The 288,358-nt window shown below is 46.3% G+C and overlaps 2 protein-coding genes, 2 long non-coding RNA genes and 1 other non-coding gene across 8 annotated transcripts, besides 1 other annotated feature; 1 reads left to right on the forward strand and 4 right to left on the reverse strand.

Annotated features, from left to right (window-relative positions):
* Positions 1-11,082: 11,082 nt before the first annotated feature.
* Positions 11,083-47,071, reverse strand: Gm34805. Its single transcript, XR_375182.4, has 3 exons — positions 46,554-47,071; positions 21,444-21,535; positions 11,083-11,577 (listed from the first exon to the last, which is right to left on the reverse strand). It is a non-coding gene; the product is annotated as a predicted gene, 34805 (long non-coding RNA).
* Positions 41,618-42,282: an enhancer, noted in NCBI's record as "VISTA enhancer mm645". NCBI's record gives its function as "enhancer in: hindbrain (rhombencephalon)[4/7] | midbrain (mesencephalon)[6/7]" and the evidence as "EXISTENCE:transgenic organism evidence [ECO:0001131][PMID:17130149]".
* Positions 47,072-57,458: 10,387 nt separating the features above from the next.
* Gm46773 lies at positions 57,459-158,418 on the reverse strand. The gene is made up of 4 exons (XR_001783531.2): positions 153,808-158,418; positions 151,195-151,295; positions 86,822-86,924; positions 57,459-58,140 (listed from the first exon to the last, which is right to left on the reverse strand). It is a non-coding gene; the product is annotated as a predicted gene, 46773 (transcript).
* On the reverse strand, positions 108,518-146,177 carry Gm826 (predicted gene 826). Of its 4 annotated transcripts, none has more exons than XM_006499794.3 (4): positions 146,044-146,177; positions 115,110-115,140; positions 111,065-111,135; positions 108,518-109,192 (listed from the first exon to the last, which is right to left on the reverse strand). In XM_006499794.3, the coding sequence occupies exons 1-4, from the start codon at positions 146,089-146,091 to the stop codon at positions 108,986-108,988; spliced, it is 357 nt and encodes a 118-aa protein (XP_006499857.1). In that variant the 5' UTR covers positions 146,092-146,177; the 3' UTR covers positions 108,518-108,985. The 4 variants fall into 4 exon arrangements, with proteins under 4 accessions (XP_006499857.1, XP_006499856.1, XP_006499854.1 ...); XM_006499793.3 differs by lacking the exon at positions 146,044-146,177 and adding an exon at positions 124,221-124,711; XM_006499791.4 differs by lacking the exons at positions 111,065-111,135; positions 146,044-146,177 and adding an exon at positions 124,221-124,701 and having other exon boundaries at positions 108,518-109,142.
* A 2,383-nt stretch (positions 158,419-160,801) lies between the features above and the next one.
* Positions 160,802-164,190, reverse strand: Mafb (v-maf musculoaponeurotic fibrosarcoma oncogene family, protein B (avian)). The gene has a single exon (NM_010658.3). It carries the CDS (start codon positions 163,799-163,801, stop codon positions 162,830-162,832), a length of 972 nt encoding a protein of 323 aa, NP_034788.1. The 5' UTR covers positions 163,802-164,190; the 3' UTR covers positions 160,802-162,829.
* A 7,595-nt stretch (positions 164,191-171,785) lies between these two features.
* On the forward strand, positions 171,786-178,982 carry Gm34980. The gene is made up of 3 exons (XR_375186.4): positions 171,786-177,731; positions 177,810-178,031; positions 178,463-178,982. It is a non-coding gene; the product is annotated as a predicted gene, 34980 (long non-coding RNA).
* The last annotated feature ends 109,376 nt before the right edge of the window (positions 178,983-288,358 follow it).

A 288,358-nucleotide genomic window follows, 5' to 3' on the forward strand; every position in this document is an offset into this window, starting at 1 on the left:
AAGATAGTAATGGCTGCCAACCTCGGAAGACAGCAGGCCCCGACAGGGGCTGTTCCTAGAGATGATTTTTAAAAGATTCTATAAAGGTCCGCTCTCCTTCCCTTTGCTGAAGAATTGATTGGCCCACAATATGAGGAAGGCAAATGAAGCCTACTGAAAACTGGCTTGATTGACTTTTAAATCCCAGCTTCACTTCTCAGCCTGGGACTTTGGGTAGTTACTAAGCCCCCAAGGACTTCACTGTCTGCACTGGTAAATGAGAATAATGTGCTGTACCTCACGGGCTGCTGAGGAAGCCAAAGGGAGAAATCACAGTGCACTCTCATTTCAAAGGAGACAGATTGACCTTGCTTCTGAGAGGAGGGACTAGATAGCACAGGTCTCTAAGAAAATGGTCACTGTTGGAGAATCTGTAAAACCGTGAGTCACTTCAACATTAAACAGGTCCAAGTACTAGGAGATCCCAGGAGCCGTGTGATGGACGACCATGAGCCGGCCTCCAAGTCAGTTGCTTACTGTCCACAATGGGCGGTGCAGGAAGTGAATCTGCAGGGAGGTTGGCATTGGTATCAATTAACTAATAAATGTTATTTTAGTCAATAAATCCAGAATATATACGCATTTCTCCCAGCCACTGCTACATCCTAGAAGTCTAGAAGATACTTGGCATATCATTAATAAATCCATCATTTCTCTATCCTAAATTAATTTCTGAATGTATTACCAGTCAATTAATTAGAGCCCTCTAATAGTAGGGAATGAGGGAGGGGGTTATTCCAGTGATTATGGGACTGACCTGACAGAAATTAAGATATTCTAAAGAGACATTTGTGTCTATCAATTTACCAGACCATTGAAACAATGGACTCCACAGAAATAAGAATCCCCCAAGAATCCCAAACTAGGAGAATGAAGATACTTTTTGAGGACAGGTGGCCTGACATGGCTTGTGGCACAGGGTGTAACCTCCAAGTTCAGTAAAAATTAGACCTTAAACAATTGTGGAGATTGGAGGATAATGTATAAAAGGTTTTTGAGTCTGTATTGGGGTCTGGATCTAAAGGCAATAAGGTGATCAATGGAAATGTCAAAGCAAGTAGCAAGTGGGGAGCAATGGGGATTTAATTACTCTCACCTTCCATCCTCCTCATCAGGCAACATCCGAAGTTGACACTCTTTGTCAGAGAGCGTCACATACACCTGATCACAGCTCAGAGAAAGTGGACAGGATTCAGGGGTCAGCATCTGGTCATCAGGGCTTGCGTGGGCGGCATCAGGGCTGGTGACCCTCCTGGTTCCATGGTGAATCACTGACCATCAGAGTAGGGTGGAAGCTACCTCACTTCCACCTTATACATCTTAAGCAAATTTTCTCATGGCCGAGCTAACCCTGAGCCATCAAGTAAGAGAATTTGCTAACAGAGTTCTAGCTTATCTAAACTGCCATGGCCACTGCTCACCTCTTACTTGGCGTAACATTCAGACACAATCTTGTTTGCAGTTTGCTCATGTTTTATTAATTTTTAAAGTAGTGACTCAGAGTAACGTGTTTTGTTATATGGTGTCCCTGTATGTGCATTATTGTACTTTGTTAACACTCACATTGTATCATCCTCCCTTGTTTTCCATTCTCCATCCCGTTCCCATGCCTACCATCCTTCACCCTGCTCGTCCCCTGCTTCCCTTCATCCCCTAAGACAGTCCCCCTTCTACATTAATGCCAGGTTTTTACCTAAGACAGTCCCCCTTCTACGTTAATGCCAGGTTTTTAAAGTCCTGATTCTACAGATCAGAGAGAACATGCAACATTTCCTTTTTTCATCATTTTGGGTTTATCCACTTTATTTTATGTGTGTGTGCCTGCTTTGTCTATATATGTACTATGTGCATTTTGGTGCCCTGGCAGTATAGAAGAGGCCATAGAATCGTCTGGACCTAGAGTTGCAGGCTGTTGTGGGCCACCATGTGGGTGCTAACTAAACCCAGGTCCTCTAAAGGAGCAACAGTGTTCTAACCTTGTAGCCATCTTGTCCAGTCCCTATATTTGTCTTCCTTTATACCCCCCTTTATTCCTTTTTCCCACCCAAAAGAATCTTTTCCAGTCCTCTTCTTCCCATTAAGTCCCTTCAGCCCCCACAATCTCCTTTTATATCATATATAGTCATATTTAAATCTAAATTCTGCATATGAGAGAAAACGTGATGTGTCTGAGCCTGGCTTACATCACCGACCATGATGGTTTCCAGTTTAACCCATTTTCCTGAAATAGATATAACTTCATTCATCTTTGTGGCTCAACACAACTTGAGGATTGCACTGCACTGTCCCTGTCCACACATCTGCTGGTGGATATCAAGGCTGTTCCCACATTCCAGCCATGTGAATGTGCTACTGTAGAAACAACGTTGCAAACCACATTCTCATATTGACAATAATGAAGTCACAGTTTATGTCACTGTGCCTTTTGCAGTTAAAAAACAGGCTTGCCACCTACTACCTATAACTCATCCTTGTCATTTCTGGGTGACATCACTAAGTCACACTGTTAGCAAGCCCATAACTTAGTCCAGGTTTATAATAGCAATAGGGGAAAACTCTTCATTAATATGAATATAATTATGTGAAGATAAAAGAAGTATTCATAGTATTCGTAATACCTATTTCTGCCCCTGATCACATGGCTGTGGCTGGTGGTTATAATCATGCCCATTACTTGCAATGCTCCTCTCACCATGAGTACCTTGAGCATTCTGGTTCACACTGCCTCTCACCTAATGGCAAAGCTTCATCCCTACTGAGCCTGGCTCATTAGCCGCCATGCCTGTGTTGAGCAGCTCCCAGGGAGGACCATTTTCCAGCATAATCCATTTTATTCATACCTTTAGTAGCATGTCTCCTTGGTATTTAGGCTCACTTGCCTCAGCCACTCAGGTAACTCCCTGTTTTGTTACATTATAAGCATACAGGGGCCAGAGAGGTCAAAGTAGGTCAGAGACCCCACCTGATTGATCCATGCTCTGCTCTTTGTAGGGAACACTTCTCCACTAAGATCTGTATTCTTTCCTTGTTACTGTGACAAAACACCTAGCAGAAACAACTGGAGAGAAGAGAGATTTAGTTTGACACAAAGTTCAGGGATGTGATGGTGAACATTAGTTGTTATCTTGATGGGATCTGATTATCTAAGATGGGAGGAGTCTCTGGCAGAGTAGGTAGCACCTTTCTACAGCAGCATGAATACAAAGGTAAGACCCTGTTGCTTTTGCCAACCTACCTTATCTCCATGCTTGCAAGTGCATCTACTCTCCTGTTGCTGATAATGCTTCGGTCTTTTTTATGGGGGTGGGGAGGGGAAGACAGGGTTTCTCTGTATAGCCCTGGTTGTCCTAGAACTCACTTTGTAGACCAGGCTGGCCTCAAACTCAGAAATCTGCCTGCCTCTGCCTCCCGAGTGCTGGGATTAAAGGCGTGCGCTACCACCGCCCAGCTGAAAACTAAAAACCAGCCGCTCTCCAGGACTCTGGTGTCAAAACGGGATGGCTGGAGCATATAGCCTCATGGACTCAGCAGCTACCAAATTCTCAATCTCTCCAGTGTCTAGACAGCCCATGTTGAGCCCAGTCCATGTAATGTGAGCCAAGCTAATAAATCTCCTATGTAAAATATATTGATTCTCAGTTCTATTGTCCATAAGGGATTCAAATCCATTGTGATCATTGGAGTATGCTGGTCCTTGGTGGCAAGACCTTTTAACATCAGCTTTTCACAGAGCATCAACAAGGAGGCACAGAGTTTAGAGGGTAGATTAGAATAAAAGTCCTGGCTAGCACCCTGAAGTTTTCCCCTACAATTGCCTATATCCACCAGCCATGCTCTACATCCAGAAGTTCTACCAGCAAGGGCCCAAGTGTTTAAAATCATGAGCTTGTGAGGAACCCTACATATTCAAACTATAAGATCTCAGTGTTTCAGATCAGAGAACACGACGTTATTGGAGGAGGGAACATTGTTTTTAATCTCAGATAACTGAAGCAATAGTCAAAAGGATCTGACTGTGGGAAAAAGCAGTACAGCTTGAGTTAATGCATTTTCTACATCATGAGGGACACCTGCAGCCCCATAAAGTGCTACCACCCAGCTGGCAGCATAAGGCCTTCAAAGGTCTCACTCTAGAATTCCCCCAGGCCATCTGCTTTAGGGCAATTAAAAATACCGAGTGGACATGAGCCCACTGCTGACCTGCATTGGCCACTAAGTGACTTCCCTACTCAGAAGCAATGCTATGCAGAAAGCTGTCAGGTTGGAAGGGCTTTGGGGGAACCCATGATAGACCTGGGAGATGTAGGAAAGGTGTAGGAGACAAATCTATATTGAGAATAAGCATCTTCTCCAGTGAGCAAAAAGAACTGTTCCTCTTATGAAATGCTGAGGTGGCACCACCTGTCCCATGGGAAAAAATGCCATGGGGAGTCTTAGGATCATGCCTATTGGCAGACAGAGCACCAGTCACTGTGGCAGGATTATTCTTAGGAAGTAAACTTGCACGTCGCTCAGCCTATATAAAGCTGCCTTTGCTGCCACCCACAGCCACTTGGTTGATGTGATGCAGACCCGCAGGTGGCAGGCCAGACTCTAACAAACTGCAGGGTTCTATTGCCTTCCACTGAAAGTGCAAGCTTAAAATCAGAGTAGGCTAATAGAAAACAGGAAGACACAGGAGGAAAGGGTGCGAGGCTGTGCCTGCAAGGGTGAGCAGAATCCAGATAGTATCTGTCCTTACATACTGTGATAGCATCACAGATGAGTGCAGAGTGTGTGTAAGTAACTGTACACACCTTCGCTGTCGTCTAAATATGTAGCCATTCTTCACCCCATCTCCACTCACTGCTGGCATGAGTTTGGAGAGAGCCAGAGAGGCAAGGATTTGGGAATGTATGAAGCTGAACTGTATAGCCAATTCTCTTCATTTCTCTGCAAACTTCTTAAAACACTGATAGCTCGTTCATATGGGGCATTCCAGAAAATCATGCCAAAGCAACAAGGAGTTAGTTCTATATACCTCCCTGTATTCTATTTTATTTGAGTTTTTAACATGAAAAGTACTCGGGGACTGTCTTAGGGTTACTGTTGCTGTGATGAAACACCATGACCAAAAGGAAGGTGGGGAGGAAAGGGTTTATTTGGCTTACACTTCTAAACCACACTGTTCGTCTGAGAAGAATTCAAGTGGGACAGTAACCTGGATGCAGGAGCTGATGCAGGGGCCATGGAGGGCTCCTGCTTACTGGCTTGCTCTCATTGGCTTGCTCAGCATGCTTTCTTATGGAACCCAGGACCACCAGCCCAGGGGTGCTCCCACCCTGACCCACAATGCACTGGGCCCTCCTACATCAATCACTAATAAAGAAAATACCTTACAGGGTTATGTACAGCCTGATGTTATGGAGGTATTTTCTCAACTGAGGCTCCCTCCTCTGCAGTGACTCTGACTAGTGTCAAGTAGACCTAAAACTATGCAGCACAGTGGGGGCAGAGAGCTGGTTTTACATTGTGCCCTTCTACTTCTGACCTGTTATGCAATTAGCGTTCATTAATAGAACAGAACGCTGACAGACAGACCCTTTCATCCCTGATTGCAACCCTCACTTCCCCTTTCCTCTCTCCATTCAGCGGCCTCTCAGACAAGGAGATACTTGCTCCAGTTCTGTGGCTCCTAACATGTAAGGCACTGGGCCCTTAAAGCTCACAGCCCAGCACCTCCTTGCCAGCAGGCAAGTGGTAATGTTTGGACAATACTGTGAGTAGAGAGCAAGCCCCACTTGACACCGCAGAGCCGGGCTCACAGTCTGGACTCTGCCACTTGGCAGTAACCACTTTTCAAGCTAACGCACTGCTTCTCAGTCAGCAATGCGGTGAGAGCACCCTGCTGTCTGGAACTGTTGGGAGCCTTGGTGAGGTTTTGGGAGAATTTTGAAGGAAATGAAGCTGTATACCCATGAAAAGTGTGGTCATTTTAAAGGAGAAACAGGGTGACTGCATCAAAATGATAGCAATGCCAGGAGTGGGGGCAACTGTACTGAATCTGAGTAAGGCAGATGACCCAAACCCAGCCAGCCTTATGGAGGCTCACCTCCAAAGCTGGTGGCTTTAAATTCCACCAATCCCGTACGTACCAAATGTTCGTTCTTCGAATTGTTCCTCACTTCCTTGGAGTTACTACTCCCAAGGTGTTTTTAAACAAGGAAAAATACAATTTGTGCCCTGTGGTCCAAGTCATAACCACAGATGACGTTCGTTCTCAAAGTGTGGCCTTAGCCACCTGCATTAAGATGACATAAGGCATTGTTTAAATGCAGAGACCCAGACCATTCCTTGAACATCATTCATTTTTTTTTCCTGAGCTTCACTTTTCAAATCTAAAAGGGAGGGGCTTAACGGGGTAGCCCCTTGCCTACAAAGTCAGGAAAGAGAATCCAAATGCAATAATTAAGTAAACAAAAAGCTAAGTGGTTCACCAACAGGGAGGCATAATTTGTGTCTAAACAAGATGGCCCCAGTATGTCACCCAAATCAAGCTGTTATTATCACAGGTCCCCAAAGATGTCATAGGTTCTTAGTCAATGAACAGAGACGCTCCCACTCCTATCCTATGCCACTATGCATCCTAACCAAATAGAGAGGAAGTGGGCTCCCTGGCTGGGCACCCAGCCAGTGCTAGAGCTGTTAGGAAATAAGAATGTGTGTATTTATTGAGTGAAATAAAAATGTGCATGCAACATTGCAAAGAGACGATTTATGAGATTTTATGGACATGTCACCAAAAGACCCACTCAGTCATTGCCAGTGTTAGGTCTGCAAACACCTGGGAGCTCGGGCCATAAAACGCCCTAATGGAGTCGCTGGGCAACACATGCTTATGGAGAGGCACGTGAACCAAGCTCCAGTGTGTCAGCCTCTGGAGTATGTGGAGCCAAGAACACCTGGAGCCTGTAAGTATGGGTGTGAGGGAAAATAAACACTCACACACACACACACACACACAGATAGACACACATTGGTAGATGTGCAGGGGAGAGTGCACACGTATGGGCGCCATGAGAAATGTGATGTGTGACATACCGGGTGTGACTGAGAGTCAAGGCAGGGCCACAATGCAGAAGTGCGTCCATTACTCATCCTTTCAAAGGACAGCAGAGCCTTTGCTGCTGACGGGAAGGAGTTAGTCATCGCTACTGCTAAGACCAAAGGCCTTTGGGATATCTAGAAACTCAGATTCTCAGGGAAGACATGTCTGAGCTAAGCAGCCAATGGAATGGAGAGTGGGGGGCTGGCGTGCTCACCTCTTCTCCTGCTCCTAAGCCTCCCACAAAAGCCCCTGCCTCTAAGACCCAGCCTGACCCCATGTTGCTCTCTTGGGGATACTGTCTGTGGCCTCTGCTGCCCTCTCTAACTCTCAAACCTGTTGGCATTTAGGTTCACCCTGTCCTCAGAGAGTGGCCTTCTGTGGGTGAACGCACAAAAAGGGATACACAGAAGTGCCCTACTACAAGAAAAGAAGGCAGAAAGTGGAAAGGGATGGATGAGAAGGGAGGCTATAAAAGGAAAAGAAGGAAGGTATACAGGGAGAAGTCTTAGAACCATAGAGTCCATCTTCATTCGAATGGTAATGGGCCACAAAAGAAACACAGCCTTACAGACTATTACAGATGGGAGCTGCTTGCTTCTTCCCTGCCTTCTGTCCCTCTGCAGCAATGTGAGGATCAAACATTTTGCAAGATCTGTCTGGTTGCCTGAGGCATACCATCATCACATGCATCTTCCCAGGCACGTGAGGATGGCCACTTCCCTCCACAATGGGGAGGAGTCTGAGCAAGGGTGACTTGTGAACTGAAACCAATTGCTTCAGTTGGTCACCGTCAATGTCAATGAAGCAGTCATGAAGTGTGAGTTAGGAGTCAGGGCTCTGTGGGTATCTGCCATGAGCTGCATCCTTGCATCCAGCTGCTTCTCCAGACCTCATCCTGTCCTCACCCATGCCTGAAAGAGGAAAACATCACAATGCTGGCAGGGGCAAAATTTGAGAATTCAAGAGGGACCCAGGCACACCCAGGTGCATTTGGTCAAGGAAAAAATCTGGCAAATTACTTTGCTTTCCCTGCCTCTTGTATCCCCAGACCCAACTGCTTCCCTCTATCCTAATTCTAAAGCATTCTGCTCATCTCTCACCCCTAGACATAATGCTCCTGTAGTTCAGAGATCATCCCTGCCTACCTCCTTCCAGAGGCAAGCACAGACTGACAGGAAAGTCAAGATAGCTGTGCAGTGTCTTCCAGAAGACAGAGGGAAGTGTCCTGGCAATTGTGACTCTAGCCAGTGTTACCTCTGACTTTTGGAGTTTGTTGAGAACACCTTCACTGAGGTCCAGGAGTAGATCACAAAATCCAACAACTCTGCAACTGGGACTTTTTGCATCCCCACTCTCTGCCCAGTTCCCACCTCAGAGCATCTCCAGGGAGACAGGGAATATGGTTTTTCAAATCTCCACTTCAGCCAGAGAAAGATCATATAAACGTCACCCGACCATTCAGGCACAGTGACTCTATGAGGTAGACAATAATCTGTTTACCTCTGTACGTGCATGCAGGTACTCACACAGAGACCCCATGATATGAGGCCCCAGTGATTCATGGTACCTCCCATTGACCCACACACTCATATCATTGAGCTGATTTGCACAGAATTGGGTGAAGTGAGATGATGGGGAGCCAGGGTTGGGTCTGGTTCCATAGCACAGGGTCAAGGCTACAATTACTGTAACAAATTGGAAAAGGAAATCTAATAGATGGAATTTCATTGTTGACCTTAGTGACCTTTGATCTTCCCTCACATCCTTTGTAGGCTAGCTCAGGTTTGGAAACCTGGGAAGCATCAATGGAAGGCTTTAAATATGAACAAGTAAAACATTATACCCTGTGAACTGCAGTACACTGGGAGGACTTCCCCAAACTTATAAATACAGAGGAAGTTCTAGACAAGCTGGTAAGCCATGAGCCTGAAGTAGAGTCTGATGCTACATTCCTAGACAACTTCTGGGTTGAAGTAATGGGGTCTCGAAGCAGTCTGGGCTCAAAGTAGCTTATGCTAGCATATACGTTTCTACCCTCTGACTTGCTTCAACACTCAAGTAACCCTGCCCAAACCCCATGCCTTTTATCATCCTCTATCAGCCATGATCACATTTCACCCTAAGTAGCCAGCTGTATCCCAGGCTTATCCAGACCCATTCTATCTACTGTCCCTTACTCCCACCCTTTCCAATCTTAGAGACATGGAAGCTTCTAGGCATCCTTCCCCACCTTGCCCATGACACCCACTCTGTTCCTGCCGCATGCTGTTCATATAAACTTTGATAGGAGTTACTTCGTCTCTCTAAGCCCACGTTTCCACAACTGTAGAATAGGGACAAGCATCAGGCTTATCTGGCATGAGATTTTTTTCTAACTATTAAAAGAGGTAATACAAAGATTTTTCTAAGGTAACTAACACATACCAGGAAATAAAAGAATGAGCCAATCCCACCTTCCTTGTGAAATCATCCCTAATTTCCCCCATTTTCTTACTTCTGGGCACCCTGCACTGCCTGTCTTTTACTTCTGCCACTGTGGCATTTATCACTCAGCTGGGTAATGACTAATGGGCTGGACCAACTTGCATAATCAGTCACAAGCACCAAGAGCTCTAGACCAATGAATCTAGAACAGTACCAGGCATGGAGCAGAGCTTCAACAAGGATGGAACAAGAGTAAATGACAGCCAGCAGCCTACAGAGGTGTCTGTCAAAGGAACAAGAGTCACGGGTGCTTTATAGCCAGCCAACTAGGAGAGTGGGGGAGCAAAGATTTTATTTAAATTAGTTTCCAGGGGAAAAAATAAAAATTTCACATCCAAGAAAAGGTATTATTTGTAAACAAATTTTCAAGAGTTTTCCAAGTACTTCCCATATTTCAGTATAACATAAGGATCCTAATTAGCCTTTCAGGCTGACTCAGGTTATCTGAAAGGCACTAATCAGTGCCCCAGGGCCAGAGTGGTTAAACACTTGGATTGGATGGGATTCCTGTTTGCATTCATTGTCTGGTATTGATCATCATTTCCATTCTTCTAGTGGCTGCTAGCTTGACCAGTAAATTATCAGAGATTCTGATCAGAATGTTGGTTCAAGGGACCCCTGAGATGATGGTGAATAGTGACTGTGGATTTCTAAACTCATGGCCCTAGAGTCTTTGATATTTTTTACACTGCAACATATAATTGCTGCTCCTTCCCTGAATCTCAACAGCTTTATGACTTCTTTTACACGAAGCAGAAGTAGCTTTGTGCAAGTTTGAAAGTCCCGGGTCTTAAAATCAAGATGTATATCCTCTCTTTGAGATGCTTATTCTTGAACCTCAGCTACTATGTGTGAGGAAGGACAAATACAGAGTGGAGTATCCTATGGTAGGGAACCAAGTGCCACTGGCCATGCATACGGTGAACTCTCTTCGAGTGTTCTCAGCCCTGTGTGAATTCTACCAGCTGACAGTCATGGGACCTTGTATGTCCCTTTCAAGCCCTGCTCCAAGACTGGGGAGTAGAGCAAACAATGATGGTTGTTTTCTGATACCTGCCCAACATCTTCATGCAATGACAATCAAGAGCGATTGCCTCAGAAGGAGATACTGCCAGAGCCTTCTGCTTCCTCTGTTGGATCCAGTCTGGAGATCAGGCAGACAGTGATGCTTTCAGGAGCTCATATGCAAGATCAAAAGTTTTGTAGATATATGCTTTGTTTTTTAGTTTATCTATGACGCTGCAAGAAAATTACTTCTCCCTGAACCCCTGTTTAATTATCTGTAAAAGGGAGATAATTTTTTTCACCCATTTGTATACCTATTGTGAATATAAAGGGGACACTAGGAATCCTTACTTCTAGGGAGTTATATAATAAATATCTTGGGCTTTGAAGGTCATATCAGTTCAATCACTGCTGTTCAACTCTGCCATCTACAATAGCAAGAAAGTCAGCAAGGGCTCTCATAATCAAAGTGTGACATTTATATTTAAATAAAGTTTTATTTACAGGAAAGGTTTTAGACTGATAGGACCCTGATATAAAGATTCAGGAATATTCCTAGAGTAAATGTCAGTTCCCATCAATGCCAACTTGAAATTCTACGGCTTAAATGTAATTTTCAGAAAATATTGCCAGCGATTTCACCAACCCAGTGACGACAGGGCTCACTAAAAAGTGTTCCCCCCTGAGACAATCAGAAGTGAGCCTAGTTATAGGATGAGTCACTCTGAGAAGGTGACATGGTGGCCTCTCATGGAGCGCTTCATCATCTCTGTAATGCTCAATCGTGACTGAGTCTTTTTGCCTCTTGAATCACAGCAGCACATCTGTACAGCAAACGTGTACATCACAAGCCTTTCTAGGGAAATCTGTGCCTGGAATTCTGAGCTCAGAGCCAGCCTCATCTGTCCATCAGTTCTTTCAGAGGAGAGGCCGTCAAGCAAGGAGTCTGGAAGAGTTCAGCTCTAGGGCAAGAAAACAAAAAGGAGAAGTGAGCAAGAGAGTGAGGGTAAGGCTTGAGTGGGCACAAGAAGGGAAAGAATCTGGGGTGAAAGATGCCCCCCCAGTGCCAGCTCACTCAGGGCCTGCTCACTGCATCTTGCATTGCTCCTTCAGCTTGCATCTCATTTGACAACTACATGCCCGGTCATGGGCCAAAAGAGGAGCGTTTGTCCTCATGGGGGTCACCCACCCAGCAAGGGGAAGAGACATGAAGTAAGACAAGGCAGGAATAGTGCTGTGTTGCGAAAAAGGAAGTGGAGGGTGGGGAAGCTACTGCTGGGGTATTAGTCCAACTTGGGGGTCAGAGAAGGGTTCCCTGAGGAAATAACATTAGAACAGGGGTGAGTAGGGATTAGTCATCCTCCGGTCTTCCTCTCTGGACTTAGGTGAAAGGCTCTCATGAAGCCCATCATCACCCCCTCTCCTTGCTCTGAGCATTGTTGTACACTGCCTTTGGAATAGCCCTTTGATTATCTGAACCCTCTTTAGCATCCACGTGATGTATCGCATCTATAGGTCCATCCTATACCCCAGGCGAAGGCCTTAGCCTGGTGTGCTCGCCTCTGCCTCTCAGCGGTAGCTCCATTCCAGCCACCCTACATTCCTCCTCACTCTCACACGCTGACCCACTGCATGGGCTGTGCCAGCTACCTAGCACACATTTCCTTTACCTAGTTAACCCCTGCTCATCCTTCAGCTCTTAGGTCTCTTCCGTCCCCAGGATGGCCTTCTGTGACCTTCCCAGCTCATTAAAAGTCCCAATTTTTAAGCTTTCAAGCACCCCGAGCCCCTTCTTAATTTTATTTTTAATATAATATTTTTATTAATCTTTGAGAATTTCATAAGGACATTCAATGCAGTTTGGTCATATTTATTCTCACTCCTCTCCAAACTCCTCCCAGATCCATTCCTCCTTCCCCCCCACCCCCCCGCCTTCCCAAGTTCATGTCCTCTTGTTTTATTATATGTATTGTATATATTAGTATTCACCATGTCCAATTCTGTGCATATACTCACAGCTGTGGGACTATCCATTGCAGCGTTGACCCCTAACTCTTAGTAATTTTCTATAATCTATCTGATGATATGACCAATGCATGTCTCTCAAAGACCAAATGAACCCCAGAGGAGCAAGGGTGTGTCCACCTTGTTTGCCACTATTCGCTAGGGTGTGGCATGAATAACCACACGAACTAAATGCCCAGTGTAAGGTTCTGCTATCAAGCCTCTGTGGCTCCATTTTGAACCTTTTAAGAATAAAAATCCCCTCACCTGATGAATTCACAAACACTCTTGATTTGCACACATAGCATCAGTTGTGGCACAGAAGAAAAAAACAAACCAGAACACCTCACCTGAGGGTATGGGCAGAGCATGCATGGATAGGATAACTAAAGCAAGATGACCTATATCTAGTGATATCTTGGGGTCCGTATTCCTTTGTCCATAGAAAGGGTGAAGTGAGAGCGTCTTCAACAAGGCCTCTCTAACTGCCTCTCTGGATGAAACCCACTTTAAAGACATGTGCTGAGAAGTGTCCGGGGCTCACTGGAGAAGCAAGAGAGATGCACCTAACAATGAATGTGCCAGCGGCTGTGTGCAGACACCACCTGGAGCAGGCAGCTGAGACTTCAAGGAGGGAGGCCAGACCAGGGCCACGATGAGCCTAAGAGTATCGATCACAAGCCTTGCAGAGGGAACGTTTGCCTTTCTTCCCCTTCCAAATAATTAAAGGATGTATTTTATGACCTGATAAAATTTACTGGGACCCTTGGCACGTAATTATGGTGCTTCTTTAAAGGAGACCCCATAAAAGATGCATGATTAGAAAGTTAAGGATCTGGATAGAATTGCAAGATGTGACAAATAATTTACAAGTGATAAACTGTCCGAGGGGGGAAAAATTCCAATAACCTCTGATGAAGGCTAACAATTAAAATAATAAATTCCCCGGGAGCCAGGGGAAGCCTTTTTTTTTTTTTTCGTCAAACACTTATACTTGAATCTACTTTCCCAAGATGTCTGCCTTTTCCCTCCTTGCATTTTATCTTGGGGGCTTGAGAGTCCCACTGTTTGACTATTTTAGTGGCCTGTTCATTTGCTGACCTATCATTTATTTCCAGCATTTTCTTCCTTTTGCTCATTCTGCATCTCTTTCCACTAACCCATCTAGCTGCCTACCCAGCACCTATCCACTCGTCAACCTCTTTACCTGGCCCACTCACCTCTGTCTGCCCTTCATCCACCCACGTATTTCTCCGTCTCTTTAACGTATGATGCTCTTTTGTCTTAAGCACATTTTTTACTCCATTCTAGAGTAGTATTATTCAATAGAAACCATGTGAGGCATGTCTAAGTTTAAGCTTTCTGGTAAGTCCATTTAAAAGGTGGAAAGTAACAAGTAAAACTGACTCAAAGAATAATAATATCACTATGTCATCATAATATAAATAGTTAATATATTTACCACATTAATTTTAACATAAAATAGAAGCACCCTTTAAGAAATATTTTTTCTAATCTTTATTAATCTCAATTCATCTAAACTACTACTGCTGAAATATGTAATCAGTATTTTTAAAAAATTAAGATTTTTGTGTTCTTCTGGCATTCATTATTTGATATCCAGATTGTCTTTGACACTGGAGCTCAGCTCAGTCCTGACGGCCCATAGACTAGGGCTCAGTTGCCGCACACATGTGACTCACAGTTAGAATGGAGGAAAGCATGGTCCAGTACACGGTGTTTTTCTCGAAGAGTTTCTGAGGGTATGGGCAGAGCATGCATTAGTTCATTACATACTAGTGTTTTAGCTCTTGATCCACTTTCACTTTATAAAGCATAAAGTAGCTACTCAGCTTATGCTTTTAACATTGGGGAATTAAAGATTACGATCAGATGGCTGCATCTGGGGTAGCCCTTCTTGCTGGGGGGAGGGGGGACTCTGCAGCCCCATGACAGTGCAAAGGTGCCACACTCGAGGCAGACCACCCGAGCTTGGGGTCTCTCTTCCTCTTCTTAAAAACCCACGGTCTCATTGGATTAGGTCCCACCCTGGAGTCTGCATTTAACCTTAATTACCTCCCCAAGGTTCCATCTCCAAATACCATAGTAAGATTAAGTTCCCACCCTCTTAATACCTCACAAAGGGGATTAAATTTCAACATGAGTTTTGGTGGGGACATTCAAGCCATAGCAAGCATTAAGTACATGATAAGAACTCCCGATTTAAATTGAGGAAACTAACATGCAAAAGGGGGAGTAAAATATCCCAGAATCAAAGCAATCAGGTGTCTTAAAATGCTATGGGAAGTGCTGGGGCCTGAGCCAACACTACGGCAATGTGACAGCTTGTAGAAGAGCTAGCTACCTGCTCTTCCCAGAGGTGTTTGGGGCCCAGGAGTCAGGCATGACAGCACTGGGTGGGAGAGACTACTAAGCCAGCCCGGAGGTAGGAAAGCAGCTCCACACCAGAAGGGTTCTTCAGGAATGGGTAGGGACAAATCTTTCCTTGATCATCATGACAGCCAAGCCATCCCTGATTTCTTCAAACATCTCTACACAAAAGCTGAGGCTGGGAAAAGAGACTCTGTGATATATTTTTTTAAGTCCATATAGATTACAATAACCTTGCACCAAATACGGTCATATCCGATCCCTGCATAATTCAGAGAGCTGCTGTGCTCATGTTTTTTTGTAAACACCAGCCTAGAATTAAGCTGGGAAGAGAAACCTCAGTTGAGAAAGCCCCCCCCCCCCGCCATTGAATTGCCTGTAGGCAAGCCTGTAGGATATTTTTTCTTTTGTTTGATGATTATTGGGAGAAAGCCCAGCCCACTGTAGGTGGTGTCAGCCCTAGGCAGGTAGACCTGACTTGTAAAACAAAGCAGGCTGAACAAGACAGTGAATAGTGCTCCACGGTCTCTGCTTTCACTCCTGACTCCTGGTTCCTGCCCTTCAGAGTCCCTGCCTTGATTTCCCTCAGTGATGGTGCGTGACATGGAAGTGTAAGATGAAATAAGCATTTCCTCCCCCAAGTTGCTTTTGGTCATGATGCTTTATCCCAGCAACAGAAACCCTATCTATGACAGCTAAGAGTCTATGACCGATTAAATAGAGGGTCTGAAAGTTCAGAGCTGAGATGGCAGAAAGGACCATCCAGAGACTGCCCCACCCGGAGAGCCGTCCCATATGCAACCACCAAACACAGACATTATTGCATATGCCAGCAAGATTTTGCTGACAGGTCCCTGATATAGCTATCTCTTGTGAGGCTATGCCAGTGCCTGGCAAATACAGAAATAGATGCTCACAGTTATCTATTGGATGGAACACAGGGCCCCTAAAGAAGGAACTAGAGAAAATACCCAATGAGCTAAAGGGGTCGGCAACCCTATAGGAAGATCAACAATATGAACTAACCAGTACCCCCAAGTACTGTGTCTCTAGTTGCATATGTAGCAGAGGATGGCCTAGTTGGTCATCAATGGGAGGAGAGGCCCTTAATCTTGCAAAGATCATATGCCCCAGTAGAGGGGAATGCCAGGGCCAGGAAGTGGGAGTGGGTGGGTTGGGGAGCAGGGTGGGGGGAGGGTATGAGGGACTTTCTGGATAGCATTTGAAGAAGAAAATATCTGAAAGAAAGAAAGAAAGAAAGAAAGAAAGAAAGGAAGGAAGGAAGGAAGGAAGGAAGGAAGAAAGAAAGAAAGAAAGAAAGAAAGAAAGAAAGAAAGAAAGAAAGAAAGAAAGAAAGAAAGAAAGGGTCTGAAGATTTCCAGAGGGCGATGGTGACGACCATGACGATGATAGTGACAGGCACGGACAATTATACACTGCAGCAGCCGTAGCACATTATGGAGTGTTTACTACAACATTCTGAGAACACTCATCAGTTCAGACACCTCTCTTTCATTCTATTTTACTATTATTAAATTATTGGATTTTTATTGTTAGCATACAAAGTAATGAATTTCAACATGGAATCATTGCCATACATAACTTGTTTTCCTTGGTGCTCTTCCCCAACCTGTGACCTGTCTTACCACACACATGAACACATGCACACATACACACAGTCTAGGATCTGCCTATGAAGGAAAATGTGACAGTTCTGAGCCTGGGGTATTTTGCTTACTAATTTCCAATTATGCCAGGTGTCGTGGTGCATGCCTGTTATCCTAGGAGGCAAGACAGATGGAGCTCTGTGAGCTCAAGGCCAACCTGGTCTACACAGAGAGTCCCAGGACACCCAGTACTATATATCAAGACACTGTCTCAAAAATTAAAATAATGATAATGATAATAATAATAAATTCCAGTCCCATAGTTTTCAAAAAAATCTCATGATTTCACTTTTTATGACTGAATAAATAGCATTGTGTGTATATATGTGTATATATACATATACATGTATATGTATATGTATATATACACACACACTATACTTTCTATTACCTGATAGACATGTAGGTGGGCTCTGGCTCTATGTCCTAGTTATCATTAATAAATAATACAGTAATAACCTTGAATGTGCAGGTATCTCTGTAATGAGATGTAAAGTTCTGTGTGTAAATACCTATAGTGGAATAGTTGGATCATATAATATTTCTTTTTTTAATATTTCTTTATGTTTTTATTTATATGAGTACAGTGTAACTATCTTCAGACATACCAGAAGAGGGAATCGGATTCCATTACAGATGGTTGTGAGCCACCATGTGGTTGCTGGGATTTGAACTCAGAACCCATAGAATAGCAGTCAGTGCTCTTAACCACTGAGCCATCTCTCCAGCCCCTAATATTTCTACTCTTAGTTCTGAGAAACCTCCATACTGATTTATGTTGAGTCTCCATTAATTTTCCTCTCCATACAACAGGAAAAGGTTCTCTTTCCCCAGATACTCACCTTGGCGTAGACACCTTGATTTTGGAAACAGGAAAACTGGGTCACTCTCCAAAGCCCCTTACCTACTAAGTTAAATGGTTATTCCTAAGATGACCCCCAGTTATAAGCCTCTAACTGGAAACTGGCTCAGCCAGACAGGCTTGAATGGGCACCACAGAGAGTCACTGAAAACCCCTTGGATGGCTGTGTGTAAACACATAGTCTCGTGAGGAAGAGCTAGAGTCCCTTTCTTAGTAAGACAGAGACAGGGGGTGACCCATCCCTTCTCTGTGGGGATAGAAGGGTAGTCAGAAAGGCTTTACAGAGTTAACAGCTGACACCAGGAAGTTCGCTCTGATTCGCCCAACAGGAAATGATCTTTCTCCCTCCTACAAATAACCCACTGTATTCATGGCCTGGCCAGGCCCTGCCTGAGACAACTCCACTCCCTCCTCCCTCCACACCCAGCTTAGCCAGCTCACTGATTTCCCCAGAAGGCTTTGCACATGCTCGACATGAGGATGGATCAATGGAGAAGTACAATCACTCGGGTTCCCGAGAAAGCATGTTTGTTTAAGAACCCCTGTCTTTCTTTGAGTTCAGACAAAACACCACGAGCTCACCACTCCCAGAGATATGCTGTGGGAATGATTAAAGGCTTTGGCTGTCAGAGGTCGCATCAATCAGATGGCCATCCAAGTGTCCTCTGCTTGGGAATAGAAGAGCCATCAGGCAGGGGAGGATAAAGAAGGAACTGGGGCCAAAATTAGGTGGAAACAGCAGAGAGATAAAGAGACAGAGAGACAGAGACATACAGAGACAGAGAGGAAGAGGGAGAGAGGGAGGGAGGAAGGGAGGGAGAGGGATGGGGAGAGAGAGAGAAGAAGAAGAGAGAAAGGGGGACCCAAAGAATCACTGGAGAACTAACTGAGAAAATATGATTCCTAATGGGACAGAAGGAAAAACTAGCACAGTAAAGAAAAGGAGGGGAGGGGAAAGTTGGGGTCAAACACAAATCAAGATTGTCAGAAACAAGACCGCAGTGCTGAATGCTGGCCAGATAGAGTGGGTACGAGAAATAGGGGGATAAATCAGGGGTGGGCAGATGGCTCAGTACTCGAAGTGCTTGCTGTGCAAGAACGAAGTCCTGAGTTTGAATCCCCCTACATTCACATGAAAATCTGGGCTCAGCAACATGTACCTGTAAGCCTAGGGCTGAGGAGCAGAGACAGGTAAATCTTAGGGGGACAATGACATCAGTCTAGCCAAGATGGCGAGTTCCAGGGTTAGTGAGAGAGCCTGTCTCAAAAACTAAAGTGAAGAGTGATAGAAGAAGACAGCAAACATTGACCTTTGGCTTCCACAGGAGCCTGTGTGTGTGTGTGTGTGTGTGTGTGTGTGTGTGTGTGTGTGTGTGTGTGTGTGTGTGTGCGCTAGAGAGGAAAAGGGGCAGGGAGAGGGAGAGACAGCAAGCGAGAAAGCGCAAGGAGACAGGGATAGAAGGTGAGAGAAAAAGTAAGAGGAGACAGGGTGTGTCCAGGGCTCAGGAACCAGCTCAGCCCCTGCTGCCTGGGCCTCTCTGTTCTGCCAGTCGCTCTGCCTAGAAGGCCCTTCCCCGGCCCTCTGAGTCACTGGCTTTTTCTCCTCATCCCCCTCTGCTTTGTGAACTGAGACATCTCAGAAAGTCACTGCTTATGGCTACTCCCGTGGAACGAAGATCTGCCCCATTCGTGCCTGCCCATTGTCCTGGGTCTGAAAAGAACGCCCAGCCGATCGCTATTACAGAGCTGAGGACAATGTTCTTTTTCTCGACATTGGCTTAAGGCCCCCATGGTTCTGTCCCACTGCCAGCGCCTAAAACACAGTCGGGCAGAGAAAAGGGGTGGTGCGAAAAACTGAGGACTAGGTGAATAAATGAATGAATAAACGGCAATGGAGCTGAAATCCTAACAGACAAATTCTTGGTGACTCATGTTCTCCAAGCTGTAGCAGTGGGATTCTGAGGCTGGGTCGGGTGTCAAAAGACTCTACGCCTGTTCACAGTGGCCAGCCAGGCAGACACAGGGATACCTGTACTTGGAGCTGGAGTGAAGGCAGAGAGCAGGGACCTCCTCTGAAGGTCGGGCTTCCGCCACACCCACAGGAGTTCTGAGAAAGAGACTGGAAAGCAGAGCTCTTTCTGCTTCGCTTTAAGGGGCCCCCTGAAGAGAAGTCGTTCTATCTACAGCTTCATCTTCTCCCAAGTTGAAAAAGATCATGTGGGCCAAAGTGCTTGATTCCCCCGTGCAGTCAAATTTCTGAACTTAACAGGGCTCCCGTGAGCCCCATTAGGCCTAATGCAACTGCTTCCCTCAGGTGCAGGGCTCTTTGCCTTTGCTCAAAGTACTCTCAGGAACAGCTGAGAGGACCAGCCCCTGCTGACCAACACTGCAGAACACTCGTGGGGAACCTTGCACTCAAGACCAGAGAGCACTCTGGCCTCCAGAAAATCCCCCGTGCAAGTCTTTCAGCTTCCTGCAGTCAGACAAGAAGCAATTACATGCCCTTGTATCTTGAGGCCAGCGTGGAAGCTGTGTTTGGGGAATTGCTGTTGAGCCCTGGCTTTGGGGCTCGGGCTCGCAAAATCTGAACAGCAGGATAGCCAAGACTCTAGGTATGAAGTCTCGGAGTTGGAGGCCACTCCAGGTCACATGTAGAATGACCTGGTGATTCAGCCCAAATAGCATCATAAGCAACCCAACAGTGCCCACCTCCTACAACTGACCCTTCTGCTTTGCCTTTGAACTTCTATGTTTCTATTCACATAAATTTGACATTCTTGCACCCATAAAGTAAACTCCAGTTCTTAGTCTGTTTCCAAGGTAACCTATAAAAACAGACACCACTCATGATGACACTGCGGTTTGATTTGCCATGCCCCTGTAAACGGTTCTCCCAAGGACTATCCAGGTTCTTGTCACTCTGGGGACTGATGTGGCTAACTCCTGTCTGTTCTGCTTTCAGCGGCTCCCCTCTTCAAGATTACTTCCCCAGCATTTATATCAAGATGGCACGACGGATCACCATCGTCATCTCAAAGTCCGTAAGAATTTGGATGGCTCTTGTTACTAGAATTCCTGCCCTTGGGAAACAAGCAACGTCAACATCATTCCTTGTCAGGTCCCGGCAATAAACCAAAGTACAGTTCTACCAAAGTTCATCCTGGGAGGCAGTAAGCTAATTACAGAACATGGGTGAAAGGTTCCAGGTAGAAATGTGGGTGACTCCACAGCGGCCACACTGGGAAGTCTTCATCCAGCATGGATAGTGACTTCCAATAGTCATTTAGATAGAGCCTCTCTCAATTAACTTCCCTCAGTTTATATGCCATACTATAGCACCACCCAAGATCCCAGGCTTCTAGGCCACTTACAATGAGGTCAGATTGCATACAAATAGCTGGGAGAGATGCTAGAGTCCTGTGACCTCTTTATCCCCCCTTCTCCAAGGTAAGGGAACATTGCCAGTCTGCAGGTCCACTCCTGATGGATGTTGGCAAGTGGGCACAGTTGAGCTGATGAAGTCAGCAAATGGTTTGTTCAGGACCACGCTCAACATTACTAAATAGTGTTTCCACACACGATTTTCATTGTAGCCTCGTTCATAACATTTTTTTTTTTTTTGGATAGTTGGTATAATTCATTTAAAACACCTTGATCAAAATTAAAATTAAACCTTTTTTTTTTTAAAGTTTAAGTCTCTTCCCAGTACCAAACATGTTCATTTCAGTTTCGGCTCACCCTGTCTTTTTACACGTGTGATGTCAGGGTAGTCACCTCCACTGACGGATGAGAGGTGTCCATCCTCAGATCTACACTGTTGGAGTGGCACAACCATCTTTTATCCAGCCAGTCACCTACACAATCCATGCCTAGACTGGAGAAAGGACTGATGATATTGACGTACCTTGGGTCCTGTGCTGAGACGTTATATAAACATTTCACAAGACGGAGCAAAGCTGAGAAAGGGACATCAGAGTTTCCATGTCACAGATGGAGCTACAAGAGGAAAAGTGATTGTCTCAACGTCACCCAACAGTTTGGACTGAAATCTGAATCTGTAGGCCAGTGAAGCTGTTATGTGGCTACTGCTTCTAGTGTCTGAGGGTGACCAGGCGGGGAGCCTTTCAATAGCATTACATGTGGTCAGGGAACCCTGGAGGCTTTGGTGAGAAGTTTCTCCCACAGAGGTGAGGAATCTGAGGAGGTGATGTTCCATGGGCTTTGAGGCTAGAATAAGAGCTTGTCTGCTGAGCAAGAGTCAGCCTTTGGGAGAAAGGGAGGGATTGGTGACAAGTCTCAGGGGTACAGTGCTTGCCTAGCATATGTGGGGCCCTGTTTTTGATCCCCAGCATCTCAAAAAATGGGGAGGGGAGGCAGGATAAAGAGCAAGGTCTTCCATATATGGGTGTGTGGATGGGCAGAAGTTAGAAACAGATTCTTCTTGCTGGCTGTGATCAGTTTCCACGTCCTGGGTTTGCCCATCTGTAAAATGGCTAATCAAGTCATTAGTGGGTGTGAGGACTAAAGAGTGTTAGACTGTAAAGGTCACAGTCTGGTACGCCACAGAAAGATCCTCTCTGTTGTTCTGGGTACCAACCTACAGGACCTCTTGTGTTGCTGTGCCTTCTCCTCCCACCTGCAAACCGGAGAAGGTTCATAAGAAGTGGCCTCCAAGGAGCACAGACTTTCTGATCAGTGGGAGCAATGAGCTCATGATGTAAATTGCCTGGCTTTGCCTTCAACCACACCTGGTTTAAAATGTCTCCTCTGCCACCTACTAGTCTGGGCCTGAGAACTTGGACAAGTCACTTAACTGGCTGATGCTCAGTTTCAAGCATCCATGAGATGGGGTCGGCAAGCCATGCCTCATGGGCCACTGTGGCATGTGAGCTCAGTCCCAGGCAACACAGGCACCGCATGTTTGGCAGAACATTCCTGTTAGGGTTTCCTGCCTCTTCTTCAGCTCCCCCCACCACATAGGTGCTGACTTCAGTGGTCTGCTCAAGGCTGCATTATCTCCACACAGAGCAGTAGCCTCCATCTGAGAATGTCTCTGAAGTCCTTTGGTGCCCTGCAGCCTCCAGGGCACTGAGCCTGGCAGGGCCCCGGGCAGGAACTGCACCTCTGCCTGGGAGACCAACTTCTCCACATCCTCCCCCAGTGATTGCGGGAAGGAGCTTGAGTCATTCAAGGAAAGGCACTTGGCACTGACTCCCCCAGCCTGCGGGGCGGGCCAGCAGGCTGTGGTTAAAGGACCTGCCTGGGTTGCAAAATAAACCAGGGTGCTGTGCTCTGACATCACGTGATAGAGCCATAGCTGGCTCCTCTTCCCTGGGTCACTGACTTGACTCAAGCTCCCTGTAGTCACATGGGCTCCTGGAGGGTTATGAGCCTCTCAGCTCCCTTGGAGAAAAGCTAAAAATTGGAAGATTAACACCCCCTCCATCCCCTGCTACATACACACACCGTTTTAAAATCTCACCATGAATATATAACTATATTCTCATTATTTAAAATGTAGCCAGCTGTGTTGCCACATGCCTTTGATCTTGGCACTTGGGAGGCAGGAGGAACTCAATGGGTTCCAGGATAGCCTGGGCGACAGAGAGAGATCCTGTCTCAAACATGAAGGAAAACAAAATAAAGCAAAGAGCCTAGAAACTCACAATAGAAAGATGACACCAAGCCCCTTGCATGAGCCTTATACAGCAGTGAATCTTACAGTATTTCCCTTAGTATTATTTTTTAATTTTTAATTTTGTATTTACTTTCTATTTTATTATTTATTTATTTGCGATTATTTTATTTTTTTAATTCACTTTCACTTATTATGAAGTATATAAATCCATGTTTTCTCTTAAAATATTACTGAGCAGGCAGAAACTCCCCCTCAACGATAATCACCCTCTCTGGAGGCCGCCACGATGACTGTGCGCATTTCTCTGTAAAAATGCTCATAAGACAGACAAGGTGAGGGTCCCACATTAGATTTCATTCTGTGTGGATTGTTCCATGGCTTCTTCTTGCAGCCATCCGAAAGAATTAGAGGGACATTTCCCATTTTGTTTCTTCACGGCTCCACTTATTCCCTGTGATGACTGCTCAAGTTTCAAAACTTATAAATTGCTGTAATTGTAATAGATGCCGAGTAGTAGACTTCAAAGTGGTCTCTCTTCTTTTTCCAGTATTTGTAAGCAATACTGAAGGCTGAGGCCAAGAAAAAAAAATCTACAGCCCTTGGTTTGGGTGTGAGCCACACTCTGCACAGCCATCCCCACAGACTGGATCATCTACAGTGAAGTACTCTTTAGGTACTTGCAGGTTGGGGGTCCATGAGTCATCAGAACTCACTTTCTAGTTGGTCAAAACAATGCCCAAGAGAAAGGTTAAACTACACAGAATTCCATCTCACTGGATCCAACTGACCAGCTAATAGAGAGTGACATGGAGCCAAAGGAACACCCAAGGTTAAGGGAAACATCTCTCAATCAGAAATTGTCCATATGGGGAAACTGAGGCCTGATGAAGGAAGTCGACTTTCCAAGAGTGGGACACCATTCTTTTCTTGCTGTGCCTGCTTCTGGGTGTTTGTCAAAAGAAAACTCTTCTTACCTGGAGCTGGTGACCATGTTGTTCAAATTCAAATATTGGCCATGTTTCTTCCTGTGCTTAAAATATGCCAGTGGCTTCCTGTACCCCCTGAGTTCCTGAGCATCAGGACCGCTTTAGCCCTGAGGCCTTTGCATATTCTTCTGGATCTCTGTGGAGCATCCCTTGTTATTGGCCCTGCACACTACTCTTCATCTTGCCTAACTCCCATCTTTTCGGCCCCAGCTAGATTGCAGGACAGAAACAAATCTCCTGCAATCAGAAAGTGTAATTAATTCGCTGTGTTAAGAGATGCCAGAGCCCTGGGAATACCTGCTGAGGAAAGCTGCTGACAGGGAGTGGAGCCAGCCCAGGAGAAAGAGTTGTGATGTAGTCAACAAAACTGAAAGAAGTTGGACATCAGACATGTAGATGCAGAGTTTGAAGGTCGCCCAGCTGGGTTTCGGTCTTGCTTTGATCCAGGATTTCCTCACTATGACATTTTGGAATGGCAGTATAGATCCTGTGATATTGGAAATATGTGATCTGCTTCTTGATTTTGATTTTATAGGGGATTGCAGTTAAGAGACTGCATGAATCTCAAGAGGAACTTTGAACTTTGCACTTTTAAACATTGTTGAGACTGTGATAAACTATGGGGACCTTTGAAGTTGGACTAAATGCATTTTGCATTATTGTCACTATACGCCTACGGGGCCAGAGAGTGGAGAGTGGTAGTTTGAATAGGTTTGAGCCCTGTAGATTCATATGTTTTAATGCTTGGCCACAAGGAGTGGCACTATTAGGAGGTGTGGCCTTATTGGAGTAGATGTGGCCTTGTTGCGTTATTGTGTAGGCAGGCATTGAGGTCTCCTATATGCCGAAGCTCTAAGAGTATGGAAATAGAGTCCCCTCCTAGCTGCCTTCAAGATGTAGGGCCATGAGAAGATGCTGAAGATCCAAGGGATAGGAAGGGGAAACTTGTGTGCATGTCCAGTACTCATGTTTAATGTGTGGCCTTATTCTCCATCTCCTGCTCCTTCTCCATCTCCTGCTCCTTCTCTATCTCCTGCTCCTTCTCCATCTCCTGCTCCTTCTCCATCTCCTGCTCCTTCTCCATCTCCTGCTCCTTCTCCATCTCCTGCTCCTTCTCCATCTCCTGCTCCTGCTGGACTCTAGGCAGTAAAGTCCCAGTCATCTTCCTGAGTTCTGGCGCCTGCGGGGATGCTCCAAACAGGCTTCATTCCATATGCCCTGTAGAGAACCACAAACCCTGAACAAAACACACCAGCAGCCCAGCTTCTCTGAAAGTGGCCCTGGTTCCCTATCCAAGCAATAAACGTTAGAGACATTTGCAAGGAAAACAGATCTAATTTTCCAGGTCTATTCCAACCTCCTTCAGTCTGAAACCTGCTTTTTCTCTCTGAGACCAACTTCTGGAAACTTAAAGAAATGAGGCTGGCAACCTCCCTGCTGGCTCCTCTCCAGTCGAGGCTTCTACCCAACAGCATGCCCAAGGATGGACCCTGTTGTCACTGCTCCCTAGGCTTGGCTTTCTTGGCACCCAGGGGGCTGATGATGCTCTGACAGAGCTCCAGGAAACCAGGCCCTGGGCCATCTTGCTTTCATTTGTGACTGTCACAGAGACACTTTACACCAGTGCTGTCCTTTCTGTGGGGGCAGAAAGAACCAGCAGGAGGGGTCACACAGGGCTGGGACTCTGATTTGGACAGGGGGAGAGGGAGATTAGGAGGCCTGGCCCGACCTGAGGACCAGCACTATTGTGCCAGAGCCCCAGGTTTTGGCAGAGCCAGAATCCTGCTTGCCAAAGGAACTTAGAAACAGCCAAACCCCCGTGTGGATGGAGACAACCACCAGCCTCGTGGTTGTGATTCACTTCTGTTCAGCTCATCACGCTGCCCTCCCATGAAGGCAGCTTCCATTCCAGCGAGTCTGGGAACCAGTTTCGAGGTCAATTCATCCAAAGATCTCTTGGCCATGACAAAGATTGCAGCCATACATCTGTGACTTCAAGAAAGGTGACAGCCCCTAGATAGAGGCCTTTTACCTTCCCAAGCCTCAGCTTCTTCTTCTGTCAGGCCAGGGTTGGTATTGAACTGGGGGTGGTATGGAACCAGTCCAATTACTGTGAAGATTAATTTACAAAATATATTAACTAAGTTCCTATCCAGTGATGAGCACTGGACGTAATGTTTTGCGTTCTGTGTTCATGTCGCTGCCAGCATCTTCCTTACCCCTATGTTATGAGTTGACAGACCTGAAGTCATACATCTTTGAATGTTTTATTGACTCTTAGAGTGGATTGACACAGAAATGACCATCAAGAACATCCTACTCGGGGCTGGAGAGATGACTCAGAAGTTAAGAGCACTGGCTGTTCTTCCAGAGGACCAGGATTCAATTCCCAGCACCCACAGGGCAACTCACAGCTATCTGCAACTCCAATGCCTATTGCTCAGAATTCATACCATAACTCAAATAAACACTGATGTGCAGCCAACAACTAGTCCCCAGGGCAGCTCTGATGAGCGAGGGGGCTCTGTTTACCTTAATCACCTGTGTGTGAGCATGTCCCTCCAACATATCTGAAGCTTCAAGGGGAGAGATAATTCTCTGAAATGCCCCGACATTAACCTTACTAATATGTACTGTGTGCGCAGGAAAAAGAACCAGGAAAATAAATTCACCTCTAGTCTTCATCTCCAGCCAGGTGTTCCTCTCAGCATCTGCTCTGTGGCTATTGAAAGCAGCCATTGGAATAGATTTAACCAACAGCCACAAGGTAGCTTACACTTACTGCTTCTGGGCAAGCCATGAAATAGGCATTGCACATCCTCTTTACAGAGGCAGAAATGAAGGTCAGAGGGGTTGAGGTCTGACTCAAAGTCATGAAGCTTGTGGTTCTGTGTTCAGTGGGTTCTAGACCTCGGCCCTGCCTTGTCTGCTTTGTCTCTGCCTTCCGGGACCATCCTTAAGTTCATCGTAAACACACACAAACAGTTCAAAAGACTTCCTTAAAGTGGTTTTCTGCACTGGCTCGGCCACCATTCCTGTCCTGGAGCTCCAAGACCTCTTCCTCGAGTGATAGTCAACGTTAGCCACCTCGGCCACCCTCATTCTCCCTTGCCACAATTTCACCTCAGAGACATCTGACATTTTAACAAGATCTTTGCTAGATCTGCATCAACACAGATTCTGGACCAATCAGGCTTGAGGACATCGTAGCCAGATTCTTCAGCAGGCACCTTTCTTACTAGTACCCCTAAGTCTGTATCTACGTCATACTGTGTATATACGTCATACTATCCCACAAATATCCCTCTCACCACAGGACCTTTGCACAAGCAGATTCCAGAACCAGGGGTTCTTTGAACTTTCCTTTAGCTAACTCCTGGATGAGCTACTCCTAAGAAACCTTACCTCAGCCATAGAGCCTATGACGTATCCTCTCAAAAAGCAACCCTTGTTGGGCTGAATAACATAGCTCCATAACAGAGCTCTTGTTTAATATGAACAAGCCCCCGAGTTCAACACCCAGCACCAAAATGAAAAACTAAGAACCCCTGGCTGATTTCATCTTGTTAGTCTTTCTTCTGTGTATGGTGATATAGCTACGAATGAATGAATGAATGAATGAATGAATGAATGAATGAATGAATTTGCTCAACCGCAATTTCGCCTTGCCCAATCAATCTGTGAGCTTGGGTCAAAGAGGTGCCATGGGTCCTTGGGCATACCACATCAGAGACAGACAGACTTCTGTCTGGGGAAAGATTTGACCTCAAGGTTGAGTAACAAACAATTCATGTCCGGAAAGAGGCCTTTGGCTCCCTGGGTTAGCGTGGAGCATGCTGGGAATGCAGTGGTGAAGCGAGAGACACATGAAAGTCATGGACAGAAGCCGAAGTTGGGAAACTAAAGTGAGGGCAGGGGAGCTGCCTCCACCTTCAGCCAGGCTCCAAAGGCAGCCAGCCTCTGGTACAAATGCCATGTCCTGCGAGGTCACGAGGAGCGTAAACAGCTGGGAGAGCAGCAGTCTCCTTCCTATCTGATGAGCACACCCAGCTCTTCCCCACCTCAGGCCCTTGGACTTGGTGCCCTCTGTGCCTGCATCACCCTCGCTGGTTTATGCATGGCTGCCTCCTGTCAGTCAACTTTCATTTCAAAGGCTACCACCTCGGGGACACATCTCCTAGCCCGCCTCCTAATGTCCCCACCCACCAAGTCACTCTTTTTCTGTCTTACAGTTCTGCTCCACTTTCTTTAAGGAACTTGCCAATATAGCCAGTTATCTCAGGAAAGGCAGAGCCCCTGTATATGGTCCCACGGGCCTTGCATCTGCCTCGTGGTCAGCCCCATAAGAGGACAACAAGAAGCAGACAGACGGAAGTACAGGGGCTTTGTGCCAGCTGTCCCATTGCCCCAAAGCCAGTGACACATATTCATCCCCCTACATCTTATGCCCTCCACCAGATTTCCAGCAGACCAAAATCTCCTGGGCGACTGCATTCAGGGTGTTGAGTCCCCAGCAAAGGAAAAAACGAATTCCCTAATTTTGTGTCTAAAAAAGATGCAGACATCACCCCACAGTCACCTGCCCTGCCCCACACACATCAGCATGGCTGTAGTTGGTCTTCGGTGTACTCATCTGTAAAATGGGCTTAATAAAAGCCAACTGGAGTTAAGAAAAGGAGTAGCATTCAGAAGCCAGGGCAGAGTGTTCAGACAATGCTCTCCTTACCCGCAGCGCTTTCCCATGACAACACACATCCACATCCGGCATGCTGCACCTTCCTCTGCCCTCTGTCCCCAGGAGTTGCACTGGGAGGCACTGAGTCTCACCATGGCCACCAGTCTCACTCAGCCAGTGCCAAGCTCTTGGGTGTTGGCATGGATAACTTTGCTCAAGGATAACTTCACACAGTACGAGGGGGCCCAGCTTCAGCCCTACGGACCTCACTCCCTGAAGGGTAACCCTGACTTTCTGAGTGTCCTCCAGCGTGTTCAAGGAACTTGCCTACTGCCACATAGAGCAGCTCCATGGACCAACTAGGAGGGAAGTATCTACACCTTACAGCTGTGGGGGTCAGGGGGTCATGTGTATGTATATGTGTGCATGAGTTTGTGTGGTATATGTCTGTGTTTGTGTGGATGTATGTGCATGAGGCATGCAGGTATGGGAATGTGCATGTGGAAGTCAGAGGTCTACCTTGGGGATCGTCCACCATTACTATCCACCTAAGGCATTTGAAGTGCCTCACTGAATCTGAGAGCTTATCAGTTCAACCAGGCTAAACAAAATGCTCCAGGGTTGTCTGACTCCCCTTCTCTGCTGCCCAGTCCCAAACACTGGAGTTAAGGATGCTGACTGCCACTACATCTCTGTCTCCTTGGAAAGGGGATGTCCCCTCCTCTGCTGAGAGTCAGCTGCTGGCCCATGTAGGCTATTTCATTAAAAAGCAATTTCTAATCTAGATGGGGACAGGGGAAGCCTCTGGTCTCACTCAGCTGGTGGCAGCTCCACTTTGAAAAAAACCTAGGCTCTCATGGTACCTAAGGCAAGGTAGACCTGAATGGCAGTCTATGTCTGGAAGAGCCCTAGAACCCAGGCACGCCCTCTGCTCCAGCCAGGGGCTGGACCAACCAGTGTTGATGCCACATGCTGGGATATGGGCCAGTCAGATGTCGCATTGGAGCCAAGATTCGGTGAGGTGTGGCAGCAGAGAAAGCAGGAGGTGATACTCAGGCCAAATGGTGCCATTACTGCCAATTAGAGAAATGGCCCATTATCACCATCTTGTCATCAGCATCTCAGGTGTGCCCCCATGGACACCCACCAGGACGCTGCCATTAAATACCCATGTTTTTCCTCCCACCTACTCTCCTCACAGAGCCGGAGGGTGAGGACTACCTGCTCCTTTGCTCCAGTGGAATTTTCTGAGGCTATAAAACACAGAGCCTCAGTGGGTTTTGAGCACCCCATCCTGGAAATCGTTATCCGAGTGATTCCTAAGTCTAAAGAAAATCATCACTAAGGTGCCTTCTAAACTAAGACTAAAGAATCTTCCAGAAGAACACTAACGTCTTAATATTTTCTATGTATGTCCACAATTTCTCCCTTAGTAAAGTGTGTGTCATGTATCAGACAAATTAAAAGGCAGAGAGATATAAGGCTTGGGATTCTAAAGGTCATGTTGCTGTGACTCTAAATATGGTTGTCTTTGTTCTTCCAAATTTCATTCAAAAGACACAGGTAGTTATTGCTTGAGGTTTAAGAACCTGGGAGTCAAGCAGAGTCGGATCCAGCCTGCTCTTTCTAGTCTAAAGCACACCTTAAACAAGTCATGTACCCCTTATTAAGCCTCAGATACCAAATGAGGCCAAGAACCTGTCCCAGTGAGGAAGAATCCATGAGCCACGTTCCTAAGGACACAATAAGTAGGTGACTAGATTTGTACATTTTAATATAATGGGGAATTAGGGTCTTGTACCAGAAGGAATAAGAGTACAATAGAGTGTATGACCCAAGAGGTCTAAGAGTCTTGACTTCAGCCTGAGCAGGCACTGCAAGAGCCTTTGCCTCATCCCTGCCCTCCTATGACACAATCCACCTGCTGCAGTCTGCATCACTACTGTCTCCGCCCTGCCCAACGCCAACACCACCTCAGGATCCTCATCCTCTCTGGACTTGACGTGAATCCTTTAACCATTAAACACTTAGCATCATGTTTTCCGCCTTCAGAAGTTTCTAAACAGTAATTAGGCCATGGAACACCCTGCCGGGTGGTGAGAATAGATATCATTAGTGTAGGAGGGGGTGTGGGGTAAGTGGAGGTGCTCCGAGGTTTGGCACATGGCTGGGACTAGCTGGCATGAGGTAGAGCGGTCCCATTCTGAATTCCCAGCTACCTAGCTCTCAGGTAGAACAGGAGCCTTCCACTGGAGATACAAGAACAAGTGAGGTAATGAGACCATACTCGCTTTGGTATGCAGAAGATCTGCTACCTGTAATATGTGCATTTACTTGTGTGCCGTGGCATATACAGCACATGCATGTGTGTGCACTTGTGTTCATGTGCACATGTCCATGACAATTAATGCTCAACCATAGAGTATCTTCCTCTATTACACTCCACCTTATTTTGTAATAAGTATTAAAGTATTTGTATTTGTATGCATGCATGTATGTGCACCACATACATGCCTGGTTCCTGTGGAATCCATAGAAGACATTAGATCCCCTGAAACTATGAATATGGCTATGAATAGCTGTGAGCTACTCTGTGAATGCAGGGAACTGGACCTAGGGCCTCTGCAAGAACAGCAACTGCTCTTAACTGCTGGTCAGTCTCGCCAGCCCCCACCTTTGAGACACCTTATCCTTTGAGACAGGGTTTTGCAGGAATTCTGAGCCCACTGAGGACAGAGCCTATCTTGATGCTTCAAGGCTTAAACCTTTTATGGCAACTCCTAGGATCAACCTTGCCAGATGCCAATGAATGAAAGAGATTTGTGTTTCAGAGCCTTGGGTCTAAACCTAGAGTCCAGCTTGAGGGTGTGTTAAATATCAGGATCCAGCTGGAAATAGAACAAGTTTATAGCTATAAGACAACTCAAACCGTGCCTACAACTAGTGAGATGGACATGTGCACATGTGTGTCCATATGAGCACCACTATCCTCAACTAAAAAATAATGGTTCTGACCGTTCCAACATGCCATACTTCAATGGAGGCAAATGGGGGGTAGCGTGATGCTACTTAGCACACACGATGCACCAAGCATGAGTAACCATTCTCTATGGACCATCCTATAATCCCCAGAGTCATTTAGCGGAAGCATCTTTCCACTTCATAAATAAGAAAACAAGTTTCATATGGGAAGAAACCCATCAAAGCTAATAGGATTTACCCCTGAGCCCCAGTCTCCTCCTCAGAATACCATCCTGTTCATCTTCTCTGTTGGATGTTCCCACTGCCTCCACCTAGATTTCAAACCATGCAGGGAGGAGGTGCTGGTTGAGAAAGAGGGCAGTACCACCAGCTTGGTCCTGGGAGACGAGATCTGTGCAGGCAGAAAAGCTGGAAATGGGAAGTCCCACCCAGGTGCTGGTTCTGAGTCCATGGATCCACGTCTATGAAATTAATTACAGTATGTACACAGCTCAGGAACTGAGGCACAGGTGTCTGGAAATGTGGCCTTTCTGCCTTCTTTCACACCACTGAGACAAAGAGGAGGACACTGGCAAGCATGACCAGCAAGCATGGGAAGCCATTTCCCCTGCCTGATCCACTTAAAATGGCTCAGACATCCATCCCCTCCTTCCTCTATCCAGCACTGCACCAAATGCAGCTCTTACGGTCCAGGCTTTTGCAACCTTTTCCCATCTGGTTTTCTGGCTACCAGTCTCTCACTTTATCGAACTCACTCTCCCTACAAGCCATCAGAGCCATCTTCTTCAAAATCTGATCCTGAGTTTCATGTTCCAGTAAAAATCTGCAGTCTAGAGAGATGGCTCAGTGGTTGATAGCTCTTGATGCTCCCCCAAAGGACCTGAATTTGGTTCCCAGCACCCAAGTTGGGAAGCTCACAACAGCTTATGAATCCAGTTCCAGATGATCAACGCCCTCTACTGGACTTCATGGGTACCCACACACAGATGGCACATACACATGCATTTACACATGCACATCCATTAATAAAAAATAAATATAAATCTTATTGTTTTTTAATACTCTCTCAAACTTTCAATAGGCTCCATTATTCTGAGGAACATGTCCAGAGTGCTAGCCCCATTTTACTGCAGTAGAGATAAAAAAAAAAAAAAATCATTAGAATATGACATTTCAGGACTTGCTCCTCTGTTCATTTTTCTTTGTGGTGACAAAATACATGAGCAAAACAATGTAGTGAAAGAAAGATATATTTTGGCTCCTTGTTTCAGAACTTTCAGCCCATGACAGTGGAAAGGGTGTGATCAGTCACCTCTCTTCATGGCAAGCAGCAAGCAGAGTGGGAGAGAACTCTTGAAAGAGTGAGCTTTCTGCTCTTATTCCTTTTTAGTCCAGTGTGCCATCCTCTTTCGCCAGCCTCTGGGGATTCCCACATGCAGGACAGGTCTTTCTGCCTTAGCTGATCCTCTGGGATTGCCTTCACAAACACTCCCGGTGCTGTTCTTTCCTAATCTCCCAGGTATTTCTCAATGCTATCAAGACAGAGCCTCAATCTCTCCTCGCTTCTCTGGGAGGTAGCATCCAGGAAATGTTCCTCATAAGGATACTCATGGGAAGCAAAGATCAACTTGTATGGCTAACAAAGACTGAGATATTTAAGAGGTGTGGTGGGGAGAGCATGTCTCTCTCTCTCTCTCTCTCTCTCTCTCTCTCTCTCTCTCTCTCTCTCTCTCTCTCTGTGTGTGTGTGTGTGTGTGTGTGTGTGTGTGTGTGTGTGTGTGTGTGTGTTAAAACTGAAAATAGAAGGAACTTCAGGGAGCCTGTTCAAGACAGGATCTTGAATGTGGGAACTTATAGAGTAGCCATTTTCATGGTAAACTTCCTTCAGAAACTAAACTTATGCTAAAGTTACCAAAACACGGCTGAATCACATAGGACATCCAAATTGGTTCAGGTTACACACTCATTAGCATTTACACCGAGTTCATGAAGTTGGCGTAATTGGCCTTCCCTGTAGGATTGGTTCTTTATCTCGGTGTGAATGGGACAGCCAGTTATCCCTTGTGTTAAGTTTGCACAGTGGGATATTTGGACTGCCCGTGTTCCCCATCATCGGTCTGTGTGATCCTCGGAGATCAGAGATAGCTGCTCTTCACCACATCAGTCTGTGATCCTGAGAGATCAGAGATAGCTGCTCTTCACCAAGCCCCAGCATTTCAAAACAGAAGTAACCACTGGCTGCTGTTCAATAGATGACTGAACTTTGGCCTCACCCTGCTTACTTTAAGATTAAACTTTCCATTGAGCACATGTCAGTACTCACTCCTCAGGGCGACCGCTTTCAGTTTTGGCCCTCACCACTTCCAGCTGAAGATGGAAAACAGAAGTTTAAAGAGTAGAGGGAGAAGTGTCTGAACATTCAAAGCAACCAAGACGGGAAGTTGTCCGATTTGGTTCTAAAAATAAGTCTTTGCCCTTCTCCGCATTGTCCAGTGAAAATTTGCTTAACCTTCACCTTGCTGGGAAGAGAGATTGTGAGGGCTCCTTGGTTGGACTCACCCATTCAGGCTTCTCAAGGTTATGGTCCCTTTGCATCAGTTTTCTGAATTAGAGAGCTGGTCCATGACATGTAAGAAGCAGCTCAGAGAGCTGAAAAACATGAGTATACTCCTTCATCCCTCAGTTTTCAGAATAGACCCCAGACATCTCCCAAGCCCCCACTGATGCTATGTGAAAAGGGAAAGCTAAAACCCCGTCTCCAGGAGACCCAATATCATAGGCACTAGGAGCCTTTTAAGGAAGTACATGCCCGAGAAGACTGAATGAATGCCAACTTTGTACAACACTAAAAGAGACAATAAAGTCACCCCCAAAGGAAGGAGATAGAAATGGTCCTCTTTCACTTCCTTCTTGCATGCCTGTCTTTGCTTTAAGGTTGGCTGCCTCAGGGTCTCACCTCCTGCCTTAGGAGAAGAGAGGTGTGCCCTTGGGGAATAGAATATAGGAGGATCCTGGCAGCTGCTGCTTGGCCAATCTCTAGACAAGGCTTGAAGCAGAGTTCTTTGTGTTTGAGAACCACACAGCTACCAGGTCCTATGCCCAACTTCACCAGTTGGTTACCAGGCATTACCTCACCTCCAAGAGCCACAGCTTCTTGAAAAATATCTATTTCAGTGTCTTGCTCTGGGGACCTGATGAGTTCACACATGCATTTTGCTTGGTAATAGGGAGTTCTTCATAATTGTTGTGAGAGATGGCACCAGACTCTGCTGAACTTCCCCCTTTGAAGCTCTCTGTGCATCTGTACTTCCTGGTCTCCTTGTCTGTCTCTCCTCATGGCCTGTGAGTCGCATGAACAGGTCCCAGACCACATTCATCCCAGAAGCTAAGAATCATTGCAAACTCTCAGAAGATAACTCTCAACTTTCTCTGCACTCTAACGCCTCAGTTCCTGCTCTCTGAGATTTCTGCCCATGACCTTGTTAATCTTACCATCTTCAAATGATCCTTCTGCGTTGCCCAACCTTGTTGCTGGACCCATAGCCCACAGCTCCACTCCATGTCCCTGGGGTCTGGGAGAGGGAGAAGCCAGACTGAACTGTGTTCTGGCATCTTCAGGAAGTGAAGTGCTGGCCACCTTATCCCTTACTATTGTTTGTGGTGAGTTTGAAGACATCTGGAATTTGCATTTTCTTTTGATTTGGTTTTACCAAACGATTATGGGGTGAGCAGTGCATCAGCATCAATAGAGGTTGGCTTACTCCAAACTCACAACCTCATTAGGAGTGTGTGTGTGTGTGTGTGTGTGTGTGTGTGTGTGTGTGTGTGTGTGTGCCTGTGCATTTATATTTACACATATCATCAGAGGCAGGCAGGGAATGGAGGATTCAGAGCTCGGAGACCTCTGAGCCTTTACTATTTGGACCACACAGGAACTGAGTGATGGAGCAGAATGGACCTTCTGCGGAGCTTAGATATACTTGAAATTTGTGCTCTGACTTCCATACATGGGCTGTTGCAAGTCCCCCAATAAATGATGGTTATGATGACTATGATGATGATGACGATGATGATACTAACAAATAGTAAATGAATGTAATTAAGAAAAAACTCCTTGACTCAGCTTTCCACACACAGTCCACCTATCCTCCTGAGGCACATGAGAGCCATCTGCCAGGGACTTGCTGGAATGAAAACATGCTCCACTGTGGGTCTGATCATGTCTGAATCCCTAACTTTGACTTGGGCAAGGATTTGGAGACCCAAGAAGTTACTGCTTCAGTGAACACGGACTGTGAGGGCCGTGTGAGTCAGACAAACTTGTGCAGACAGTACCAACTGATACTCTCATGAATGGGTCAGTGTTTCTAATTCTTGCCTGAGATTTGGAACAGAGTGGGAACTCTTTTAACTAAAAATGCAACATGATCATTGGACTTTTCCAGGTACTGGGAACTCATAAGGGTGAGCAGGGAGTCACATGAGGGACAGGGAGAGAAAAGAGCGCTGGCCCTTCTCTACTGCCTCTCCAGTTGGCAAACTGGACCCTACTGGGATCTGATGAGTTTCCCACATCTCCTGTGAGTCTTTCCAAAGACAATCTGCCTCCTATTTATCTTCCAGAGCACATGAAGATCCAATCTCCATGCCATGGAGGACAGTTTAGTGCACAGTGACCCAATCTGAACCCAGCCCCTGAGCTTAGTGGGAGGTTATAAATTTGTCTACACTCTCTCTCTAGTATATAATGACAGAGTTTGGTGATTTATACAGAAAAGAGATTTAACTGGACTCACAATTCTGGAGGGGTAAGGTCTTCTCACTGGCACAGAAGCAGTGCCCAGCATCACCTGGCAGGAGACAGGAGGCACACCTATGTATATGCACAGGTCTATCTGGCCCCTGTCCCCTTTCTTACAAAGCCACCAAGATTCTGTCCTGAGGGATCCTGACTTGAGGAATCCTGCTGAATTACTGTCTTAATTTTAACCACACTCCAAGGCCCATCCCTAAATACCCTAGTTAGATTAAATACCATACTCTTGATGCCTCACAATTCAGCGAATGGAATTAAGTAGCAATGCACAAAACTTTGGGAAACCCTCACACCACGTGCAAACAAACCACTTGGAGTCACTTCCTTCACCTCTATTCAAACCAGGGTTTTTTTTTCCTAATTATCATCTTCTGAGCCAGGGACATGGCTCAATTGTTAAAGTGCTTGTTCTGAAAAAGAATTACCTGACTTGGATCCTCAGAACCCAAGTAAAAACGATTAACCCAGCACGTGCCTATCACCCCAGGAGAAGACAGAGACACGACCCATAGGACACACTGGCCAGCCAGTCTAGCTGAATTAGAGAGCTCTAGGTTCAGTGAGAGACCCTACCTCAAAAAATAAGGTAAAGGTGATCAAGAAAGATACCCAACATCACCCTCTGACCTCCACAAGCATCTGCACACATGCGCATGTGCACACATGCATGCGCGCATGTAATAACATGTACACATACAAAACAACAAAAAGCACCTTCTAAGCCTGCCATGGTGGAGCATCCTGATAATCCGAGTTCTCAGGGTGCTGAGGCAGAAGGATCACGATTTTCAGGCCAATCTAAGCTCACTTTACCACAGCAAGTCAACAACAGACTGAGGACCCAGGCCATGCCCAGAACCAAGACTTTGCTTACTCTGTTTAAATTGGAATCCGATTCTTCATTCAAAAAACTCATTCTACTATGCACACAGCTTGGTTCTAGATGCTGAGAAGAACTGAAGAAATAAACCAGGCCCCAGATGCAGCCATAGCAAAGGCAAGCAACAGCAGCTTCACATTTGTGGTGTTGCCCTTTCTGCTTCTTCACACCACCCCTCCAATATCGGTGGGCCAATGCTAGAAACGCACAGGTAGTGTAGTAACCTCCAGCATACGCACCAGTTTACAGAAACGCACAGCAGCATGAAGCCCTGCCCACGGGTGGAGACAGGGGCCTGGGATAAGCCACTTCCTGCTTGCCCGGGCAGAACAGGTTGAAGTTCTCTGGCACCTGTGGCAGGGCTGGGCTTGGACAGAGAGCAGAGACAGAACCTGGAAATTACAGGTCACAAATCTCCCCTCCCTCCCCTCCACCTGGTGCCCCCTCCCTGGCCCTGTCCTCAGCCAAGCACAGGAGCAATCGCTCAAGTTTACGAGGGGCTGTGTGCAGGTTGCAGACCTACCACCATCAGTAATGGGTTGTTGTTTTTATTTTCCATTTATGAGGAGTCTGAGTTACTACCTACGGTCACCACAGCCATCAAACTGCTCCTGGGGCTGAGATTTACATACAAGCCATGTGACCTGCAACAAGCTTCGAGAGGAGAGGAATAAAAGGACATTTACAGTCTAATTAGAGCCGATGATTGATACCCCAGGACTGCAAAGATCAGCCTCATCTGCCCTTAAAAGCCTGGGAAACCTTCACCCGCAATGCATTGTTACAGGCTGTGGCACACAGGATGTGAAGCCAGGGCTCAGAACAGGTGAGCACACATTCCCTCCCTGGTGTGAGGCTGAGGAGGTCTAAGAAGCAGGTGAGGAGGAAGCCTGGGAGGGACAGCCCTCTACTCCTCTCACCATTGCATCAAATTAATGTAATAATTACCTCTATTAGCTGAACAAAGGTCCCTGACAAGCAGTTAATAAGCTCTGGTGGCCTCCATAGCTTTCATCCTAAGATCTCAAAATGTACTATAAATAATTAAATGTTATCATTTGGTGATTTGTGTAACCAAAGAACCTTATAACCTCTACTTTCTGAGTTTTTTCCCCTTCCACTTTACAATGAATACGTTAACCGTTCTGTGCCCAAGTAGAGAGTCTTCAGTGCAGAGAGCCCAGGTGGCGTGGATAAGATCACAAGGTGCCTCACAAAGGTCTTAGTCTTCACCCCCACTATCTCTCTATGGGATGAATGGCTGCCTCACCCCTGACCTTACCCAGTCTCAGGCATAGTTATATACTGTAATGTTTCCTGCTGGAAAGATCCCTGGCAGATGCACAGATCCCTCACTAGCCCTGACCCTGGCCCCTGCTACCCTGTGCATTCCCCACCTCAAACATGGTCAGAAAGTATACTCCTTTCTCATGTGGTTTAGTGGACCTATAGGTTTGGATTCTTACAAGCAACGTACAGGTTTCCGTCAAGTATCAGAAATCTGTGCCTTTTGCATCTACCATTTAGCTGCTGCCTCCCCCAAAAGCTATCATTTTCCTGTGACTAACATGTACTGGTAGCTTAATTTACAATGTGGCAGGACGCTATATCCAAAGAGCCATTTCGTCATCTGCTGCCAACAGGGCTCCAATGCTTGTATTAAGATCTGCATAGGCTAGGGCCTGTAGGAACCAAGAGCACTCTGTGTTACCCATGGGCAGGGCAGGTGTTCTGTCTTGAAGAGAGGCCTTAAGCTGAATCCTGCCCAGATACGGGCACTGCGAAGTGAAGCATTTGCTGAACTGACCCTCTCTCCCATCAGCCTGAGCTTCCCGTCTTTGAATCTTCCCTGTGTGACGTGGTAGGTAGTTATTCCCATTTCACAGGCATGGACCCTAAGATGAGAGAGTTATACAAAACTACACAAACCGCAGATGCCTGGATGAGAAGAGAACTTGGTTCCACGTTCCTCTTACAACCCCCCAGCTCATCCACTATCCAAATGAAGAAGCGATTTGACTCCTGACTGGCTTGAACTCCCGAGACCCTCTGAACCAGCAAACTAAGGGAATCAACACTGCATCCAAAGCAAAACGGGAAACTGGCAGCTATCCAGATATTCTGGCAATTCAATTCAGAATATTGGGGGGGGGGTGTTTGAGGAGTTTTACTATCATCATTATTATAATTGCCACCACAAATAAAATTAACTAGATTGTGCTAGATGTCCTCATTGCCTGTGCGACATTTAGCTGTGTCTGCACGTCAGTGAAATTATAGCAGGCCCCAGCCCATCACCTTGTCTCTATGGGTGAGGCAACTGCATCTTGTCTGTGATCGCTGCCTCATTTTCATTCATCAGATATTCACTGGGTACCAATGGTATGTCACACCCAGTGCTGGAGGTCAGGATGACATGGGTGACTGAGACAGTCCCCACCCTTGGGATCCACCCAGCCTAGGGAAGCCATTGAGTACAGATCCCAGAAGGAGGGTGTCAGGGCAGATAGGACAAGACTAAGAAATTGGAGAAGCCCAGAAGAGACCTGTCACGACCACAATATGCAGTCAGCTAGCTACTGACTCAGAGGCCACTACCAGGATCAATGGGATTTTACAGAGCTATGAAGATCTCTTTGCTTCTTCTGGGGGGGGGGGGGGACTACCTCTCAACTCCTCCTAGGATAGCTAACTCGCTTCGATCACATCGTTGTAACAAAGTACCCTAGACTGGGGGACTCAAGCAAACCCGTTTGCGTCTCATGCTCTGGAGGCTGAGAAAGCCAACAGCAGCCAAGAAATCAAAGCAGCAGGAGGACCTACTATCTAATGCACTAAACACATCTTGCTTACCTGAAGCCATCTTCTGGCTTCACTCTCATGTGACCAAGGACAGTGACAAACAATGTTCTCCTGTGTCTTCTTAGAAGGACATTGATCCCATGCGGAAGGCTCTACCGGTGTGGGATAGGTGTTCATCGTGATGCTGACCTTAAAGTACCTCTCGTGTTAATCTCTCGCTTCTGCTCTCTGCCATAGTATATGATATTGGGTTCTTGTACTTAGCCCTGGTGTTTTTCATGGGTTCGAAAGGATTCTCTCCTCACCGAGAGCACACTCCCTTGGCTATCCCTTCAAACAAGAAGTTTTTCCTCACTCAAGGGAGAGTCTAGTAAGGCCTACTTGGGGTCATTTTTTGTTTGTTTTTGTTTGTTTGTGTTAAGACAGAAACTCTCCCTGTCCAAGACCAGAACTCAACACAGTAGCCAACCTGCTTTATATGAGCTCTTAAGACCCAGGCATGGACTATTAGGAGGTTAAATGATGAACAGACAGTCACAGGGCAACAAACACTGTCCTCTCCCATAGACGTTCATCCTAAGCATTTGAAAGACAACCTATGGGATGGGCGAAGACAGGCATTGAGAGTTGTTTTATAATCTATAGAAACCTAACCCAAAGAGTTTGGTAACAGTATTTGATGCTCATATCAAAGAATCTAGTATGTGGTACCACTGCTTGTCTGTTAGTTCCGCAAAGCTGCATACAAATTAGGATCTTTGCATCCACTCCAGAGAGCCATCATCTATACAATGGAGTCTTACTCTGTCTATCTGAAGTAACAGGAGTTTGACTAGGGCACTACGCTGAGTGAAACAAGAAAGTCACAGAAGGGATGTATGTATTTGGTTCCATTTAAATGATATATTTAAGAGAGTCACCCTTAAAGATGCAGAGAATAGAATTCTGGTTGCCAGAGGCTGGGCACAGGGAAGGGAAAAGGAGGGTTAAAGGCTTCAGTTATGCGAACCGACTCTAGTGAATTGGGACACAGCACTGCCTCTGTGGCTAACAATACAGTATTCTGCACCAAAACATTTTAGAGGGGAAAAAACTTCTCATTTTAATTGTTCTTATCACACAAAGAAATGGAGAGGGAGGCGAGAGAACACAAGGAACTTTTGGAAATGGGTGCATACATTACCTTGATTAGGTGATGGGATCATGGGCGCTTAGTCCTCTGCAAACTCATCAAATTCTATACATTAAAACTTGGTATTTTTAATATCAATTATAATTCCATAAACGGCTTTAATTTTAAGTCAAGGTGAAAGAAACCACATCAGTTCCTAGAAAGCCTTGGACATAGGAATCCTGCCCCATCCTTATGCCAGACTCCATAAAAATCTCCCTTTTATGCGGCTGGCTGTGTGGACAGAGGAGCATTCCTGACTGAGTTGGCAACTCTATAGAGCAGATCGCAGGCACTTGGACTTATTGGCTCTGACATATGGGTCATGCTCCCGGGCTGGGGGTTTTTGTTTTGTTTTGTTCCTAATATATATAGTTTTATAAGATTTCTTTTATGTTAGGCTGACTCTTTGATCTCCCCAGGAAACTCTCCCCCCGCCCCCGGGTTTTCTTTTAATCTACAAAAATCACTGACCACAGCTGCAGACTGGGAAGGATTCCGTAAAAAAAAAAAAAAAAAAAAAAAAAAAAAAAAAGACAAGCAGAGCTGCAGAGTGAGAAAGTAGAGCACAGGCCAGGAGAGAGATAACAGCAGAGACTGCAGCATGCACTCTGAAACCCTGAAGGATGCGGCTAGCAATCTGGAGCATCCCAGACTCTGTGATTCAGAACGCAGGATTTCGGGCTCTCTGCGTTAAGCTTGGCTCACTTGGCTGCCGCTTTAATCCTTGCAGAGGGAAAACATGATCTGTTTTAAAACGGGAAGAAACTGAGGCTCAGGGATATCTTAGGCTGGGTCCCTCCAAACAGGCACAAAGACTGGCGCCCCTTCCATTCTTTTGGTCCTTTTGAATTTAAAGAGGAATTGCAGCCACACACAAGGTGCTTCAGTATATGTTTATCCAGGCTCCCCAATGGCAACATTTTGCCCAACTTGTATTGACTTTATCATTCCCCTGCTCTCTTCGCTGAGAACTCTGATGATAATAAAGGAGAAATAACTTAGAGACACCAAACATCTTTACCACTAAACGTTTCAATGTGCATGACCTAGGAACAGGGGAGCTCTTTAACACAGTCATGGTATAATGGTCAAAACTAGTGCATTTAACGCTGGAACAACGACACTCCACCTACAAAGCACATACTCATTTTGTCAATTGCGTTAATTAAAGTCTTTTATAAGCTCTGTGTTCTTCCTGGTTCAACCATCCCAGGCCATGCATTGTATTTGATACCCCTGGCTCTTTAAACTCCCTTTGGGCTAATGCTTATTTTTAGCCTTCCTTGACTTTGAAATGCTTTAAGAGTACTGGCCAGGAATTGTGCATCAGGTTTCTCAACTTTAGTTTGTTGGACAGATATACAGACAGACAGACACACAGAGGTGGGGAGGGAAGGAGGGAGGGAGGGAGAGAGATAGAGAGGGAGGGAAGGAGAGAGGGGGAATGAGAGAGGGAGACAGAGAGAGAGAGAGAGAGAGAGAGAGAGAGAGAGAGAGAGAGAGAGAGAGAGAGAGAATGCAGCAACAACAGCACCTCCACTTGAAAGCATTCCAGGAAGAAGGTTTGTGAGGAGTGGTGACTTCAAGGGCACCCAGCCGGGGGAACACCCAGGAGGAGAGGATCTGGATGTGTCCCCCAGTGTCAGTCACATCTCTGAGTTACCCCAGTTGGAGAGCAGTGGAGCAGAGGGCTATAAATCCCATCCCCTGTCCTCATTTTCAGCTTGGAGTCCCATACACAGGTGCTGCAGCCATGGAGGCTCCCCCAATCAAACATAGCGAGGGATTTGGGGAATAAAGTCAGGGCCCTGACTCTGTTAACCACAAAGGGTTTGCCACACCCAGCATCGCACAGCCTCCAATGGTGAGCTCCAGAATTCCACCAAGCTCCCATAACATTGCCCATAGCCCATCACTTCCCGGGAGAGCTAAAGTCAGTTGACTCTGTAACTCAGTGTTTTTTGACTGACTGTCCAAAAGAAGACCTTCTGGATGGCCTCAGGATTGACTTCAGATCCAGTCTGCCTAGGCATTCAGTGCGACTGGGGCCCCACAGAGGAGAAGAGCCCCATGAGCTCTTAGAGATAAGTTAGAAGTAACAAATCAAGACTAGGGATGGCTGGGTTCAGATTTCCTGGAAAGTCTGGGCCAGAGGCCAAGACAGAATCCAAGGGGCAAAGTTGAACAGCCAAGTCAGGGGCCAATGAGCCCTGGTGAGTTGCCCAGGGACCAGAGTCCCTGAGTCAGACTAGGACAGAGCAGGAACTCCAGGGTAGGAGGCTCAGATCTCTGGAGGCTCCAATAAACTCACTGATCAGCTTCATTGCTGTTCCTAGACACCTACTATGTGTCAGATGCTATTTATGGCCAAAGATAGAACAGTAGATGCATTAAGAAAAATAAATCTTAGCCCTGTATGTTTATTTTCAGTAAGAGGAGAGAGGAAAGAAGCAGATGTAATGAATAAGAAGATTACAAACAGGGTAGAGTGGTATGTACTGGTGTTCAGGAGTTTGAGCGGAGGGATCACAAATTTAAGGTAAGCCTAAAACTACATAGCAAGACCCTATGTCAACCGAAGGGGTGTATTAGAATGGATGGGGAGGGGCCTTGTCAGTGTCCTGCAGAAATAAATGGAGCAAGGAGAAGGTGCGGTTGCAAAGGTATGAGGCAGGGGGATGAGCAAATCTGCTTTGAGAAGGTAACAAAATCTCAAGTGTTCCTAAGGGCAATTCGTCCCACTGGAAGGCAAGTCCCTTTCTTTCCTGTTAGGATTCAGAGATTCCAGCTTCCTAGGTATTAATCGGGGTTGATTCCATTTGAAGCCAGATTTCTAAGCAGCATAAAGGTCTCTGGTAAAGGTGAAGAATTGTAAAAAAAAAAAAAAAAAAAAAAAAAAAACTTAAGATCTTCTCTGGGTGCAAAGACCAGAAAGCAGGGAGACATGACATTTAAAGTTCCACCTGGACATGTGCCAACAGCAGGGACTATGACCCCAGACTCTAATCATCCAGGCAAAATGTGGGTCATGGGGGACAGAAGTAGAACCTGAGATTTAAAGATTCGCAAGTGGGCTGAGAGGAAGAATGTCAAAGGCCTCCTGCGGCCCCACTGGGGGCTAAGTCTACTATCAACACTAGCAACTCCAGGCCCCATTCCGAGTCAGCTGCTGTCCTAGACAGGGTGGATGCCAGCAGGAGGCTGGGTCTGTAGTTATAGCTGTTAGCCTGAATTTCCCAGACTACCTTCCGTGTCCCACATCATCACGTCACCCAGCACTCTCAGCCTGAGACTTTGCACCATGGTTAAGTCGAGATTCTAACCTCGTCCCTAGCCTGAATCTATTCCTCCTAACCAACTCCACTGAACTCCGCAGGCTCATACAGGAACCTTGTCTGCAATGTTCATGGTGGCTTCTTCTTCTCCTGTCCCTTCTTACAGTTCCAGCTCCTTAGATGACTTCTAAATGAGTACCTACTAAGTGCCACACATCATAAGCCTAGAGACCACTCTGCAAAGGATCTATGTCTTCCATTAACAGCTGTCATTTCACCTAGAGCCCCAGGGCAGTAAATAAGTATAATGAAGAAACACGCACCCAGGATTAGAACCCAGACCCAGCAGCCCCTGCTTTCCCATAATGCCCTGCAGCCTCCAGCCATGTTTCTCAACTGCAAAATGGGTTCAATAATACATGCCTCAGAGGGCAGTTGTGAGAGTTCAACATAAAGCCATCCACACAGGACCTGGCACATTCGGGAAGTGTTATGCTCATACCGGAAGCAGCATCAACCTTTACCCACCCACCCCCATAGAAATCTTATATTGGAAAGTCCATAGGAATTCTTGAAAACAATTCAACCCTCTCTCCCAATAGAAAGCCACTCCAGTTCCCAAGCCCTTATAACTCCAAACAGGTCCCCTTCAGTGAGAATCATGGGCACACACAAGCAGGCAGCATTTGTTCACCTATTACAAGCCACCCTCTATGGCCCTGCTATTAAACTCCCTGTGGGTGAGCCAGGTTAACGTGGGGCCTTCTGTGATAAGTCATTAATCTCCACGTGTAATGCAAGAGCCGAACAACTTACTTCAACCTTAATCTCCCGTGAGTTACGGCCTCTTCTGTGATTCATAAAACAAATCAATCACACCTCCCGGGCTCTCATCTATTTATTACTGCTTTTTAAATGCTCGGAGAGGGAGAACACGCTGTATGTTTTCATCCTTCCCCCGGCTGCAGGGAAGTGAACTCTGTGCCCCAGTTCTGGTCACAAAGCAAGATTCAATGGATTCTGGGGCTTGCAGGGAGCTGGAGTGGTTTGTGCCCATGGCATCAGGAAGGTCCCTTGCTATTGCTCAGTGTGGGGACTGATGACATCATAAACTGAGGTCACAAAGGATCATCCTCTAGAGCTCTGGATGCTATCATCTAAAACAGCCCTTTGCTGTCTACTCCATCAGAAGACCCTCACCCCACCCCAGTGCCTTCAGTCACTATGGCTATTTCCTATCTGTTTGCTCTTCAGCCTCTTACCGTGCTAGCTCTGTGTATCTATCTGTTAAGGGTATCTCAGTATATTCTACAAAAGCCTTCTGTTTCCACTTGAGGTTGTGGCTCTTCCAACTGGACTCAGGGTGTGCATATGTATATAGGGATACACATGTAAGGGTGTACATGAATGTGGAATCCAGAAGTCAACACCCAGTGTTTTCCTCAATTGAACCTACCTTTTGTGGGGCGACAGGGCCTCTCATTGAACACAGCACTTTCCAAGTTGGCTATACTGCCTGGCTAGCAAGTGCTGGGGATGCCCCTGTCTCCACCTTTTCAGCTTTGGGATTAGACACACAGGCTGCCTGCCAGTGCCAGCTTTTTTGTGTGGCTGCTGCAGCTCTAGCTCAGGTCCGTCCTTATGCTAATTCAGCAGGCACTTTGCCAACGGATCCATCCCCCAACCCCAGACTGTCTTAATCATTACTGTCACCCCAGCATCCAGCTCAGTGCCTGTCAGGCCACTGGTGCTCAGAAAGTATGTGTCAATGAGAGCCATGCCTTACCTTGCTTTCGGAAAGCAGGAAGCCCATTTTAGAAAAGAGGAGATGGAAGCTTAAAGCAGTAAGTCATAGGTTCTGGGTCCAAAACCCAAGTCCTGAACCACCGTCTGCCAGATTCTGTTGGTAGGAGAATAGAGGCACAGAGCTGCTGATGAGGTATGTCTGGGAATGGTGGTGGTGGTATGGACACAATGAGGAGTCTGTGAGAGATAGGGTAAACACTGGGAGGCAAGCTGGAAGGTCAGCTGACAGAAACCGTGACCACCCTAGCATCCCCAGCAGACAGGAAGCCAGATGCTCCCCACCCCGTGGCGTTGAGAAGCTGCTGCCTAGAGCTCTGGGTAGCTGCAATGCTGGCCTGAGGTGTGAAGGCTTTTCCACCTCTTCTTCCTCACACAGGCCTCTTCTGCTCTCCCATTGGCCCAGGCAGTAGGTGGAGCAGACCATAGAAACTGGGAAGGGGCAGGGTTCAGGGTAAAAGTTGAAAGAGGACATGAACCCATAGAACAGAAGAGGAGCAGAGACAGGCTGGGAACAGAGACACCAGAGCAAACCACCACTGATTCCAAAAGCTCAGAATCCAAGGTCAAAGGTCTTCCACTCCAACTCACAGATTTCACAGTTGTGCAATGAGATACTGGGGGTTGCTCCAGAAGGCCGCAGGCCAGAGACAAGACCCCCTTTAGGACTCAGCCCCAGCCTCATGCTAATGATCTTGTGATGACTACACAGAAACCCTCAGTCTGGACAGAGGCAACCTCCGCTCTGAGGTTCCTCTGTTTAGGGTACAATAGAAGAAGCAAGACAGAGAGGGGAAGAAAAAGGCTTGACCCAAACCTAAGGGATGGGAAGGGTCAAAAATGGAGTTCCAGACCTTGAACTTCTGGGCTAAGAAAGTGTCCCCTAGGTCTCGGCCAGTGGCACAGTGGAACCCTGAGAATTGGACTGATCCAAGGGACATTGCACCATTGTTCAGAGGCACCATGGGAACACCACTCCCCGCCACCGGTGCCACCAATAGACCAATACAGGAGCTGGGTTATGAGGGTTAAGAGGAAGTAGCTTAAAGAAAAAAAAAAGGATATTGAAGCTGTCACTCATTCTGTGTGCCTGTGTATATGAGTGCACATGCCTGAGTGTACCTGTATGCTTGTGCAATAAGAGAAGCAAGTAGAAAGTAGGGGTGAAAAGAAACAGCAATCATATTAGTGCACGTGTGGAATCCAACATGGTCAGTACAAACTGAAGCCCATTTGTATCATCAGTCAGCCCATTGATGTTCAAGGGTCAGCTGTTGTTTGGGGCACTCAGGAAACATGAGGAAAAGGCTCAGGCAAGAGGCCCTGATTTCAGTGAAAAACTTACTACTGGTGGCGAATGCCATGAAATGCCAAATAAGGGAACCGGAATGTGCCTCTCACTCTTTCCTCACTGTGACAGAATCCCTAACAGAAGGGACTTGAAGAAGACTTCAGCTTCTACAGTTCATCATGGTGGGGAAGGCATGGCTGGAGAATGCAGGTCTGAGCCTCTCTGAAGAGTTGATTCCTAAGAGGACAGCAGGCTGAAAAGGTTAGGATACAAAACCAAGGAGTGGAAATCTTTCTAATAGATAATGGAGACCAAGAGAGCTTAAGAGAGCCTGTGGTGGAGCCAAGACAAATTAGAAAGAGTCTCAAAGAAATAAAAGTAGTAATTATTACTTTAAAGCACACGCTCGAAGTCGCTTAACGAAATGTTGCTTTAATTATATCTACCTTAATGAACAGATAAAAACAGTTCCCAATTAGTTCTGTAATTGGTTATGTGAGGAGAGAGGCGGCTTTAAGCGCTCAAGCCTGTGTCCTTTAGACAATTTATGAGGGGAAGAAAGATGGCTAGAGTCCTAAAGCATGCTGCCCTAAAGAGCTGTCACAGTCCCAGCTCTCACAAGCATCTCTTCCGGATGAGCTCGATAGGGATAGACTTTATCTCTAGTCATCCTTGGATGTGAGACAGGAAGTAAAGTTTGAATCTAGGACGAGGGAGATGGCTGAGTGCATAAAGTGCTTCTCAGACAAGCACGGGGACCTGAGTTCAAGTCCCCAGAATGCATGTAAGCTGGGTGTGGCTGCCTGTGCCTGTAAGCCCAGTTCTTGAACAGCAAAATAAGAGAAGGGCACTGGAGATGCCTAGAAGCTCACAGGCTAGCCAGCCTGACATTGACATTTACATTAAGAAATAAACAAAGATACTCTGCCCCAAAGGAGGTAGAAGTGAAGACCAATAGCCAAAGTATGATATCCGCATAGGGGCATTTGTCACACACAGGAGTTTACACACACAGTTTTGACTCAGATATGAATGTCTCCCCATGTATCATAATAGGCAGGCAAAATGAATTTAGACCTCCCTCCTCTGTCTATCATCAGCTCTGTAGTCTCTGGCAATTTCCTTAACCTCTCTCAGACTCATATTTTAAAACAGAAGTGATGATGGTGCCAACTATGCAGAGTCATGAAAGTCAAGCAAGTCAGGGGCTGGAGACGTGGCTCAGGAGGCAAAATGCTTGTTCTGCAAGCATGGCGCCCTGGATTCAGAGCCCCAACAAGCATGTGAAATGCCAGGCATGGGGGCCACACGCACTCCTATAATCATGACACTGAGGAGGAAGAGACAGAGGGATCCTTGGAGTTCACCAATCAGCTAGTCTCTCTGTATCCGTGAGTTCCAGGTTCAGTGAAAGACACTGCTGTTTCAAAACAATAATGGGAAGCAACAGAGGAAGACACCCAGTTAACCTCTGATACCCACATGCATGTGACCCACATGCACACTCAAACACATAAACACAAATATACCACCCATAGCCTAGTAAATAAATAAACAAATAAATAGGCAAGCGAGCCATGCAAGCAAAGGATACTGCAGGGTATACAACACAGCAGAGAAAACTTTTCAAAAAAAACTCAGGCTTCTGTGTGGATACAACCACACAGTAGCTAGTTTGCTACTGCTGGAATGCAAAGAACTGTTTGGATAGGGAATAAAGTAATATGGATTTCTCATAGCTCCAAGTTAGGAGTTTGGTATGCTTCTTTTCATAAAAGACACAAGAAATATTTGTTCTCATAACTATATACCACCCTCTTCCTTGTGCTTCCTCACACGTTAAGAATCCTTTGTCCCTTTCACTTCTGGAGTCCCCATCTGGCACACCACATTTAAATTAAACCACATTTAAATATGTCCACAGTCTACACTTGCACACGCCTCCTTTGTAATAATGGTTAAATTGAACTTGACAAAATCTAATGTTCTACCTACATTTTGATCAGAATTATTTTCTTACAATTTTCTGTTTTCTTTACTTCTCCAGACTCAGTCTTGGTTATAGATAGCTGAAAAAAAATCATAGATCCATAGACAATATGTCCTAAAGACTCGGTAAGCAGAAGGTCCCACCTGGGCAGTTATTCCTGTGGGATGAGGAAGGAGAGGGAAAGGAAGATAGGAAGGAAGGAAGGAAGGAAGGAAGGAAGGAAGGAAGGAAGGGAGGGAGGGAGGGAGGGAGGGAGGGAGGGAGGGAGGGAGGGAGGGAAGGAGGAGGGAGGAGGGAAAGACAGACAGAAAGAAAGAAAGAAAGAAAGAAAGAAAGAAAGAAAGAAAGAAAGAAAGAAAGAAAGAAAGAGAAGAAAGAAAAAGAAAAGAAAGAAGGAAGGGGAAGAGAAAGAAAGTGAGAAAAAGGGGAATCCGACAGGCAAAGGAAGAAAGGGAGGGAAGGAGGAAGGGAGGGAGAGAGAAATAGAAGGAGGAAAAAAAAGAAAGAAAAAAAACAAATAAATAATAAATAAGGGAAGGAAGTGGGCACAGGGAGGAAGAGAGACCTCACAATCTTCTCTACTGTCAAAATACAATAATATGCTTTCCTTTCCAATGCTATGACCACAGCTTAAGACCACCCATGGGTTACTCAATCAAGAGTTTTCATTTGTTTATAGAATGAATAATTTCCTTGCACCTGCTTACAGCCTGTCCCCACCCTGGGCTTCAGGAGCACCCACTCTGGGCTTCAGGAGCAGTGATGAATAAGTGCCTGTCCCCACCCTCAGGAGTAAACCTAATCTCCTACCCGAGTTTACAGGCATCAGCTTGAGAAAATGAGCCTCACCACCACTACCAAAATGAGCGAATCTCCACCTTTAGGTGTCTTGCAGACAATTTACATACAATGAAATGCACAGGTTTTAAGGAGACACATCCTTGGCAGCAAGGTAGAACTTTCCCATCACCCAGAATGTCCCCATACACCCTAACCCAGTAGCCTCCAACCCCCACCCGAGGAAGCAGCCCCTGCCCTGGCTCTCCACGATTACCTGTTCTAGGACCTGGTGTTGCTGGAATCAAACCAATGAAAACTTTTGCATCTGGTTTCCTTGGCTCGGCACAATTTTCCTTTAGTCTTGTTATATTGTGTGTATCGCTAACCTGTTTATTTTTATTGCAGTGATGTATCCCACTGTATAAATAGACCATAGAATTTCACCCATTCTCTTGTTAATGAATGTTTTAGCTGTTTCCAGTTTTAGGCTATTGTGATTAAAACTGGTATGAATATTTTTGTAAAGATTTTTCTTGTAGATGTGTGTTTTCATTTCGCTCAGTTAAATACCAAGAAAAAGAACACCAGATCACAGGCTAGCTGCATAGTTAACTCTTTAAGGACCATGCCCACCATTTTCCAAAGTCACATGCTTCGTCTACCCCACCGCTTGTCCTGGATGCTGTCTGTCCTTGTAATGTTTGGTACTTTCTTATTTCTATCACTGTGGCTGTAGACATTCTGAAACACAGCTTGAGTCTCCAGTTTGTGATTTCCCCCACAATTCTAGATGAAAAACCCCAAACTTTAGAGTTCTAACATGCTAAGCTAGTGCAGTACCATTGAACTATCTGGCCTGTTTTTGTTTTGTTCTATTCTGTTCTGTGCTGAGGTTTCATGATATGTCCCAGGCTGGATGTTAACTACGACCACACTCTCTCTGCCTCCTCTGAGTGCTGGGATATAGGTTGGGCCATAATGCCCCACCAGAACTGTCATTATTGTTGTTGTTGCTGTTGTTGTTGTTTATTAAGTTGCTTTATATGAAATGTAAAGAATTTTTCAGGGAACCACTGACGATTTGTACTTAAGAGCATACTTGGATGGTAAGTAGCTCAGATGGTAAGGCACCCAGGCCCTGAGTTCTAGCCCTGCCTCAAACAGGTTTGATGCCACATTCCTGTGATCCCAGGACCCCAAAGGTGGAGACAAGGGGATCAGAAGTTGAAGATCTTTCTCAGTTCCATAGCATTTTGAGGCCAGCCTAGGCTGCCTGACACCCCGACTGAACCAAATATAAAACAAAATCCATGTGTATTTGTAGCTATCCCAAGAAAGACTTTTGTGTTGTCTCTTGAGATAGACTCTTACTACTTAGACTTAACTGGCTTCAAATTCATGGCCTCTTGCTGCCACTTTCCCAGTGTGAGGATAGGTACGCACAGCAACAAAGACAATCCGTAAGAAGCATTGGGCGTGTAATACAAGCAGGGTGGGTAGAGGGATTACCAGGAGAAGGAAGAAAGAAAACCAGCCAGAGTGGGTTGAGGACATCAGGGACAGTAGGGGGTGGGAAGAAATGTATGGGGACATAGTAACATATATGCATTCAAATTTCATAATGAAAATCCATTGCTTAGTATACTAAACTAAAAAAACCTAAATAAAAAAATATAAGATTTGAGGCTCACCAGATATTAAATCAGTCCCAGAATGTAGTCCAATAAACTGCTCTTCCAGGGTGGAAAGAGGTATCAAAGGTCATCCAAGCTCCAAGAGAACCTTTTCAGGACCTATTTAAGGCTTACTCCACTGAAGCATCACCACAGTGGAAATAGATCAGATTCTCAGGTTTCTACTGCAAGGCTCTTCACAGAACTCCACCCTCTTTCATATTGGGCCTCAAGGGTTAAGTCTCCTGTGGTCAGGCCAAACTCATGAGCCTAGGATGGCTATTGCCTATCTAAACCCCGGACCATCCAAAGCTGCAGATGCAGACGATATGGCACAGTGGATAAAGCAAGTATCTGCTCTGTAAACCTGAGCATAGAGTCTGAATCCCCAGCATCCATGTAAAAGTCAGACGGGTGTGATGGTGGTCTACCTGCAATCCTAGCACTCGGGAGGCAGAACCAAGGAATCCTCCAGGGCAAACTGGCTATGTAGGCTAGCCAAATGAGTGGTCATCCATTCAGCAAGGCAGTCTGCTTCAGTCAATGAAGTGGAAGGCAATGGAGGAAAACAGCTGATATCACTCTCACATGCACATATACATGTGTGAGCATGCATACATGCATGTGAGCGCTCACGCACATGTGCACAGACACACACACACACACTCTCTCTCTCTCTCTCTCTCTCTCTCTCTCTCTCTCTCTCTCTCTCACACACACACACACACACACACACACACACACACACACACACAGGCAGGAGAATGAGGTGAGGGGAGCAGCAGCCTCATGCTGAAATGCTGATGAGGTGGCCAGCATCCAAAGACGCTACCTTTAGTGCTGAAACTAATCACTCAGGTGCAAAGCAGGCAAAGGGACCTGCCATCCCGGCTTGCCTGGGACTGTTTAAAGGTGTTTCTGGGAAGTGGGACTTTCAGTTTTTAAAACCAGACAGGCCCAGGCAGAACAGAAGAGGTTGTTCACCATGTACCCAGACATGCCCTTGGGGCTGATTCCCAGGGGTCCTACAGGGGGTGGACCCTCCCACCCAACAACCAAGCCCTAAGATGTGCAGAGAGTGGGCAGGGCAGATATAAAACATCTAATCGCTGCAGGCCTCACCTGACACTACCTTCCTTGAAGCAGATAGAAACAGAAATTCTCAAGCTACACCCATGGAGGTAGCAGGAGAAAGCGCCCGGGGGAACCCTTGGGCTGTGATTAGTGATCAGACTCCAAAGCGCTGTCCTGCGTATGACTGATTGGTTCATTTCCCTCACTCCCTGGGGTGGGGTCAGGGTGGGGAGTCTATACCACTCCCTGTCCAGACCACAAGCCTGTCTGCTTGTACTCAGACAGAGGACCTGGCTCTCAGTTGCCATCAACTACGAACTCCTTAGGATAGAAGCAGAGGAAAATGTGCATGAACGTGTGTGTGCACAAAAGAGATAAGGGGAGGCAGGAGAGAGGGAGGGAGGGAGAGATAAGCATTTGTGGAGATAACAGACTGAGGTCAGGTGACCTGCTCTATCATTCCCCAACCTTGTTTTCTCAAGCAGGGTCTCTCACTAAATCTGGAGCTACATTGGTAGCCAGCACATTCTCAGCAATACTTTTTGCATTACACACACACGCACACACACACACACACACACACACACACACACACACACACACACACACACACACCCTCCTCCCATAGCACTGGGCTATAACTTCAGTTATAAGTGTGACCATACCCAATTCTCTTTTTTTTTAACCTGAGTTCTAGGGATTTGAACCCAGGTCTTCATGCTTGCACTACAAGTGCTCATACCTGCTGAGCCACCTCCTCAGCCCTAGGCAGGTGCTTTCTGCCTCTTCATGTTCTGCACTGAGGTCATCAATCTCTGGTGGCCTTTTGGTTTTGATTGGTTTTGAGACCAAATGTCTCATTATGCACATTCTTGGCTAGCCTGGAATTCACACAGAGATCTACCTGCCTATGCCTCGCAAGTGATGAGCTTAAAGGTGTGACCTGCAAAAATGTATCTTACTATGTATGTCTATGCATATATGTGGGGAGAGAGGGTGTGTGCATGTGTGTGCAGGTGCTCAAAAAATCCAGAGGCATCAAACTTCCCCAGAACTGAAGTTTCAGGTGATTTTGAGTTACCTCACATGAATGCTAAGAAACAGGACATTCTCTTAGTCACTGAGCCATCTCTCCAGCCCCTCTTCTTTAGCACATACTACTGTCATCGATACTGAGCACAATTGGAGAGGAGGGTTGGAGGACAGAAGCCTATCTGGCTTTCTACTTCCTTGTTATCCTCCAGATGAAGAGGCCAAGTGAAGTTTGGCACATCCATTGAGATCATCACCAAGCATCTAGTAGGTGCCAGGTGCTGAGAAAAGCTTGGAAAATACAGTGAACAATGTCGCTGATCTTGTGATGTTCAGGGCTCAGCAAGGGAAACAAATGGAACAGGACCCATTTTTCTTTACTGTGTTAAGATTAACGGAAGGAAAAGACCTGAGTTCAATACAGCCAAGGATCTACCCCAGCCTAGGTACTCAGGCAGGACCCCCGCCTTAAAGTAAAACCATTTATGGTGAGACCTAATTATAAGCTGAGTTCAGTTATAACAGTGCTCCCCAACCTTCCTAATGTTGTGACATTTCAACAAGTTCCTGATGTTGTGGGTTGACTCCCAACCATAAAATAATTTCATTGCAACTTCAGAACTGTAATTTTGCTACTGTTATGAATCTGTAAATACCTGAAATGTAGGATATCTGATACGTGATCCCTGTGAAATGGTCAGGTGACCCTCAAAGGGGTCTTGACCCACAGGTTAAGAACCACTGATTTATATGGAACTTGGTGTCCTGGGCCTTCAGAGATGAGGACTTGATGGCCAGCCATTGAGAGGCCTCTGGAGAAGTCTCAACTCACCTTGCTGTGGATACACTGAGACCTCCATAAGACTGGGCAAGAAAATTCTAGAACCTAGAATAGATCTAGAAATCCTCAAGAGCGCCAATGAAGACTTTGGACTATAGTATCCCACTGTCCTGAATATGACATTCTGGACCACTTATTTCCACAGCACACCTCTAAATCTCAGTTTTCTCATCTTTAAAATGGGTGTGAAGCTGCTGTAAAAATGTTAAATGAAAAAAAAAGACACGTAGAAAGATTAGGGTGATATCCATAGTAAATACTAGATAATCCCAGTACTCAAGACAGAAGCAGGTAGATATCTCTGAGTTTAAAGCCAGCCTAGTCTACATACCCACTTTTAGGCCAGCCAAGGTTACATAGTAAGATCCTATCTCAAAAAAAAAAGCCCCCCCCCCCCCGTTGGAGGTAGAAGGCAGCTTTAAATCATTAGCACTACAGTGAAGAAAGATACAATGTGTTGTGGGAACTTGGCTACCTCCTGTCATTTATCTTACAGTAACAGTTATTTAAAAGAAACTCTTGAACTGGCCAAGTGCCACAGTGTATCTCAAGAAAGAAGCCTTTGGAGCCAAGCCTAGAAGGTGGACATTTGACTTGCAGAAAACATGTGGGGAGAGGCATGAGGAAGAAAGTGGGCAGCACCATGGGAGTGAGCCCCACTGTGCTGGCAGGGACAACCCAGGACAGGGAGCAGCCCAAAGGCTATGCAGGCTGTGTAGGGTGGTTGTGCTTACCTGTGTCTTCTTCCTGGCAGCAATGGCCAGGCTACTGTAGCTATCCGATGTGACCAATGCTTGGTTACAGTTGATAGGGGCAAATGAAGGAGACCTGAAGAGGACGAGGACAAGAAGGCCAGGCACCAAGAAAGAAGATGGCATACCTGTCTAAGATCATTGAGAGCAATGGCTACTGTTCATGGACCATAGATTTAACACACATTGGTCCTCTGCCTAGAACTCCAACTAATTTCCAAACCAGTAACAAGTCATTTGGCTTAAGAAATTCTAAGCATGTACTCTAGGAGAGGCCATTTTATCCTGGAGTTCAGTATAGCTGATGGTCTGGCCTAGGGTCAGCAAATACTGTCTATAAAGACCAAGGAAATGCAAATTCTAGATGTGGAGTTTCATGGAGTCTCCAGCATAACACAGGTGCTGCTGAGCAAAACCACCCACACATATCATACAGTTGAATTTGTGTTTCAATAAAACTTTATTTGTAAAAGCAAGCAGTGGGAACTGAGGGCATAACTCCATGGTAGAGGGATGCCTGGCGTTTAGCTTTAATTCTCCTAAGCCAGCAATAAGAGGAAAGAAAGAAGAGGAAGATCAGGAGAAAATGAGACAGAGGGATGAAGTGGGGATGAAGGGGAGGAAATAGGAGGGAAGAGAGGGGAGAAGAGAAGAGGAGAGGAGAGGAGAGGAGAGGAGAGGAGAGGAGAGGAGAGGAGAGGAGAGGAGAGGAGAGGAGAGGAAGAGAAGAGAAGAGAAGAGAAGAGAAGAGAAGAGAAGAGAAGAGAAGAGAAGAGAAGAGAAGAGAAGAGAAGAGAAGAGAAGAGAAGAGAAGAGAAGAGAAGAAAGAGAAGAGAAGAGAAGAGAAGGAAGGGAGGAAGGGGAGAGCTGGAGTGGAGAAAGGAAAGAAGGGAAAGGCAAGAGAAGAGACAGGGAGGCTGTCATACAGTCTCGCCCTCTGAGCCAAACACCCAACATCTTCGTGAGGGCAGCTGTGCCTGTTTGGAAAAGACTATCCCATCCTAGAGTGGCTTGTTGATGGGGACAAAGTGAGGAGAGTCCTTGGACCCTAACCTTGGTATCCAACCCATACCTCCCAATCATTTGAATGCAATTTTTCCCTAATTGCATGTGGCCTCGGGGTTTTAGGCAGGGCCTAGAGTATATGGGCTAGGGAACACTAGGGGATTTCTCTCAATGTATCCATGGGAAAGTCATCCTCCATCTCTGGGTGCTTTGGACCCATGCATCTATCAGTAACCCTCATGTAAGTAAGCTCAATAAACTCACTGATTCCCCAGAAGGAACTGCAGTGGATTCAAACTTTGGTTCGTCATTGGGCCCTCAGTAGGAAGGGGTAGGCATTGCCTAGTCTCTGCCAGAGAATAATTCTCAAAACACAGGGCCTCTTACATGATTTAAATTTTTCTAGTAGCCATACTCTGAGAAATAAAAAGAAATAGGTGGATTTAGTTTTGGAGTATACTTTATTGAGTGTAACATATCTAACATATACATGTATTGATAAATCAGTTAAATATATAGTGACTATTCTGATGCTGTGAAAAACCCTGACCAAAAGCAATGTGAGGAGGAAGGGTTCGTTTGGCTTACACATCCATGCCACAGTCCTTCATTGAGAGGCTTCGGGGATAGAACTCATGAGAGAGCAGAGGGAGCAATCACTGTTGCTCACTGGCCTGATGCCCAGCGCTGGCACCATCCATAGTGGGCTGGGCCCTCCCACATCTATCATTATTTTGTAAACGTCCCCATAGGCATATCTGTGAGCCTATATGATGGATACAATTCTCTGATGAGGTTTCTTCTTCCTAGGTAACTCTGGTTTATATCACATTGAAAAAAAAAAAACCAGCCCATTCAATAAATGTTAAATAGTTGTCAGTAATTTACAGTGGTGGCACACGCAGATGAGTTCAAGGCCAGCCTGGTCTATAGAGTGAGATCCAGAATAGCCAGGGCTAAACAGAGAAAGTTGTCTTGAAAAACAAAACAAACAAACAAACTACTTTACATTACATTGTACTGAGTCTTAGAAGTCCGGTGTGTTTCAACTCCAGGCACATCTCAACAACCACAGTTCAAGGACTCGGTAGCCTCACATGGCTGGTGGTCAGGGAAGGCTCTGAGACTCCTTCTGGAGAGAGGGCAAGGAGAGAGAGAATAGAGAAGGCTGGTAAGCATCTTCACTGGGAACACGAAACAATTATTCAAATCCAACATGGCGGCCGCTTCCTTGATGGATGGTGGTGAGTCTGGTTATTAATAGATCTGGATCTCTCTCTGACCCAACGTATAAAGTGAAGAGTTGGCCCTAGCCCCTTGGGTCATTCTAGCTCTACAGTGTGGGGATTCTAAAGTTACTGTTTGTTGAATACGACTGTCAGATTGGATTTTTTTTTTTTTTCTAAAAATTACCTTGGATAAAAGAGTCATCTTGGGGAGATCGGGGCGGAGTTTCCCCACAGCCTATATTACCAGTGACCTTGCAGGATGCATGTCTTCTCCTGAGAGTCTGGGGGGTTAACATACAGAATGGGAAAGGGGCAGGAGAATTGTCCTTACCAGCTGCCTGGGGGAAGAATGCTTACACATAGACACATTCACACACAGAGACACATACACAGAGAGACACCAAGTGTGTGTGTGTGTGTGTGTGTGTGTGTGTGTGTGTATGCTTGGGCATATGTGTGCATGCCCAGGCATACACAAGCACACCTTCATGGCCATGCACACATACACACATAAGCATACATACACCATACTCTCACATGAACAGAGGTGACAGCTGTGATCTTCAGCCCACCCGGGAGCAGTACGTGGGAACAGAAATAGACTCCACCTGACTCAGAGGATGAGTCAGAATGTTCTGGGGAGCTTCAGAAGGGAAGAGCGGGAGGGGCTGATGGTGAGGAAGGGAGCCAGGCCCCCAGGGGAGAAGAGGGAGACTAGGCAGTGTCACAGACAAGGAGCAAGAAATGAGTGTCCTGGAAGGAAAAGGGCCCACTGCCCCATCAACTGCCTCCCAAAAGGCAGCCCACACCTGGTGTGCAAAGTGGAAGGGAATTAAGAAAATTAAGGAAGAGACCCAAAATGGGAAGCAAGCAGGTAAGGATCGAGCCAGGGTGTGTGGAACTGCCTCCTGAACAGGCAGGGTACCCATGGCTGGCTGCCTTTGTGAAGGCTCAGTCTCATCTCTCCCACTGCAGTGGCTGAGCTTGCCAGACACTGGGTTACACTGATCACCCATGCTTAACGGGAAATACTGAGGAAGAGTCCGTGCCAAGTATCCTATGTGACCAGGATGGGACAGGTGGAGTCAGTTCCCACGACAGGGGCCTTCAGAATACAAGTCTGTGTAGCCAGACCTCATGTAGACACAGGAGCAGTGCTTGGAACCGGCTGTGTCACACCCTGTGTCACACTCAGAGCTCAGGAGAGCTCCAGACCACTCAACTTAAGTGCCCAACTTCAGCAAAACAAGATGCTAGGATAGGAGGAAACGGGTCAGGGGAAGGGACAGCCCGATAAAATGACCAGCCAGAGCCTGAGCCACAGTGAGCCCTCTGAGGAGGTCCCCACAGAGATTCCAGACTTGATTTACCTCCTGTCGGGCACACAGGCCTTCGAAAAGACACCAGGCAGCCAACAGTCAATACAGATGCTAGAACCCAGGATAAAGAATCCATGAGGATAGAACCAACGAAAGGCACAAGTAGAGAAATCTGTCTGTCTGTCTGTGTCTGTCTGTCTGTCTGTCTTCCACTGTATGAGAGTGGGAGAGGACATCAGCATAGAGCTCAACCGCCATCTCCAGGTTCATACTCACCGTGTTTGATTTACCCTGTATGACCCTAGTCTTATTATGAGTTCCTTTAATAGCAGAGCCTAGGATGGAAGTAGCTGATTCAGGAGGTGGCCCCAAGAAGCATGAGTGAGGAAGAAGAGGCCAGGGAGACAGAAGAACTAATAAATGAGGGTATAGCCAAGGTCATGACTATAGGCAAAGTAGATATGAATAACCCAGGACTTCCCTCTAAGGAAAGGTATAGAGGCTGCCTAGGATTTCCCATCTGAAGAACAAGGAGCCTGGAACTTTCCATGAGTCCTTTGGCCACATAGCTTCCCTGGGAATTAATCTCCTGCTTCCCATCTCCCATGCAGGTCTAGAGACACAGTAAGAACAGGTGTGGGGTGCACAGCTGTGGGAGTCAAGGTGCCCGGTCCCCCACAAATGGATGCTACTGCTTGCTGCAGCAGGAACCAATGGCAAGTCCTTGAGGAACCAACTGTATCCTCTGTGGCTTCCAGCTGTGACCCAGTACTGATCACATTCCTTATACGGCCCAAATGTCACTAGATCACTGCATCACTGCATCCATCACCTGCTCTCCCAGCCTCACACCATCCCTCCATTCACTCATGACTAGCCCTGGGTACCCACAAGCTGCCATATTGTTTCCCTTTCCATTCAGACAGACTCTCTCAAACTCCATAGTCATGGCTACACAATATCCCCTTCTCATCATGGCCTTGGCAAACGTATCCTATCCCCCCAACACTTGCTTAGAGAGTTCTCCCAGATTAATCTACCTGAAGGCAAACCCTCTGCATCCTCCCTCGTATCACAGTTCACAGTCGGGAGCCAGTGAATGTAACCAGGTCTCAGAGGACAAGAAGAGCCCCAGTGTGTTCTGTTTGTCCGTTCTCACAGAATAATATTCCCATCATGGTCAACACCAAGCTCACAGTCTGAAACCACAGAGGGTAGAGTCAGAGAGATAGCCACCCACTATTATGTTTTTTTCTGTGGTGCAGATAACCTCAAAGCCAAAAGTAGTTGTAAAATAAACAGTGATACATTTCATTTTAATTGTGATTTTAATAGAATGTGTTTAATGATAAATCTATACAACTTAATTTTTTTCATAATGTCTGTATTGGACAAGAGCATCACAAAATCCCTCAAACCACGAACCACTGTGGGTCCGCTTCGATTTCCCATCACCAGGCTCCTTCCCTCGGCACACCTTTAAAATATGTAATTGTTTCCTCTCCTTGCTTTCTTTACGCTGGCCTCTCTAGTGTGGGCACACCAGTGGTGGAAGCTATGACTGATTTATTTATAGCTGTATCTTAGAGCCCAGCACACCACCTAGCCCACAATAGGAATTCATTGAATATTTGCAAGATGAATGCACCTCCCCATAAAAGGAAAGCATATGGGAATAGGTGAATGAGGTCGACCAGTGTCATGGGGTTGGGCATCTCTGCTGAGAACTGAGACGGAAACACTCACCTCAATCGACCCACCTTAAATCCCAAAAGGCTTGCTTGGGTGCTACCCGCAGGGTGTGGGGAGGAGTTGCCAGGAGCAACACAGGCTAAGAGATTTTAAGTCAGTGAAGCCAGGCAGTGGCACGGAAGCTGGATCAGAAATAGCTGGAGAAGGTTCGAAGGGAACCGGAGACAGCATCTGCCGTCTCCTTGCAGCTCAGGTGACCCACTGGTGGCTGGGCTTGCAGATACAACCATGGGAGACATAGTTCTCTGTCATAGCTGTCCTTATGGAGGACTTGATGGAAGAGCCAAGCAGGCCACCCGGCTGCCAGGATTTACTCAGTCGTTTCTTGTGTGTCTAGGATCTCAGCCACTTAAGATCCTCGGGCAAGCTACACCCATCCGGGTAGGGATGGACAGCACCCAGAGGAAGAGAAGCTCATTAGCTATAGGTGGGCGTGTCTTCCTTCAACATCCCTTCCAGCCAGGGACCCTGTTGCCCTAACACCCAGGAAATATCTTGCTTCACCTGCCCGTTTGCAGAATCCAGCATAGAGCCTGGGGGCGTGGGGGTGGATAGAAAGGATGCTTGCAGCATGAAGGAGCCGTGAGTAAGGCACCTTCCCAGCAGAGTAAATATGAATCAACCTTCTGATCCCACTCAGACCAGGCTCAGACCTGGCACTCAGCAATTGCCCAGAGATGCCAGACCATCGCTGCCCCTGACTGCCACCCAGGACAGTAGCCAAGAACCCAGCCCAAATCAGTCAGACTGGAGCCACATTCCAGCTTTGCCAGTCTGCAGCTTCGGCCTTCATTTCCTCATCTGTGAAATGGGGACATAGCATCACTCCCTCACCAAGAGGCTGGGAAGAGCAGATGAAAGGACTAGGGACTTGTAGATTTCCTGAAATGGAAAAAGCTCGGGACATTCTTCCTTACTGTGAAAATATTTATGTGATAATGTCTTCATGTCCCTAGCATTTTATAAATATTAAAACATATTAATACACCTAGTACCATACTTATATCTAGCTCTGATTCTTGCTGCATGGCCTTTTCTTTTTATTTCTTTGGTTCAGATTAGTTTTGGGTGTTGAGACAGGGTGAATCTCTCACTCTCATCTGCTTGACGATAAAGCAGAGCATTGAGATACACAGCCTCTCATACATTCATTGCTTCCGTTACTATGACCTCTTCTGGTTTTTTGCTGATGTCGTAAGCCACACCATCTTCAAGTCCTCTTTACCTTTCCAGCTGCAGAATGGATTCCAATACAACGACCTGACACTGGAGTCTGGGACCTTATAGTCTCTGTGTCTGAGAAACTATGAGAATGGTGGGTAGCCTGCCCCCCTGCAGGGCTCGGGATTGCACAACTTTCCTCATCTCCACCCAACACTCGGGACCAACTGTCCAAGATCATTGTAGAGGGTCCTGGGGGATAAAATTCCTAGCACTGACAAATCCACTAATTCTTCAGTCAACAAATTTATTTATTGAGCACCTACTGTGTGCCAAGGGTTGTACAATGCTCTGGGAACAAGGCAAGGAAGATGACTCTTGGCTTCATCCATTCTGACCTATTGGCGAGTGAAAAGTAAACAAGCTAACAAATAAGCAAGCAACTTCTGTCAGAAAGCGCTGTCAAGAGCATAAAATGAGCTAGGAGGGCAGGGCAGGTAGGCAGCTGTCAGGGCGAGCTTACATAGGAATGCAGACATGGCCAGCCAGGACTTAGGAAGTGAGCTGAAGATTACTGTTAAGGTACAGGTCTGGGTAGCTGAAGGTCTAGAAGACAGGGGTGCAGAGCCACCAGGATCATCAGAGCAGGCTTGGGTGGAGCAGGTGGCACCGGTGAGTCACAGGAAGGAGCCTGGCCTGTCTTCTGAATGTGACAGGGAAACGCTGGAGCATTTGAAGAAGGAAATATGGGCCCTCTTAACTTTTAGCCGCCATCTATTTGCCTGGACCCAAGACCCTTTTTACATAATTTGTAGGGCACAGGCACAAAATGGAAATGACACTATTAAAAGTTTCAAGATGGCCTGGGGCTTTTCCAAGCACGGGGTCCTGCCCACAAAGCCAGGCCTGCTCACACAAATCTATGCTGGCTTTAACCGAGCTTTCTCGAATTTGACAAGCATGTATTGGAAGCCTAAAATAAGCTTGCTGCTGTGCCACTGAAAAGCTGAGGGACCCAACTCCGAAGGCCAAACTGACCTTCATTTTCCTTTTGATTCTCTCTAAACACATAAAGGGTCAGAGGACTGGCCACCCTCGCATATATCCAGACCCACGAGGGGTCAGACCTTCCACTGAATAGCTTAACTCAGTTCTTTGCAATAATGGGACCAGTTATTGCAGGTCTACTCTGCTGCTGACCTGATCATGCATATGTTATTTTTACCAAACCTCCTGTTAGAACTGGAATCGGAAATATTCCCTAAAGGCTAGTAGCTAGAATGCTTGTTTCCAAAGCTGGTGGCACTGTCTGGGGAGGATTCGGAGCCTCTATATGATGTGGCCCAGGAGGTAAAAGTAGTATACAAGGGGTCAGCCACTTTGACGGTTACAGCCTGGCCCCTGGTCTTAGCATCTTGGCTACTTCTTCCAGACTGTGAACCACGACTACTACTTTCCCTGATCACTCTGACTGGGTCATGCCTTCTGTACTGGTCCATCTTCACTATCAGTGTGGTGGGGTTTGGAAGCACCATGGAACATTCCAGATGTGTCTGAGAGGTTTTCTAGATTAGGAAAAGGAAAGAGAAAAGACCCGCCTTACATACGAGCCCTGCCACTCTAGGAGGCAGGGTCCCTCCCTGCTCCATGACTGCAGATGTTATTGGGCTAGGGACGTCAATCTCCTATACCACGACTTTTCCTCCACGATGAAGGACACCCTGGAACTATCAGCAGAACAAACCCTTCCCTCCTCAAGCTGCTTTTATCATTGTGTTGCAGCAAGGACATTAGTTAATAACGCGCTCCTCTGCCCTGATGGCCCCATTGGAAAACACAAGCCCCTAATAAATCATTCCTCCCATAATTTGTTCCTGTTCCACATTTTGCAAGGAAAGGATGAGACAGGAAACCAAGATCCAAGAAGAACTTTTAAACTCTTCAGAGCTCATTCTGTCGTCTGCTCCCTGGTGGAGCTAAGACTCGAACCTGCAGCCCTCCTCCCCAGCTGCAGCATCCTGCCTCATGCGCACTGAGTATGCGGGTGGCTGCTTCAAGGCAAGATTCAAGCTAAGCCCAGTGGTGCAGGTGTCAATCACAGCTATGCAGGAGGCTGAGCAAAGACTTGGCAAGCCCACTTATACTACACAGTGAGCTGAGGCTAGCCCGAGTCACTTATGAAGACCTTGCCTGAGAATAAAAAGGGGAAAGAGAAGAGACTGCAGCCCAGTGGCAGAGAACTTGCCTAGCACTCCCTGCTACAGAAAGACAAAATTGAGCCACAACCTTTAATAAGCCCTAGAAGGAGTAATACCTATGGAGTTCTTTCCATGCTCTGTGCCTGACACTCACCTCTCCACATAGGTTTTCTTGGCCTCTCCCATCCTTTATCCCCCACTTTCCTGATGGATATAAAGACTCAAGGGTCTTTATCAAGTAACTTATCCAGCATTTGGAGAATGCAGCTTATGGTCAAACCCATGCAGATAACTCCGGGGTCTCAGCTCTTGCTTCCAATCCTTCACCTGTTCCCCACCCACTAAGACCATGCATACTTCTTGCTACTGCGGTCCACTGGTCACGCACTTGTTCAAAAGGTCAGAGCTCAGAAGTCCAAGGAGCCTTGCCCAGGGAGACAGTCTGAGTCTTTGACCTGGTGTCAACATCAGAACTGAAAATTGCTTCATGCCTGGCCCAAGAGGAACAGGAAAGTCTGACTTCTCCCCTCACCATGGGAAAGCAGTCTTTTTCTTTTTTAAAAAAAGCAAGAACAGAACATGAACGTGGCATGTCAAGGCCCTTTCTGTCACCGTCTTTCCCGGTCGACTGGGTCTTCGGACGAAAAGAGATGGTTATCTCGAAAGAGGAAGACTCCCTCACTCTTGGTTTCTAACCAAGGATCTGTGAGACTTCCTTAAAGGACGCACCAAGTGGACAAGTGTGGGGCCAGGCATGACCCAGGAAGCCTGGGCCCCTACTCTCTAAGACAACCTTGCAAGGACCATCAAGAGAGGCTCTGCCAAGAAAGAGGCATGCTGCAGACACCACAGGAACACCCAGTAGGGGAGGAACACATAGCTCAGGTCTAGAGGCCTCTTCTTGTCTGGCTTGTCTCACAGTGGCCTGGGGCAATGCTTGTACCTGTAAGAACGCGGTGAGAACCCCCCTCCCCCCTGCCCTACCATCCCCAGCACTTGATTCATAGTCTGTGCTATCCACTTTGTCTCTGTTTTCCTGAATTAAGTGAGATGTCCTCTATTTAGGAGTGTGTGTGAATAGGGAAATTTATTTCTGGGTCCTCTGGAGTTACAGAAGATTCACTATGGAAAGCTGTGGCTACAGTACTCAGGGGTGTGGTCTTAACAGATCATACAGTCCCCACCTGATTACTGAGTTCCAGGTCCAAGTTTCCTCGGTAAAGACCTGTGGGCACTTTGCTACAAGGCTCCCCTTTCTCATATTCTTCATATCATTCTGTCCTCTTCTTTAGGGTCCATCCTGGGATCTCCAAGAATGCCTGCTCCTTACTCTTACCAAGAAGGCTTCCAAGTTCTTGGATCCCCTCCAGAACCCTGCAGAAGGCTCTTCCATTTAGGAGGGCAAGGGAACTGTCTGTAGGAAGCTCATCGAATTCCACTCAAAGTTAATCTCTTTAAAGGGAGTCTCTTGTGGTCCCTCCTAGATAGCCACAATATAAAAACAGACGAAGCCAGCCTTGGTGGCTTAGCAAGAACTTGTGTCAAAATAAACTAGAATAGTAAACTAAGAACTGTTTGTTTGTTTGTTTGTTTGTTCACTTTACATCCCAGGGCAGGGGGTGGGGGGCAGCTCGGGGATACAGCACTTGCCTGGCAAGAATGGGCTCCAAGGTTCAAACCTCAGCACTACACATAAAAAGCAAATAATAATCCCTAAAGTTAAAATGTTGCTAGAGTACACTTTACATGAAAGTCTTTTCAATGTTTCCCTTTTACTGGGGACACTGGATGCCTCTTTATGTTGTATGTTCAGTGGCATTTTTCTTCAAATATATATTTAAAAACCAAACCATTCCGAACTGAGCACTTCCCCTTCTTCCCTGCATCTCTCAAGCTTACCCCATAGGAGCCTTACAAAACTCCTTATCAGAAAATGATGTATGTGTGTCATAGTCAGAATGGCTGTGGCTAAGCCTGCTGACAGCCAGTCCAGACTGGAAGTCTTTCCAACCGGGTGGCCCTGGACACGTTACCCAAGTCCTCGGAGCCTCACTTTCCTCATCTCTGAGAACAGCAATGGTGCCTCCTGCACTGGGCGGCTATGGAGATTAGATGAGATAACAGAAGTAAGACATTTAAATTGCCTAAGAAACAAATTCAGCCAAGTGGCAGCACACACACACACAAAAATCAGCATGCAAAAGCAGCCCCCGTTCCTATGCACTAATAATGAATGATCTAAAAAGTAATTATGAAAATGATTCCACTTAAAAAGAACAAAATGTGTAGGAATAAGCCAAAGAAACAAGAAGCGTGTATAATACTAGAGACCATGATACACTGATGAAACAAATTAAAGGAGACACAAATAAACGAGAGGACCAAATAGGATTAAATAGCAGAGGCTCCCAAATGCACTTAAAGAACCAAGCAGTGCTCACTGGAAATCCCAATGACATTTTTACACCCATATGCACACACACACACACACTCACACACACACAGACACACATACACAAATCCTAGGACCAGTGAAATAGCAGTGCTTTCCTTGAAAACCTAGGGACCTGAGTTCAATCCCAGAATCCCACAGTGAAAGGAGAAAACGTTGAAAGTGCTCCTCTGACCTCCACACATTCACTGCGGCATGTGCAGCCTCCTCCCCCATACCATATACACAGCAACAACCACAACAACAACAACAACAAATAATAATAATAATAATAATGATAATAATAAATAAAATAATGTTAATTCTAAAATTCATATAGAAACTCAAGTAACACTGAATAGTCAAAAACAATCATGAAAAAACAAAGTTGCAACAGAGACTGAGAAAAAGGCCAGCCAATGACTTGAGACCTATCCCATGGGCAAGAACCAATCCCTGGCACTATTAATGATACTCTATTATGCTTGCAGACAGGAACCTAGCGTAACTGTCCTCTGAGAGGCTCCATCCAGCAGCTGACTGAAACAGATACAAAGACCCACAGCCAAACATTGGACGGAACTTGGGGAGTCTTGTGGAAGAGTTGCGGGAAGGATTGAGCGACCCAGAGGGAACAGGGACTCCACAGGAAGATCAACAGAGTCAACTAACCTGTACCCTTGGGAGCTCTCAGAGACTGAACCAACAACCAAAGAGCAGACACAGGTTGGACCTAGCCCTCCACTCACATATGTAGCAGAGATTGCAGCTTGTTCTTCTTGCAAGTCCTCCAACAACTGCAACAGGAGCTGTCCCTGACTCTTACCTGCCTGGGGATCCTGTTCCCCTACCTGGGCTGCCTTGACTGGCATCACTGGGAGAGGATGTGCCTAGTCCTGCAGTGACTTGATATGCCAGGGGTGGGGTTGATACCCGGCGAGGGGCCTTCCCCTTCTCAGCAGAGATGGGAGGGAAGGGTGGGGGAGTTGCATTTGAAGGGGGGACTGGGAAGAGAAGCAGTGGCTGCATTTGGTATGTAAAGTGAACAAATAAATAAGATAATGAAAAACCAAACAACATCAAAAATAAAAAGAGAGAGAGAGAGAAAGGAAGGAAGGAAGGAAGGAAGGAAGGAAGGAAGGAAGGAAGGAAGGAAGGGGAAGGGGAAGGGGAAGGGGAAGGAGAAGGGAAGGGAAGGGAAGGGAAGGGAAGGGAAGGGAAGGGAAGGGAAGGGAAAGGAAAAAGGAAGAAGAAAGAAGGGATGGAGGAAGGGAGAAAGGAAGGAAGGAAGGAAGGAAGGAAGGAAGGAAGGAAGGAAGGAAGGAAGGAAGGAAGGAAGGAAGGGGAAGGGGAAGGGAAGGGGAAGGGAAGGGAAAGGAAAGGAAAAAGGAAGGAAAGGGAAGGAAGGGAAGGGAAGGGAAGGGAAGGGAAAGGAAAGGAAAAAGGAAGAAGAAAGAAGGGATGGAGGAAGGGAGGAAGGAAGGAAGGAAGGAAGGAAGGAAGGAAGGAAGGAAGGAAGGAAGGAAGGAAGGAAGGAAGGAAGGAAGGAAGGTAGGAAGACACAAAGTTTGGGCACCTAATATTTCCTGAGGCAGACACATAAACTAATGTGGCCCAATAAAGAACCCCAAAATTGACTCCTCTGTGTATGATCAAATTATCTTTGACAAAAATGACAAAGGGACACAAAAAAGAGCAAGTGCTTCCACTCTGGCATCGGGAAAACTAGATAGACATTTTCCTCCAACTTCTTTCTTTCTTTCTTTCAAATGATGGAGATGAAGAGAAAGTATAGAGGGATGGTGGAGACATCTCAGTGCTGCACAAGTATATATGCACTTGAGTTTGAATCCCCAGATCTTACATCAAGCCTAACATGGTAGCACACATCTGTAAGCCCAGTTCCTATAGCAAGACAAGAAGTGGAGGCAGGAGAAGTCCTGGAGGGTCACAGTTCAGGGACACAGCAGCAAACAACAAGGAGATTCTGAAACAGTGTAGAAGATAAGAACCAACATCTGATCTCCATGGGCACATCCTGGTACACACACACACACACACACACACACACACACACACAGAGGCACACATGTACACACACATGCATGCACACATAAACACAAATACATGCAGACACATGTAAAGAAAATGGATAGAATCTACATGCGGAGAGGGAAAAAAGGAATGCACTTAGCGGTGAATTTTTAAGGAAAGTGCACTGAATTGAATGCGTGGAAATAAATGTGTGGGGTTGTGTAACTGATCCCATACCAGAGGTGAGGGAAGGAGGATCTAAGAGATCACTAATCTCCAGCAGGGAGATCAAGAGGACAAGACACAAGAAGTGAAATGTCTGCAAACCTAAAAACCAGCTCGGCTTGCAATCAGCTTTCTCAGTGTGTGGAGTCTATAGACAACCAGTTTCATGGGATAGAGAGTTAGAGCGACAGCCTGTGAAGACCCTGCGTCCACACCTAGAGGTCCTAACACAACTCTTGGTACCCATGGTACTAGAGAAGGCTCTGCAAGTATCCCACCCACAATGTTCTTCAGCCCCGTGTCCTTCAGAAACTTGTTGGGTGTAGCTAGCTCGGTGGTAATGCGCAAGCCTAGTATACAACGAATCCTGTTTGGGAGAACAACCCAGCCTTATTCAGAAAATGCCCTACAGAATGTCCAAAGTTTGGAGGGCCGAGTGAGCATGCCCACCCTCGTCCACACCCTTCCTGAGCCATGGATCTACACTGATGGCACCAGGAGCATCCCAGGCCCCATCCAGAAATGACACAAAAACGGTTTCTCTTTTCAAAAACTGAAATGTTCCCAAGATTGAATTCGCAGAGTGCTTGTGCGGCTATAATCTTGGCAAACATCTGCCACCTTTGTGTGGCAGGCGCAGTCTCCTCAGAATACTGCCTTTGATTTCGGGGAAAGACAAATCAGGCTGCATGTTTTGTGGTGAATGCTTCTCATCACAGGAGGAATTTTCAGCAGCTTGGAATTTTGAATGTATAAAAAATGGATTAAAAAAAAAAAAAAAAACAAAGAGTTCTCGACAAAGAATCAACAAGGTTCCTAAAAGAGATTAAGTCAGTTCTCTATTCCTGTCTCTTTCTCCTCCCGTGGTTCACCTCTTTTTTCTAGATTCGTCGAGGTTGGCCTCTGGAGCTGAGTCCTACCCTTATGGATACCAGCAATTCAGGATCCAGACTACGCAGAGGGATATGGTGACTCCTGCCATTCCTCTGCCCTGGTATGTAAACTCACCTTTGTAAGTTGTCGGGATAGGGAGGTGTGCTCTGCAGCAGTGCACAGACCCAGAGGCTTCAGGTATAAAGGAGCAGCCTCGATATGAGCTTCGTTGCTGACCTGAGTTCAGTGTCTCCCTTCTGTGCCTTCTAGCTGGGGATGGAGGAGACTCAAGCTTCTTGTGGAGGCCACATGGGCTGAATAAAGTAGGACTTTGTAGATTACAGAAGATTTTGACCCAAGTTTGTGAAAGCTAATAAAGATTTTAAACAGTCGGTGCCTTGATGTGGTCTATAGAAAGATGATTTTCATTCCTGGATAGAAAGCAAATTGTTAGAAGTTGCAGAGACATAAGGAATGCAGTGAGGAGGATTTTGCCAGTGCTCCTGGAAGGAGATCTCAGGGCCACATTGATTGTGGTCATCATTGGCCTTCAGGTCTTTCCTCTGTGGGTTTCAGTGGGTGACAAACACTCTGTGCTCAGCGGGACTTTATTTCTGCTGTTTTCATCCTAGCTGCTACCTTAACCATTTTGCAATGTAAAGAGAGATGACTAAGAATCTCTTTCTATTAGACAATCTATACATTTGATGTCTCTTACCTTTTACTATCACTGTTGTTAGTTTGGTCATCGAATGATGAATGGTTTATGTTATCCCTTAAGCCCAAGAGCATAGATAGGTAGATAGATAGATAGATAGATAGATAGATAGATAGATAGATAGATAGATAGATAGATAGATAGACAGACAGACAAATGGGATGTCTTCTGGACGTGTGATCGAGTCTAGCTGATGTTTAACAGGCAGTTAAATTTTAGGATGCATTGCTGAAAGTTTCAATGAATTTTCAAATACATGAAAAGGGTATTGTGCTTTTTAAAAGAGATACACAGTACTTATATAACTGTACTTAGAACATATCTAAAGTGTCAATCAGTGATGTGGCAGGGGAATACTGAGAGATGAGGGCTATGACAGGCAGGATAGTAAAGAGCTGGATAAGTCTAGGGTCCAAGAAAGGATGTGATCAAATATGTGCTCCCTAGCTACATGGAGGAGGTCGATTAGGAGGCCTCCATAATAACTCCAGGAGCAATGATCAGCACCCAGATTTAGGCTCAGAAGTGGCGTTTAACGGTAAGGGAAAAACATGATGGTTATTTAGGCAAGAGGATGAAGGTTCTGGTACCTCATTAGAAGGATAAGCCAAGAGATCAAGGGAGATAGGGAACACACCAGGGTTTTTGAGTTAAGTGACGATACGTTATTGCAGCTGCTAAACTCCTTACTTGCATGTAAAGTAAGAAATTGTAGATAGCAAAAATTTTATTTATTTCCCTCATACATCTTTAGTCCTTGGAAACATGTCCTTGAAATTTCTGCCATCAAAATAAGGAGTCTAGGGCCCTATACTTCTTGAATACGGGCTGCCATATGGCTAGCTTTCTGGCCATCCACACCACCTCATTGATTACAAACCATCAGTATCACTCCCTAGAGATGCACATATCCAAATCACTGGTATTCCCCACATGTTCCCAGACTGACTTCCTTCTCTCCATAGCCACTAGAAGGATACTTTTAAAGTAAACCACTTGTGTATCGCAGCTTGTACAGACTGGCTTCTTCTTACAGCAGAAACCAGATCCATATAAAAGCTTACAGCATCCACTACTACCTCCCTATCTGTCTCCTATAGCATCCAGTAGGCCTCCAATATATATGTTCTTCCTTGACAGCCTTCCTTGAGTCCTAATTCTCTACCAAGTATTTAAACCTGCTGGTCTCTGTCTGGAGCATTGTGTCACAAAAAGCCACTACCCACCTTCTGTTCATTCCCCCATAGCCCTACATCTCTGTCCCTTCCACAGGAACATGCTCCCTGATCATCCAGTCTAGATAAAGTCCTCCAAAACCCTGTTTTCTTTCCAAACGTTTACATCAGTTTACAATTGTGAATTCACTGATGTGACCATATGACTACTCTTTTTAAACTACAACCCCCCAAAGAGCACAGCATGCCTCTTTCTGTGCAATCTTGCAAGCCCAGGCCCTGGTGCAGAGCAGCTCATAGCATTAAATGGAAAGATGAGTCAATGAATCAATGAATCAATGAATCAATGAATGAGGATCAGTTCATATATGGGCGTTGGCTGAGGTCCCTTATTTAGCAATCAAGAGAGACGGGAGAACTGGATGAGCTAGGAATGAACAGTGGAGGGAAGAGTTGTTGAAAGATTAAGAACCCTATGCTGAGACATCCCATTGTCTCTCTGCAACTGGCAAGGCCCCGTTGTCATCGGCTTATTTCTGCACCAAGGAAGGATATAAATTATGCCTATTCCCTTTCAGACCAATGGCACAACACATTCACCTTCTCACTTTGGGAATCTTAGATAGTTCTCTAGATTCCTCAGAAATTGGGAGAGTGCATCAAGGAGACAGAAAGAAGGATGTGTTTGTTACAGTCACTTCTCCAAGGAAGAAACCAGAGAACAGAAGCAAGTATACATGTATATGTATGTGTGTGTGTGTGCACAAAGGGGTAGACAGAGACAGAGACAGAGAAAGCAAAGAGAGATATAGAGATAGAGATGGCAGGACATTGAGACAAATAAGGAGGACAGAAAGAGATAAGGACACACTCTAAAAAATAAACAACCCCAATCGGATACCTAGATCTTGAATGACATCGCCACCAGTGACATAGTTAGATTTCTTTCATGTTCTGGGAATTCTGCTTGCTGTTGGGAACACCACATTTGTTTCTTGGGGTCCAGAGCCTTGATACAGTGTGGTGTATGCTGAGACTCTGAGTGGACACTCACTCTCAGTTACAGTCCATGCTGAGAGGGAAGTACAGGAGCCAAAGCAACAGAGAGAAGGGCACCTGACCTGGCCTGGAAGTCAGCAGAGACTTGTGAGAGGAACTGAGAGCAAAGCTGCTTCACGATGACCCCTCCACACCTCAACTTCCTCATACTTGACTAGAGCCCATGAGTCCCACCGCCCAGAAGAATGGTGTTAGCATGCCCTTAGTGAGCGATTACTTTGTGCCAGCTGCTAACTGAAGCATTTGAACGCTATCTCATGAATCCTATATCACAAATCTAGAAAGTATATATAAATACCTCTCTATTACAAAAGCGTAAACTGACCTTTAAGGAAGTCAGGACAGTGCTGTCACTATGACCTGTCTTTCTGACATCACCCTGAGAGGCAGGGTGCTCTGTCCCCTCTATACTTTGACCATGAAAGTCTTTCAGCTCAAAATAAACCATCAACAGATTTCAGTTCCTTTTCTGCCCTCCCCTCACCCTCCACTTTCCTCCATAAAGGAATAAAACCATAAGAGATCCCAGAATCTTCTGACTTTTCATTTATTTCTCTGGATTTTGTGGGGACAATTTTCCTAAATAACTCTAGTCTACAGAAGGGTCCAGAAGGGAGATCAAGTTGTGGAGGACTTTTCCAACTTCCAGAACAATAAACCGAATTCCTGAGTCCATCTACATCCTTGATCCCTACTCAGGGGAGGTGCCAAGGAAGGGAATACCAGCTCTGCACTAACAGAATGTAAGCATCCACTCAGAGACTCAGCATACACCACACTGTAGCAAGGCTCTGGAACCCTAGAATCAAGTGCGGAATTCCCAGGACACCAGCACATGAAAGAAAATTAACCACGTCCCTGGTGGCAATGTCATTCAAAACTATTTGATCTAGGTGTCTGAATGGGGTTATTTCTTTTTAAGAGTGTGTCCCTATCTCTCCGTCCCCATTATCTGTCCCTGTGTCCTGTCTGTCTGTCTCTGTATCTATCTGTGCTCTGTGCTCTCTCTCTCTCTCTCTCTCTCTCTCTCTCTCTCTCTCTCTCTCTCTCTCTCTCTCTCTGTGTGTGTGTGTGTGTGTGTGTGTGTGTGTGTGTGTGTGTGTGTGTGTGTGTGTGTTCTAAGGAATTCAGAGAACTATCTAAGATTCCCAAAGGAAGAAGGTGTTTGTGTTGTGCCATTGGTCTGGAAGAGAATAGGAGTCATTTATATACTTCCTAGGTACAGAAAGCACCTGGGGCTAGAGGCAACTGAGTTTAGAGACCAGCTGCCAAGGTCTCCCAATGATGCTTTCCAAAAGTCAGTTCAACTCCCAAGATGCTCGCAGCCTGACCTCACCCTGCAGCCTCCGAGGCTTGTGTTGAGAGCTACAGAGCCCCAGCCAGGGCCCGCCAGCCCCTCCTGAGGACTGGCTCCACCTCACCTCTTCAATGCATCACCTATCAGCCCAGCCCTGACTCCCCTCTGACCCATGCTAGGCTCTTATACTGTATTTCAAGGTTTAGTCTCACGAAAGATGCATTTACTCAGCCCTCTGATTTACTCATTCACGCATTATTGAGGCACCAAACTGCTCTTCCCTTCAAAGAGCAAAATTGGGGGGCGGGCATGATGCTAAAGTCACTGGGACAGGGTCCTGCTTTCCCAGCTCAGCTCATCTGAGGGTGACTGTCATGACCAGCCCCAATTCAATACAATGACACCCAGAGACTCTGCCCCAAATGAGTAGGACCTAAGCTTGCTGTTCACTTGCTATGGTAGCAGGATTTAGTAGATACTTGGGTCCTGGGAGTCCTGAGACCCTCAGATTTCTCTGAGATGCAGTTCCTAAGCCATATTCTTTATCCTGGGCTCAGCTGACTTTTCAGCTTCCATAAACCAACCAAGTACATGAGCTTTAGAGTTGACAAAACTTAGACTCAAAATTGCATTCTGTCATCTTCTAGCCTCGTGATCTTAACCAAACTGTAAAATATATATATATATACACACACACATACATACATATATATATATATACACATATGTGTGTGTATGTGTGTGTTACCCTCAGTTTTCTGCCTATAAAATGGGTTTAGTTGTAGTAGTACCTGCTTGATAGAATTAGCTTGGCAAGCAAATGAAAGAATACACACAGTTTAACCCAGTTTCTCAACCTCAATACTATTGATATTTCAGTCCAGAAAAAAATATTCTCTTGGCCATCCTATGCATTATTATAAGATATTAGTAGAAACTCTGACCTCTATTCTTTCTGGGGCAGTAGCAAAACTCCCCTGGTTGTGATAAATGAATGTTTTCAAGCTTTCTCACAAGTTGCCTGCTTGTCTTTAAGTGGTTTAACACAATGTCATGAAAATAATGTGTATTGAGTTGATATTAGCTCTTATCAGCATTGGTCACTGGAAATCAAGCTACTTAGAGTTATCTTGCCTTGACCAAATCTTTCCAGTTTAGTATCCACAGGCTTACCTCTAATGCCAGGCTTCCTCTGCACCATCACAAGCACTCTTCAAGATATCTGAGGTTTTAGTCCTACTGGTAGTATGGTTAGCAATGTCTAGACAGGTATCTTCCATGTCATACCAAACAGATGAGATCTGCACCCTGAGAATGTCATAAGAAACAGAATTGGGCGCGGGTGCTAAATCAGGAAAAGTTTCTAAAGGTAATTCAATTTGGAGCTTAGAAAGAACAGAAGTCAGCGTTGAGAGATTCAAGGGCACTAAAAACATAGCATCCAACCAATGTAATAAGACATGAAAAAAGATGACAGTTTACAACTGGTATAATTGGTGAGTGGAGTGGTCCACCTAATTATTTTGTATCTAAAGAAAGTAAAAGGAAGCAAACCATAGAATGTCACACTATGCAAAAATAAAAACAACTAGAAACAGAATTCATTTCACCAGACTCTACAAGGGATTCCAATATGCACAAATATGTATGTATGGAATTACACTATCCTGAGCCCAGCACTTTTAGGCACCTTGTTGGTAGAACTCAGAGACTGAGTAAAATCATGAGTATGTACATCTAAGAAACATGGACGTAGGCTATTGTGTACCCTCTGGATTGTCATATCCCGAAAGATCATCCAGTCCCCTATTAACTAATTCCCTTCACTTTTCCATTCATCCTGCTGTATATTCCTCCCTCTTCTCCATCCCTCCTTCCCCACAAAATCTGGCCAGGCTTTAGAAGGACTGTTCAGTACTTTCTGGTCCTACCTGACTCACTGTTGTGTGGTTTAGCATCACCTCCTTTGATAAGAACTTCTATTAAGTGCTTACTTTGAACCAAGGACTTCATATGCATTGTCTGTCTGCAAACCAATGATCATTTCTATTTACCTCATTGTCCAGATAATAAAATGGGACTCAGACAACCTCCTCTGTGGAAAAGAACTATAGTACTAATAAGATAGAATAAATAGGTTGGGCAGTAGGTGGGAGACAGAGACTTATGAATCCTTACTGGGAAGAGAGATAATCTCCCAGAATTGACCTTTTCCACTTGCATCTGGTGAATATGGAATCATCAAGTAGCTAGAATTGGGTGGTAGCAGTGTTAGATCTCCTGTTGGGATTCATAAATAGGTTTCATCTTTCCCTCTTCTTCTCTTTCTCTCCTTCGCCACCCTTCCCATTCTTTGCCTCTCTCCTATCCCTAGCACACTTAAAAAGCTCATAACCTTTTCAGAGACCATGCTCATGCCATTACCTGGCTTGCATCTGTCTTCATCTGGTCTCTAAGTCACAGGTGGGTGGAGATTACAAGGCTCCGCCTGTCTTGATATCTGACCTCCAGCTCCTGACCCACTTCTGACTAAGCCACCTGTGGAGTCATCCAAGAGTATGACCCACTTCCCACAGAGCTCCTCCCCAGATGTGCTTCCCCGTGGACCTTCTTGTGCCCCGATGTTCCTACAGCCTGGAGGCACCAGCACCTCCCCTTACGGACTGTCCCACCCTCCCAGCCCTTAGCTGGGTGTAGTCCTGGATTCCAACCTCTTCTCCCACTCCAGTTTTTTGCTTCTCTCTGCTGCTCTAACCTATCAATATCTCTCGCACTTGGATCTTTCAACAAAGGCTAGCTCTGCTCCAATGCAGTCTCCTTTGAAATATTCAAAAACCTGTTCTTACAAGACTGTTGCTTAGATGGTTGCTATGGATCCCATTTCCTCTAGCGTAAAACTAAATCACTCCCACAAGGGAACTAAATCTTTCAGTCAAAGTGTTCCTCTGCCAAGTGATTCCAGGAAATTTAGTGTTGGTTGCTCAAAGTTAACCACTAATGCTTCAAAGTAGTTGATGTTGTGTTCAATAACCCATAGTCTTAGACGTGTATGTATATCTAGAAGTGAGAGATAGTTCAGCTGGTAAACTGTTTGCCTCACAAGCATGAGGACCTGAACTGGACCCTTAGAATCAAAATAAAACTGCAGATGCAGAAATGTGTGCTTGTAATTCCATTTCTAGGGAGGTGAAGACAGAGGAGCCCTTGATTTTGCTAACTAGCCTAGCTTAACTGGTGGGTTTCAGACCACGGGGATACCCTTACTCCCTGGTGTGATGCACACATATGTATACATTTAAAGGTGTATACACATGCATATGAATATTTTGAAAAGAATAATCTTATATCCTCAAAGAGTCTTAAATCAACCTCTGCACCAAAACTAGGTCTTCTCTCAACTGTTCCAATTACAAAGCATCTATTCTGTCAAATGAAGAGCCTCCTTGTCCCAGGGCCCTAGAACCTTAGCTTTGTAACACACCCAACACATGGTAATCTTCCACTCAGTGACAATACCCCTTTGCAACAAGCCAATAAATAATCTGATCAATTCCCTGAAAATATTTATACTTTTATACAATTTGGAGTTTATATCTAAATGTAGGGTTTTGCCTCCTTCCCAAATGTCTTCAAATTCTCAATATATGGTTGCTTCTTAATCCTAGTTCTTTATGATGGCCTGGTCCAAGAAGAGTACAGGCTCTAGGACCAACAGCCTAAGGAAATATATCATCTCTGCTGTGTAATTGGCTAGACCGCTTAAATTCTCTTAGCCTCAGTTTTCCTACTTGATGCTATTAGAATGACTAAATAAACTGCTAGGCATAATGTCTGGCACATATAAGTATTCAATAGATATTATTTCCTATTATAATGTTTAATAACTTTGTTTATGATAACAGCAATGCCTTTTAGATACTTTTCTTCAGATCTTGCATCATAAGATGGGTCAATGGTGATGTGAGAGAATGGTGATGTGAGAGAATCCTGCTTTCTCTTTTTGGTGACTGCTGAGATACCCGACTGGCCTTCCAGGTCCCTCCCTAGTGTGGTTTGAAAACTATTAATCCATGCAATGATTGGAATATCCCACTTAGCACATGGACCGTGTATCCATTTCCTATTGTTATTATAACAGGCTTAGTAGCTTCAAAAATATAAATGCATTATTTTACAGTTCTATAGACCAAGCATTCAATAAATATTTTTTCTTTTTTATTGAAAAAAGTCATGCAAAGTATTTTGATCATTTTTTTCCTCCTCTTCCAATTTCTTCCAGGTCCTTCCCACCTCCTTCCTTAGTCCCTACCCAACGTTTATATTCCCTTTCTCCCCCTCTCAAAAAAAACCGAAAAGAAACAAAATCAAAAATATATATGTAAGAAACTCAAAGAACTAAAAATACAGACAAACAAGCATAAGATCAATAAGACGAAAGATGCCAAACCAAACCCAAATGAAACAAAAAGTCCACAAAAATACTGTTGAATTCTTATTATTCAGCACATTATGTTTCAATCCTTATCAATGCTGAGGGTTGAATCCAGATCCTGGAACATGCTGGACACTTGGTCTACTCTGGCTGTAACTCACTCTCAGCACTGACTTCACAGAGCTAAAACCAAGGTGTCAGCAGTGCCAGGCTCCTTCTGGAGGAGCTCATGGAGAATGTGTCGCCCAGCTCTATGTGACTATTAGATGCCATGCACATTCCTCAGCTCATGGCACCTTTATTATCCTCAAAGTCAGTAATGTAACTGCTCTTAAACCATGATTCTACCATCATATCCACCACCACCACCCCAGTCACTTCTGTGTCCTGCTTCTCTTATCTGCTTACTAAAATGCAGGTTCGTCTAGTCCCACCCAGCATAACGACAGCTGGCTAGCAGCCTAATTCTGCCACGGTAATTCTCCTCTGTTGTGTGTCCCAGTGTGACATCTTCACACACTTCAGGCTGTGAGTATCTTTGAAAGACAACTCTTCAGTCTATTCCAGCTTGACAGTCATGAATACAAGACTCTGGAATATCGGAGTCGGCACCACTCTCAACAACTCAGTGAAGTTGCTTCTTCACTCATGTTCTGTACTCCTTTGCAATGTGTGAACTAACCTCAAGTCATGATTGCAAATCCTTTGCAATGTGTGAACCCACCTCAAGCCTTTGATTGACTGTGCCTGGAATGCCTGCCAATGTCCTGTTTGCAAGAGACGCAGGAAAAGTGTACTATTTTCAGTTTTGTAGTGGAAAAAGGACACATAGTTTTCCAAAAGTTATAAAGGAGAGAATTCGTGCTGCTCCCCATCCCCACCCCTGCAAATTAGCAAAAATGGTAGGGAGATGCTATGTACTGCCAAATTCCCATGCACTATTCTAAGGGGTTATTTTTAAAGAGGAGGGATGATTTTTTTTTAATTACTCATCCTTAGTACACCTATCATGCTTCTAAACTAATCCCCATCATTCTAGATGCTTGTGACCCTACATTATTCAAACAACTACTTCTACTTCAATGCCAGAGACTGGCCTTGAGCCCATAATTTCTAGAACCCCTGGTTTGAAAATCAAGATAAGATGAGCCTATCCCCAGTTCTTTGGCGTCCACCATCTCCCTCCCAGTCTAGTTTCAAATAAAACTGACAGATTCTGCAAAGACTTGTACAAGTCCCTTCAGGACCCTGGGCTATAACTCATGTAGGATAAGGACTTGAATTAATTAAGATCACTGGGGCGTGCCTTCTGCCTTTCTACTGCACGTATCTTCTGTTTCGATCTTTCCAGATTAAAGGCCTTCCCCCTTGAAAAATTGGGCAACTTTGTTGTTCTCTACAATAACTGTCAACTTTATACCATGAAGCCATCTACTGAGGAGTCTCCAAACTCCCCCACTGTTTATCTCCAAATAGCACAATAAAGCCCTCATTTGGGGGCCTAGAGAGATGATTCTGTCAGTGAAGGGTTTGCTGTACAAGCATGAGCACCTGAGTTTGATCCCCAGAACACAAGAAGGGCAGGTTGTAGTAGAACAATGGTAGTAAACACACTTATAATCCTGGCACTGGGGAGTCAGAGACAGACAGACATCTGGGATTCGCTGCCCAGCAAGCCTAGCGTGCTTGGAGAGTCCCAGGCCAATGAGAGATCCTGTCTCAACAAAACAAGTAGGCAGTTCCTGAAAAACAATACCTCTGGCTTCCACATCCACACTCAAGCATGTACACACTCCCCAACACACATGTACACACACTTATACAAATACACTCATATACATGCACAAACATACAAGCACGCATACCCTCATTTTTATTTTCAGTGGTTTTTTTCAAAGCCACCTCTCCTCATGAGGTTAGTCTCTCTCACACAGTTCTTCTTTAGCATGGATCAACTCCCCAAGTGTTTGAATGTACACATGTTCTTAATGCTTGCTTGTTGAGCACACGCTCATCGGAGATGCTGCAGAGTTACACTGACTTCTGACTAATTCACATCGAGATTATACAATGTAAGGAACACAGATGTGGGGGCCAAAGTCACAGGATTTTGATTCTTACCTATATCTCCCACCAACAGTATGGATTTCATCTCTAGAACTAGGGCAACCCTACTGTCATAGAGCTGTAACACTGGATTGTTTTGTAACAGCAATATGGGGGGATGTTTTCATTACATTTCATTTATGCATTTTTTTCCTTTGTAGAACATAGAGTTTTGTCTGGTTTTTTTGTTTGTTTGTTTGTTTGTTTGACTCTGTTTTTTTTCCCATAGTCTATAAAAAAAAAGACAGACAGACAGACAGACAGGCAAACAGAGAAACATTTGGAAGGGCTTATTGTATGTAGTCCAAGATACAATATGCTCTCTATAGCCTGAGCAATACTGTCTTTGGAGATCCAAGAAGCACTGCAAAACAGCTATAAACATATGCTCCAGAGAAGACTTGTTCCTAGAATATATGGGAACCTGAGAAGATTGTGTTGATGGAATCCTGTCAAATAATCAACTTAATTTTAAAATACGGTACAAAGCCCTCGAGCCCATGTGAAGGGGGAGTAATTCATCAATGGATCAAGAAGCAGTAAGGCCATGCTAGTTCACTGTCCAGTCAGTACACACAAAGTACCTTCCTAGTATCCTGGCACCATTTCCTCTCATTATGTCCAGGAACCATTCTGTGGGATTCCTAGGTGGTTTTCCCAATGGATGTGGCTATCACCCAATCCTTTGGAGGGTGTGAAGAGAGAAAAAAGGCCAAGGAAACAAAAATTCACCGCGCCTACTCGATTCCCATGGCTGTCAGATTCCGCTTATGCTTAAACTGGGATTTACACTCTCAGCCCCCTGGTCTTCAGACCTAACTTAGGTCTCTAGGTTTTTATATCAGGCTTTCTCCAGGCCTCCAGCTTGCAGACAGCAGCCACCTCAGTCTCTTTAATCGTGTGGGCCAATTCTCATACTGAAGTATTTTGGAGTCTGCTCATTTGGGAAGAGTGCATCTCCCTGCCTATCCAGTTCCCTGTCAGCTTTTTTGAATTCTCGTGCATCGTTCTTGTGGAGCTGGATCACCTGTCGTCTATGAATGCTGGCCCCCAGTCACTCAGTGGTTCTCTCTGAGCATCCTAGATAAGCACCACAAATACAAGCCTTACCCAAAAAAATGAGTTCAAAAATGTAAATGATGATTCTTTTTCTATCACTTTCCATCAAACTATCACTTAAGACAGTATAAACTACATGCAGTAAAAGTCCATCTTCCAGTCATGCCTAGAACCATTTCTGCCATAATCAGTACGGTTCTAGAATGTGATTTCTTTCACTTTTGACCATATTATCAACTTTTGCTTCAGGGAATCATGATAATAGCAAGGAGGGACTCCACTCACACAAGAACGTTAACCCCTTAGATGTATGGCTTAGATCAGTCAAGAAGCATGCATAACATAAAACACCAAAGACAAAAATATTCATGTCAAGGGCCCATGGGGCAACTTAACAGCCCTGGTAACAGCCTTAGCCATTGCTGAAGGATATTGGAGGACATCTAATGCTTCAATGAGGAGCCAGTAATGAAGTGGTCACTCAGTGCCAGCAGCCAGGACTGCACAAAGGACGGGCAGAAGGGTAAAGCCAAAGGAGCTCATAGGTCAACTGAGTCAAGCAGGAAAGTATTAAGGATTTGGACAAACCAAGCCACAGGGAGAATGAGAGAAAGGCACTAAAGAAGGTACATCCAAGAAACATCACATCATAGCCTATGACCAAAAAAAAAAAAAAAAAGTCCATATTCATGGAAGCCCAGAATAAGAGCCTAAGCACAAAAGCAATGCTAGATTTCATGAGCTGAGCGGTAAGCTGGAGAATTTGAACTTTATAAGACTTCCAATCTCAGGTAATACCTTCATGTCTGGATTTAGGGTCTGTTTTAGTCACTGGTAAGGACTGAGAGATTACACAGCAGATGAGAGCATGTGCTGGTATACACACTTGCAGATTCTTGCTGAGAACCCGCGTTTGATTCTAAGAACCCACACTGAGGGGTTCATAACCCCTGTAACTCCAGATTTAGGGGGATCCAACACCATTGGTCTCTGCTGACCTGTACTCATGTATGTGTGCATGCATACACACACGGATGCACACACACACACACACACACACCAGAGAGAAATTCAAACTGGAAGAGGAGATTGACAGATGAGAAACAGATAAGGGGAAGTTATTTTTAATTATCCAGTAGGAGATAAAGAAAACTAGACATGAAATCTAAATCAAGAGTTAGTGGGAAAAAAAAAAAACATGGTTGATGCTAGGCACACTTTGAGGCCAAATAGGATGTTGAGGTAGAAGTAGGTAGAGGTTGGGATCAGGGAGGAGCCCAGAATAATTCCCAGATCCTGCCCATGGTGACTGGGTAGATAATGCTGTCATTCCTGAATCCAGGAACTGGGAAGGAGCAGCAAGTTTTGCAAGAAAGAAGATCAGATCAAGCTAGGACTTGCTAACCTGAAAGAACTGAAGAATTTAGGAGTTCCCAGAAGATGGGGAGCACTTTAAAAGTCAGGAGTTTAGTTTGCCCTAGACAGGGCCATGTAGCACACTGAGAAGATTGTGGAAGGAGACGGAAAATCTAGGAAACTAAAATTCAATGAATAGTTACAGAATGAAAACCAAGAGACACCCAGGGATGAAGTCTATCTTCCAAGAACTGGAAACCACACCCAGTTCCTTCGCCAAGTTTTCATAGTCAACTATTCACCCACACCCTGATTCCCTTTTTTTTTTCTCTCCTTCTACAATGACTAAAAGCACAGCACTCATTCTCATTGAATTTGAAAAATATCAGATTTCCCTGGAGCCCAACATGGGAGGCCCTATTGAATCAACAAAGATGAACCCAACCATTGGGTGGGCAGAAAACTGACTTCAAGAATGCGTCATTCACCTTCAGTGGAACATCGCCAAGACACTTGTCATAAGGGCCATCCATTCAAGTCCATCTCAGTGAATGGGGAAGAATACAGAGTCTCAGAGCTTGGAGATCAGAGTATAAGAGCCTTAGATTCATTTCTACCTTCCACAGTTTCAAACAGAGAAACTGAAACCAAACATTGAAAAAAACATTGTACAAGGTCAATAGTCTAACCAGTAGGTTTCATTGGCATGAGCATAATTTCTGGATTTGATTAAGATATCTTACGTTTTCAGAACATTTTCAGAATCTCCCTGCCAATGCAACTGGACACCTCAAGCAGAATTTTTTAAGATAATGAGGCTGCCACTGATCCGGCTCATTAAAAAAAAGTTCCTGGGATGAGACAGGGTCCTGAAAAACCATGAGAAGGTACACTGATGCCATCACCGTTTCTAGGATTCACAGACTAGTTCCACCATATTCACCGAGGGCTAACAGGACCTCTGTTTGTCCTGAAAAGCTTCCTTGGGGTCATCCAATGACTGTGACTATAGGATGCAGAATGATCTTATACATAGTTTCTCCCTAGAGACTAGCTTTTTAGGATTCCTTCCCCTGAAAATAATTGTCCATGGGGAATCGTCTTCACTGTCCCCTCCCTGACATCCCTGCTCCTAACATTCCTGCCCATGTCATCATGTCACTGATGTCCCTATTCCTAGAATCCCTGCCTATGGTTTTACCTTGCTTCAGGTCTTCCCCTTCATAGATGCCAGAGAATTATCTTTGTGATACTTAAGTCTAATAACTTCACTCTCTGCTTGGGAGTACTCAAGGCTCCCTTCCCTAATAGGAATATTAAGAAGAGCATGGCAGGGAGAGGGGTGTAGTTAAGTGATGGTGTGTTTTCCTGGCACACATAAGGACATTGGTTCAGTCCCCAGCACAAGAACCAGAAGGAGGTCTGTGTGTAAACTCAGCCAACTTCCACCTGTGTTACCTAGAAAAAGATCAGGAAGTTAGAGGTAGAGCCTGGGATTGGCTTCCACCTGGCACTCTGTTCTCACAATTATAAGCTTAGAGATATAGCTTCATCAGATCTGCCAGGTCAACGTGGCCCTTGAAAACACAAGCCCAGACACTTAGAGCTGCCCTGGCTTTCATTAAACAAGGAAGTGATAGAAAGATCCCAATTGCCAGCAGAAACCCTTCACCCGGTGTGGCTTCTAGCACAATTCTGACTTCATCTCAGAGAGACCAGATGATGGGGAGGAGGAGAGGGGAAGAGACCTAACAACTACCATTTCAGAGAGAAAAGTTCCCTCCCACTAAGTGGTCCCAAGCATCACTTAGCTCTGTTTCCTAACATATTGAAAGGACATGAAGATGAGGTATGGGTTTGTGCAGCTGTGTAGGGGAGACTTCTAGGAGGAAGTGCTGCACTTGAGAGTCCAGTGACACTTCCTAAGTCAGTGGTTCTCAACCCAAGGGGACGGGAAGGCAGGAAGGCGAGACCCCTTTGGGGTTCCACATCAGATATTTACTTTATGATTCATAAATAGTAGCAAAATTATAGTTATAAAATAGTAACAAAATAATTTTATTGCTGGGGGTCACCACAATATGAGGAACTATATTAAAGGGTCACAGCATTAGGAACGGTGAGACCTTGTGCTAAGCGATGTGTGTCTTGTAGACATGGGATAAGAGAAAGGCAAACTGTTTCAATGAACAGCACATTGTTCTTCGGGCTCTCACTGTTCTTGGGCTTCAACAAATCTTGCACCAAAGAACAGCCCTAAAGGGTAGCAAGTACATGCTTACTTTCCATATCCTGAATCAGGGACCGGAGCATGTGTGTGAAGCCCTGAAGTGTCTAGGGATTTACATCCGGGTCTCCTGCTCCCATTCACTCCCTTCTCCTACTGTCTCAGGCAGCCATCCCTAAAGCCCTGGTAAGGTTGGTGAGAATATCAGTTTTAGATGAAGTCAGCGAAGGCTCAGATGTGTGGCAGAGATTACTGGAGACATGCTTTGGGGGCTGGTAAGGCTGACGCACTTAGCATTTTTGTGAGGCTACTCCCCCAGTCTCCCGAGCTCCACCTCCTACAAGCTCATCAGGATCTTTTAATGAAAAATAAACGTCTCCACATCCATGCCCTGCTCACGAGGCTGGACGAGGTAATTATACAATGTTTGTGTGGGGTGTGCTCCGCTCTGAGCAAGGAGGATGGCAGTGAGGAAATAGCTGGCCCAGCTGGGCCTTCTCATGCCCTCTCTGGCCCTTCTCTGAGCCCCTTCCGCTCACAAACAAGCTGATTCTATCCAGGCTAGCCCCATCCCAACCTTGGGAAGATGAAATTCCTCAACATGCACTGGGGACCTGAACATGAGAATTTCACATGCTTCCCAGGCAAACACCAGACTGTGCAAAGTTGACTAAGTGCACAAGAATAAAAAGGGGCAGTCGCCATCACAGCTCTCTTACTCTGTGAACTCAGACAGTGGTTCTATATCTCTTGGAGTGACAACATAATCTTCTATAAGATGGGGGAGATAGCAGCAGCTAGTTCACAGAATTAATGGAATGGTTCACATGAAGAATGTACCAGGACCAGTAAGGTAGCACTTTCAATGAATGTTGACTTAGTCCTTTTGTGGCATGTGTTTTTATTGTTGTAAAAATTAGAACAATAAAAAGCAGATATCACAAGTGCACAGCTCCTTGTTTCTCACAAGATGGACACAATGACACAATCCACACTCAACTCAAGAACAAAGCATGCCTTCCCCCTTCTTAGAAGTCCCATCCTTCACCTCTCTGGTTACTCTCTGTGGAGACAAATCCCACCCACTCTTCCCACAACACCGATGCCTTTTGCCTACAGTAAAGACGGCAATGGTTATTTGTTGAGCTCACTTAATACATACCAGGAACCAGGAAAAACCTTTTAGATGACCTCTGATTTAAGTGCCGTCACATTGTCCCCATGTCATCAATGAAGAAACAGAAGATTCTACGGAATCTGCCGAACTGTGGACAGAACCGACACAAGATAAAAATGCAGAAATCAACTGTGCTTCTCTACACCATACTCAAGCAACATGCTACTGGAAATAGAAATTGAAAATCTCACTACATCTCTCTCTCTCTCTCTCTCTCTCTCTCTCATGTTTAATTAATTAATTAGTTAATTTGCTTGCTTTCTCTCTTAAAGAACATTTATTTATATATTTGGGTTTTTGTTTGTTCGTTTGCTTGCTTGCTTACTTTTTCATATGGGTTATGGGCTGTATGCTGGCTGCAGCACATGGGTGGAGGTCAGAAAACAACTTGCAGGAGTCATTTTTCTCCTTCAACCACGTGGGTCCTGGGGTCATCAGTTTGGTGGCAGACACCTTTACCAGTAAGCCATCTTGCCGGTGCTGCTCTTCTTCACATCTGGCTCTGTTTTGAGGGGGTTTTGTTAATTCTTGTTTTCAGTGTTGGGGACTCAGCAAAACCCAGGGCCTCTTCCCTTGCTGACCAAGCATTCCATGGCTGAGCTACATTACCCACACACACACTATCTCATTCCCTATAAAGAAGATATTTCAAACTATGAAATGCTTAGATGAAAATTTAAGAAAATGTGGTTAATGGCTGGTAGAAGAAATAAATAGAATTTACCCCTAACTAACTGACTTGTAATTTCAATGTGATCCCAATCAAAATCCAGATGTGTTTTTTTTTTTTACAAAAAATTGACAATCTAATTCTAAAATGTATATAAAGATATGTAAAGATGCAAAAGACCTAGAATATGCCACACCATTTTACCATAGAAGAGTGCCGTGGGAACTCACATTTCCTGATTTCTGGATTTGAAGTGATAGAGGCTCGGCTGGCATCATGCTAGTACAGGGTAGCTATCTAGATCAATGATAAGAGAAATAGGGCAAGAAAATAGACTCACTCAGATGAGCACCTGGTTTTAGAAAGATAAGCCAAGGATGGTCTTTGCTATACATGACAGTAGGGTGCTTGGATGACATAGGCAAAAAGCCAATAAATAGAAGGAGAATTTCAACCTTTGTTACAGTTCCAAGGAATTGTGAAAGCTATCCATCCAAAGACACATATGAATGCTCCAACCACACCGTAGGAACCCCAAACTGGGCACAGCGCAAGTCCTCAGCAACTACTGAACAGGTACAAGCTTATTCAACACACCAGTCACACAACAACACCACCATCCACAATAATAAAGAGCAAGATATATATATATATATATACATATATATATATACACATATATATAGCACCCTAAAAATATTAATACAAGAAATGTCTAACTTTAAAGGGTGAAGCTATAGATTCATAAGAAACTGATCTTTATGATACTACAGTAGACATTCTTACACCATGGCTAAACATTATCCATTTCATAAAATCAGATCATAGATGTCTCCAGAACTAAAGATGCACTCTCTTTGAAAGTGACCATTATCCAAAAAGAAAGAAAGAAAGAAAGAAAGAAAGAAAGAAAGAAAGAAAGAAAGAAAGAAAGAACCCAAAAACCTATAGAACCAAAGACAAGGTTCAACAAGAAAAACTGCTTTCTACATCAGCTTGCTGGCACACACATGACCATACTCCACAACGCACACATACACACGCACACACACAAAATGATATACATACAGTAAATATACAAATAGTAAATGAAATATTGTTTTTTAAATACAGGATACATCCTAGGAAAACATTCATAAACACCTATGTCTGAAGTAGGGCTTGTGCCCATGATATCAAAGAACTCTTACAACTCAGTAGTAAAGAAACATTTTGACTTTTTTTTTTATGAAAAACATTCTCAAAAGAAGATACACTAATGGTCCACAGGTATATAACAGATTATTATTCATTAGGAATTCGAGTTAGAAACAAAATAAAATTGCATGGTTTGCCAGCTAAGATGGTAAAATTAAAAGACAGGTGTTAGCAGAGACAGGAGACCAGTTTAAGCACTCATGAGTTGCTGGTAGAATATAAAATACTGTAATCACTCTGGGAAATAGTCTGGTGGTTTCCTATAAACTTAAGTATACTCCGTGGAACTTACATATAAAAATATAAGTAGTATATACCAATATATATAAAGAAATTTGATACAGAAAATCTCACTTCTAGATATTTATCTGAAAAAAATGAAAGATGCCCTTCCAGAGATATCTGTGAATGCTTACAGCAATCTTACAGTGCTCTTAAAGCTGAAAACAACTGAAATCTTTACCAACTGATCAATAGATATAAGCCGTGGTACAATCCATAATCCACAAGAAAAAGTAATAAAATATTCATTCATGCCATAAAGAGAATGGATTTAGTCTAGAGTGATAGTTAGTAGACAAGTAACTCCCTGAGGCTAAAAATAAGAGATATAGATGGTGTGGGTTATGAAGCCACACCAGAAGCTACGGGAGGTAAAATGTTTCGATGTTGATAGTGGTAGTTAATTGGTTAATGGGAGTGTAGTCGTTAGATTGGTCTGCTAACATTGAATATAGTTACCCCTAACACTTAAACTTTTATTGTTAATAAAGTGGCTGCTTTATAAAACAAATAATAAAAGCTATTAGTTTTACTGCTATCACTGTGTTCTGGAAACTGCTGAGCCTTTTGTCTGTATCATCTCATCTGATCCTCTCAGCAGCCCACTGATAGATGTCCACTAACATCTGGATTTCAGAGAGAAAAAAAAAAAAAAAACAGGCTCATGGGAGTACGTGGGATAATGTGGCCATAGCTCCAACACTGATAAACAATCCCAGATTCAAACTCAGGTAACCTCCACGGATGCACATCTGCCTCCAGGGCACAGAGGAAGCCCTCTGTGTGCACTCCGGCAATTCTCACTTAATAAGTAGCTAGTGTTGATAAGGTTTCACAGACTGTTATTGGCAAAGGTGGTACTTAAATCTCACCTCGAAGTGCCAAAGTATCTGGCATGCCAGATGCTTCTAACTTGAAAGATAGATAGCACAGCCGTGGGTTCAGGAAGTGCTGGGATTCCCTGCTAGATAGGGAAAATTTCAACAAAGTCTCAGGCCATCAAAGGGATAGACTGGGACATTGAGGCAGAAGCTTGGTTGGAGAAAGAAGCTCATACATTGTGGGGGAAAGAGTACACACAAACTGAAGGATAAACTATATGAACATTGTAGAGCACACGTAACCCAGGGTACCATATAAAGCCCCCTCCATCGGGGACAGAACTAAGGTTTCTGTACTCTTCATTGTGGTTCAAAGATTGGGTAAAGCTGGTTGGGGAGAAGTCTAGATAGAGAACCTGGCTTGATTAGGGTCTGTCCCTATCCTTTTCGACCAGCGAGCAGTAACTCCTGTCCTGATGTAAGGTTTGCGTAGGACTACTTCTAATTCTCTGCTTTTGATCCATAGGAGAGGTTTTCTTGGGAAATGTCCCTCCTCTGACTCTGCAATTCCAGAGCGTGAGCTCACACCCTGTAATCATGACTTTGGTCCTGAGACAATTATTTACCGTGTTCTGCAGAGGATGGGTGGCCCATGCTCACTGGGCGAGGAGCTCTACCCTAATCCCTGTCCTCACCTGTTTGTTCTTCCTGGCTGGCTGTCCTCCTGGTTCTGTCAAGGCCAACTACATCAGCCTAAGGGAGTGAGGCAGAGTGAAGGGTGGGGTCAAGGACTGTGTCTGCAAACTAAGTAGAAGGAAAGGGTTGGAGAGATGCCTTGGCCACAAGAACAGAATGCTTGCTGTTCTTACAGAGGACTCAGGTTGGTCTCCAGCACCCATGTGGACTGCCTCGAGCTCTGGAAGCTCGGACAGCACCTTCTGGCCTCTGTGACTCACATGCACACATCCATTCACAGACACATACATGCAAACACATCATTTAAAAGTTAAAATAAATCTTTTTTAAAAAGAAAGAAGTGGAAGAGAGGCAGAGAGGAGTAGAATTAGAGGCAAACCCCAAGTCTCAGACATGGGAGGCCTTTCTGAAAAAAATTACCATTCAAAGGAATCACAAAGTACTTGAGCCCAGAGATGCAAGTCTTACTGGTGAGCTTTTTAGTCCACTGAAAGAAATACTTACAAACCCATCACTTCAATTGTCCCAAGCTAAGATATACCCAGTATGAGCCTCCAGGCAATAGATTCTACCTTGCCTCTGCTCAGACTCTATGTTAAGTCCATGAAAAGTGATCCCATGTCCTTCTCAACAATTCACTGGGAAATTACCATCCAATGGCTCTTTTGTTCTTATTTCTTCTTGAAAATTGGAAAGGGAAGATAGTATGGTAGCTAAAGAAACTAAAAACCTATAGAGGATTACTAAGGGCATGTTAGGTGTTTGAAGCCCTAGGACCAGCGGGTGCCAGGATGGATACCATGCAGCTAATGTCAGAGATGTGCTTTAGATGAGATGCTGCAGCAACCAGGAGGAGGATTGGCCTAGGCACAGAACAGGGTGAGGTGAACAGGTAATGATGAAAGATGTATGTTAGGATCTAAACTATGAATCAATCCTTTTCCCTGTAGCTGTTCATCACTTTGTTAGTAGTATTTTGAAATCTGGGCAAAGTGTGCCAGACTGAGTTCCATCCAGTCTCTGCTGTAGAGATCAGAGCTCGAATTGTTCCCCAGGTCCCTCACCAACATGCTGTGTCCACCTTTCCAGACTCAGACAGACCAGCTGGGAAGGGCCTAATGAGAAAAACTACCTCCTTGGATATCACATGGTGTTGGTGGGTAGAAAGCTATCAAGGCTTCCAGCTGCAAAAGGGCATGGCTTCTGAGTTATATTGCCAACCCTGAGCTGCCATGGTGGAACAGGTCTCAGCAAAGCTTTGCAATAGAGCTGGTATCTGGCATCAATATTCAGGGGCAGCTTCAGGAACAGCAGCTTCACCAAGAAATCAGAACCACAGGTAGTTCAGGATGTTCTTAGAAGCTTGGCCTCAGGCCAGTTTCTCCATCTCATCCATTTATTCTGGGGCACATGCAATATATTTTGCTAAATGTCTTTTTTTTTCTAGCTAAACACTGGATCATTTGCAACCAAGAAACCGGGTAGTGCAATTCTTAGACATTTGGGGGTTATGATGAGAAAATGTAACTGCCCAGTGGTCTGAAGACTAATGCAATAATTAATATATAGCAGACACTGAGTAAATGGTGAAAATACTTGAGAGGGAAGGGGACATACAGATGGATGGACGGATGGATGGACACAGGGAGGGAAGGCAGGAAGGAAGGTGGGAATGTAGTATAGGAGAATAGGATGATACACCTTGGTGGATGGTGATGCTATGGCTGAGTCATGGAAGAGAGAAAATGATGATTCAGGGTGGAGAACATAGAGCTGGAATTTCCTCTGGCACATCCAAAGACAAAGCCTCAGTAGTTAGATACTTACATCCAAAGTCTAAGAGAAAAAACAAGGGTCCAGTCACTGGACCAGCAGCGAGCTAGATATAGCAGTGCAAAAGCTTTGCAGTGAACTGAACAAGGCTGTCACCAGGGAATGTGCCAAACGGAATGGTGAGAAGCCCTCAAGGCCTCAATCCTACACAAAGAACTGTAGACAACCAATGCAGGCTGGGAATGAGAGAGGTGGCCTTCCCCAAGGAAGCATGCCCCAACAGGTTGTCCAGTACCAGACAATCAGCCATAAAAACACACATACAGGAAGCATTATAGAGAATCACCAGGTTATATGTAGGAATAGATATGCACAGTGTGTGTGTGTGTGTGTGTGTGTGTGTGTGTGTGTGTGTGTGTGTGTGTGTGTGTAATAACAATAGAATAAAAATAAAATGAGGACATGAGTTTAAAGGAGAGTGGGAAGGAAGTATTGGATGGAAAAGGGAGAAATGTAATTAAATTATAATCTCAACATTTTTAAAAAGAGAAAAAAATATGCTTTGCAAATAGAAGACACTCCTTCAGGAAAATAATAGATATCAAAGACTGGAACTTTGGAAACTGACAGCCTTTAAAAGAAAAATTAAGGACAGGAGAAATTGCTCAGTGTATAAAGATACCTCCAGGCCTGGTGATCTGAGTTCCATCCCACCACCCAAATGGTAGGAGAGACCCAAATACCGTATGTTATTATATGGCCTTCATTCACACACCACAGCATGCAAGTGCCACAGCACACATACACTCCAAAAGATGGATGGTAGATGATTGAGAGAGATACATACATACATACTACAAAAATATAATAATAAGATGACTTGAGGGAGCCAGGCATGGTTGTACACATCAAAAAAATCCCCTCATTCTGGAGCAGCCAGCAAAAGAACCGAGAGGTTAAGGACAGCTTTAGCTGTATAGAAAGATGCTATTCAAAAATTAAGAATAAATACATAAATTGATTTGATGCAGAATGGCCGATAAAAAAGACAAAGGGTAAAACCCAGAAGTTCAAAGAAAGCAAAGACCTATTGTGAATGGCTGAGTTTTGTGGACCAAGACACAAGAGGACCAAGAGTTCATTTTGCTCCCACATGTTTGACCCAGAGCTCTCTCCTTTCAGCCCCTTGCTCCGCACATCCCAGAGTCCAGGGCTTGACCAGCTGTGGTACTGTGGACATGGCACCAAGCATGGCAATCGTTTTTTAAACTTTAATTGCACCAAGGACAAATTCTTACATCTTCTGATGACGACACCGAGGCCCACTTGTCTATTTCCCACAGTGAAGGCGGCCATGACAGTTGTTCAACACATGCAGAGAAAGTGGTCTTTTGAGACTTTGAAGCTGAAGAGAGGAGACCTCAAAAAGAGTAACCAGTGGTGGGCAGAACAGGAAACTGAGGCATAGAGATGATACCTACCTGATGTAACCCAGTTAGTGACTGGTTCTGATCCCAGCCTGTCTTGTGGAGCCAATAATGATGATAATGATGATGACGACGACGACAGTAATAACAATGACAACAATTACTACTACATTTACGGGGCACCAATCAGGTGCCAAAATGAGGATGTTTCATGCATTCTCTCACTTAATCTATAGAATGACACAATGAGGTGGGGTTATGAGAAATCTCTCTCTGGCCAGGCATGTAAAAGGGACTTGCCACTGGGGCTTGACTCTGGAGTGGGAGGGGTAGAACATGAGGTGGACTTGGGGGAACAAGATATTCAACCTGGCAAATCCTTGGTCCTCAGGTCCAGAGGCGGTCCCAGAGAACAGACAGCCCAACCCAGGCAGGGGAGATGTTCAGCCAGACAAACCACAAGAGCGTCTGGGGTGCTGCTGTCTCCTGTCTTCAGTGAGCTTGTAGCAGCTTGTGCTGGTCTCTGGGATGAGAGGATCAAGGACTAGCCTTTTTGTCCCTGGCTCTGGAAGGATGCCCTACCTTGTGCCAAGAGCCCCGGCCTGCCCAGACACCAATGGAAGAAAGTGATCTGGGCACAGACAAATGGGTTGGAGCAGTGAGGTAGAAAATATCACCAAGGAGCAGAGTTGGAGGAGACTACAGAGCCAGGGTGGCCCCTGTCCTGGGCTTAGTTGCTCTTCCAGAGTAACTGGAATAATTGAGTGGATTATTGCCTTTCCTCTTAAATCACATCTGAAGCAATTTCTCTGCAAACTCCCAACTGAAGACATCGTGGATGCTTCTAGCAACGCTAAGACATTCTTTAGAAGAAGAACAAGGCATATTGAACACCTACTATGTGGCAAAATGTACACTGAGCCTTAATTCCTTAGCTCATTTATTTCTCACTATAAACCTATGAAATAAAGCTCTGTTTTCTCCATGGAACAGATGAGGATACTGGGGACTAATAAAGGAAGTGACCACTCCACATCACATCATTAAAATGTGGCAGAAATAGGTTTTAACTGGCATCTCTGATTATAATGAAATTGGAATCTCGCTGTGATTCTTACTTAAACTAATTAGTAAAGTGTGTGTGTGTGTTCATGTATATGTACTTGTGTGCATGTTTGTGGCATGTATTCATGTATAGGTGCATGTGTGTGTGCATGTGTACCCATGTGCATGTGTAGAAAGCCTAATTCAGTGGAGATATGTCAGTCTTGGACTTGAGGCTTAAGTTTGCCACATGAAAGCTGTGTGGCTTTGTGGAGGGAATTTCATATCCCTGAGCCTGTGTTTCTTAGTTATTTTTTCTAACCACTCAATTACAGAAGAGAACATACAAATATGAACACAGCACCAATAGCAATGTTAAGTAAGAGTATGTCTCTGTGTGTATAAATGTGAGAACACCAAGACAAACTTGCACATGTGTGAGCATGCATTTGCAAGGGAACAGGTCCAGTAAAACTTGTAACTACTTTCTCCCTTGGGAGGCCCAGGTAGGCACTGTGGTCCCAGGTAAGGCATCCAGAGCTCACCCGTCATATATCTCTCTACTATCTTACTGAGAAATCCTACTTTCTGCAAAGATGAGGCTACCTCCCAGCTATGGGTCCGTCCATCATGGCATACATGGAATCTTTGGGTTGTATCTAAGCCTGAGTCCTACCCAGTGGCCTACTACAGATCCAAATCTGCCTCCATTAGACGCTCCTCTTAGAAATGTAAATGTGTGAATGAGACAGATGCAGCTCCCAAGAAAAGGAAAGCTCCAACCATGTGGGTAAGCAAGGGGAAGGCTTGGCTTGGGGTCCCATTTGATTCCTCTCAATTCCCTAAGTAAATGCATTAGGTACAATGGCAGGAGGTTAGCTTCCAACACAGAAGGAGAACTACAAAATTACGTGTCAAAAACATAGACGGCCTTTGAAAGTCCCTTTCATGTGTCCCACTTTATAGACTAGGAAACTGCAGTTTAGAAAGGTTAAACATAAAAGCTCACAGGGCACATGTGCATTGAAGGTAAAGTTACAGTCTTCAGAAAAGCCTTTGTATTTCAGTCTGTCCAAGAAGGTAGCTGGCAAGGTCACAGGTAAGACCTGGGACCAAACCTGCTTTGCCCTGCCTTAGCCAGGGCACCTCTGCCTGAGGGCAGTGTCCCAGCCTGAAATAGTGCCAAGGAGAATACTTCCTGGGAGACCAGCTTAGCTCAGCTCAAGGAGCCATGGCTGCCCTGTGTGTTCAGTTTCCTTGTCTAGATACTAGCTGGCTGCACTTCCACAGACTAGAAGAGACCAGAAGCATGCCAAGTATTGGGTGGGAGATAAAGATACACTGAACAGTGGCCTGTCCTGAAGACCTAATGAAATTGTCTGTGTTAGTTTCTCAAACTACAGAAACTTAAGTTCTCTTGAGTCCAGAGACAAAATTCCATAGCCAGCATCACTAGGCCAACAGCATGGTGTTGGCTGAGCCAAACTCCTCCATGAGCCCTAGAAGAAGCTCCATTCTTTGCCTCCTTGGACTTGAAGGGGGTGGTGCTATCCCCTCTGCCCTGTTGTGTATCTCTAACCTCTGCCTACATGCCGCATGGCTTCTCCCTTTCTGCCTGCTTTCTCTCAGTGTGGTAGCATATCCCCCCACAAAGGTATGTGATGGTATTTAACGCTGACCCAGATAATCCAGAATAGTCTGCCATCTTAAAATTCTTAACCATAGTTACAAAGACTATCTCTCTTTCTGAAAGAGAAATATAAGTGATATTTCCAGATTTGGGGGACTAGGAGCAGAGAGCTCTGGAGTTTTATTTCAGCCAATTGCAATATATTATACAATATATACAATGAGTATATTCTTTACTCTAGAAACAGTGGGAAGTTGGTGGAAGGTTCCAAGCAGCTGAGTACCATAGCAAGATTTATTTTCCTACACAAATATGGGCTGACGCTCCTGTCCTATGGTGAGCCCCCTCCTGGCTCCAGATGTCTAAAAAGGTCCCGGGAACATACAGTCTGGGACCGTATCTAGATCCCTGCTCTCGATGATCAGTGTTTCACTTCTCTGTGATATCCTACCTGCCTAACTCAAATATAGAATTAAACCCTGCCTGGATTAGCAACCCACATACAAGAAAAACTGATCAAGGAACGTGAGTGATTGTTAATAACTGACAGTTTTCAAGGCCAGGGTGTGGGGGCTGTTGACAGCAAAGCAAACAGTTTTAAACTATGCATTAAGTGTGTTGTTCTAACACTTGGCCAACTCGTCACATGTCAATGGCGCCCATTCCTCACGCTTGAACCTCCCACTCCACTCTTGGCTTCTTTCCCCTCCCTCCTCCACTTCCTTGGCTCTGCTCCACCCCAGCCCCACATTCTGTTATTTCTAAGGATGACCAGTCAGAATGTGTGTTACCTTTTCCAAATTAACTATTATTTTCCTATGCATGGGTAACACCCTCCCCAAAAGGAGTCCTAAAACCAACAGTGAAAAATAAGAATTGTTTCCTATCATTGCGTTTGTGCATGGAGGTTTGTCACAGTTAAATACATTTAAATGGACATCTTGTATGTAAATACACCCATGCCCCACGGGTCATAGCTCAGTTCTAACTTGAAAGGAGCGTGTTCTAATGTCATCACCACCACTAACCAACCTTTCTGGTTAGAGCTGTGACTGGCAGCGAGGTAATTAGCATTCGCCAGGACAGCCATGCCCAGTGCTCCACCATGGATCCCAATAGACTACACCACAGCAAGAAGCTCTGTTTTAGTGTAATTACCCAGCCTTGCACACCAGTTGCCCTGATGTGATGTCAGCCCCTCCACACTGTTTATTTTAATTAAAACAGAAATTGCAGGTCTTAGGTGCTTGTAATTACAGCCCATGAACTAAATTGACTGAGGCCCCTAATTAACCTGAAACACGTCTACCTGACTGGAGGTGTGAGTTTGGACTTGACTGATGGAAAGAACTGTGTGGGCCCCGAAAAGGGAACCAGGGAAGAGCAGTTAGAGACCAAGATGGGGATTCTTCATCCGAAAGAGGCACACCGCAGCCACAGGGTGAGTTCAAATTCATCTCCAAACATATCTTAACACATACAGAACCATACTAATCACACCTGAATGTCAGCTAATGTAAGAATCCATAGCCTAAAAAGAAACATAATAGAATAAAAGACATAGAGTCCCAATGGTCATAAAGCCTCAATAGATACAGGAAAAAAGTTTTTTACTGAATTCAACATACCTTCATGAGTTGAAAAAAGAAAAAGTAAGGCTAGAAGAATGTGTCTCAATATAACATCCCAAAGCGAATGTACTGCTCAGTGGAGAGGACCAGTCCCTGTTCCCTGAGATCTGGACCACAAGGATGGTCCTCACCGTTGCCAATCACTGCCCTAGAGGTCCAAGGCAAGGACGGTCTTCATCTTAGAAAGAAACAGAACTATCTCTGTTGTTAGATGGCATGATCTTCAACACAGAAAATGCCCAAGAGGCTACTAAAAATAAAACTTAAAACAAAGTAGTTACTTAACAAGGTGGCAGGATACAAGTCTGATATATAAAAGTCTACTTCTATCCACTTCTGTGGAAGAATCTAAAGCATTAAGGCAATTGCAAAATGCTTAGGAATAAGTCAAACAGAAGAAGTACAAACCTTAGACTCTGAAAACCTCTAAGATGTTCAAAGAAAGAAAAGAAGACAGAAGTTGAAGGAAATGGCTCTTGTTTGTGCGTGGAGAGGTAACAACGTGGTTGAGAGGATGACTTACAAATTCAACGATATCTCTATGAGAACTGTTTGTAAAACTCACATGTAATCTCAATGGTCCGACAACCAAATCAGACCTTGAAAAAGGTTAAACTCGTACTTCTCAATGTCAGTGCCAGCTACAAAATAATACTAATCAAGACAGTGTATGTTGGGAGAACAGACATTGAACCAACAGGATGAAGACTGGAGAACTAAACCCATACCTGTGACCAAACAATGGGTAGCTCAATGGATTCAGAATCATCTTTTGAACAAAATGCTAGGATAACTGTATAGCCATGTGGGAAAGAATATAGGGAGACCCTTAATTTAATATAGGTCTGATACTTAAATACAAGGATTAAAACTACAAAAAAAACTATAGGTAAATCTTCATTGCCTGCTACCTGCTACCTGCTAATGACATCTTAGAATTCACATTTAAAACCCCAATGACAAAAGAAAAGATAAATTTTCCTCACCAAAATTGGAAACCTGTATTCTTAGAAGGATCCTATCAAGAAAGTGCAAAGACAATCAGAAAACGGAAGAAAGCATTTGCAGAGAATGCGTCTGAAAAGGGCCTTACACTAGGACTTGCAATTGTGTCTTACCGCCTGACAATAAACTGACTATATAACACAATTAAAAAATCAACAAGCATCAAAATAAGCCTTTCTCCAAGGAAGATAGACAAGTGGCCAATAAACACACGAAGAGATCTGGAACAGCATTAGTCATCAAAGAAATGCAAATCAAAACCACACGAAGCTGCCTCTTGACACCACAAGGACAGCCTAGTTATCAACAAGCAGGAAGCAGTGAAAGTCTGTGCTGAGCTTCAGGGAAGCTGGAACACTCATACCGCACAGGTGGAGATGGAAAATGGCGTCAAAGCTCCTCAAAAATTTTAATGCATAGCTACTGTAAGACCCAGCCAATCCACAGAAATAAATACACTCATTCCACTGGTGTGTGTGTGTGTGTGTGTGTGTGTGTGTGTGTGTGTGTGTGTGTGTGTGTGTGTGTGTGTTTTCCCGGAATATGGAAGCCAGAGGTCAACATCAGGTGTCTTTCTCTGTTGTTCAAATAAAAATCATCAGACAATCAAAAAAATCAGCCTTTCTCCAAAAAAGATACATCCTCTATTACTTTCCAAATCTTTGAGAAAGGTCTCTCACAGAACCTAGATCTTACTCTTTCATCTACACTGGTTGGCCAGGAAGCCCCAGATCTGTCCATCTCCATCTCCCCAGCACAGGTATGTCCGGCATACAGCAACAATCTGGCTTTTATGTGGGTGTTGGAGATCCTAGCTCAGCTCATTCTCAGGCAGCAAGATGCCGAGCCACCTCCCCAATTCCAAAGAATCCAAATTTAACAAAACTATCCCCGAAAAGATTTGGCTGGTGTTTTGGGGGGGATTTTGTTCTTCTTTTTTCTTTTCTTTTTTAAAAATATTTTTAAATGTATTTATGTATGAGTACACACCAGAAGAGGGCATCAGATCCCATTACAGATGGTTGTGAGCCACCTGGGAATTGAACTCAGGACCTCTGAAAGAGCATCCAGTGCTCCTAACCACTGAGCCTTCTCTCCAGCCCCCTGGTTGGCACTTTTTAAACTTTGTAAACATAAAAACAAAATCGTACCTTTTGTTATTGATGTAAAGATTTCAGTAATGAGGCGTGACATTTAGATGAACTTACTGCCCTCACCTTTCAACTGGATGTATATGTGAGAGCCCTCAAGCCACTTCTCTTTGCTTTCTTTTCTATCATTGACTTAAAAGATCTGGTATCTATTCAGGATAACAAACCTTCTGTCATATTTATTATAATTTTTCCAGTTCTGACATTTCTATTTTACTGTTGCTGGTAACATTTTTGAAGACATAGAAATTCCCCCTTTTTAGTACCAGATATGTTTTTCTTATCCTTTAGGGTTTTTTTTTCCCCTACTGCTCTTAGAATGTCTGCCAGCATCTGAAAATCAGTTAAATATTTATCATACATTATTCTGGGGTTTTAATACAATTTTAACTTTTTACCATACTGTGTTAAGTAAAACTTCTACATATCATAACTGCCTAAGGCAAGAAGTGCTTGTGTGTTTAAAAATTAACTATTTAATGTATTTATAATTTAATTTGGGAGTTGATAGAAGGTAGAATTTTAATTTTATTTCATTTCAATATCCATTGGAAAAAGAACTTATTCCCTTCTAAATAGTTAAGTTTTGTTTCATCTTCCTTTACTCCCATGGGTGCTTTACCATAAAATTCAAACATCTTCCATGACATAGCACAGTATATTAATCATTGCATGATGTCATCTTGCCTTAACTATTACACATATAAAATACACTGTAACAATAGTCTTCAGTTTGGAGGGGCAACAGTGCTTGTTCTGACTAATAAAATTCAGAATCACTTTGAAAAATGTAAGTTCCAGACTGTTGAATGTGTAAATTAATACACACACACACACACACACACACGTAAAATCAATTTTTTATAATAAAAAGTTCCAGATCTCTAAAATTTTGAGAAGCTTTCAGAATGAGCACTTCACAGATTATACACCTGCCTTACAGTATGCCAGTCTGTCCATCTTGAGGTTTTGTTTTCCTGGTGGCACCACAGAAATGACCAGCACCTAGTAGGCATTGAATTTATTTTTTTTTTCATTGCTGAAGCAAAATCTCTCACAAAGACAACTTAAGGAAAGAAGGGTTTATGTGGTTGGGATGATGCAATCCATCACGGCAGGAAATGTGGAAGTGGGAGCCTGAGGCAGCCGCTCCCACTATGTCCCCACTCAGGAAGCAGACAGAAGCCAATGCTGGTACTGGACTGGCTCCATTCTAATTTTGCTTTTATTCAGTCTGTGAGGCCCCAGCCCATGGGATGGTGACATCTGCTTCCTGGGTGAGTTGCCCCTCCTCAGTTAAACCTCTGTGGAAAACACACTCATAGGAAAGCCTAGTGGTGTCTCACCTGGATGATTCTAAATCCACTCAACTGGACGTCAGAACCAACCACCACAAGCATATGGACAGTGATCCGCTTTTCCTTTCTTGCCATAGGCACCCTTCCTCCACGATTCCCTAGGTAGACTCCTCTGGGCCAATTATTCTTTTCTTATTGATGTTCTGGATTTGTGTACAGAACAGTGGGCTTTTATTGTGGCATTTTCTGTATCATCACACCCTGTCTTTGCTCACTCCTCTTCCAGTCCCCCTGCGCCATGCTCCCCTCAGCAAGTTCTTCACCCTCATCTTAACAGACCTACCTTCTACCTCTTTATAAAATAAATTCGACCACCTTTTCTTTCCCTCCCGCATTTAAGATTCGCCCTTCCCCTCTCATGATCTACACACACACTTACAAATGCAGATATATATAATTTTAAGCACGCCTTTAATCCCAGCACTCGGGAAGCAGAGACAGGCAGATTTCTGAGTTCGAGGCCACCCTGGTCTACAAAGTGAGTTCCAGGACAGCCAGGGCTATACAGAGAAACCCTGTCTCAAAAAAAAAAAAAAAAAAAAAAAAAGAATCATTTCTGTATCTGAAAGGAAAACATACATTTGTTTTTCTATCTCTGCCCTTCTCACTTCACCATCATTTTCAATTCTACCCACTACCGTGTAAATCCTGTATTTCTGCTATATACCTGACTAAATAAAATTCCACTGTATATACACATCACATATTTGATATTCGTTCATCTGTGGACCTCTGGGATGGCTCTACATCTACTTGAATGGCGCAGTAAGAGCTAAGGATGAGCAAGTATCTCTGTTTTATTGACTAAAAGTCCTCTGGGTGCACAGCCAGGGGTGAAACAGCTGGGTCATAGTGGTTCTATTTTTGGTTTTGTAAGAAGCCCCATGCTAACTTGCATAGGGGCTATACCAATGACATTCTCATCTGCATAAAAGTCCCTCTCTACCCACATCCTTGCTTGCATTAGTTGTCATTATTTTTCTTGAAGATTGCCATTCTGAAGTGTGATACTGAGTCACAACGCAGTTCTTATTTGAATTTTTTCATGGCTAAAGATGTTGAGCATTTTTAAATATTTGTTGGTCATTTGAATTCCTTCCTTTGAGAGCTACCTGCTCAGTTCACTAACCCACTGACTGGTTGGATCACTTTAAGTTTTTGGTGTTTAATTTCTGAAGTTCTTTCTAATTCTAGATATTAATAGCCTAATAATGTGTAGTTGGCAATTATACCCTTCCCACTCTATAAACCATCTCTTCACTCTGTGGTTGTTTCGGAAATAAATGGTCAATGTGTCTACAATACAAAGTCTATCCAGAAATGAGGGATTCTGTTCCCAGGTGAGAAATATTCAGCAGTAGTGATGTCAGAGCTCCAAAGTCTTCCTTCAATCCTGGTTATCATATCTTTGTTATCACCAAGTCTAACTAAGATCCAGAAAATATCCAGCCACCTGACTCTATTCACCCACTTCTGGCTCAACAGCCCTAACCAGCAACAAATTAAATGCTGACTGTGGGATTTCTATGAAAGATGGAAAATCACCCTTAAAAACTACTAATAATATGTGTGTGTCTCTGTGCATTTAGTGATGAGACCATTTAAACAGGTGATGGCTTCCATTACTGTGAACACCATGACCAGAAGCAAGCTGAGAGGAAAGGGTTACTTGCCTTCTGTTTCCCAGGTCACAGTCCACCATAAAGGGGGATCAGGGAAAGAACTAAAGGCAGAAAGCTGGTATCCAGAAGTGAAGCAGAGGCCATGGAGCACCACTGCTTACTAGCTTGTTCTCCAGGCTCATGGTCAGTCTTATACCTCCCAGAACCACCTGGCCAGTGGGTTCCCGGCAATGCCCCCATTGGGTTGGGCCCTCCCACATCAATCATTAATTTAAAAATTACTCCCACTAAGTTGTCTATATGCCAATCTGACAGAGGCATTTTCTCAATTAGGTTCCTCTTCCCACATGACCCTAGTTTGTGTCAAGTGGAAAAAACTAACCAGCACCAGTACTCTGAGATCCAACTTTGATGAGTCTTGGCTCCTAAACATGCTTTGGCAATCATATGTCATCAATTGGGCCATTCATTTATTTAGTAAATATCACACAAATCTACAAAAACATAAGCTTTTCTACTCTAGATGACTGGTGTCCCCAGTGCACAGGACAGAGCTTAGTGTAGACACTCAATGAGGGCCAACATGGTGGCTCAGCTGGTAAAGGGACTCACTGCCAAGTCTGATGACCCAACTCTAATCCTCAGGATATTCATGGTAGAAGAAAGGAACCAACTCTAGTGACAATCACACACATGTCAAGGCATGTGCAAGCATGATATCTATTTATGAAGAGGGATATATAATTCATTGTTTTTCTAGTTCCAAATTGTCATTTTTTTAACCTGGATAATGGGTAAACACATATACAAAATGTCCTTGATACTGAAGGTAAAATGTAATATGAAGCTTTAGAACTTCCATTCCAAATGCCCAGTCTAACTATAGTTTATTGAATAGTACAGACTTTCAGTCTGCTTAATTTTGGTCTATGGTGGGATTATTTATTTATTTATTTATTTGCAAGCTTTTTTTGTAATAAAGTTTATGCATTTTAAAGCTTGACTATTTAAATAACCATGGTTTTTAAAAACTTTAACTGTCTGAAGAGGTAGTTCTGTGGTAGAGGGCACATGCTGTTCTTGTAAAGAATAGTTCAGGTCCCAGAACCCACGTGGTGGTTCACCACCAATTATAACTTCAGTTCCAGGAGATCTGGCATGTTCATCTGGCCTCCATGGATACCCGGGACACATGTGCATATCCATATATGTGAGCAGACGCTCAAGCACATAGAAACAAATAAATCTTTATAGCATTTTTGAGTGAAAATACCCAATGAGAAGGACTGGACTTGCAGATAAGCAAGCTCACTGCTTGCACTGAACTCCCCAAGAGAGAGATGGTTGGCGGCTACTAACTGGAAATCACGTTTGCTCTGGTAATACCAATATTTTGACCAAAGGAGCAAATTGCAATCTGTCCAGAAGATATACACTTAGAATCAGAACTATCAAAAACTAGAGAGTCAGCAACTGTTGGGATACACATTGTATACCACCAACAAATGGAAGCAGTCGCTTGGTTTGGTCTATTTCCAACCCCAGAATAGTGACTGAATTGACTGGTCCCAACAAGAAGAGGGGTTCAAATACTGCTGACCCTCCCAATTCTCTTCTTGCGCCTTCTAAGAGAGAGCAAGCGCCTGGCAGAGACCAACAATGTTGTGGACTGGAATCAAGGCAAGCATGAGTTAAGGTTGATTAGAACCCATGTCTGCTCTCTAAATCCACAAAGAAACAGATTCTACCCTTTTCAAGTCCTTGCTCTTTCCCCAAAATGATACTTTCTTGTAGGAGAACTGAGGCTTAGTGGGGCTCTAAGAACATTTTCTTTATTTTCTCTTGCAAAATAGCACAGGTCCATAGAAGCAAGTTTACTACAGTAACCCTGGTTCAGTCAAAAGCAGATGTCAGCTGACTACACCAATGGATGAAAGCATGCCAGAGGTAAGCAATGCACAGGATTCATGTTTGATGGCTCACTGAAAAATGCAAAACTTGAAACACCTTCTCTTAGTTCTTTTTTTTTTTTTTTTTTTTTTTTTTTTTTTTTTTTTTTTTTTTTGGTTTTTCGAAACAGGATTTCTCTGTATAGCCCTGGCTGTCCTGGAACTCACTTTGTAGACCAGGCTGGCCTCGAACTCAGAAATCTGCCTGTCTCTGCCTCCCGAGTGCTGGGATTAAAGGCGTGCGCCACCACGCCCGGCTCAGGTCTTAGTTCTTAAACTCTGGATCTCATATCTCCATGCTCCCGCTTGTTTTTCTCCTGTGTACAGCCTGGACCATTTCTTATTCTTTGCCAAATCTATTGGCCTACCTTATCAAACACAAAGTAGTCCTCCCAGTCACTAAGCAGAGTTCATCCAGTTCTCCTACCTCACTGTGTCTTCTGAATAAATGCAGCATATTTTAAAAAATCACCTTATATACATGCACACCATTTTACAGATCTCTTCTAAAAAGGTTTGCTTCCCGTGCCTGAAACTGATTCTAGCATTTTCTCTCTACTGATGTATAATAAAATCTTTTCCTTGTTACTATCATCTGTTATATGACATGATACAAGGAGGAGCCTTGTCCTTAGGTCTATAACCACTTGTTGATGATGGCAACACCTCTCACTTCCTGGCAGCCCAATTCCCAAGGGTCAGACATCATTTTACTGTATGTCTATCAGACAGTCTCAGCTGTCTGGATCAGAAGTCAACTCCTACCTCAAACCAGGCCAATCACATCTCTTTCAGGAAAGAGGAATCTTCCAGTTCCCTTTAATGTGGCCGCTAGAATGGCGACAAGCTTGGGAAACATGGAATCACCCTACATTGGCCAGGGGAGCAGAGGATGATAGAAGAAGAGGAAGGATAGAGGGGCAAACACTGAAGCAGAAATAAAGGAGAGAGAACAGTAAGTGCTACCGAGGTCCCAGAATTCTCACACTACTTTCCAGCCCTTTCCCGAAGTCCTGCTGTAGCCTGTGAAACAGCCCTGGGCACTTGCAATCCGTCTTCCAGACGTGACAGCTTAAGCTCGTACAAGCAGGTTTCTGTCATTTACAACTTAAGAACTTAAACAGCAATGGAACAGTCTCTTGGGATCCAGCCTGGACTGGCACGATTGATTCATTTCCCGTCATTGGCTGATAACTCTGGGTGCCAGGCAGTATGCTAATCACTGTGCGGTACAGAAGCACCATGGAGCTGTGAACCAAATCAGGACTATCCTGGAAAATCTGATTAAGTGCCATTGTTGCTGTCAGAGGCTCAGGGGTGAGGGCAGTCTCTGCAAAGATACAAGCAGCACCTGATGATGCGGGGAGTAGAACCAAGCCTGTTTGATTTTCAAGAGCTCCTCCCAGCTGCTGAGCTCCAGTGCACACGCGGTATCATCCTAGGAAGATTCTGGGACAGCTCCCTGGCTTGTGGATAACTTCTTAGTAGTGTCTGCCTTTTCCAGGTGCTGAACACCCTCTTGAAGGTGAGGTCTCTGCTCCCAGAACAATGGCCAGGTTCAGCGAGTCAGGACAAGAAACTCAGTGAGGGGAGGGTGTGTGTATCAGGAAAGAGCCACTGCTCAGGGTAGCCCTGCAGAGCCACAGGAGCCCATACCACCATTTTCCAGGAATAAACACTGGGAAAGGACTGGGGTGACCAGCTTAGCCCTTTCCAGTAGATACATTTGACAGCGACAGTCTCCCAAGAGACATTAGACTCAAGCTTTTGTTAAGGCTGAGCCAATGGAGGCATGTAGCTTCATGTCTTTGCCTCTGGACTTGCAAGGGAGTTAAGAGGTGTGTGGCCAGGCTGAGGAGGAGCAGAAGGCTCTCCCACCAGGCATGGGAACGTTCCAAACCCAGTGCTCGCAGGTTCAGAGGAAAGAGAGAGAGCTAAAGGGAAGACCTAAAGGTTCAAGTCCTTTATTCCCTCTCTCAGCCTGAAGTCTCATTGCTTTAACTCAGGGATGGTTCATGTCTTTCTACAAATATTCTTGGAGCCCCTCAGAGATGTGGAAGACGGAGCTGAGCCTGTGAATTCAACAAGTAGCCTGAATGCAGCCTGAGTTCCAGGAAGTTAACACACAAGTTGCAACGTGATAGGAAAAGTCTATGGACTGCAGGATTGGCATGAAGGATCAGAGCCCAGGAAGAGATGGGAACCCTTCAAGCTATGCAGCTAGCAGGCTCAACCAACTACTTATAATTTATGCTATATTTAACTTAAATTACTTTTTGAAAACTCTATACATGCATAGACTATTTTGACCATATTCACCATTCATTCTTCCCCATATCCCCCCCAGATCCCCCCAGACCTACCCCTCATCCTCTTGCATCCTCAACTTTAGGTCTTCTTTTTTATTTTATTTTTTTATAGTCCACAGACTCCACTTTGTGCTGCCTGTGGCTCACAGGTATAGGGCTGTCTACTGGAGCATGGTCTACCCACCTACTAGTGGCCACACCCTTAAAGAAAGTTGACCCCTCCCTCCCAGACACACACAGCAGTTGTTATCCCAGTAGGTTATCCCACTTATCCCAGTTATCCAGTTATTGACCCTAACAACAGTTGTGTCAATGGCTTTTTGGCTAGGACTAAGGGCTTATAAGCCCCTGCTTCCATGCTGGAATGTTGGCTGACTTGATCTTGCGCACGGCCCTTCTGTCTTAGCCTCCCAAGTACTGGAATTACAGGGGTGCTCCACCCACATCTGACTTCATTTTCACCTAGCAGATTGACAAAAAATAATATCTACTTGTTGATAGGATGGAAAAGAAAACAACTTAATTTTGATCACTTGTAGAGGGCATCTCCAGCTTCTGAAATTATTTTATATATTTTTTATTATATTCCTCTATTTTGTATGTGTGTGCTCCTGAGTGTGTGTGTGTGTGTGTGTGTGTGTGTGTGTGTGTGTGTGTGTGTTTCTGTGTGCCACATCATGTATGTGGAAGTCAGAGGACAAGCTGTGGAGTCAGTTCTTCCTTTCCACCATATGCGTCCTGGGGATTGAACTCAGGTCATGAGGCTTAGCGATAAGAACTTCTACCCACTGAGCCATCTCACCAGTCAGTCCCAGAGTTTCATAACAAGCATGCAAAACTCTTCAAAAGGACTTACTTATTCTTCAACCAATTCATCCCACATCTCATAATTTATCTTGTATATAAATATGTATACTGAGTTACTTATTACAACAGTGTCCCTAATAGTGAACACTGTAGAAACAACTCAATGGACTCAAGAGTACATTGCCTAAGGACACATTGGTGCAACTGATGGGAACGGGGAACTGCATCCTTCAAGAATACGGTTATACCGAGATACCTTGAAACTTATGGAAACGCTGGTCATTAAGTAGAAATGAGGCAGCATAGGCATCCATTCAACACAACCTTGATTTACTTACATATGTGTCCAGAGAAGAAAGCCTGGCAGTGAAGTGCCACCAGCACTTATTTCTGAATGCTAAAATCTGTTCCTGCTTTATGGAACACAAAGGGGCTAGGTACAGTTTATCATTCTTTGGATCAAGATACCTGCATTCTGGATTCAAAATTCAGGAGATGGGGGTGGGGGGATTGTCTATGTCCATTTCAAACGTGGCTTCTCTGCCGTCATTTGGGCACCACAAGGTGCATTCATGTCGTGACACGGCCTCTGGCCCGGAGCCTTTATGTCACAATATTCCTTGTCACACGAGACAGTCGGCACAGAAAGTGCTACCAATGTTCCTGGAAGCAATTTCCACACCAAGATGATTAGCAATTATCAGACTACCCACAGAAGCGACAGCAAACCACATGACTATAAGCCTAAACTAGGTGTCTCCTGAGTTAAGTTGATTTTCATCCGGATCTCCAAAGTCTCTGGGGTACTCGAGGGTCTGGGTGGGGATAAGGATGCAGGAAAGGATAAGATTGTGGCTTCATCTCCTGATCTTCAGTGTCTTGCAGCTTGCGATGACTCCAGCCTGACACATCAGATGCTGCTTGGTGAAGTTGCCTGGAGAAAGAGACGCAGACACAAGGGCTCCTCCAGAAATTCCTCAGGACCTGAGGATGGAGACCTAGGTTAACCCTTCCAAAAAAGAGGGAGCTATGACAGACAGGTCTCTCTCTCTCTCTCTCTCTCTCTCTCTCTCTCTCTCTCTTTCTCTCTCAGCAGATCTGCTCTGCCATGGGAGCATAATTCTCACAGAAATGGCTTCTGGGATTTTTTTTTTTCAATTTCTTCTATTAACTCACAGCATTTCTCTCCGCCATCAAAACATTTTTTTTTTTAATGTCAGTCTCTTTAGTTTGAATGTTAATTGAAGTCACTGCTTGATTCAAGTCAGTCAACTGGCTCAGAACAGGGACGGCAAAGTAAAATTCTTAAATCCATACGTTGGTTTCATCACTTCCTAATTCTGTGACCCTAGGCAGTTTATTTAAGCTACATGACCTCAGTCTCCCCATCTGTAAAATGGGAGCCACAATAGAAGTTCTTCGTGGAAAGACTGTGAGAACTGGATGACCTCATATGCTTCAAGCACACAGAATGGTTCTTGATGCAAAGTTAGCTGTGGTTATTAGTGTTGCCCAGTCTCTTCCCCCAAGCAGGTTTTATTGACTCCTTGCCTTGGTAGGGTCTCTTTCATGGTTCCTTATTACGTCAGTCATTAAAATACCCAGAACCAAGCTATACATTCACTAGGAAGCAGCAGGTAGGATGTATTGAAGAGGGGGCCTTAGAGAGCTGTAAGGTGTCAGGGACAGGGAGAAAAGGAGCAAGGGAAACCAAGAGACAAAAGTCCAACTCAAAACATAGCTGAGAACAAAGGGGTGACACAGGCTTGTCCTTCCTAAAGGAAAAAGGGGGCTGCCTCAGGCACAGCTGGACTCAGAAGTTAAAGTGGAATTTTCAGGTGTCTCAACTTTTCCCTGAGCTTCGACTGCCCCTGTGTGTCACGCTCCCTTCCTTAGCCGTCACGACGCAGAGGGAGATGCGGAGGCCTCCCAAAACCCCAGGCTTACTTTGTTCCTATCTGAACAACCCAAACAAAAGGAAGTTTTGTTCATTTGTTCAGAAATGGCTTCTATCCTCTAGCCGTGTATGAGAGGTTGTCTTTGGCATTGTGACCCCAGAAGGGATGGAAAGAGAGCTAGCCCCCAAAGAAAGTTTATAAAGATACAAACCAGACATATGATAGATGCCCCTTCATGAGGTCATTTGGGTTAAGGTTAGCCACTGAGTCACCAATTGTGTTGGTCAACTTTCTGTCACTATAGCAAAATACCTAGCATAATAAGTTTATAAAGAGAAAAGGTTCATTTTGGTCTCTAATTTAGGACATTCTGGTCCCTAGTTCCTTGACTCTGTTTTAAGCCTGTGACAAGGCTTAAAAGTCATCTCCTAAAGACTGTACCTCTCTCAATGATGCTATCCTCGGGATCAAGCCATTGAACACACAGGCTTTGAGAGGAAAACTTACCCAAGCCACAACACCAACCCTTTCCCCCATCACAATTCCAGTCCCAAGCTTCATCGCATCTGTGTAAGATGAGGGCTTCTGGGAGGCTTGTGACGCAGGACGCAGTCCTGGGCTGCACGCACAGAGGGAAGCAAACACTGAGCAGTCCTGTGCTGCCAGGCTGCTGAGTCAAAGAGCCCCAGCAGAGACTCAGCTGCGCGCCTTGCTCCTCTCTGCTGGGCGGTATTGGACAATCTCCCAGCAGCTCGAGGCTGCTCACGTGTGCAGTAATTGGAGATAGTGATGGTGAAATGTTCAAGGGAAATTCAGGTGCCAAATGCCTCTCCTAGAGGTGCATTGAACGTGCTGCTAATTGAGCAACCCAATAGCAGGCGTCTCTGGGGAATTTCCCAGCAGAGGCCCAGTCAGCTCCCGCCCCACATGGGAGGAAGAGTCCTCATCTCAGACATACCTGGCTTTGTCTCCACCCCTTCCCAGCTGCGGGCTCCGAGCCTTGCTTTCTTGTCTCTGGGCCTCCGGTTCCTTAGTCATAAGGAGCAAGACAATGCTTATAAATCTTGGGGGGGGGTCCCTTTCTCGAGTCAGTTTTGGTAAGTTATGATCTTCATAAAAGTGTACTTTTCGAAGCAGTTCTAAGGAGGTCGGGTTAAAATGATTCGGCTACCTTTCCACAGCCTGTGGTGTCAGCCCTCGGGACTTCCTCTGCTTTCCTCGTACTTTTGGACCCTGTGCTTTCTTTCAGTTGGCTGATTGTCCTTAACACACTCAAGCATGCTGCTGCACTTCCCGTAGCTGACAACTCCTTTCCTGACCTACTGACCTTCTTGATTGGTTTCCTTTGTCCATCATCTTCAGTTCACTGTGAACATTTAAGGCTATAAATACCACTTGGGGCACACTCTAAGAATCTCTATCGAAGTTTTCACTACCATTTTGTTATAGGTCTTTCTTATAGATGTGTAGATGTGTAAGGAGAAGGAAAGGAGACAGAGACAGAAAAGAGAATGGCAAAGGGAAGGAGATCATCACCAAAAAATGAACAGGAGGGGGCTGGAGAGATGGCTCAGTGGTTAAGAGCACTGGATGCTCTTCCACAGATCCTGGGTTCAATTCCCAGTACCCACATAGCAGTTCACAACTGCCTGAAACACCAGTTCTGGTAGATCCCATACCCTCAAACAGACACACATATATAGGCAAAATACCAATGCACATTAAAAAAAAAAAAGCCTGTATGCCTAACCATTGAGAGTCATCAGAATTGCCATAAGTTCAAGGTCAGACTAGTCTATAGAGTGGGTCCAACCCATCATAGACTGCTGCTGTATTCATTATTTTCTACTGCTGTGATAAAACATCATGGCCAAAGGCAACTTATAGAAGAATTTATTTCAGCCTAGGGGTCCAGCAAGAGAGAGTCCATAATGGTAGAGGTGGAATGGCAGGCAATGGCTGGAGCAGGAAGCAGTGAGATCACATGTTCAACTGCAGACACTAAGAAGAGCCAGAGAATAAGTAAAGCTATGAAATCCCAAAGCCTCCCTCCAGAGACTACATCCTCCAGCAGGACTATACCTCCTGGAGCCTTCATGACATCCCCAAACAGCACTGCCAACTGAGAGTCAAGCGATCAGATATGGGAGCTAGTGGGGCATGATTCTCATTTTAACCCAAATGATACACTGCTGAAAGAAAGGGAGGGAGAGAGGAAGTGAGAGGGAGGGAGGGAGGGAGAGAGGGAGGGAGGGAGGGAGGGAGGGAGGGAGGGAGGGAGGGAGGGAGGGAGGAAAAAGGGAGAGGTAGGGGAGAAAGGGACCAGAGGGATAGAAGTGGGGGGGGGGGAAGGAAGAAGAGAAGACAAGAGGAAGAGTAGCTGTCAATCAGTAAGAAACATTAGAGGGGCAAGACTCCCATGCCTCCTCCCTTTTTCTGTCCCCCATGGCATCTCTACAGTGATTCTGTGCCTGGCATAGCGTCCTCCCACACTAATTATAAATCACCATGGTTTAGCTTTCTGGGAAGAGTCTGGACTCCTGGGATGGGAGGAAGTAGAAGGTGAAAGATGGGAGCAGCTGCCTCCTCTTGCTAAGATCCAACTTACCTAATTCACTTTCTGTATTAAATTCCTACTCTTTACAATTCCTAGAAAGGTGCCTATTCCTGGGCTGGAAATAGACTAATATAAACCTATTGATAGGTGGAGCATGGACTGAATTTGAAGCAGTTAAGGAGGAAGGCATGGAAGTACCAGCAGAGAAAGTACCAGCACAGAGCCCGTGCAACACTTGCTAGCCACGGAATATTGTGAAGCTCAGTTTTCCCACTGGCAATGCAGATCCTAGTAACATCTAGTTCAGAGAGCAGTTATAAAGAGAAAACCATTCAATGTTTCAACTAAGCAGGAAGCCTGCCTATGGTTGTACTTAATAGAAATAAGATCTCAATGTGTAATTCAGTGGTCTTGATCCCCTGTGCTGAGATGTTAAATCAAATTATTCTTGAATTAGTTTCCTAGGAAAGAGTTTCCTATCCCAGCACTGTGGACTAGATTCTTTCCTTGGGAAATCCCACCCACCAGCAGAAACTGACTCTTCTCCCTGCATGTCTCTCCCACAAAGACCTAACTTCCCAGATTTCCATACCGAGTATGTAACACTGGATCTCAAACTGGTTTCCCTTTCTCAGTTGCCATAATGGACCAGATGTCAAGTATGGTTGTAAAATGCAACCCTGGCCTCCTGACTCTCAGCATCATGGAGGGTTGGCAGAGACCCCAACACATAGCCCAATGCCCTCGCACCAAGCAGCTTACTTGAGACAGTCCAATTAAATGGAGTCCAAAGTCAGTCTTGCCAGTCTGAAGTTGTCTGCCCTAACCTCCAACCTGAAGGCACCGTGTCACCAGTGTCCATGCTAGGACCAGTGCCCCTTGCTACCTGTGAACATGAGATGTGAGTCTTGGCCTGGTTTCTTTGGATCTTACTTCTGTCCCCTGAGAGAGAAACACTTTCTTGCCCATCAGCACTGACATCATTGACCACCCAGTCTCAAGAATGAAACGCTGGGATCCACCTGTCTCAGACCCACAAAGGCAAGGTTGTACTAGTGTAATACATATCTAGAGCTAAGAGCATCTTGAAGTAGCATGGAGTGGCTGGACTCCCGGCATATTACTGATTGGAACTTCCTAAATGATTTCTTCATCTGGCCTTGCCCATGACCCAAGAAAAAAAAACAGTATTTCACCTGTAGACTAAAAATGGGGGCGGATGTTACCCTTCTCCTGTAAGGGAAAAACAAAGCAGGCTCTCAACTATCCCTATAAGGGATACTGAAGTAGTTTTCATTGTTTCTTGAAGTTTAAAATTACTCTCATCCTCTTAAGCCAGGCAGAACTGTTAGCAAGCTGCCCTCCTTAACTTCCAATGATACCTTTATCCCAGGTATAGTCTACCCTCTTTGCTCAGCTGATATAGGATTTGTGGTTTGAAGAGATGTATTATTGATTTTGGGTTTGTCTTACCAAAATGGGATTGTGCTGTATAAATTATTTGATGAATTACCTTTCTCCGTTGATACTTGGATTCAATCCATTCACATCTGATTCTTCCCAATTATTGTATCATACAGCATATTGCTGTGTATTCAGCCATTCCCCCATTAATGAATAAAAATATTTTCACAGATTTGGGCTGCCGACAGATGGAGACAGGGGTTATCTGGTACCTTATTGGTATCACCCTAATCCAGTGCTTTTTAAAGTGGTCCCTAGAGCAGCCATATCAGAAGCAGCTAGGCAACTGTTAGAAATACAAAATTTTGGCCCAAGTCCAGACTTAACAAGTCAGAAATTCTAAGGGTAGGTTGCAGGAATCTGTGTTCTAACAAGCCTTACCAGAGACCTTAACACATGTTCAAGTTTGAGAACCTCTGTCCTAAATCACACAGCCCACCAGCACCATGGCCATTTGTTTTCCCACTGGAAACAATTACAGAAATTGCAGCAGGGTGCCAGTTACTTTGCAGAAAATGTTTCCTCCCTCTGTAGAGATCCAAGTCTGCTCTTGATGTCCAATGTCTCGCCAAAGTGTTTCGGCGAGCCGAATGCACTGTTAGCTCATTCACTCACTCTCTGTAGGATGTTTTGAACTCATAGTTACAGACATAAATCAAACAGGAGTCTATGTTTAGTATATTTAAGAAAATGACAAGCAAACTGTCCTTGGATGCCTGGTATGATTCTATCACTGGGGTAATGAGGCTGCAATTCACAGTTCTGTCTACAGAAACCAATCATCTGGAGACATAGGGTTGGAAGTGAGAAGAGTTCAGAAACAATGAGAACATGAAAATACAAAGAAACAGGTTCAAATCCTAGGCCATCTTATGTGCCTTCTGGGTCTCTATTTCTGCATTTAAAAAAACAGGACTGACAATAAACCCCACCCCACAGCAGTTGGTCCCAGCTGTAGGTTTTAGCTTCTTGAGGAACTTACCGCTCAGCCCACTGCCGATGCTTCTCTGTAGCTGTCAAGAGAAAGGAGAAGGGAGGATCGAGTCAGTGAACCATCTCAGGCTACCTTCAGGTCAAGAATTACATGAAAGATGGCTCAGCAGTTACGAACACTAGCTGTCCTTCCAGGGTCTCACCGACTGTTAGCGTCTCCTCAGCAGATGAGCAGGCAAGTCGGGAAGCTCTACTTCATTGGTTCTCAACCTTCCTAATGCTTCGAGCCTTTAATACAGTTTCTCATGCTATGACCCCTAACCATAAATTTATTTAATTGCTAGTGTAATTTTGCTACTGCTATGAATCATAATGTAAATATCTGATATGCAGGATATCTGATATGTGATACCCTCCACAAGGTTGGGACACGCAGGTTGAGAACCACTGCTCGATTTCCTATGTAAACTCCTTGACCAGGAAGTGATGAATCACTTCTACTCATGAACACCGCACACAGAAGGAAGCACAGTCCTTAAATGGGAAGTCCCTACCCCACAGGAAGCTCTTCCTAGACACACAAAGGGAACATAGATTTTCAATGTCTAGCCAACTGTTCACACAACACAATTCCTCTCCCCACCCCCTCGACCCCCATTTCCATCCACAACCCAAGTTTGCCACTGGAAGTGGGTTAGACCAGCCACAGCCACAGCCACAGCCACAGCCACAGCCACAGCCACAGCCACAGCCACAGCCACAGCCATACTCCTAGAGGTAAAATGTGCTGTCTCCAGAGCTCGCTATAGACAGAACAAAAGAAGGGGTGCAGAGTCTGGAGGGGATGCTTAAACCCAGCTCTATCTTAGACTCTTTCTCATGAATAGATTAAAAAAAAAAGTTCATCTATATGAACTGGAAAGATGACTCGAGCAGTAAAGTACTAGTCTTGCAAAGATGAGGCTCTGGATTTAGTCCTGGAACCAATACCAAAGAGCCAGGCACATGCTTACAATGCCAGCACTGTAGAGGAGTGAGATCAAGCACATATCCTTGGGGCTTGATAGCTAGCCAGCCTAGCAGCCTAGCAGCCTAGCAGCCTAGCAGCCTAGCAGCCTAGCAGCCTAGCAGCCTAGGGCTCCCATCCCAAAAGAACAAGATCAATGGCACATGAATAATGATACCCAAGGCTGTCCCATATCCTCCACAAGTATACATACATACATGTAAATGTATTCCCTCCCCCATACACACACACAGAGAGAGAGAGCGAGAGAGAGAGAGAGAGAGAGAGAGAGAGAGAGAGAGAGCGAGAGAGAGAGAGAGAGAGAGAGAGAGAGAGAGAGAGAGAGAGAGAGAGGCAAAATAATTTGGCCGCTGTACCCATTTCTTGCCCTTCCTCTCAGGAGCCACATGATATAGCAGTATTATAGTACTTGGGCCAGATGGAGGAGCCCTCCCATATTAGACATATTACCTTGATCCTCTCCTGCCCTGGGATTTAAGTACATATTTTATGTGAGCCCTGTGTAAACCCTGTTGTGCCTAGTCACTGTCAACATGGAAAAGTGGCTTCCGTGTCCGCTTGTGCATTAGAGTCACCTGGTGAACTTAAAGGACACAGTGGAGTATTTACTTAGCAATACAACATTTGGCCTAAAGCTCTGAAGCACATAAGAAAGAAACAGGCTAACTTCAGTCCAGAATTCACATTGAACCACTAAAAGGAGAAAAGTTAAATTCAAGAAAGCTCACATATGGCTATAGTTAATAACAACATATTTCACTCTTAAAAATTGGTATGAGAGTAGATGTTAATGGTTCTCATCTCAAAAGAAGGTATTGAGGTACTGTGTATGTTAATGATTCCAATTTACCCATCCCAGGTACACATAGCTATCCAAATAGCATGGTGGGCAGCTGCACGTGGTTGCACACACCTTTAATCCCAGTGCTTGGGAGGCAGAGGCAGGTAGGTCTCTGTGAATCCGAGGCCAGCCTGGTCAACAAGCAAGTTCCAGGATATCCAGGGCTACATAGAAAAACCCTGTCTCGAAAACAAAATACAAAAACAAAAACAACATGTTGGACAAAATAAGTATATTTGTTTGTTTGTTTGTTTGTTTGTTAACTAAAGCAAATGAAGTGTTTTAAAAAATTTTAGAAACAAGATGCATATATTTGTAATGTCCCTCATAAAAATATGAAGAGTGATCCAAGAGAAAATATATTAAAGGTCCAAATAGCCTGGTCACTGGGGGGGGGGGGGGGCGGGGGGGGGGGAGGGTATGGTGACTTTTGTACTCAACAAAGACTATAAATTTTCAGTCAGCTTAGACACCAAGGGACATGTTACTGTCAGACATGGCTGGACTTCTTTCATACTCTGGGGTAGACAAGGATGGCAAAGCATGCACTCATGCACACATGTGTACACATATGATGCACACATGCACACATATACACAGACACAGACACAGACACCAACATGAGCAACACAGACTGATGTGCTGTGGCGATAAGCTCCTTGCTGGTCTACAAGGTCCCCTGATTGTACTGAGGCAGCCCCAGGCCTATGAGCTCTTCTGCTCTCTCCCAGGCTTCCAACTTCCTCCACCCTGGATCAGTCTGATGGAATGGCTTAGAAACAGACGTCAGCTTCTCCAGCAGGCCGCAGGCATCTTCCAAGAGGGAGACAGAGGAGAATGAGAGACCAGCGTGGACTCTATCACCTGCATGTGCCACTCTAGGTTCCCATTGCCGTCACTCTCTAGGTCCCAGCTTTCTTTCCTTCCCTCATACTTGTTCTGTTGGTTTCAGGCCTGAACATGGAAGCAACAGCCTCCTATAGGCTGTATGATCGGCCCCCACATTGCGTAGAACAAGAGTCTCCTAATAAAACCTTTATTTGACCTTATTTAGAGTGTTCTGCATCTGCTCTGGGTCTGCTCTTCATAGCTACAAGGATTTTGACCATAAAGTGTCCTTATTTAATTCACTCCAGCCACCCCACAGGAAGGCCTTCTGTAAGGATCAGGGATGGATGGTGCTGGGGCTGGAGTTTGATTCTGGGTCCTCTCAAACTCCAAAGCACTCTTGACTATTGTGGTGCTTTAAAAAGAAAACTGGGTCTTGTGAGACAGTTCCCTCAAAACCAGGTTAACAACTGTGTCTGTGACAGAATCCTGTCCCCAGTATCCTCCCTCAGTCCCTCAACTGCTTCAGGAAAAGGCCCTTCCCCCACCAGCACCTATCTCTACACAGAGAGGATAGTGCTCTCTTTAATTTTGCCCCTCCAGATCTAACTAGTGCAGTGGTTCTCAACCTGTGGGTTGTGACCCCTCAAGGGGGTTGTCATGTATCATATATCTTACATATCAGAGACATTTACATTAAGACTCATAACAATAACAAAACTATAGTTATGAAGTAACAACGAAATAACTTTATGGTTGGGGGTCACCACAGCATGAGGAACTGTGTGAAATGGCAGCAGAATTAGACAAGTTGAGAACCACTGGGCTAAAGGGTTTCAATGACTTCATTTTTTGAATCAATTAAGGAAGGGCAATGTCTTCTTGGAACTTTAGGGCCTTAATCAAAGCCCAAGAGAAAACCCCATCATAACGATTCACAGGAAGGGAGTGAGTCTTCTGTTGCAGGACAGGCTCCTGCTTGCAAGGGGGGCAGAGAGAGGCAAAGAGCAGAGGCAACGACTCAGAAAAGAAAACTGGTCAGACTGAAGGAAGCAGCAGAGAGGAGGAAGAAAGAAAACGGAGATAGCCAAGGAAAAGTCACCTAGAGAGACAAGACAGAGAGAAAATGAGCAAAACACAAAAGGGGGAAAAAAACAAAAAAGCAAGAATTGAACAGAAACAAACAAACAAACAAACAAAAAACAGAAGAGAAGGAAGAGCCCCACATTCTATGGAGGCATCCAAAGTGGAGATCAAGACAGCCAGTGGGAAAGGAGGAGCCTTGGGTGCTGGTCCTGGCTTGCTGGCTGGTAGCCACATTTGACACACTACTTAAAGACGGACGGACGTCTGCCTCTGAGTCAGCTCCTTTCTTCAGGCCCTGCCTGCCCCACCCCTTGAGCTACTGTTCTGGGATAATTATAGAAAGCCTGCTGGACTGGGGATTTATGAGCCTGGGGAAAGCCTGACTCTGTGGGGGGAGGAGAGGAGAAGATGTGAGAAGAGGCTGGTCACAGCAACCCATTGGGCATGTCTTATTACCTGTCCAAGCTGATGGCCAGGCCACAGTGCCAACTTTTCCGTCATTCAGTCAAGCTTTCTACCCTCCTTCCCACTTCTGCCTTCACCTCTGCATCTCTGCATCTCCTCAACTCTTGCCAACTGCTCTCTACACCTGCCAATACTTCATCCTGTCTGCTGCCTCTTCCATTGACCTGCCTGTCCACTTTTGTTTGCTTCATCTATTCCTCCATCAAAGTGTCTGTTTATCGAATGTCCATGATTTCACCCATGCCTTGTCTGTCTACCAGCCCCTCTCCCCGGCTGCCAACTCCACTTCTCTTCACCCAGCCCTCTCAAGGGTCAGATTTTCTTCCCACCCTCATAACCAAGTCCTTCAACATCCTCAGAACCTACAGTCAATCCCCTGCCTCCTTTGATGGGTGCCTGTATTTCACAAGCTCTTCTCCATCTGACATCCTCTCTACCCGTGGACTGTGTTTCATGTATCTTCCAGGTGACTCCATCTATCCACCAACCTCTTCAGACTTTTACTAACCTCTTCCTTTTCTCCAACTCCTCACCTGCCAGCCCCTCTATCCTTCTCCAAATTTGCCACCCACTCACCAAAATTTCCAACTTCTCTGTGTATTCTCTACCACTCCCATCAATCAGGAAAACCCACATAGCAACCATTCTACTCAGTAGTCTCTACTCCTCACAATCTGTACATGCATACAACTGTGCATCCATATCTAATCTGTGAACATCCACTACCTCATCTATCCATCCATTAAAGACCCTCTCCTTATACTGTTAATAACCTATATTCTCCACCCACTAAGTCTTTATCACCCCAGCTACCTCTAAATGCACCCATTGACTTCAACACTGTCCTCAACCAGCCCCCAAGGGAGGTCCATACACAGAAAAAGGGTTGTGTGTAGATGTGAGATATAAGCTCAATTCAGAACACACTAATAATGGAAATCAATCCAGTGTTCCCTGGCCTGGTCACAGCTTTGGGAGGGTCCATGTAGTCACAAAGGAAGCTGGACGGAGTAAAAAGGGAAGTGGGGGAAAGGTCCTCTCACCTCTGCTAAGGACGCTGGTAAAGTTAATTACAGCCAGCTCTGTACCCACCCAGCTAACTGGACAGCACAGGGGAAGCCTCACCCCGCTGATTCTGCCCTGGCCTGTCCTACCTGCCTTAATAGGTACATCCAGGACACAGTTCCCTCTTCTACTTGATCCCTAAGTTTCTAAGCCAACTCTAAAGACCCTCCAGAGGCAAAGCACCATGTTGGGTTCAAAGACTGAGCGGTTTACCAGACCCAAGCACTGCACGAGACTGTCAACCCTGTATGCTACCATTCAGTCTCTGAAAGCACAACAAATCTGTTGGCTACTCGAGGGCAGGATTAAAGCAAAGAGTGGCATCAAATCTGCATGCGTATTTGTATTCTCTACAAATTGTGTCCTTCCTTGCCTTCGCCTCACCTCTCTGGGCCACAGCATCCTCATTTATAAAATAAGAGCCAAGAAGTTCCCTGCCTACTGCATGGAATTGTAGAAACAATAGATACCCAAGAGTATAGGGCCTAGCACATGGTAGACCCCATCCAGTGGGCATGAAGGCTAAAGCCTTACCTTCTCTGAATATAAGGAACGCAAGGCATATTTCTACCTTAGCTCAAGCTACTCTAGAAAGCTACCTCCCTACAACTTCCAACACACACACACACACACACACACACTCACAACTGCTTAAAAGAACATTTCCACTTTTTAAAATTTTTCTGTCATCAAGGAACTTGAAATACCTGTAACTTTTTAACAGAGTGAATCTTGGCTAGAACCAAAATCAAATTTCTCCTACAAATCTCAACCCCTTCTTATGACCTATACCAGCACCCAGCCAGAAAATGAGCTGACAAACAATTGTACCAGTTTCTATGACTTAGGTTTTTAGAGTGGTATTCAGCAAGTGATCCGTCTAATTGCTCCTGATATCTAGAAAAGCTAATTAAGGTAATAATACTTGGCACTTGTATAATAATAATAAAAATAATGACCCTTTCTATGTAAGGAACGCCTTTCATCCGAGGATCACAAAGCCTTTACAAACGTTAATTAATCCCTCGCAACTCAGCTGGGAGGTGGGTGTAATTAGTCCCACTTTATGGCTGGACGAACTGAGGCACAGAAGGAAGGAGCAAGGGATGCGTTGGTGAACACACACTGCATCCCCTGCTGGGACCTGGCTGGTTCGGAATGTTCCAGAAGCTGTTCACAAGCTCTGGAGGCTCCCCTGTGGCCTGCTTCTCAGCTGTCCCAGGCCCACCCTATTCCCCTCAAGAGTCAGAACTTCCTGTCAAGGTAGCACAGCAGATGCAGAATTCCAGGACCGAGCCTGGCTGGTCGCCTGGAGCTAAACCTTCGCTAAACCTTCATTTCTTTTCCTATAAACCAAAAGATTGGGTCCCCTGGCCCTCACCTTGCTGGTATCCAGCTGGATACCTTGTCATCTTTGCTTCACAGGCACACATTTGGGGTCTTGAAGTCACCAACCAAGAACCAGGTTCAGCCAATATCCTTACACAAATGGGTTGCTAGATTTACTCAATGAAAGCACTAGGCAGGAAGTAAGATCGAAATTTCAGAAAAAGAGCAGATCATCTTGTATCTGCCATGCCAATTTGGATTATATTTATTACTAAACATGTTCTGTTTTGGGTTTTTTGGTTTTTTGGGTTTTGTTTTTTTTTGTTTGTTTGTTTGTTTTTTTGGTTTTTCGAGACAGGGTTTCTCTGTATAGCCCTGGCTGTCCTGGAACTTACTTTGTAGACCAGGCTGGCCTTGAACTCAGAAATCTGCCTGCCTCTGCCTCCCAAGTGCTGGGATTAAAGGCGTGCACCACCACGCCCGGCTCTGTTTTGTTTTTATCCGAAGTTCATATCTAACTGCCTGTCCTATATTTCCTCTAGGTGCCTAGCTCATCGGTTTTTACATGATAGAGTTTGCTCACATCCAAATCTCAGGTCACCTTGTTCTAGCCCTGAAGGTGGGACCACAGTCAGTAGTCCTCCCAGGATCTTGCACTCCCAGTCTTCCTAGGTCTCTCTGGATCCTCCACTGACAGCCCCTGCTCTCCAGCACTCCCGGGACAAAGTCCCAACTCCTTGATAACACTCCTTCCAGGCCTCACAAAAAGCTGATCTCAAACATTTCCACCTTCTCGTGTGCCCACTACGTCAAGTGCACATCAAGGCTCAGAGTGATTGGCTGTGTCCAGTACCCAGCCCACTTCCTTTCCTCGGGCCTCTCAATCTCTACCCATGCAGGTCCCTCCACCTGGAGTACAGTTCCTGATCTTTATTTATTAGATGCCTAATGAGTCTGAAGGTTCAATTTCACCTCTAGAGAGAAGTTTTCTGTCCATAAACACTGACTAAGCTGGACTGCCAATCTCGTGTGTGTGTGTGTGTGTGTGTGTGTGTGTGTGTGTGTGTGTGTGTGCTATATTCTGTCGTCCATTACCAGAGCACCTGGTACTGATTCTTGGCCCCATGGTTTAGCATACACTAGCACCTCTGCCTGAATTGCAATATCCCCCATAATTAACTAAGCCCTTCACTCACTCACTAATTGTTCAGCATTTATTTTTCATGTTGCTTATCTTCCTCACTCTGGTGAAATCACCTTATAGTTCCAGGTCAACAAAGTTTTGCTACAAAGCAAGGAGGGTAAATATTTGGGGCCTTAAGAGCCATAGAGTCTGTGTCACAACTACTCAGCTCTACCCCTGTAGCATGAAAGAAGCCACAGAAAATGCATAAACACATGGGTGTGTTTAAGACTGTGTACCAATAAAACTTTATACAAGCACGCAGTAGGCCACACTCCTAGTCTATTATTAGAAACATATTGAACAAATAACACATGAATGCCAAAACAAAAGAGATAAACTCTTTTTTTCAACACGAGGATGCATTCAGAGCCTTACGTGTGCTAACGCGAACTCTTTGCTGAGTCACATCTTCAGTCCAGACTCTTTCTTAAACTATATGAAGGTAGAGAGTCTGCTCCAAGTCCTCCTGCTGAGAGGTCTGTGGCTGTGGCTCATGCCTGCTCTGAAAGCCCCTGGATTTCCAACTCACATTCAAGGCAGAGCCAGTCTTCCCCACCAGAGGCCTCTGCACTGGATCCTGTGTAAGCGGCCACCCTTCCCTCGCTATGCCAGGGCTGACACAATGCACTGGGCTGCAGAGGGTCTCAGCTTGCCACCAGGCCGGGACTCCTCCAAGCACAGGGGAAACCAAACGTCTCACCTGGAGGCAGTTCTACTGGCCCTCCTTGTAGGTGCCCACTTTTGATTAAAGAGCTGTACTGAACTGGGAATCACAGCTAACAGAATGTGTGGCGATTGTGAATCTGAGTGTGGGGTGGCACATTTGATAGCAAGGAAGAAACTCAAGACCCCAAGGCTGATTGAAGGGCCAGGTGTTTCCAGTGTCGTAGCTTTTTATTCTTTCCCTCAGTGGCTTCATCCTGCTGGATTCTAAGACAGATTTTTCAGACATACAACATACACACACACACACAGATTGCACTCCCTATGAACTCATACACATGTGTTTCATACTCCTCCTTACACATTTATTACGAGTATTCAACACACAGGCTCACATAAACCCCACCCAAGTGCATGTTTATAAACACAAGCATATATGGCTGTACACACGTACATCCATGCTTCATATATGTACCAAGAGCATCTTTTCCAAGGCAGATAGACTTAAGCATACACACGTCCATCTGGCAATTCACAAACACTGAATTCTTGCCTTTTCACACTGAACATAGTCACACAAACATGTCTGTACATACAAACACATGTATGAGTGCATGCGTATTTTATGCACATATACCACAAAAATCCAGTCTCCCCCCACAGCTCTTACAAGGAAGTGGCCATGCAAATCTCTCTGTCGTTTCTTGACCACCACGAGCTCCCTGTCTGGTTCCTGCTGCCAGTCTCAGCTCTGGGAGGGTCACAGGAAGTTCCCATGTCCCCGACTGCCAAATTCCAGCCACCTCTGACCCCAGAGGGACAGAAGCTCTTCCAGCTTCCTGCAGGCCAGCCAAGTCTTCTGTGCCCAGCATGATTTGCCTCCATGTGGCATAAGCAGATAACGAGAGGCCCAACATCCAGCCCTGGCTGAGCGGGGCTGCTGAAGGCAAAGAGACTTCCATAGCCTCCCCTGGGGCTGTGCTGGCATGCTGGGGGGGCCTCCAGAGAGGACCTTGGTCTCAGCCAAGGTCGAATGTCCTCTTATCTGAAGGCCACTGACAACTTCCCTTCCCTGCTTCCCTCTGCTTCCAACACCTCTAGGAGGCTTGACCTGCCCACTGCTGTCAGCAGCCACCACCCACCGCTGGCCACATTAACTCTTGCATAGCCATCTGCCTTCCTGGTAGAGACAAGAACATGACAATGACAGAAATTAAGACACTCATCAGCCTGCTATAAATAGGTTTACTACCGAGGTTATACAAGGGAGAGAATGGAGATGGGGCTTTCCTACAGGTTATTGATTATAAATTTCTAGCCCCCACTGTTTCTGGACGTGGTTGTATCCTGTCTCCATGAAGGGCTTCTTGGAACAGATCGACCTTCCCCCAAAGGCTCAGTAGATTCCCTGTGACCTGGCTCCACCACACACTGACATATATATACACACAAACGCACCATGTGAACAACTGCTGGCTGCAGGTGGGCCCGTGAGCCACCCACACATGTACAACCACATGCAGAATGTGACCACATCAGACAAGAGCAGTGAGCAAGTGTACCCCCACTTTTTCACAGAGCAGTTCTCTTATTTCCTAACTCAGGTATTCCATCTCCCAAAGCAGAGACTACAAGCACCTTGTTACCTGTGAGAAGACAAAGGGAATCACATGTGGTTGATAAGTGGCTGGAGTTGGACCTGGACAATCAGATCCAGGGACGATGCTCTTAATCACAGTATTGTGGTCCCAGCTCCAGCCCACTGCCAACCCTTCCATGCTTTGCCACTGAATTGATTCCAGCCATACTGGGTCCCCAGAAACTCCCAAACACACAATTTCTGCCTTGGTCATTTTACAGGTCCCCTCCTCTCTCTGCAGTACTCATCCCTTACTGAGGCCTGCTTTATCTTCTGCTCCTTAAACCTGTGTTCAGCACAGACTAGAGAGTCTGAGCCTTGTGCTAAGCTCTTCATGTGAATTCTCTCATCCCACCCTTAAGTAGATTCTGTTATTAGCCTTACTGAATGAGTGAGTGAACTGAAGCACACAGCGATTAAGATCATTCACCTTGGGCCAAGCTATCAAAACTCAACTCGGAATCCTCAGCTCTTCCCTCACTTTAGACTGTTCCCTGCTCAGGCTTGGCCTCTGTGACTAGGAGGATGCTTAGGGGAGGGAGAATGTGAAGATAGAGGTAGAGGTAGTGAAAGACGTAGCAGAGGAGGCAGAGGAAGAGGAAAGGGGAGGGCAACAAACTTTAAAACCACAAGGCTACTGGAGGGGGTGCATCCGAGCATGGGTGGGTGGGTGGGATTTATAGAGTGACCCTGCCAATTGTGTAACCCATGTTATAAAGAATATTTTGGAAACATGCAAAGTGAAAAGCCCTGTGCTGTGAACACACACAGGCCTGTCAATCAGCATTTCGTGATCCTTGCCTTGTCTCCCAGCTGTTCATTTGGCTAACATGAAGATGCTCCGCTGCATGGCCACCACCGAGGACAGGCCAAGCGCATTCGGAAGCAAAAGGGGTCTGGAGATCAGAGTCAGCGAGGCCTCAGGACTTGGAAGAGAGCCAAAGGTACTAATGGTCAGCCAGCCAGTCCCTTGCTTACCCAGCATCCCCACTGGAGAAGAGAGGCCTCCCTGGCCCTTCAACTCCCATGGAGGGCACCAGGAGCCCTTGGGACTCAGGGCCAAGCTGGGGGCGGGGTGTTCCCCTAATTGGCCTGCTTGTGTTCACCCAGCAGAGGAAACAGCCAGCCGCTGGCTTCAGCCTCCAAACGACAGGAAACGCCATGGAGGGCTACTTGGGCAGTAATTACTACTTTGAGAAAGGGGGGAAAAAAGCTGAGGAAGAAACATTTCCACCTCAGATAATCTGCTCACTGGGGGGATGGGAGGGTGTTCCATGGAAGACATTTTGAAAAGCCTTCAATCAACCTGACAAGCAATTGTCTGTTTAGCTGCTGGTACAAATCCCCCAGAAGGAGAGGTCCCCCTCCCAGGGAAACAGAAACCCTAGGCCAACACTCAGTCACTGTAGCCTATCTCCCTAACAGCCCAGAAGAGTAAACCATGACAGTTATGACCAGCCTGGGAATCTCAGCTCCAGGGGTAGCCATAGCTAGAGGGGAGGGGCTATCTGTCTCTGCCCTTGTACATTTCACACTCACGGGTGTACACATTCACATATGCACACTCTTCCCAGTGTGGCCACACATCTGGTCTTGTGTGTTGTAGAATAAGAACATTTCAAATATTTTTGCCTTCTCCCAAGCAACCATAAACATTCTTATGTCATTAATTCGTTCAACAAAATTTCTTCTTTTTTTTTTTTGAGAAAGAAAATTTATTAGGACACTGGTGACAAAGACATCCACAGATTTCAGAATATGACTGAGAAGAAAGGCCATTGTCATTGACTTACTGTCTCCAAACCTCATTTGGGAAGAAGCAGAGAGAACTGGAGAGAGCCTGGCTCAGAACAGTAGAGAGCCCAGTTCATATCCGGAGCAAGCAAGCAGCCTGGAGTCAGAGCACTTTCCTTCTCTGCCTGCTCTAGCCCAGGGCTCGCCCTCTGATCATCTCTCCCAGGTCCTGAGTGTAACTCTTGCTCAGGAGGCGTATGGGAATTCTTCACTACCACCGTGTGGGACAGAGAATGGGCAGGGACTTGATCAGGGCTCTGTACAAAAGGAGACTCACCCCTGCCCTGACAAGTTCTGCACAGAGCTAAGTGAGGCCCCAGTAGCACAAACTAAAGACTGACTTAGCTGGTCCCTGGCCCTTAGCCCTAAGCACCTGTGTCTGTTACACACAGACCCTTTTACAACTGCACTCCATCATGACCTATTCATGGGCTGAATCCACCAACTGAGGCTCCTGCATCCCGTGTTAACTACCATGGATAGTAGGGAGTACCGCATTTACTACATTCACCACATTTATGACACTCATCACATTGACGACACTCACAACACTCACCACACTCATGACACTCACCACACTCACAAGCTCCTCTTTGCACATTCTATAGTGTCATGCACACACTTGTACATAGCACCTGGACGCTGGCCTTCCTACACATGTGCTCACGTGACTTTTTCATGTCGTACCACACAGTCTCACACCAGAGACAACACACACACTTTCTCTCTCTGTCTCTTTGTCTCTCTCTCTGTGTGTGTCTCTCTCTGTCTCTCTGTCTCTTTCTCTCTGTCTCTGTCTCTCTCTCTCTCTCTCTCTCACACACACACACACACACACACACATAGACATTTGCATATGGCATTACCAGAGTCACTTCATGCTCCTTTCCACTCCTTACACTCACTCCACACACAGCCAGAGAGCCCTGTCTACACACACATGTTCAGATGTCAGCCTCAGATACCTGGCACCCCCACTGCTATGTGAGTGCATATAGCAGATGCATTGCCCACACTCATTCATACTTTTCTTTGTAGAATCAGCACACATACACCACAAATACAGCATACATGTTAAACATATATATCACAGATACTGCACATACCAGACACTATATACATACTATATACCATACATACTGCATACAACACACATGCCAAAAACACATACCATATACTACACATACCATACACCATGAGATACATACTACATTCATACTATGAACCATAAACAAACAACATACATGTCACACATGCCTTATAAATGCCACATGCCCCATACATGCCAAACATCCATGCTAATACACTACATATACCATACATATCAGATGCATACCATATACTTACCACATATCATAAACACCACCACTACAAGCACATACCACATACACTACATACAACACAAATACCACACATGTTGTATACATATAACATATATACTATACATACCATATACATACCACATGTATGTTACATATCACTACACAAACATAGACACAGCATATACACCAAATACCACACACCACCAGTATAGATGCATTCACCATATATACTACATACAACATACATACCACATACACTATATATTCCAGACATACCAGACTTGTTGTATATACAGAACATACCACCATTATAGACATATATATTACACATAATATATATATATATATATACATATATCATACATGCCATACATATATACAACACACCTTATATATCATGTACAGATCATATACACCACCATTCTATACCCACATACCACACATACCCCAAACATACCACACATATATACCACATACATCAACACATATACACACTACCACTACAGGGATACATGCAACACACACTCTTGCAGGGAAGGAAAGATACAGGAAGAAAGAAACCATAGGCCCAGTGAAGGCCCAGAAAGGGAGGTAAACGTCCACAGGGGTGCTGTGCCCCAGATCGGTGCAGAGTTGAGCAAGTGGCACAGAAAGCTTGCACCAAACAAGTTCCTGAGCATCTAACAGGGAGGACCAAGGAAAAAGTGAGCTGATACATTGGAAAGGGCTCCTGGTCCTGAGGAGGCCAAAGAAGGGAGATCAAAGGGATGCAGGGACAGCTAGGATATCAAAGTATCAGGGGACAGAACAGATGGCTGATCTAGTGGCATCTTCGCCCTCCCTGAGGGAATCCATTAGTGGGCTGGTCCTGAGCAACACCACATGCATGCCCCTCTCCACTGACCTGTGTGCCACCAGAACACTCTGTAGGTGAAGAAGCAGAAGTTCAGCCAGGTGAAGTGACCTGCCCTGGGCACGGTGATTAGCAGAAGTCGGTATCAAGCCAAATGCTAACACTAACTCCATGCCACTAACCATGGCATGGGGATATCAATAGCCTGAATGAACTGCTCCCTGTAAAAGGGAAAGACAGAGCAAAGGCCAATTCAAGTGAACACTGCTCCTGTCTGCAATTGAATCTCTGAACCCATTGGAGGTGGCGCTGTAAGCAAAACCAAATGGCATGCTGGGAAACCGGATGGTAGATGTGTGAAAATAAGTGCCCCCACCATTTGCGTTTGGGCCTTGGTTATACATCAATAACTACACCCCAGTACAGTCAGGTGGTCTACACACACAGTGAGCTTGGAGCAGAAGGACCAATCCCAGATCACAGTCCTTGATGTTAGGGGCACAAGCACTGCAGCCCTGAGCTGGGAGATCTCACCCCTCCTAAGAGCCTGTTCCCTGGATAGATTATAACCTGACCCAGCTACACGTTAGGGACCCTACAGCACCTACATATCCAGGACAGCTGCTCGTCACTCAGAGAGACACACACGGCCCGTGTTATCTCTCATGGCCATCAGCGGGGACACTGGAGGAACTTGCGTGTAGGTACAACACAATGATCCTGCTCTCTGGCACAGGAGGGAGGAGGCTGTTTGCCTTCCCAGGACATTTCATTTTGCCTGTGTTTGGCAAGACATATCTGATACACTGGCAGGCAGGCACATTGCTCACTGTGTCCCCACGGTGACACACCTTGCGTTTTATGACCAGAACAACCCGGGTACAAGATCAGCCCCAAGTTAAACCCCACCCCTCCCCCATCCCCCACCCCAGTGTGCTGTAGAACTGCAGGAACTCCCCACTTGCAACAGAGCTGGGGCAGACACCAGCAGTCTGTCCATCCAGCCATCTCTTTCATCAACATTTATAGCCGCCTACCTGCACCCAGCCCTGTGCTGGGCCCTGGAGATGCCAGGACACATAAGACACTGTTCCTTCTCCTTAGAACTCAAGGTCCAAAGGGCAAAACAGGAGATGTGATACCCTGAGGAGGGGCAGTGTGGCCAGGCAGGAACATTGGCAGTACACAGAACTGGGGTCAGATTCCAGCTCTGTTCCTTCCTCACGATTTAACCTTGGCAAGTCGCTTGTCCTCAGCAAACCTCAAACTTGTCCTGGTGTGATGAGGGTGATGGGGATACCAATTTCCTTGTGTTGCTGGAAAGATAGCACTCAGCACTGCTTGTAAAGCACTGTCCACCAGGGCTGGTACCCCAAGGCTTACCATGAGCACCAGCCAGTGTCATTATTCAAATGTGTATGATGCCTATCAGGCCTTGACGGGAAAGTTGGGCCAAGCAAGAGAACCCGTATCGGGAGCCCTCTGTGGATGTCAGAGGCAAGATTTCATCACTCACTCGCTCAGCAAATGTTCCTTGAGAGTCCTCAAAGTGCCGAGGCCAGCACGAGGGGTAAGGTTATCCCACAAGAGGGTGCGGTAAAAAAGACGCGGACGTGGCCATAGAGTTGGGTAGCTGGGAAGGGAGTTACCCTGAGAACAGACCAAGCACCAACCAAGCGAGGGCTGTAAGATCTGTAAGAAAGGTGGCACGGAGGAAGGCAAAGGAAGCAATCCTTTGCCAGCTGGAGAGGTCAAGAAAGGCTTCCAGGAGGAGGAGGAGAGGTTAGCATAGTACTTCAAGCATGAGAAAGTACTGTGGCGCCCCCTTTTTAAGTCCAAGCAAGGGGTGTATTCTCTAATAACAGATACCTTGATACCTTCAATGTCACAAGAAGAGAGGCCACCAGCAGATTTTCCTTGTTGCTTATCCAGAATACAGATACACGCGTGTTCCAGGAGCTGTGTTACCAGGAATCAGAGCAGCCTTCAAGAAGCTCACCTCAAGGTCAGCCTGAGAGGAAAGAGGCAGAAAGGCCTTCGAAGGGGCCTTCTGAGCACAAGCAGGGAGTCGCACAGGGCAGACTAAAGGCACAAGGATTCCGGCCTGGAGAGGCCAGTGAGGTCAAAGCAAAAGAGAACAGAACATGCCCAGGCTCCCAGCTAACCTTTAGCCCACAAGGACAGCTTCCACTAATCTCAGCAGCCAAAGCCAAGTTGGGAACCTGGGTCTGCCTGTTCCCAACACTTGGACACTGTGTCAGATCCACCAGAGGTGTTCTGGGTCTCTGCTGGGGTTTGAAAAATTCTCAACACACATCCCCACCTCAGATGCCCTCAGTGTTCTTGCCTGAGCCATGCCAAGCCCCCTTCCCTGAGGTGTGTGGCTGCTCTAGGCTTCACTCCACACCCACATCCCAATGCAGACACCCACACACCATGGCCCAGCCCCTGCCTCATCCTTTGGCTTATCTGTCCCATATTTACAGCTGTCACCAGGACCTACTGTTAAGTTGCCTGCCCGCCCGGGGAAGCCCTTGGCTGACATCCATCCCAGGAAGCCGTATTAGCAACTTCATTCACCAGGGTCAGTCTGGACTCCCATTGTGTGCTGTAAAATCATTTGTTTACTTCAGCTTTGGAGGCAGCCCTGCTTTAGGACGACAATTATTACTGTCTGGCAGGGCAGACAGTGCACATGCCTTTTGCAGACACATAGCCATGGTACTTTTTGCACATTGTAACAAAAGACTTGCCTTACCAATACCACCCAGAAAATACCCGATACTATTCCAATCGGAGTGTGAACTCACTGGAACACATGTGACACAGATACATATGCACAGATATATGTGTACATTTGAACTAACAAAAAGGAAAGTGAGTTAAATTAAAAAGAAATCACAACCTACGTAGCAAGCTAAACAACAAACAGTAATACTCAAGGCTCGTAAGGTGGTGTGGAAATTTCTAGACAGATAAGCTTTGCTAGAAGCAAAGTAAACAAGAGCCTTTATGGAAGGTAAATTGGAAAATATGTATCATGGACCACAAAAAGTGTTCCTTTCCCCAAGACCCACCAACTCTGCTTCTGTGAATTTATCTGAAGCAAATGAAACAAAAAAGGAGACATATTCTGTGTTCATAAAGAGGTGTCTACCAGAACCTTAAGCTGGGGGAAAATGAAAGCAAAACTCAGTGGCAGTTTGATGACATCACAGGAAACCATTAACGGGATAATGGTTCATCTGGAATGGGGAACAGGGCACTGTGGCACTGTGGCACTGTGGTCCAGACCAGCATGGATGAGCTGGGTCCTTGCTGCACTGCTAGGCTGCCAACCTCATGAGACAGGGTTGATCCCCCACCCTCTGTCTTCCAAACATTCAGTTGGGTTCTATGTTGTTTTTATAGTTTCTTTTAATTAGAGCTAACAAATGATTGTGCTTTGCCAAAGAACTACAAACAGAGCTTAATTAGCCAGAGCGGCTTTCACAAGACCCTCCGTCTGTCTGGGTCTTGTTTCCATCTTCTTTAAGATCATCTATCCCATAAACGGAGTGTGGGAAGTAGCCCTGGGAAGGCTTTGTATGTCTTTGTACATCTTTAAAACAAGGGTAAGGAGGAATGGCATAGTCAAAATACTGACTTCATGGCTGTTACGTATTAACACCTATCCATTAAGTCTGGTGCTCCCAACTAACCTGCAATGGGTGTTGTCATCCCATTGCAGAGATGAGAAAACTGAGGCTTCCTGAGCAAAAGGAACTTTTTCCAGGAGAGATACAGAGGGTGGGAAGAGGAGAATTCAAATACAAATCTTTCCAGCTCTAGTCTCCGTTGTTCATGAAGTTTTCAAGCCACATGGATTGTCTTTCTCAAATGGGTTTAAGTGAAGAAGGTAGAGGACATGACAAGAAGGAAACCCCAGGCAGCCTATTCAAAATGCCTGGGAAGCACTTCTGCCTTGGAAGAACATAGCTTTCTTCACCATGCAGAACCCACTGAGACCAAGAACTCCAAAAGAAAGCATCCACTGTACCAAGAACCTACCTCAGCAACCACAGAAACAAACCCTGAGAAAAAAAAACTAGGACCAGAGTATTGGTGACTGGCTTGTGGCAACATTGAGCTCCATCCTTAGATGCCTGTAAATGGACCTGCTCTGGGACACGTTATGGGGACCTTGGGTGTCTGGGTGTCCCATTCCCTCACTTGCAGCTAGGCCAGCACTCTGGCTCCTGTCCACAGCACACTCCCCACATATCTTCAGACTCCCAGCCCTGGGCCTCTTTAAGCCTATAATTACCCACAGTGCCCGACTTTATGGGTTCCTAAGAGGGAAGACCAGTAGCAAGAAGAAGTTCCTTGAAGGAGAACTGGCCCAACACACTCTCTTCCTTCCTGCCCAGAAGGAGCTTCTAGAGCATGCTCAGCTGAACCCAGCAAACGCCGTCTTGGCTTCTAAATCTTTCACAAACTTCCCTAGCCTCGAGTCTTCCGTGTCTGCCCAAGGTGCTAAGGTGAAGCACAGATTGTCCTCTGTAGCTCCTATGGTCAGCCTCAGCTTCACAATTTCACCCCACTCCACCACACTTGGATGCACTGAGTCTTCACGTTCCTCCGGACTAACTTCCCCTGAGCATCTGTCTCTCTGCTCTCCATCCCTGTCTCCCCTTCCACCGGCTGACTCCCACGCACTCTGAGGACTTACTTTAGATTCTTTTGAGGGTCGATTTTGCCCCCATCTCTGACTCACAGACCTTGTATGGTTAGTTTCACTTTTGACTTGACACAAGGTAGGGTCATTTGGGAAGAAGAAATCTGAATTAAGAAACTCTGCCTCTATAGGATTAACAGTGAGTCGTAGAGCATTTTCTTGATTGAACTTTGATGTGGGAGGACCAGCCCATTTTGGGCAGTGCTACCCCTGGGCAGGTGGTCCTGGGATATATAAGAAAACAAACTGAATGCACCAGGAGGAACAAGCCAGTAGGCAGCACTCCCCCCATAGCCTCTGCATCAGCTTTAGGTCCCTGCTCTGTTTGAGATCCTGCCCTGACTCCTTCAGTGATGGACTGTGATGCCGAACCATAAGCTAAAATAAGCCCCTTCCTCCCCAAGTTGCTTTTGATCATGGTGTTTTATCACAGTAATAGAAGCCTTAAGACAGACAGACAGACAGACAGACAGACAGACAGACAGACACACACACACACACACACACACACACACACACACACACACACACAGAGCAGTTTGCCGTCCATCTCTGAGTCCCTCCCCAGTCCCCCTGGCAGACTGTACAGAGAAGGGCCAAGTTCAGTGTACCAGCAAATTTCCCACTATGGGCAGCCAGAAGTCTGCTTTGCTGTGATTTGAGGCAGAGCATGCATCTGAGTCCCCTGGGTATAAATCCACTAGGCTGTCACTCACTAGCTGGGGGCCATTCCTGGTGACTATCAATCCTTAGCCTGTCATCAACACTGACAGTGTAGACTTAGGCAGTTGGAAGTGGGAGAATATATGAGGTCCAGGGAAGACAAAGAGGTCGTCCACATTGCCTACGTCTATCAGAGCCCAGAACACGGCACTACCATGGACTCTACCTGCATCTGTCCTGCCTTGTTTATAGCTATCTTCCCAGGGCCTCCCCTCATTCTTGCCACAGAGGAACATGTGGCTAACCAAATTGATATCCCACTTGGGGCAGTTCCCCCAGCCCATCAGTAGTCTGGGAACTCTACTCTTTTACTTCCAGCTGGGAAAAGATGGAAGAGGCAGAGAGTAGGGACACCTTTGCTCTCACCAGCGTTAGCCAGACATTCCAGGGGCCATCTTTCCCTGGAAGCGCCATACATAGATAATGAGAGCTGAATCAGTGTCAGAGGTCTGGATTCAAATCTCAGCTCCATCCACTACAGTATGGCCTTGGGCCAGTGGCACAACTTCAAATTTCAGATGAAAACATGATTAAAAGAAGCATGATCAGTACAATAGCTCCACTAGTGGAAGGAGTTAAAGGGACCTGATGGGTCGCAGACAGCTCTAACTGGCTAATATCACTCTGCAGGTCATTGGAAGCCATTGATCCATTTCCCAGTGCCGCTCAGCAAGCATAGATGCTCTTGACCCCATAATCAGCTTTCCCTCTATGATGTCAGGCAATGCCCTCCCATAGGATCTGGTTTTGAGACCCTACACAGGATCTTCAAAGTCTTTTTCCTTCCCTCTCCTGGAGGGAGTCTAATGTCCGAACTGAATGAGAACTCAACACCAAGACATTTGAGCCACACGGAACAGGATGTGCCTCACTAACCCCTTGGGACCCTTTGCTTCAGTGCAAACAGTTGGGGGCCGCATCAGTATTCTTGAGGTGATCACACCAGGAGGGGCTGGTCAACTCACTCTGTTTATCTGAGGTTCTGTGTCTGTCTGTAAAGTGGAATCAATGCAAGGACCTACCTCAAAAAGATACTGGTGTGATCAAATGAGATTATACATGAAAATGGTACAGTTCTTAAGCATTAGGTCACATTAGGAGGCAGCTAAGAGCTTGCTTCTGCCTTATTCGTGTGCTGATTCTTCCTGCGATCTTCTCAAGTCAGAAAGCTGTCAGATTTTAACTGAATCTGTATAAATAACTAAGAACAGATCAGGAGATCTGTGGCCCACCACACACTGCTCCAGAAGCATATTCGTCACCCAGCTGCCTCCCTCCACCTCCCTTGCCCCCTGGACACATATGCCCCCAGGACTGATAATAGGGTTCTCTCTGTGTCTCCGGGTCCTTAACTTAGCAACTAACGCAAGGACATAAACTGGATCCCTTTTGGTCGTGGCTGGCCTAAATCCAGGAAGACCGTTTGAGAGCCATTTATTCCGACTCTCCCTACATGGAGGAGCCTAGATGAGCACAATAGGAAGCCATCACTGGGCTCTCACCAGGCTGCAAGCTTCTCCAGTAGCTCACTAACTCACTACAGTATCAGGCCATCAATGGGTGAGTTTCAAGTGGGTCGGTCCAAGTGACTTGCCCAAGAGCCCATGGATACAGTCATAAAATTAGGATTTGAACCCTGGACTGTGAAACACCAAACCTCTTCCCTTTTTGCAAAGCTAATTGGAATGTTCGTAACAGAGGTGAAAAACTGAATGGGAAATAGGTTTGTTCATCCGGTTTTTTTTTTTTTTGAATGATCGTATGCCAACCTGATGCCAGAGATCTACCATGCATAAATTATCCATAGCAGTTTGACAAGAGTTTCCTTGAGATTTGGGGTCTGTGGTCCTTCTCCTTAAGCTGGAAACCTCAGATCACCAGAATACAGAAGTGAGGCTCCATTGCCATACGACCGACCTCCACGTTACAGCATAGAGCACTTGGAAGCATAAGCTGCCACTCAGAAACCCTAACCCCCCACTACCCTGAAACCACTTGAGGCCATGTGTGCTGCTTCAGATGATAATCCTGCAACCTCAGCCTTGAGCCACAACAGCCTGGATCCCAGACACGGGAGCAAAGAAGCGTCTTGAAGAGGATCCCCATTCCCAGAACTGTAGTCATCCCAGCTGAGCTGCTCAAATATTACAAAGCAGAAAGGAGCTGTCCCCTGGTGTCCTTCACTTGTCCCTGCCCTCAGAGTCTGTGAGCAAAGTGTAAGGGATGCTGTCTGACAACAGCAAGCTGTGGGAGGTGTGTTGGGCAGCGGCACCCACGTCACCAGGACACCTTCTTACGACACAGGCTCTTATTTCCCAATGCTTTGGACTTGACCGTGGAAATGCACATGGAGTCCAAAGTCAAAGCTCTCATGGACCATTGGAAAGTTCTCATTTGGCCCAGGTCATTGGCTGCAGAGTTGGTGAAGGCATGAACCATTGGCAGCCATTCGTCCTTCCTCAGGAGTTATTGTATTGCTGCTATATCTGTCTGTGCCTGTCCTAGTGCTAGGGACAGGGTGACAGGCAGGCTTTGCCCTTAGCATTTGGTCCTGCAGAACAGATGGACATCAGACCAAACATTTTAAGTGAAAAATGGAAACCCACACCTAAGGAGCAGCAAATTATACTCAGTACATGAGCAGGGTAGACCTAAGATGCTCTGAGTCTGTGTGCATCTGACATGGATGATAGCAGAGGCAGAAGACTGCCAGCAAAGAGAATAGCCTGGGAGAGGTTCAGTCAAGAGACCTGAGAGGTTTTCTAGGGCGTATCAGGTGGACAGTGTGACTAGAGAAAAGCCCCAGGGCAGGGGTGGGGCTGGAGGACCCTGGGAAGGAGCCGAGCATGTCCCACCATGTGACTTCCTCCAGCACAAAGTCCCAATCTGTGACCTGTGGACTTTTCTTCCCTCCTTCCCGAGAGCTGTGACCTGTGGGTCCCCTCTCGTTCCTGGAGCTCTTGGTGGCTTCCCCACTCTGATGCTCCCTTCTCTGTTTCTGGGCCACCACCCCTTGCCCAGTCATTACTATAACAGGACTTTCCCTTCTCACAAGACAGTAACACTTCCCAGATGCCTATACACTACTTGGATGGCCCCAGGATATTAAGTGAAAACCCAAGGTTATAATATGTTTGTGTTTGATCTTTTAAAAAAAAAAAAACCGAATTGCAATTGTCCTACTTAATTTTAAGCCATGTCCTTTTGGGAAGTCTCAAGCTTTAACATAAAGCACACCCACTGTTTTCTGAGGCTTGGCACTCCAAAGTTTTATGAAATTATTAATAATTTCAAACAGGCTATTTGAATTCTAACATAGCCTTCCACCTGCCCTTCAGAGACCTCCTCACTCTTTCTCTTATTGAGTTTAAGACCTGGGCCGTACTAGGTCATTTTTGTCCTAGAGTTCTGAGCCCCCCCATCTCATCGCTTCAAAGCTCCACATGAAACTGGGTAAAGTATGTCATGTCTGGGCCTCAGCCACCTTGGGTTAGATACTGAGCACTCTACCCTAAGGCTATGCTGTGTTTGGGGGATTCTGGAACTCCTCACTATGCTATAGCTGGCCCACACAGAAGGGAAGGCTGACCATGGGTAATAGAACAGCCTGTGCAGTCAAGCCAGGCCACATCTGACCACACCATATTGATGTACGTGCTGTGTGTGTGTGCACCTGTGCAAAAGAAAACAGACACAAAGACCCCCTCTACCAGCCTCAGTAGCAGCTGACAGTGACTTCCATCTCCCCTGTGTCTAAGGGAAGAGACCAGAAACCTCCCAAGGCCCCAGACGAAGATCATAGTTCACAGAAGAAGCTGAGGACAGGGCAAAGTCTAGCAAGCACCTAGCAAACACCTAGCAAGCACCTAGCAAGCACCAGGGGCCTCCCAGTACCTCATGACTTAATCGGCTCCCAAGGAAATCAGAGCAAAGGAATTCAAGGCTCTGGAAGGCAGTGGGCATGCCTACAGGGAATCTGTGAGAAGCAGGTGCCACTCTGCCTTTTCTCTCCATTTAATTCCCAGGGATTGGAACATAGAATCAGATGTACAGTAACACTCTGTTGAATATGTGATTAAGTGAATGAATGAATGAATGAATGAATAGTCAAAAAAAAAAAAACTGTATCCCAGATCTAATGACTCCAAAGTCTAGAAGGCCCTTGTTTTGCAGATATGTAAGGACTAGACCAAAGAGGGCTGGAGAAATGGCCCAACAGCTAAGAGCACTGGCTATTCTTCCAGAGGACCCACGTTCAATTCAAAGCACCTACATAAAAGCTCACAATTGCCTATAACTCCAGTTCCAGGGAATCCAGCATCTTCTTCTGGCCTCCATGGGTACCTGTATGCACAGGTACAACTCGTGCATGCATACACACACACACACACACACACACACACACACACACACACACACGAGCGTGTGCACACACACACACACACATACTTGCACACAATAATTTTTTAAGGTGGACCAAATGAACATACAGCAGCAAGGAAGCAGAGACTACAACAGCCTCAAGCCCTACTCTAAGGATGCAGAGACTACATTCTCAGGTCCTACTAAGAACAAAGATAGGAAAAATGAGCAGACAATATTTGACAGAGGTTTTGAAGTTTAAATAGGAGTTTTCCAGGCTGGTCACTCATTTTCCAAATGTTTAACAAACACCTACTGAATGTGAGACACCAGGCTAGGAACTCAGGATCCACCAGTGAAGGATTTCTACCCTCTTAGAGCACGCATTCAAGGTGACCCAGAGATGGTATTCCAGGCTGAGGGAAGAAGAATAAGGAGGATTCTGAAAGTGAAGAATATGGAGCTCGTTGGACACGAGAGAGGTGGAGAAGCGAGCAAGATCCAGAAGCTCCTGAGTAGTGTCAAGACTTGGTGGCATCCTAAGACATGGTCACCATAGCCCCTTAACTGAATATCTTGACTGGCCTGTGGTTATGTTTTAATCCATCTGTCTTTACACATTCTTAAGCCACAGCTACTCCCCTGAAAGATGCAGAGCTAAAGAGGTATGCACTGGGTGCCAATTAAGAGAAAAGAAATGATTTTGCTCCATTTTTTTCATATCTGATACTGATTTAAGTATTGAAAAACATTTATTCCCACATTTAAAGCCAACATTTTTTATGTCAAGTATTCAGGCCCCTGCACAGGTGCTTACGTTGCTTATAAAATATGTGACATGTTTTAATTTCTCTAAATCAATCAATCATCCCTGATGCCTTTGGCAGGAAGAAAGATAGAAAACAGGCTTTTATTTTATTAGGAGCGCTTGTCAACATTTCAACTGGGAAGTTGCCTGGCCCAAGTTTCTGCAGATTGCTGGGGAATATGAAAGTAGCCGGCTCTAGGTTGAGTTTGGATGAGAGTCCAAGGGTCAGGAAGGACTGTGGGTCTTGGGTTCAAGTAGGACCCATTGGGGCATGGGACCACAGGGAAATTGAAGATAGGCATTTTGTCTTCAGGAAGAAGCTTGTCAGTGGTGGAGCCATGACAGCTGGGCTCTACTGTGTCTAGATTCAGCCTCTTGGCCAGCTGGGAAACAGAGTCTAAGGGTCCAGTGGCAGTTAAGGATATGAAGGCGAAGGAAGGGACCCTTAGGTCTCTGTAAGAAGGGAATAGGGTGATGAGGATACTAACATGGGGATTAGGGACCAATATTTGTGAAGAAGACCTGAGAATGAGCAGAGGGCAGGCCCACCGCAAGTGCTCAGCAGGGTCTAGGAAATGAGATTTTAAACGCCACGCTGACATATCTGTTTTGCTGAGTTCCTTGATCACTTCGGTACATTGGATGCTTTTCACGAGCTCAGGGGATCACCTGAGAAGGCTTTTCACTTGGCCATTTTGCAAACTGGAGTTCAGGGAGCTTATAGAAAGAACCAAGACCCAAACCCAATTCTATGTGAACCTAGCACCCAGGTCCTTTCTGTCTCTTGAGATCTCAACTCTTGAGGGAACAAAGTACAAAGACTGGGCTCTGTATGGTTTTCATGGGCCTGAGGAACTCCGGTATTCCTGAGGCCCTTTCTCCATAAAAAGGTTAAACTTCTACCCAGTGCCTATTGACACAACAGCTTCTTGTTTCTTCCAGTTTCTTCCTTTGGTATCAAAGGCATGAAGTCATCTTCATAGGCCTCGAGCCAGTATCCAGGGATCCATTTCCCATGGCCTGTGCCTGCCTGGGATGTCAGCCATAGTGTGTCTCTGTGTCTTAGACAATTAGATCCTTCAAAACTAACTACAGCCACACTTTGCCCTGTGTGTGAGGAAGATAGATAGTACAGCACCTGCCAGCATGCCACCAGGTCACTGCTGAGGCTGTGGCACTTTTTCTGAGACCCTTTGATCTTTTCAGGTTGTCAGCTTCATGGGTAGGAAGAAGGAAAACCCAGCTGCCTTGAGACTCAATCCAGACCAACTCCATGCCTACCAAGGAACATCAGAAAAATGCAGCCTGCCCAGGACCAGTGTGCTGGACCCTGGTGTTAGACTGAGGCTGTAGCAGCTCTCTGTCCCCCGCTGGAGCTGATGGTCCAGCGGCTCCCCTTGCTTCCTGGGAGAGTCAGGCTCCATGGGTGGCCTTTGGAACCTCTCTTTCCTCCCCACTCCTCCTCCCATCATTCCAAAACGTAGGGCAAAGACAATGGGCACTGGGGGAGGGGGAAGGTTGCCCAGCCCAACCTTTGAAAACTGCTAAGCCCTGGCCTGACAGTTCTCTTTTCCTGGAGCTTTCTGATATTCTCCATGCTAGCCCTGATGTCAGCCTAGGAAAGAAAGCATGGGCGTCGTCAGCCCTTACCATGTGCTCAGCTCTAAGCAAAAATACTGCTCTTGCTCAATGCTCATACAGCTCCGTAAATGGGGAGTTTTATTTTATTTTATTTTAATGGCTCACAGAGCAGCCATATGTGGTCAAGAGACTTTTTCCCAGTCATGCAAAGGCAGGTGGCTATGTCAGGAGCCTCACTCCGAGACTCATGCTTCAAGCAGGAGGCCACTTTTCATCTCAGGCCCTGACATTTTGCAGAGGAAATCTTTTAGCATCTCTTTTGCCTGTTGGCTGACATACCAAGGTATCTTGAGCAGACCTGTTAGGAAGCCCTATCCGGAGCCTGCATTCATTTAAGTGCACCCTTGGGTCCCCACTGTCAAGTACCACACATTCACATACACACACACAGAGAGAGAGAGAGAGAGAGAGAGAGAGAGAGAGAGAGAGAGAGAGAGAGAGAGAGAGAGAGTCTTCCCTGGCCTGGAATACCTTTGCAGAGAAGTACTCTAGAAGATGGTTATGAAGTTTTGAATCAGACTGACCTGAGTCTCAGTTCCCCCTCCCCCTGCCCCTAGGTCTGACACGTGACCTTTGACCTTTGGACCCCAGAGCATCCATTTTTTTTTTTTCAACGAAGCATCTGGGACCACTAGGCCTGTTCTGTTGGCTATTGGCTGAGATGAAGTGTGTCAGACTTGGGGTACTGGGTAGAGATTCTCTGCTGCTCCCACCTGCCCAGCCTTTAAATGGTTCAGCTACCATTCAGATGTGGTTTAAGAGACCCTGGGCTATAACCCCAGAGAGCCAAGGTCTCTTCTACTCCCCACCCACAGCACAGGACTAACCTCCATGTAACTGTGGGAAAGAAGAAATGAGGGAGAGAGGAGGGAAAAAATCATGTGGATCAGAAGCCATCTAGGTGCTGGGGCCTGGGGCCTGGGGCCTAGGTTGTATAATAGAGAATAACAATAGAAAATTAGTTGTGTCTTAGTTATTTGACCATTAATCTCGAAGTATCTGTGCAGAGAAAGAAAGGCGTCCCTGATCTGTTAGGCTGTCTAGGTAACCCAGCTGTGGAGACACCCCCATCACATCTCAGGATACCCATGGAGTGCATTGCATGGCACACCTCTCGTCTTATTATCAGCTCTTTCTCAAGGCACTTTGCTAGGAACCCCAACATCCCTCACAAACACCAGGAAAGAGTCTCTGGAAGCAGATTTGGCCAGACTTTAAGGGGAGCTCCTCATAAAGACTTCCCTCCCTCCTTCAAGCCCTCCAATCAGATTAGGTCCTTCCCCTGAGAATCGGAGAGGGAGGCAAGGGAGAAGCACTTGAGTGGAATGAGATGGGTGAGTCTGGAGTGTACGGACCCTTGCTAGTCCAGGTCCTCCAGTGCTATCTCCTTCCTCCCCACATACACACTCCCTCTTCATCCCCTATGGACCCTTCCTCTATCTCCTCTATCCCCCCTCCTTCCCTCCTCCTCCCCTGGGTCTCCATCCTTCCCCCAGAGCCTGGTAATAAGCTTCCAAACCAGACCAACAGGTTCCTGGGGCCTGGCCCAACCTCCCCCCTTAGGCAAGTAGGGGCATGGGTATGAAACACCAGTTGCTAGCTCCCAGAAAACAGGGAATGCTCTGCAGTCAGTGGCCTGCCCAAGCCAGTGGGACACCCCCAAGAGCAGAACCACCTGCAGGACCCTGCTGCAGTCTGTGTACACACCAAGCCAGGATGTCCCCACTTCTGTGAGCTGACAAGCCTGGAACTTGTACCAAGCCTGACACGTTGACTCACCGTGTGCAGTTAATAACACATCACATCCAACCAATCATCTGGCTGAAGTGGGTGAAGTTTCATAAAAGGAGATGCAAAATTCAAAAGAAAATACTAGCAACTTTATTTCTTGATGAATCATTATCAAAAGCTTTGATAAGACCCTAACCCTAGGGAGTTCTACCCATGGGTCCTTTTATATCCCTTAGGCAGTAATAATAGGAGGGAGGGAGGGGAAGAAGAGGGGAGACTCTGAAGAAGGAAGGCTGGCTAAATAAGAACTGGGTGGCATGTGTGTGCACACAAAACACAAAACACACACATCTTAAAGTAGCCAAGATGATTCATGTGATCCAGATAGCCTAGGCCCAATCTTAGCTTCTTAGTTGAGAGACCCTGGGCAAGTTATTTAACCTCTACAAGTCCTAGTTTCCTCCCCATAAAATGGGTATTGGAACATGGGTATAGAAAGACTAACCTGTCTCCTAGAATTATGACAGATTAACTGTGACACACTTAGCAGAGTGCCCACAAGAGTGCCCAAGGGTGCTGCTATTGTTGGTATCAGAATTAGTAGACTGACATTAATGAAACTAACATCATTCTGCTGCTTCTCCTCCTCCTCCTCCTCCTCCTCCTCCTCCTCCTCCTCCTCCTCCTTCTCCCCTTCTCCCTCCTTCCCCTCCCACTCCCCTCCCACTCTTCCTCCTCCTGACTGTACCTTGCCTTGTCAGTACTAACCCCAAGTTGAGGAGCAGCATAATTGTATGTGCATGTACATGTGTGTGCAGTGTTTGAGGACAAATGGAGCTTCCTGGAGAGTCCACAAGTCTACGTTAGAATCTCAGTCCCAGTTGTGTGTTAAAAGTCCCTGGAGATCCCTTAAAGAAATCTCAAGCTGCCATATCAACTCAAGCTGAGCTCCTCTTCTGGGGGCTCCTTGACTCTCCCAGCTTAGAAGGGGCACCTCCCTGGCTTCTACCACCTCTTTCTACCCCCAAAGTTAGCAATGTTGTGCTTCCAAACATGGCTTTTCTAATCACACCTGTCCTGATCACAGCTGGGAAAGCTTTTCAGTTGTAAGATCCATTGTGATGGTACACACCCAACCTCAAGGTCATTAACTTTGGTGGTAGCTGCAAAGTCCTTTTTAGACACAATAAGAAAGCATATTTCCAGGCTTAAGACATGGACATTGTTCAGAGGCCATTATTCTTTCCTAGCCCCTAGGAATGGTGGGGAAAAGTTCTGTTGGTGTTATGATTGGTGCAGTTGGATTGTACTAGAAAGTGTTTGGCAGGGGGGTAGATGCTGGAAAAGCTGGAGACAGCCAGGCCAACAATCTTCACAACCCAGAGAATCCCAGAAAAGGGTTCTAGATCACACAACTGGCCATATTTGGAGAGCCACCCCCACAGATCTACAAGGGCAGTGAGATCTAGCCCAGACCCTGTTCCTGGCTCTCTATGTATCTGAAGGGAAGACACTCTTGTCTGAGCCTCACATTTTCCTCATCTATGAAGGGATCAGAGAGTCACTGGTACCAACATGTGAGGTTCCTGTGACAGCCCTGGGCATGCTGAGGAGTGTCTTGGCCTGCCCACTAAACAGCCTGGAGTTCTACAACAGGTTCACATTTACAACAATAGGTACTGTGTGTGACAAGGAAGACTCTATTGATATTAAGGACTATGGAGTTCTGATTGTGTGTGTGTGTGTGTGTGTGTGTGTGTGTGTGTGTGTGTACACGTGGGTTAGGAGGAGTAAGGATATATGAGAAGCTGAGAGAAAACCAGTGTTAAGAGTACTTCCAGGGTAGAAAATGTTGCCCTGGGCTCTTAATACAGCTCAGCACCTCATCCAAGTTGCCCTGAAGGCCACAACCAGCACCTACAGAGCCACAGTTCTAGGAGTCTGGGCACCACAAGCTACCATGGAACTTCAAAGAAATAGAAGTAGAGCACTTCATTAAAGACTCCTGCATGGCACATCTACTACTGTTGGGCTATCAAAAAAGCCCCAGAACACCTGGTAGACATTAAAAAGCAGAGGACAGAGAATGGACAGACAAGAAGTTCAAAACCACGATTAAGGAAAAGCATAAAATGAATTTCATAACACCAGCTATAAGTTTTACCCATCTTAATATTTTGTGTGTGTGTATGTGTGTGCCCATCTGACCACAAGTTTCAAAACACAGATGTTTCAAAGCAAAAAAAAAAAAAAAAATGAGAAGTTTGATGACTGTAAGACTCCAGAGTGACTTTAGGTCTTATCAAACTACTCACTACTCCCTGCAAAAGCCAGTCCCAGAGCTCAAAGTAGGCAGTTGGCCTTTGACCTCTAGTCTTTAAAAGGAAAATGAAAGCGGGTGGGGGAGGGGCTGTCAGGAGACACACTGGGTTTGCAGTGTATGTGTGTTATATGGGGGAGGAGGGTACATGTGTGTGAATCGGGGTGTATTCATGATGGTCTTGCAGGGAGAGAAGAATATCAGGGACCCTGATTTCTTTCCTTTTTCCGTCTCTAATGCACAGTTTCTTAATTTTATAAAGCAAGCTTATAAAGACTTCAATGTATCTTAAGTCTAAAAAGCCACTATTTTTCCGACATAAAACTCAAAGACAGGCTAAGTATTTGTATAAGAATGGCTCCTCAGAAAAATAGGCAGTGCTGGTCTCATAACTCCAATGCCCCCTGGGTCTGCCATACCTGCAGCAACCAGCTACAACCTCAAACATGTAGAAGGCCTGCTGGATAGACAGAGGTTGTTCTGGCCTCTGAGAGAGTCAGTGGCACCTAAAACCAGAGTGCGGGTTGTCCTCGGCCACCCTGCACAAATGTACACACATAGAGGCCTACGAACACCCCCTCACCTCACGGGGTTTGCCATTCTCAGCTGTCAGCAGACTGATGGAGGCCATGAGCGATCCAGCATCCACGCTGGCCCTTCCCCTTTGGGGCTGGTCTTGTGCACTGTGTATTCAGACGCTGAGTTCTGTGCCCCAAGATCAGGTTTCAGTCTGGACACAGGCATTGTCCTGAGCAATGTGCTGTCTGGAATGCTCCCCAGGAATCCCTGATTTATTAATAAAAGCCTAGAGCCTGTGTCTGGGCAGGGGAGAGAGGAAGGTGGGACTTGAGGTAGAGAAGAGGGTCTCAGGTAAGGACCACAAGGAGGAAGAGGAGGTAGCCATTAAGTGATGTAGACCAGAGTACATGCCAAGAAAAGTTCACTCTGAGGACAGACGAGTATAGCAGAAGCTGCCCAGGATACACTAATGTGGCAAGTAATGGGGCCACTCATGTAGGTTTTAACAACATGGAAGGGGCAGTATAGTATAGCTCAGAGCCGCCCCAGCACAGTGCTGATAGCTTCTTAATAAAGTACAATGTTTCTGTGTCATTTTCTTGGGAGCAAAATGGTCAAATGTGGAGTTAGAAACCCCAGTAGATATTAAGAAGTGAAGGGGGTGTGGCAACCCCTCAGACAAATAACTTTAGCATTACTTCCCTGGTTGACTGATTAACCTTGGACCTGCCATTACCATTCTCTGACCCTGGCCTCGGGCACTTTTTCGATAAAACATACAGAATTCCTAACACGGTCTCAGGTCCGTGTTGGGGCTTGACAGGGCTTAGAATGAAGAGGAGGTCCAGGCTCTCTCCAGTCCCTGGCTCTGGCCAGGAAGACATATGTCATCAGAGGTGTGCTGGCAGCTCCCAGAGAGCAGAGTCCACCTACCTTATCAGGCCAGCCTCATTCTGCACTACACAAAGCTGGCCTCTGGCCTCTGTCCACTTGGACCTGACTAGTTCCAGGCCATGTCCCCATGGTTTATCTTGTGGTCCCAGGCTCAGAGGGTCCTCACTGCCTGCCTGGGAAGCAAGCAGATTAGCCCCACTTTGAAGATGAGAAAGCTAGGACTCAGGAGAGCTGTAGAACTTCTACTGGTATATCTACTTTCATTCGTTCATTTGATATTTAAATGGTATGCTAATAAGAACCAAGTATTAGGTAAAGTGTGAGGCCAGAGAATGTGCCAGTACTCCAGATCTGCTGTGGCCCTGATGCTACACAATGACCAGTGGTTTAAAATGCAGTGCCAGACTTAAGCTCTGCTGCTGCTGCTGCTACTGCTACTGCTATCTCGAATGTCTCCATTTAATACAAAAGGGCTTAGTTTTCTTTTGAGAATTTAATACAATTTATATTTTTATAACAGCGTCTTACTATCTATAGATCAGTTTGGCCTCGAACTTGCTATTTAGCCCAAGGTGGCCTTGAACTCTCCTCATTCCTCCTCAGTCTCCTGAAGAGTAGGAGTACAGATTTGCATCGCCACACCCAGATCTCATTAATTTTGTAGTAAGAAGCTATTCATTTGCATTATTCCACGGTGCTCGGCAAATTATACAACTAGTGACATTTATAGTTAAGAGGGTGAGGGAAGAAAATAACCCCTGCCCATGGATGGATGTGGGGAGACTGAATCTGAGCAGACCTTGGAGTATTGGGGGCTAACAATGGTGAGAGCTGGGGTACTGTATCCCAACTAGAATTTTAGGTGCAACTCCCTAAGTAAGTCATATTATAGCTGAAGTCTGCAGACCGACTTCAAGAAAGTGTTTTAAAAAAAAAAGATAAAATAAAGAAAAAGAGGCCATGAATTTGAGGGGGGCAGTACAGGAGGAGTTTGTAGGAAAGGGGGAGATGGTATAAATAAGTGTGTGTGTGTGTGTGTGTGTGTGTGTGTGTGTGTGTGTGTGAGGGGGGGGCGGGGGGGGAGAGAGAGACTCCCAACCTGGCTCTGATCATTTCAGCTAGACAGGTTGGCTAACAAGCTCATGGGACTCATCTGTCTCCATTCTCCAGCACTAGGGTTTCAGGCACCTTTTACAGTGATGCTTGAGATCAGAACTCGGGGACCCTCATGCTAGTCCAGAAAGCACTTTATCCACTGAACTGTCTCCCTGGCCCCGAACAAACCTTCATTCAGTTCATTCATTCATCCCATGAGTCCACTGTTCCTGATCCACTCGGGCCTCTTGATCAACAACATCACAAGGGCAGGGCACAATACTCTGTGCCCTTGGGACACATGTTCTAGCCACGAGAGATGGAGGTTAAAACAACAGATTGCTAAGACAATTATTTATCTATTCCTAGGATTTGGGGGTGGGAAGGCACAGGGAGTGCCTAGGGAGCACATGCTAAAGCCAGATTGGGCCAGTGAACAGAGTTCTCAGCCACTCTGGGGCTAGGAGCAGAGAAGGCTATGGCCTGGGTCCGGGCTGTAGGAGCTGGGGGCAGGGCAGGTCATCCACAGACGCGGGCACAGCAGGGAGCGCTGGCCCAGCTGAGTTCATCAGGCATCCTGCCAGGAGCCCAGTCCTGCCCTGGTCTCAGGGGCAGGAGGAAGAGCTGGCCAGAGGCAGGAAGAGGCAAAGGAGAAACAGCAACATAATAATAATTAGAGGCAGGTGGCTTTGGGAGGACAAAAGCGAAGCAATTACGGACCAGCTACTGGGTGCTCAGTCCTTCTGTGGACTCTGTTAAGTCACCATCAAGGCCCCTGAAGGCAAGTGCACCCTCTTTACAGTAGAGTGAATTAAAACTCAGGTTAAACAGCTCCCAAGGTCACATGTGAAGTTGGATTCAGTCTCCTGACTCCCACAGTAAACTCTACTGCCTCCTTCATCCCTCTGACTTAAAATTGAACCAAAATTTTACACACACACACACACACACACACACACACACACACACACACACACGTTATTTCCTGTCCCCAAACCAGGAATCTTATGTCTCTCCTGACAATGGTGGGGTTGCCTTTCTTAACTTAAGAGTTAATCTTTTTTTTTTTTTGCCCCTTTTCCCATTGGCTGTTGGAGTCAATTCTTGGCTACCTCAACACAGACTTCATGTCATCACCCTTCTTTCAGTTCAGCCTTACTGATAGACCTTGCTTTTATTTCCTCCTCCTCCTCCTCCTCCTGTTGTTGTTGTTGTTGTTGTTGTTTTTAAGTCAGGAAATTTATTTTGTTTTTTTCTTGTTCTTGGTCATTCACGGGATGAGTCAATTCACCTCATTATATCTGACTTCATCCAGCCTCCCTAAACCTCTTCAGCATCTTCCACATTATCTGCTCCATCCTTCGAGGCTCCTCACTCACGAAGTCTAAGCGAAGTTTCCCTAGCTTTCCATTCTACCCCAAACCTGTCTTGTCTGTAGAATCCAAACCCAAACCTCTCAGAAAATCGACGGCTGGTCATCTTGGTTCAAGCAGCCATGTGATGAGTTGGGTCACCCAGCAGAAGTGTGACAGCAGAGCCCACCAGTCCTGGGTTATGCCAAACTCTACTCTGAATTCAAGGCCCCTGAGAACCACGCATGGCCTCCTTTTTCTAGTCTTATGTTCCTTCCTGCACCTGCAGGTCACTTGCCTGTTGCACTCGCTGCACCAGGAGCACCATCCGGGTTCACTCAGGCTCATTCCTCCCCTGAGCGCCTCTCCTCCCATCCTCTGCATCTTAGATCATAACCAGGAGCAAAGCTGCTGCCTTCTCTGGGTCTGCCGATTCACACATTCTCATTAACTCACACTTACACTCTACTCTGGGCTGCTGAAGCATAGACCATAGACATGCTGTCCCAGTTAGGGTTTCTATTGCTGTGATGAGACACCACAACCAGAAGCAACAAGGAAAGAAGGGAGTTTATTTGATATATATATATATATATCCAGAGTCTCAGTCCACTGAGGGAACTCAGACTGGGTAGGAACCTGAAGGCAGGAGCTGATGCAGAGGCCGTGGAGGAGTATGGCTTACTGGCTTGCTCCCCATGGCTTGCTCAGCCTGCTTTCATACAGAAACCAGGACCACTTGCCCAGGAGTGGCCCCACCCACAATAGACTGGGCCCTCCCCCACCAATCACTAATTAAGAAAATATCCTACAGGCTTGCCTGCAGCCTGATCTAATGGAGGCATTTTCTCAATGGAGGCTCTCTCTTCTCCAGTGACTCTAACTTGTATCAAGTTGGCATAAAACTAGCTAGACCACATCCCTCTTGGTTTCCAAGAACAGAGAAAAAAAGATTTCTGAACTCTAATTCCACACAACCTACCTCCCAGCCTGCCACCTTCATCACCGGAGAGCACTGTTTTCTGCAGCTCTGCACAAACGGTTTGTGCAGTCTCTGTGAGTGGGTAAGCACATACACACACAAGTGCACTACGATACCATCCACACAGCAACTCACAGAAACACAACCACCAAAAACAAACTACATTGTCATCAAGTTAGAGACCCCACCCCAAACTCTAAGGATTCTGACTTCTCTCTGGAATGTGATTCCCAAGGTAAGGTAAGTTTGCATCCAGGGCTAAGTGGATGCCCATCCTGAGAAAATGCCAGCAAGCTCTCAGCCACGGTTCCTGAGCTGAATATCTGGACAGTGTCCATCTGTGTGGGTGAGCATGTTCACACTCGGGGCTGGAACTCTTGGCTCTTTCTGTGTTCTCTGTCTGTAATCACTTCTCCAGCAGGCCTGCTAGGGTATGCGCATTGCCTCCCAAGCCTTCCCTTACAATCAAATTTAGAGCTATTTGAACCCAAGATCCTGGCCAGAAGAAAACCAGTTAGACCTGCTGGACAGTCTCTGCAGCTGCTTCTCACAGCATTTCCTGTACTTCTGCTCCTCTAGCAGGGCCGGCTCTGCACATTGTAAGAGAGCAGGGAAGGCTCTGATGATGCAAGAATTTATATGGCTGTGCCAGCCATGACCACAGCAGCCACCACACACTGCACTAGCAACCCAGCCCACCCCTGAACTTACAGGAGCCCACACAAGGTATTTCTAACAAGCTGTGGCCCAAAAGATCCCTCCAGAAAGCAGATGTAGGCAAGATGTTCCCCATTTGCCTAAGAGGCAATTGAAGTTCAAAGAGGTGTCATGACCTGCCCAGGCCCCCACAGTCAGTGAGAGGAAGGGCTGGATTAAAGCTGTCCTGCCTTACCTGTTTCCTCCAGATGAGTTCCCCCAAGGTCCTGCTATGCCCCAGGACTAGAAGAAAGGGAAGTCCTCCTGCTAGACCGCTTGGTTGGTTGGGACGGTGACCTTAAAAAACCAGGAAATGTAAATGTTAGGGAACTTTGTAGAAAACAAACAAACAAACAAACAAACAAAAACAGCTCAGGAGAAAGTGTGGGAGCCAAAGAAACTCAGACAGGGCCTAGGATCATTCTGACCAGAGAGTATCAAGTAAAAAATGAACAATGAAGATACAGATGCAGAAGTCTCGAAGGCTAAAGTGTACAAACTCTTAAAAGTAATGGGAGGGAGTCATAGATGGTCTCAGAGCATGACTAATCAGTCATGTCAATATTAGCAATTAATAGTAAATATTTTAAAACAGTGTTCCCAAAGTACATGCAGTTTAAGAAGAGGATGCATAGTGGCCTAAAGGGGGCGCTCTTCCCAAAGTCAGGCCTCATTGATTATAACCTAGAAATATTTTCTAGCTGGTTACAAAGTCACCCACATCCAACCCTTGGCCTTAAAAGGAATTGTAGTTGAAGAAACAGACTCCAGACTCAGTCTGACAAAGTTCAAACACTACCACTGCAATTAACTAGCTGTTCATTTTTGGGCAAATTGCTTAACCTCTCTGTGATTCTGTTTCCTCATCCAGAACATGGGAATAGTCTCTTCCCAGCTCTTAGGGTTAACTGAAGCATTATGTGAATAGCTGGAGAGTTACCAACCATTTGACAGTACTGGGCACACAGAAGGCACTTGTTAGATCCAGAGCTTTGAGTTCACAGCTCCTCATCTTCCAAAAACTAAAATACAATGGGTTGGTCTTACAGTATGGGTTTCCCCACAATCATTTTCTAGTTATCAATGTCTTTGCTGCCTACATCATCCTTTTAATCACATGTCTGGAACTTTTAGATACATTCGCCCATAACCCACAGAATAAGCTATTACATATTGTAATATATTGTATATTTGATACAATATTTGTACACAATATTGTATATTGATACAATAATTGTATCAGCTTTGACCCAGAGTTTCTACTTTTTTGACTAAGGGTAATTCTGGAGAAACTACAATGTAGAGTGAAGTTCCCCTGTCTGAGTCCCAGCATAGTGCGGCAGCTATGGGTCCCTGGTAGAGGGAGGTTTGCAAGCCAACTGAGCCAGAGAGGACAGGAGATGGGATAGAAGGCAAGGCTGGTCCTAGAGAGACAATCTCAGACAAGACTCCCCTAGCTCTATTCATCCAGATGTGAAGTAGGCATGCAACATTACATCCAATCCCTTTCCCATTGGATTGGGGGGGAAAAAAAAACAAATTCTTACAGATATCTGGGCAGAACGGCTGCAGTGCTTGGGCTCCCACAGACATCCACATCCACCTGACCTTGCTACTGGCCAGAGGGAAAGTTCTTCTGCACGTATGCCACACCCCTTCACCCAGGTTCTGCTTTCTCAGAGCATCCTCCTTGACTGTGAGACAGAAGGCAAGACTATGGAAGGCTCTTTTCTTGGAGGACTCCTTGCTGGTGCTCACAGAGCGTGTGGACCACAGAGCTCCTCTCTCAGCCCAGTAGCTATCAACACAGCAGGGTTGCTGCTTTGGCTTGTGTCCTCTTTCAGGAGAAATCCCACTGCCAGTCTTAAGTCTAGACAGGCTATCGCTTTTGAGGAGAATTGTCAGAAGAATTGGAGTAGGAGAGGCTTTCTTGTCAGTTCAGGAAGAAATGGGGGGAACAGGTTATTTGGGGAGATCTTTTCCCAAGAGATTGGATCTGGGAAAAGGATAAATTGAAAGAGGGGAAGGTCAGAAGACACCCAAAATGTGGCTCAAATCCCCTTCTATAGCCAGGCAGTGGTGGCACATGCCTTTAAACCCAACACTCAGGAGGCAAACGCTGGCAGAGCTCTTGAAACTCTGTCTCAAAAAATAAAAATTAAAAAAATTAAAAATAAAAATAAAACTCCTATTATCACCCTTGTGCCCACTGAGGAATGATACACAAACACATTGTTTATGAGATTTTAATGCCATATTTTGTTTTTGTTTTGTTTTGTTTTGTTTTAGAATTCCAGATAACACAGAAAAAGAACATAGATGGACAAAAGACAAATGATGGTACTGAAGACAGGCAGACAGATGTGCAGGTTGGGGGAAGACTCACATGATAAAGTACTTGTTAGAAAAGTATCAACTCTGAGTTTGGTCCCTAGTGGCCACAGAAGGCATTGCCTCTGTGATCCCAGGGCTGGGAAGGAGGAGACAGACAGAAGGAATCCCAGGCCTTGCTCACCAGCCTGTCTAGCCTAACGAATGAGCTCCGAGTTCACTGAGAGACTCTGCATTAATCGATAAAGTGGAAAGCAATTGTGGAAGACAGCTGATGTTGACCTCTGCCCCCACTCCCGTGCATATGGACATGCACCCACACGTATGCACATTCACATACAGCACAGTATACAGGAACGTATGCATACACATATACTACACACACAAAAAAAAATTCAGATTCTCAGTTGCTTGAGCCACATTCAAAGTCTCAGTCACCACCTGTAGATGGAAAAAAAATACAGAAAATTTCTGTTACCTTAGAAACATCCATGGGATGGCGCTAATCCAGAGTGTTCTCCTACTCATTTGACTTGGATAAATTCTATTCAGACTTCAGCTCTCGTTCATGCACCAACAACTCCAGGAAGCCCCTTCTGACTGCTCTTTCTCTGCTCTTCCACAGTTGTGTGAATGTCTTCAAGGGTCAGGCTGCTTTCCTGTATGGCTACTGTCTTCTGTTGGCACGTGGACGTTCCGTGTGCTACATGAAGGACATCTCTACTTTCCTATCACATTGGAAACTAAACTGAAAAACATTTGATGCTTTCCGGTCCTTGTTTTATCTAATCTTGAAGAGTGTCCAGCATGAAAATGATCTGTTTCAGGTGGCAAAAACCAAGCACAGAATTTGCAATGGACACAGTCACAGCAGCTTGGGACTCTGAGATCCAGTAGGCCTTTGAGGTACAAAGCTGGTGAGAGAGAATAGCTCTCCCTCTGAAGCAGCTCCCTCTCCCCCCACTACCAGGACCATTCCTCCTCACCCTACCTGAGATGCTGTCACTCCACTCGGGTGGCCACCAGCAGTGCAACAGAGTCTCTCATGGTCACAAAATGCCTCTGTGCCCATCACTGAGCTGCTTCACAGTGACCCTTGAGGACGTATCCCAGTAGCGAGCACTGACCCTGACATGCTCATTGGATGCCTGGCGAGGCACTGGGATGACCAACCTGTGCAAACTACAGAGGAGTCTGACCCCCTCACCTACAAAGGGTCAAATGTCTTTGATGAGGAATTTATAGAAGAATTATAAGGTTCAATGACAAAAATTAAATCTCAGCACTAGAGAGGCATGGGTTTCTGCTCTAGACCCTCCCCCTGGTGACTCTGAGCAAGGCAAGAGATGATCACATGGCCTAGGCCCCTTCACCCCTGGCCCCTGAATAACAGCAGTTCTAGCCTGTATGCGATGCCTTTGCAGAACACAGCCCCGATCTGACAGGTAACACGCAGCAGCCCAGAGTGATTTACAGGGGCTCAAGAGGAGAGGTTTCAGCTCCTACTTTGAGAGCTTGAGTGCTTCCTATAAATATTTATGGGAGTCTGGGGCCTCCATTAACCCTACTGGTGCCATGTTTCCCTTGTTACATGGCGCCTGTGTGTGGATGAGCAGGAAGGCCAGTATTCACTTACAACACACGGGTGTGAATACAGGAGGCTGCGCAGGAGCCCTGTACGTTTTGCAAGGGCCTGTGCGCATGTGTAATCAATCATGCTTTGATGTGAACATAGAGGCATACAGCTGTGTGCATAATTATAAATGCCGTGCCCATGAGCATCTAGACGTGAATGCATCTAACGCGGGATACATGTCTTTGGGTACATGTGTGACGAGTTGTACACACAAGTGAACGTGACACCGTGCGTAACAGATGAGTGCACGCAAATTCTGTGTCTCTGCACATGTAAATATGAGTGTGTACTTGGGCATTAGTGGACCTGCCCTACGAGCAGAAACATCGATGTTAGATCCAAAGCTTCGATATCACACCCGAAACAGCCTCTGTTAAAATGTGGATGATTGCATTTAAATTGCCTCACCTGGGGGCTGCTTCTGCTAGGAATGCTTGCTCTGTCGTTAGGATCCATTTCTTGGAAGGTTCAGTCAGGAGCACGTAGAGTGAGAGAACTGTTTGTTAATCATAAACGGTACCAATGCTCCAAGACAACGATGCCCAAGTCCACATTCAAGGTCTCCATCATTCTCCTCTATCAGAGAGCAGAATGATTGACAGCTGCAGTCTCCCTGCTGACACTGTTGTCTTCCAGTGGCTGTGCTGTGTCAACAGTTCACACCTTCACCTGGGCAGGAAACCTTGTGACTGGAGAACATGAAGTATCCAGCAGCAACATCAGTGAGCACCTCCTACAAGGAGATATGGAGACGAAACCGACCTCCCCCCTCCTCTAAAAGGGGCTGTTTCTGACACCCTCACCTACACAGGGTTGAATGTCTTCGGTGAGGAATTTATAAGGTTTGATGACAAAGGTTAAATTTCAGAGGTACAGAGGTATGGGTTTCTGTTCTAGATTCCCCTGGTGCCTCTGAGCAAGAGATGACTTGTTCCCTCCACCCCTGGCCCTTGGTTAACAGCAGCTTACACTGCAATGTTAAGCAAAATGCCTGAGACTAAACCAACGGTTGGACTACATCTCTATGACCTGCATGTCTTGCATCCATTGAAAGGAACCCAGGTACCAGGTTCCTCAGATTCCCAGGAAACAAAGGAAGACCAGGGAGCAGGCAGGGCCTGGCCCGTGTTGGGAAATACAGACTTGTTCTGCTCCCTCCAAGCAGGCAGAGCTGACTCGGGGCAGCAGCTTACTCCCCTTTCCCTCCACGGCAGAGCTGTAACTGCAAGAGTCAGGGCAGGAGGCTGACAGATCAGAAGAAGCCGGGGAACTTGAGTGAGAGCCAAGCACAGCCCTCAGCTGCAGTATCTGATAGAATGCTAAAGCCAAAAACAATGCCCACTCCTCAGGCAGACTATGAATCAGCATTCCCCACCCCCCAAAGTACCCATCCCTGTCCACTCACCAGAGCAAGCCTCAATCCTGCCCACCCCTCAGGCAGACTATGAAACAGCCCCCACACACACACCCAAGTGCCCATCCCTGCCATTTGCCTGGGAAGGAGGTGGGGGGAGAGGAAGCCTCCGCTCTCTCAGTTAAAAAAAAAAAAATGGAAGCACCATAATTCAGATGTATGAATCTATCGGCTTTTTCATGCCAAAAATAGTGTGCTTCTTCCAGAAAGTTCCAGGTCTCCTCCCACCACCTCTGCAGCTGCCCCCTCCAGCCCCAAAGACGACATCCCTTTTTTTTTTCTGATAAAGAAAAATAAAATAAAACAGAATGTGTAATGAATTGCTGCCGTTTTACTTAAAAGCAACTTCACTCACAAAGAATGCCAAGAGGCTGCTACAACCGAACGCTGCTTCGGAACAAATCCTTATTATTAATTTAGGTGGTTTTTCATGTTGGAGCTGCAACTTTTCTCACATATTTAATTTCTTCCAAGTGAGAACAGTTAGCTCTGATATTATCTAAATGTACCAGTTAAGCTAGCCTGTGTAGGACCGTGGGGGGGGGGGATTTTAAACTGGGAGTCATGGAAATTTGTACGGGACAAACAAAGATGTTCAAATGGGTGGGGGGAGGTGCATAGGATGCTGAGGGAGGTATTGGGGGGCTTGGTGAATGTATATTGCCTCCCCACCCCCACTGAAAGATGTGCTTTCTGGCCAGGAACTATGGGAAAGAGAAAATTCTACCGGCAGCCTTCTCACAAAAGAAAGACCCCATCTTCTGAGTCAGGAAAGCCCCAGCCTTCAAAGGCAAGCCCCATGGCGGCAGCTGCTCCTGATGATACTCAGGTACACCCCAAACCTCAGGACCTTCCCTTCACTCTATGAGGGATGTCTTTCCCAGGATGCTGTGCTGGGCACCAGCTCAGAGCAGCTATTCCAAGTGGAACTGACTCCTCTGAGGGGCTAGAGAAATTCTGCCTACTGGGATATTCGGTGGAAAAATGTTTATTTTGGCCAGAGGAGATTTCCTTACGTTACAAATCTAACCGCCAGAGCCACTCTCTCCAAGCAGCCAAGCCTTCAGAATGCAGGTGGCAAGGAAGGGTAACCCTAAAGAATCCGGTTCAGAGTACCCTACTGGGAAATTGAAGGGCCCAGAAGACAATGGAGTTTTGCATCTGAAAGCCTACAAGGGAATCTCCAAACACTAACCTGCTGGTTCCCGGCTCCTTCCACAAGGAGGGGGCTGAAGATTGGGTGTGGGAGAGTGACTGAGTAGGGCCTTGGTCTCTTGATGGAAACAGAGCACTTAGGTCACAAAGTGGTCAACTTAGTGACCTACACGGTATGGATCTTGACAACTTCCACTATGAGTTTTGGTACAGAAGGCCCCTAAAAGGGGAATAAAAGCATAAAAGGGAAATGGAAACCTCTGACTGTCAAGACAGGGGGTTGTGCAGAGAGAAGTGACAATGACTTACTGTTACTGCAAGAGGGACCCGCATCTGAGACCAGCTTCAGCCTTCCCAGAGCTCACTTTCACTAAGATTTCAACAACCCCTGGCTAGCCTGTGTGACCGCCTGCAGTCCCCAGGCAACCACAGTGAGGGACACCTTGGAATGAAACCCGGGAGTATGCAAGGTGAAGCCCAGACCCTTCGCAGCAGCGCAGGTGAAAATCAATGTGATAACTCCCAAGACTACGGACCAGCCGCTCCATCCCCTGTTTCTCCTGCCTGGCTCTAGACATCTCTGGGTAGCCTTTCCCCGAAGTCCTGGGATAAAGGGCAGGGAGAAAACAAGAGAGAAGATTAAAAAGGGAAGGCTAAAGAAATGGAAAATAGGGGCAGATAGAGAGAAATAAGGAGAGGAAGAGGGGAGAGAGGAAAAGGAGACAAAAACATACTCGGAGAGAGAAACAGAGACAGAAAATTGCTTAAACTGGCTTGGACTTCTGGCACCTAACCACCTTCCCTGCCGAGCTGAAGGACGTGTGACAGCGGAGACTGTCCCAGGTCCCTCAGGCTGGTGAGATTCCCCCCCCCCCCCCCCGACACAGAAAGCCGACCAAGTCCGTCGTCTCTAGGGGCTGCGGCTGCCCTCAGCACAGACGGTGAGTCAGGATGGAGCCCAATTCTCAGAGCCCACGAGTGCCCACTGAGTGCTCCCCGGTGTCAGGGTCTGTGCGTTTCTGTCTCCGGGTGAGTCTCTGGTCAGCAGATGCCGGCGTGTCTACATGGGATCAGTGGAAGCTTGGAAGATTTTGGTGCTTGGAAAATTTTTCTTCCTAGGGAGAGTGGTGGATCTTGAGCTGCCCTTGAGCAGTAGGAAGAGAGGGAAATCTAAAAGAAGGATGAAGCTTGCCGAGTACCGCCGGGGCACCGCGGAAGTCCTGAGAGTCCAGTTCCCCTTTCCTGGGTTTGTGGCATACTGGCGGGTCTGTGAGTAGAGAGCCTGCCTACTATAGGAAGTATACACTGCACAAGCTCTGGCCTTCTCAGGAAAAGCTACCTCTCTACCCAGCTTTTCCCTGTATGTGCCCCGCCAGGGGCGAATTAATGCCATCAATGAGAGTGAGGGACATGAGTGCCCCTGTCTTGGTGTGTCAACATCTCACTAGGGCTGTGACTTGAGACTGTCATCTCCAAAACGCAGCTGGTCACTCTAAACTGCTGGCACTCTGTCCTTTCTGGATGTACTGTAACAGTGACCGCACTGGGTGTGTCTAAGTGTCTCCGTACTCCACGCAAAGGTAATGCTTTAGAATTTGCAACCTTCCCTAAAATCTAGGTAATGGCAGAAGTGGACAACGCCGGTCTGTTTCAAATGGTTCTAGACAGAATTAGACCACCAGAATTAAGGTCTCTGCCACCAGAGCTTGATCCTCTCTTATCACTGCAGGGCCCTGCACAGTGCAGTCTCTTTAGATACCCCCTCTAACTTTGACAGAGGCCTCTTTCCCTAAAAGAGTCACATCTGTACCCGGAGTGGCACTTGCATAGGAAATACAAATGGATCACGCCTGCCTATCAACCTGCTCATCAACCTTTTCTCAAATGGAAACCCACGCCTTCCCTGCCTAGCCATGTTTCCACTGGGGAAACAGACTGAGTTTGGAAACTCACTTCAAGCTGAAATCACACCACCAATGCACTCTAGATGTGTATTGTGGTTGCTGTTATTTTGCTTTGTTCTTTTGTTTATTTGGGTGGCTTTTATTTCATTTTACTTTTTGTCCCCAAACTTCTTCCTCGGATGCCAATCACAAACCCAGTCACCAGAGACCCAGGTCAAAATCTGTTCCAAGCGTCACTTGCTCCTTCCTTTCCAAGCTACCCCTTACTCCTTCCCCACTGGCCTCCCCTGCTTGGCTCTATAACACCTTCCCTTCTGGATGCTGAAATTCCATTTTAGGGACTCTGACACCAAAAACTTGAAGGCAGAATAGAGTCGACATGGAAGCTAAGAGACTTCACGGAGTCTCCACAGAGAGCTGGGCATTGCCAAAAGTGGAGAGTTCTACTAAGGTCTAGGTGTTCTACCCCACTGGCAGAGAGAGAGAGAGGTTAGCCTAAAGACATTTAAATCAGAGACAGGATTCCAAGGAGACTGCCAGGAGTGTGAGACTACAAGGTACTGACCTTCAAAGGACAGGGGTGGGGGAAACAGAGGAAAGGTCTAGGGCCATTTCTACATCATCATCATCATCAGAAATCTTCAAACTACTGGTAAAGCTACGAGGCTAAGTCACCCAAGGCCCTCCAGCCTCTAATCTGAGGAGATGTTGAAATCCAAACTGTACCCATTGTTTTGTTTGTTTGTCTGTTTGTTTGTTTGTTTGTTTGGGCTGATGGCCTCGTGCACCCTGAACACACTAACCTGGAAAGAAATAACCAAGTACAGGCTTCCTACCAAGAGGGTCCTATTTCCCAAGATCTATTGTCAGGTATCACCTGATTCCATCCATCTTGGGAAAAGAAGGGCAAACCCCAATTCAGAGCCAGCAGCCTGACTCTAAGCTTCCTAATGCCCAAACGCCCAGGCAAGAAGGCAAAGACTACAGCTTAGCTGGCCCTGGGCTCCAAAAAAGACCTGGCTTCCTCGGTCCAGGTTGCAACTCTTGGTTCCTGGCCTCTGCCACTACCTCAGCAGCAGGCAAACTAGCAGCCCAGTCCTGATCTCCAAGCCAGAATGCAAAAGCGCTGTAGAGTGTCCCTTTCAGATATGCACCCTCTCAGCGTACAGATGGACTCTTGACTGGGGTTTGAACCTAGGGTGGAAAACAGAGAATACATTTGAGGTTCACATATAGCACACACAGTCATACCCTGGAGAGAGTTATCTGCCCACCCTGAGTTTGGAATTCATTGCCAGAGAATGTCCCAAACTTGATGTCCAACTCTTGAAACAAGAGAGTTAAAGTCATGCAGACACGGAGTCCTCTAAATAAACACCATCTACATGGTTTTAATAAGCAAAATAGGAAACCATTTTAATAACCAAAAAACAGAAACCAGTCTGAATTAAAACTACAATAAGACTAGATTTTAATATTTTCATATCATAAGCAGGGGGTTGAAATTGATCCCTTATTTTACATGAAATTAAAAACAATTTCTGTTGCGTTGCGGCAAGTTTGATTTCAACACAGTTGAATCAGTAAAAACCAAAGCTCGTTTCCGATGCAGGACGAATATCCACAATATTTAAAACTGCAAGCACCATGCGGTTCATACAATCTTGTTATTTACTGTAAATTGTATCAACTAATACAAACTCAAAACAAACAAACAAAAAAGCATCCAGCCAGCAGTGCCAGCAAATTCAGGTGGGGATTTTTAAAAAGTCCGCTTTCATTTTGGTATTTTTTTTTTATTGTCAGTGCAACCGAATCCTCTTACTGACCCGCAGAAATGAAAGTAACAGTAAAGAAAAACACCTAGACCTCCCCTATAACTACTGTACAACGGAAGGGACTTGAACACCACCATTAAGTCTCCCTGCTCTCCAGACAGCAGAGAAACATATAATGCACTGGTCTAAAGGACACACTTGAGAGTTGCAGCGTTAGTTGCCAATGTGTGGGTTTCTAGTACATTCTAAGAATGGCTGTTTGGCTCAATGGGAGCTCAGATCATCACACGTAGCAAGAGGTGGAAGAAATCTTTTCACCCTAAGCCCTGGGGGGAGGGAGTTTGCAGTTAGCGCTCTTCTAGAGGATTCCAAACCAGCCCTGGGTTGACTTCTTAGGACGCAAAGCCTGTCTTGTTTTCTTCGTGTGTGTGTGTGTGTGTGTGTGTGTGTGTGTGTGTGTGTGTGTGTGTGTGTGTGTGTGTAGAGGAGCAGTCGTGGGTGTGTGTATGTCAATTTGGCCCCAAGACCCAACAATAATAAAGGACACACTCCTGCACGATGTGGATCTCGGCATCTGTCTCTCCCTTAGCTTTCCCTCAACAAAACTTAAAACTGAAGTGGGAAGGACGAGGGGGGCGAAGAGATAATCCCAAGGATTCCCCGGACAAAGTTGGGCTTGGTGGGTTTTTTCTTTCTTTTATTTTTACTTACAAACAAAAATGGCATAATAATAAACCCAAACAAAGACTCAGCTTGCTGCTACCTTCTCAAGATGGTTTGGCCGGGGCGGGTAATCTACAAGCCGGCCGGCGACTGAAACTCTGCTCGCTCGCTCGCAGCCGCAGGAGTTTGGGAACTGCATCCCTTCTCACCCAAAGAAACAAGGGGGTTATGATTCATGATCAACAACATGCTAAAGTTAAACAAGAAAATGGTACAAAATAGAAATTATTACCATACATGTCCAGCATGCAGGATTAATATTTTTAATGCAGATTTTCGTATTTTTCTATATAATCGAGCAGGCATTAAAACTGATGAGATTTTTTTTTTCCTTCGCGCGCCGAAAGTCCTAACTGAGGCCCGCGTCTCCGGCTGAGAGCCAGTGTTCTCCGTACTCTGGACAGACAGATCTGTCTGTTTTTCCTTCCTTAGCTCAGCCTTGCCTCGTGCCCACGGGGACTCCAGAGTCCCTCTCCTCTCCTCTGCTCTTCCTGGGACGAACTGAGTCCTGGGCTGCAAAGCGGCGGCCCTGGCACTCACAAAGTTCTCAGAGCCAGAAGTGTCCAGACGGCCTTGGCGACTCCTTGGAATAAGCCTCGCGGCCTTCCAGCTTGGAGAAAAGTTACTCCCGGACCTCGCACCCGCCCGGGTTTCTCTAACTCTGCCCAAGTCTAAGAGGCTGCGCCGCCCTGAGCTGCCCTCTTCTTAGCCAAGGTTCTCTGCCCGCCCGTGCTCCCGCCTGACTCCCGCGACCCGCGCGTCCTTCCTCCCTCTAGCTCAAGTCAAACAGGTCAAGGCCGGGGCCATGGCAGGGACAGGGAGTCCAGGGCTAGGGGCGCAGAATAGGGAGTCTGGGCCAGGGCAAGGGCGGGGGCCGGACCCGCCAGGACTCACAGAAAGAACTCAGGAGAGGAGGGGCTGTCGCTGGTGGAGCCCGCCTCCCTGAAGCCGGAGTTGGCGAGTTTCTCGCACTTGACCTTGTAGGCGTCTCTCTCGCGGGCCAGCCGGGACACCTCCTGCTTAAGCTGCTCCACCTGCTGAATGAGCTGCGTCTTCTCGTTCTCCAGGTGATGTTTCTGCTGGACGCGTTTATACCTGCACGACTGGGCGTAGCCCCGGTTCTTCAGGGTCCGCCGCTTCTGCTTCAGGCGGATCACCTCGTCCTTGGTGAAGCCCCGCAGGTGGCGGTTCAGCTCACGCACCGACATGGACACCAGCTGGTCATCAGAGAAGCGGTCCTCCACACTACCGTTGCCGCCCGCAGCCGTCGCCGCGGCTGTTGCGTGCGGTCCCGGCCCCGGGTGGCTAGTGGGTAGCTGTTGCGCGGGACTGGCAGCGCTGGACGGCGGGGGCGACGCTTGGTGATGATGGTGATGGTGCGGGTGAGCGTGCTGGCCCAGGTCATCGTGAGTCACACCTGCTCCTGGGTACCCGTGGTGCGGATGAGGGTGGTGGTGGTGGTGATGGTGGTGCGCACTACGGAAGCCGTCGAAGCTCTGCAGCGGCTGGGGCACTGGGTGCGAACCGATGAGCGCCTCCACCGCGTCCTCGGGCGTCAGGTTGAGTGCCTCGGGGTTCATCTGCTGGTAGTTGCTCGCCATCCAGTACAGGTCCTCGAGATGGGTCTTCGGTTCAGTCGGACTGAAGCTGGGAGAAGAAGGCACGGAGCTGCACGGAGTGCTGAGCGGGGTGGACGACACCGAGCCAGCAGGCTGCAGGCGTGTGCATGGCCGGCCCGGACGCTCCGCGCGCCCCAGGGGCTCCTTCTTCACGTCGAACTTGAGAAGGTCGAAGTCGTTGACGTACTCCATGGCCAGCGGGCTGGTGGGCAGCTCTTGCCCCATGCTCAGCTCCGCGGCCATCGCTAAAAGCGAGGCTCAGCCGCCGCTGCCGCGGGGAAAACTTTGCGGCCGGCCGGGACGCGCCGAGCCAAACGCGGGGGCGAAGAGCGGCAAGCCGGGGAGGCGGGGAGCCGAGGGCGCAGCGGGCCGGGGCCGCCGGCCAAGCCTTTGTCTGGGGACGCGGCGGCGCGCCGGAGAGTCCTCCCGAGGCTGCCTGAGCTGCCCCGGAGCTTGGGGCTGCGAGCGCGCCGGGAACGAGTCAGGTCGAGCCGGGGCAGGGTAGAGAAGCCGGCGAGGTGCGCGCAGGGGCAGAGGGGAGGCGCGGGGCAAGCGCCCGCCGCTCGCTCTCCGACTCTTTGGCTCTAGGGCTTTCTTGCTTGCAGCCGCTCGCAGCCCGGCGGTGCAGCTGTGCAGGAGCTGGCGCCGCCGCCGCCTTTTATCGCTTCCTGATGTCACTGGAGCGCGGGGGCCCAAGCGGCCCGGCGTGTTGGCCAATGGCTGCACGGCCCCCGCGGCCCAGCGACGCTGGGCGGGGCGTGCCTGACAGCTCCCCCGCCCCCCCGCGTCAGCTGACTGGAGACCGGAGGAGCCCCGAAGCCGTTGAGGCCTGGAGGAGGGCTGGAGCCGAGTGGGACGGACCGCCTGGTCCCAACCCCCAACACCCTCTGAGTCGAGGTTCCCGCACGCTTGCCTTCAGTGCGCGCCCCACTTCTGGACCAAGCCGCCGTTCCCACCCCGCTGTCTGCACTCACGCCTCCCTACATACTCTTTACACTCCCACCCTCGGCCCGTGTCACCCCCAAGTAGGCTCAGAATAAGCGCCCGGGATGTCGCTTCCCTGGCCCTTTGTTCCCAAGCGGCCCCCGCCCAGTGGGCGACGCTCCGTGTGTCCTCGGCGCCGCGGGCCGAGTGAATGTGTGTGGTGCGTGCCTGTGTTTCGGTAGCTCTGTCTGCGCTAATGTATGCGGTGGGGGAGGGCGGGGTTGGGGCTCCAAGAGTTCTGTTCAGATCTAACTCTTAACCTCTAGGAAGGTTCCTCGGGCCAAGAGACGCTGTTCCTCTCTTAGCCGGTTCAGTGATTGAGCTCAGAAGACAGAGCTCCAGTGGTCTCGCAGCTCCGTGCATTCGCCACCCCCCCACACACACCCCCAAACGCTCCCAAAGAAGATAAACAAACAAACAGAGTTGGCCCAAAGGCTCTGAATACCTTTCACTTGCCAGTCGTGTGGAAACCTTACAACTCCGAGGCTCAGAGCCGAGACCAACACCGGTCTGTGCACTCAGTGGCTCTGGGATGCTGGGGAACCCGGCCCTGTTTTTGTCTGAACGTTTTGTAAGGATTAAGCTGATCCAAGCTTCTGACGGCTGCAAGGAGATTCAAACAGGCATAAAGTGCGACCCCAAGTGGCCACGGTGCGCAACGGCGCCCTGAACCGGTTTGTTCTTTGCGGGAGGGAAGGCTTGGATGGCGTCTCGGACCCGTGCAGGTCCAGCTAACTGATCCGGCCAAGCCAGGCCTGAACGCAGGCTGTGTGCGGCCTGAAAGCCAGGGCAGACTCCTCTGGAACTATGCACAGGCCCTCCGACCCCATCTTTGGACTCAACCACTAACCCTCTCTGCTCACCTTTTCTGAAATTCCATATGCAAGCCTTCCAGGTGTGCTTGTGGGCTACTCCTCTCAGGAAAGGTCCTGAGCTGGGAAGATCAGTATTCTAAACTGAAAACGCCAGGTGACGAAGGTTCAGGGCTACCGGATGAGAAACTTCTCCGGAACGCAGACGGGAGGAGGAAGGCAGAACACTGGGCTTTCAGACAGGGCTGTTGGGCGCCGACAGAGACTCCCTGCCCTGGGCCAGAAGGGCAGGAAATGTGGGACTTTCCTCAGACCCCGACCCCGACCCCAAAAGTGAATAGATGTCGAATTCGCTGGATCCGGAGATCCGACCCGGCTCCCACGTCGCTTTTTGCTTCCCAGCTCAGGACGCGGAAAGATGAGCGTCAGAAAGCGCGCTGGGTGAGTGTGTCCTAGCTGCTGGCTGCACAGGACCTGCCCTCCAACACCGCGCACGGGGGGCTAGTGACCCGCAGCATTGACAACCAGACCAGACCTTTTCCCCCCTTTTAACAGAAAGAAAAATTTGCTTCCAATCAATAAGAAAAGCCTTTCCCCCCTTCTTAAATCCTTAGGGAAGGCGGGGTAGAGACTGGTCACAGGAGCCTAATTTTAACCAAATGGGTGTATTTTAACTAAAACTTCACCTAAAAGGTTTAGATCAGTGAACTGCTGGGGAAATCTCGAGCCCTTTGGAGAAGTGCGCTCTCGGCAGAAATGATTCGACTGCCTAGGTAGAGAGCCAGGGCGGTTAGGCTGAACCTCCCACAGATGAGATGGGCGATGAGGACACAGACTCTCGCCTAAGAGTCGCAGCTGCGGTCCTGCGAGGAGAGCGCGCTCTCGGACCTCGGCTCAGCCAGGGGACGTTGAGACCATCAGGTTTAGAGTTCCGGGTCTCTGCAAACCGGGGTTTCAGGCTCGACCACCACACGCATACTCTCTTAACACTCATGGGGCTCCAGCTTTAACCTCGCCCCACTCCCCCCACCCCCAGTCATCCGAGACGCAGCGCTTCCCGAGTACGCGCCTCACTGCAAACCCTCCTGGGAACACCGGGGAGGGCAGCAGAGCAGGGCTTGCTCCCGCGTGTCTCTGTCATCACGGAGGGCTCAAACCCCACTTCTCAAGAATGTGGCCCTTGAAGAGGACTCTTGTGGCCCCAGACCAGTAATTGTAAAACTCCAGAAGAAGCGCTACTCTCTCAGGCTTGGGGGACTCGGCCTTTGTCCCGGCCGTTTTTCTCCTCTTTGTCCCCGTGACTATCTCTGTTGTAACCACTCTCTTCCTCTGAGCTTTAGATGAGCTATCTCAGCGTCTCCTAGGTTCACTTTCCCACCCCCCAACCCGTTTCCGTCCTGGAGTAGCCCCTCCTTCCAGAGAGAGAGAGAGAGAGAGAGAGAGAGAGAGAGAGAGAGAGAGAGAACACCACACTCCGGTGGGCGCAAGAGTGAAACAGGAGGGTTGCCCCAATTGAAGGCCTTTGCTCGCAGCCTATCCCATTTCAATGGTCCAGCCTCCCCCATTCTAATTCCTATGCGCTCTGCTGCATGGTTTTGGAACTCCTGGGCTAATGACCTTTCTCTCTCCAGGCTGCCACTGCAGACTCAGTATTCGCGTGAGGATTCCTCCCAGTCCATGGTATCACAGCAGGACAGGACAAAGGACTGGTCCCCCCAACCCTGAAAGGCAGGGGAGGTGGAGAGGGTTCAGGGACGCATTTTAACTCGGAGCCCAACGCGCAATAAGACCTCGATGGGTTGTTGAAAGAAGTGGAGAAGCAAGGGGAAAGAGGCAGGAGGCCCAGGCACCGAAGGAAAGCCGGGATTGCCAGTGGCCAGAGCCCCTGTACCCAACAGTTCCTACCTAGCGCCTAAATACATACTTGAGGATTTTTTTTTCTCCAAAGCAAGCCCTGCTGCATCATCCTTTAACTACATCGCAGTGATGGAAGGACTCGGAAGGGTCCTAGATACTTGGCCTTGAGGTACTCTTATTTTAGGAGCAAAAGTTACTCTCCAAAAGAGCAAGTATGAGGTTCTCTCGACACTGCCTTCTTCGTGACATCTCTGCCATGCCATCAGGGTAATTTGATAAATACCCAGCGGCGCGCCTTTCAGCCTGCGCTTTCGGACTAGGGCGGCGCCCTGGCACCTGCGCTGAGGTGCGTGGCTCTTCCCGGTTTCCCGGAGGGCTGCAGGTGCTTTGTGAGCAAGTAGGCGGATCTGCTCTGCGAGTGTAGGAGTGAGATTTATGGCACATAGGAGGCGCGTGCGTGTGTACGTGGTGTGTGTGTGTACTGGGTGAGTGACCACATCTTTCTGCATGTAGAAGTTGGAGACTTGCAGCCCCTTACATAACAGGGGCTGTCGGAAGTCACCAAGCAGAAACCCTTGGACTTCAGGGCCCCAGGGCCTGCGTTTTACTGGGGAGGGAGTAGCGTTTGGAAAGAAAAACAAGAAAAACCTCAAAAGCCTGCCTTTGGACATTTTGTTGCCCAGACTTCTCGTGTAGCCCTGAGGTCTGCGCTATCTTCACAAGACCCCTAGAGAAGATTCCCTGCGTTGCCTGAAAACCTCTGGAAGTCTGGCTTCCAAATGCGTGGTTGGCTAGGGCGTCCTGCCCTCCTTCTTCCTCCCTCTCCACAGTAGCTATCACTTCCACTTAGTCCCTCCTCGCACAACCTCCATCAAAATCCAAAGCAGCACTTCCAAAAAGGGCTGGTGCTATTCTAGATCCTGGTACCTCTGGCCCTGTAGCAACCACAGTAACACCATCTATCTGCCCAGCGGGGATGGAGAACCCCTCCAGCGCACAGCCAAGAAGCCTGGATTTGTTCTACAGCAGCAAAGTGCACTTCTTTTTGCTTTGTTTTAGTGTGTCAGAGAGATCATTTTAAAATTCACACCAGGCTCACATTCCATAACCACTGAGTAGTACAGCCTCAAAGAGAATTTGAAAGGTCTATTATTCACATTGCCATTGGATTCTGATACTCACATCTCTCATAGGCAGCAGCTATCATTATTCCTACTTTGCATAGATTGGCTGGCAATTGTCCTACGAGTTTCACATTCATAAAGGGCCCTGAGATGGCCAAGCTCACCCAAAGGCATAGGGGAGGCTCATAGAGGTTAAGTGCTTCATTTAAATGTGCACAGAGGTGATAAAGCAGAACTTCTGACATCAGTCCTGTGCAGTGGGGGGAAGGGTTTTTCTACCTTGAATGAGCAGTGACCCATGGACCCAGGTGTCTGTACACTTCTGGCTCCAAAAAGTTGGAATTTCCAACTCTCTGTAAGACTACTGACTGATCTTGTTAACGCTGAACCTCTTCCGGATTCTAAGGGAAGTGCTTTACTGCCTTGTTGTGGATGTCACAAACACCCCTGGGTCCCTTCTCTACCCTGATTGTGTGGGACCAGTAAGAAATCAAAGCAAAGTGGGAAGCCACAGGAGTGAAGACTTGCAGTCTTCACTCCTGTCCCTTACCCTTGACCTCCAGACCACTGAAGTTGACTCTGGATCTCAACCCTGACTTTGACAGTCCTGCCTGCGTCCTGAGTTTGATCTTTAGTAGGAATTAATCTCTCTTAAATATCTGAGAGACAAAAAGGAGAGAGAGAGAGAATAAGAAGGGGGGCTTTGGAAGACAGAAGGAAAGGGGGAAGGAGGGGAAAAGAAAGTCGGGGAACTAAGAAAGATAAGAAGGGGGAGACCTTGACCCAAAGCCACCATTAAAGAATCCAAGCCCACATCCTGGTTTACCTCTCAGCCTCAACAGAACCTTCTTCCTCCACCCCCAAAGGCTCTCTGGTTCTCCATCTGGTACCTCCCCTCATCCATAGCTTAAAAGACAACAGTGGCTTTGGCTATGGACTGATTGGTTGTGTTTTGCTTTCCCATAAAGCAATAGAGCTAGTTAATCTTGGCCTATGAAACTGATTGTTCTGTCTCCTCCTCTCCATTCCCCCCAAAGGAGCAGAATGTGATTTCTTCCACCCTGACTTGAATTGTATTTATCCCCCATCTCATAGACACACACACACACACACACACACACACACACACACACACACACACACAAATGCTCCAGGCCACAGGGCCTTTGCACATGACACTACCCTCTACCCAGAATGACTTAGTTGCTTGCCTCTGAAGGAGTTAGAAAAGGTAGGATGTGGATCTTCCCAGGCCTTAGGAGGATTTAAGTTGTAGTTGGGTGAAGAGGTCCTTAGCATTCTTGGAAAACCACATACAATAGTGTCAGACAGTAAATGACTTTCACTTGAGAAAATGCAATATAAACAGTGATTATTGATCCACACAGATGATTGAAACACAATTGAAGAAACAACCTGGGGTGACCTTGAGTTTCTGTGTCCCCAGCAGCCAGCATAAGACCCATAGCAGGAGGGATCCAACCACTGTTATAGAATGAGTGAATGAATGAGTGGGTGGGTGAAGGAAGGAAGGAAGGAAAGATGGAAGGAAGGAAGGAAAGAAAGATGGAAGGAAGGAAGGAAAGATGGAAGGAAGGAAGGAAAGATGGAAGGAAGGAAGGAAAGAACTGGGCAGACTCAGAGAATTGCTCAGACCTCTCCTGCCTATCCCAGTAACTTCCTCTCCCCTATTCCTAGCACTCATTCCTGAATCAAGCCTCAATCCTTCCTTCCAGTAACCCTAAAATGACCCAAGGAATGGGGGTGATTTGGTTCCCCTAATGCATGGACGTTCTTGATTTTCCCTTCTTTGCCTGGATATTCTTCCTACTGGGGAGCCAATTTCTAGCTACTTAGGAAGTGAACAGCACCCTTCCATTACAAAAGGCTTATAAAATGATGCTGATGTTAACCAGTGATGAAGCTAGCCTCGGGTCAGACAGTTGCTGCTGTGGCCACTAGCTTTTTCCTCCTTTTTTTTTTTTTTTTCATTTTAAGATGAAATACACAAGACAAATGAGCAAGACCAGCTTCCTGAAGTAAACTATGCAAGGATGTATCTGTAGCATCGATGTCTCCAGCTTCAGCTAGCTTAGTCTGCTCAGTAACCTCCGTGTCAATAGACTCACATCTGCTTCTCTCCTGATAATGCATGTGCAGCATTCTGCCCAGTGGATGCCCACTCATTCTTCTTTTGGTTTTTCTTCTTCTTCTTTTTTTAAAAGCAAGTCCCATATCAATGGGCATTTAAGGCATTTCTAAGCTTCTCTGTTGCAAACAATGCTGCAACCGACAGCTCTCCAACATGTTCCTTTTAACACGCGTGCAAGCATCTCTCTTCAAAGCCAGAAGAGGAAATGCTAGATTGAAAGATAGGTGCATTATCAATGTTAATATTGTCAAATTAGCCTCCAACAAGATTGCACCTATTTAATTTCCCATCTGAAGCTAGGGTGGTAATCCATCAACAATGGATTTTTATCAGGGTTTTTTTTTTTCATTTTTATGTCAATTCTATAAGCATTGCTGGGAGACGACGGCTCCTCCATCCAGGAAATTGCAGACCTTGCCATTGCAGCCTGGAAGGTGTTGTGGTGATGGTTTATTCACCGTGTGACCGGGGCTCAAGCAAATGACATTGGAGGCCAGGAGCATGGTAAGGGCACAGGAGGCTTCAGAAGGGGAGGAGACATTTGCCTGAGGCTTTGGAAGCTGAGCAGAAATGTATCAAACACAGAATGAAGGAGACTTGACAGGAATAGTTGTCCGAGCAAGGGCCCTGTCTCCTGGGTCCCTAGGTGGACGCTGTTCCAGAGAAGCTGGAGACAGAGCCACAGGCCTCAGCAAGAGCCAGCACTCCAGGGGCCAAAGAACTGGAGTTCTGTCTGAGGAGCCAGCAAATCATCTCCATAAGGGCAGGCATGTTTATCATTCTCTGTGAGGTACACAGTAGGTGTTTAATAGGTGTTTATGGAAAGACATGGGCCTAAGCAGTATTTAAACAGCATACTCCATTTTCTTCCATCTCTCGGTGCCAGAACTGGGAAGCTGCTTGCTTTCTAAAGGCTGGTCAGCTCAAAGCCAGCCTAGGACCCGCCACCCCCACCCCCACCCCCCACTCCTGGGCCTCAGCCCCCATCCAGGCCTTGTGCCAGGTCCTTTCACCTCTGTCTGTTAGAGATTGCTTTTGGTTTCTGTGTTGACAACCCTTGTTTCTGTGTTTGGAGCGGCTGTTCAGTGCCATTTCCTGATTTAATATCGGTCCCGGCACACAGCGAGGATGCACAGTTAGCAGATTTTGCTCCAAGTATTTTTCAAGCTCCCTTTTGATGTAAGGGTTGGGTTTTCAGCTTCCCTGATCTCGACAAGCAGGGGGGCTGGGGAAGGGGAGGGAAGGGGAAGATGGAGCTGAGAACAGGAGATGGGGGGGGGGGGCAGCGGAGACCAGAACCCTGAGGACCCCTGCAGAACAGATTCCCTCAGCCCAGCTCCAGACTCCCTAGGAGTCAGCCCTCAGACCCCACACAGAGAGCTGAGCAAAGGCAAGGGGCAAGCCAAAGAGTCTGGAGCAAGCCTGCCACTCCCCACTGTGTGACTGGGAAGGTGGACACCCATGTCTCTGTGACATACACAGAAAGCCGCAGAGCTCAACTAAACTAACATGGTGCCCCTCAAAATGCCAGAAAGGTAAAAAACAAAATGGATGTCCCAACAGCACTCATTTTTTGTGTGACTTCGATGGAACTTGTTACTGGACCCAAGGACTTCTGTGAGATCAGGCTTCAGAGTGCAGAAAAGACTTCTTGTTCCTCTTTTAGGAACTAACGCTCTGCTAGTGGAGAAAGAAGAAAACTCAAAAAGCAGCAACTGATGCGTGTTCGGGGGTGGGGGTGGGGTCTGTGATGTAAGCACATGCTGGAACATACAGAGAGCCACATTGGAGGACAGGACACAAGGAAAGACCAGCATTTCCTGTCCCCAGCCCCATCAGTATCCATATGGCTACTACTGAGTTTCATTCTTTCCTCCAGGACTTTGTGGGTTTCTCCCTTTGGGACCTGTCTGTGTGGACTTAGGTCTTCTAAGAAGCAAGCAAAGGATTTACTGGGGTGGGGGTGGGGGGTCACTGGGAAGGAGGGAGGAGAGGGGAACAGGATGGATAGGAAGGCTACTGACACTGGTGAAAAGAGCAAGGAGAGGGGTTGGCAAGGAAGAAGCTGAGGCTGCAGCCAGTGCCTGGGGAGTCACTGCAAGCTCCTGGGGCCGTTGCAAGTCCCTACCTCATGGGATTGAGCCAGCCCCAGCACCAAAGCACCAAAGCTAATGGCCTAAAAGCAACCAGAAGTCCAGGCAAGGGTCAAATACACACACACAGGGGTGCCAGGACTGGGTATCTATCCAGCCATTGCTCTGGAAGGAGACCTCAGCCCATCCTTCATCCTCCATCCTCCATCCTCCTCCCTCCCAAATTGTTACCTTAATGTCAGTGAGCATCTCACTGGGGGTTGTCTACCTGTAAAGGCTGAGATGCAGTTGGAATTTCTTACCTCATTCGATCCTTTTCAATAACCATCTAGATGATGATTATTATTATCATGGTTACCTCCATTTCATAGACAAGGAGCTAAATTTCACATCCACTGACTCTCTTGCTGGGGGTCACAACTCCCAAATGGAACGGCACCCTGGACTGTAACCATTGCTCTAAGTTACCTTGGCCAGGAAAAGGTACAAAAAGGGAATCTGAGCTGTTCCTTTGCCTCTGTGCACCCATATCCCCTATTACTTATTCGCCAAAGAAAGTCTCCTCTGGTCTCCTTTGGGTCTGTGTCTACCTATCTCCAGGCTGGCCTGCTGGTCTGCTCCAAGCAAGACACCCAAGAATGTTCACCAGAAGTAAGCACTGTCCAACATCTGCATGTCTGTCATTTTCCTAAGCATGCCCTCCTCCAGGAAGCCCTCCCTGGCTTGCCTGGGTTTCCATAGTCCCCTTTACACAGAGCGTACCAAAATCCTGTTACCTCTGTCAAACGCCGGAACTCAGCCTTTCTAGAACCAAAGCTAAGTCTAAATCCAGAGTGTGGGTGCTCACAGAGGGAAGGCTGGTCCAGGACAACAAAAGAACACCTTTGGAAGGCAAGGGACCCTTGCTGTGGAAAGCATGACCTTGGCCTGTGGAGGCACAGCCTGCAGTCCGGGGCCTGACCACCAGGAGCCTCATGATCCCCCAGGCAATGCTGAGGCTGACTCCTCTCTTCCCGGAGGCAAGTTAGGCAAGTTAGAGCCTCCACCCCAACTTTCCTGCGGGAAGCCAGCCCAGGCCTCAGCATCTGCTCAGCTGCCAGTGGCCCAGTGGGTAGCCCCAGCTAAGGAGGAGAGTTATTTTTATTTATTTCTTCTTAATCATGAACTTAATTTAGCTGCTAATCAGGTTACCATGGTGATTTGCACGGGATTTACAGCAGTTTCCTAACGCGCCTTTTTTTCTCACTCTTTTAGTTAAGGAGTAAAATTTGGGCGCTGCGAGAGCGACTGCCTACTGAATGTCCTAGAACAAGGTCAGCCGTGTGGGTTTCTCAGTTTTCTTTCCCCCTCTTGCCTCGTGTGCTTAAGAGTCTGCCGTGACTCTGGGCAGACCCCAGGTACTTCTTTTCTGCCCTTTCTCCAAAAAGCTTCAATGGGCCCTTGTTGCCAGGGTGAGGCTGGAACCAGGTGAGGGTTTTCAAGGTCCGCCCTCCTTCCTCACATCCCAGATTCTCCCTGGCCTTTTATGTGTTCCTCTGTATCTTTGTTTGTTTGTCCCCCAGGCCTGGAATATCTTTCTCAGACAAATGAAAGCCTTTCGTTCTCTGGAAGAGTTTCATTCCTACCCTGTGCACTGGGGGAGCTTCTGTCTGGGGTCACCATATCCCAAGGCATTAGCTGGAAATACATCTGAGCACCGACTCTGACCCTGCCACACTCTGGCATGGAAGGGGGTATTGTACCAGCCAATGCAGGGGAGCAGGGCAGGGAGGCCGTAGGGGGAGAAGTCTAAGAACTGGCATCGTGACAGCTTGCTGTATTCTGCTGTCTGGAAGTCCCATTTACATTCCATCCAAGCACCTGAGGAAGAGGGAGATTCAACTCATGCCCCCTCTGTCTCACCTAGGGGCTCAGAAGCACTCCTTTCTGGGACAACTAAATGGAGTACCCTGCCCCATCCCCCATGGGAGGCTCCCGGAAGGGACAGCGTCTCCAGATTGGAGACCACAATTTCCAGGATCTCCCTGAGGACCTCAGGGCCAGCTGCCAATCAGACCTGGGATCAGCCACAGTCCATTAGTGAACGCCCCCAGTGCAAGGCGCCAACACAGCCCCCCAGGCATTGGCGCCAGAGGCTGCCCAGGGAACCCAAAGCCACCTTCAATCATTATCTTGGCTTTTGTCACCAGACAAACTGGACCACGGACTATAGGTTGTTTCCTAGGTGAGCAACTCCTCTGGCTTCTGCCCCAGCTACCCTGCTATCCCTTGGTGTTGGATGTGGGTGTAGCCCCTATGGGAGGCCTGGCACCTCTGCAGCATCCCACCTACTGCTACTGAGGCAGTGTGAGTTTCTAACTTGCTATCCTTCTCTGAGTCATCCTTGTCTCCTCTCGAAGATGGGTAGCAGTAAGAAGAGATGTCCAGGGTTTGATAACCAGAGCTGCATGGAGTCACAAGAACTGGGATCCCAGACAGGCTCTGAGCATATTATGTGACTTTTTCCTCAAGTTTGAGACCCTGAGAAGTGAGGTTCACAAACCAAAGCACTTATGTCGGTGACAAGAAAGGAATTGCCTGACAGGCCAAGTAAGCACTGAATGACTGAAGCCACTCTGGCAGGCACGGCTGCCCACTGACTCCAGACCCCATCCCTCCAACCTGTAAGGGATCCTGGTCAGAGCAAACCTAACCCAGTAGGCATAGGGATGAGAGCCTAGAAGGACAGAGAAGTCCAGACACAAGTGCCCAAACCTGGGGAGAGTCTAGGATTCTAATCCCAGACTCTAACTCAGTGAGGCATTTACTATTTGATCTTCGGCAAGTCACTTAACTTCTCTGGGATTCTGTTTCCTTTTCTAGGTATGTAAAACCCCACCTAAATGAAGATTGAACTTTTTATTCTCCAGCCCCACCAACCACACCCAGACTTTTCCACTGTTGAACCAGTAGTAAAGGGAGAAAGGGCGGCTAGGAAAGGTGGGAGAAGAGTGCAGTACCTGCTCTGGCCACTGGGGGCGGACTTACTCCACCTTGTGTATATCTAAACTACAGGTAACAAGGTTCTGGTTTAACAAACACCCAGCATGGATAAAGGCAGGAAGTTCCTCCTTTGACAGCTCATGGGTTGTACAGCATTGTACCTAACAACACAGGCTCTGAGCGTGATGCCAGAGTTCAAATCCCAGGTCTGCCTCTACTACCTTGGTGGCCTTTGAGCAAACTGTCTACTCTGCCTATGTCTCCACTTCCTTCTAATGGGAACAAAGAGCAGTGGCCTTACCAGGCCAGTGAGTACCTGCACACTGTCCAGTGATGTGCACCAAGCATTTCCCCATCTGCAACTTCTCAATGTCATCATGGTAACAGTCCAGGGTACTGAAAGGCAGAGAGCTGAAACCTCTCACCTTGGGCCTGCTCACTCAAAGCCAGTGCCTTTGCCAGCAGCCCCTGCCCATCCCCGCTTCTGCTCAATATGATCGATGTTCTCAACTGACTTGTTTTGCAAAACAAGTTCATATAGCAATGGAAACAGAGACAGGAGTAGGAGTTAATTAAGGGCAGGGTGAACCACACATCGATCCTAACATCGTTAAAAGAGAGACAACCAGACTTTAGGATGTGATTCAACAAGGAGAACGCAACACCATCTCCTAGGGCTTCCAGACAAAGATCGAATATGACAGCACCCTAGTTCCCCACTTCTGGGAAGCACTGGGAATGGGGGAGCCCACAGAACAGCACCAGGAGGGGGCCATCAGCCACACCCACAGGGAAGGTGGCAGCAAGACCCAGAACCACTCAGAGATAAGCAGAAGTCTCAATAGAAACTCACTATAGTTTTTGAAAAAGAAATACGTGACATTTCTCTTATTCTCAGTGTGGACTATTAGAAGGGAGTTTAAGAAGCACATCCATTAAATGCAATGGCCGATGACACGGCCCAAACACACAAAAGGCAAAAATATATTTTTTGAGAAAGTTTGGAATATTTATTGAATATTGAGCGTTGGATATGGAAAGAACTGTTGTTGTTGTTGTTGTTGTTGTTTTTACTTTTGCTAAATGTGATGTTGATATTATATATGATCATGCTAGAAGAAATTCTGAGTCATAACCTGTTAGTTATAGCTTCTAAAATATTCAGGTATAAAATGAGCCAGTGCCTAGGATTTGTTTCCAACATTCAGACAAGGGGCGGGGAAACAGGCAGAGGGTGAAGACAGATCACCAAGTAGGAGAAGCTACAGACTCAAGGTTCAGGAGTGAGCATGGTGTGGCCCCCTGAGACAGAGAAGACTGGAAGGCCTCTCAAGCCCTTGGCCATTCAAGGAGTAGCACTTCCCTTACCTATTCTCAGGCTCCGAGGGAAAGCGAACATTTGCACACAGCCCAGAAACTCAGTTGCTCATTCGCTCACTTGCCCACTCCTCAATTCATCTACCCATCCATCCTCTATGTGTTCAGTCAACACACCTGCTTGTTGGAAAGCATACTTGTGAGAAATGCAGAACGGGTCATCCTGGCACTGTGGCACTGCTGGGGTAGAAGGGAGAGCCACAAGCTTGTTGAATCTACCCTTGTGAAACCAAACCTCAACAAAGCATGAGAAGTCTAAATAAAGATGGGTATGAGCCATGTTGGCATTTTACATGAAGGGGGTGACTTGGTCTGGCCTGAGGGGTGCCCATGGACACTTTCTCTTGAAGGATAAGACAGGCATGGTCATGTCCCAGGAAGGACACCTAGACCGCAAGAGCAAATATCCTGGGGCAGCAAGAAGCGAGAAGTTGGAGAGACCACAAAGATGGGAAGGACAGAATGACAGAAGGAACAAGCCAATTAATGAGCATCTGAGGCTGAAATCACTAGAGAAAGCCTTGCCACATAATGCCATGCCACACAGACACAGAGGCAGTTCTTCCATAAACGCCATGCCACACAGACACAGAGGCGGGGCAGGGGCGTTTGGCTTGCTAATAGGTGTTCCTGCAGTCAGTCCAGACAAGAACTGGAAAGGCATGGGCTCATGTTGACTTGAGAAAATGCTCACATCCTTCAGGAATTTTCAATGGGAACCAGCATAGAGCTTAAGCCCACTCAGAGGGGCAGAGAAAACTCTATGGCAAAGTGGACCGTTGGAACTACCAGGTAAGTAAGCAATTCCTCGTTAGGATTTTAAAATCTGTCAAAAGCAGGTCCAGGCTTTCTTTATGTATTGTTTTGCAGCCAGCTCAAGTCAAGGACAAGCCATCCTAGCCAACTGCAGGTCCACTTGAGCAGTGATTTACGGCCCCGAGACAATGGCTCTTTAAGAAAAAGACCCTGCACAAGCCAGACATGTTGTTGCAAGTATTAGAGCCCATCCATCTATCCGAGTCATCCTAGGATCTGGAAAATGGACCAGGCTGGCATGAGCTGAAAATGCCTCCACATACATCCTCATTCATGGTAAATGGGCCCGTGGCAAATGGGCTGGGACTATACACCCCAGTTTTTAGGGAAATGAAGGCATTGAAAAGAAGGCTCACTCAAGACCAACAGCTAGGAGAATCAACCTCACATCTGTTTGAGTCCCAAGGCTGCGTGTTTCTGTGCTGGGTGTGAATGGCTCCCTGGAAGTTTCTGCAGCTGCCTGGAAGTTTCTGCAGCTGCATAGTCTAAGCAGTTCCTTGGGGCTCTTTCTCCAGTTTTCCAAGAGAAAACTGTACAGAGAGGAGCTTCCAATCCCCATTTCACTGGAAGGAAGGGAGAGAGGGAAAAAGGGAAGGAGGGAGGGGGAGGGGGAGCGAGGGGGAGGGAGGGGGAGGGAGGGAGGAAGGGAGGGAGGAACAAGCAAGCAATCATGCTGGTATATCCAACAGTAGCCTCTTTCCCCTCAGAACCAAACGTTTTCTTCCTTGTCTGGAAGCCTACCAGACACCTATAGTTGTCCATAGCCCCCCACCGAAGGTCAGTCTCCAAACCATGCGAAGCATTCTGTGCCCTTGTGAGAGATGCATTTGAGCCAGCACTCTGAAGCTCATCTTTGTCCCCGAGAGGATGCTAGACCCTGGCTGCAGAAGCAACATGCCTGACTCAGCTCTGTGGTCCCAGCAGTTTGGCTGAGAAGCAGTCAATGAACATCTGCTGAAGGACAGGACAGACCTCTGGCACTGGAGATGTTACAGCAAACCCAACTTGAGAAGGAGAAATGAGAAGACAGGGGAGGGGGAAAACTTAAAAGGTAATATTCATTGTCAAGAGCGGGCTATGAATTTATACTTTAAAACCCCACATAAATCTAGTGTTTATTTAATCATGTATGAGAGCAATGCAAGAGCACAGATTCTAGATAAAAATGCAAGCCAAATGTTAGTGGTCATATTTCTATGTGGTTGGCTTATGTGTGTTCTTATTTTTTCCCTCCAACATGTATTAAAAAGAATACATGTGATTCCAACTAATAGGAAAAGTCCATCACTGTTTCATTTGATAACTGTTTTTTGGATAAATATTCAAGTTTGAAGTATTGCCTGCTTTCCTGAACCCAGACAGCTGCTGAGTGCCAGACAGAACCCTGACATTCCACGAGAATGGGTGGAGCAGCCATTGATTCTGCAGACCCTAGGGCTCACCAGATTCACACCAGAAGTCTCCAGCCAGTTCCTTGTCCAGGATGCAGAGAGCAGATGCCAGGTCTCACAGCCATCTGCCAAGTCCCCAGCATCACCAAGTACATTTCCATGACTCTTTTCTCCATCACAAGTCAGTAAATCAAAGCCCATCTCGTACACAAGGTGGGCCTTTTCTGGTAAAACACAAAAAAACTTAATCTTTGGTCCAGAAGCAGTAGATTGCGGCGGCAAGCCGGCAGCCAAAACCATTAATCTTTGCCGCGTTCCCCAACTGGCCCGAGCAGTAAAGAAGATAATACCCCAGCAGAATCAGTGACCCACTACAAATTGGTCCTGAAAGGTCCACCAGCATAAATAGACTTTTGCTGATCCAACACTTGTTAGGAACCCCAACAAAGAGCCTATTGGCTCATCTGATGAACCGCTTGCAATGGGCCCTTGCAATGGCTCGTGATGGATGACCACCCTCCCTTGAAGGGGAAGATGCAGCTCCTGGTATGGGGCCCTTTCTCATCTTAAATTTGTCCTCAATAAATCACAGGTGCAGAGAAGCCAGCATCAGTTTCATTACACCTACGTGCTCCGGTATCAATCACACCACTATGGCGGCCTGTCTGGGCGCTGGTCATTTCAAGTGGCTTTTTCTGTCCTGATTCTGTTTCCAGCGTGATGCACGCCTCAAATGGGCTGCAACCCAGTGAGAAAAAGGAAGATACTTCCTTCTAAAGGCCCCTGTTCCCTTGGCCTCTGCACCTGTTCCTTCCTCCTCCTCCATTCGCCAGTCCCCAAATCGATGTCATTCTGAGCTCCGCACCCGGTCCATGCGTCCCTGTGCAGATAGCTGAAGCTTTGGCATCAGAAAGCCTTATCTACAGAGTATGGCTCCTGACATTTGCCAGTTCATTGTTTTGTTTTGTTTTGTTTTTTTTAATTTTGTTTCTGAATCTGCAGCATGTGATTATAACACTTCCTTCCCTGTGTAGATCAAATGCAGTGTTGTGGGGGAAAGAACCCGGAACAGTACAGAGTACAAAGCAGATCTTTGAACTGGTCCTGGTGCCCTGAGTATTTTTTACACATGAACTCAGACTGAAAGAGAAAGGACTATAGAGGTTGCTGATCTCACTGCTCAGGCCCTGTGATAAGAGGGATCCCACCGTTCCTCTGCCCGAGCCCAGGACCACCCCAGGCACCGGCACATCACAGGTGTGTCGGTTACAGCCCATAATTTATGAAGATTGCTACCGCAGTTCATTTTTTGTCCTGTTCCTTTCATGGTAGGCAGTTAAAATACCCTTTAAACTAAAGGCACTAGCAAGCTTGCGGACTTCTTCTTAATGCACCCAGTCAAATACTTTAGTGTTATTAAATGCATGTAGAAGACTCGTCATAAAATGTGCCAAGTTAAGAAGAAAATCACAGATAGAAAAACTGATGTTGTTTGAGCCAAGTCCTGAGCCAGTCTTCCAATAGCCAGCGAGGCCAGACTATCACTCAGCCCTGCCACAGGTCCTCAGGGGAGACCACAGCCCCCACTACCTCTGCTGTAGAGTGCATCACTCAGGGGCTATCCCGCTAATCATTAACCCAATGAGCATGTCTTTATACAGGGAGGGGAGTGCAAAGGAGCCTGCCTCTCTGTGTTGCTCAGGAGCCTCAGACAGAACCAGCTTTGAAAAAAGACACTTCCATTCTCTTTAAACCTACATAAGAGCAGGACTGGGGGGAGGCCATTTGTTTGCAGAAAAGTTGGGAGGGGGTATGAAGGAGAGGCAGAGAAACAGGAAGAGAAAGGAGATGGGGAGGGGGTTAAAGAAGGGAATGGCAGGGGGAGGGGAAGGATGAAGCTTCAGGACACAAGGCAAGGGGGGAGGGCAGAGAAGGATGCAGGGGGGGGGCAGACTTTACTCTAGGGTGCAGCAACTCAGAGCTACAGATGGATGCCACCCAGTCTGGAGAATGGGCCTGAACATCAAGGGTGGTGGCAGTGAGACCTATGCAGCCCAGCCTGGCCATCTATACCCCTTCCAGTCATGACTATTTAATCTCCCCGGTGTTCTACTCACTAGGCTTCATTCGTTCAAAGATACACACTTTCATCTGTCCATTTTGACATCCCCAAGGCATCTTTTATCATCACTGGGATTGAGCAGTGAGAGGCCTTGGTGCCAGTATCCTATCTGGATATATGAAGTTGGATAACAACTTTTGGAATAGGGATTTTTGGGTTAAGTCCTCAGGATGGTAGAGGAATATTGAAGACCACAGACATCAACAACGCCAAGTCAGTCTCTGACTAGGTAGTTTTAGGACTACCTTAAGCAAATTGTTTTTCTTGCATTTCCCCTTTAAAATGTAGATATACAAAGGCCTTGTGGTAAACGCTGAATAAACCCAAGGGTTCTTTTATAAGGATACAATTAAAACTGCAAGTGAGAGGAAAGAGCACTATATGGCAATTTCATTAGCAAGAGTTCTGTCTCCCTTAGCATCCCGTGAAATCATGGCGCAGCAATAGAAAGCACCATAGGTCCCACCCTCCAGAGCAGCATAGATCTCAACCTTCCTAACATTATGACCCTTTAGTACAGTTCTTCATGCTGTGGTATCCCCCAATCATAAAGTTATTTTTATTGCTACTTCATAACTGTAATTTTGCTTTTGTTATAAACCATAAGGTAAGTATCTGTATGTTCTAATGACCATTCGGTGACCCCTGTGAAATGGCCGCTGGTGCCCTGGGGGGGGGGTGTCACAACCCACAAGTTGGAACTGCTGCTCTAGATGAACACACCCCGACTTCATTGCTCTCTCAAAGCCATATAGAAATCCAAAGACCTAGGTCTTTCTGATCCCATAACTCACACTCCTAACCAATAGTGGTAATCATTTGGCATCTCTGGAGTAAGACCAATAGAGAGTCCAATGCCAGGTTTATCACTGAGTGCTTTGAGACCCAGGACATTGACTTCTAGTCTTGTACTCACAACAGCTGTGAAAACACACTTCTCTAAGTTATAGATAAGAGCGTTCGTATATGAAGAGGCTCAGTAAGGAACTGAGCAGACTAGACCCCAAGATGCCTACAGTGTGTCCTTCAGGGCACCCCCCCCCCCTTTGCCTTTTCACTAACCAATGAGAGACTTGAATAGCACCAGGAGCCCTGGGCTGCCATTATATAGTATATAGCAAGAAAAGATGCCTTCAGTCCTGACAAACCAGTTCTGTATACACCCCAGCTTTGGTCCGTGCCTGATGAATACTCAGCTTTCACTCCCACTTACGAAACAAAAGCCACAGTAACTGTAACATACGAGGCCTGTTGCTGTTATTATTATACTATTTGTAAGTAAAGAAGACCAGGAAAGATGAGCCACATGCAAGATTACCTTGAGGTGCCCTGAGCCCACCCAGAGAACAAATAGGCTAGGTGCTTTATGTTAATTTGATATTATTTACTGGAGGAGGTGCTGACTGAAGAATCCCTATTTAAAAGTTAATTTTTAAGTCTCCACCTTAGTGATAAATAGGACACATTTACTATAGAAATTTGGAAGAATAGTAAGAGGACTTAGCTACAGATAGCCTCATTGATATGGGCTGGATATGGTTTAAATGCATGTCCCCCAAAAGTTTAATGCTGGATGTATGCCCTGCACTGTAGCAATGATAACTTGGAACCTTAAAGAGATGGATGTTAGTGAGAGGTCCTTTGGAAGACAGTTTGGGGTGTGGCTGTGGAAGGGAATACGGGGTTCCATTCTGTTGGAAGATTCAGGTCTCCTGTACTCCAGCCCTTGTGATGACCCTGCCCTGAGATCCTCACTGGATCCAGCACCAAGCCCTCCAAAAGGAAGAGCAGACAAACCTCTTTTCTCTGTAAAGGTCGCTTGCCTTTGGCATTTTGTTATATCAATAAAAGTATACCCATATCATGCTTTGTTTCTTTCCATTCTTATTCCTAGCCACATTTTACACAGTTGGTCCATGCAATTCTATCTTTGTTTGTTTGTTTGTTTATGCTTAGCACAAGCATTTCTCCATATTAGGAGCTCATTGACAGCTTCATTTTTATTGTTACTCATTTTGTTATTAAATGAGAAGATCACAATGTACCAAGTGTTCTCCTAAGCGTGGGATTCGATGTTTCCAATGCTCTGATGGAGACCTGTGTGCCTAAAACTTTGCTTACATTTGTATTTCCTTGAGATAAATTATTTACAGTAGCATTACTGAGTCAAATGACTTGTACATTTTTCAGACTCTCCGTTCTTATTAAATTGCAATTTATATTTAAGAATGTTTGAATCTGTCCTTCCCAACATTGAGTGCTAACATTATAAAATTATAAATTGGTTAAGTGAAATTTTATGATTATTTACAAAGCTTTGTTTATTAGTCAGCATGAGCTCTTCTCTTTCAACCTAATCCATAATTATATCTATATGTTTTAAGACAATAATAGCTGGACAGTGGTCATGTACGCCTTTAATCCCAGAATTCAAGAGGCAGAGGCAGGTGGACCTCTGAGTTCAAGACCAGCCTGGTCTACAAAGCAAGTTCTAGGACACCCAGCGCTATACAAAGCAACCCTGTCCCGAAAAACCAATGTTTTTACAAAAGCAGAAAATAACAATGTGGATAAGAGTAACTGCCAGACAGTGAGTCTTCGGATAAACAGGGTGTCGTTACCACACCCCTACCCCAAGACTCAGGGTCCTAGGCAGGAAAGAAGGAAAGAAAGATGGTAAGAGAAAGAGGTGGCAGAGGACTTCACGGAAGCAGCTTCTTCCAGACACGAGAGGTTTGCCATACATATGGTCACACAGAGACTGAGACAGCATGAAGTTCAAACGAGACAAAATCCCAGCACTGAGAAACAGAAGTGGATAAGCTCTTGATCAGGAAGAGATTTGCAATTGATATCTCCTAGGAAAGGGAAATTCAGCTTTCTTCAACTTAGTGTCACTGAGTCTGTCTGTCAATCACACTCTAGGCCCGGCTACATGCTCAGGAGTAGCCACCAACACAAAACAGATTCTGTGGAAGTTTTTTGTGTGTTGTTTTGGGTTTTGTTTTGTTTTGTTTTGTTTTGTTTTGTTTAAGAGAAAGAAAGAAGTTGCATGGTGGGGGAGGTAAGGAGAGAATCTAGGAGTAGTCATGGCAGGAGAAAAAATATCATTAGAATATATGAAATTCTCAAAGAATAATTAAAAACATTGAGAGAGAGAGAGAGAGAGAGAGAGTCCCTGACAAACCAAGTTATCTTATGTTGAATCCTGGCTCCCCACTTGTGTGTGTGTGTGTGTGTGTGTGTGTGTGTGTGTGTGTGTGTGTATGCTGTTTATTCTGTAAGCATCCTAAGACAGAGGAAATCTTCCTCCCCACTTCTGAAAGCCTTACCTTTCTTCATATTTTACTAGCAATAAGACTAATAACATAGTGTCTTGGTAAAGAATACGACAGTTCTTAGGGAAATAATATTGCCTATAACAAAACTCAATCCGTATTAATGACGATTTTCTTCTTTTGTAAATTCCATATGTTCCTTACTTTTCCTATTGAGATAATGAAGTGTTTTTGTTGTTTGGTTTTGTTTGTTTGTTTGTTTGTTTGTTATCAGTATTGGGGATTGAAGCCATGGTCTCACACACGCTAGGCAAGCGGTCTATCACTCAACTACATCTCCAGCCCTTCCTGTTGGGATTTTAATAGCTTCATTATTCATTTGAAAGAATTCTTATATGAAAGACAATAGTCACTTGTCACTTAGGAACTGTTTGCAGTTGGCTTCTAAAGTGACAGTTCTCCTTACTCCCATGGTCCTGTGAGATTGGAGGATTCCGTGGCTGGTAAGGCTGCAGAGAGGGGCCATCTCTATAGGCAGACTTAGGAAGAGCAGAGCATTGCGATGCCCAGCCATGCACTCAGAATCCTTCCATCCACAACAGTGTCTGTCTCACAAGTGAGGTAGGGACAGATGAGGAAGCCCTCATGTGGCCACACAAGCAATATGGCTAAGGTTGAGGCACGTCTCTGCTTAAACACAGCGTATGGCGCTTTGTGTTGGGGAAGAAAACCATGGAGCCTGCTGGATCCACTCGTCCTTAGTTTATAAGGGTATTTTGCTTAAAAAAAAAAGAGAGAGAGAAGAAGAAAAATCACAGCTTCAAGGATTTCTCTTTTCCATCTCCACTTCAGGTGTACTCAATGCTTTTCTGTCAACGAGGGTTCCGAGGAGTGAGAAAGCCCCCGGTTTTGTTTTCATTTTTTATGTCTATTAAAAATAAACATGCTGAGAAGCTGCCTTTTAGCTCTTTATCAAGCCTCAAATGACATGTAGCCCTTGTCAAATCAGCGTTGACGAAAGCAGCCAGCACAATTTGCAAGGCATGGAGAATAAACTTGGCGCATGGAGGGTTTCCTCTCCATTGATCAAAACTGCCTTTGCTGAAGTGATGGGCAGTCAGAAGCCTCCTAGATTCTGCTAGGGCACTCGGGGAGGTGGGAAGCTGCCCTCCTCCTCCCCCAACTGCCTGCCTGGGTCCAACTCATGGGGCACCAAGAAAACCTGGGAAGCCCACTTCCCTGAGGTCCACACGGATGGGCACCTCTCAGGCAGAGTCAATTTAATCAATACTTCCCTTGCTTAGGAAACTCAGAACGTTTACAGGGAGCAGAGCCACGCTAGACAGTAAAGGAGCTTTAAATTCTAATGAGCTTCTCCGCTAATTAGTGACTTGCTAACTGGAAGCTTTCTTTGTTAGAAAACACACCCTGGCCTTGGAGTGAGGCAATGTGCCGCTTCCTTTCTCTGTCTCCTTTCATCTTTCCTCATCCAGCCACAAGGAAAGGAAAGAACTCCCTTCTTGTTGTTGCCCTGCTAGAATAGAGTTTTGTCCCCTGTTTTTTGTTTGTTTGTTTTGGGTGGTGTTTTTTTTTTTTTTTTTTTTTTTTTTTTTTTTTTTTTTTTTTTTTTTTTGTCTTTAATTGATTAGCATTGCGTTTTACTTGTAAGAACCAGAAAGTTCAAGAGATGAATTTCTCCTAAATCCTACCTGTCACCTGCCTGACAGGAAGCAGAGCTGTGGAGGGTGAACACAGCCACTCAGGAAGAGACCAGACACCCTGCCCCTCCCAGCTCCCACTCTGGTTGCACGGTAAAATTTGGTAATTATAAATCAAGCAAATCTCAGGTACCAGCAGGATCCCCACTCATGGCTCAGAGAAGGAGGCCCAATCATTTGTGTCTGCACCGAGAGCGAACTCTAAAGCTCTTGATAAGTCTCAGCCACAAAGCTGATTACCAGCAGGAATGGTTGCAGAGGAAAATCTTCATCTGAAGAGAGGAGGGGAACACGAGGAAGAGCAAGAAGGAAGAGCTGAGCAGAGGTGGCTACAACGATGAGGTTTTTGTGCATCAGAATTAGAAGTGGACTCTCTCTCTCTCTCTCTCTCTCACCGTGTTGTCATAATTGCCTTCTGGGTTTCTCTGTCACTTGTTCCATCTCTAGTCTCCTGTCCCCTTGATGAAGACACCCTGCCTGGAAGAAATTGCGTTCGGACCCCTGAGTCACACTTAAAAGTCTTCAGGACTGATCGAGATAAATCCCCAGCAGGCTTTTGTTTCCACTCGAAGTGCCCCCTGTCATTTATTAGACGAATTAAAGTATCAATTTCTGTTTAAACATTAACAGGGTGATGCCAAATATTAGTCAGTTCCTAATAATTTTGAGGGATTAAAAAGATAATAAAAGTAATAGTCCATTACATTACCTACTTCAGCAAGATTGTAATGAACGTAATAAATTCTGGATCAGGGTTATAACAACTTCCATCTATTTAAAATGAATTTGTAGGGTTACTTTCATTAACTATGTATATGGGGAAAATGATCTGACATATTACTTTAAAAGAGCTGTTAAACCGATTAGGAGGAAATATGCTCTCCAGACAGGGATGCTGGCCACGGGGGACAAGAACATCTCTGTGAACAGGGACTGAAGCAGCAGAGCAGGTCATACGATGTCCTCCCTCCCTGAGCTACCTGTCCTCTGATCTGTACAAACCGTGTCAGCAACACTGTATCAGCAGAGGAGCCTTCCTTTTCTCGTCCCCTGTTTTTCTCCCCTCCCTAGATACTTTCCCACTAACGAACCCAGCCCAGCTCTGGGAACTTGTTCAAGGAATCAACCCTATGCCTTCAAGCCCAGCCTGTCCTTTGCGCCTCCACCCCCACCCCCACCCCCAGGGAAAGCCGCCATATTAAAGAGGCCCATGCCCTCATTGCTAGAGGAGACAAGGGAGCGAGCACTTGACTGCGCCACAGAAATTACTGCTGTACCTCGAATGCCCGCTTCATTTATCAATTTCATCGCAGAAAAACCCATATGACTGCCTTGTTCAGTCGCACGCTAAATCGAGTCACAGAAAGCTCCCCACCACCAGTCAAGTGTGTTATGCACGGGCCTGGATAGAGTAACTTGAAATACCAGTAATGATTTATACTTAATTGAACTCCTAAGTGATGAGAGCGGCAGCAACGAATGAAGAACACCCTCATTCTGGTCTGCTCTGCACAGCCTCTCCAGGCATCTTAGCACTGGCCGTGCCTTGGGAAGTCAGCAAGAAGGGCTGGCTGAAGCCTGCTCGATCCCTGGATTCCCCCAAGCTGACCATCGGGGTCCTAGCGGAATTGCTCTCGCTTGCAGTAAATGACTCCATAAGCACCAAATCAGACCATTGTCATCGACCCTTTTTATTAGATTACCCCATCGGAAGGTTAATGCATTTGCATTTGGCAAACGGGAGTCGGTCAGCCCGAATCCCACACAGGGACGGGTGTTTAAACGGACACACGCAGAGAACGGCTCTGTCAACAGATCGATTCCTTGGCAGAGGAAACCAGATCTGATGTTCTTCCTACTCAGAAGAAAAATGCACTGGAGTGGGAAGGGTCTACCTCGGCAGGAAGCCCAGAGTCCTCCAAGTGTCCAACCTCTGCATCCTGCAAAAGTTTTCTGTCCCTCGGGAAAGGACAAAGGTGGATAATGTGTGTACTTTGGACCAGGAACCTGACTACCGTCCCTAGGTGAGGAAAAAAAATTACAGGACTTAAATCAGTAACAATGATGTAGACCTTAGAAACAGACAAAATAATATCTGGACAGTCACAAAACCATTCCTACCTAGGGTTCTATACCCCAGGCAAACTTATCCTGACAATATTCTCGACGCCCTCAGCTTTGTAAGGATGTCCTAAGGAGATGCATTCTTGGTCTCGCAAGTTTTGTACCAGAGAATGTAGCCAAGTTCAGTGGGAATAGGAAGTTAGGCTTCCACCTATCCCACCTTCACGCAACACCGTAGATGGTGTCCTCTTACAGCTGGGGACACTGGGGATCTGAGGGAGAGTAGGACTTACCAGAGAACCCCAACCCAACCCAGAGAAGGCATGGACATTTCTCCTGTCTTCTGTCTTCTGTATCAGGCTCATGTTGCATCCTGGGGAAGAAGTCAGGACCCCAACAGTGGTGTCTCGAAGCTGTGATGATAAAGAAGTGAGTCTTTTTATACAAATGTCCTGAGACACGAGTCGTATTTCCTATTCAGCTGCAAAACCTAGTTCTGTCACTAAAGTGTTCTGTGAAGTAAGAGATGCTGGAAACACCTCTTGCAGGATGGATTTGTTCAGTGTCTTGCCTCTGGGCTGGCTTCATCATTCCAAATCATTTCTCTCTCTCTCTCTCTCTCTCTCTCTCTCTCTCTCTCTCTCTCTCTCTCTCTCTCTCTCTCTCTCTCCCTCCCTCCCTCTCTCTCTCTCTCTCTCTCTCTCCCTCCCTCCCTCCCCCCCCTCTCTCTCTCTCTTCCTTTTTTTATTCTACTATTCGCTCTCCAGGTATCCAGGAGCCTGGGGCACATGAGAAGGGAGGCTCGAATCCCTGTCTAGTTTCTCAGAGTCAGGGTTACCTTTTCGAGCCTCAGTCTCTATCTATTGTCTTAATATTACATGAGATAACACTTGTGACAAGAACTAGTGTGGATGTGGCCCTTACCCATGATGGGCTTTCTGTTCATGAATCTTCTCTCCCTTCTAGCTTCACAGCGCGAGGGATATCCCCAGGTACTTACAGATTAATAACTGATTAGTCTCAGGTAACCTAGTCTCCACCAAGGAGCTCCTGAGACGCTTTTTGCCCAGTTCTCCCTGTTTTGGAGGAGAGGTCCCAGGCTCCCAGCCAGGCTGTGCTTTCCCTCCCTGGCTAAGCCACCTTAGAGTCTCAGACCCTGCCAGAGCATCAGAGTCTCAGCAGGAAGGCCCTAAAAGGACATGGGTATTAGTGAGCCATGTATCCACAATGACAATCCTATTTATGAATATTCCTTATAAACTTGTATATGTCTGTTTAGCCCCATCTAATCCTCCAACAACACTACAAAGTTCAAATGGCTATTTCCACTTCACAGAAGCAGATACTGAAACCTAAAGAGGCCAGTGATGAAACAAACTGGCATGGTTGGAGAAGGGTTGTTAAATGCCAGCCCCTCAAACGCCAAGATGCATGTTCATCACAGTGACTCTAAGACACTAAGACTCATGGGGTTTCTGTGACAGGAGACAAGCCAAAATTCAGCAGGAATCCTGGGCTCTCCTTTCTCTTTCAGCTTGCTAATCCACAGGACCATCAGCTCTGGGGCAGACAAGGATAAGGATGTGTCTGTCAGGGGGAAGTGGAGCATCATGGGTAAGGGAGGAAAAAGTGCTGAGTGAGCAACAGTTGACCTTAAGAAGTCATTGAGAAAGTGCCGAGGTGGCATGGTGTGGTGTGACAGGGGCCCCGGGACCCACAGGAGGAATTCCTATCTGATGTAGAGTGCAAGGTGGGCAGATTCTTCCTGGTGATAGTCACAGCTGGGCGGTGTGAGGATGAAAACAAGGGGAGCTCCAGGCAGAGCAGCTATTCATACAAAAAAGAAGTGTTCCCAGACCCCACAGGTTTAGAGAGGACACTCAGAGTGTCTGGGGGTGGCTGAGGCACTCATCCTAAAAGAAATTACCTAGGTGTACATACACGTGAGCACTTTCTCTTAGTGTCTCTAGAGGGTCTGCACTTCTCCGCAGGCTTTGAGTGTGTGTGTGTGTGTGTGTGTGTGTGTGTGTACAAACCATGTCTGAATAGTGTCTGCACATATCTCTCTGATGACGAGGGTGGGCGGGCAAGTATATCAGTGACAATCCCTGAACATGAGGCACCCATGCGTCTATACACAGGTGTAGATATTCTATCTCTCTAAGGTTTTCTAGTCACAACTCTACTGAGCTGAAGGATGCTGCAGCAGCAGTAGGTCCAATCAATAGAGATGTGACCCATAGCCCAAGAAGATAGGACCTGCTTTGCCTTGTTAGGGCAGGGAAGCCCACCTGGAGGAGTGAACATTTGCAAAATAAGACCTTCTTTAGTCTAAAACAAAATAGGCCTGAGCCAGAATCTGGGTACTAATCTATCCTATTTGGTTTGGCCTCATCTGAAATGGGCCAAAGTGCAGGCTAAGGTAAGATAGTTAACCAACCCTCTCCTGAAATATAGATATGAGTTTTCTGCCAATGCTCTTGCAACTGCATGCAAGATTCCTGGGCCATCTCTGACTTCCAGACGTTTGGGCTCTCCAGAACCTTTTGGATTTTATTTTTCCCTGCCCAAACTAATGTGACTCTTCATGCATGACCAGGACAGGCATTTGTCCTTTGCTGAGGACTGTCCCACCAGGGCTGCTGTGGGCCAGTGAGTCCAGCTGTACATCTCTGGCCAGGACACTACAAGAACTGAATCTCACATCATGGTTACATGGTTTGGAAGGAGCCATTGCAGCAGCTTCGAGCCCCAGATTCCTTATTTGTCAGATAAAGTGGATTATCCCTCCCCTATCTTAATTAAATGTGGAGGCTTGAGCACTGACACTCGACTGCTATGCTCCCTCAAACAAACCAGCAGATCTTCTGAAGTCTGATTTACCCATCTGTTAAATGGGAACAATAATGGCAAATGAGATCATACAGAAGATAAGCACTTGAAAGTTTTAAAAATTGAGAACATTTGAGAAGAGTCACCTGTGAACCTTGAAGCCCTCAGCTGTGAACCTTCTTGGCCCCATCTGCATCTTCTGGCTGGACATTTCTCGGGACCTTGAGTCTCGGCTTCCGGGTAGGGGGATTGGGGACCAAAAAGAAAGTCAGACAAGAAGTCCCAGGACCCAAAGAATAGGAAGGCCTAGGGAGAGAGTCGGCTGGTCAGTCAGCGCTGGCCCGTGGCTCCCTGGAGCTATGCAGCAATGATTCAGGAAATGGCTGACAAGGATATTAGCAATGTGGGTTTTTTTTTTTTTTTAATCCTGAGTCCAGAGAAAATGCACGGTCAGGAATAAAGGCACCCAAGAGAGCACAGAGAAAGAGAAATAATCAGAATTAGCCAGCGGGCAGGCAGCAGGAGCCAGGGCAACACAGTCGGTGGAGGGCCCAAAGCCCCTCCAGGACCCCAGGCTAAGGTGACAGCTAGGAAACTGGCAGACCAGGACAGGAGGACAAGGAATCCTGGGAGCCTGGGAAGTAGGCAGAATGGAAGCCGTCTCCAGGTGAGTCCAGCACCCCTGGGGGTTACTGTGTACCCCCTGAACCCCTCCAACCACTAAGCGGTAGAAAAGGTGGAAGGGTGTCAGCTCTGTTCTCCGCTGTCTGGATGTGGGCACTGGGACTGGGAGGAGGCCAAAAGGCTGCTCAGCTACTGCAGAAAGGCTGCTTTGCAGGCAGGAGGCCTCCGCATTGCCCCTCAAGGCTGAAGTGAAGCAATGATGACAGACACTATGACTGGGGAATTCGCCTGGGCTCTTTCCCAGGAATTGCACAGGGTGTATCAAAGTGTTCCTGGAGGTGGGCTCGGGACCTGCCAGATGAATGGATTTTGATGAACTAGGCTAGGGACATCCATTTACAAGAGCAATGGAATTGATAAACTTCTTAACCTGACGTGTCTGCCTTTTACAAAGCATTTATCCGACCTTAAGAAGCAGCCCTGGTTCTGTGTATGTGTGTGTGTGTGTGTGTGTGTGTGTGTGTGTGTGTGTGTGTTTGCAGATGCTCGAGGGCATGTGTATGTGTTGGGGGAGGGCAGAATTAATACATCAGCTCCTGATCCCACTGCAGATTCCAAATTAATGGAGTATAAATTAATGACAAGCAAAATGTGTGTGGTGTCCTGGAAGCCCAGCACATCCCCAGAGCCCCTGACTCTGGGTCCTTAGGCAAAGTGCTTCCCTGAACTGCTGTGCTACTAATTGAATATAAAAGAATGAGTCTAGGATCGTCAGCTCCCCCTTATACGCAGCCTTCGCTTTCTGAAAGGCCTTATATGGAAGGTTTGACACTGTTGGTATTAATGGTACAATTGTATAGAATTCCACTTTGCAGGCATTAAAGCTTTCACTTGCCGAATACAATATTTATTTTAACATAATCTTGGCAATCCCATTTTGGCCTCTTCAGTCTTCTGTATTTTTGGAAGATTCCCAATACATAAAGTCACCGAGGTCCCTCTTACTTCCTGACCTCTGAATTTCCATTTCAATTTTCATCACGTAGGTTCCTCCCAAAGGAGGTTAATTGATATCTAGGATTCAGATGAGGAAAGAAAGGGGAAACGGTCTCCCCCAACCCCCAACACACACACTGTTGCTTGTCCTAACTCCTGTGTGGCAAACTTTGTGCTATCCTGCTACAGTACGCATAGAGATAATGATAAGAGAGCCCACTGGAAGATTCCCAAGGACCCCCGTGCTTCTTCCCAGTTCTTCTCTTCCATCAAAGCTGCACAGAGTCTGGGTCAGCGGCTGAGCAAACACCTTCTCCTGTTTGTGCCACACTCTGAAGCCAAGGCAGGGATCCCCGGACCTCTCAGCTCCCCAACCCACACTTTCTATGGGTCACCTATGGAAACATCAAACCCAAATCACAGCCCCCCAAATTTAATTTATTTCTACCTAAACAAGTTCTTTTATCATAAAGCAATAAATTTGTCTTCGTGCTAGCAATTTGTTGCGGGTGACATAACATTGCAAATTGATTAATCGCTACTGTACGCGGCAAAATGAGAAAAGCAAGGAATTATTATGAATAGCGTCCGTCTTTTACGGGCGGGAGTCATTATTCAAAAGTGTTCGCTGATGCTTACATGTGCCCTCGGTGCAGATTACATCCATTTACAGACTTCCCACATCATGCTTACACAAATCAACAAATGTGCATTTATTAAGACATAGAATGAAAGCTATTTAAAAGTGAAAAATGGCCGTTTGCATTACTTTTCTCTGAAGAAGGCAGATCCGGGAGGGGTGTTCCTGGGAAGCAGCTTTATGCTATCACTTGGCCGCCCCTGGGTTTTGGTATGTGCTGGGTCCTATAGGCTCTACCAGATCTGCTGGCCTTGGCTTTGGCAGTCCCGGAAGCACAAATACCCTACCCAGAGGTTCTGGAACCTTTACTCTGGCTCTGGAGACTTAAAGCCATAAATGGCCAATGCCTACAAGTGAGGTGTATGACAGAGGAGGGTTGATAGTTCTCTGATGATGTGTCTCCTGGGAAACAGGAAGGCACCAGCATCCGCTAACAGCTGCCTTGGGCCACTCGCTGTCCTGAGTGCCTTCCTCCCGTTGGTAGGCAAGTCCATCCACGAATCTCCCAGAAAACCCTAAGCCAGATGTAAACACTAGAAGGAACACGAATGCACACAAAGCACATGGTAAATGCTCAACTCCTGTGAGCCATTGTCAGTCAGTGCTATAATTATTCCCAAGCTCAGTATATCGTCGATGGCATTGGACCAATGGAAACACTGAGGTTTGGTGAGGTGCTAAGATGCTCAGATCGCACAGTGAGAGAGTGAGAGGCTGATGAGTTCCCACTTAGAATCTGATTTTAAACTTTCCCATGAGTCTTTTCACTAAATTGGCCTCAGAGCAATTCAATGATCAAAAAAGAGTGTAACTGCTTGCTCTAATCTGACACAGGGTACCACATACTATACACGTCAGCCACCTACTCTTTGCCCGCAGGCATGCTCAATGAGGCATTTGTAAGAATTTAGAGATGCTGTAACCTGGCCTGGCCTGGTCTCACATCTAAAGCCCACTGCTTCTTACCTGGTCCCCCCCCCCCCCCCCGCATCCTCTTGTCCCAAGAGCTCTTTCCCCAAAGAAACCGGTTGTCCCCAACCCCACCCCATCCCCCAGTCCCCAGGGGAAGCTGACAGGGAACTCACACCCCAATATTGATTATTTCCACTGAACTCGAGCTTTGTGTAAAAATAGACTGAGATCTCAGCTTTCATATTCTAATTAGATTTCAAAGCAACTTTTGTGAAATGAGAAAGCCTTCATTGTGTCACCCCTGTAGTCAGAGCCATTAGCCACTCCCGCAGCCAGACTCCAGTCCCTTCTGATGCTCACAGCCACCCATGAGGGCAGGAAGAGCTATTCATCATCTTCCAAGAAAACTGAGCCACCACAGGCTTTTTTTTTCAGGTGCCTGGAAGCCAGGGGTGGTTAGGAGATAAGCCTGGGCTGGGACCCTTTGAGCACACCTTGCAAGATAGCATTTGCTACAGGGTACTCATCAGAGCACTGAGCTCATCCTGGGATGGGCATGCTATGCAAATCCTGGGCCTCCCCGAGACCTGCCAAAGAATCCTCTGCAGGTGCCGCCTGGCATAGGGATATCTGATAAGCTCCCTGCGAGATGTTTCTTCGTGCATTAAAATTTGTGAGCTATTGTCCCAAATCTTTCTCACACTCCCTACCCAGTTTGAAACCACGAGACTGAGTCACTGTTTACCGCAAGCATCGGTTGACTCACGGGCTTGCCTCGCCCAATCAAGAGGAGACAAACCGAAGGTGACGGGTTGCTCTTTTGAGACCTAGTTAACTCCCTTTCTGTCAGCTGCCCCCCATCCTCACGGCCTCCCCCCCAGGGTATCTCTAGGGCTTCAGCAAGACCAAACAATCCCAACAGAGCTAGGCTGTATGGTTACCCACCAAATGCTCCATACGGCTTCTCAGTGTGAAGACAAGAAGACAACCAACTCCCAGAGTGGAAAGGACAAGGATATCACCATGCAGTGTTGGGCTGTTTACCATTGTTATAGTCACTGTTGTAGAGAACCTTTGTCCCTGACTATCACCACAACCTGTCATTATTTTGCATGCCCTCAAGTGTAGTCATCCTGAAACTTTAGCAGGCATCAGAACAACGGGGAAAGCTGGCTAATGCCCACCCTGCCGGACCTCACCTCCCAGAATTTCTGATTTGTGAAATCTGGCTGGGGCCTTTATGCTGGTAGTCTGCAAGCAGGATTTTGAAAGTCTACATTCTAAGCTCTGGGCTGTACCCCCAATGCCTCATACATAGTAGGAGCTCAATCTGTATTTACAGGAGAGTAAAGGAATAAGCAAACCATTGTGTAAGCTATGCTGACTGGCTTCTTACTCTCTCTAAATGAGAGTCCTCACTCCTCTCTGTGGCTGCAGAGCACCAGCCAGACACCACCAAGAAGACCCAGGAGGAACGCACCTCTAGAGATAGGACACTGCTATAGCTGTCTATACCCTCAGAAACAGGTCTTCCACTCTTAGGATGTTGGGAGGTTGCACAGCGAACCAGGCACCCCATCTGGGCCTTTGCAGGAAGACAATGGTACATCCCTCCACTAAACCCTGGCCCACCATGTCCCAGCTGGGTGATCTCAGCACCAAGGCTCCAAAGAGTCCCAGTTTTCTCATTTGTAAAGCCGGGCATTGATAATTAGCTCTAAAGTCACTGTCAGCGTTAGACTGGGGCTGTGCTTGAGAGGACTCACTGGTGGGGGACCCTGTTCAACATCTGCTCCCCATTCGTTCTCCAAAACGCCCGGCCTCAGTGCAGCGCGTTCTAGGGAATGTTTCAAGAGTAATGAATCCCCTCATTTCAGCTAAACCACCCGTGGTCCCGGTTTTGTGGAGATATACAATGAAACATGATAAATTACTATCTTAAGCAGAAGCTTCATTCAAATATCCATTTCCCTGTCAAGTTAATTTTGTTCCGATGTATTTGCTAGAGGTTTTCGACTGGGAGCGTAGTTAGCTCATAAACAGCAGGATGTATGCCTCGCGTCTGTTCTACTGGGAAGCTGACGCAGGGGAAGGGAGTTTGAGGTTACTGTGTATAAGAAACCCTACTTCCTAGGCACGCCTGGCTGGTGATTTAACTCTGAGGGACAATTTTCTTCTGGTCAGTCTCTCTTCAGGATATGACAACACCTCCCTCATCTTGCCTCAGATGGCTGAGTTTCTCCATCCAAGAATATATAGTCCTTTTGTAGACGTGACTGGGAAAACATCACTGTACCTAGTCTCCAGGCGTGTCTGGAGCCAAGACCTCCATTGTATCATCTGAGTCCCTAAAGACTTCAGGTTGCTGGGCGGTGGTGGCACACACCTTTAATCCCAGCACTTGGGAGGCAGAGGCAGGTGGATTTCTGAGTTCAAGGCCAGCCTGGTCTACAAAGTGAGTTCCAGGACAGCCAGGGCTATACAGAGAAACCCTGTATAACTTCAGGTTAACTTGCTAAGAACAACACAATTTTACATACTTCAGTTCAGTGATTAAGATTAGGAAGCCAACACAGATGTGATAGAATCTGGCTCATTATCCAAGTTTGAAACATGCAATTTCTCCCAGTGATGCTCTGGACAGCTATTCGTTTTCTTAGTTCAAGGTCCAGTTTCAGGCACACTTTGCATTGGCACGGTGTGTCTCTTCAGGTTCCCTCCACCTAGAACTGGTCCCTGGCTTGTCTTGGTTCTCCATGACTACCTTCATCACTCTTCATCATTGTGACAAGATTTCTGAGCAAAACAACTCTAAGGAAGAAAGGTTTATGTCAGCTTCTGGTTTCTGATTGGTTTCTGTTCACGATGATTTGGTCTCTTGATGAAGAAGAGAGCATCATGGTAGAGAGGGCAGATCATATCCCAGCAGTTCAGTTCATGGAAGCCAGGAAGTCATGAGAAAGACAGCACTAATTAGCCGGGGGCAAGGCACACCATTCAAAGGCACCGACCGCCCCAGTGATCTGCTTCCCCAATGAGGCCCCTTCTCTGGATATCCCATTCGGCCTGACCTTCATATTAATTAGATCAATACCCTCATGATCACACCATGAGATGGGATCACCAGAGGGGACCAAGCTTTCGGTGCATACGAATTTGGGGCCATAGCTCCAACCCATAGCAACAAGCTAGATAGATGTATTTGATGAATTCGACCCAGTTGTTTTGTAGATGGTAAGTTTATAAGTTCACTTGTGTTTCTCCAGTGACCTCATGATTAGCTTATGGTTATGCATATTGGGCTGCCCTAAGTTTCAGTGTGTTCTTCTCTGTCTCTCCTCTCTGTACCATGTCGGTAATGTTGACTTCCTCCGTTTGAGAGACAGGGAGCAGAGACCCACTAAAAGGCTGCCATAGCTACATGACCTTAGTAAACGATATGTAACTTCGGGGAGAGAATTTAGATGACGTAAGGTCTTTGCACTCCTCACTTAAGCCTCGTTCAGTGATTCTCACCTGTATCAGTTATTATTCTGGTGGCTGCAAAATGATGGTTTCCCCACCCCCACCCCAAGTCTATCAAATCTTTTACATGTCCAACTTGGCGTTGTGCTGTGATAAAGAATGTTTTCTTCTCCTCACCTGTGGGTAATTCATTTGGGAACACGGTGGACTCATATTCTTCTTCTATTCAATATACTGTAGACAATAGTCATTGTTCTCGTTACTTGATGTTCAGGTCACAGAGACTCTCTGAAGCTTTCTGACAGTTGCCTGTGATTATCAGAGATGTAAAGACTCCCTCCTCCCAAAAGTCCTGTAGCCATGACAGCATGGACCTCTGTTCCCGACTCCCAACACCAGGCTCTGTCCTGGAAATGCTACTTTCTCACAGAACTGTGAGTCCGAAATGTACTTGCTGGGAGAACAGGAGCTCTCACATGGGCCCACTAAGCCTGAGGAAGATGGGCCTTCAGACTAGGTGGAAGCCTAGCTTTCTCAGCATCCTCTTGCTCCTTTCTGAGGCATCTCAGCCTGTAAGCTTGAGGTTGGTTGCATAGTCTGAAAAGGGGGGAGAGGGGTATCTTGTTGTAGTATCTTCCAGTATAACACCTCTAGGAACAGTGAGTATTGGACAGTTTTATAATCAGTGGGACTGGCTGAGTGAGCCTGGCTGGTCCTGAGTTCATTATTCACCAAATAGTAGCTGAGCCTGTGTTGGATGCCAGGCATTGGACTAGCCCAGAGGAAAGGCATGGGGCAAGTCTGGCAAGGCTCTTGTTCATGGAGTTCAGAATCAAACGGAGGAGATTCAAAGCAAATCATCCCTCAAACAAGGACCCCAAGACCACACGGATGAGACTGATAGGAGGCAGCGTTATGATGAACACCTCAGGCACGGAGAGTTGACCTTGTCTAGAAAGTCAGAAAAATGATTTTAAAACAAGGGATTTGCAGCACATTTTCATGGCCAAAAAGAGAAAATAGAGACCTGGGGAGATGAGATATCATTCCCAGAATGCACAGTGGTGATTCCATGCAAAAATGCAGGTCTGCGACTCCCCAGCCTAGCAGTAGGATAACTCCTCTGTCAAAGTGGCTCCCTAAGGGTGATTCTGGGCTTATGGCCTATGTCCATCTGTTCAATTTAGCACAATTTGTTCCCAGTGTGACACTGCAGGGCGCCACTAAGTTGAGCCAAGGAAAAATGACTTTCCGATAGGCCCAAACATCCTCTAAATCAGTTGTGATTTCTTTAAGAAGTAAAGTGACGAAAATTGAACAAGCCTGAGGATGGAAGCTAAGGAAATGGCTCAGTGGGTAAAGTGCTCATGTCGGCAGTACAGGGACCCAACTTCAAATCCCTGGCACCCATGTGGACAGCCAGGCGTGGCACGTAAACCTGCAATCCCAGTGCTGGAGTGTGGAAACAGGGAAGTCTCTAGAATCCACTGGCCAGCCAGTCAAGTTCCAGGTCCAGTGAGGACCTGTCTCAAAAAAGAATGCGGATAAGAGACTGAGGAAGATATCCAACACCAACCTCTGGCTTTCACTCACACACACACACACACACACTACTACTACTACTACTACTACTACTACTACTACTACTACTACATACCCCAGGGAATGAATATAGGTCACATAAGAGTTCTATAGATATGTACAAAGCTGCACATTTCATCCAGGAAAGTTCAAAGGCGCAGACTATGTTCTTAATCACAGCACTGGGTTATCTCTGGGGATGTCAACCTGCTGTCTGCTGGTCTATCTGACAGGCTTCAGGCAAGCCCTCAGCCCTGGGAGCAGCCAGGCAAATTCCAAAGGAGAAAGACAATTGCCCCGTGCCTGCCCCCCATTACTCAAGACAGAGTCAAATTCATACCTGCATCCAAGTACAGGCCCACACCAACACCCCCAGCCTCCAGGTCTCCTCTAGCTGGCCTTGGCCATTCCTGGCTTGATACCTGATCTCCGTGGAAAGTGACACCTCAGCATGAGAGGGATCAGGGCAGACATCGCAGTCTAACTTCTGGGAGAGACTCTGAGGTCATTATCCTTAGGGCTGCCTTCCAGCATCCTCTCTGACACTGCATCCAGGGAGATAAGTGTATAGCCTCTCACCGATAACCATCACAGGGGGAAGAGAAAAGTTCTCAAGGTAAGGGACTGACTGAGTTGGCATAGCTGGGAAGTGGGCTCAAGATTTACACCCCATGTTTCTGGAGATTACATAATTAACCTCTTCAGTAAACCACCCTGCTCTGTGTGGTCAGAGTTTTCGAGCATCCAGGGCTCGGTATAGCATTTCGTTTCCATGAAAATATCACTAAATGCAAATATGTGTACCTGTGTGTGACAGTGTTTGTCCACGTATGTGAGCAACATGGGAGCCCAAGAATGACAGTGTCTAACACTCCCTTTATCTTCTGCTTGCTTTCTGGGGTTGGAAGCGGTACTGTGCTATTCATCTTCAAACACAATGGCCTGAGGAAACTGAAACACTGCGGACTTTGGTGGCAGACAGACCTGTTTCATTCCTTATACCCTCCACCTACATGGGTCTCAGTGATGCTGTGGCAGTCCCTTCTCTCCTCTGAATGGTTGATTTATAACCTAGAAACAAGATGCTAATACTTCTCTGTATGCTGGGCCCTAGCCCTCTCCTCACGGAGTGCCTCTCAGTGCTATCTAAGCTGTGCCACTGGACCAAATACCTGAGACCCGATAGTTTATAAAGAATATGTTTATTTTCCCACAGTCTTGAAGACAGGAAAATCAAAGCTCAAGGCTCCAGTGAGTTCACTTGTCTGGTGAGGGCAACTCGCTACTTCCAAGATGGCACCTAGCTTGCTGTTGCTCAGCCTTGATAGCTATCAGAGAAATGCAAATTAAATAGTAAGGAGTCCAGCAGGTAAAGGCACCTGCCACCAAGCTTGATGACCCGAGTTTGATCCACAGGACTCCCATAGTGGGAGGAGCTAATAGACTCCTGCATATCCTCTGGCCTACATGCATGCACCATAGTACAGACATACAAACATGATAGATAGATAGATAGATAGATAGATAGATAGATAGATAGATAGATAGATAGATAGGTGCATAGATACATAGATACATAGATGCAGACATAAATAGATGACAGATAGATAGATAATAGATAAATACATAGAGAGATAGACAGATGATACATACATTCATACATACATACATACATGATAGATACATACATAAATACATAGATGATAGATAGATAGATAGATAGATAGATAGATAGATACATACATACATACATACATACATACATACATAATTCATATATGGTATGGTGGATAGATAGATAGATAGATAGATAGATGATAGATAGACAGATACACACATATATAAATACATTGATGATAGGTAAGTATGTACATAAATACATAGATGATAGATAGATAGATAGATAGATAGATAGATAGATAGATAGACAGATAGATTCTGTCTTACCCCAGTCCCATAATCATTATAAAAACAAATAATAGAAAATTCTGGTGAAGATTAAAGGAAACTCTTGTAGACTGCTGGTAGGAATGAAAACCAGGTTAGTCACTATGGAGGTCAGTATGGAGATTTAAAAAAAAAACTATTAAAAGTAGATCTGCCATGTGACCAGATACACCACTCCTGGGAATTTACCAGGTGGACTGAGTCAACATATCAGAGATACGTGCACACCAGTGCTTACAGCAGCATTCACTATCTCCAGTAGCTAAGCTATCGAGTATTTTTGTTGCTGTATTGCTTTTTTCTTTTCTTAGGCCAGGCTGGCCTTGAACTCACAGAGATCTCCCTGCCTTTGCCTCCCAAGACCTGGAATTAAAGACACATGACACCATGCCCAGCCTCAAGGGATTTTATTCAGCCATAAACAAGAATAAAGTTATGTCATTGGCAGGAAATGGATGCAATGGAGTAATTATATTAAGCAAGTTAAGTCGATCTTAGGCAAATATCTCAAGCTTTTTCTCATTTGTACTTCTCAGACAGATACATTAAATTATGCATATGTCATTTGGAAGTAGAGGCTGAGCTGTCTAGCAGAACAAAGGAGACTAACAGGGAAGGAAGGTAGAGGAAGAGGAGGAGAGGCAGGCACAGGGCAGGCTTGGGGGATACACTCAGAATACATTATCTGCTTGTATGAAAATGCTTTTATGTGTTGGGTATTATGGTGCACACCTTTAATCGCAGCACTTGGGAGGTAGAGGTAGGTGGATCTCTGTGAGTTTGTGACCATCCTGGTCTACATGTGAGTTCCAGGACAGTGAGAGCTACAGAGGCTGTTGTTGTTGTTGTTGTTGTTGTTGTTGTTGTTGTTGTTGTTTTCGAGACAGGGTTTTTCTGTGTAGCCTTGGCTGTCCTGGAACTCACTCTGTAGAACCTCAGAGAAAACCACTGAAGTCTTGAGGAGTGAGCCAGGGAGAAGGTCTGCTATAAGACATCGTCTCCACAAGTTAACAACACTTGAAAATTTGTGAAAGAGGTAGATTCTAGGCTATATCCTTATCATGAGACAGGGAAACTATTAACCTTCTGGACACTTAGCGTAACTTTTTAGAAATTTTGTGTGTATCAACATACAAGGTGTTTTAGGAGAGAAGCATCCAGGGATGCAGTTAGCTGAATGACTTTGCTAAAACTAAGTACCCCCCCCCCCCAGAGAAACTAATGTCTATTACTCACTATGTGCAGACATGTTTCCTCTGGCTCTTTCCCAGTCATCATCCTGACAACACTCTCTGAGCAAGCTAGGACCTCTAACCATAGTGATGGAGACTGGGGGATAATTCTCACTTTTCAGATTTAAACGCCTAGTCTCTCATACCTAGGCCTTTTCATGGATTTCTGAGATGTTTTGGAATTTGCATGTGAAATAAAAGCTTCCTACATAATTGAAATTATGGCCAATTGACCGTGAAATAGAACTGTCCGTGACCAATGAGGTGTTGGGTAGGGGGAGGCTGCTGTGCTCAGAAATGGGGCCTCCAGAGCCCCAGGGCTAGTTCCTTGGCTTTGAGAGAGAAACCCACCTAGAATCCTTCTTGCTGGCTCTAACCATCCTAGCAACCTTTCTTCCAGTGATTCTCCCTGACAAGGAGTGCTGGCTTTAGACTTGGAGGAACACATTCTGCTGTGATCTCTCTCTTGGCTACAAATCCTTGCAGGGAAGAGCAGCTGAACATCAAGTGGAAATATTCTTTCTCTGGCCATGGCTTTATAAGCCAAGGTGCTTCTGAGACAGACTGGGGCATGTGATGCCCGGAGGGTGGGGGGTAGTAGAAGATGATAGGAGGAAGGCTGATAAGCTCCAACAGCACAGAGAAGGTTTAAACTGGGGGGTGCAGGATACAGTGGAGAGTCATCAAAGGTATAGAGGGGGGAGCCATTCATAGAAAGTGCTTTATATTGTCCTGCAGAGAAGAAAACATGGGCAGAGAACCTAACCAATGAGCAACATTGTCAGCAACAGTCTAGACAATGTACTGTGTTGGCACAGACAGGGCGGAGTAAAAGGGAAAAGATGGTGGGAGACTCCATGTGTGGTTGATTGGGAGGCAGAAAGGGAAAGAACAGATGTTATGTAGTAGCTAATAGCACAGACCTATGAGAAAGTACTCTTATCCCCATCTTATTGAGGGAAAAACTGAGGCTCCAACAGATTTGTATTAGTAATAATAAATGGTACCTGCCGCTGTCACTTAGCACAGCCCTCCCTCCATCTGTTTTTGCTTTCTTCCTAAATATCTCTGCTTGAGAAAATGAACCTTGATCGCTTGTTCACATTTAAAAATCAAATTAAAAGTCTGCCTGCATTTCTATGCTTATAGATAAATAAGATACGAAGGGAAGGGAGATAACAAAGCTTTGCTCCCATCAGACCACACAGGGCATCCCACTCTATTCTGTACCTGACAATTAAGGGCAACTTTAGGCAGTCTGATGAAATTAGTAGAGGAGAGTTAGGTTGGAGCTGAACCTACACCGGTAAGATGAGCTTTCTGGAGAGCGCACACCACATTGAAACAGCGTGGGATAGTGGAAGTGAGCAAAATGCAAACAAACAACAATCAGTGTGGACCAACAGAAGCCAGAGACGGAAGGTTGTGGATTTACTCAAAGGCAACAGGAAACAGGCTACATGTCCACTTTTCAAAATGTTCACTCTGGGTTTGGGTCTAAGGATGCCACCTTCTGATTGTTTGTTTCCTTCCTGTTTCAGTCCACATCTTGGTAACTATTACTACAGATTTTCTGTTCTGTTGCCACTGCAATAAAATGTCTTTTCTTCGATATTTTGTAACTCGTCACTGAAATTTTGCATAGGATGTCTCCCATGTTTATTCCATGGTCAGGCACCTGAATGAACTCCCTCAATTCTCACTCAGTTCATCGATTCTCCAGATGAACTTATTCTAGTTTTCTAGAACGGTGAATATATTTTCTGCAAATAATGGCAACTTTCTCTTTTTGATACCCAACAGTTTTTTATTTTTATTTTTCCATTGTATTTACTAGATCTTCTAGAATAGTGGTTCTCAGACAGGGCTGATTTTACACCATTAAGAACGTCCAGCAATATCTGGAGGCATCTCTGATTATCACAACAAGAATGTTACTGGCATCATCGAGTAGATAGAGGGGTGATCTTTTTGTTGATCCTTTGTGAGCTTCACATCATGCACCCCACTCCCACTCGTCTCCCCATCCCCTTATATCTGCCCTTCACTCTTACAACCTCCCCGCAAAATAAAACACACACACACACACACACACACACACACACACACACACACACACACCAAAAAAACAAAGCATAGGAAAACATCTTGTCGTAGAAGCTGTAGTGTGTCACAGTGTGTCTTACAGCATGCCCCTCTGTCCACACATCTTCACTTGCAAATGTTCATTGCAGCTAGTCATTGATCTGGTTCCAGGTCTCTGACTTCTGTGACACCATCAATATTGACTCCTCACCAGGACTCCTCCCAGTTATCCTGTTGTTGCCCTGTGTTATGGAGATCGAGTAGCTTTGGATCGGCTCTTTCACAAATCTCCATCATTCACAGATGATGTAGACTTTGGGATGGGTCAACTCAGAGTCTTGGATCTGGGTGGTACCTGAGCTGCTCAGCCCACTGCCTTTCCTTATCCACACCACCAGGGTGCGCTCTCCACTCCTGTTAGGAGTGGAGATGCTTTCATGCCTCAGGGCCAGCTCCACTGTGTTGCCCAGGTGGAGTACAGGGCCCCCACTCTCCTGAGTGCTGCTGCCCTCAGGAGGGGGCAGGGCTAGCTCTCATGCTCTCATGCCTTTGGGGACAGCTCTGCCAACTACTGCAGGTGGGGAGAGGGGAAGGGCAACTCTCTTGCACCATGCCACCTCACAGCAGATGTGTGCTGGGGCCAGCTCTTCCAGGCTCTCAGCCTTGGGGCCAGCTCCCCCATGCTCCTTCTATCAGAACCAGCTCTACTGTGCTGCCCAGGCAAGGGACCTGTCCACTCTCCCAAGTGCCACAGCCAGTGGGGGATAGGGCCAACTCACCCATTCTCATGACCCCATGGGCCAGGTCTCCCATCTGCCACAGGTGGTGAGGGGTGAGGTGGCAAAAGGGATCCCTCTCAGGCCCTCTCATGGCAGACAAGTGGTAGGCCCAGCTCTCCCACATTCTCACCCTCAAGCTGGCTTACTTGCACCCCCACCACCAGAGTCAGCTCTGCTGTGCTATCCAGGCAAGGGGCAGGGTCTGCTCTCCCAAATGCTATACCTGGTGAGGGGCAGGGATAGCTCTCCTGCATTCATGACCCTGTGGCAACTTTCCTGACTGCAGGAGTCAGCTCTCCCACACTCATGCCCTTGGGGCCCCCTCATCCACACTGATGTCACCAGGGTCAGCTCCATTGTACTACCTGAGCAAAACACAGGGCAGCTGTCCTGAGTGCTGCCTCTGGTGAGAAATGGGGCCAGCTCTCCTGAATGCCCCAGCCAATAAGGGACAGAGTTAGTTCTGCACAGCCCCTGGACATCCACATGGTCGCCCAGGGGCTGTCCTGACCGGGATGTCCCCATGTTCTCTAGTGGTAACATGACCTTTGGACATTGACTTGGACCCCTGCTGCTGCATAGCCATGACCTAGACATAGCGGCCAGTGGAAGCTCCAGCAGGGATGTCACCCTAGCCCCAGGTGGTGGGCCTGGCTACTCAAAACAGGCTACTCCTCTCTACCTTCAAGTCTCCAGTTCCATCTTTCTTCATAATGCCCAAGCTGTTCCACTTCTTTTTCTCTCCCATCTCTTCACCACAGACTTGCACATTTTAGTGGTCCCCAGTGCAGGCTGGCCACATGACTGGAAGGACCCTGGGTGACATTCTCCAACTGTGCTGCTTTGCAGAGCCACAAGCAGGTGTCTAGGGTCCACCTGTGCTGTGAGCCAGAGGGCAGGTCTGTGGGTGACATGGTGGTCTACAAGTCTCTGTCTTCCTCCTCCCTCGCTGCTCCGAGTGATGGAAGGAAAGGCTCTGTGTGTTTATGGACCGCCTGTGTCATCTGGTAGAGGGGGAGGTCTGTGGGTGTCTTTCCTATCCTGCACTGCATGGCATGGCAGCAGACAGGTCTCCGTCTTCCTCCTAGATTTGATCTGATTTGATTCGATTTTTATGCATCCTAGGCATAAAAGAGCTTTGACCACCAAGCCAGGTAGCAAGCCAGGATGAACACAGGACTGCCATCTACTCTGCCCCTGACTGATATAAGAACACCACCACCACCAAGATGTGTGTTTGCCCATTTCCCTTGGGGAGGGGTTATTTACCATGGATATCAATGAAAACACCTTTTGTGGTCCACCATTATGTGTGAACTGCCTATTAGTTTAAAGTAGAATTTATGAAGAATAGAAAATATCTAATCCTATATTAACCAAGTTTGCTTAAAGACTCAGAAATAGATATAAACAGAGCCTAGTCAAATTGCTTCATGGTCTTCATCCTGATGACAGGATTGCTTTTGGTATTTTCCCTACTTGCCTTCTTCTTCTTCTTCTTCTTCTTCTTCTTCTTCTTCTTCTTCTTCTTCTTCTTCTTCTTCTTCTTCTTCTTCTTCTTCTTCTTCTTCTTCTTCTTCTTCTCCTCCTCCTCCTCCTCCTCCTCCTCCTCCTCCTCCTCCTCCTCCTCCTCCTCCTCCTCCTCCTCCTCTTCTTCTTCTTCTTCTTCTTCTTCTTCTTCTTCTTCTTCTTCTTCTTCTTCTTCTTCTATCCTAACAGTTGTTTGTCCTGTTCCTACGTCTTGGCAATTGACTTCTTGATTCTACTGACTTTACCTTAGAAAGCTATTGACCATTGTTAAATAAGCACATCCCTGCTGCTTCCTCTGCTGTAGCTCACAGTAAGGAATTGCCCATGTGAGAAGCGTCTTGATTACAAATCAATGCCAGCAATTTGGAGAGTCTGCCCTTGTGACTTTCAATGGGGACTCATGTACGAAGCCACCATTTGTTTCCGCTGAGTTATCCAAGCTGAGCAGGGAGAGCATGTGCCCCTACCTCCCTCTGCTGCCCTGAAGAACGGCTTCTAACCTCCTGGAGACCATGCAGGAGTCTAAGGAAACAGAGAGATGGACACCATCGGAACAGATAGTCTCAAATACACAGTCCAACCCACATGACGTAGTAATAGACAGAAACTTCCTTTTTCTACAGAAAGCCCTTAATATGAGACTGTCCCTACAATCCTGACATGATCATTTGCTCACTATACATTTGTTCTTAAGAGCGGACTTGTTAGATTATTTAGATCTTTTATAAAAAATCATAATTACATTCAAAAGTCTGACCTCAAGTTTGCTGTCTTTATGTAATTACATTTTCCATTTTAAGCTCGTAATCTGTATCATGAGATGAAAGTGTTCAGATTATAAATCAGAAGAGATATACACAGAAAGCTCCTCTGGCATGGTTACTGACTCACTGTCCGTAGCTCTATACAGCGGATACCCCTTTCCACACCTAAACACTTTAGCCACATTTTCACCATTTTGTTACTCATGCAAAAGGTTTTATTGGCATGTCTGGAACTCTTCTTGGGTTTAGTTGTCGACTTTACTGTTTTCCTAATCTCTTCTGCTACTTTCTGCTTCAAAGCCACAGCATTTATCATCTATTTTCAAAACTAAGTATTTATCCATCATTTATAGAGTAAGTTACTTCTTTGATTTTTGTGTTGTTGCTTTAACAGTTGATTTACTTAAGGAAATGTGTTTGCCTTTGATTGCTGTTCCGGCCATCTTCCATAAGTTGATAAATGTTCTCACTCTGTTTTATCTAACTGTCTTGATTGCTAATTTAGGTTCTCCCAACCCAAAAGTATTGGTTTCCTTTCCACTAATTAAATATTTCCCTTCGGTTTTTCAGACAGTTTCCTACTTTATTATCTACTGCATTCATAGAATTTGACATACAACCTTTATTTGAATTTCTTTATGGCTAGTAAAAGAACAACTTTAAAAAACAAACAAAAAAACAAGTCTTGCTATATAGTCCAGGCTGACCTGTCTCTATATCCCCACCACTAGGAGTCTCAGCTGAGAAGTGGCCACCTCCTGTAAATAGGATTTTCAGTGGAAACTGTTTTGTTTTGTTTTGTTTTTTTTAAAAAAAAAAAAGTCAAATCACACAGACCCAGAAAGAGAAAGTCAGAGGAAGCAGAAAGTAGTGAGGTTACAGGTGTCAAGGTGCATCCAGGACCCTGACACTAAAAATATTTAAACCATAAAAAAGCACAAGGAATGGTATCTGGAAATATCTGAACAGTCTGTGCTCTCCACTTCGTTTCTCGTCCAGCTGGGTGAAGGGCACTCTTCCTAACGTCCTCGAGGAGGCTGTTTTCCTTTGTGGAATCTGTCCTTGAACCTGTCCGCTCATCAGTTTAATGAGTCAGTTCATCTCAGTTAACGCCTCTCATCGGGACACAGAAATGCATCCTCTTGTACACTCCTCAATCTCTTCCTAATCCACTTTCCAGATTTTATTAATCTAGATTTTACAGGTCCAGATTACTGTTCAGTTTTATGTTTGCTTATCCTATGCTGGCCTTGTCTCAGAACTCCTGACAGGTCATTGCACTGATAGGTAATCATATGTATGATTACTAAAATAAATCCAGTCCCATCCTTACCTGGATTTTGTCTCCTCTTGCTTTGTTCCTTCTTGTTTCCCATGAAGCTCAGGCTGACTTCAAGCTTGCAATCCTCCTGTCTCAGCCTTCCCTTCTGCTGGGATTGCAGGCATGTTCTGACCTCATAGTTTTATTGTCCACAACTCCAATTTATACCTTGATGTGCCAACTCCTGCATTCTAAACTTCGTTTATACCATTCATGTGGAATCTGCCTTCAACAATTTTATCTTCAGGGTAGAGAGAGAGAGAGCTAAGACTTTAAGAGCAGCTGCTGCTCTTCCAGTGGACCCAGACTGAATTTCTGGTAGCCACACGGCAGCTCACAACCATGCCTAACTCCAGTTTGAGGGGATCTGGTGTTCTCTTCCAACCTCCACAGGCACCAGGAAAACACATGGTACACAGACACACATGCAGACAAAGCACTCAACACACTCAAATACATTTTTAAAAAAATCAATCTAGAACAAAAGTATTTTTAAAAGTATCTTAGTTGAATGCTTTTTTACATTTTAGGGTGTTACACTTAGGGGTGTGCAGTGGGCTCTGATCTTCATAGTTGAACAGCTTACCATAATTAATCTGGCTTTTTGTGAACCATGTTCCTTTTCCTCTCAACATTCAATTGATTCCACCAAATGCTCCAGAGCTATTAATGGTAGACACCGTGCAACCGTGTATGGGAACGTAGAACGTATTTTCCCTCTCTTTTTATTACGTTCGTTTACTTGTCTGTATGCCATAGCACATGTGAGGATGTCGGAATCAGTATTCTCCTACCATGCGATACCATGCGGCTCCCTACCTAGAAATGAACAACGCCACAGCTTCCGCTGCCGAGCCAGCTCACCAGCCCTATCTATCTCCTTCCTCTAACCACAGTACCGTTCGTGCCTCCAGTCAACCTTTTCCACCTCTCCCCTCCCAAGCTCCTATGTCTACCAGAGAGAATTTGTCTTTCTGTGTCCGGCTTACTTCACTTAATGTCCTCCAGGCTCATCCAAGTTTCCACAAGTGACAGGATCTTTTTTTTTTTTTTTTTTCTGACAACGGGTTATCAGCCCGGTCTAGTGGCATGCATCTTCAATCCCAGCACTTCGGAAGCAGAGGCAGGTGGATTCCTGTGAATTGGAGGCCATCCAATTCTACAAAGTGATTTCATGGACAGCCAGAGCTAAACAGTGAAACCATGTCTCAAAAAGAGAGAGTGGGGGCTTCACATAGCCGCAGCCGGCCTCAGACTTACCATGTGGCAGAGGATGATTTTAAGCTTGATCGCCTGCCTCCACCTCCTACGCAGTGTTGAGGCCAGGGACTACACGCGCTCCCTAGACGAGCCCTGTACCAGCTAGGCCACGCCCCCAGCCCCAGCTGTCATTGCTTTATGAGTCTGGAAAGTCCGTCTCCCAGCAAGCAATGTCTTTGTAAAGAGTAGCAATGTTTGAGCCTTGTTCTCTAGGTACTCACTTCCGCGCTTTTCCCTCCTGCATTCCGCTAGAGATTTTCATTCTGTCCAGGATTTCTGACCCCAAGTCTAATGTCTGCCTCATCTGTCATTAGCTCCAATTAGCAAATGCTTAATTAGAATCCTTCCGAGTTATTCCTTTCATAACTATTTTACTTTTTTGCTGATTGTTCTGCTGATTTGGGTGCTGGAAACTGAAGTCAGAGCCGTGTGTGTGTACACCAAGTATGCGCTTTCGCACCGTTCTCCATCCTCCCACCAGACCATTCATATAAATATAGTGTATTTGCTTTATTTCATCTTATTTATCTAGCTATAAATTATATTATAATTTCTAATATTTATTTAATATCAATTAAAATGATAGCATATAATAATATATTTTATATAACATGTAGTAAACAATATTACATATCATATATAATTTAATTGTATGTAATTAAATGACTATGTATTTAATATATTATAATATATAAATTTTATAGAATTATTATAATTAAATTTTAATTAATTTTAATATAATTTAAAGTATTTAATTGTATTTAATATTGTATTTAAATTATATTAAATATAATTATATATATTATATATAAGGTTTGGCAATTTTGTTTTGTTTTCTTTGATTGGCTTTGGTTTTGTGTGTGCATGTATGCATGTGTGTGTGTGTGTGTGTGTGTGTGTGTGTGTGTGTGTGTGTGCGCGTGCGCGCGTGTGGGGGTGGGGGCAGTTGTGCACACCTACACAGAAGTTATCTATGAGCACCAAGTTCATGCAGTACCTGTGGAGACCAGGAGAGGGCATCAGATCCCCTGGAACTGGAGCTACAGGCAGTTGTGAGCCACCAGATGTGAAAGATGGGAACTGAACCCAGGTCCTCTGGAAGAGCAGCAGAGCTCTTAATCTCTGAGTTCTTAACCACTTTAGCCCTCACAGTGCATTTTTAATTACAGAAATAGCTGATATCTGTTAAAAGTATGCCCCATCCCAGGTTCTCTGCTAAGAGCTTCACGGGTTATATTTCATTTGTGATGTCACCTCCGTTAAACAACCTAAGACTGAGGCATAAGAGTTCTTTGCCTCAATGTTCTGCCTCGTCGCTGCTGTCTGCGCTGCTTCTAATGCTTCCTTGTTTGAGACAGGGTTTCACCATGTAACTGTGGCTGGCCTCCAACCCAGAGATCCGCCTGCCTCTGTCTGGCTTCCAGTGTTGATTTTAATGTTGCCTTTTATGGTTCACATTTTAAAATGTTGTCCCTCTTTTTAACATTTCTGACCCAACTGCTCCCTTCATGTCATGTGTTTATATACCACCTCCTGTTTCATGCCTGTCTCATGAGCGGCAAATTTTGCTGCGTTTTGCTGAACGGGTAAGTCTGGGGTGTTCTTAGCTGTTCTTCAAGTTTCCATAATCTGTTTCAAACTCAGTTCTCCCACAGTGTGAGAACTGTGTTCCCCGTTTGATGATGTAGAGCTTCTCAGAAGCCTAGGCGTTCCCGTTTCCATGTTTATCTACACTGCTCCAAGGAAGGGGCGGGGCATGGAAGGGAGGGCGTGGCGAAGGCTGATACAATGTACTTTTCTGTTCACAAAATATTTGGCTGCACTTTGCTGCCCACCTGGCTCCTATTTGAACCCCTAACTTCTGCCACAAAGCTGATTGGTTAGGACACGCTTTAATTGTCTTTCCAACTCCCCAGCACTTTTTTTTTTAATCTGCTCTACGTCTGATGACTCCTGAGAGGCGAGGCCATCCAATTACAGCACTGAGACAAGCTCACTTTCCCAAAGAATCCAGGTGAACAGTGAACTCATGCTCCAATCCCTGAGTTGCCACGTGTCCCAGGATGCACCACTTCCCAAAGCCAACACTGCATCCCGGTGTGCAAACCCTGCCTTGTGTGCTTTCTTGGTCAGTGATGCTGCCACGCTGCCTCTATGCTGGCAAAAGAGCCGTTCCCGGCCCTTACTCTATGAAGCAAGTTCACCCTCAATGGCCTAAGAATAGCACAGATGTTGCAAATCTGTGTTGAAACCTTCGCCCAGATCAATAGTGCTTACTGGTGATAGTGATGCCGAGAGGAAACTGGGAAGGGTATGGAGGTGTGCTAGGTCATGGCGGGCTGTTACTGATGTCTAGTGCATAGAAAACAGTGATTCTGCTGTATATCCCACAAGATGGATTTCCTATAGAAAAGAATTATCCAGTCTTGGGTGCCAGTGGGGCTAAGTTGAAATACACGAGGCTTCGACGCCAAACAGAACTATTTGTCTTCTTCTTGGGTCTTTGACAGGCAACAAGAACCAGACACTCACAAAGCCCCAGGACTTACCCCTGACTTCTGCAAATAGCTCTTTCTTTGCATCTTTCACCTTAAGTCAGTCACACTTACATTCCATATTCTGTGGGCAACCCCAGACCTACTCCCAGAGGCAACAGATTGTGGATTTTGGAAATGGGATGATGATTCTGTCCCGCAGAAAAAGTTGAGCAGGGTGGAAAAACTCATTCCCCAGACCTGACCCAGGGAGGAAGCATTGGGGAGACAGGCTTTTCTTTCAGATCCTTCCACTCAGCTGGTGTTTTGCATTTAAATGACAGAGGGCTTGCTAAGGAGAAGCCATGGCTGGTCCTCTCTGTGAGAAGGAAAGTTGTCGCCTCTCTGAAGTGGCTGCATTAATGTCATGTCATTATACCGTATTGCTGCACAGGTTAATATAATTGGGTGTCTATGTGTGAGCAATGATCCGTGCCGTGTTACTGCTCTGAAACAAATGACATTTAACCAGCCGGCCTGTAAGGCTCCTTGTTATCTACATGGTGAGCAATTGGAACGGAGAAGGAGTCCTCTCGGTGAGCAACTGATGAATTAGTTGTTGGGTTTCCTCGACAGCCTGGATTTATAAGAGTGCAAGTCTAACATAATTTATTAGATCTATAAACAGACAGATACCATGTTTTCACCAAGATTACATCTTGTCACCTTCAGATATTGTGGCACTGACAGCCCTGTTATAATTTAATTTCATTATTCTGATAAGGTATTGTTCCCCAGAGCTTTGTAGTTAGTTAGGTAGGTAGGTAGGTAGGTAGGTAGGTAGGTAGGTAGGTAGGTAGGTAGTATGTCTCTTCCCCATCCAAGATATTTTCATGTTTAACCGGGGAGGAAGCAGGTACTCTTGTGCTAGCTGATATCTGGTAGCTTTTCTGAGCTGTCACTGCTGACCTTATTAAAGGCAGGAACAAAATTGGAAGAGGAATTAGTATGTGGTCCTGCCCTGGGTGTGGCATTAAAAAAAAAGGGAACTCAAGCAAGCGCACAGCATGGAATGGGGGCTCGTCGGGGATCTTCTGCACAGAAAGCTCAGTCAAAGCTTTACTTCATGGCTTTTCCTGCAGGATATCTGTCCCTCTGCAGACCTCTACCAGCCCATGCCATGGGAGAGCTCACTGCATGTTCACCTACCACCTTTTTTATTCTCATAAGGACCTAAGAGGAATATATGGTTACTACTGTGTTCCGCCTGGCAATAGCACAGAAAGGGAGGATAGAATGGGATGTTTAGAGTCACAGTTGAGAAGAACTTAATCCCCAATTACTGCTGACTGTAAATAGGAGTTTCCCATTGTCTTAGGCTCTCAAGTGGGTAGAGAGCTCTACAAGGGCTTCTAGTAGCCTGTCTAGGGTGACCCTTATGGAGTTACTCTCAACTAAATCTCCTGCCATGGACAAAAAAATGGATGGACACTGACTCTCAAACTTCTCCCCAAAGGGCTATTGGACTGGCTCATCAATATATGCCAGGAAGGTCACTGGCTGTCCCAAGAGCTGCCTGCAGACAGGGTGCTAGAGCTCTATGCCCAGGGAAGAGCGCTCAGAAGAGTGGGAAAGTCCTATTTACAGGCAGTAAGCCAGGGTGAAATCCCTCTGGGTGACGTCCCTCTGGGTGACACACCGTGATTCTAGGCACTGCACTCTATTGCCCCTTTCTGTGCTGATGAAACACAGCCATAATCACATTTTCCTCTTAGATCCCCATGGGAATAAAACAAGGCCATGACCACACAAAGATGCTTTGTAAGTTAAAGGAGTCTTCGAAGAAAGGGTTCCTTGGTTAGTATTAACATAAGAGGTAATTTTTATATGGAATGGATATATTTTTTTATTTTATAATAAAACATACCAGCTTTGAATTTTAAGTACTCAAATATAACAATTTCTTTCTTAATAATCTAGTGAGGGTGGATTTAATTTCCCCATTTCTGGGGATGGCTCCATGGGTAAAATGCTTGCTGTAAATGAAGAAGATCTGGGTTCAGATCCCCAGCTCCCATGTAAAAGCTATGCCATGCACAGCAGCAAACACCTGTAACCCTGGCACCAAGGCATAGAAACAGGGGGATCCCAGCAACTTGCTGGCCAGTTAGCCTGGATAAAATGCTGAGCTACAGGTTCAATTAGAGACTGCATCTCAAAAAGTAAAGATAATAAAGTGGGGCATATCACACACATGCACACTCGCACACACACAGTATTGTTCATTTTATGCATGAAGAAACTGAGGTTCTTGGAGGTTACTTGGAGTTGCTCAACTGGCTATAGACTTCTAACTCACAGCTGAGCATCCCTGCAGTTACAATTTGCTTTGCTTTGAAAATGCCAGCTCCATCTGTCAGTCCAGTGTTCTAGAGTGATCTGCCATAGCATGCTGAGGAGAGACATTTAGGATGGAGTCGTTGGAAGTCTGTGGGTACAGAGCTCTAGGGACTTGGCTGTATTTGCATCCAGGGCCAGAGGCAGTGGTTGGAGTCATTCTTAAGTCCCCTGTGCCTCATGAGGAGAGAAGAAATGAAAACCATCAGTGGCACTGCTGAGTGGCAGTTCCATAACAGGCTTGAACCCCAACCTCTCGGCTACAGCTGGGAACAGCTCAGCCAAGCACATCATTGACTCCTGGAGTCCAGGACCCTGCGATGTGCACATGGGCTTGGAGGTCACACAGTCCGGCCCCTTATTTTACAGATGATGGGGTTACATTCCAGAGAGGAATAGGAGTTCCTATGAGGTCACACAGTGGGCCAGGGGTAAAAATCAGGGCTGGAACTGGGTCTCTTGGTTCAGAAATCTTTCTGACACTGGGCACCCCATCAGGCATACCTCTTATTGGATGCTTTTTTTTTTTTCAGATCCAAAAAACCATGAGAACCATCAAAATACCAAGTATTCAATCTGAGTCTCTGCAAAGACCTGTAAATTCTATGCCACTTTAAGAGTCTCCCACAACAGCCAAACACCTACCCAGCCACCCCACATCACTGCAGCCCTGAAACCCTCACCTCAACCTACTGTCCATTCCACTACCCCAGCTCCTTCTCTGTCCACAGCCTGGTCTTGCTATGGAGACTAATGTCAGATAATGTGCTGCTTCTCTGAAGCCCTTTTCTCATTACAATTTCTTTCCAGACCATTCTGCCAATGGCTGCACTCATAAATGTTTTCCAGTCTCACCTGACCCTCAAGACCCTTTCCTAAGGACTTTGACCCCATTCTTTAAAGGGCTTGGGATAGGAAGAGAAGCAAATCTTTCAGAACTAGGACAATATCCATATCAATTTCCTGAATTGATTCTGAAATGTCCCCTACAACCACACATTTTGAACACTAGGTCTCTAGACTGTGACACTATTTCAGCTTGCAGGGCCTGGCTGGCTGAAGCAGGTGACTAGGGGTAGGTCTTTAAAAGTTATGTCATGGGGTAAGAGAGATGGCTCAGAGGTTAAGAGCACTGACTGCTCTTCCAGGGGACCCTAGTTCAGTTCCCAGCACCCACATGGCAGCTCACAGACTGCCTGTGACTCTAGTTCCAAAGGATCTGGCACCCTCATACAGACATGAATGAAGGCAAAACACCAATGCACATTAAATTAAATTAAGCTAAGTTTAAATAAAACGTCATGCCTGTGCATGAGGTCATGCCCGTGCCTAACTCTGCTTCACGGTGTGAGTTGCTGCAGCTGCCTGCATGCTTTCAACGCTGTGCCTTCCCCACCACGACAGACTGGAATCAAAACCTTGACCCAGAATAAACCTCCCTGCCCACCACACCCCCACCCCCGCTTAAGTTGTTTCTGTTGCGTACTGATCACAGCAATGCAAAAGTAACCAAAACCCCTTTCCTGACACTTGATCCTCCTCCACCAGAGGATGGGATCTGTTGCTGACCAAGTAGCTCCTAAGGGTGGCAGTGAGGCCTTGATTGGCATGTCTCTCTTGCTAGGAGCCTGGACCTGGCCTCTATTTGTGACTATGCTGCTGGTACTCAGCAGGGTGTCAGCTACACGGCCCTAGACACAATACACATCAAGTCAGCACAGGGGGGGGGGCAGACGGACATATTCTTTGCACCTCCTCATCTACACCCTGCCCCAAGGTTGAGCTTCCCAGGGAAGATAGGAAATTCTGGGAGCCCTTAAGGAGTCCAAAGAGGATGTGACTGTAATTAAAAGAATGAACCCTTTCTTACAGGGTGAGTTTGGAGGAAGGTACTGAGTAAAAATAGCCTTATATGACAGGGTATATATACAGACATACACATATATGAATGCAGAAACAATTGATTGAAAAAAGACTGGCTATGAATTTGAAGGAGAACAACGTGGGTGTACGAGAGGCATCTTTGGAGAGATGTTATAATTAAAATACAATCCCAAAATAAATTTTTAAAAAGATAGCTGTCCATTCACACCACCCAACCTGCTCAGGAGAGATCTCCTGCTACCCACAGCTCAAAATACTGTAGGGGCTGGAGATGATGACCTCCTTTAGCTGGCTGCAGTCAAATGCTCCCCTCCCTACCCTGCTCCCCATGGTTTCTCCAGTTTGTAGAGCTTCTGCTTAGAACCCGGAAGCCAGTTAAGAAAGAGAGGGACTATGGCTGCTTTCCTCAACCCTGTGGAAGGACAATTTATAGAAGGGCAGGATTAGTCAGGCCCACTGTTTTAGAGGATTTGAGGCCACCAGACCTGGCAGTGGGAGAAACTGAGAAATCAGCCTGGAAGCTGAAGCAGGTATAGCTTCAAACATCCATCCCCAGATATAATAAAAACAAAAAGTCTTTTAAAAAAATATATAAATGTGTACAAATTAAAAGAGAGAGAAATGGGCTGTAAGCCAGGGAGCTGGGGCAAGGGGCAAGAACACTTGCTTTGCAAATACGGGGCTGAGTTCAGATTCCTAGCACTCACATAAAGGCTGAGTCCAATTGTATGCGGTTTTTTTAACCCCAGCATTGGTGGGGGATGGGAACACAGGCAGGCAGATTCTTAGAGCTGGCCAGCTACTAAACAGTGAGTTTCTAGTTCAGTAAAGAATCCTGTGTCAAGAGAGCAATAGGCGATGACACCTGAAGGCCTCCTCTGGCCTCTGAATGCAAATACATAGGAACACGTACACAGATACCCATGTGCATACAGCATACACAGAAACACACATACACACATTATATACAAACAAGCCATAGAATGCGAGCCCTATATATCAGTTTAAATTCTCTAGTAACCACATTTTTTAATAGCAGAAAGAAACGAGTAAAATTAACTTGATGATATATTTAATTTAGCCCAATAAATCCAAAATATTATTTTAACATATAATCAATATAAGCATATAAGGTATTTTACATTCTCTTTTAAAACTATACTATATTGTATCTGTAGTTGGAGCTAACCTCATTGTAAAATCCTTGCTCTCTACTTCTGGCTGGTGTCTAACGTATTGGAGCACACCGTTCTAGAATGCCAAGTCAGCCTTCAGCTTGACAATCCCGCCTGACAAGTGGTGAATCTGAAGGGATCAAGGAGGAAATGAAGGCACACAAGGTCAGGCGCGGGGAAGAGGGATTTCATAAGCCAGAGCGTGTTCACTCAGCTCCACAATTCCCCGCCAACAAAGCAAGGTGTGGTGCAAGGTTCCGTAGAACATTCTCCAGCTGGGAGGACCCTGGAGTGGCTGGTTTCATGGCTGCCCTCCGGAAATGCTGTGCTTAGAGCCTGGAAAACAGAACAGTTTGAAATGAATCCAGACTTTCAGATGCCTGATCCCCGCACCCCATCTGCCAAGCACCAGGAGCGAGGCAGATGCTGGAAACACATCTGTCAACCTGTTCCTACACTTTCTGGCACTCCCCCATGGAGCCTCTGCCCGCCCCCCTAGAAGAAGACTATACTCTCTGGGGTTACAATTCTTGGTGCCCACTGGGGGGCATCCTGGCGCATCCCTAGAGGTAGCTGAAGCAGAAGGTGGACTCCTGTCCTCAGAGAATGACTCTGCTGCTGCTCTGTGGCTCTCCGTGGCCCCTCCCCCCAGCCCTCTGACAAAGCCTTCTTCTGTAGTAGGAAGTGGGGTGCAGACCTCAGCAGCGACCTGCTCTCGCTAAAGTCAAGCCAAGTTCTCTGTTGGATGGCAAACTTGCTTCTGGGTCCTTTTGCTGTTCTACAACACACATCATGAAGATGTACTGGGGATATGTGCTACTCCTGACAAGCAATGTGTAACAGCTTCTGGGTAGAATCAGATGGGGGCAGAGCTATGAGGATAAGAGAGCTCCATTAGCACAGAGAGGGTGAGGCTGGCTTCCACATAGAAGTCCTTTGCCAATTCTCATGCCTCCTATGGGCATCCATCACTGGGGGTTCAGCATGATGCTCAATGAATACAACATGCATGAATTAAGGCGATTGTGCAAATATGGGCACTTTTTATATGCCCAAACAACTACATGCGTCTCGAAGCTCATGGTATCTTATTCTCCTGCTTCTTCAAGCCATTTCCTCTGTCCATGGACCACTACTATAAGGGCTGCTGAATAACTGCAGTCAATCAAACCGCTGGGGAAAGAAGTCAGTAATGAGGGGTAAGGGCAAGCAGGGAGGAGCCAGAGCAGACGAAGAAGTTGTGTCCCTGCGTCTGTCCATCTGTCTCTCCCTGCATTGTCTCTGGTACCGGGGGCTGGACAAGGTGTCAGGGGACTTGGGCTGGAAAAGGCTTTTGTTAATTCTTTATTTCTCCTCTTAAGCCATCAAAGAGCTTAGACATCAGCGAAATGCGGACACCATATATGGAAATGTTCGCTCTGATATTGATGTTTTCCTTGTAAAAGCACATTGTTTTATGTGTGGGTGGAGAAATTCTCTGTAAACTGTTAAATATGATGCAAATGCTAATTTCTCTGCAATGCCCTGGAAAGGAACTCTCTGGGAAGTGCATCTCAAGGAAGGCCATAAAAGAAGATGGTAAAAAATAAATTAGAGAGAAATGCGGACGGCAGCATACGGTGTGTATTTTGCCAACATGCAGCCATGTGTCCCCTCTCCAAACCCCAGCCCCAACGGAGAGGATCTACATACTGCATGACAGTTGCCACCAGTTCCCAGCAGCCACCCACCGGCTTTAACAACTTGCAGGAAACAGTATGCCAGTTTGCTTAAACACACATGCACGTGCGCATGCACACACACACACACTTTTTGTAATCACCAAGCATTTTCCTTCTTACAATTTTTTTAAAATATACTTTGGAATTAATCTTGAAAAGAAGAGATGTGAATGAAACAGTAGGGATGTGCCTTAAAAACCTATCCTTAGGCTGCAGAGAGAGCTGTCAGTGAAGTAAAGACCTGAGTTCAATCCCCAGGATCCATACATGGAAAGCCCGGCATGGTGATAGGAACTAAGCAAGCCTAGTCCTGGGGAGGTGAAAGCAGGCAGATCTCTGGGGCTCTCAGGCCAGCCAGGCTAGCCTATCCTGGCAAGTCCCAGTAAACGACCCTGAATCAAGAACAAGACAAAGCAGACAGTCCCTGCAGAATTCCAGGAGCTGTCCTCTGGTTTCCACATGCATGTACACACACACACACACACACACACACACACACACACACACACACACCAAATATACATAATACAACATACATATACACATACCACACGCACATACACATGCACTCCACACACACATACTGCATACATAAATTGTTCTACATTGTCCACTCTCCAGTCAGACTCCCAATAACCAAACTTTCTCTGCAAACCTCAGCTGCATTTTGGCCGTGCTTCAAAAGAGGCCAGTACCTTGCAAGCCAAGCCTCTTTCTCTGTCAGTAGCTTTATCGGCCCTAGCACTTCGTTAACCAATCTCGGCTTCAGATTTAACTATAACTTAGATTCCATCACACACAAAGGAATTCAAATCCCAGGGTCATGAGGCTATTTGTGGAATGAATATTCCTACATTCTTTGCAAATGCATGATGTATGAACTGTATATATTTCTTTGATAAATTGTTTTTAAATATTTCCTCCTTTTTATTAATTGAAGAGGAGCCTCATGTATCAATGCCATTTTCCCCTGTTTTCCACATAAATTATTTTCTTGCAATGTTCGTTTGTATTATTATTGCCGATATTAAGGCAGAGACTATTTTTGCCTTGTAAACAAGATTTTGCTTACAGCCAAATGAAAAGAAGTGAAGTTAATCACATTGAAATAATAGGTTTAAAAAGGTAATTCAGTGGTATCGGAATGAAGTTTAATCTTCAGCAATAGAAGCCATGCTGAGAGAAATGGCAGAAAAGCTTGTTCTGTAATTAAATGGTATTTATCATTGGCAGGTCAGCCCTGCTGGATGAGAGGCTCAGGACTCCACAGAGGAGAAGGAACTCAGGCAAACGTGGCCTATAGCAGAGCAGGAGAGGGCTGGAAGGGAGAGGAGAGTGCAGAGATCCCTCTAGGATCAGGCTGTCTCACCCTACACATGTGCATCTCCATGTGCAGCCAATCCAGCGCTTGGTAGGTAGAAACAGGCAGATCAAAAAAAGCTCAAGGGTTTTGTCTTAGTTAGGGTTTTGCTGCTGTGAACAGACACCATGACCAAGGCAAGTCTTATAAAAAACAACATTTAGTTGGGGCTGTTTTACAGGTTCAGAGGTTCAGTCCATTACCATCAAGGTGGGAGCATGGCAGCATCCAGGCAGGCATGGTGCAGGAGGAGCTGAGAGTTCTATGTCTTCATCCAAAGGCTGCTAGTGGAAGACCGACTCCTAGGCAACTAGGGTGAGGATCTTAGGCCCACACCCACAGAGGCATGCCTACTCCAACCAGGTCACACCTCCAAATGGTGCCACTCCCTGGCCCAAGAATATACAAACCATCACAGGTTTTCTTGGCTCCATAGTAAGTATGAGACCTGCCTGGGCTACGTGAGACTCTGATGAAAGTGAAAGAAAGAGGAACTAAAAGGCATACAGGGTGGATTGATGGGGGGGCGGGGAGAGGGCGTTATCTTTTGGGTCAGCAAGATTCTTTAGTGAGTACGGGTGGTTGTGCACGGGCCTGAATTCGAGCCCTGGATCATACAAGGTAGCAGGAGAGACACAGATCCCAAGTGTCAGCCTCTGTATCATGCCACACGTGCATCATGGTCTTACTCCTTAGACACACACACACACAGACAGACACACACACACACACACAATCACATGCGCTTAAACACAGGAAGATTTGGGATCATATACTACAGCAATAGCGTCCCTCCTTTTATTTAAGAAATAGGAATGAGCACCCCCTCTTGGAATTGGTATGATAACCAGGGACATGGGGTGTAACATGCCACATGCCAGGCCTAGCATCGTGGTGGCACTCAATCTAATTATAGTCGCTCTGGCCTCAGGCAGGACTGCTGCAGGCTGAGACTCTCCAACCCAAAGATGAGTACTGATGTCCTCAGTGATGTTCTGTCACTGATGGCCCTCGGGCAGCCTTCTGAGGATGCAGCTCCCTCGTCCTCTCAGCACCAAGTCTCTTGGAAGCTGAGGGCATCTCCACAGACGGGCCACACGGTGATTGGAAGAAGATTCATGATAGCTTTTTGCAACATGTGGTCAAGTCCAGGAGGAAAGCAAGTCACTCACCCAAGCCCCGTCCTAGGCTTCTACCTTCAGATTTCTGATGTTCTCCTAGAGCTGAGACCATCAATGGCATACAGCTCAGCTAGGCTAAGACCAGGTAGTCCATGCATGCCTCAGATTAGGATCTTGGATTTACCACTTAGATTAAAAAGTGCATTTGTTATAAGGAAGGATAGAAATGTGGGAGGACTTACCGGTGTCTGCTGGAGGTGAGATGAAGTTAGATAACTCAAAGTGACTCTAAGTTGAGAGAGACCAAGCCTTCAACTTCATCCTATACCTCCTTGCCACTCATTGGTCCTTCTTTAGAGACTGTTGGCCCTTGAACTTACCTGAAAGCTCTTTGAAGGGATCCCCAGGGACCCCGCCCTGATGAACAACAAAAATACCCAGCAAAAGATGGCCTGTCCTGGGGAAGGACCTTCTTGTATTTAACTCCAGCAATGTTAGGCCATTTGCTAGTAGGGACTTCAAGCAGCCCCAAGGTCCCTTCATTGAGTTCCATTTCGGTAGGGCCTATTTAACTGTTATAGGTTCAGGGACTCACATGCTACCAAAAGACTCATCAGAACCAACACACTCCTCCATTGACCCAGGTACTAAAGCGTTCAGCAACACAGGGATAGCTGAGCCTGGCACTCTGCCAGGTTACAGCTCTAGGAAGCTCCGATTGGGGCCTTTTTATTGGCTTTCCCCTTTTATTAGTGTTCCGGAGCAAAGTGTCTGCAGCCAAAGTTATTGAATTTTCACTAAAACCTAAATACATGCATGACCCTTTTGTACTTCCATGTTCAAAAAGGTAAAGGCTCCCAACTGGCATCCCCTGCATCTTTCCATATCTCCGCTCATTATAGGCTGTAGTCCAAAACCAATAAGAATTAAATAAATGCCCCACCAAGAGCTCCCCTTTAGAGAATTGTCTCCTTGCCATGCAGATGTGGGCTATCTCCAAACAGCACCAATGTCTTGTATTTTATTTTAATTGGGGGGGGGGGGAGGGAAGAAAAAAATTTAAAATCCAAACTAGTACCAGGAAGGAAGTGTTTGCATGGGTGAATGTTTGATTTCATTTTTCTCCCAGCATGCCCTCTTCTTTCATCCGGTAATAGCTCTCCTCAGCTAATCTGTCCTAAAACGCTGCAGGTAGAGATGTGTATTGATACAGGCTGGCATGCAACCCGGTTTCCACAGACCATCGAAAGCACATAAATAGTAAATTTCGCTTGATGGCTACTTATGAATGCAGTTCCACTCTGAGCATTTCTACATAGAGAGGTTTTGCCAGATGGGAGATAAGTCTTAACGTTATGGATATATATGGAAGAAAACATTTGGTTTCTATTCTAAATGACTGATACAGGCTGTCTCAATGATTGCATTTTTTAGGGCAAATCACCAAATTGAGCATCAATTACTTTGCTTTTTAGCAGTTTAAAAAAGTTTGCTTTTCTTAAAAAAAAAAAATTCCCTGAGATCTCACAGAAACATTTTACCCCTCCTTTTCAGCAAAACAAATTACTCTTGCAATTTTCCAAGAACTTGACCACAGTTCTCACAGACTCACCCTATGCCCTGAAACCACAAACCCAACTTCCCAGCAGCTGGCAGGTTGGGGTCCCCAACACAATACCCACAGGTATTTGTTCCTCCAGTCCTCCCAGGAACTGACATTACGGCTGGACAGAAAAGGGAGGGTAGGGGGACTTACATCCCCATTATGCAGATGATAGAGATGCACAGGAGGAGGAGATATGCACTCTCCGGGGTTTTATGGTCCATCCATGAAGCTGAAATAGGAAATCAATGCCTGAGTCCAGACTGGAGCACTGAATCCTTCCACATAATCGGTTTTTTCCCCTTCCTCCGGTCCCCAGCCCCTCCTCTATGGGAGCCTTTACATTGCCTTGCTCATTTAGAGCATAATTGAGACTCTACTTGTATTTATCACCCTTCCCCTTCCATTGATCATTGCTAATTTTCTGGCTCAGTGCCATCTGGGGAGCTAGGTTCCCTAACCCCAGCAGAAGGACAACGGGGATGGAGAGGGATCTGTGCTTCGCCTCACGAGCCAAAGGTAGTGTTGAGGAGTTTAAAGGGGGTCCCTTCCACCTCTGTGTCAACCCATTCAGATTTAAGTAAGAAACCATCTTCCCCATTTCCAGAGCCCTATTTACCACCTCTGAGAACACGACCTATATGTCCTCCCCACTGCAGACAAAAATGTTGGCACCATAAAGGAAGTGGTCCCTTCCCCCCACAGGTGCAAAACGAGTGGGTGGCCAACGGCAGCTGTGTCTCCAAGCAGCCAGATGTGACAACATTACGTCTGTCTGCAGTTTCTCTGTTCAAACTGAATGACCGGCTCCTCACTCACGCCCGGGAGCGTGTGCCAATTCAGTACCACACAGTCCTGCCTCCCATGCTCCAGATGCACCAACGAGAAACAGGGCAATTGTACAGGGTGCGGGAGCTAAAGTCTCCAACTTAGAGGAGTGTATGCCCAAAGTAAAACAAGCAACCTAACAGGAAAAGATCTGGGAAAACAGCTCCCAGCACAGTATCCCCACACCATATAAGGGTCATGGGAGCAGTAATCACATAATGAACGTGATAGAATTGTCAAACCTGTATGAAATCAGCTTTGTACATTGTGAGCCACAGGTAACATCTCTGTTTGCTCTATCACAAAGTGAAGTGTGACGTGTCCAGCAGAAGACAATGCGAGCAAAAGAAGAAACTGCTCTGTTTTAAGCCAAGTGATATGCAGGTTCCCATCGCATGTCTCGTGGTACAGCCATGGCAATGTGATGCCAACAACACCAAAGGTTCAGGATCCAGATCAAGCAAAGCATAAAGGTTTGGGAGCAACAGTGAGCCAAACATCTGTGGCAGCTCACAGTGAGCCAATTATTGAGTTTTCAGGAAATCTACAAGCTGATTAGCCTCCTGTTGATAACTTTAAAATGGCCGTCATGGAAGCATTTACATCCTGGAAATGGGCACACGCTATACTCCAGGACTTGGAAATGTTTTTCTTCTGAGACTGGGTTGTTAACTGTTAACTGATATTCTTAGAGTTGGAAAATTCATCTAAGAGCTGTCAATAGGATGGCTGGATTCAGTTTGATAATTTTCTCTTACTGTCTCCAAACTTCTGAAGCCCCTGGTTTTCTAACATGTTTCCAAAAGCAACCTTAATTCCTAGTTACCTAAGGCCCATCAAGGAAGGAAGGCAAGGAAAGAATGAGCCTAGTAGATCCACACTCCCTACCCATCATCTGTCTTAGCCTTGAGCTGTTGTGAGTAGACTTTCCTTTATGGTCCAGTTGATCAAAGAGTCCTGCTGTTCCAAAAGCTTAGCTCAATCCTGACACTACTTCTGGAAATAACTATTTCTTTTATTCTTCAGAGATAATGACGTATGTAAGGTCACACAGTGAGTCCCCAAGGCTGTAAAGATTCTGGATCGTGGATCCAGCTTGTTGTGGACTCATGTAACTTTAGGCACTTCTGTTTCTCTTTCCTAGGGAAGAGTGCAGGCTTGGAAGTCTGTACCATTGGCTTTGAAGTTCCGACATTCGACGCAGAATCCTTGGTCTGAGTGTCCTCAGGAATCAGTGGAGAATTCAGGACTTAAGCTGGTGCCTTGCCACCATTCATGATGACTTTTTTATCTAACAAATTTGAAACAAGAGGCTGGAGAGATGGATCAAAGGGTAAAAGTATTTGCTGAGTAAGAGGAAGGACCTGAGTTCAAATCCCCAGCATTCAAATAAAAGGACAGGCATATTATAGAGAGTGGAGACAGAAGGATTGCTGGGACTTTCTGGGTTCCTCCCTAGCTCCAGCTTGGGTGAGAGATCCTGTCTCAAAAAATATAAAGCAGACAGTGATAGGGGAGAACACCTGGCCTCCTCCTCTGGCTTCTGCATACATAACACACAGGCCCACACACAATGTGATAGGACCTGAGTATTGAGTGTCTACGTTATTCATCCCTAGTAACCCTAATAAGTAGAAAGGGTGGGTAGGAGCCAGTGGCCTCCAAGAAAGCTTGCAGCAAAGGCCATCAGCCTCTGTCCCTAATCCTTCTGCCAAAGTTTAGATGTGGGTTTGATGTGACACTTGAGTTTCTAGGTCTGTATGTTAGAGAACCAGAGATTCTTAAAGTTATGACTAATGGTATCTGACCAACCAGATCTCAGTGCTCTACTGTTAAAGAACAGTGAGCTCTCCGTCTACCCAACTGCAAAGTGAATGAGTCCATCTACAGCCCTGCCTACAAAACACTCATCACATTCATAGCCATATGTAAAGGTATATGCAAATCAAATTCAAAGAAGACAAACAGCTCACCTGAAGCCACTCAAGCATTTAGCATGCCCGAAAGCCAACCTTCAAGACTTAAAGGTCTTAAATCAAATGCTCTGACTTTAGGCCAGGACTCCTGACTCCACAGTCCAGTGGAATCTGCCTTTGCTAAATCAAAAATTCTCTAAAGGGGATATGTTACATAGCCAGTGGATTACAGGACCTTGAAAACATTGCCAGCCCTAACATGCCTGTGCTTCTGCCAAGACTAAGGCTGGCCCAATGAACCCACCCTCCCCAGAGCCAGGTTCCCACCAAGGTACTCCCACTTTCTGAGGCCTTCTCTCAGGAAGGAAATCCCAGTTATCATAAAAGGAAAATAAGGAAATAAAATCTTAATAGGATTTCATAGATGATATAAAATCTCTACAACTCTGGGTGACAGACACTAAAAAAGATCATTTAGAGAGAAAAAGCTTTCTAAGACTTCCTGTGGAATTGTTTGGCTGAAGATGTTCAGATGGGGGTCATATATAATGTCGTCAACGGAAGCAGTGGCAGCGGGCCTGGGCTCCGACAACCGGGTGTGGGATCCAGGGACAGGAGCTTGGCTTTCTCAGGGAGCTCATGAAGTCATGAGATAGTGCCAAGACACACAGTCCTGTCTGCCTTGTATGCTCCTCTGCACCTTTCAAGCAGTGCCTTAGCCATAGCTCCTCTCGGGGATACTACTCATATTTCTTTTCCATAGCAGTTCTTGGAATGTGTCCATGGGACATCAGTTTTGTCATCAACTGTGAAAGACCCTCCTGAGACCCAAACCCAAATCTGCCATTTCAGAATTTCCAGGGGCAGAGCCCAGGCACCTGCATCTCTAAATCTAAATGACTGTAGGTGACATTTCATCTGAAATGACAAGAAGTCTATAGTGTGGCATGTGGAGAACAGAAAGGACACAGGAGATGGTCCTGAGGTAGGAAAGGAATTTGCAAAGTGTCTTAGTTAGGGTTTCTACTGCTGTGATAAAACCGCCATGACCAAAATCAACTTGGGAAGGAAAGGGTTTTTACTTCAGCTTACAACACTCAGGTCACACTCCATCACAAAGGGAAGTCAGAGCAGGAACTCAAGACAGGAACCGAAGCAGAAGCCATACCGGAGCACTGCTGACTGGCTTGGTTGCCCTGTCTTGCTTCAGCCTGCCTTCTCATACAACTCAGGAAAGTGCCCAGGGTCGGCACTACCCACAGTGGACTGGACCCTTTCTATATCAGCCACTAATGAAGAAAATGTCTGCCTCGCAGGCCAGCCTTGTAGAGGTACTTCCTCTATTGAAGTTCCTTCTTCTCAAATGACTCGACCTTGTGTCACATCGACAAGAAGATAACCATGAGAGAAAGGCTAAGGAACATCATAGAACACAGCACAGCCAAGGAGTGTGTCAAGGGGCAACCACTCAAGAAGTAAGACAGGCAACATCTCACAGGAGCTGGTTCCTGAAGATCATTCCAAGTTCAGTGACATTATCTACAGCCCTTAAAGGCTTTTCTTGAAGATTGAATTATTGGTCCCAATTCTCCATTCCATTATCATACATTGTGTATCCACACCTTTGCTACGGCCTCATGGCAACATACTATACTTCCTTCCTTCTTGACTTGGCCACACCATTTCCTGTGAGCAATAGGATAGGAGTCAGTGTGTTGGGAGCTGAGACTGAAGAACAGTCTTTTATCGATGGGCCTGACCCATAGGACTCCTTTTATTTCATGATTAAAATAAAATCATGTCTCAGTAACCACTAGTCCAATGAGAATGAGCAATGTTTAAGGAAGACTTGGACTTGATCTACAGAGTGGAGCCAAATCCTGAATCCCATCTAGAGCAACCAAGCTTCAGCCAGCCATCAAACACATAAGCAAGAAATAAACACCGCTAGATAAGAAGAGTTTTCTTATTATATCAAAATATGGTACAATTAGCTGGTAAAGGACTTAGGCAGGGGTATGTTTAGATTTGGCCTTTTATAAAGACCACTCTGGCAGCTGTGAGGAGGCTAACCTAGTCTCCGAGGAGAGTAGCTATGAAAGAACAACTTGGAAAAAGAAAAATGAGTCCCAAGCTCATGGTGGCTATCTGGAGGAAAACTCGACTGTGTAGCCAGCCACAGTGGCTCAGTGAACTCAGAAGACAGAGAGAAGCAGGAGGATCGACACAAGTTTGAGGCCAAATATATCCTCATACTATGGAAAGTTCTCTGAGTGAAATACTGTTTCCAAAAACCAAGAGCAATAGGATAAGGGTAGTGAGTCACCCCTTCAAGCTCAGCACTTGGAAGGGAGAGGCAGGAGGGTCACATGTTCAAGGCTACAGAGCAAAGCTGAGGCCAGCCTGACCTACAAGAGACCGTATCTTAAAATTCTAAAACAACAACAGCACAACACAGTTTAGACTATAGGGTGGTGGTGGGGATGGACACAGACTCAAATAGGTTCTGGATATGCTTGGAATAGACCTGGGACGCTGTGCAGCTAGACTGAACTTGGAGGGGGGCGTGGTAAGGATCGCAACACTGCAGAATCCCAAAGGCAGCAGTGCCACTTGGCACAAATTAGAAGTGGGTGGGGGAGAAAGGAATATATCAAAGTTGGAGGGATATTCTCGTTTGGGGTTTCTTGTAGTTTGGTGTGGTACTGTTTGCCAAGATGGGAAAGATCCATGATAAGAGGATTGGTGTGTAAGGTGGGGAGAGATGGACAACCCTGTTTAAGCATGATGAGTCTTACTATGGCCATCAACATCCAGATGTAGACAATGAGAGGCAGTCAGATTGATTGGACCATGAGAGCTAGCAGTATGAGGGAATGGACTGATATTTGACAGCACAGCTCTCCTCAGGCCGGTCCCCTCACTCCCCCTTCACTGGTCCCTTACCTCAGACTTCTCTAAACCCAGTTCAAATGTCACCTCCAGGCAGTGCTAGCTATTCTTGCCTCTGAATTCCCTGAGTTCACTGTAAACACCTCAAGTGTTATAAAACAGGCTGCCTTCATCACCGCACTGTAAGCTCTGGGCATCTTTGCAACCCCAGCACATCAATGAATGCTCAGCCCAGGAGAGGAAGAGGCTCAGCAGCATCAGCCTCCTCCCTTCAAGGCATCGAGTTGGGTGCTTACAACGCCATGCTCCATTTAAGTCTCTCAGCAGCATGGTGGACATAGTCATTTCATTTCCAAGTTGCTGAAATTGAGGCCCTTAGGACTGGGGAGATGGCTTAGTTGGGGAACTGCTTGCAACACAAGGATGAGGACCTGGGTTCAGATCCCCAGCATCCGTGTAGAAAGCTGGGCATGTTGTATCAACCCGAGGATGATACCAAATGTTAATCTCTGGCCTCCACATACATGTGCATACACAGACGACACACAAATGTACACAGACACAGTCAGTCACACACACACACACACACACACACACACACACACACACAGAGAGAGAGAGAGAGAGAGAGAGAGAGAGAGAGAGAGAGAGAGAAGCGCTGAGGGTTAATAAGGTCCTATCTGAAGTTTCTGCACATGTAAACGCCTGGATCGATGTGATTTCACGGTTACAGCTTTCCATGTTGCCTCTGCCCCAGTCTCTCTCCTCATCCCTTCCTCCTCCCGTCCGTCCCCTGGCAGCCCTCCTCCTCTCTGGCAGGGCTCCCACACTGCCTGCGCCTCCACACAGGATGTGCTTCCTGAAGCTCCTGGTCCAGATGGCCTACTGAAGCTGTTTCTCATAAATCACCAGGCCTCGCAGAGCTGCGCTCAGCAGCCACTTTCTCCTCTCAGTCTCCCCAGGTCCCAGTGCGTGGGCCCTAACCACCCAGTCAGCAGAACTGGCTCCTCTAGTCGGGGGAGCATGTCTACGGTGCCCCTCCCCACCAGGGCCAGGAACCACTGGGTATACTTCTGGGAGACAAAGAGGGTGCCCATGAAGGATCTGTGTTAGAGACCTGGAGGTATAGGCAGGAAAGAGGAAGAGTGAAGCCCAAGTAGAGGCACAAAACCTGTGTAATCCACCTGCCAACCCCCTAGGCCCCATGCGTATGCCTTTCTGCCTCCTAAGACACCATGACACGGTACTAATGTACACACAAAACCACAAAATCCCAAGATAACTTTTCCAAATATAAACCACTACCTCTGGTGACAACCCACCTGAGGCCCAGAATACCTTGGTCAAGTCAATTCACTTCTCTAAGTTTGACTCATGTGTATGGGAGAAGAATATAAACACAGGGTCCCTTGGGGTGTGGTACCCTTCAAAACAAAAAACAAAACAAAACAAACAAAAAAAAAAAACAGGACAGAAGTGGAGACAGCAGGAACCTGGTCCCCTCCTTCCTTCAACTGGTGTCATTCCCTTCATGCCTCTAGAGCCCAAGATGGTCTGTTGTGTCACTTTGATGCCTGAAACCCCTTCAGGGTTCTATGAGTTCTGCAATGTTTTCCACATGTTCTGATCCACAACTTTAAACACAATTTGGGGCAGCATACTTGGAAGGCATGACAAAATTGTTAAATGGTTTACCCAAGATGGCACTCTCCTGCTCCATAGATCATAGTGTTGGACCCTGGCTACATAGGCAGGATGACATTTTCTAGCCCCTCTTGAGCTACATGAAGCTACACAGCTACTCCTCCCTGCCTGAGGTGTTTAGGAAGCAGGTGATTTCTCTTCTTCGTTTTCCCTGTCTGCTAGCTGGAAGAAAGGACTCTAAGATCCAAGGAGATGGTGAAGCCACAAGAAAGGTGTTTCTATCCCTGAGTGACCATATGGACCCGCATCCCAGCACTGACAAGCAAGAACTCACACTTGGGAATTTATCTGAGGAATTTTTAAGGCAATGTTATTTTAAGAGCATATCAGCTGAAGCAGCTGTCATCACCCTAACTACATTTGAGGAGATCCAAATTAACATACAATGATGCCATCGGAACAGCAATACAACTAGGACTACAATGTGCCAATAATTCAATCTATAAAGCCACACACCTTCGTCAAGGGGACAATGTGTCAACACACCCACCGGCTTGACTAGATTTCACTTCCTGGCCTTTCTTTCTTGGGCACTCATCAGGCTACAGTCTTGACAGTTCTCCATACTACATATGTGCCTCTTTGCCTTGTCATGTGACCTATTCACCCACCGATAACAATCTCTTTCCACCCATGCAATCTCTGGGTTCCAACAGTGCAGTTGGGCATGTGTGGGGGCAGAGGAGCCAGGGCACAGCACATGACGTCACACTTAGACTCACCCATTGTGATAAACATCAAATCTTTGTCAGAGTTCACTAGGGAAAATACTACTACGTCTTTTCTTTCCTCTTCTCTCCTCTCCTCTCCTCTCCTCTCCTCTTCTCTTCTTTTCTTTAGAACTTTTCCTCCAGAGCACCCCCTAATACACTCTTCTGGCTTATTTTTCTTCATAGAACTTAGTTCTAATCCTAGAGAGTTGTTGACAACCATCTCAGAACCACAAGAAGAAAGAGAACGAACAAGGCCTACACCCAGAGAGAGGGAACAAGTTGGAGGTGTTGAACTATGACCTTTTTCCTACATGCTAATCAGGAAATCCTCTTTTCCTCCTGCCTCTAACTCAAGGCTTGTATGATCTTTACAGTCAAACGCTCTAGCTGAAGCTAGCAGGGCTGCCATTTGCCAGGGCTCTCTCTGTAGGGCAGAAAACTCCCCAAGGGGAGAATTTTGAAACAAGATGCAACTTAAAGTACCACACACATATATCCAACTCTCCAAATCCTTCCCTCTCTCTCCTCCATACCAGTTGTCCCCTATACCTTCCTCCAGGTCTCCATACCAGCTATATTGACTTCCCAGAAAGCATTAAGTCTCTTCAGACATTGCCTCTCTCTCATTTGCTTCCTGACCCAACATTTTTGCCTGGCAATCCTCAGTTACCTTACCTTGAAGTCTCTCTACCTTTGAAAACTCTCTCTCTCTCTCTCTCTCTCTCTCTCTCTCTCTCTCTCTCTCTCTCTCTCTCTCTCTCTCCAAATCTATATTACTTCCCTACCAAAATAGATTTTTAAAAAAAATACCCAAAGAAGCCTTGGCCCAGTTTCGGTGTGAGGTCGCACTGAAACCACTTCAGGAAGGGCACCACCACCACAGACTTCCTGGAGAGAGTACACTGAGCCCACCTCAGAAGACCAGCGAAAAAAAGAAAATGAGCCACCAACTGTTCCCAAGGTCTGAGCCTGAGAAAAGCTCAGGAGAGCCAATTGCTGAAAAAAAAATATTTACAGAGAAGAGGACATTTTCCTTCAGCAGGAAACTCACTCAGACCCTTCACTTCCTGTTCTCAGGCTCATATGCACCACTCTGACTCTACTGCCAATCTCTGGGCAACCAAGCATGCCTCCACCTGAATGCCTATGTTGTTTATTGCTGTGTAACAAATAGCCCCGACAACAAGCTACTTAAAACAATAGAATCCATTGGAGATTTCTGTAAAGTGTCTGTCAACAGCATAACACGTGGAGTCAAGCATGGATCAGCAAACACATGAGTCTTGGAACGGACCTGGAAAAGTATCTGGGAAATGTACAAAGATTCTGGATGGCCAGCCAGCTGAGGGATGGAAAGCTTTCCCTGCACCAATGGTCCATGAGGCACCACCAGACCCTCAGCATCCCTCATAATCAGCACCCATCCAAGCATTTCACCTACAAGGCCTCACCTGGCCAGCATGCATGCTAAGATACATCACTAATCAACTGGACTGCAGAAACTCGGAGGCTCAGCCACACAGCTGAGGTGGGATACAAATCTGGCCTTAAATGGCATCATTCCTACACCAAGAGTCCCAAGCCACACCCCGAGGAGGAAGAGATGTGCTTTCTGGTACCTACCTGTTCCATAGGCCAAGAAGCTAACTGTCCACCAAGTAGCTGGCAGTTAAGTTCCTATACTCTGGGTCTGAGGATCATAGAGACCCACTCTGCTTCTAGAGTTGGCTGGAACTGGGTCTTTATGCCACACCGAAGCCCAGTTTAGGATGAAATTTATGGCCTTATCTTAAAATTGCTGTTTTAAAGGGAGGTTTCCTAGGTTGTAGTAAAAGATTCCCACAACTCCGGGGGTTTAAAAGAAGCACAAATTTATTATCTTATAGGTCTGGAGGTCCAAGGTCCCAAGTGGACCTCACTGGACCCAAATCAAAATATCAGCAGGACTATGACCCTTAAGTCTCTAAAGAAGAATCCATACCCTTCCTTGCCTTCTATAGCCCAGAGGTCGAACAGTACTCCTTGGCTCACAGTCTCCTGGGTTGAACCTTTCACCGTTGTGACAGTTAGAGAGAAATGACTTATATAATAAAGATTTATCTCAGCTTATTCAGAGGTTTCTGTCTGTGCTCAGCTGACCCTGTAGCTTTAGGCCCAAGGTAAAGCTCACTATCATGGCTTCAGGGGCATAGAAGGGAGGCTGTTCCCTTCCTGATAGCCAAGAAGCTGAGAAGAGTGACAGGAAGGAAGGGGCAGGGATAAGATACATCCTTCAAAAGTGTGTTCACCCCTGCTCCTGTAACCAACTCACTTCCAGTCAGTTCTCTTACTAACATATCCGTCACTTCCATCACCCTCCCAATGATGCCCTCAGATTTTGAATCCATCAGTGGAATAACCCATTCATGAAGTCTGTACTCCATGGTCCAGCCACTGCCCCGATGCTCCAGCTATGAGCACAGCTTGCAGGGGGGAACCAAGGTATGGACATAGGAGCCTTTGGAGAGATGCTTGGTATCTGCCAAAACAGGTCCCTCCTATCTTTAAAACAAGACATGCTTTCCAGCCTAGCCATCATGCTCAGGTTCTATTGTCTTTACCCATGTCTCCCTCTTACAACTTTTAATGGTTCTTTGTGGTAGGGGATCCCTTCCGATAACTCAGGAGACCCTTCTTAATTCACATCCATTGTTTTACAGCCTGAATGCCCCTCCCCCTTTCGTGCATCTAATGTATGGGTAGGGAGAAGGCTAGAGACTGACACATCCATCACAATGTATTCTGCCTGCCTCACTCACCACCCCTATGCTTACTACCATCCTCCATGTGCTTGTGGTGAGAAGCAGGGGACCACCCAGCCACAGGTAGAAGAACCTTTGACCACCACAAGCTTGGTCCTGTCTGTGTTTCTGTCCCCAGGTCCCCCATTCAGGCTCAGCAGTGCTCAGTTCCCAGTCTCCCAGGTTCCTTGACTTCTCCTTCTCAGTACTTGACGGGGTGAAAATTTTCACACCTTTTGGCAGACTAAGCAGGGTGTCCAGGGATTCCCTGTGTACCCCATGCTTTCCCCACCACTAAAGTCCAGTCCCAGCGTGGAAAATATCATTAGTGCTGATAAGCCCACACTGATATGCCACTCTCCATGGTTTACAGTAAGTTTTTTCTTGTATATTCTATGAATGCACCTTACTATCACAACGGTAGGTGAGGTGAGTGTTAAGGAGAAACACAGAAGTGGAATATGAGGATTTTAGGGCCCATGCTGCTATATCCAGCTTTCCACGAATCCTGAGGATCTGAACTTGGGGCTTCATGTTCGTATGGCAAGCACTTTAACCACTGAGACCTCTCTGGCCCTGTACTGTTTTGTCTTGTCTTGTCTTGTCTTGTCTTGTCTTGTCTTGTCTTGTCTTGTCTTGTCTTGGTCTTGTCTTGTCTTGTCTTGTCTTGTCTTGTCTTGTCTTGTCTTGTCTTGGTCTTGTCTTGTCTTGTCTTGTCTTGTCTTGTCTTGTCTTGTCTTGTCTTGAGACAGTATATCACTACATACCCCTACTGGTCTGGGACTCACTATGTAGACCAGGCTGGCCTCAAATTCACAGAGATGCACCTGCCTCTACCTCCTAAGTACCCTGTGACATTTTTTCATTTAAGAATAATACTAGCCTATGATCTTAAAATCTTAAAACAAGGGCTGGGGGAGAAACCAACAGACATGATCAATTTCTGGGGTTGTCAAATACAGTGGCCACTGTATCCTGTGTCCATCTGTCTGTGCACACTCCTGTACATGCATGTATATAGGAACAGCTCTGCCCCCCTTCTCTGTGCGCCACATGCTCTCAGATGCTTGCTGTACTCTGTGCTCACAAGGATCCTAGGATTTAGACCAGGTATAACCGTCTCTCCTTCACAGACGAGGAAACTGAAGCTTGGAGAGGCTGAGCCACCAGCCCAGGCTTACAAGGCTGAAAAGGAGCAAGCCTGGAATTGAAGGGCCAAGCTTTTCTCAAAAATCTGCTTGCAAAGGGTAGCTGGGGAAAATGTCTCTGTGTTGGTGAAACCAAATTGCCAGGATGCCTGGGGCGAAAGAAACAAAGCAAATGAAGTACCTACTGCACTCCTGTGCATCTCAGGGCCATCCTGAGTAAGTCATACAGGAGGCCTCCCTTCATCCTTGGAAAGGGGACAGAAGAGACAGTGGGGGAGAGGGAAGGGGATGGACTGGTGCCCACTCTTCAGCTCTGGCTCCATTTCTTTTATTCTCCTTTCAAGCTCTAGAGGCAGTGCCTGGAGCAGAGCTATCTGGGCCACAGGATAGAAATAAACATGATTTGAATAGTCCCAGGTTGACAGCCCCAGAGGACAGACAGGAAAATTACCCCCTTGGAAAAGCCTCATCTGAGCATGTCACAAGAGGCATCGGGGTACATCAGTGACTCAGAGTACCATAGGAGTGCTCTCCCTCACCCGACCCTGGGTTCTGAGCTGGAGGGGTGCAGACAGCAAGGTGAAAATGACAGAAGACAGAGCCATAGGCCAAGCCTTAACAGTGGTTTCACCATAGCCACTGAAGAAAGCAGGATTTTAATTTAGCTTTCTCTGTCCCCCTCCCCCAACCCCATTTCTCCTTAGGAAAGCCACTGGAGCTGGGCCACACATTTCAGAGGGAATATGCTGGTTCACTCAGCACCTCTGTGCAACCAGACACACCCATGTCCGGTAACAGGGTGGCTCACCAGAGCCAGCCACACTCTGGCCAATAGTTTGCTTAGCTGGCATCAAACCCTAGGACACTTCCCAACCCCTAAAGCATAGCAAGGTACCCAGTAGGATGCCCTGAAGAGGGCAGCCTCCAGACCAGTTGTCTAGAATGGAATATCATCACCCTTGCCACTTCCTAGCTGAAGCCTTATCTGAGTGTGTACCCTCTGCTGGCCTCAGTCTCAGTGCATTAGCATTTCCATGTAACACTGTGAATGAATAGGCCCCATTATTTCCTCCATTTTAAAGGTGAGAAAATTGAGCCTCAGAGAAAGGAGGGGGAAAAACCCCAGAAAACTAAGGACACAGCCAATAAAAAGGAAAACTAGACATAAGCTTAGGCCTCTCCATCTTCAGTATTCATACCAGGTGGTTGTCACCATTAGATCACACCTCTGCTAGACAAATCACCTTGCAAGACGTCCAGTACCAACCTCCAGCTTCAGCCCTTCCCGTGTTCGCCCCAGGGAAATGACCATAATCTTTGAGCCCAGTTGCTCATCTGAAAATATGTAAGAGTGATAGCCACCTCCTGGGCCGCCGTAGGGGCAGATGGAACCCTAAAGGAGGCAGTCACAGTAGCCACAGACCCCAACACCTGCCAGTCCGGCCAGCATGCCTCCACCCCTCCATTGCATCTCCCTCCCACACCCCACAGTGGGCTCAGGGTTGTGCTGGCCGAGTGGCCCAGGCGCAGGATCTGCCCCTCTTGCTGAGCAATGCAGTTTATGCTAAGCATCCCCTCTTTATGCAGGTTCCTCGTGACCCTCTGCCAGCAGCTCTTTGCTGGGCGGCTGCCACCATTTACCCAGCGCGAGAAAACTGCCTTTCTTCCCCCATTTAGGGTCTGGTTTTAATTTCTACAGTATTCTCTTTAATAACAATGCCTAATTAAAACATCTGTTAAAAAGTCTGTAACATTAACTTTACAGGGAGAATTTAATAGAATTATATTGGAATTGCAGGCATTTAACGGGCTTCCTAATTAGGCTTTTCTTAAAAAAAAAAATGGAAAGAAGAAAGAAAGATTCCACAAATTAAAACGCAGCCTCTTTTTTTTATGATAACATAGGCTGATGGTCCAGTAGTTGGGGATGATAGACAGAAATTGGGAGACAGCTACGGGGGGCAGAGGGCAGCTAAATGGCTAAGAAAAACTCTCCAAGATTGAGGAAAATACAGGGAGGGAACCTGTGTGGAATGGCAGGTGTCATGCCAGGAGCCTGTCATTTATCCCCAGTTGTCCCTAAGAACCACCACAGAAACTATTACCAGCCCTACTTGGCAGATAAGGAAACTGAGGCAGAGAAGGACATCACTTAGTCAACATCATGACTACATGAAGCCAGACCAAGTGGCTGCAAGGCATGTGCTCTTTGTATTTCTCCTCACGGCCTACAAGCTGTGCCTCAGAAGAGTGTTCTAGAATCCTCTGCGTCACTCCAGTTACAGAGTCCCTCTGTCTGGAGGAGAGGGTACCATGACCACCACCTATGTCCCAAGCTCTGCTCCAGGCTCCTCATTGGGAAGTCTATGTCAGAGACTTGCTTCTGTAACTTTCCAGGTCATCAGCATCAAGCCAGGATGTGGTGCAGTAGGATTGTACTCCAGCCCCAATAGGAATGCAAGTCAAGAGAGAAACATCCAGAGATGTGCTCGAAGGCTGGTCCCTGGAACCACCATTCCAGCATCTCCCAGGTACTCATGGGACGCTCCGGTGCTCAGGCTCCGGCCAGCCCTCAGCAGAAGACTCTGGTGGTAGGGTCTGTATGCTCTGTTTTCAAAAGATTACAAAGGGGCTCAGATGCCTTTAAACTCTGAGAACCCTATCCAAAGACATAGCAGAGCCTGTTTATCCGTTGGCAGTATTTAACCCTCCCAGGGAGATACATAAACTTCAGCCTTATTCTTGGCCCAGCTCCTGAGGAAATGTCCCAGGTTGAACATCAAGGAGAGCTCCAGAGGAGGTCTTGTTGTCTTCAAGAAATAGAAATAAAACAAGGCTTGCCTGACCCCATGTTCTCTCAGCTGAATTTCAACCTCAGAGGCGGTCCTCGGATGTGGAGGTAGGAACTGGGGACCCATCTAGGCCACTCAAGAAGAAGCTGAGATCCTCTGGGAAGGGTCTAGGTAGAGACTTCCAGATTCAAGAGAGAGGGACTGCTTGTCCCTCAGCCTTGATGAGCAGATTCAGCAAGCCCATCTGTTTCATGAATTCTCTGCCACCCACCAGCAGACATCCACCCAATGCCATCAAGCAGAGGAAAATGGAAGGACGGTTCAAATCCAAACCAGACCCTTATGGAGTTCTGAGTCTAAATAAAAGGTAGAACAGGCGTTCCCCACAGCACGTCTATGAGACCATCATACACAGCTGGGGTCCATCCTGATGCTGGGGGCAATGACTTGTGTTCCCAAGGATAAAGGATGGTGGGGTGCATAGGGTAGAACAGAGATAGGTTTGAAGCCATCTTGGGCAAATGATGTGTGTGTGTGTGTGTGTGTGTGTGTGTGTGTGTGTGTCTGTGTGTGTGTGTGTCTGTCTGTGTGTGTGTGTCTGTGTGTCTGTGTGTGTCTGTGTGTGTGTCTGTGTGTGTGTCTGTGTGTGTGTCTGTGTGTGTCTGTGTGTGTGTCTGTGTGTGTGTGTCTGTGTGTGTGTCTGTGTGTGTGTGTGTGCCTCAGTTTTCCTGTTGGCAAGTGGTAGGTTTATCTAGCTGTAACCAACAAAGGAATCTGAAAGGATGAAGACAGAGGTGGTTTACTCTCCTTCTTTGCTATAGGACTCAGAGTCTCTGATGAGGTCACAGAGCAAACGGGCACCACACAGGGGCAGGAGCCTGACCTCAGCACAAACAGGCACCATAGATAGATAGGAACTTGATCTCTTCTAAAACAATTCTGAATGTGGAATTCAAACCTGACACAGCCTCAGAATTTAAAAAAAAAAAAAAAAAAGACCCCACCTGCATTCCCACCCCCACCCAGACCACCAGAGTCTGGTCCTATCTTGACATTTGACTCTCTCTTCTACCTTCTTAGGGATTCTACTCCCATTCTTGCTCCCATCACCCAACAGGCCTTGAGGCTCTATGCCCTCCTGCCATTTGTCTACGTTAAAAAGGGTCCACGCCCAACAGTTCCAATCTGCTCAGAATTTTCCAAACCCTTTTCTAAACACCGCGGAGCGAATCCGAAAACAAACAAACAAACAAACAAACAAAAAAGGATTCCTTAAGCCTGGTGACGTTGCAGCTTCCTAGCTAGTATTCCTTAAATTCCAAATTCCCTTAAACAGCTAATTACTGTCTCTGAGCCTCAGTTTCCTAATCCGTCAAGTGGGAACAGTACGGAGATGACTAACCTTGGGATTCTGAAGGGCAGGAGAAGTTAATATTTGCGATCTTCTTAGAAGCACGGCCGGCATACAAGAAACATTATGGAATTATTTGTTCAATAAATAATATATGAAGATACGAATCCAGCTTCCAGTGCTGAAGCAGCTGTGCTTACAGGTTCACAGGCTTGAAGATGACACCTGGATCCTGTCTCCATCCCACACCCACGAAGCTGACACCACAGGAAAAGCTGGTACTGTGTGCTGTCTCTGGCTAGAGAGGCACTTTCCACCTGGGACCCTGCTCCACCACACACAGGTCTGAACCCTCACATGGGCCCCGAACAAGAGCCCCTGGATGGGCAGTGGCAAGCCCCCACCAGAATCTCTCATGACGGCTCAGGGAGGGCTGGAATTCACAGTTCATTGCGTGGGCAGATTCAGTGGGACCATCTCCTGCGTGTTGCTTCCTCTGTGCAATTACTACTAAAATTCATCAAACGGAACTGAGAGGTTTTAACGCCGGTAATTGTGGTGCAAAACGCTCTGTAATTGGTCTCACAAATGAAGCTGGGGAACGCCACTGGAAATGCAGCCCTGCCCGACCCAGGAGCAGCTAGCTCAAGAGCGCTCGCCCTAGAAGCCTTCTGGGCCCCTCTACTGAGACCCCACTGTTAGTTCCCGGGTCTGTGCTGGTGAGTTCTTGCTCGCCAGGACCTTAGCTCGTGGAGAGTGGGGCTTTATCTGCAGGTCCCAACCCCCACCTCCCAGGGTTGCCATTTCTCACCTCTGGGTCTTCACTTTTCCCATTCCTTCCTTCTCCAGCCCTCACTCTCATTTCCTACATCTGCCCTCCCTGGGCAGAGACAGCTGATTCCTGATTCCCTACTCTGTCTTGGGCCCCTCTAACACAGGAGATTTCTACCAAAGCTTCTCCTGCTGTTAATGAAGTGCTTGTTCTAACAAGGGGAGGATTTTAGTTCAAATGCCAACAGCAGAGAGCTTGGGAGGATGTAGTCAGTGTAATAGAGTGCTTGTCTATAGTCTGCACAGAGGCCTGCGTTCTATCCCCAGCATGGTGTAAATCCCAATATGAGATTTATGGGGGACTGGAAAGATGGTTCAGCGGTTAAAATTTTGCTTTTTGCCAGGTGATGCTGGCACATGGAGGCAGAGGCAGGCAGATCTCTGAGTTCGAGGCCAGCCTTGTTTACAGTGAATTCCAGGACAATCAAGGCTACACAGTGACACCACCCACCACCAACAACAAAATTTTTGCTTTTCTTCCAGAGGACTCAAAATCGGTTTCCATCATCCGCAGAGTGCAGCCTACAGCCAGCTGCCTGCAACTCCAGCTCCAGAGAATCTGATGCTTTCTTGTAGTAGCCTAGGGTACCTGCATCCCTGTGCATATGCCACACACAGATACACACACATATATATGATTAAAAAAATTAAACATTTAGCAGCATATTGGCACATACCCGCAACCCCAGCACACAGGAGGCAGAGGCAGAGGCAGAGGCAGAGGCAGAGGGAGAGGCAGAGAGGCAGAGAGGCAGAGAGGCAGAGAGGCAGAGAGGCAGAGAGGCAGAGAGGCAGAGAGGCAGAGAGGCAGAGAGGCAGAGAGGCAGAGAGGCAGAGAGGCAGAGAGGCAGAGAGGCAGAGAGGCAGAGAGGCAGAGAGGCAGAGAGGCAGAGAGAGAGGCAGAGAGGCAGAGAGGCAGAGGCAGAGGCAGAGGCAGAGGCAGGAGAATCAGAAGTCCAGGCCATTCTCAGCCTCCCTGGAAAGGTCATGGAGTTCAAAGCCATCCTGGGGCTACGTGATACCCTGATCAAAAGCAGCCAGCAGCAGCAGAAATCTTACAGGGTGTTCATCTGTCACAATTTTCCCATTTTTGCACACACCTGCTTCTCTCCCTGGAGACGTCCCTGCCTATGGGGATCTATTCTCTTGAGCTGAGGCTGGCCTTGAACTTGTTTTGATCAACAGAATTTGATGCATATGACACTGATCCAATTCCAGACTAGCCTTTAAGAAGCCAGGTTCTTCCATATCTATGCTCAAGGAAGTCACCTACCAAGCTGTTTGGGCTGGATGCCCCCAGTCATGAGAAAGTTAGAGAAAAAGCCACTTGCAAAGTCTAGCGTATGTCATATAGGGAAGGAAAAACACTCAGTTGGGCCCCGCCAACCCACACAATTGCTTGCTTATTTTTTTTTCCTCTACATTAGTTCTTGGGGGCTGCTATCTCATTTAATTCTTACAACAACCCTTATTTTCATCTAATGAATTAGGAAATCAAGACCCAGACAAGTTAATCAACTTGTCTCAAACCACAATCCCAGCAAGTAGCAAAGACAAGGGGGGAAAAAAAAAGATTTGAAGCAGTTACCAGGGCCAGCCCTTTAGTGTGCACTGAACTCCACAGGGCATCTTCTAAGATTAGCAGGTCTGCAATGAAGCCAGAAGACCCACGTGCCTGACAAACTCCCAAGCTTGTCAAAAACTGTGATTTCTGTTGTGTCCCTGTGCGACCGACCACCTCAAGGGTAGGGGTGTGTCTCACACCACATGGCTTGCCTGTTATGTTTGTCAAGGGGAAGCTTGGGGTCCTGAAAGTACTAAGGACTGGCTGATTGGCTGCTCTCTTGCTTGCCTGCCCGCCTGTTTGTTTGTTTTTGTGGGAGTGAGGATTGAACCCAGGGTCTCCCACACACTAAGCAAGCGCACTACCACTGAGCCTCATTCCCAGTTCTCAGCAAGGATTTCATGGGTCAGAAACAAGAAATGGGGGCTGGTCCTTACGGCACACCCCACCCCCACCGGAGCTTCAGCTGCTTCCTCGAAGCACTCGAGAGAGACTCACATTTCCTATATCATCACCACCAGTGATAGAGCTGGAGGCACGAAGTCTCAAAGAGATGGGTACCTGGCCAGAGGATGCACAGCCAGTGTATCTGTCTGGTACCTAGTCCCTCTCCTCTGCCATGGAGGAAGCTGAGAATCTGACTCTCACCCCTCCGTTGGTCCTGAGCCAAACTAGGATCCCTAAAAGGACTCTCCTGGAAAGCAAGTAGTCTCCATCCCAGCCTCATGAGTGCCCTGCTGTGAACCACAGCCCTCCCTTTTCTTAGCTCTGAGGTCTTGACTCTCTCCACACTCAGGACAGTGCAGGTGGTCTGTGGTTCTGAGGCTGAGCCAGCAAAGGGGCTCATGCCAGGTAAGGGTTGCATGACTACAGGAAAAGAACACACACACACACACGCACACGCACACGCACACTTTTTCCCATGGGAATCTCGCTTAGCCACAGCCAGCTTCCATCCAGAATCACCCATTGCTGGCTTTCTCGGGGAACCTGGACAGACCAAAGTCTAGGGAATTGGTATGAGAACAGGCTGGGGACAAGACATAGCCAGAGAAGCAGACCATCAGCAAACATCAGTGCTAAGTGGGACGCTGTGGAAAAGAACCACAAGGACCAACAGGAAAGAGTGAGGAGCAGAAGGAACTAACAATCCTGTCCCCAACCCCTGCTAAGTAGCCAAGCAACTGTCACTGCTAGGGATAGTCAACACCTTTGGATGGTGCAAGCCAAACGGATAAGAAGCCCACCAAGGAACAAGGTGTCAATTAGGTGGCAATACTGATAAAGCAGGAGCATGGTGCCTAGCCCTCTAAACCCTAAACACTAGTGAGCTGTTGTTCTCACTACAGCTGATCATGGGTGTTTTAGGGGTGACAGATGGTGACATCCTAAGGTGAATGAACTGCCCAGACACCCTGCAGGCTCATATCCTGTGGCTGACAGCTCTGAAGAAGCATAGTCCAGGAATCCACCTCTAACATCCTTCCCTTCTGCCCCAGAACCCTAACGCAGCCCCCTTCTTCTCCGGGTTTCTGTCTCGTTCAGACCACCTATGCTCCGGAGTCTGGCGGCTACTCTTTGGCCAGAAACAGCCTGGGGAATGCTTCCTCAGGAAATGAAGAACTGTGGGAAGCAGGGCACAGCGAATGCTTGCTCTGCAGGCCCCAGGGGCTTGTTCTCAGCCACTGAAAACACTTCATCATCAAAAGCGCTCGCCACACTTCCCCAGATGTCAGCCCAAATCGGCTCTTAGTGCCAACTAGATACAGGCATCCTCCACTGAGCCTGTTTCTCCCTGCTCAGCTCTCACTGCTCCAGTCATCCCAGCTTGAGGACCACTGTGGGAATTCTGCACTAGTTCTGAAAGGGAGAGAGACTGACAGGAGAGCCCGGGAATAGGGGACGAATTCCACATCAGCCCAGGGGAAGGAGAGTCTGGAGAAGCTCCTGGAGAGACATGGCCTTGTCTATCCCCCTCTGATCTGATGGCATCTCCCTATACTCTAAAGGCTAAGACCTGGCAACTATTTAACAGTGATCTACCTGCTTCTTATAGTCACGTGAAGCACAAAACCCCTAATTAGATTTAGAATGGCTTAATGCCCTTCTCCACGAGCAAAGATGGGTGTCTCTTCCTCTCCTCGTCTCCTCATTGGCCTCACCACCACCTCCGTCAATTCCATTGCTTATGATGAGTTAAGTCCTTTGCATGGATTAATCCTAGTCTGCTCATCCCCACAACTACAATATGTGTAAGGAACCACCATTATCCCTATTGTAAATATCAGAGGCTGAAGCACAGAGGGCCTAAGTCATCTGCCTACAGGCACACAGCAAATGAGTAGTAGAACCAGGCCGAGACCAGAGCTCACCAATTCTAATGCATCAACCATAACTGTACCCATTCACATGTACGTAATTCTTTACATAAATCTCCAAGTTTCAGGCTCATGGAAATGCAGAACAACCAGCAGAGTGGGTGCATCAGTCTTCAGAACCCAGTTTAAAAGTTGCCCATTGTGGGGGTTGGGGAGGCTGGGGAGATGGCTCAGTGGCTAAAGCACTCTTGCCTTCCAAGTGTGAGGACCTGAGTTCAGATCCTCAGGATTACCAAAAATGCCTGTACATTGCAGAAGATGACAATGTAGAGTGGCTGGAGCAGTCTAGCTAGCCAGACAGTCATACTAGTGAGGCATGGGCTCACTGGAGCCCCTGTTTGAATGAATGCAGTAGAGAAAAATGGCCTACCTCAACCTCAGGCCTAAACACACACACACACACACACACACACAAGGGGAGGGAAAAAAAAGACAAGTTTATAGTCAAGGCTGGGGAGGAAGAGACAGGTGAATCTCACAGGCCAGTCAGCCTGGCCTATTTAGTGAAGTCCAGACAAGGAGAGACCCTGTCTCAAGAAGCAAGATGAAAGATTTTTAACAATAACACTAAAGATTGTCCTCTGGATACCACACATACTCATAGACACACACACACACACACACACACACACACACACACCTCACTAGACATGCAAATTAAGATAGAGACCAGTGAGCAACAGAGCTGGGATTCACTGCCAACTCGGCCTTCCACCATGCTGCCCCTGGGTCTTCTGGAGGTTTCTGGTTGGTTCAACACTCAGCAGTCTAGAAACAGAGTGGGTTGACTTTGCTCCAAAGTGGCTTCTTGCTGCTCAAGTGTCAGGGAGCTTGGAGATATCAAAAGAAAGAAATCCCTTCTAAGCTCCCTGTTGAAGAACAGAGACCCCAGATGCACTGTAATGGGGCTTCAGTGACTTCAGTGTGGTCTGGACCAAGGAAAAGCATGATAGCCCAGACAGCTAGGAAGAGGGACCAGGGTTCAAGGGACAGTGAGGGAACTGGCAGCCGAGAAACAGCTTCAGACCAAGCCCCCACTAGTACCTACTACCAAAAGTGACAAGAATGACTGGCAAAGCCTGTGCCCCTTTCTCACCCCTTTCTAAGAAGCATAGACCAGGGCCTAGGGGGAGTTTGGACACAGGAACCTCCTTAGTAATGACAGACACGCTGCAGCCACCACCAAAATCTCAAAAGAGTTTGTTGTGACTACCTGAGATTTTTGGTAATCATTTATCTGTATCCAGTTGTGACTTGTCAGAGTGATCCAGAATTTTCTGGCCAGCAGAATGACCCAACCAAATGACTATAATATCCACCCGGGGAGAAGCTCGGTGTTTTAGGTAACTTGGGTGGCCTGAGGGAAGTTTGTTGAAATATTAAATACAGTGTGAGCTGCTTCCTGGCCAGTCTGTGACCGGATCTGCCTTGTTCAGGGCATTTTCCCCAGAGAACTTGGCAAAAAAAAAAAAAAAAAAAAGTAAGTATCTGGGAAGCCAGTGAATCAATAGTTGGTGTGGGGAGAGCCTCGCAGTGAGTTTAGGTTTAGGGGCTCCAGGTTCTTTCCTTAGACCCAAAAGAATCTCTGCTCCAGGCTGTGGGTGTAGCTCAGTTGCCAAAGTGCTTGCCCAGCACGGATGAAGCCCTGTTTGATCTCAGCACGCCATACACCGTGCTTTTAATCCCAGCGCTGGGGATGAGGGGCAGAAGGGTCAAGGTCATCCTCAGCCTCATAGGACGTTTGAGGTCAAGTGGGGCTACACGAGATGGGGGAAGGGAGGTAAAAAGAAATCTCTATGCCTCACCCAAGAGCTTCAGTGAAATCTGTTTGCAGTGCCATTTACTCTGCCCTGGGCACAGAGAGATACACAGATAACATAGACACATGTGTGGAAAGAGCTTATACAGGGAACATACACACACACATGCACACACACATACACACACACATGTATACACACCAGCAACCTAGCTAGCTGTTCTGTTGCCCCTGGTTAAACATGGAATGCAAAAGAGAAAAGAATTTATCTACAAAAAAACCACAAGGGCCACAGAGAGGTTGTAGAAGCGTCTATGCTTCTCTATATTCCACAGCAACCTGGAATCTGACCACTGTCAGAGGCAAGGTGTCACCTGGGAAGTAGATAGCTACCCAAAGACTAACAAGACCACAAACTGTGGGTCCTTAGGACACCTGGCTAAGGGACAGATTTGTAAGGAAGTTCAAGGTGCCAAGAACAATTCTTTGTGTGCTCATCTGGACCCCAAATGTCTTTAGTGGCCCCAGGATAAGATGTTCCAAAAAGGTGTTATTGGGGAATCTAAAGTGTTGAGAGAAGTCCCCACCAGCACCACCAATAGCAAATCTAGCTAACCCTGGACCAGGCAGTTCTTTACAAAGAACAATCAACTGTGTCCTCCCTCCATAAACTCTGTAATATGTTCTCTACTCCCATTTCCTGGATCCTCACTTGGCCTCTCCTCTTTGGGTGGGAGTGGAGGGCCCTTAGGAACTAGCAAGTCACCGATTAGAAAGAAGAAAGATGTGTTTTGGGTTTCTTATGTTTTCTGGGACTTCTGATCTGTCCGATCTATGACAATAGTATCCAAGCCTCAGGTTCCTCGTCTGAATTAAAGGGACTCTTTTAGAGTGCGGAGGGTTAAATGAGAATCATGTATGTATAGCCCCTCCCACAGCACCAGACAGGACAAGTATGCTGTGATTATTAATCGAGGTGCTCACAACAAAATAAGTTGGAGTTCAGTGTGGCTAAGCAACTTGCCAAGGTCACACATCCGCTAAGGGGCAGATCTGGGCTAGAAACACAGGCAGCCAAATGGCAACCTCCTTTCCTTACCTCCACCTGAGCAGTGCCCAAACTACTTGATTTCCATTTCAGCGCAAACCCTGAGCCCAGGCGCGAAGTCTACCTGCTCTGGTTGGGATTTTTCCATGGGGGTGGGGGTGGGGAGGGAGAGATGTTGGAATGCACACAAACACCCACGCAAGGTTCATGGTGATTTCATTAACTGGGGACCCTGTTTCCCTGAGCCCCAATAGTACCCTTGCCCCCAGCCCCATCACTGAGCTTAGGGTTGCTCTACTTTGTGTGAACAGAACTGGGCAGCGTTGGGCCGGCAAATACCACGTGACAGTCTTACTTGGCCCCTTCCTCTTTCTCTTCTCCACCCCACCTCCTTCTTGCCGCCCCTCCCCAATTCAGCAGCAAAGACCTTTTCTCTCCAGGCCCAGGGCACAAACTCTGCACTTCCGATGGAAACAAGCGCTGAATAGATTTAGCAGGTTCTGATAAATGTCACGTTTATTTTGGTGCCAATAGAGTCACTGAATCTTAATTAAGACCCGACCCCCACCCTGCCCCAGATGTTGGTACTGATGGGAACGCCACACGCCACAGACTCCACTGACACCCGGAAAACAAGGTTCCTGTAAGGTTCCTGTAAGCCAGTGCTGGGGAGTGGTGCTGGGCTTGGCCCTGTCCACACAGGGACACTTTTTAAGGGGGCTTGTTCCAGCAAAATCTTTCTGATGCCTCTTTTCCAGTTTTAGTTTCCTCATCTTAAGGAAAAAGAGAACCTGCCCTTTCCACCCTAGGGCACTTCCCGGCTGGGGGCTGAGAGCCACAGGGACATTCTAAGCCTGTTTGCTGATTCTAATTGATTCCAAGCCGCAGGCCCGGGGGAATAGGCATGGGGGGGCGGGGGGGGGGGAGTTGGCTGGGAGAGCGGAGCTGCTACGTGGGCGGAGCTGAACTGGGTGGCTGAGCCAGCAGCTTCTAGCCTGCCAGAGAGTGAAAGCACACAGATTCCAGCCCCTTGTCCAGAAAGCTCCACCTAGGATAAGGAACCCAGGCCTTGGAGGGAGGAGGATGTTGGAAGGGGCGGGGCCAGAAGCATAGGCCATCTTTTCATTTGACTCCGGGTAACTGGAGTGAAAGACAAAAGACACAGACAAACCTGACTCTTAGCGCGCTCCCTGCCACCCCCGCCCCGTGCAAGCAGCTTCAGAAGCCTCTGGGCAGGAGAACACGTGAGGTGATGGATGCTCCGGAGTGAGGCGCATCCCTCCTACTCACGGAAGACTAAAAACTCTCTCTGCGTTTTGCTGAGCCTAGGTGTTCTCCCAGGGTTCCTTCTATAGATTTTATGTTCTCGACGTTTTTCTTTGGGTCACAGTTATGAACCAAAGGCTGCAACTGTATAGTTGGAGTGAGGAGATGGCTATAGGAAGGAGGAAGTACCAGAGGGAGACTTGGGAGAAAGTTCTTCATCTGCCTGTGGTAGGACTTGGTAGGAGATGGGGAGTGGAGAGGGCGGCTAGTGTGCTCAGAGGGTGGTCACAGGAAACAAGAAAGGGGAAGTCTGCAGAGGGAAGCAGTTTAGGGGGCGTGGTCAAGAGAGTTGCCATTGTTAGTAGTGGGAGCCCTTTGTGCTGAGCACCTCCGGGGTACTGAAATTCCCACTAGCACCAGTGGTTATCACAGGACAGAGACAGCAGCCGCATCTTCTACAGAGCTGATCTAAAAATTGGCCAGGGGAGGCATCCAGGACTTAAATTGAATACCTGTTTCAGAAGTTTGCTGAGGCAAAAAGAAGCAAGAAGATCTGGTCCGTGATCATTATCGCTACATTTGACTTGAGCTGACTTCTGTCTGAAGCTTTGCAGTGGCCACCTCGTCCCAGCAACGACTGCCTCTGCAACATATTGTCTTCAATTTAGGGTGTTTTTCATGCTATATTGTAACGACCTGTGATAGACTGAGCACCATCTCCACGTGCTTTTAACCCTTAACCCTAGGCCTTCTCTCCAGCCCCAAGATGACTAATTTTTTTTTTAAATAAAAGACTACATCAACTTTATATTTCTGATGATTAGGCGGAATGTGACCATTACAAAACATTTAGAATCTAAATTTAAAAAAAAAAAGACATCCAAGAAAACAAATTCACATGCCCTTCTACCAGATTATACAATATAAACTTCCCCTGAAGTCAAAATTATGACACAAACAGAGCTTTATTCCCTCCTTCTACTTTCAACGATGAGTCATAAACACTTTATCTGTGGCAGTAATTATTTAACCCACACAATTTGATGGTTGCATGGCTTCTGCCTCGTGGACGCCTCTGTTTGACCAGCTCAACCCCTTATGACTCAGACCCTTAGACCATTTCCATCTTTCCCCAATTATCCATAACAGCGCAGTGGCGAGCGTCCTTCTTACAGGTTTTCCTTAGGTTAAATTTTTGAAAGCAGGATTATAGAGTCAAAACTGGGGATGCAGCTTAGTGGTAGAATATTTATGTAGCATGTGTGAAGCCCCGAGTTCAACCCTCAGCACCACACAGACACAGATATTACAGGGCCAGGCTGGATAACTATCACAACCTCTATGAAGGGAATACAGCTAAGTTACCTTTGAGAGGAACTCACCTTCACGAAGCAGACCCTTGAGCCTTGTGCTATTCAAAGTGTTAGTCACTGGCTACATGTGGCTACTTAAAATTAAATTAAAAGAACACCCAATTAAAAGCGCAGCCCCTTCTCTCACCAACCAGTGACATTTCAAGTGTTCAACAGCATGTGCTTGGTTGAGTCTATAGGTCTGCACAGGCAGACCTTTCCATCACAAGAGAAAACTGTCCTAGAGGAAGCTATGGCGGACTAGAGAGAGCATAAGTGCAATCCATAAATGAAACCGCCTTTACAGAAAGTCAAGGGGTGATACATGCCTCTGAAAAGAGAGAGTGCAGTGAGAGAGTTTTAGTTAGAGAGCTTTACCATCTGGGTAAGACAGTCGGGGACTCTGTCTCTGAGAAAGTAACCTTTTGCCAGTGAGTCATAGAAAGAGTGTAAGAGGAAAGAGAGTTGCAGGCAAAAGGCCCTGAGACAAGAGTGTGCACGGCCTCGTTTGAAGAAAACCAAAGGACGTCCCGTGATGTGTGCCTATAGCCCCAGGTATTTGGGAGGCTAATGCTAGAAGGTTGCTTGAAGCCATCAGTTCAAGACAAGGGTAGTCAGCCTAGCAAGCTGACACAGGAGAAAAAGAAGGGGAAAGAGGGGAGAGGGGAGAGGGGAGAAAGAAGGGGGATTGTTCTGGATAGATTAAAGTGAAAATGTTAGAAAAATAGGAGATGAAATCAGAGATGTATTTTCACAAGATCAAGTCAGGCCTTGAGAGCGGGAGAGATGCCGCAGCTGTTAAGAACACTAGCTATTCTTGCAGAGGACCTAGATTCAATTCCCAGAACCCATACGGTAGCTCAAAATCATCTATAACTTCAGTTTCAGGGGACCTGATGCCTTTCAGGTACCAGGCACATACACAAAACATAGACATGCATGCAGTCAAAACACCAATACATAAAATAATTTAAAACTACATTACAAGGACTTTGGCTCAGAGGACTTTATCTCTGAGAGCTGAATGACTCCTAGGTTTTGACTAGAGATTAGCGTGTGACTGATGTTTTAGTTTTTATTATTGTTGCTGCTTGTTTGGTTGGTTTTGTTTTGTTTGTTTGTTTGTTTGTTGATGAAAGGTCCCACTCAGTAGCCGACAGCAATCTGGAACTTAAAGGGTTCCACTTGCCTCAGTTTCCCAGTGACTGACATCTTAAATAAATGCCTCATCTTTATGTGTAAAAGCCATAAAAGTTGACCATAGAGAGACAGAGAGCAGAATGCCAGAGGCTGGCAGGAGCAAACAGGTGATGGAGTTTGGATAATGGGGTAAGAACGGCAATTAGAAAAGAAGAGTAAGTTCCCATGCTAGAGCACAGAAGGTGGAATGTGGTTTATACAATTTATTATAAATTTCACAGTGGCTACAAGACAGGATTTTGAATGTTCCTGCCACACACACACACACACAAAAAAAAAGAGCTGAATGTTGGATGTGACACAAATGCTAAGTATCCTGCCTTCATCATTACAGAAGGCACGAACTAAACACTCCACTATGCCCAACTGATGTGCCCAACCCTTATCTGTCAATCAGAATGTTTATGAGTATCTCTGTGTGTGTGAGTGTGTGTGAGTGTGTGTGTGTGTGTGTGTGTGTGTGAGTGTGTGTGTGTATACATACCTACTACATGCCACAACATGTGTGACAGCCTGTCATTTTCTACCACTCTGTGTATTTCGGGTGAGCTGGCCCAGAAACTTTCCAACAATTATCCTTTCTCCACCTCTCATCTCAATGTAGACTGCTAAGGTTGCAGATGCGAGCCCCCACATCAGACTCTTGTGGGTTCCAGGGATGAAACTCAAGTTGTCAAGCTTATATAGCAAACACTTTTACCTGCCGCAGCACCCTGTTGGTCCTCAGTTCCATTGTTTTTAAACTCCAATAGATTATTACGGAACTGCAACAGGAAAACGTGGTCTATCAGATTGAGGAGAGATGGTTGAGAGACAAGGGGACAGAAGCAGAGAGATGAGTAAGGAGAGAGATGGAATGGTTCAGGGGAAGATGTTGGATGTAGGAGTCCAGAAGATACAGGCAGTAAGAAGTGATGGAGTTCTGATCCTAGTTACAGAGTGAAGCTCTAAGAGATGGGAGTAGCCCATGGTACAGATTCTAAATGTACCACTGTATCAATAGAGAAGCAACTAAGCAAGCTGCCTTAGAGCCAAGAACTGGGGTCTGAGTATGAGATCATTTGGTCAAATTGGACAGTTCTTTTCCGGTCACCTACAGCTTCCTGACTGTGCGAGGGGAAGGGGGTGGAGGAGGTTGTTTTCTCCAGAGACAGAGGGGAAACTTCACTTCAAAGAGCTGGAAAGAGCCCAAGAAGTCATATTTTGTTACACACTATCTGCAACTCAAACAGCTTTGTCGTGATGGGTCTGTTTGTCATAGATCAGTTAGTGGGTAGATTGCTTCGGTGGCAAATGGAGATTCAGACAATGCCAGAGCCGATAATGGTGCCTGAATGCTGGCAGGCGCTAATCAGGACTCAGCAATGACTCTGTCGTGCAGATTGAAGTGCGAGCATTTGGAGTTATTACTCAAGGCTTGTCTCTGCAATTAGATGATTGCATAACCTTAATATGATCAATCCCGCCGGATGTGAATTGTGCAGCTGTAACCACAAAAGAAGGTGGCGTTTCTGTTTTCTTGTTGAACACAAACATTCTATATGCGCAAGTCATAATTTTATAATGGCTGCTTTGGGCAAGAAAGAGCTTTGTCAGTCAGAAGATGCAGTTGACAAAGAAAAATATATATGCAATAGGAGTGCTTAAAGAGACGGTCATAATGTCAGCCTTTGCCTTGGGAGACATTGCTTTGTGACTCTCTCTCTCTCTCTCTCTCCCTCTCTCTCTCTCTCCCTCTCTCTCTCTCTCTCTCCCTCTCTCTCTCTCTCTCTCTCTCCCTCCTTTTTTCTTCTTTGTACACATCAATTTTGAGGCCAGAATGTTGGGAAACTTAGAAGCCATCTTGAGCCCTCCCGGGACAACACGGTTCTGTGCTCACACATGCACCGTGGAGATTGTCGGAGGGAATCAGCTTGACATTCATCAGCAATTGCACATCACACCCCGTTCATCAAGCCTCATTGTTCCGAGGGGACGTGAGCTGCGACTCTGGCTCTTGAGATCCCAGATCCTTGCAGAAATCTTCACCCGCCCCCCCAAAGGCCCTGCTCGGGGGACTCCAAGGACACAGCCCTCAGATGCCTTCTGCCTTTGAGGCCCTGTCTGTCTTGAGGATCAAACAATAAGGAGTCCATGCTAAGGATACCAAGATTTCTCCTCTGTCTCTGCCCCACTTCCAAGGGAAGCAGATTGTGAGGATGGGAAACTCCTAGGGGCAGGGGATTGTTTTTATGGTCATCAGAGATTGTGCTCTTAAAAGGAGGAGAGAGAGAGTGAAGAAGAAGAAGGGGTTGATGGGAAAGAAGTATAGAAAGATATTTAAAAATAGCAAATTCTGGAGGTTATCCAAAGATGAGACTTGATAACCAAATGAGTGAATGACTAAGACTGTGTACATGTGCACATGCGCACACATGCCAATACGTGGTCAGAGCGTGGTTTCAAACTGTTGTCAAAGCCAAAGCAAAGCATCGTGTGCTGTTTCCTGGGAGGTGGGACTCAGGATGCTTATTGGAAGCTGGTGTTGGAATCCACGCCCACAGGAAGAAGGAAGACAGCGAGACTGGGCAGAGGGAGACACGGACTGTGAAGTAGCTAGAACAGTGCAGTCCCTGCCCACCCCAAGTGGAGCTCTGAAACCGTTGTGACCCCTCGGGATCACCCCAAACTGAAGCAGGGCGGTCCAGTCTTTGTGTTCCTCCTTGACCAATCACGAGGTGTGGGCTGGCCCAGGAAAGAAACATGACAGTGGATAGTGAGAGTCTCTTCAGCTAGGGAGGTTTCTAGAGAGGGCCAACTGTTGGAAACTATCTGCTGCCCACCTCCTCAGCAGCTGGGAGAATCCATCCTTCTGTCCTGAGTGAAGACTGTGGACAGATCAGAAGAATATCACGTTGCCTGTAAGGAAACTGGGGCCAGGAGAGAATTATAGCTCAGTGGTAGCATGGTAGCATTTGCTAACTTGTGTAAGGGCATGTTTTTTGAACCCCAATACTGCAAAGAAAATATCAGACAGAGAGAATTAACACTGAATGGAGCTTTAAGTGCAGAGGAGGAGCAGGTGCCCATGAGAGGTGATCCCATGAGTCCTGAGTCCGAGACAGAAGCAGGTTCAACCCAGCCCCTGCTCCCTCTCTCCAGATAACCCAACCCGTCTTAGACCTTTGCCAAATGTCCCAGATGGCTGGTCAAAGGCAAAGACCTGGGAGGCAGGATCTGAACTGGAGAGACTCAACTTAAACAGAACTGCATCTAAGAGTTCAACTGCTGAGCTGCCCGGACTGTGGGCAGAGCTCTGTGCTCAAACCAGGATGTCAAAGTTTCCCATGCCAATCAAGATGGGAGGCAGAAACTGGGAGAAAGGTCCACCAGAGTCAGAGGCAGGCTTGGGCTTCCCTGGAGCCTCGACTCCAGCCCATCCTCTCCTCTCAACACCAGGTCCATGGGTTCATATCCTCTACTTGGATGTGTATCCACAGGACTCCTGAACTGGCATGTTTCTGTGATAAAAATATTCTGACAACAGCAGCCTATGGAAGAAAGGGTTAATTTCACCTCCCAGTTCAAAGTTACAGCCCAGCACTGTGAGGGAAGTCACAAAGGGAAGTGCTTGAGGCAGTAGCGACATTGCTCCTGAAGTAAAGATGAGGAGAGTATCTCGTGGACACATGCTTGCTAGTAGCAGTGCTCGGCAACCCCTCTCAATTCGTGCTGTCTGGGATCCCACTCAGGGAATGGTACCTCTCTACCCATCAATGAACAAAAGCAAGACAATCCCTTACAGGCATGCTCAGAGGCACATCTCCCAGGTGACTCTAGAGTGTCAAGTTAACAACACTAATCATCAGACTGCCCCCCTCCCCAAATCACCAGCAGCATGTCAAGTGTTCAAGCACACGAGCCCATAGTAGACATCCCAGTCACAAACCATGTAACAAGGAACGAGCCCCAGCGACGAATGCCAAAAGTGCCAAAAGAGCTAAAAGGCAATATCTCAAGGCCGTGTTTTAGCTCTGTTAGGGAATAACTGGCAGTGGGACTTCTGGAGGTTCTAGCCAGCCCAGGATAAATTACCTGGGAGGGGGCTGGAGAGAAGCTGCAGATCTCTGCAAAAAGGTAGCAAGGGTTGGCCAGTGTGAAGCATGATGGGAGATGCTAGCCCATGCTGTCTGTTCAGATGGACAGTGTTAGGTGCGTGTGAACACAGGTTTCAAAGGGAGGAGGCAGAACTACGGAGGAGCGAGAGTGCCCGGATGTGAGGAGTAGCTGACACTGGGATCCAGAGAGATTTAAAGAGAATGATTTTTCTCTTGGGTCAAAAGGAGGCCTGGCACTCCTTGAGTGTGTTGTTTGTTTGTTTGTTTGTTTGTTTGTTTTCCTGTCGATACTCTTTCTGCAATTTTGTACAGTCGTGAAAAGCATTTCATATTTCTTTTTTTCTGATACAAAAGTTTCCTTTAGGTACCATCAATACAATGATGCCTGATGCCTACTACCCTCTCAGAGCCTTGTGTGACAGACAGGAGTATGGAGGTGTAGAAGAGGGAAACGGAAGGACTCTCTCCACCAGGATGTCACCAAACAGCAGTCTCACCCAGATAGAGACCTCCCATCTCTGGGCAGCAGGCAAAGGAGCACAGATGTAAAAAGCTCTTCCCAGGAGCTTGCCCAGGCTATCCTACAGGAACATGGTCTGAAAGGAAACCCAGTCCTCCTATCCATCCCATTGCCTCTTTTGCCGAAGCTGCTCTTTCCTCTCATTTGTCTTCATGGCTGAGATCAGGTACCACACAGATGTCCTACCTAGATGCCCTGATACAGCCCATCCCTCAGTCCATTGTCAATTACTGCCCCACCGTGGACACTTGGACAGTAGGAAGGTACTGTTGTGTTATCTGTGTGTTTCCGTTACTTTTCTATTGCTGTGAAGAAACATCATGACCAAGGCACCTTTTTTTTCCTTTTGAGTATTTAACTGAGAGCTTGCTTACAGTTTCAGAGGGTGAGCTCACGACCATCAGGATGGGAAGCATGGCAGCCGGCAGGCAGGCATAGTACCAGAGCAGTAGCTAAGAGCTTATCCACAAGTAGGAGGCAGAGAGCCCAAACCCAATGACACACCTCCTCCAATAAGGCCACACCTCCTAGTCCTTCCCAAACAACCCCCCAACTGACAACCAAACACTGAAATATATGAGTCTGTGGAGGCCATTCTCATTCAAACCACCACACTATGCTGACCCCAGTGTCCAACTAAGCAATAACAAATAACATGTACAGAAAATGTATGTGCTGGATAAATAAAAGCTAGGTCTTAGACAGAGTAGTGGCACCTTCCATTCTTCAAACCCCTTCTGAGATTCAGACCACTTCTGACTCCAAAAGGCATTTAGTTTCCAACTTGTTCATGTTCACTATCAACCAACACTCCTAATCTGTCCAAGCTCCAAGAGACCTGGAGGTGATAGACAGATGTCTGCAGTCTCTCTGACAAGTGGGGTTTTCCTGATTCGCCCATCATTTAAACAAACTGGGATGCTGATTGATAGAGGAGCCCTTTCTACAAAGACCGGGAAAAATGGCTTTTAATATCGGTTTTTAAGAAAGAAAGTATGGCCCCTATAAACTGTTAAACTTCACTTTATTGACCATAAATCTGTATTTTGCTCAATGCAAAAGTTTTTCATCTTGTACAGAAAACTGCTGAAGCAGCGGCCACGGCTGAAAACAAGAAGTTTTCTCTTACGGACAATTTATATGAAAAAGTTATTGAATTTCTGGTTAGAGAGGCCAGGCCAGGCATCTCGTGGCTCCCCTCAAGGGCCAGGCCAGCGGTGCCAGACGCGACCCGTTGCTGATCAATGTCAAGAGAAAATTAACCAATTGTAAGTCTATTAAGTTGTGGGCACCAGAGACTTCAGAGCCCAAAGCAAAGATGTGCTTCTCCTCAGGGACCTTCTACTGAGGCATTCTTTGCTGAACGTGCAGTCAGTCTCACTGCCACAGAAGGACAGAAAGAGCCAACTTTGATGGGCATACATAAACTACTAGGTGCTGCCAATCATTACCTCAGTCCTAGCAACAGCTCTAGGGAAGAAGACTTCTTCAGCCATGCCTCACAACTGAGCAACTGCAAAATGAGAGGGAGGGCAAGGGTTTATTCACAGCCTCACTGCCTGGAAGGGACTAGAATGTGCCCAAGCCTCAGTTTCCCCATGCATATAATGCAATCGGACATATTGTGACCATGCATGGCAGAGCAGAGATGGTTAGGAACTGTTTGCTCCTTCCATGAAGTCAGGGATAGGAATATCCAAGTTCTGGAGCCAAGCCTGATAATTCAAAGAGCTACTCTCATTCCCCTACAGCAGCTGCCTCTTCATCGGTCCCTCTGAAACCAGTGCCTCAAGGAAGGATCATTGGGCTGCCTGTGCCTACGTGGGCAAAGGAACAAACTTCACAAAGAGCATCACCAGACCACCGAGAATGTAAATTTTGATGGAAAAAGCAGGTTCCTTCAAAACCCCTCCCTCCCATCACTGCGCATGCCAGAAAGTTCAGTTAAAGCATTCTCCTGTATGGAAATAAAACTATTCCTGGTTAACATAAGAGGGGTGTGTGTGTGTGTGTGTGTGTGTGCCCGTGCACATGCATGTGTTTGTATGCATGTGTGTAGGTTCTTGTGTATTCACATGTGTGTAAGTGCATGTGTGTGGATGTGTTGAGGTCAGAGGTCAATGTCAACTGTCTTTCTCAATTCTCCCCACCTTCTTTTTTAAGATGGAGTCTTTCACTCAACCTAGAGTTTACCAATTCAGCTAGGCTGACTAGCTAGCAAGCTCTACAGATCCTCCTGTCCCTGCCTCTCCAGCACTGGGGCCAAAGGTGCACACAACCATGCCTGGATTCCTGTGGGATGCTGAGCATCCAAACTCAGGTCTTCATGCTTATGTGGTAAGCACTTTACTGACTGAGCCATCTACCCAATCCCAAGATGAAGTAGTTTGTTTGTTTGTTTGTTTGTTTGGGAGGGTTATTGTGATAGCAGATTTGGAAAAGTCTGTGGAAGTTTCTAATCTGAGATAAGCATATGGGCTACATCCAGCAAGCTGAGTCCCAGCAATTGGTTCCACCAGTATTTAGAGGGATTCTTAGGAACTTACAGTCTAGGTCACTGATTTTCAACCCGTGGGTCATGACCTGCAAAAGACCATCAACCAGAAAACAGATATTTGCATTTGGTTTAAAATAGTGGCAAAATTATAGTTATGAAGTAGCAATGAAATAAGGGGGGGTCACCACAACATAAGGAGCAGAATTAAAGGGTCCCAGCATTAGGAAAGTTGAGAGCCACTGTTGTACTGTAGGATCAATAAGAACTGTACATTTGAACTATGGCTTTCAGCATTACGGCTGCCAGCAGCACCCTGGCAGTAAGGCACATAAAAACCTCTTCAGTGGTCTCCTAATCTCTACATCCTCCCTGCTAAGTACATCTCCCATCACTCACCCTCAGGTTACACCCCAGAGATCATAGTGTAACTTCTCAGTCTACCCAAGCAGCAAGCTCCTATTCATCCTCTGAAACCTCACAGGGGTCTGGGCTCTAAAACCTTCCTTCAGTTTCCTATAGTCCTAGGTGCTCCCTATTCAATACCCTCCTGCATCTGTGTTTATCTCATCCGTGGACTGTGAGTCTACACTTTGCTCACTGTTGGAACCCAAATGCCAAAGATAGAGGCACTGGCTAGAGTGGACTCTAAGGAGGATGAATCAGAAAGTGAAAGGGGGCGGGGCTCTAAGAGGGATGAATTAAAAGGCAAAAAAAGAATTGAAAAAAGGAATTGGCCAAATGTGGGGTGGCCTGAAGTCGTAAAAGATTTCTGCTCTAGCTTTTACATTGAAGACTTTCTAAGTTTTTAAGGTTACCATGTTGTCTCTATCTTCTATATCTTGGATAAAAATATATTAATATATACAATATATTAATTTGTGTTCTTGAATGTCTCATTGAAAAGAGAAGGAGAGTTAGCTCCTAAGATGGCAAGGTGAAACTTCTCCTATCCATTAGGTGGCTGATGAAAAATAACGTGAAAATCTGAAGCAACTTCTCATTGTCAGCAGACAGTTAAGAGCAAAGATCCAGACTAGAAACAAAACAATTGATGTATTTCCACTTAAATTAGATTAGTACGTTTACTCATTCAACAAGCATGAGCTGATAGGTGCTTATGCAAGAAACTGGACAGAACAGGAAGCATCCAGGAGACCATGGACTAAGCCTGCTCTCCACCAGCCAAGGGGGAGTAAAGATTATTTTTAGAGCAGATGGCTTTATAGACTGGACATGAGTTTTGCAAGCAGACAAAACCATGGTGAGTTTGAGAATGTGTCTATGCACACAGCTATGTGTGTCTGTGTAACTTCTCTTGGCGGATGTAATTTGGTAGCTTGAAATGGACCATGGTGTATTTATTTACCTCATAGAAACTAGCAAGTGCCACAAGCCAAAGTGAGTTTGGTTTTTTTGTTTGTTTGGCTGGTTTGGGGTGTTTTGTTTTGTTTTGTTTTGTTTTCTCTCTAGCACACTGCTGAAATGTGAGCACACACTGTTAGTCCCAGGGAAGACTTGTACACAATACAGGGGCATTGCAGAAGGTGAGGAGAAAGGCAAAGGACCAGGACACATCCCTGGATCTTTTGCATAGCAGGAAATCTAGACTCCAGCTGATCTATTTGACGCACGGAGAAAGCAATAGAAATGGAAGCTGACCCAGTCAGTAACCAGAGCTGACCACCACTGCTCTCCCCAGTAGCAGACGTGACTGTTCAGCTATGACTTTCATATCACTGATCTCAGAGGCTGCGTTGTCTCATCTCTATGCAGCATTATAGTCAGTTTCTACCAACTGAACTTAGCGGGCCTAGAAAGAGAAACAAATTTTCCTTACCAGTTCTAAATTTCTATAATGCCATTTTTGTGTCAGTCTTAATGGCTCAGTGGTAGGAAAAGAAATGTAATTATAAGCCTCTAGGTAATCAAACATAAATATGTATATTCTTCAATACTTAATCATACATATCACATTTGCATAATTTTGCATAAATATTTACTTATACATACATAATATTTTTATAATTAAAAAACCTATTTAGGATGAAATTAGGTAAGAGGTGAGAGAATGCCCTGAAAAATACAGGGTTCTTTACTGGGGAAGACAACAGCTGGTTATCTGCTAAGATTCAGAAAAATCTATGCTCTCTGTCCCTGGATTCCTGGGGACATTTGATGTCTTCTCCACTGCAAATCCCACATGTGATTGTATACAGTATGAACAACCATTCTCTGTTCCATTCGGCATTGCCCATAGTATAGAGCTGTGGGATCTATGACTTCAAGTGCATTCCTGGGACCGTCCTAAGTAAACTCAACAGCCATCTCCTTAGCTGTAAGGGTCAGGCACATCCAGCAGTTGGCAGGTTTCTAGGATACAGACTATTAGAGAACCGGGATCCCCATGGTGGTAACTAGTCTGTCCACTCTTCACTTCAACTCACCCAGATGCTCATCCTTCCCATTCTTGCTCCAGCTTTTTACCAACTGAGCTGTCTACCTGGGCCCACTGAGTAGGGAGTTCACTAAGTAAACAAGAAGAGGCATCAGAGGACACTGTCTTGGGAAAGAACTCCCAGTATTCAGAGTATGAGTGGTTTTCTAACGTCAGTCTTGGGTACAACTTGCCTGTTGGAACGATATTTGCTATAGAACCAGGTAGTGGAGGGACAGAAGTCAGACAGTGAGTATTCTATTGACACCACCCTTCCATGTGACCCTAGAAGCCCTTCAGGGTTTTAGTTAGGACAGCCTACATCTCTAGATTTGTATTTTGGGTTTGTAATTTGGAAAACTTACAATGGATGTAATGGACTCAAGAGTAGCAGCTGGTGAGCTGAAGGCCCAAACAATTATCCACAGACCAGGTGAAGCAGAAAGGAGCAAAGGCAGGCCCAGTGCAGCAAATGAACATTCCTAGATTCAGAGGAGAATGTGTTAGCCAGTGAGTTAAGCCTGGTGTCTGACTGGACTTGGAGGACAAGAGGCAGAAAAGACAGAAAGGTAGGATCTAGAGAGAAGAAAGCTCCTACCTTGGGAAAATAGGTGGACAGCCACGTCATTTAGTGTGAGATCAATAAAACAGGAAAAGGAAGGCTGGAGGGAAAGATGGCAGCAGCTTGAGGTATCTGTAATGTATCCACCTGACAGCAGGGTAAAAGCCCAGGAGAGAAGGGGAAATTAAAGTTCCTCCTTGGGGCTGGTGAGATGGCTCAGTGGGTTAGAGCACCCGACTGCTCTTCCGAAGGTCCAGAGTTCAAATCCCAGCAACCACATGGTGGCTCACAACCATCTGTAACAAGATCTGACCCCCTCTTCTGGAGTGTCTGAAGACAGCTACAATGTACTTATATATAATAAATAAATAAATAAATAAATAAATAAATAAATAAATAAATCTTTAAAAAAAAAAAAAAGTTCCTCCTAGGTTAAGAAGGAGAGGAAAACATTTAAGTAGCACACTTGTGTGTCTTACTTGAAAGTGCTCCTTCATGAAGTAGCATGCACTCCAAGAAGCTGTTTCCCTCTCCACATATCTCTTATTCTTTGAGACACCCAAAGGGTGTCACTAAAGTTGTAAAATCTTTAAATCTTTAAAGAAAGCCATATATATAAAGGGGATGTCTGTGGTGCCTTCACTTTCTGGTAGCCTCACATATATTGACAGTAACTTTAAAAACACAAGCATACTGCATTCACATGAACTGCAGTTGTCATATGCATAGGCCCATGCCAGGCACTTCATAAAAGCACACCTGTCCTATCCTTATAATAACCACACCAGTGTACTTTCTCCAACCTGTAGGTGAGAAATTTAAGGTTCAAAGAAGTCACTTGGCTTCCAAAACCCACAAAGCAGATGAACTGGTCAAAGATATTTTGAACCAAGACCCTCCTAACTGGCAGACCTTAGCCATGACGTCATGACTTCTAAACACACTGTGATGGCATTTCATTGTTCTACAGCAAAATGAGCCAAATGCTTTGCCCTGTTACATGTGTGTTGAAGGCCCTTCCTGGAGACAGATTTTTCTTTAAAATTATGACCCATGTACAGGAAATATTAAGATGATTCTGCAGCAGATGGGTATTTCAATTTTTTTCCCATTTAGGATCCTTACTTGGCAAAAAAAATAATAATAAAAATTGTCATCCTTGATTTGGTCCTCAAAATAATCAAAATATTGGAAATGCTGAAGCCTTGGGGTAGAAGGAAAGACAGCTATAAACCCCCCATCCCCATACCCCACACCCCACCCCATACCATGACTGTGCAGGAATGCATCAGAGAGACACATGGAGATCTTTGATCTGACAAGAGCCACCTCGCAACTACCCTTCCAGGGCTCCACCGGGAACAGATAAGCACGAGTCTTCCACAGGCAACAGCAGTTCCTCTGTCTCCCTGAGAGCCAGGAAAACTTGTCTACCAAAGAGCGCTTGCTTGGTGACTCCATCTCAGGTAGTTAAAACAGGAAGGAGGGAATCAGAGAGGAGCATACACAACAGAACCTGACAATAGACCTCTTACATCGCCGCTCCCCAGACAAGTGCTCTGCCCAGAGCCCAGGGGAGGAGAGATTTCTCTTAAAATCTTTGAGGTCAACAAATAGAACTATTTTGGGATTCCAGGAATGAAGGCCTCTTTTCTCCTTCCATAGCCCGTCAGGCAGGAGCCCGCGGGGCTCTGATTTCTTCTTCCTTGTCTGGCTGCGGCTTTCTGGGCATATAGAGAGAGAGATGGGGGTTGGTGGAATAACGACCTATCCTGTGTCAGATGCTGTGCTAGGCAATTTCAACGATGCCGTTTTCATTTTATCTCTTACATTTATTTTGATTGTCTTTCTGATTTCAAAAGTAGTATCTGTTGTGATAAGTAAGCCCTTCGAAGTTCCCTGTTATTTGGTGTTTATTATTATTAAGATTTTGTACAAACGTTCAATCACATTATGTAGTTGTGCTGTGGCTTGCTTTCCTGAAGAGTTTTGCATGTCAGTGTATATATACATGGTGAGCTGGGCATGGTGTCACCACCTGTAGTGCCAGCACTTGGGAAGTAGAGGAAAGAGACTCAGGAATCCAAAGCCATCTAGAAATACATAGAAAGTGTGAGGCCAGGCTATGCTACAGAGACACTGTCCCCAAGGGGGGAGGGGGGTATGGAAACCAGTGAGATGATGAGTCAGTGGATAACGGTACTTGTCACCAAGTTTGATGACCTGAATTAAATTCCCAGGACCCGCATGGTAGAAAAAGTCAGAAAAACTGATTTTAACCTCCACAAGTACACCATAGCTCATGCATACAGATACACACAGAGAGACACTACACAATCTATGTATACATTTATTTATCTATCATCTATACATGTAATATTTGGAATGTTTAAAGTTAAAGGTCTATGTACATAAGAATAAGTGTAAAGCTCTATGAACCAATTGGTAAATAAGGAGGCTAAAGATCACTGAGGTTATACAATCCCCTGTAATTCTAGAGAGCTGAGACGATAAAAGCAAAACTCGGCCATTTTTCTAGACTCCCATGAACAGATATATGTGCAGCTTGGTCCTCATGCAGGTTCCCCAACATCTAGAGCAGAGGTTGTCCCTAAGTCTGTTGCCTGCCTGCAGATCCTGCCTGTAGATCCTATTCCCCTAACTGGGCTGCCTTGCCTGGCCTCAGGGGGAGAGGATGCATCTAGTCCTGCAATGACTTGATGTGCCAAGGTGGGGTGATACCCAGGGGGGAATCTCTCCCTTCTCAAAGGAGAAGGGGAGGAAGGAGGGACTATGGTCAGGATGTGAAAGAGAGAGAGAGAGAGAGAGAGAGAGAGAGAGAGAGAGAGAGAGAGAGAGAGAGAGAGAAAGAGAGAGAGAGGGAGAAAGAGAGAGAAAGAGAGAGAAAGAGAGAAAGAAAGAGAGAGAGAGAGAGAAAGAAAGAAAGAAAGAAAGAAAGAAAGAAAGAAAGAAAGAAAGAAAGAAAGAAAGAAAGAAAGAAAGAAAGAAAGAAAGACCTAGAAATGTGTGAGTAGACATGGTTTCATGAACCAAGACATCATAGTTATGGAACTGGCCTCTCAGAGAAGGCAGTGCCCACACACTAGAGCTCACAAACAAGAACACTTTCTGAACTGCAGCTCTAAGATGTGGGTAGTGTTTCTTAGAAAAAAAGAAAACCAAATTCATCATCCTACCTTCCAAGGGACTTTTCCTATTGTCTCAAGACCTAACTATCCCATCTGTCTCTCTGTGTCCTCCTTTCTCTGTCTCTGTCTCTCTCTCCCTCTATCTCTCTGTCTCTGTCTCCCTGTCTCTGTCCCTCTCTGTGTCTCTCTGTCTCTCTCTCTCTCTCCCCTCTTTCTCTCCTTCTCTCTTTTCCTCTCTCTCTTCCTCTCCCTCCCCCTCCCACACCACACTTCTATTACATCTAAGAGCAGGGACCATGCCCTTCCCTGGCTGGTCTCTGCAGAGGAAAGGGACTTGCCATCACCTGGTAACCCAGTGGATGAGTGAACAGATGATCAAGGTACAAGAGCAGGGTAGGCATTTCTGGTTTCCAGCTGGGGATCCAGAGCTAAGAGTCCTGATATTCATGTTTCTGAATACCCTAGATCCTTTGAGTCCTCCCCAGAAAGTACATGAAAAAAATTAACAGAAATTGGAGCATCATAGGGAAGTCTGGAGAGGCTGGAAGCTCTGGACATCACTAGCAGAGTACAGCAGGTAGAAACAGACACAGCTGACTGCAACAGCTCGGAGATAAGGGGCATACAGATTCCCACAAGGCTCTAGAGTTTTCAAGCCACATCAAGCTCTCCAACATCCTGTGAAAACCTGCAGCCCACTATAGCACACTCTTTGTTTTCTCCCTCCTTCCCATGCTGCATTTCTCCAGATCACCTTCTCAGCATCCAGACCCTCTGCAGCTCAAAGCTATTCCTTCTTTGGAATAAAAGGTGGAAGGGCAGAAAGAGACAATTGCATCATTTTACTGGAGGGTAGGGTATAAGTAGGCCCTCTATGCTCCCTTCCCATACTCACCCCCCAATGCAGGCTATCATGAGTAAATACCATAAACTTGGTGGCTTATATATGACAGAAAGTTAATTTTTTTTACAGTCATAGAGGTGGAGACGTCTTGATCAGGGCACCCACAAGTCTGGTTATGTCAAGCATTTAATGAGAACATACTTTTTTATATACACAGCACCTTCTTGCTGTGTCTTCCCATAGTAGACAGGAAGGGTTGTCTCTGAGACTTCTTTTTTTCTAAGAATATTAATCACAGTCAAGAGAATTCTGCCCTTGTGACCTTGTCACTACCCAGAGATTCCACGACATGATGATGTTACCTAATGGTGTTACCACCACCCCCACTGAGGGCTCAATGACCACAGCAGCTGCCAAGAAAGCTGGCCATAGATAGAATCCCCTAGCTTTACTCACCCCAAAGTTCAGGTGCATCCAGACCAGATTGGCTACAGTGGCATAGACAGGGTTTAAACAGAATTCCATTTTCTACCAAGAAGCCAGAGAGGTCAGCTGACACCCCTCAGCATGTCCTGATAGCCTAGCCACGGGAAGTCAGGGGACTGGAATTTCACTTTCTCAAAAATGGCAGATTCAGCAACTGTGGCTGCTACAGGAGACACAGATCTGCCCAGGCTTAATTTCTCTCTGCCTTTATCACCATACACGAAGCAAGAGCCATTATGCCCTGTCGGGCAGCCAAGGACTCACCTCGTCTAGCATTGGTGAAATGATATCCTGCTTCCAGAGTGACCAGACAGCTCCTTCCCACAACACTCACTGGAATGGGATTCTCACCTGCCCTGGGGAAGCTCTTTCCAGTCAGGCCTGAGACCCAGTGTCCTTGTCATTCAAAGCTCTCATAGTTCCTTCCAGATTTGGGCCCATCGGTGAATTACATCAGGGGCTAGAATGTTCTAGAGACTACGGGTCCATATCCACATATGGCTGGGCCCTGGAAAAAGAAGAGGGGTCTTTTCTGGGAGCATCTAGGACAGTTTCACAGGGCTTATAAGAAATAGGTGCATTGGGATTTAGAGAGAGAGCCTGCCTCCAGAGAATTCTTGGGTCTGTGTTTAAAATGTTATGCTCAGCCCGTGAGGTGTTTGCCTTGCGTACATGAGGACCTGAGTTTGATATCCAGAAGCCACATTTAAAAAACAAACAAACAGACAGACAAAAGAGAAAACACAGGGTAAGTTGGTGTGTGCTTTTTAACTCTAGCGCTGAGGAAGCAGAGCTATCCCTTGGGGCTCACTAGCTAGGCAGTGTAGCAAATATAGCAAGTTCCAGGTCAGTGAGAAAGCCCACACTCAAAAGAATATAGTGGATGGCACCTGAGAAGGAAACCTGAGGTTTTTGTATGGCTTCCACATGCACATATCACACATGCACACAATACACATATGCACAAACACACATGTATGTACACACATATACACACACTCACTCACACATGCACACATATGTATATACAGACATATACACACACTCACACATACATACATGCACACACACATATGTATATACAGACATATACACACACTCACACATACATACATGCACACACATATGTATATACAGACATATACACACACTCACACATACATACATGCACACACACATATGTATATACAGACATATACACACACTCACACATACATACATGCACACACACATATGTATATACAGACATATACACACACACATACATACATGCACACACACATATGTATATACAGACATATACACACACTCACACATACATACATGCATGCACACACACATATGTATATACAGACATATACACACACTCACACATACATACATGCACACACATATGTATATACAGACATATACACACACTCACACATACATACATGCACACACACATATGTATATACAGACATATACACACACTCACACATACATACATGCACACACACATATGTACATACAGACATATACACACACTCACACATACATACATGCATGCACACACACATATGTATATACAGACATATACACACACTCACACATACATACATGCACACTGTTAAGCTCCAATCAGAGCCTCCCAGACCCTGCCAGGCAGACAGCAGATGGGAATTAGGTAGGAAGGAGGAGACTGCCATTCTCACCCCCACACAGCTCATCTCCTACCCTCAGGATCCCTTCCCCAGCCGTGGCTTGGTTTCTAGTTCCTGTTGACAGTTTCCAGACTGTCCATGTGTGTGTTCAGCTTACCTTAGACCCAGTTGCTACTGACTCCTGCAATCTAGACACTGCACAACAACAATCCCCTTCCCTACAAGTTAAGAAAAGCCTCTCATCTGGCCTGGGCCTGAGACATTACCTGCCTGTATTCCAGACATAGATCCACTGGCTCTGTCCATTCAAACACTCTTGTCAAATCCACCCAAAGTCCTGAATACTTGGTTGTTTTAGGGTTGTTTGTTTGTTTGCTTGCTTGCTTTTGTTACTGTTATGCTTTTCTTCTTTTCCTTCTTCTCCCTTTGCAAACCCTATACGAAGCCCTGATTTGTTCACAGATTCACACTCAGCTCTGAAGGGAACTGCTAACCAGCACCTGTTCGGTGAACTCCACCAGAGAGGCAGAGCAAATGCAAAATTTCTGCTGATGGTGGCACACCTACCACCTTTCACAACCACACCCTGTAGCTGCATCCTGTGGTACAGAGATCAATACAGCCCAGATCTCAGAAGACAAAAAGACAACCATACATTCATAATTCCTCGCTCTGCCACAGTTGCCAAGAAGCCCCCGAGAGCCAAGACCTTGGGCAACATCTTGCATGGGGTTCACAGGGCGAACTCATCAAGGACACGTATTTTGTGGTTTACAGCTTGTGGCAGGTATGACTGACTGGTGTCCGTGCTTATCTGCAAGCATCAAAGCCGCCACTGCACCCCACCCCATCCCAGCACCTTCACAACTCCTGGCCAGTGCTTCCTGAAGCTCGCCTCTCAAGGAAGACACCTACATCACATCTTTTCAAGTGCCGATTCAGAGGAGCCTCAACCAAGACAGCATCCAAAGGCTTCTCCCATACCTTGATACCTCCCTGCAAGCGTCTACATCCAAGAGCTTTGTTCTTATCTTCAGCCTCACCGCAGATGGGAAACTCCACCCCACCCTCTCCCCAGACCACCCTAAAACTGCCCAGGGGACCCTTTGTCTCTTCTTAAACAAATGCAAGTTGACTCTCTCTCTCACACACAAAGCCGCTCCTCCTCTGGACCTGTGAGCACAGCTGACTTCTTATGTCCCTTTTGTGCTCTTTGTCTCTCCAGCCTGTCCAGTAGAATTACATCTGTGCCAAGTCTAGACTAAGTTAAAACATGGCAGTGGGCAACTGAAAATACCAAGAACCATGTGGCTTCTTTACTTCTAAAGTCAACTGTGTTTGTTTGTGTCTATGAATCTCCATGTGGTTTGTGTGTTGGGGGGGGGAGGGGTGTCTGCATATCTGTCTTTTTGAGTGTATCTATTTGTATGTGTTTGTGTTTGTATCTCTGCATGTGATCATTGATATCTGTGTGTGTGTCTGTCATTTGTGTGCATTTGTGTGTGCCCACGTGCATATCTGTGTGTGTATTTCTGTATTTTTGTCTTTGTGTGTGTTTGTGTATGTGCATGTCTGTGTGTGTTCATGCATGTGCATATTTCTGCATGTGCACATACACATGTGTGTAGTTGTATATGTCTGTCTGTCTGTGTCTCTGTATGTGTTAGAGGCAGAAAGGGGGGAGGGAGGGAAAGAAAGGGAGGAAGGGAGGGAGGAAGAGAGAGAGAGAAAGAGAGAGAGTTACTGAGATAAGAAGTGTCCAACCACTGAGCAACATTTTCTTTTTTTAAACACAGAATCTCACTGTGTTGCCTTGGGTGGCCTTAAACTCGCTTGGTAGCCCAGACTTTTGATCCTACTGCCTCAGCTTCCCAAGTAGCCTGTATTACAGGTCTGTGCCTCTATCCTCATCTTGAAATCTCTTCTTTAGGAAGAAGAAAGAAAAGCAGATTCGGGAGAAGGGAAAGAGGGACAAGAGCCAGTGAGGACTCTGAGAGAGTGGTGGGCTGTGTGTAACTGAGACAGACAGAGGCAGACAAATGGGGGAGGTAGAGGGAGAAAATTTTAAAAAAAACACTCTCGGTTGGATTTTGTTTTTAAATGTAAGCTTTGCCATCTTACTCTATTATCTTTTTGAGGCTTCCATAATAAGGAATTCTTGTTATTTGCAGATAGTGGGAATGCAATGGCCACAGGATGGGCCAGCTTTATGCTCCACCGTCTGACCTCAGAACCTTGGCATGTGCTGCGTTGTCTTGGTGTTTTAGTTTATATCTCAGACGCAGACTGGACATCGGCTGTCACCCAGGCCCTCGGCGAAGGAAGAAGGGGACACTACCATCCTGCTCCCACCTCCATCCTCCTCCAGCCAGAGCGAGTGGAACCCCCACTCTCCAGCACCATGGGCCCCGATCCTCTCCCACCCCTCCCTGAGCCTGACAAGCCACTCTAATGGATTGACCGTGGCCTTTGCTGGAGGGGCTAAATATAAAACTTTGCTGTGTTCCTCTTGTCAAAGTTAAAAGCTTTTCATGTCTGTGTTAATGTTTTTTTCTGTCTGCAGGCTCCAGTGACAGATGCGGCATCTCGTGCTGAGTAACTGGAGAGTGAGTGGCTGGCAGGGACTGGGGAGGTAGAGGCGATTTATCTCTGAGAGTTTAAGCAGGATGACATGGCTGGGAACAGAAGGGGGAGCGAGACTGTCACCTGATTACTGATTCCAAGATTTCTCCTCCGTGAGGGAGAAGAAGTGAGCAAGGATGAAGGGTACAAAAAGCAAATCAATAAACAGGTTAGCGTCCGCGTCATTATTAACTCTCGGCCTGTCAGCACCCCATTGAAGCGATCGCTCGAGGCGGCCTCGGATTTAATGGTCAGTGCAATAGATTTACTGTAAATGTTATCAGAGGCAGGGGCGGGGGCAGAGGGCGAGAGCAGCCTTCATTGACAAATCATTGCCTTGCGCCTGTGTGTGCAGAGCCGTTTTGGAGTATGCATAAATAACCCAGAGCATGGGTCCCGGGTGGCATCTCCTCTTTCGGATGCTGCAATCCTCCCCCTGCATCCTCCATTTCCAAAAGCTTCTAGCAACCAGGTTCCCCTAAAAATCTTCCAAAAGGCCTCCTGATTTAGACCGCCATCCCATGTGAAAAAGTCAGGCAGCAGTTTTATATCCAGAGCAAACGGAGAGTTCGAGAGGCAACCAGGAGTCAAGGTATCGCAGAAGTGGCTACAGCTTAGCCCAGTGGCAGATAAGACAGATGCCCTCTGAAGGAAGTGTCCTCTGAGCTCAGTACTCACACACCAGACGTGCATGGCTGGATGCCATGCCTACTCACTCTCCAGTGCTTGCTGACAGAAAATTCTGGAGAAAGACTTCAGTGTCCAGTCTTCAGAATGCTGGTTGCAGTCATACTCTATAGCACAGCAAAAGTCCAGAAGAAAGTAGAGATGGGACCCAGAGGTCATGGGAAGAGTCGGTTTTGTTCAAAGTCGGGGCTGCTGTAGACAGTTGGACAGGCTGTACACAGTACAAGCCTCAGAGTGATCGTTCACATCGTGGTATGTGTGGCTGGTCTATCTGGAGTTATGAAGCATGAAGACTTATAGGTGTATTCAGCAGTCTGAACAAAACGCAGGTTGAAATGGCCAGTGGTAGGAAGCAGCCAGCCATACAAGAGAGCTCTGGAAATCAGAAGATTGCAACCAGACTCGGACAGGGCTGTCAAGCAACAGGCCATGAGTGGTCTGGACAGTTGAGAAGGGGTTTACAATCCTGTAGAAACTTGGGCTCCTAAGAACTGTTTCTCCTGACCTCTGGATAAAAAAGTCCAATAGGACTATCTGCGATATAGACTCTGTCTTAGCTACACTAGTTCTCAATCTATCTGTGTGTGTGTCTGTCTGTTAGTCAGTCTGTCCATTTTTGTTTTGTTTAGTTTTTTTAAATTAAGCTAAAGGTCTTACAAAGGAGTTTTGATCCACTGATGGGGATAGAAAGCTTAGATGAAAAAAAAATCTACCTTCCCTAGCATTGAGATTCTTTTTGGGGTCAGAAGCAAAACACATAGCATGTCGATGCTAGAAAATAACCCAAGAAATTGGAGCCAAGAAAAGGGCACATTCAAGACCCCTTTCTCATCACCTTAGATGGGAAGCAGATGTGGCAAGTTCTAACTATTCCTCTCTCAAATGGAATATCTAAAATGGAAGCTTGAGAAGAGGCCTTTTAAGTGGGAAATGAAACCAAAGAGCAAAAGTGAGAGATGGGGAAGCCAGTTGACATGGGCACATGTTTCTGTGAGCCACTTCTGCAGGCAGGTGAGGTGCAGTCCCACTGATGGCTCCTGGTCACGCTTCAAGAGGGCAGAGGGAGGGTGGCCCTGGACATTATGCTCCTCCACACTTCAGAGTGGTCTCTGGTGGAAGTTAACCCAGTCCTTGTGGGTGCAAGGGATGTGAGGCTCAGGAGACAATGGGAGTTGTCTATGGCTGCCGGTGAACCAGATGTGCCATGAACATCTGGGTTGAGACATTACCAACATCTTACATGATCCATCCTCAGCACAGCAGGCCTGCCTGGCACCTGCCCGGTTCCTCTACTGAAGAACTAGGTACCTCAGAAGCGCCATTCTGGAGACCCAACGCCCCTCCTCCTCCAGCACTCCTGGCAGGAGCTGGCTATTCTTCCTCAACACTGCCCAGCCAAGACAGTGCTGAGAAGGGTCCTTACTCCAGGATGAACTCCGAGGAGCAGGTCTGGGGATGTTTCACCAAGGCTGACACCTGTTCCTATTTCACTCTAGAACCTTCTTGATGGGCAGCTGGGAGGACAAATCCCTAACTGCTCAGAGCACTCACTTACCCCTTTGCTGCCATTGTGTCCCATAGACATCAAGAAAAAGCAGCACAAGCCACATTTGCCTATAAAGGATACTCATCTGGGTTAATTTCTCTATGTGATGTTCGTTATTTCCAAGGTTATTTTTTTCATGATAAAGTTAATTTAAAAAAAAATTAAGACACCCAAAATATTGAGGTGATGTGTGGCAAGACATGCCTTGTGGCTTTCAGTTGAAACTCTGTGACCCCCTGAGTGTTCCCAGAATATTAGTCACCTGGAATACAGGGCCCACAAAAGCCCCATGGTGTGTCTATCATCCACAGTGCAGCCCTTCATGGCCCAAGGGCACTGCTGTTGTCCTCTGTGTCGTCTCCAGTAACCTCATAGTCCATAGGGTGTCTTGGCTCATCCCACAGTGGAACTGACTCTATTTAAAGTCCTAGATGGGTTTTGAACACACTCTTGGCATTCCTAGAGCCCCTGTCCAAGCTCCCATCCATACCCCAACTCTCTTAGCCCTGTCCCTGCCTTCTTTTCTCTCAGAAGGAAAACACTAATCTCTTACTGATGCCCTTCAACTGGCCTCCATACTAGAACAGGATGAGAGATTTCCTCTCTTTTGTCTAGTGCTATATCCCTGCATCATTAAGCAGCCCCTGATTCACAGAAGGTACTCAAAGTGTACTCATCAGATAAATAAATATAGAATTGCTAGAACCAGACAGCCTATAAGGGTCTATCCCGGACTCCAGTGATGATCCACTGCCCAGACTAGCTGTCTCCAATTTAGATCCCATACCTAGTGCTGGTAGGCTCATGACTGATCAATTCAGCATGTGTGACAAACCAGGCTGGCTGCACAGTCAAAAGACAAGTGTTTACAGGGGGATACCCAGGGGGTACCCATGGTAACCGTTACCATCCTTCTCAAGCTGGGTATGCACTTGGCATACATATCTTCTAAGGATTAAATGTATGGGTGGCATTCAAAGCTCACATGAAGGCACTTCATCATAGGCGATGGCAGTAAGAAGATGGCAGTAAGAAGAAGGGCTTTGGGGGGGGGCTGCCACCAGTATTAAGGGCTCTGCCCTCACAAACAGGATTATTGTCCTGTGGAGGGAAGTTTCAGAGGGCCTCTAACCCTTCAACTTTCTCTGCCATGTGAAAACCAAAAACACTGTCTCTGAGAAACAGGCCTTGACCTTGGACTCCTCAGCTATGAGGGGCACATTTGTTGTGTAGCTAAGTTACCTGGCCTAAAGTGTTTTGTTATAGCAGCAGGAAGGAACTAAGATAACTACCAATGTGCCTATATACTTACATATGAAGACGTACATGCATGTAGCTATACATGTATGTGTGTATGTGTATCTATGAACATGTAATTGTGTATGTATGTACATGTATGTATGGTAATGTGTGTATGTATACATGTACCTATATATGTATGTACACACATACACAGAGGGGGGGAGAGAGAGAGAAAGAGAGAGAGAGAGAAGCCTAGCAGGATCTTATCTCTCCACAGTCTTGCATTCCATTTTCTTCCAGGTTGCACTCTACTTGTTATATGGCTTCTGTCTCTGCCTGTAAATTCATAATTGTCCTATCCCAGCAGTCAGAAAGAGGGTTCTCCAGCTTTTCCTAAGCCATGGGCCCTGAATGTTGTGGGGAAATCATTCCAAGCACCTACAAGAAGATGCCAGGGGGGACCCTTGAGAGGTTCTTCTTCAGGGTGTTTGTACAGGCACAGCACAGAGAGGCACTAGGCTAGCCACCTATGTCCCTCCACCATGGTTCCTCTATGAAGCCCAGCTCTTCAAGACAGAAAATGAGTAACAACCCCGAGCTTCTCCAGTGGGGAAGATGGGGACATTGATGATGGAGAGGAGGGCACAAATGACGAGTATACCTTGGACAGATAGTGTCCAGGGAGTGCCACTTATCACAGCAGAAAGGAGTCAGCTCAGAGCTGGAAAGGGCATGGAAAAGCCAGACATATGCGTAATTGATAAGATGATCATCAGACCCAAAGTCTTGGTGGGCTATGGACACAAACACTGTCTTCTCCAGGGACAGTGAGCTAGATAGGTGTGCCAGAGTGTCAGGCAAGGTGACCTCCCCCAGCTGGCACCGCGCTCTTTGGGCCCCTAACCCCCACCAGCCACCTTAGCCTGCTTGGGGTGGCGGCTGAGCCGGGCCATCCATGGGGGATGCGCCAAACAATTACTTTCCTTATTGAATATCTGATTAATTATTCAGGAGCTGAATCAATTATTCATATCTCATTTAAGCAAGGGGGGAAAAGCCACTGCCCCTTGACAGAAGCTTCTCAATGCTCCCAAGGCCCTGGGGATGGAGTCATCAGTGGGAGAAATTGTCACAGCAGGAACGCAGCACTGGCACCAGGGCTGCAGCCACCACAGCACTTCTGACAGCCGTCATTTGTGCCTGCACACACCTGGGCAGTGACTGCGAGAGCGCGCGCGCGCACACACACACACATGCACACACACACACACACACACACACACACACACACACACGAGCAAACAGGTGCCAGGTGCCAGTGAGGCTTGACGGCAGGAACAAAGTGAAGTCATATTTCTTACACTACTATGGAAAAGAGGAGAAGAACACAGTCACACAGGACAAGCCAACTCCACAGTCCCAGTCGTGGGAGACCCTCCCAGGAAGTGACAATGCCTGAGTTAAGATCTATCAGAGGAAGAGGTAGGGGGCATGGGAGGGCATTCCAGGCAGTGGTAACTCCAAAAGCAACAGTACAGAGGCATGGAAACACCCCAGTGTGTCAGGCCCTGGGATGTGAGAGGGCACAGGGAAGGATACAGCAGTGAGACAGACACCGCAGCTTGGAGCTTGGAGCTTACCTGTCAGGGAGCCAATGGAAGCGGAGGAGTGTCCAGCAACATCCTAGCTGAACCATGAGTCCTGTACTTTAGAAGGCCTGGAGCTCCACTGGACCTCTGGAGGCAAGGAGTCCCCTTAAGACACCAGTTTGCAAGCCTGAGTGATACAGGCTGCTCCTGGGGTCCTTGTCAACTGACCTCGAACACTCAGACTTTCTTAACTAACAGCCTCTGTTCAGTTGTTCGTTTCCTGTTTCCCAGTCCAAGGGAATGAGAACCAGGGCTACTCCAAAGAGTCTCAGACTTCCAGTAGGACCTAAAGATAACTTTTTAGACACGGAGACATTGAGGCCCAGAGTGAAGGTTGGCCAAGCCTTGACTACCAAGAGTCAAAGTTCAACCCTCCAGTCCCTGGCTCAGCAGTGCCATGCAAGCGGGGAAGTGCTATAGATGCTATAGATGCCCCTCCTCCCTCCATGAGCCCTGGGAGCAGAGGTGGAGTGCAGGGACCTCCTGAAGTACTACTGCAGGAAGGTCTCAGCACTGGCTGCTCTGAAGGCTTCCTTCTTGACCCATGTGTCTATTCCTCCTCTCTCTCTCTCTCTCTCTCTCTCTCTCTCTCTCTCTCTCTCTCTCTCTCTCTTTCTCTCTCTCTCCCTCCCTCCCTCCCTCCCTCTTTTTCTCCCCTCTCACTTCCTTCTTTCCCCTTCTCCATCCCAAGACCTACCCATGGCAGGAACCCAGCCCCTCCCTCCTCTCAGCCCCTCAGCCTGACCAGACCCCAGCTCCCCACACCCACTAATCAAATCTGCAACCCGATTCAATTACAGCCAGCAACAAACGCAGACGTGTAACCTTGTTAATATCACGTTTATTAGAGGGAGGGGAAGAGAAAATTAAGATAGACTTCGTGTTGCTGCTAATTAGAAAAATTGAGACTTTACATCTGCCTAGCACTGAGCAACATGTGGTGGTAACAGATGTGGCTCATTCCACAGCTGCATGGGGTGGGTGTGGGGGGAGGGGCGTGTGGAAAACACTCCCAAGCCAGCCTCCTACCAGAGCTGCTGCAGTCTCCTCCACGAAGCAACCTAGGCCTGACGCCATCCCCCAGACATGAGAAGTCAGAACCCTTACCACCACAGTAGCTGTGTGACCATGGCCAGCCTTTGACCTCTCTGTGCCTTGGTTCAGCGCCAGTTCGGTAGGCCACTGGGAGATGAGATGGGTTAAGATAGGTGTTATGCATAGGGTTTACACATACTCATTTCAGATAGTGGTCCCACCAGTGATGCTGCAGTATGGAAGGTCCTCTGCGCTGTCCCAGCCATAGTCTGGCCACATTCCTCACACCTATCTGCCCCTAACCCTAACAAAGGTCAGAAGGAACAAGGATTCAGCTCACCTGCCCCAGGGGAGATTCTTGGATCTGAAATAGCTTTCAACCAGAACTGTTTGAGTTTGGACTCACCTCTTATGAGTGAAGCATAGAAAGACAAGAATAATATGGAGACCACTGCTTCGGGGGCCATGAAGGAGGGCACTGGTCGGGTGCTGAGGGTAGGGGAGAGCTGCCAGCTTAGAATTAGAATTTAAAGGTGGAGAAAGACTTACACACGCAAGCGTGCGCACACACACACACACACACACACACACACACACACACACACACACATATATATATATATATATGAGACATCTATTTAAGCCTGAATTAAAGCTAAGCCACTGTTTATTATAAATGTGCCCCATATGACAGTTAGGGATGAACTTAAGCTAAGCAGGGATTCAAAAGGTCTAACCAAGCTCTGCATGCCTGTTGTCTGGCCAACCGCAGGACATGCTGAAGCTGGGAGAGGGTCCTGGGCTGCTTTGGGCTTACTGGACACCAGCCATGGACAGGGTAGGGAGAGGACTCTACACCCAACTATTTCTGTATTAGTCCTAAGGGTTCAGTTTCTCAGTCAGAGCTCAGCCCTGCCAGTCACTCAGAGACTCTGTAAAATCAATCAGAAGGCCCCTGACAAAGTTAACAAGCTTACAGTGCAGCCAGGGTAAACCCTCTGGCACTAGGTCCCCTGAGGGGCCCCACTAAGGGCAGCTGAAAGTCCATGTCCCTATGACAGTTAGAACTCACCACTCCATTTACCCATCAATGGGGTCATAAAAGCAGACAAAGTCTCCTTGTCTGCATGAGGACAGTTCAACCCCAACGGGACACTAAGGACTGGACGGGGCTGGCCCAACCTTCCCCTAGCAGGGATTTAAGGACCTTTACCTCTCTGGTCAATGGTCAGGGTCATGGGATGTAGGATTAAGGAATGCAGAGCCATGAGTATCACTGATAACAGCACCAGGCCAGGCCAAGGAAGGTCCGGGTAAGAGTCATCTGTGAGGTAAGACCAGCGTGGCACACGTCCCATGGGTGGAACCAAGTCACAGGCAGCCCAGTCCACTACTCCCAAGCTCCAGAAAGAGCAGCCTCCCACAGGTAATGCTTGCAGAGGTTGATTTAGCATGCCTTGTCCCCTAGAGGCTAGCCTGGTTTCATTCATCAATATTATGTACAAGCTCCGTCCTATGCACTTGGCAAATGTCCATTCATTTACTCCCCTAACTGTACGAGTAGCTGTCACTTGTCCACCCTTCCCCAGATTATTTCTCTCACCTTCTCTGTCACCTGCCAGGCAGGAAGCTACGCTTCCTTGACTCCCTGGCCCCAGCTGTTGTTGAGTTCTCGGAGAGCAGTAAGCACCTGCTGTTGAGACCTCCTAGCATGCCCCTGGTTGTAGCTGTATCCTACATGGCTACACACCCAAGTAAGTAAGGACAAGAGACGCCAAGACCCCAATTCCCAGTCACCTCTATCAGGAAGCAGCTTCCTGTCCTCCAGCCCTACCCTTAGCCCCTTCAATTTCTCTAATATTTTCTGCTGTTCAGAGCCCAGGTATGCCTCAGTCCCTTGCTGCTCCTTTAGTCCTGCCCTGACCATGTGATGAATCTCTCTTGTGACCTGTGCACAAAAACCTTTTGATTGTGTTATTTGTTTCCCACCAGGATTCTAGTTGATCTGGTAGCAAGTCTCTTCCAATTGTAAGAATGAGAAGACGGAGACATAAAGGGTTAGCAACTCACTCAAGGGTACACCAAGAAATCCATCCTGGTCACCTAAGACCCAATGCCTTCCTTCAAAGTCTTCCCTCTTCCAAGATCTCCTTCTTTTCAAGACCCTGCACACACCAGCCCTGCCCCTGCCACTGCCACTGCCACTTGGTCCCTCTCTCATCCTATGTTCAGATTCAGAATCCAGACATCATATTCGAGACTTATCTGACACTGAATACAGGAGAGGCCAAGCACTGTAGCAGTAAAAGCTTAAAGGACCGTGCAGATCTGTGCCTCAAGGCTCAGATCAAGGATGAGCAGGATCAAGTCCAAGTCCGTCCACTAAGAATCCTGGGAAATCTATGGCCAGACACACATGAGCCTTGCTTATTACTTTGAACCAGTACTTCACCAAGGTCATTTTGCTTCCTGGAGGTATTTGGCAAAGTCAGGAGATACATTTTATGATCAAAACTGGGATGGTGAGTAAAGGCCAGCAAAGCTCCTAAATGCCCCAAAGTGACAGGGCAGTCCCCAGAATTAAGAATTATCCAGGCTAAAATGCTAACCATGCCAAGATTGTGAAAGTTAGTCTTCCTCCCTAAAAAAAAAAAAAAAAAGAGTCTCAGGACTCTTAGAAGACCTTGATCCTATTACAGATAAAGATACTGAGGACCTAAGAAGACCAAGTTAAAAGTAGCCAGCGCCCAAACTCAAGTGACCATGTTCCTCAAGAAGCTGGCACAGCAGGGAGGTGTTCTTATTGACCAATATCCAGATGCTTCTCGGGGAGAGCCTGGGAGGTCCAGGGTGTGTTCTTGGCATCTCCTTCACCCCAGCCAGAGTGGGATAAGCCTTGGGATGATGAATCCTAAAGAAACCGTCCTCCCCTGGAAGAGCAGGCTGAGTCTAGAAAGGTTTCTTTGATGAGTAGCCATGTACACATAGGGATGCTCATCAACATACGTGTACACAAATGTCCACACACAGCCCGGGCTGGGTCCATTTGTCCACTCACCGCCAGATCCTCTGTTGAAGCCCAGGGTTGGCTTCAAGACATCTGCCTCAAAAGCCCTGTGCTTTTCTGACAGTGCTGTGTCTGGTGACACGCGGAGCTCTGCAGAAAGCGTGTTCAAGAATGCTCCCGTCCTCTGAAAGGAGGTACAGTTGGAAGATGTGCTCCTTGGAGATCTCATTAGATCAGGCCCATTGACTGGAATTACCAAAAGAAGCTGTCTAAGAAAATAAATGTTCATAAGGTGGTTCTGGAGGTGCATGGGAGGGCAAGGTAAAAACCTGGAACCAAAGTCTATGGAACAAAGCAGGAACAAGGCATCTTTAACAAGGCAGCCAGAGTTGAGAAAGGAAACGCCAGCATGAGAAGCGCACCCAAACTAGCCCTGGTAGGAAGTAATGACCATGTTTAGGGATTGATGGAGGGATGGGGACAGACTTTCCAGCAGGGTACCAGGTCCTATAGGGACAATACCTGCCAAAGCTGGTACTAAGCCAAGCAGAGAGGGTCTAAAGAAAGACTCCGACTTCTCTCTCCTTCCACTCTCAGGTCTCCAGCTAATGCTTCCAGTTAACCAAAGGGAGGGACCAGGATGGGACTCAAAAAGACAGAGAATCCAACTGCTCATATATCCTCTTTGGGCAAGGGATGGGTACTGCCCCTAGAAGAGGCTCAAGAGACCTGTGCCCTTATGACTATTGATTCCAAGAGTAAAGAATGGAGGGTCCATTCATCTCCTCAGTAGGCTTCACACTATAGTTACTCCCAGGCACAGAAGGGCTCAGCGAGGGGCCATCAGCCAAAACTCCCTCACTCTGCCCACCTCCCTCCATCCTCACCCATCCAATGAACAGAGTGTGTCTCTGAGCACCTCCCAATGATGGTTTTGTAATGGGTCACCTGAACACCTTAAATCATTCTAATGAACCATGAGAACCCCTGTGTGGGGTGTTGGCAGGAGACCACACCATCCCTGTGGCCAGAGGGGAGACCTTTTAATTTCTTTCCCCCAGGAACTACTCAATAAATGCTTTTAGCATCTTTTTTAAATAAAAAAAGGAGTGAAATCTAAGGGCATATTAGCATTACTCCCATTTTCAATGAATCCAAATGGTCGTGTTAAAAGCTATTAATAAACCAGCAGGAGTGGAGGTCACTGGCAGAGTATATCAGACAGGAGCTGCAGCCCATAGTGGAATCTTGGGCTGTTATTCCATCAGCAACATCTGCTAAGATCTGGGAGACAGGGGGAGGCTCTGTCTGTTCAAACACAGCAAGAAAGAAGACCCTGGCTGGCTTGAAGTATAAAGGAATGGGAGGCTCATGACCTTTAACAAGAAAAGTCGGACTATCCACATATAAGTATCCACAGTCAGTCTGGGCTGAAATACCTCTAGTGACTTTGTTCCCATCTTTCCTATTCCTGGGAAAGTGGCTTGATTGATTGATTGATTGATTGATTGTCATCTACCAGGGCAATAGCTTAGAGAGCAGTGACATGTGCTGAGCCTACTATTCTCACCCTAACCTTATCAGGAGATCAACTATTCGCTTTGGCACAATCCCAGGCCAGACACAGCTTCCTTCCCAACTCTGTCCAAGTGCATGAGTCCACCCACTTTGGTCCTGAACTTTGTATCTGGAAATGTAAGCCTTTGGGACAGAGGTTTCTTCTTTCTCGGTGCCCATGGCCTCAACAGAAGGGTGCAGCTTTGTGGCTCCTGGGTGTGGCCAGAACACAAAGGAGAGAGGGACCTTTATTTCAGAGACTTTCAAGCCAGGACTGGGACTCACCCTTTCCAGTCCTTGCTAGTAGCACAATTCCTGAGCCCTGTCTCACAAAGCTCACCTTCCCACCAGTCTTCCATGTTCTCCAGCTTCTCTGAACTTCCTAGCTCCCTGGAAACACCATGCAAATACCTTCAAACCCTCTGCCTTCCCTTCCCTCTTGCCAGATAACCTTATTCTTGAAGGTTAAACTCAGAGATCACTACCTACCTCTACCTCCACCCCATACCCACAATGATCTGCTAAATCAGAGAAAAGCTACAGCTTGGGCATCCCAGACCCTTCTATCTGGGTCATCCATGTCTGTCTGCAAGTCTGTCTTCCAACAACACTGCAGCCAATGACACAAACCAAGGCCTGGTGCTCAAAACCAAAACCAGTAATTTCCCCAACCAGATTCTGAGAATGAGGCCTGTGCTGACCTTTACCCTGTGGTCTTGTTGCTCAGGTTATAAATCTCAGACTTCCCCATCCACTCAGGCAGGGTCCCAACAAGAAGGGATACCAAAGGAACCCAATAGCCCAATGGGAGGTTTCAGGGCCCTCTCTAGGATGATAGGGGTGTTTCACTGTTATCTATTGGCTATGCCCCTAAGAAGGATGGAGTGGCCGCTGTAATTTAGACCCAAGCCCCACAGTCCTCACACTCTATGACTTTACTCCTTAGTCTGGAGAGTGGATCTCAAAGCTGAAAGAAAAAACAAAACAAAACAAAAAAAAACAAAAAACAAAAAACACACAGCCGGGCATGGTGGCGCACGCCTTTAATCCCAGCACTTGGGAGGCAGAGGCAGGCGGATTTCTGAGTTTGAGGCCAGCCTGGTCTACAGAGTGAGTTCCAGGACAGCCAGGGCTAGACAGAGAAACCCTATCTGGAAAAACAAACAAAACAAAACAAAAATCAAAAAACAAAAAGCTGAAAGAAGTGCTGAACCTGGGCTAAGGCCAAGGAATAAGGATGAAATCAGGTGGTGGAGCAGTGTGGTACTGCACAGCCACACAGCCCATAGTGGGAAGAGCTCTTCCCGGTCCCTAAGACCTCCCCAACACCCTTGATTGATAGAGTAATGCATTAGACCACTCTGCTTCTTCTCCCAGGAAGGATTGCTGTTGCTGCTGTGTTGTTGTTGTTGTTGTTGTCGTCGTCGTCATCATTGTCGTCTTTTGGTTTTGCTAAAGCAACCTGAAAATTAATTTAATATCCTCCTTTGGTTGGGAGCTATGAAGCTGGGCTTGAGGCTGATGATGCATGAACCATCAGTGGCAAGTATTTAATCTCTGGACAATGGATAGAGATGTTAGTGCACGCCACACTAAATTCTATTTACGCTGCCTATTAAGGGCAGTCAAGCTGAAGGGAATCGGTGCACATTACAGCCCCTAATGGGAGAGGAAGCTCCACAACAGTACATTAAAGGCAGAAAATGAATTAGGAGGGCCCGGCACAGGAGAAAGCAGGCAGTCCAAGAGCCTGTCTGGAGATAACTCTTCCTGACAGCCATCACATGTGCCCACCCTTACTAATCAGATACACCAAAGAGGGGAGCAGGGATGGTCACCCCAAAGGCCTTAACGGAGGGTATTGCCCTGCCCCCAGCCCAGAGACATGGGGATCTACTAGCCTGTGGATAAAGAAAAAAAAAAAAAAAAAACAGTGGGAATTTTCTTAGTCCACCAACCCAGCGGAGGCTAACTCTTGGTGGATTCATCTGAAGATCTAAGGCATTTTCCACCCCTCCAGGCTCACCAATATTTCCAATCCCTCTCCCTTTTCTATTGAAATGATTTATAACACAGACAGAAATAGTCTCACACAGGGCGTATTATAATGAAGTATTAGGGGAAATTATAGAACCTTGGGCACAAACAGAAGATCCTACAAGCTAAGAGGGAGGAGAGAGAAGGGACAGGGAGAAAATGGATATCCAGTAAAGGATCCAAAACCAGACATGGCATTTATTTGTATTAATATCTATTGCTGCTGAACAAACCAATCCAAAGCAGCAGCTTAAAGCAGCAAGAAACAACCACATCTTATACAGTGTTTGTGGATCAAGTGTTCAGATGTGGACTGGCTGGCAGCTTCGGTCCAGGATCTTTCCTAAGAATATATCATCAAAATATCAGCCAGAGTCAGTCATCTGAGGTGTGGCTGGACCTAAAGGTCCTACTTCTAAGATCTTTCACTCACATAGCTGGAAGTGGTGCTAGCTGTTGGTGAAATGCCTCAGTTTCTCACCATAAAATCTCTCCAAAAAGTTGCTTGCATGTCCTCATGATATGTCAGAAGGTGCCACCTGTCCTGCTTAGCCATTATTTCTGGGATATTCCATCGACAACAGAAGTCATCCTCATTAAAGGTGATAGGGAACTCTGCAGGTCAGAATGCCAAGAAACAAGAGTTAACAGAAATAAGAAAGCTGATTTTGAAAGTGTAAATTTAAATGTATTAATAAAACTAAATTCCAAACAATGGATCAGCTATAAGAATAAAATTCTTAAGGACACTTTCAGACATGAGAAGTTTTCTGATTCGCTGTCCCTTAGGTGTCCCTTCTTAAGCCACAGTTAGAAACAAAGGAAGGAGAGATTCAGAAAATGAGAAATCCAACCCAGGGCTAAGTGACAGAACCCCAAGATCAAAGATGAGTTGAGGAAGACAACTGTGCATGCATCTTGGGTCACCAGGGCAGAACAGAACAAGCCACGTCCCTGAAAGGCCCAGTCCCCAAGATGAGATTGACAGGCTATCTGCTGTTTTTGAGTGCCTTCACGGGTATCTTGCACATACAGCATGGAGTGTGAGGCCAAACCAATGATAAGCACTTAGTGAAATGAACTATGCTTTTAAAACCCAAGGCACAGGGGTGGAAGATGGCTCCATGGGTAAATATTGCTACACAGCATTAGGACCAGCTAGAGCAGATTCCTAGCAGCTAGGCAGGGATGATGGCCCACTTGAAACAAGAGATGTCCGGAATGAGCTGGGTTAGCCAAATCAGCAAGCTCTGGGTTCAAATGAGAGACCCTGTCTCAATCAATAAGGTGAAGAATGGCTGGGCAGTGGTGGCGCACGCCTTTAATCCCAGGATTTGGGAAGCAAAGGCAGGCAGATTTCTGAATTTGAGGCCAGCCTGGTCTACAGAGTGAGTTCCAGGACAGCCAGGGCTACACAGAAAAACCTTGTCTCAATAAATAAATAAATAAATAAATAAATAAAGTGAAGAATGATCAAGGAAGACACCAGTATCAATCTCTGGCATCCACATACACATGTATATACATGTACGCACGTGCAAACAAACATACGTGTATACATACCATACACTCATACATGTCTGTGCTTTAAAATGAAAAAGAACCCAAAGTGTAAATATTAACTGCAAGGAAATTACAAGCTGCACAAGAAAAGAAATCATGGCTTTCCACCTGGCTCGATAGAAGAATGTTTACAGAGCTATAATAATGTGATTGTTAAGCCTTGATCTTAACAAAATTATGATATAATTACCATGGAAGATAGGGGTGTATGAAAAGGCTGGGTGTGCATGGAGAAGATAGGTAAGATAAGAAATTAAAGACTCTACAAGGTGTGCTGGCTGGTGCCTGCGATCCAATTTCAGCATTTGAGAGGCTGAGGCAGGAGAATTGTCCGTGAGTTCAAAGCTAGCCTGGGCCACAAAGTCACTTCCAGATCAGCCTGAATGTTATCTACCCTGTCCCAAAACAAGTATAAATATAAATATAAATATAAATATAAATATAAATAGGCACAGGCATAGACATTTAGGGTCTGATGAAATGGCTCCAAGGTTAAGAGCACTCTATTTACAGTCATGAGAGCCAGAGTTTGAATCCTAGCACCAATGTACAGACAGGTGTCCCTCTAAATGCCTGAAATCTCAGCTCTGGAGGTGGGGAGGAGGCAGAGGCAGAAGGATCACTGGGGCTTGCTCTCTTAAAGCTTAGCTGAGAGACACAAGTCCCAGGTTCAGGAGAGAACCCCTCAAAGAAATGGAGAGATAAGAGAGATAGATGATAACACATGGTACCCTCTCTGGCTTCCTTAGCATAAACAGGCACTTAGAAATACACACACTCACTCACACATCACTACCACCACCACCATCAGTAACAACAAAATAAAAAACAAAACAAAAAAAAAAAAGAGAAAGAGTAAAAGAAGGAGGAAGGAGAGAAGGAGGGAAGGGGAGGAGGGAAGGGCAAGGGCTTATCCTCCATGATTTAATACCTAAATCTAAAAATCGGGAAATACTCTGCAAACATGTATTACTGGAATACAAGTAAATACCAAAATCTGCTGGAGGGAAGAAAGATGAGGAAGACATTGCCAACGGAGGCTAGGATAAAACACTAGCTTCTGGCCCTTTAAACAAGGCTCAAAGAGCAATAAAAAATTGTTTAAACTAAAAAGAAAACAGAAATATCCTTTAGAATGACCATAAACCATACCAGAGCAGATGCTTATACAAAAATAAAGTGTGTTTGTGGTCACCTCTTCTTCACAGGCCCCTCCACCTGAACAGCTCCTTATTCCTCCTCCGTCAACAAGTCTTTGAGGGTAAGACAGACTGGAATTCTTAGCATGTCTTGGTTATTAATTAGCTTAGGGAGTAGGCAGTCCTATGCCTTTAGTTTCTGATACTTTTTATATCCGTGCATGGAGAGGGGCATGGGGTACAGAGAGAATGGAAACCCCTTATGTGGAGAGGATTCATGGGGTAACATGTATGAATGTGCCCAGCAGGAAACATGTTCTCCATAAATAGCTGCCTTTGTTTTTCCCCACAGTCATCAGGGAAATGAAGCAGGGAGGGGTGGGGGGGGGGGAGTCAAAGAAAGAATAGGCAGCAGAAGAATCAGGAAGAGGGAGTTACTCAGTGATCGTTAAGTGGTATCAGGAGAGGTAAGGTTGAAAATGATTAAAAACAGCAAGCTAAGGTTGTTTTCTTTTAAACTATGTTATTTCATTTAATCCCACAGAGCCCCTATGAAACAGGTGCTGTCATTGTGCCCATTTGACAGATGAGGAAGCAAAGGCACATGGAGCTGGAATGAGCCAGCCAAGGATGAGAGGGGTGCTGTAGAACCACAGTGCAAGCCCAAGCAAGCCAAGTTCAGAACTCAGGATCCAGCCTCCTCTGCCTGATTGGCTGTAGCACTCCACCTGTGGGATTCTCAGCACTGGTACTGCCAGCTCTGGAAGACAAATAACCACCAAGGTTACCAGTAAAAGACTGGTTAGTATAACCAGTAAAGAACTGGTTAGTATAACCTGGTGAACTGGGTTAGATGGCTGGTAGAAACAGTGCAAGCTTCCCCTTATTATGTACCTCAGCAGCAGCCTTGCAGGGAATAAAGCGTGCCGCCATAGATGCAGCCACATAGTGAGTGTTCTTAGTGGAAGGGGCACATTGTCCAAAGCCCTGTGACAATTGGACCATCAGGCCAACCGGGTCTTTACAGGTCTTGGACAGGATTATTGTCTTTATCTAGGGAAGGAGCCAGGAGAATGTCAAGCAAGGAAGTGGTGTGATTGCATGTACACTTGGGAAAGATCGGGCCAGATGTTGAGTGGAAAAGAATTACAAGGCTAAGAAGGGCAGCAGGGAGACTCGCAAGATGATGGGCAGGGTCTGCCAGGACAGTGGTGAGCTGGGGGGCGGGGCCACTGGAGAAGGCGAGAGGTACCAGCAAAGCCGAAGGAGAGCAAGCTTACAGGTGCAGTCTTACAGATAATAAAGATGTAGAGAGTACAATGCTGGAGAGGCAAGCCAGAGGACGACAGATATCTGTGATGGAAGCTTCAGGCTTGAGCCTCTTGGAGGATGGAGTGAGCTCCCAGAAACCGTTTCAAGTTACAGGCATAATCTTCTCATCAAGGTAGGATAGTTCTGGGGCAGAGCCTAATGGAGAGGCAGCAAAGAGGCAAAGGGGGAGAGGGCAGAAAGGGACAACCCCACAGCCAAGTCCCTGCTTTTGATCCACTCTCCTCCCTTTCAACCTCTTCATGCCTGTCTGTAACTTACTCCTTCAAGGACAGTCCCCCACTACAATTGGTCAGCAGTGGCTACAGCTCTCACGCACCCACCACAGCTTCACTACTGGAAATTAAGCTGCAGTATTCACAGGGCTTAATTAACAAAATCACTCGCCATCCCAAGAACCGATGGTGTCTCTGGATGTGACACCATTTGAGATGAATTAACCCAGTGCCCGGCAAGGTCGCCTCATTCTAATCTGATGTCGCTGCTTGCCCTAAACCCCTGGCCCACCTCCGGGCCTCCTTTTTTTACCTCCAGTTCCCAGAAGCCCTTACAATTAATAGCTAATTAACAAACAAAACAAACCTACCAGGTGGAACACCAGGAAGACATTCTCAGCCTACAAGGCAAGTAATTATTCAGCATTGGCAGGTCTGAGGAAAATCACTTGTGAGAGGAATCAATGGCTCTCTCTTATCTCAAGGGTCTGTTCCACTGGAAGGAGGATCCTCGACACTAGAACACTGGCTTAAAGGAAAAGCTAAGCCTAGCCCGTTTCCTCTACACCTCATCACAAGGGAAGACAGTCCAAAGTCTTCCTCCCGGGCTTGCTGTGTTCCACTGAGTGTTTAGAGATGGTGTATAACCCTTTGAAAAAGTGTGATCTTGAAAAATGGCCCAGTGAGTGAGAACCTTTGCTTCACAAGCATGAAGACTGAGTTTTGATCCCACATGAAAGACCAGCATGACCACGCGAGCCTATAACCCCAGCGCTTTGAGAAAGATGCTCTAGCAAAGTTACACGGTAGAAGATGGCCAGCTTCTTTCTCTGGCCTCCAGTTGCACACAGTCATGTGTGCCTGTGTATGTGTACATTTCCATCACAGGCACACAAAACACTTATTGGATCCATACCATGAAAAGAGGATAAAGGATGGAGCAAG

Source organism: Mus musculus, chromosome 2 (genome assembly GCF_000001635.26).
Source record: "Mus musculus strain C57BL/6J chromosome 2, GRCm38.p6 C57BL/6J".
Taxonomy (NCBI): Eukaryota; Metazoa; Chordata; class Mammalia; order Rodentia; family Muridae; genus Mus; species Mus musculus.

What these genes read in the sequence shown, in the direction of transcription:
- Gm826 (XM_006499791.4), bottom strand. Translation starts at nt 124,512, where the DNA reads ATGGAAGTCTCTTTGCCTTCAGCAGCCCCGCTCAGCCAGGGCTGGATG. An exon ending in ATTTGCATGGCCACTTCCTT is followed by an intron (nt 115,141 to 124,220) that starts GTAAGAGCTGTG and finishes TTCTCTTGACAG; the next exon opens with CTACAGAGAAGCATCGGCAG. An exon ending in CATCGGCAGTGGGCTGAGCG is followed by an intron (nt 109,143 to 115,109) that starts GTAAGTTCCTCA and finishes CTCTTTCTCCAG; the next exon opens with GCAACTTCACCAAGCAGCAT.
- Mafb (NM_010658.3), bottom strand. Translation starts at nt 163,801, where the DNA reads ATGGCCGCGGAGCTGAGCATGGGGCAAGAGCTGCCCACCAGCCCGCTG.